The following is a 264,366-nucleotide window of genomic DNA, read 5'->3' as shown; positions in this document are numbered from 1 at the left end:
ATTTGCATAAAATTTTGCATAACTCTGCATCAACTCAAAGTTATTTGCATCTACTTGACCATCACTAGTTACACCAGGGCAAGCCAAATAATGTATTTTGGGAGGTTTTAAAACTGCACCACTTGTTATGTGAAAATTAGGAAGGGCGAAACATGAAAAAAGTTTCTCAGATAAAATGCATGTAAGGCTGCTTTCACAGTGGGACGTTACAGGCGCACGTTAGTGCAGCCTGTAACGCACCCCACCGCACAGCAATGAAAAATCAATGGGCTGTTCACAGTGCCCACGTTGCGTTACACAGTAACGCTGCACGTTCGTTTGAAGTGCAGCATACTGTGCGTTCTAGCGGCTTAAGCCGCCTTAGACTGTTTGCACATGCTCAGTATGGGTGGGTTTTTTTTGTGGGCGTAGAGGAGGCGGGGAGAGGCCGCTACGTAGCCAGGCACATGGCTACTTTATATTCACTGCACTTGCAGTGTTTACTTCTTGGAGCGGCCGCTGATTAGCTGGCGGGACCACGTGATGCGGAGAGCTCCGCTCACGTGGTCTCCGCAGCGCCTCCGACAGAGCAGGCGCACCAAGAGCTGCTTGTAACATGGCTGTCTCGTCCTGCTCCAACATCACCAGGCGGTGCGTTAGGGGCACGTTATGTGCCCTATAACGTCCCCTAAACGCAACGTCCTGGTGTGTAAGTAGCCTAAAGTTAAACAATTATTGGAGGAAATATTACCGAAAGAAAGCTTAGATTGTATACATTTATCACTTGGATGGCATAAGCAATAAAAAGTTACAGCTTTATCAATAACGACAGGGCCGAAACAGCAAAATTGTTATTTTAAAGCGGACCTGAACTCAGAACTTCCTCTCTGCTCTAAAAGATAAGCAACAACATAATAACCTTTACAGAAAAACATTTCTTTGTTACAACTGTTAGAAATCCTGAAATAAATCTGCAGTGTGTCTACTTCCTTCTTTAGTGACATAGGGTTAACATCCTGTGTTTAAAAATTAGCTGCTCTGCCGAGGCAGCCAGCTGACACGGCTGAGAGATCAAATTACAGTTGTGATTAGTCACAGATGAGGAGGGGATTAAGACAGGTTAAACTCTCTAAATACATACAGGGGCCATTTATCTCTGTTTTCCTTCTGTCCTGTGCAAGAGTTCAGGTCCATTAGGGGTAAAAACCCCAGTGAACATGGACCCCTATGGCAGTGCTCAAACTTCTCCAGTGCATCTGGCACCCAAATTGCCTGCTTCGTTCAGGTTCTCCCATACGGTTATACGTGATAATAAACACCACATACAGGAAGACAGATCGCTGCCTCTGAGCACATAGTCTAATCACCCATTACACTAAATAAACACGCTTCCGTCGCAGGCCAGCCTGACAAGCGCATAATTAAGAGCAGAATTTTATCCTCTGCAGTCCGCTGGCCGCAATCTTCCAAGGACAAATCATGGATTTTTACATGACTTTTCATTGTTATTTACCACGAGGCGAGCAGACACGGCGTAAAAATAAATTGTTACCCACTTGGAAGGAAAATTAACACTCTGCTTCCAATTACAAAAGAAACGTCGTAAAATCCCCTCACCGCCCCTCCAGCCAAGCGAGAAAGCCATCCCTGCCTCGGCTTTCCTGCAAATACGTACAGGAAGGAATACATCCAAATAAAATATGGCAACCATTAGCCTCCCTGGCGGTATGATTACTTCCGGATTTTAGCGTCTAAAAGTGGTGCAATTTTTTTTTTTTACAAGCTTTTAGATCGTAAGGGCTGATTAGCACTACAAGTTTTTAAACGCCGAAGATTTTAAAAGCTCTTGCTAATGCAGTGCTATGGGGGATTTTTACAAAATCACATCGCTCCAGAGTGAACACTCACATAGGATAACATTAGCAAGAGCTTTTAAAATCACAAGCGCTTAGAAAAGCTCCTGTAGTGTGAACCAGGACCAAAAGCAGGAGAAAAATCATCCCGCTACATAGATCTGTGGCAGTCCTGCATATTGCTCACCTCCCCTGTATCCAGTGCTGCAATTCTCCCTCCGCCCACTGGTTGGCAATCTACCCCTATAGTGAGATTGCAGTCTGTCATCATAACACCAGATGGCGATCTCACCAGAGGGATCAAGAGCTGTCGGAAGAAGAATGGCTGTCAGTGGCTGGATCAGCGGGGGTGGGTGGGTAGGTGAGTTGAAACGCCGCCACGCTGCATTGTGTCTCCATACCTCCTGGTGGCTACCACAAGTAAGGCTCGGGGTTACCGCTCTGAGCTGGGGATTTGGTCTGAGTCTGACTCTGGGCTACTGCTAGAAAGATTACAACCCCGGTGTCATAAGGCTCTCACGGAAGCAGCAGCCATCCCGACTGAAGCGTTGCATATGCTAGCCCTGGCATGAAAACCCGAGCCTCCATAGCTGAACTAAAGAGAACCAGAGACGAAGCACCCTAATGTATTTTACCATATATATCAGTGGGAACATTCGAGAAAACATCTACCCTGCTCTCTGCTTCATCCTTCACTGCTCAGCCTGCTTGTTAGCAGCCCTGATACAGGCCCGTTTCTACAGCCGCACGGGGCGCTGTTGGGAGGGAGGCGCTATAATGGAGGGGCGAGCCGGAGTCGCAGGGAGGGCAGCCCAACCTCTCCTCCTCTCCTGGGCGCCCTCCCTGCTCCCCCCTCAGATGCAGAGCGAGCAGCCGGGAAGCGCTGTAAACAACATACCTCCCTGGCTCCAAGCGCTGCTCTCTCGCCGCTGGTCTGTCTCCTCTCTCTGCATAGATGCGGATACACACGCTGCTTCCTGCTAAACAGGAAGCAGCGTGGCAGCGTGTGTATCCGCATCTATGCAGAGAGAGGAGACAGACCAGCGGCGAGAGAGCAGCGCTTGGAGCCAGGCAGGTGAGTTGTAAACAGCGCTTCCCGGCTGCTCGCTCTGCATCTGAGGGGGTAGCACGGAGGGCGCCCGGGAGAGGTCGGGCTGCCCTCCCCGCGGCTCCGGCTCCCCCCTCCATTATAGTGGAAAGCTAGCTATCTAACCTATCCTGGGGGGGCACCTACCTAATCTAACCTACGCTGGGGGGCACCTACCTAATCTAACTTACGCTGGGGGGCACCTACCTAATCTAACCTACACTGGGGGGCAGCTACCTATCTAACCTATACTGGGGGGCACCTACCTAATCTAACCTACACTGGGGGGCACCTACCTAATCTAACCTATACTGGGGGGCACCTACCTAATCTAACCTATACCGGGGGGCACCTACCTAATCTAACATACACTTGGGGGGAACCTACCTAATCTAACCTACACTGGGGGGCAGCTACCTAATCTATCCTACACTGGGGGGCAGCTACCTAATCTATCCTACACTGGGGGGCACCTACCTATCTAACCTACACTGGGGGGCAGCTACCTATTTAACCTACACTGGGGGGGCAGCTACCTATCTAACCTACACTGGGGGGCAGCTACCTATCTAACCTACACTGGGGGGCAGCTACCTAATCTAACCTTCACTGGGGGTCAGCTACCTAATCTAACCTATACTGGGGGGCAGCTACCTATCTAACCTATACTGGGGGCACTTATCTAACCTGTATTGGGGGCACCTACCTAGCTAACCTATACAGGTGGCCACTATACTGGCTACCTAGATTGCAGGCACCTACCTAAATAACCTATACTGGGGGCACCTACCTATCTAACCTATGCTGGGGGCAACTATTCTGGCTACCTATATTAGAGGCACCCACCTAGCTAACCTGTACTGGAGCACCTACCTATCTAACTTATACCGGGGGTGCCTGCCTATCTAACCTATACTGCGGGCAACTATACTGGCTACCTATACTGGAGGCACCTACCTGGCTAACCTATAGCGGGGGCAACTATACCAGCTCACCTATGCCTGGCTACCTATACTGGGGTACCTATTCTTGGCTACCTATACTGGGGGGACCTATACTAAGTGCAACTAGAACTGGCTAACCTATACTGCGGGCACCCATACCTTGCTGGGGGGGGGGCGCAATTTTTACACCCTCGCCCTGGGTGCATTTTAGCCTAGAAACTGCACTGCCCTGATAAAATCCCCGACTGAGCATTCAGTCTGGCTTTGCTCAGGAATCATTATAGCTGAGTCTGTTTTCTCTGATGTCTTTTCAAGCCCAAGCCTGCCCCCATCTGGCTCTGCTTTCCTGTTCTCTATACTTGCAGCATCACAGAAAGCTGTGATGAGATGGGAGGAGCTGCTAATGTAAGGGTATATTGAATATATTTGTTAGTCATAAGAGGTTTTTAGAAATGGTGATTTCATTTTGCACACAGCCCACTAAATAATATGCTTTTCTGATTAACTGTGTTTTGCATGGAGGTTTAGTAAAAAAAAAACAAAAAAAAAACGGAACACCAGAGCGGCGAAAATACCAGGTATAGTATTTATTTAGTAAAATCTATCGGGGATAAGTTTATTTTGTGCCAAAGCGTTCATCTCTGGTTTCCTTAAAACGGAATATAACCCTGCATTTCAACTTTGCTCTAAAACATTATTTACAGTATATTATATGCAACCTGCATTTTTTTTTTTACTAGACCAGCATTGGAAGGGTTAAACACAGAGGTTTAAGGGCTCATTTCCACTATAGCGAATCCGCATGCGTTGTCCGCATGCGGATTCGCACAGCCAATACAAGTGGATGGGCCTGTTTCCACTTGTGCGTTGTGCGGAGCGTTTTTGTGTGCGGGGAAAATCAGCACGGCAGAGCTGTCAGAATTCGCTCCCCGCACACCGCTAAGCAAATCACATACAATGTATCTAATAGGGAAATCGCATGCGGTTTTGGCATGGGTTTTTCCCCGCGATTTCGCATAGGAGGTAATGTTAATTTACACAGGCAGTGACATGGTTAAAATCGCCCACCTACTACCCTATGCGAAATCGCGGGAAAAAATGCATGCAAAATCGCACCCGCATGTGATTTCGTCTGCGGTGATTTCCCGGCGATTCCGCACCGCACAAGTGGAAATGCAGCCTAAAGTTCCGTGGAGAGATATGCAGAAGTTCGGATAGATACATTAAACTAAATAGAATGTAACAAGTGATAAATGTTACACTCTTTGGCTGTCCTCCAGCTCCTTCTGGCCACTAACGGTCCAATTTCTAGCGAAAAATCGTTCGAGCGACCAGAAATTCTGATCGGATTGGTTGTAAATAATCTCCATTGGTGGACACAATCGATTATAAACGAGTAAAAAAAATGTCGCCCGAATGAATTTTCGTCGAACGAAAATTTGGATTTTCTTGGTGGTCTTGATAGATAGGAAGCAATGATTGGTTAGTTGATGGTGTAGTGAACGATTTTTCGTCCGATCAGCATTTCTGATCGCTCGAACGATTTTTTGTTAGAAATTGGACCGTTAGTGGCCAGCTTTAGTCAGAGAGAGTAAGTCACATTCCACACTTAGATACATTTATGTAAACAAAATGTATCTATGTAAGCTTCAGATGCGTCTGCAGTTCTCTCCAGGAACTTTAAAGCTCTGTGTGTAACCCTTCCAATGCTGGTCTAGTAAAAAAAAAATGCTGGTTGCGTAGCGTGGATCGGAGCGGTTGGCCCTAGAGCTGCGCAGCCGCATTCGCGGCCAGGCGGACTGCGCAGCCCCGGCCAGAGGAAGCGGCCATCTTTGGAGGGGAAGGAGAGCCCGACCCGGGCCGTGGGGTCGGGAGCCGGCCCGGGGGGATAATGAGCGGGGGGACCCGGCGGAGCGGCACGGAGGGCGCGGACGGCATCCTCCGTGCCTGAAACGGAGAGGCAAGTAATTAACTTTTTTTACACAGTTGGCCTCGTAAGTCCTTTAAGCTATGAGCAGATGCTCAGCTACCCTTGCCTGCAATGATTGTCGGTATTAGTTTCATTTTTGATCGTTTAGGAACGAGCGCTGTGCAGACAACTGTTGCAGTTTGGAATTTGGCTAATTGAAATCTGCAGCAACTGCATTTGACTGGCACTAACCCAAGCAAGATGCAGCTTACATTTAAGTTGCATGCAAAAGGGCATTGTCAGCATCTCATTGATTATCTGCAGTAGTGGGGGGCTAATTCCCATCATACAGTAAATTACATGTGGTATCATTAAGCTTTCTTTGTGGACACCTGTACACAAGCTAGATTCTTGACCAAGACAGCCCTAACTGCCTGCAAACAGTCTAGCGTGTGTACCAGGGGCGTGACTATTGTTACACCCCCCCCCCCCCCTTCCCACATACAGAATGCAAAGCAGAAACCTTATTATACATTACTAGCTCTTGGCTGTCGTCACATCTCCTCCACTTCCTGGTTAGTTAGGAAGTGCCGTGCAGCCAGCCAATCACCATGCAAGGACTGGAGCATGCGGCTCCAATCCCTGTATGGTGATTGGCTGGCTGCACCATACTTGCTAATAGAGATGGGAAGTTCGGATCTTTTCAATGATCCGGATGATTCGAATCGGATCATTGAAAAGATCCGGATCTTTGATCCGAATTCTCGGATCATATTACAAGGGAAGCATTCAGGGGGTGAAATGACTAGCAGGGCAGGAGAAGGAGAGGGGGGTGGACACACAGAGAAGGGGAGAAGATGGACAGAGGGCAGGGAGTGGACAGAGAAGGGAGGAGGGACGAGCAGAAATGTTGGTACTTATCCGTTAGCCGGGCGCATCCGGCAGGTGGCGCTAATTACTATTCCCCCTCCAGGCCGACATGGATAGTAGGGAAAGATGTAACTCTGGTGGAGTTTTGTCGCCACCTAGAGGATGCGCCCGGCTAACGGATAAGTACCGAAATGTTTGTTTGCACACAATACCCAAATGCTGCAATCATATGCTTCACATATATTTCACCTACATGTTCATCTGTATACCTTGAATGGAAACGTCGCACAGTGAAAAAGCATTCCCCAAAGCATTCCCAGAAGATAAGTGCAGCGGTTTAGAGCGAGTGCAGGAGGATAATATTGCACTGCAATCACAGTGCCTGCAAAGTTACTGAGCTGTGCTGTGCTGAGCCAAAAGTTTCCAATGTGTTCACTGTGTACAACTACGGAACAGACAGCCTATAATGAGCAGCACGTTATAGCCAGTATGTGTGCTCTACACATATCTGGCAGTGGCACCCATGTCCTCTCTACCTGTCCCTGCAAGGCTGGCTCCCCTGAGTCCCCTCCAACAGAGCGATCCATCTCTGCTCTGCTTCCAGGACCCCGCTGCCCGCTGAGAGGGGGCGTGTCTCTCCTGGCCCCACCCATTTTGTAGATCCGAATCACTCATTTTGATGATTCGACTCACAAAATAGATTCGGATCAAAGATCCAAATCGTTCATGATCCGGACAACACTACTTGCTAACTAACCAGGAAGTGGAGGAGATGCAGTCGGCAGGAGCAGGTAATGAATAAGGGCCTGAGCCCACTAACGCAGTTGTATCCGCTTTTCGGCATCTATAACATTGATGCGTAACTGAAAAGCGGACACAACTGCGTCAGTGGGCTCAGACCCTAATTAGGCTTCTGCTGCGCATTCTGTGTAATGATACTAGGCAGGGGCGTAACTAGAAATCACTGGGCCCCTGTGCAAAACTTTGAATTCTGCCCCTTTACAACCTGCCCCCTCTCGCTTTCTGCACATGTAAACTAAGAACCATTGTTATTCGTTTGGCTAGTGCACACTTACTTACATTAGCTTCTGATAAAATGTGCATGTTTTCACACATACAGACACACTTGATTCACTATTGTGTTATAACTGCTATCACAGCAGTTATCACGCAAGCTGCCGCACGCAAAGGTTTCCGCCTAATCGGCATTACTTTGCGTGATAAGCGAAGGTTTGCGTGCAATCACGTGTGCTTTTCACATGAAAAGCGCACGTGATCGAGCGCAAACCTTCGCTTATCACGCAAAGTAATGCTGTTCACGCGCAAACCTTTGCGCGCGGCAGCTCGCGTGATAACTGCTGTGATAGTTATCACACAATAGTGAATCAAGCCCTATGTGTGTCTGTATGTGTGAAAACATGCACATTTTATCAGAAGCTAATGTCAGTAAGTGTGCATTAGCCAAACGAATAACAATGGTTCTTAGTTTACATGTGCAGAAAGCGAGAAGGGGCAGGTTGTAAAGGGGCAGAATTCAAAGTTTTGCAGAGGGGGCCCAGTGATTTCTAGTTACGCCCCTGTGATAGCAGTTATCACACAATAGTGAATCGAGCCCATGGTGTGCAGAAAACTGAATAGGGACTGTCTACAAATCTTTGTCTGCAAAACTTTGTAGGATTCCTTATCAGTGGCTGAGCAGATGGAGTCATTAGAACAATTGTGCAGAGAGCAGAAAGTTATTTCTCTCCATGCCCATAGTTGTCAGTCTCTCAGGACAAGGAAAAGAAACGTCTCCCCCCATGGAGCCCCCTGTGGCTTCTGGGCCCCCTGCAGCTGAATCCCTTGCAGAGTCTATTGTTACGCCCCTGATACTAGGTACAGGACTGCTTTCAGCTCCAGGCCCTCTCGCCACCTGCATCGCACTAGCCAACTAACCAGGAAGTGAAGGAGATGCAATCGTCAGGAGTTGGTAATGTATAATTAGGCTTCTGCTGCGCATATTAGGTACAGGACTACCTTCGCACCTCCAGCTCCGGGCCCTCCTGCCACTGCACTGGTAGTGGGGGCTGTAGTTATGCCACTGGTGTGTACAAGGCTTAGAAGGCCTATCTGCAGTACTGAGAACCCAAGAGGCAGTGCGTCATTGCTCTGTGTTCTGGGACCTCAGTATTGCTTCAGGTAAATGAGCCCTGTTTACTTACACTTACATTCCAATAAGGCACAGTAGAAGAAGAAGTTGCCAGTAGAAAGTTTAGGAAAGTATAATGAATTCTTTCTCCCCCTCCCATAGGAGTAGAAGACAATTTGCTGAGGAGGTTTATGTTGCAGAGCTTTACTGCAGATATAAAATCAATGAAGGAAGACAATTAGAAGCCAGAAATCCAGTTTTTTCCCCACCTATTAAACTATGCGCTCTCCTTTTCTTGCAGAATGCATCAGGCTGAGAACTCAGCCTCCAATTAGCTGAGGTGTGTGAACAGCAGCGTGCTTTATGGACCGCTGCCGGAGACCACTCTGGGCTTAGAATAGAAGCTGCATGTTGTGTCCTAAAAGGCAAACTAACCACAGAAATCTAATTTAGCCCAACTGCCTGCAGTGCAGTCGCTACGTCCAGTATTGTATTACCCTCCCGTGGACCTTTACTGATATTCAATGTTCTCTCTCTCCCTAAAGCAAACCCGTGGTGAGAGACATATGGAGACTGACATCCATTGTATTACTGCAATTTTCACAAATCAGCACTGCATCCGTTCATTCGCAAATAACTTTATTACTACTTATCACACCTAAATGATCTAGATATTGTTTTTTTTTTAAGGTCAAATTAGGCTTTTAGTGGGTGATATTTTTGTTTAGTAATTACCTTACTTTCTATGCATTTAAAGGGAAACTAAGGGAAAGAAATAGAAAAAAACACACACTATTTCTCAATTTGGGAAACTAAGGGAAGGAAATAGAAAAAAAAACACTATATCTCAATTTACATCCATTAAAGCAACATTACAATAAACTATATGTTTAAACCCACAAATGTTATTTGCTTATCCATCCTGGTTATTGCAACATTTAGATTATGTTCCTAGTACAATGAATGGTGACAATATAGTATTTGGAAATAAAGGTGTCTTATTCTGATTTGGGGTGTTTTTTTTTTGTTTTCTCACTGTACACCATAAATGATTAAAATACCTTATTTGCAAAAATAACAGTAATATACCCCCATGGCATACATATCTAAGGCTACTTACACACTAAGACGTTGCGTTTTAGGGGACGTTATGGTCGCATAATGTGCCCCTAACGCAACGTATGGTGGTGTTGAAATTGGACGTCAGATTGAGCTGCGTTATACAGCTCTCAAAGCAGCCGCTCCAGGTTAGTGATAGGAAGTCCGGATCTTTTTAAAAAGAAGGTCCAAGCAAAATAAAAAAAGGAGTTTCACTTACCTGGGGCTTCTACCAGCCCCATGCAGTCATCCTGTGCCCTCGTAGTCACTCACTGCTGCTCCAGTCCCCCGCTGGCAGCCTGCCGACCTCGGAGGTCGGCGGGCTGCATTGTATACATTTTTACGCATTCCCGCTAGTGCAGGAACATTAACACATACTTTTACGCATTACTGGTTCAATGCGTAAAAATGTATGCATTAAACCAGTAACGTAAAAATATGTGTTAATGTTCCTGCACTAGCGGGAATGCGTAAAAATGTACGCAATGCGGCCAGCCGACCTCCGAGGTCGGCAAGCTGCCAGCGGGGGACTGGAGCAGGAGTGAGTGACTACGAGGGCACAGGATGACTGCATGGGGCTGGTAGAAGCCCCAGCTAAGTGAAACTCATTTTTTTATTTTGCTTGGACCATCCCTTTAAGGATTCGGATCATTTGAATAGAATCATTGAAAAGATCCGGATCTTTAAACCGAATCATATGAATCATTTTACTAGGGAAGCAGACTGGGTGAAATGACTAGCAGGACAGGACTCTCCCTGCACTGTACATTCTGTATGTTCCTGTTTCTTCCAGACAGACATCCACTGTGAACCAAATCTTTCATTGTGATGATTCGGATGAGTCGACTCACATAAAAGATCCGGATCAAATGAACGATTCATTCATGATCCGGACAACACTACAGTCCTACCACGAGTCTCTGCAGTGCAGTGAATATTAATTAGCCATGTGGCTGGCCGCGGAGGAGGACGAGAGACCTCCTCCAACATTACTGAGCATGTGCAAGCAGTCTAACGCTGCTTAGCCCAGTATAACGTACAGCATGCAGCACTTTGTTTAAACGTGCTGCGTTACTATGTAACGCAACAAGGGCACTGTGAACAGCCCATTGATTTATCCTTGCTGTGAGTTAGGCTGCGTTACTGGCTGCTGTAACGTGGGACTTGAACGTCCCACTGTGAAACCAGCCTAAAGGAACACTATCGATTACAATGTTTTTTTCAATTGAGATAGGAATTGTTTGGGAAGTGCTGCCAAGTATGGTTGTATACATCTGTCTACAACAGTCTTATCTCTGTTTACGGTTATCAAATTCCTTTCACACTTCAGTGATGGCCAAAATCTGATGGACTACATCATGAAGGGAGGTGGGATTCCCTCACACTGCATCTGTTAACCCTGTGTGTGAGAAAAAGCACCCACTGCAGCTGCCTGTCCCTGAGAGCTCTTTGCAGAAAGCAGAGGAAATCTATCTTATGTGCAACATAAACATTTGTAGTGTGTGAAACCTGATACCAGAGCCATTGCATACAACTCTGCTTCAATATTACACTGTTCTTAGCATGTCAGACTGCAGAGATTCACCTCTGCAAATGAGACATTCCAAGCGTAGCTAAAATCTACACACAATGATTACAGATTTTGCCTCTGATATTTAACAGTAGGAAAATATTTACACAGCTACTTAAATATTATTTGTACATTGTCATTTTAGAACACTTGGTTTGATAGTATTCCCTTAAAAAACCAAGTTCCTAAAGTAACAATATATGTATTTTTTATATTCTGTCACTTTTTCATTTTACAAGTCTTTTATTTTGGTACAGAATATGCAAAGATTTTATTGCTTTTGATTTAGTTTGTCACTGAAAAGAATACACTAGACATAGTCCTCAACACTAAGGCTGCTTTCACAGTGGGATGTTACAGGCGCACGTTAGAGCAGCCTGTAACGCAGCCCACTGCACAGTAATGAAAAATCAATGTGCTGTTCACAGTGCCCACGTTGCGTTACATTGTAACGCTGCACATTCAATGAAAGTGCAGCATGCTGTTCATTATACTGGGCTTTAGCTGCGTTAGACTGCTTGCACATGCTCAGTGACTAGCCACATGGCTAATTAATATTCACTGCACTGTGGTGACGTAACCTGGACTTGTAGTGTTGTCCGGATCATGAATGAATCGTTCATTTGATCCAGATCTTTTTTGTGAGTCGAATCATCCGGATCATCACAATGAATGATTCGGTTCACAGTGGATGTCTGTCTGGAAGAAACAAGAACATAGAGAATGTACAGTGCAGGGAAAGTCGTGTCCTGCTAGTCATTTCACCCCAAGTCTGCTTCCCTAGTAAATTGATTCAAATGACTTGGTTCAAAGATCCGGATCTTTTCAATGATCCGATTCGAATCATCCGAATCCTTGAAAAGATCCGGACTTCCCATCACTATCCTGGAGCAGCGGCTGTTCTATCAGTATAGATAGAAGGAAAACAGCGCACCAAGAGCTGCATAACGTGGCTCAATCTGACGTCCAACTTCAACACCACCATGCGTTGCGCTAGGGGCACGTTATGCGACCTTAACGTCCCCTAAAACGTAACGTCTTGGTGTGAAAGAGGCCTAAAACACTCTAAAATCTATTCTACTACTTATCATGGTTAAAATGTTACCACATATCTTGTGTAGTTTTGCTAAAATGTTCCCAAGTTTGATCATAATTTTGAAAATGACTATGTTGAATTGAGTTTGTCCATACCTATTCTTTTTGTGACGTGGGTCCAAGCTTTAAAACACACCAAAATGTATTATACAACTCTTCAAGGTTAAAATAATACCACGTGCCTCATTTAATAAGAAACGAGCGGTGCACTCTTCACAACTATACTGGACATATATATACGACCACTTTGAATTAAATTTTAAACAATGCTCACTTCTCATATGAGGGGGTGCTGACAAATATTGAGCCTTTCCCAGAAAATATATTGAGTTAGGAAGCTGCCACACTATTCTACATATTCCCCCAAGAGGTCAATGTACTTGCTACATCTGTCCTGTAGCTTTTTACGTCCCTGCAAACAGCATTTGTCCGATTCCATCTGCAACATTAGTTGCCTCCAAAACACTCCCAAAGCATTGCCCCTTTAGGTGTTTTCTGAGATTGGGTAACAGATAATATTAAGGAGCCAGGTCGGGTGGATGAGGCATCACTTGAAAGCCTAAGGTCATTTTTGCAATACTGTCACCTGCAGTGTGTGACGAGGCATTGTCTCACAATACCTTTGTAGAGCTTTCCTTAATGTTTTGCCTCAGCTTTGACGGTAAAGAACAGTTATATGTTGCATGATGGTTGAACCCTTTGGGAGATAGTCCATCAGCAGAACTCCGTAACCTAAAAATGGTTGCCATTTGCTTCACCACTGACCATAGCACACAGACCTTCTTTGGCCTGGGGGTACAGCGTTGCTTCTATTCCTTAGACCAGTGTTGGCTAACCTTGGCACTCCAGCTGTGGTGGAACTACAAGTCCCATGAGGCATTGCAATACTCTGACAGCTCTAAGCATAACTCGGGGAGGCAGAGGGATGATGGGATTTGTAGTTTTGTCACAGCTGGAGTGCCAAGGTTAGCCATCACTGCCTTAGACTGTTCTTTTGTCTGGGGAGTCGATCCATGTCTCATCACCGGTTACCAGTTCGTCCAGGAAATCTAATTTCTTGCAAAATGTTAAAAACAGCCACTGATGTCTCCACACATTTCCTCTTTTGTTCGGTTGTCAAAAGTTTTAGGATTCACTTTGCGGGGCAAGCTCTCTCATTTCCAAGTGGTTGTGGATAATGGCACCAACTCTTTCTCGTGATATTTGCTGTGCTCTTGAGTGATGCGGTTCTGGTGAGATTAAGCACAGAGACGAGCCTGGGCTGGCATTACCTTGCCATCAACCCCCCCCCCCCCCCCCAATCCCCTTTACAACTCCTATATAGGTACAGTAAAAGAGCAGCCCAATCTGAGGCACAAGGGTCACATGACCAGCTGGTCAAATATGCCTTCGGGAGTCTTAGATGAGCTTTGGAAGTACACGCCTCCCAGACTACTTCCAAAGACCAGAAATCCGGCAGTAAAGATGAACCCGTCTTCAGTAGCACTCAGGGACAGTAATGCTTCAGAGGACACCCCCCCCCCCCCCAAGCACAGAATTTAAATGGGGGGGGGGAGCATCGGTGGAACTAGGGCACGGAAAGAGGACCGGGAAGGCTATGTGTGATCTAGAGCCTTCCCTCTACATGGGTAAGTATCTAACAGAAGACATGCAACCGGCGTTGTTCATTAGATAATGAAAATGGCAGTTTTTTAACCTCTGTTGCTGTAACACCGAGTCAGGCTCGGAAATCCGCAGTTCAGATCGGTAATCAGGTGCCTGAGTGAGTTATATGCAGGAGCTGCTGCAGATCTCTCTGTGGAAATTTTCTTTTTGTTTTTAGTGTCTAAAAGCTTGTGAAAAAAATTGCATGGCTTTTAGACCCTGAGGCCTCTTTCACAGTGAAAAGTTGCATTTGATGCAACGTTAAAGTCGCACAACGTGCCCCTAACGCAGTGCATGTAGGTTATAAAATTGGACGTTATTTTATACTACGTTGTGTCTCTTGGTGCGCCGTTTTCGTCGCATACTGATGGAACGAAAACGGTGCATGCGTTACATTAAAAAAAAAAAAACTTACTGAGCATGTGCAACACACAACACAGCAAATGTATTGCTAAACGCACAGCATGCAGCACTTTCTAAATATTGCTACACGTTACACACAACGCAACGTGTGCACTGTGAATGTTGCACAGACTTTGTATTGCTGTGTGTTAGTCTGCATTATAATTTTTTATAATGTGCGACTTTAACGTTGCACTGTGAAAGAGGCCTAAATCTAGAAATAATCATAATGCCAGGGAGGTTAAGGATCAGAAGTTCCAAAGGAATTGAGAAAGATGACCAGAACAACAGCTAGAACCATTTCCAAACCAGTTAACAAGGACAGCTTCCATAATGGTCTGATTTCAGATTTATATAAGATTTCAGATTTATAATATTGAAGAGCATCAGATGCTGCACTGCTTTCAGTGTCCGGTGTTGACATCAGTTCTCTGTGTTGGGGTGTGTTGGGCACACAGCCTCGCTCAGTATAAATTATCAGGAACAGTAAACCCCAGGATAGCAGCACATAGGCAATGTACTGCAATGCCATAAGCCGCTACTTGCAGAAATAATGTGAATCCATCCTAAGGGCCTGAGGGAATGAGTGTTTACATTCAATCTGCAGTTACACAGCTTCTGTTTACATTTCTATAGGTGCTTCCATTGAATGGCATTTGGTGGATGCCACAAGGGGCAAAGAGAAGGGCTTCGACTTCTTTAAAGCCAGTTGAACCCATGTGGAATTTACCCAAGAAAATAAAAAGGGCTGCCCTTCTAAAGTACATTTCATTGTTCTAAAGAAACTGATCTTCAGGAGTGATGCAACATCTTCCAGAATACAAGTTGTCCATATGAGGCTACCTTATTTACTATTTGGGTATACCATGACCTGGAGAAAAAGCCTTCAGAGGATCTCTGGCATGTCCTGACACGAGTACTCTCACATTCAGTGATCGGATAAGTGGTAAGTGGGGATTTTTTTTGAAGATTCTGAGATAGAACCTTTTAGGCTGGATTCACACTGTGCGTGTTGCATAACACACGCATTATTAGGACTTAGGAGTACTCATCGACAACAAGTTAAATAATCATACTCAATACCAAGCAGCTGCAGCTAAAGCTAACAAAATTTTGAGATGCATTAAAAGGGAAATAAAAACTCGAGATGCTAGCATAATATTGCCCCTGTTTAACTCTCTAGTAAGGCCACATCTGGAATATGGAATTCATTTCTGGGCACCACATTACAAAAAAGATATTGCAGTTTTAGAGCAGGTGCAGAGACGAGCAACAAAATTGATACGTGGGATGGAAGGTCTTGCTTACCAAGAAAGGTTAGATAAACTGGGTTTATTTAGTCTAGAGAAAAGACGCCTTAGAGGGGATCTAATTAACATGTATAAATACATCAGAGAGCAATATAATAGCTTGGCGGATGAGCTTTTTGTCCCTAGGCCTTCTCAAAGGACTAGAGGACATGATCTGCGCATGGAGGAAAAACGTTTTAGCCATTTATTTAGGAAAGGGTTCTTTACAGTAAGAGTGATTAAGATGTGGAATGCATTGCCACAGAAAGTCGTTATGGCAAACTCTATACCTGCATTTAAAGGGGGCTTAGATGCTTTCCTTGCATTGAAAGACATCCATGGCTACAATTACTAGGTAATGCCTAATGATGTTGATCCAGGGATTTTATCTGATTGCCATCTGGAGTCGGGAAAGAATTTTTTCCCTTTAGGGGCTAATTGGACCATGCCTTGTAAGGGTTTTTTCGCCTTCCTCAACAGGGATATGTGAGGGAGCAGGCTGGTGTTGTACTTTATACTGGTTGAACTCGATGGACATATGTCTTTTTTCAACCAAAATAACTATGTAACTATAAGGAATGTGAGCTGCACTGAACAGCCTCAATGCAATGGATATAGAGTGAATGTACTCGAAGGCCACTTGCCTATGCATATGACCCTTTCACTGCACTGTGGCGCAGGGTCAAATGAAGCCTCATCTCTTACCACTACATTGCAGAAATCAAGTGTAAACCTGGCCTTAAAATAATACAGAAGCAAGCTGAAAAAAAAAAGTTAGGTTCTCACCTGTGGAGAGGGAATCTATGGAGAGGATCCCACAGAACCACCCCATTCATCGCTATGTGCCATTGTTCCAGCACTGAGCCCCAGTGAATTTTTTCAACCAGATTGGTCGAATACATCTTGGGCCCTCCTCGGCAGCCTCGGAAATACTTGTGTCCCCGAGTACTTCTGAAGTGTTCATATCTATTGAACACTGGCAGAATTTTGAGTTTACCTGTATTGACAAATGCTGCCAGAGTTCATTAGAACACTGAAGAAGTGTTTTTACATTTCAAAGGGGGTACCAACTGTGTGACCTCATGTCAGATTGAGCCTACAGAGTCATATATATGTCTCTGTATGCTGCATTCACTTTTGTATGGTTCTGATCCCGTTCCAGTGTTCTCTCCAGGCTCTTTTAGCTGGGTGCCCGGCTGTTATCAGCTGACCTCTTCCTCTGTTGCAAGCAGAGTTGTGCAGAGAAGCACCAGCCCTGCATTCTCTCATCTTGCCCCACCCTGCTACTTTTTCATGCCACCCAGCTGGAAAAAAAAATTCTGAGAACAATGCAGTTCTGTATAATGCCTGAAGAAGAAAAAGTTTGGAAAGCTTGCAATAAACCATGTACAGCTAGTCATTAAAAAGAACCGAAAGTTTACAGTTTAACTTACCTGGGGCTTCTACCAGCCCACTGCAGCTGTCCTGGAACAGTCCCCCGGTCCCCGCAGAGGCTGAGTTTAGTTTCCGGCGACTCAGCCAGTCGATAGCCACTGCGCCTGCAGGGCCCTGGTTGCACACATCCTCGATCACGCTCCCATCACTCTGCAGTAGCCATCGACTTGCTGAGTCGCCGAAAATGAAACTCGGCCGCTGCGGGGACCGGAGGACCGTTCCAGGACAGCGCGGCACAGGACGGCTGCAGGAGTCTGGTAGAGGCCCCAGGTAAGTTAAACAGTTTTTTTTGTTAACTGACTTTAGATTTCCTTTAGGGCCTGAGCCCACTAACGCAGTTGCATCCACATCTGTCCCCTTTTCAGCATCTCTAACATTGATGTGTAACTGAAAAGCGGACACAACTGCGTCAGTGGGCTCAGGCCTTTAAAGGTATTTCCAGAAGCAATGCTTGTTGGTTTGAGGTCTGCATTTCTGCTCTTTGATTGACACCGGACCACACTTCACTTGGAAGATATTTTGTAATGTATTTTGTAATTCAATGAAGAGGTCTTTCATGATGTCAATAACAAGTTTCTCTAAATAGCTGAAAACCAAAGACTTGGGCCTGTATGCAATTAACTTTTTCCCCTGAGTTTTCTCCTGAGTGATATTTTTACATCTTGTCAATAATATGCCTTTTAAACCCCCAGCAAGCAAGAAAATACTGAAATAATTTTGATAGTCCTTGCTGAACTACTTTTGGGTACTTTTTCCAGTGCAGGGTGCTGAAAAGTTATTTTAAAGTGAAGATGAAAAATTATCTCCTAGGAGAAAACTCAGGAGAAAAAGTGAATTGCATATGGCCCTTGGTGTTTTTTATTTGTCCAATTTCAACTGTGTTAGTTGTCTTTTCTTTCATTGTAGCAAATACCTTCTATACTCGCATATAAGCCTAATTTTTCAGCACAAAAAAAAATTTGCTGAAAAGTTACCCCTTCGGCTTAGGGTCAGTGGAACAGAATGGATGGTGGAGCAGGTTGTTACTGGCAGAGGAGGGTAAAGATCGTGTACTAGTGACCCTGCTCTTGCCCGCTGCCTCCCTGCTGTGTTTGTGCCCCCCATCCCCTGCAACATGGTGTGCAGACTGTCAAGACTACCTGTGTCCCCTGGCTTGTGGAGCATGCAAGCAGCTTGTCAGCAGTGCAATGATTGGGGATTCTTCCTGTGTGGCAATCGCTGTGTCTCATATCTATGATACCATCTAGTGGCATCTTGAGACACAGCTGCATCTTTCTTTGTATTTTCCATCTGGTATTGTGGAGGAAGAGTGACTTGTACTAGGGGCACATCTGGCCACTGTGGAGGGGGCTTATACACGAGTCAATCACGGTTTCCTGGTTTCTGAGGGAAAAGTGGATACCTCAGCTTAAATGCGGGTCGACGTATATGCGAGTATATACGGTATCTAATAAAAATGGCAATCTCTGGAAAGACAATGGAAAGGGAAGAATAGTGTGACGAGCCCAGCTAGCAGTGCAGTCAGTGTAGCTTTACACACAGTAGCTTTGCTTGTCACAGTTAAGATTTAGTCAAAGTGCTTCAGAAATGCATGACTCACAAAGAAAACATGCCTACATACAATACATTGCTGGGTACAAAAGTATTATCTTAACAGTCTTCCTTCCCCTGTTTTTTAAAAAAAATAAATCTATACATTTATACAATTACATATTTGACCTTGCAGTGCCTCCATACTTAAAGAAGCTGAGCAGATGGAAGCTCGCTGCTTGTTAACCACTTGAGGACCACAGTGTTAAACCCCCCCAAAGACGCAGCTAAGAGAATGACTGCATGGTCCAGTGGTTAGCTCCCTCCATGTCGTTCTGGCGCCCTCTACTGTCGCCACAGTGGAGTCTGCATTCCAAAAGCCACTGAGCGTGCGCTGCCCTGGCAGTGCACAGTTACAGTCTTGGCAAACTGTGCAGGCGCAAATTGCACCCAGCTGTGCACGGCCAGGACTGTACATGAGAAATAGTTCCCAACTGGCTCAGTCTGGGACTTTACTGGGGCAGACTGCAGGAGAACAGAGGGGACCGGATGGACACAGAGGAAATGACGGGATACAGGGGCTGGAAGAAGCCCCAGGTAGGTATAAAAACTTGTGACACGTTCACTTTAAGAAAAACAGAATTAAATTGCCTTGAGTTGTGTAATTAGTTCCTATATCAGCAGAAAGCAAGCAAGAAAACATTTAGGAAACTTGTGTGGGGTGGGCACCGCTACATCCCACCGAAATCCACGACAGTGCACGACCTGGTTCGCAAGTCCAAAAGTCACAAGAAGAAGAAATATCCGATCGAGATTCGATTCAATTCGATTTGCCATTGTTTTGCAATGGCAAATCGAATTGAATCGAATCCCGATCAGACATGTCAGATTTAATCGGATCGTAAATAGAATCGTAATCGAATCGCACAAAGAATCGTATCGTGTAGATTGGGCTTTAAGGTCTGAAAGGGTGCAAAAAAATTGCACCACTTTCAGACCCTAAAATCTGGAAGAAATCATACCACCAAGGGAGTTAAAGGACACCTGAAGTGAGAGGGATATGAAGGCTGCCATATTAATAACCTTTTAAACAATACAGTTGCTTGGCAGTCCCTGTTGATCTCTTCGACTGCAGTAGTGTCTGGATCACACACCTGAAACAACCATGCAGCTAATCCAGTCAGACTTTAGTCAGAAACATCTGATCTGCATGCTTGTTCAGGGTCTATTTTTAAGAGTATTAATGTGGCCACTAATGGTACACTTGGCCAAACGATAGTATACAAACGGTTCTTCATATGAACGATCGTAAATGATCGTTTGGGGCCACAAATGGACCAAAACCGCCTATCCATTCAGATTGACCCAGATTGATTTCATTAATCTGATTGGTTAGGAGATGTTTGTCCATTAGTGGTCCCAAATGTTTATTTCTGATTGTTTAAACGAAGAATTGTTCATAAACGATCTTTCGGCAAATTATATCATTAGTGGCCACCTTTAGAGGCAGAGGATCAGAAGGACAGCCAGGCAACCTGCACAGTTTAAAGGATATCCAAGGTGAAAATAAACTGATGAGAAAAACAATTGCATCTGTCCTCATCCTAAAAATGATTTTTTTTAGATATCCCACAATTTTATTTTATATTTAAATCTATTTTTTAAGTTTTTACTGTTATATTGTCTCTGCTTAATGACACCTTTATTAAAGTGCGCTAGAGCTAAAATCTATGAATTATTGACCCTTTTTATCTCTTTCTTGCTCTCAGATGCCATTTACTGACAGGAAAGTGTTTTATGGCTGTAATTACTCATCAGTGAGGGTTGTGCTATAGTCTGTCCCAGTCCGACACGGATTGAAACTGCCTAGAGAAAGAAAAAAAGAAACACAACCTAGTTATTTGTGTGCTAGGCTCTGTACATACACATGTCTATCTCACATGTCACATCGGTTGTCCTTTAAAGGGAAAGAAATATGTCAGCCTCCATATTGCTCTCACTTCCGGTTTCCTCGAACTACTTGAAACATAAGAGACATGAGATAAGGACTGCCCTTTTTGCTTTGAAAAAAAAATCAGTTATATACTTTAAATGTGTCATTGACCCACTTTTCCCTCAGTGAATAACAAAATTATTTACCAGTAATCAAGAGTTTTTATTCAACCTTTTTGTGTCGACCATAATTTTTTTGTAAAAAAACAAACAAAACAAAAACGAGGAAAAAAAAAAAAAAAAGTTACCACAGGTTGGGACTACATCACTAATCCTAAAAAACGGATGCCATGATCTACATCTGTACTCTTTAGAACAACACGTCGTCTGTGCCTTTGGAGACCAGCAGATTCAGTTCTGTTAAATTGTCTTCAAATTCTGAAGATAATCTTGTGATATATTATTATGTCTGTAAACAGTTACCACATGGTCGCCCGATAGTTCAGTCCAGTAACTAAATACATCATCTACACTTGTCCATCTGTACAGAAACTCATTGTACAAATTGTACAAAGGAAAAAAAAAAATCGGTAATATGGATATTGTGTTTCTGTGCTTTATTCATATTTTGTAAGACTTGGCATGAGGAGGAAAACAAGTGGGCAAGGGGAGGCGCGGCATTTCCATATAAGGAATCCATTGGTGGCTTTGTGCGTCATGGTCGTCCAATGAGGGTAAGGCCCACAGCCTTGAGCTCGTTTCAAACAAAGTAGTAGAGTAGCAAACAATGGATAGCTTCCAAGTCTTTGGATGGAAATTTTTGTGTCACTCTAATAAAAGAATGTATTTTTTGTTTGGGTCTGTAGTCCGGACTATACCACTGTGTGTCACAGCTGGCTTGATTTTACCTTCACTCGTTATCCTTAGGCTAGGTGACTTTTGGCCATGGAGTGACTGTACATCTTCTCAGTAGAGATGGGTCAACGGGATACAAATTTTCGGCTTACATGCAAAATTAACGCAAACCGTATGCAGCCTGGATTTGGGCCAATCACAAAATAACAGGAAGTGCATTTGATAGGTCACAATTCCAAGCGGTGTATGCAAGCAAGCCGCAATAATTCGCATCTCGTTGACCATCTCTGCTTCCCAGCGGTCACACAGTGTGGGGAAGTAATCCGACTTTTATCACTATTTCACCGTGGCATGTGTTCCAGTCAGAAGTATCTTTCACTTCCTGTCCTGCTGCCTAGGCAACAGTCACATGATCAGCAAGAGAATCCCAATGTTCAAAGAGAACGGAGATATAGTCTGTGCTATATTATTTCTGCTTACTGTAGGGGGCCGAACTGTTTAACATACGGTAGTTATGAGTAGAGGTCGTTTTAAAAAATAAAAATCTTCTGTAGTTCATCGGAAATGGCCATTTTGGGGAGGTCGTACCAGAGATGCTTTACGGTATCCACTTCGATTTGGTTGAAGAAATCGTAGAACTCTACAGGCAGCATCAGCTATCGCCAACGTATACCGCTAGCAGACTGGAGAGTCTATAAAGGCGGATAAAATTTTCTCCACACAAATGTAAAATATTTGTATGGTGTTTTAAAAAAAAAAAAAATCATAACTCCCCTTGGCCAATTAAAACAAACAAACAAAAGAACAAAATTCACTGGAGTGTGAACGATGTTCAGTGTATACTAATTTTTCTATAATACAGAGTTTTCCATACTGTAGATCGTACAATAATCTGCTGTTTTTTTAAGACTGAAGAGAACACTTGAGGCAATGTCTGGGTTTGCGAAGGGGAGACCCCCGCGGTAGGACTTCCCGCAGCTAGATAAACTTGAAGCATTTCGTTTTGTCATGGGGGAGCCGGGTCTTGAACAGAACGGAGTCCACTCTAAACTGGGTGTAGAGCAACGGCATGTAGCCGTAAACCTTCACAAAGAAGTTGATGCATTTGTGCCGTTCGTGGAAGTGCGAGTCGTCGTGGGAGAGCGCCTGAGGGCAGCCTGGGCAGCGGAAAGTCCAGCGAGAGGTCACCTGTGGAGGGGAAAGACAAGAGAGGTCATGATACAGAAACCGACTCAAATCTAAACCAAAAAATAAAAGGTACCGCCCTTTGAAATGAAGTAAAGGCACACTGTAGAGAGCTATTTGATTAGTCAGTGCTGCCTTTTGCATTAAAAAAAACGCTCAGTGTTCTCCGCAGGCTTTTTTTAGCCAGGTGCTAATTTTGGTGAGCATCCGGCTCTCATTGGCTTGCCTCCTCCTCCTATTCTGTAAGAAGAATTGTGCCAGGTTTATATTCCCCCATCGCACACCACCTGGCCACTTTTTTATGCCACCCGGCTGGAAAAAGATTCTGGGGTGAACACTGACACTCCCCATCGACTTGCATAAAAATTTGCAGCAATTTTACCATGATTTTTATGCACGCCAATGAGAGTGTTTTCTTAAAAAACGCAGCACTGACTGATCAAAAAGCGCTCCGCAGTGCGTCTCAGGCTTAAGGCCTCGTTCAGACTATACGCGCCTCCAGGCGCATTTTGGCAGCACGTATAGTGTGTGACACGCAAGAAAGGTAGAAGACAGCCCTTCTACCGTTCCCATTATATGCGCTGCGCAGCAGTACAATGCGATATCGCAGTACTGCATGCATTTGTTGGGAAGCGCAGTGCAGATCCATTCACTGTAGTGAATGGGATCTGCAGCACATAGTAGCGCAGATGGCATGCGATCGTATGCATTGCGTTCGCACAGCCATCTGTGCTAAATGAGCTGAACGAGGCCTAACCGCCATGTGCCTAAAGGATACACTTTGCCGATATACCCCGCTAGGTCTATAATCATGCCAGGATATCATGTGACTAAGTTGCCTGCTTAAAGCAGCAGTGCCAGCATAGCACCTCCTCAAGGATAATCTACAGCACAGGTGCCAAACACCAGTCATCGAGGGCCATATCCAGCAGTGCCAACATAGCACCTCCTCAAAGATACTCTACAGCACAGGTGCCAAACACCATACCTTAAAGCGTAATATAACCCTGCATTTCAACTTTGCTCTAAAACATTATTTACAGCATATTATATGCAAAAAGCATTTTTTTTTTTACTAGACCAGCATTGGAAGGGTTAAACACAGAGGTTTCAAGTTCTGTGGAGAGATGTGCAGAAGTTCAGATTGTTACATTCTATTTAGTTATATGTATCTATTGAGAAATGTTACACACTCTTTGGCTGCCCTCCAAGCTCCTTCTCAGTGAGAGAGATGAGTCACATTCAACACTTAGATACATTTATGTAAACAAAATGTATCTATTTCAGCTTCGGATGCGTCTGCAGAAATCTCCAGGAACTTTAAAGCTCTGTGTGTAACCCTTCCAATGCTGGTCTAGTAAAAAAAAAAAAATGCTGGTTGCATAGAATATACTGTAAATAATGTTTTAGAGCAAAGTTGAAATGCAGGGTTATATTCCGCTTTAAGGACTATATCCATGCCAGTGTTTGGGATGGACTGAGAAATGGAGAAACAGCTTCTACTTGATGAACGACGTCTCTCCTGATTCAGTCCCAACAATTAATTTGAGGTGTGCCAAAAATGTGTGAGGACCTCAGCCCTTGAGGACTGGCATTCAACATCCCTGCTCTACAGTGAAAATACCCAACGCGAGACACACACAGCAGCAAATAAACGTCGGGAGCACAGCCGCTGCCTCGCTATAAACCACAAGCTCACAAAATGACTACAGAGACCTGGCAGGAACATTTTAAGCTTAACAAGAACGAGACCTGTTTTCTGAGATCACACAATGAACTGAACGGGGCTGAGCGCTAACAACAATGCATAATGTTTAGGTTGTGGAGCAGCAGCAATGGATGGCTCCCCCCGGGGGCTGGTTATTTCTGTAAGGCTGCCAGGAGCGGTAATGTGTGCATCGTAAGCTCACCAGCTGTTCTGTGGGTGGGGAGGGCTGAGGGGTTTATGTAGTGTATGTGCATATATTATACATAATAGCTGGAAGCAGAACGGGACACCTACCGCACGGCACTTGCACTCGCTGTACTCGAACATTGGAGAATGACGCACAGGGAGACATAAGGCAACACTTTCTGAGAAATTAATGAATATTAATCTCTTAGAGAGGGAAAAAAAGACCTCCTGGCTACACTACTGTTTTTACTAAAACTACAGAAGTGAATACCGCACACAAGGGATTAGAGCATGCATGTCAAACTCTGGCCTGTAGGCCAAGACTGGCCTGCAGAGCCATTCAATTTGGCCTGCAAGTTTCTTTTCCCACTTTGTATTATGTTGCACCAGCTGCAGACCACCAGCAAAGTTATATTGGGGGTAAAGCCAAAGATCACTACAGAAGCCCTATGGGGGAGGGAGGGGAAAACACTGGACACCAGGGAGTTGTGTAGGGAAGGGGGCATTAGACACTAGGGAACTCTAAGGGGGTTGAAGGGAGGACCAACAGACACCAGGGAACTTAGGGGTAGGAGGGATGACTGGAAGACACCAGGGAACTGTTTAGGGATAGGAGGGAGGGGGGAATGACTAGACTCCAGGGAACTGCTTAGGGGTGTGAGTGGGGACCACTAGACACCAGGGAACTGTATAGGGGAGGAGGGCCACTAGACAAAAGGGAAATTTTATAAGGGTGGCATGGTTTTTGAGGGCATTTTAGAATTTCCATAAATTGTAATGTTTTCTATAGAGACCATCATGCTTTGGCTAATCTTTTAGAGAAGAGGAAGTTCTGAATTTAGTTCCACTTAAAGTAGACCTGTACTCTTGCACAGGACAGAAGGGAAAAATAGAGAAATACACCCTGTATGTATTTAGAGAGTTTAGCCCGTCTAATCCCCCCTCATCTGTGACTAATCACCACTGTCATTTGATCTCTCAGCTGTGGCAGCTGGCTGCCTTGGGAGAGCAGCTAATTTGTAAACACATGATGGTAACCCTATGTCTGCTTCCATGAAAGCAGGAAGTAGACACATGGCAGATTTATTGCAGGGTTTGTATCAGCTGTCACAAATAAATGTTTTTCTTTAAAATGTTATTATGCTGCTGCTCATCTTTTAGAGCAGAGAGGAAGTTCAGAGTTCAGATCCTATTCTTAGCAAACTAATCTTATGTAGACTTTACTGTACACTTTGTAGCACGTGGAACAATTCCCTATGAGCATCAACTCCTGTTCGGCTGTCTGGAGTTCATCTGAAGCTCCAGCCTGAGACTACAGAAACCAAATGTAGACTTTTTTATGGGCAGGAAAAGAACGCCGGGATCTATTAAACAGAAATGAGTGCCTGAGAGTGAGGCGGGTGATAGTAAATAGCTGGGATCTCATGCCCATTAAGGAAAGTAATGATGCGGCAGTTTGCAGCTCGCTACATATCAGATTGCAGCTCTCATGGCCCTGAAGGATGCAGAGAGAGGGAGAGTGTGAGGATAAATGTCCCGGGCAGAGCAGCAGCTGCCCATTATTCCCGGCTCAGACCTGGACACGCGCCCAGCAGCCGCTCCTTTTACTCAATTGCAAAGCATTTAAAGACTTCAGGGAGCTCTAAACAGGCTGCTGTGAGCTTGCAGTATCCACCTGCCAGAAGCACAGGCCCATATAAAGTGCCCCACCGCAGATCAGGGGTGGGGTGGGGACACGCTAGGGATGGGAACTCCGGCCCTTTTCAAAGCTTTGGCGCTTTTGGATTGGCTCCCTTTAAAGCAGGATTGTCAGCCACAAAATCAAATTCCATTTAAAACACTGCTCTGTGTTCATTGTGTGGTCTGGAACCTCACCCTGCAGTGCAAGCTCTCCAATCTATTCAGAAATGTCTCTGCTGTAATTATCTTATCTGAGTCAGCCAGGCTCTATTCTCTCACCATCGCCGAAGACAGTGAGAGAGGGAAGCTTGTCATAACCCCTCCCACATTCCTGCTCCTCAGTGATTGGTCTGAGCACAGTTCAGTGTGACAGGCTGAGATAAAACCTGATCCTGTGCTCACACATGTTTAGAAAGCAAGCCAGGGATGACACTGCAGACTGCAGAAGTAAAAAAGTACTGATACAATGGTCGATTTCAGCATTCGATCGCTTCGATCAAATCGACCGCAAATCGATGCACGATATATCAATTTGCGGCCGATTTCGATCGATTTGTTCTGACCGGATGAAAAATCTAGTTCGAGATCGATGTCCCATAGAGTTGCATTGGATCTAATGGTGCAGTAATGAATTTAGATCTATAAGTGTATGGCCACCTTTAGGGAGGAAATGACATCAGGATTTGGCTTCAGTCTGTGGGAAAAAGATGAAGACGGCCAGGAACAGAATTCTCTTCATTTACTATATAAAATTTACTGGAAACAAAACGTGGACAATACAATACATGTGTTCTGTAAGTAGAGCAAGTATTTATCTACTTATGTATGTATGTTTTTTTTCCTGGCATAGTATTGCTGTCCCTGCTGCTTTAAAGAGACGGCTCTTAGGGCTCCTGAATGGCTCTTCGTTTAGTATCACTTGGAAGCCTCCGCATAGCCAGTCTCCTACCCTCAGCGCAGCCAGACCCGCCTCCTCTGTCACTACTGTACAGCCCCGCCCACCACTGAGGCTACAAATCATGCTCCTAACTACCAGCTCCACCTTCAGGATCTGAGGTAACTATACTCCACCCCCTGCTCCTACACCTCCCACCTACCTGCCAGAACCACCCCCCTGCAGATATACACCCCACCCCTCTTCAGCACAAACACCAGAGCTGAGCAGGAGCAGCTGAAGCTTCGGCTCTGCTGGGCGGGCATCGGCTCCTCTCACCCGCTTTAAAGAGTTGCCTCTTAGAGCCGGCTGGCTCGCAAATGACACATCACTAGGAAACGCGTACCTTGATGGGGGGTTTCCGGGTGATGTGGGAGACCAGGAAGTTCATGGCGATGTCCTCACAGTTAATGTATTCGTCCACCATGTCCCGGATGGCCTGCGGCATCACGTAGGAGTATAAATAGGCATAATACTGCAGGGGGAAGATGCAAAATAAAAATATTACATTTTTATATCACTAGAACCTTCTCTGGGACTTTATAAGTACAGCACATAAAGAATGTCTAGATAAAGTTACAGATAATTAATAAGGTAATGCAGACAATACAATCACATGGCAAACAGCAAGAGGAGCATAATAAAAATACAGTAAAGTCTCATTTATCCGGCAAAGCTGGGGATTGTCTGTGCGCTTGCTGGTTGCTTGAGAAGCCAAGGAAGCGGCGTTAAATAATAACCCAAACCTCTCCCCACCGGATTCACTGCCCAGCGGTGTGCAGCAGAAAATGCTTACGAATCCTTCAGCGCCGTCCTTTTCACTTATTGCAGATCCCAGCTGCTTTGCGGCGATTGCCTTGCACAGCCCCAATGTGTCATGTGACCCTTATGCTGGTCAGGTGACACGCAGGGGAGCCATACGAGGATGCTGCAAAGCAGCTGGGAGCTGCAAGACATGAAAAGAATGGCACCGGAGGATTGGTAAGCATTTTCTGCTGCACACTGCTGTGCAGTCTTAGTTAGGAACGCCCCCCCATTGCGTCCTGCCAGGCATGCCGGTTAATTGAGACTGTTGGATGCCTGAGTTCCGGTTAACTGGGACTCTACTGTACAAAGGTAAACAGTCTAGGTCCCTGGACACAAATCTCACGTACAGGAGTGAAAGCACACAAGCCTGGCACCAACACTTGTGCGCGTGTACAAATAACCTATGAGCCCTGTGTCTCACCTACTGTCTTACAAGGTGTGCACACTCTAATGACTGCTGACTGTAGCAATAGGATGAGATCGCCAGGGTGACTGTTCAGGGTCCCAATGCTGTACAGAGGTATGGCTCTTCTGTTGCCTAGCGATGCATCCGTACAGCATCAGAGTCCCCAAAACTGTCATCCTAGTGATCAGATCACAACAGATGTGCAGACACCAGAAGCTCCCCTACCCCTCAGCAAAACCACAGTGGTGGTTTGTGCCTGAAATGCTCTGCAGCTGTGTAGCCACACCCACTTGTGTTGCAGTGGCCGCTGTGTTGGCGGTGGGCCCTGGCAATGCATGTGAACAGAACTCAGGGAAACAGCAAGCCAAGGGGGCAGAGTTTGTGTTGCCTAACTAATTTATAGGCAAGGGGATGAGTTATTAAACCTGGCACCTGTTGATCTTTGCAGCACTATGAAGGAGGTTTACATTACACACACTTTCTCACACATTAATTTTTGCTCTCAAGGCGATTTTTTCGTGAGGCTACTGCTTACTATGCAGGCGCTGCCACGCTTGTGCTTGAAGAGTAGCACGGCCCCATCAGATTACCATCAAGCCCTTGTCGGTAATCTTTGGGGGGGCGAGCTGCAATAGGTGACCAGAGCATGGGTGTGGGAAGCTTCTACAGAGCTTCTCTTTTCTTACATATGTATGTGGTTACAGTCATAAAAATCATACTGCGGAGAGATCTGCAGTAGCATCTGCACTTACTTCCCTGGGATCCAGCGCTGCAATTCTCCCTCTGTCCTCCAGGTGGCGCTATACCCCTGTAGTGAGATCGCTGTATGTCGTCATGATGACAAACAATGATCCCACCCAAGGAATCCAGGGCCTCCGAGGACCAGAGGAAAAATAGCTGCCAGTGTCTAGATCCCGGGGGATGCAAGTTGAAATGCCTGCTGCGCTGTCTCTGAATATCTCCCAGTGGCTACTTGGAGACAGGCTCAGGATTAACACTCCTGGCTTCTGTTTTACACCCTCAGCCTGACTCGGGGTTACTGCCAAGGAGATTAAGCTTGGTAGAGCACACAGAGGTGTTAACAGGCTGCTGGATTATAGCAGACTATGGTGAGTACGGATGTGAGCAGCGACTGTGGATGACCTCACAGACAGCGAGCAGGACCAGCCTTACCTTGTGGAAGAAGGCAGCTCCTGTCAGCACCATGGACAGCTCACAGGAATAGTTGGAGTTGTAGAGCCAGGACTGGTGGGGGATGTCCCAAGCGTGGTAACGTCCAGGAAAGCCAACAATGCGATCCCGAGCCTCCCTCCACACACTGCAAAACACAAAGGACGGAAGAGACAAGCCTGTAACTCCGAGCTCAGAGAACGTGATGGAGGCAGAGCGATGAAAGCCTCATTGTCTGCGGGAACAGTACATCAAACACAACATGCTCTACACAAAGATATAGCCTATGGACAAACATTTCACTGCAGTCGGATGAAAACAAAGACGTTTCTTCGGTTGCCGGGGCATAATAAAGTACACCAGCTTACCAGGCAATTCTTTGTTTGCACATATCCCCATTCGCAGCTACAAGTATTGTCTGCATGTGTAACTGCACTTCAGGGGAACCTAGAAATGAAGCAAGTGAAATGGAAGCAGCAAGGAGCAACCAATGTTGGGAACACCACTTACCAGTTAGATCCCTATCTGGAGGAATCTGATCAGACAGGAACTTTTTGCTGCCACACCTCTGCACACAGAGATCAGCAGGATATCTATTAGAAATCTGTCCAGCCAACCTGCCTGCCACCCTCCTCCCCCAAGGCTCCCCCATTTAGTGTGTACCCCAGTGGTGTGTTTCCAGCAGGGCTGAGGAGTTAGAGAAACTTTTGGGTACCTAGAGTCAGTGGTTTCATAGACTGAGGAGTCAGATGATTTTTGTACCGACTGGTGCACCTCCTCCTCTGCATCTTTATCTATTGCCACCGAGAGAGCCTGTACCCTGTGACCCCGCCGTCAGTCCACATGGTGGAGTAAGGGGGATACAGGTTCTCCCAGTGGCAATGAATAGAAGACACGGAACTGAAACATAGGAGGAGAGCAAAAGCAGATAGGTGAGCCAAAACTATACTACAATTACCACGGGTGGGGTGTTCGGTGATGGCTACACATTACATATGGGGGTGCAACGGTCATCTGGGAGTGAACCCTTTAGTAGCCAATTTAGAGGCTTGCAAGTGCCTCAGGAAAATTTATTTTAGCACTTTGATTTCTTACTTTTTATATTTCCTTGCTTCTAAGTACGGCTGTAATGTGTATTGATGGCCACTCACCACTAGGGGGGGCAGTGTGAGACAATAAGTGGACTTCTGTTTTCAGTTTCTTTACTTTCTGATAGCAGAGAGATATCAAAGCATTTCAAGAATTTACAGCACGACGAGTTCTGCCCACTGAGGTCAAAAGCAGTTCACTTATCTCACATGAGATAACTCTATTGAAGCTGCTAATGGATTAAATACCGCTACCGGTGGGCACCCAACCAAGCACTATGGAGTAAAATCTCCCAACCAAGCACTATAGAGTAAAATCTCCCAACCAAGCACTATGGAGTAAAATCTCCCAACCAAGCACTATGGAGTAAAATCTCCCAACCAAGCACTATGGAGTAAAATCTCCCAACCAAGCACTATGGAGTAAAATCTCCCAACCAAGCACTATGGAGTAAAGTCTTCCAACCAAGCACACAAGCACTATGGAGTAAAATCTCCCAACCAAGCACTATGGAGTAAAATCTTTCCCGCATGCCAGATCGATAGTTTTGATTAATTTCAGCTAGAGATTGCTTGAAACTATTATCCGGCAACCATGTTGCGGCATCGATCTCTGCCAGATTTGAGGGACATTGATGCCGCAAATCGAGTACTGTATGCGCACCTTGATGAGACCCAATCCAAGCCGATGTCTCACTGAGGACAATAGCCATGGATATGCTCATATCGGTTGTGTTCCTCCCCATTCAATGGAATGTGTCGCATTGCTCCCACCAGCTGGGCCGAGCGTAGCCAGCCTCACACACTTTACTGGGATACAGAGTACAGTAACTGTGTTTAGGCAAATGCCGCAGAATATACAAGCACTGCAGCAGAAAAGCAGAACGCTCATTATTTAAATTAACGGCCTCCCTTCCACGCAGAATATCATTACTGAGTTATTTTATGGAGATGAGGGATAGTGAATTAGCTAGCAGGTCATTAGCTTGCAGGGCATAATTAAACCAGGCTTCTCAGAGGCACACGAGGGAGTCTAAACACAATGCACAGCGCACTTTACCTCCAGCCATTAGCGCTGGGTAATATCGCGGCACAGGACAGGAGTCTATTCCTGTACACACAATGCACGGGGCACTTTACCTCCAGCCATTAGCGCTGGGTAATATCGCGGCACAGGACAGGAGTCTATTCCTGTACACACAATGCACGGGGCACTTTACCTCCAGCCATTAGCGCTGGGTAATATCGCGGCACAGGACAGGAGTCTATTCCTGTACACACAATGCACGGGGCACTTTACCTCCAGCCATTAGCGCTGGGTAATATCGCGGCACAGGACGGGAGTCTATTCCTGTACACACAATGCACGGGGCACTTTACCTCCAGCCATTAGCGCTGGGTAATATCATGGCACAGGACGGGAGTCTATTCCTGTACGCACAATGTGCGGGGCACTTTACCTCCAGCCATCAGCGCTGGGTAATATCGCGGCACAGGACGGGAGTCTATTCCTGTACACACAATAAGCTTCTGACTGATCATCTATCACTCCTCTGCCGCACAGAGAGTGCCGCAAATCAGAACTGCTTTATTTATGTATGGCGGGAGGAGGAGGCCAGTGCCAAGGGGCAGACCTGCACGTGCCAGGCGGTCCTGCCAAGCAGCCAGAGGGAACGTGTCACAGGGATGAGCATCTGTGTGATTATTCTATGATGGAAACTCTCACTGCCCAACTGCCAGAACAGTTTCGCACCTCCGTAGTTTATTAAAGAGAATTAAAAAAAAAAAAAAAAACAGGTCAAAAACTTGGATCTTTTAATTGAGTAGTCATCAACATTGTTAAAGAGACACTGAAGCGAAAAAAAATGATGATATTATGATTTGTATGTGTAGTACAGCTAAGAAATAAAACATTAAGATCAGATACATCAGTCTAATTGTTTCCAGTACAGAAAGAGTTGAGAAACTCCAGTTGTTATCTCTATGCAAAAAAGCTATTAAGCTCTCTGACTAACTTAAGGTGGCCATACACTGGCCCGATTCGCGTCCGTTTCGACAGCAGATTCGATCCTGGGATCGAATCTGCTGCCAATCGCTTGCGCTAAACGCACCCGCCGATCCGATTTCCTCCCGAAATCGGATCGGTCCGTCGATCGCGCCGTGCGGGAAATTACCCTCGATCGCCCGGCGGTAGGAGCGCGTCGCTTGCGGCGTAGGATTCGGGCCCGATTCGACGCATGTATACATTACCTGAAGCTGGCTCCGGGGTCCTCTTCTCCTCGCTGCACCGCATTTCCGCCTGTCCCAGTGTACGCTTATACTTCCTGTGTCACTCCGGTGACCAGGAAGTTGAAATAGAGGGCGCTCTATTTGAACTTCCTGGTCACGGAGTAACACAGGAAGCGCCGGGATGGAGCCGGAACAGAGCGGTGCAGAGCGGAGAAGATGCCCGGGAGCCAGCATCAGGTAATGTATACGGGGGGGGGGGGGGGGGGGGGGGGGGGACAGGCGGCAGGAGCAGCTGAACAGATTGTAATCGGTTTCAGGCTGAAATCGATTCACAATCTGTTTGCAGTAAAGGTGGCCATACGATCCCTCTCTGATCAGATTCGATCAGATAGGGATCTGTCAGCTGGTCGATCTAGTGGCAAATCGACCAGTGTATGGCCACCTTTAGTCATGGAGAGGGCTGTTATCTGACTTTTATTATCTCAACTGTAATTGAACTGTTTACTTTCCCTCTGCTAGAGGAGAGGTCATTACTTCGCAGACTGCTCTGAAAGACTCATTTGAATGCTGAGTGTTGTGTAATCTGCACATATTATAGAATGATGCAATGTTAGAAAAAACACTATATACCTGAAAATAAAAGTATGAGAATATTTTCTTTGCTGCTAATCTTCTAGTAATTATTCATAGTACACAACCAATTCATTATATCATATTTTTTTTCGCTTCAGTGTCTCTTTAAAACGTACATACCACCCTATGAGAAGCACTGCTTGGCAAGTACCCCCTTTGACACACACATTTATTGGCAATACACACTATTGCTTTTAAAGAGAACCCGAGGTGGGTTTTAGGAATGCTATTAGGACACAGAGGCTGGTTCTGCATACAATGACCAGCCTCTTACTATACTGTCCCCCCCCCCACCCCCCCGACACGCAGCTTGTCGCTAGCCGGCTGTTTACATCCAGACTGATCCCCACTTGTGTCCCTTCCCTCCAATCAGGGTTAGTACAGTATCCTATAAACAGTTTACAATATAGACTACCACCCATTTGTTGCAGCTCCGAACAGTTACCGTATATACTCGAATACAAGTCAACCTCATGTATAAGTCGGCTCCAATATTCAACCCTCTTAAGCTAGAATTTTTTTATTGACTCAAGTATAAGTCTACCCAGCAAAGTTAATGGCTGTACTTGAGGACCAGGAGGGGTGAATGACTGCACTGCATACAGTATTGCAGCCATTAACCCCTCCTGTCCCTTAAGTGCAGCCAATACCTCCTCCAGGCCCCCAAGTGCTGCAATTATTCACTTCATTTTATGCAGCCCAGTATTTCCCCCCTGCCCCTTTCCTTGGTAATTGCTGTGGCCAGGACTTTCAGAGCTGTGTTTTCTTGGCATTTCCTTTCCTCAAAGTATCACTTACCACGCGGTAAATTGCTGCAGTACACACAACTCAGTGTGCTGCTCAGTGTTGCCTGTGGCTCGTGTATAAGTCGACCCATGTACTTTTATGAAGTAAATCAGACCTGAATTTCTAGACTTATACTCGAGTATATACCATAATCTCCTGGCTATAAAAGCTTATCACTTAGGAGGCCGCCGAAGATGTAGGTATATGTCTCGTTATATTCTTAGTGGACAGGTTCTGGTCCCATCCAGGGTACAGGGCCGTCGTGTTGGCAGATACCCCTGGAAGCAGAATCCTATTTACACTAGATGTGCTGCTGTGTCTTGTTGATGTGGTTGGCTCATTAAACATAAATCATTAGCGTTTACAAAGTGGGGTGTCAGAGGCTAGGAATGCGGAACGCGCGGGGGGGGGGGGGGATTTCAGAGCGCCCTACTCGACGAGATTTCATTAAAATCTAACACCAAATTAAATTCGAGCCAACGTCTTCCGAGCTTGTGCTAATTATGCAAATTAAATTCTCCCACAATTCTAATGAAAGTATGAATTATTAAACCAGCGCGCCTGTGAAAGTCTCTGCAATATAAAGAAGGCCTCTGGTGTAGTTACAGCGAAGCCCATATACTGAGATCCGGAGAACAATGCAGCGCCCCCCCCCTCCTCTGGAAATCACATCTCTGCAGTCTGGAGGAGCAAGCAAAAGCCAACCTGAAGCCACCCTGACAAAATAAAAACCTACAGTATGTAAAGGAAAGACATGGCATCCAGGAGCAACACACACTTGATATGCCAAGTAAAACAAACTTCTATACTTAAAGAGGGATTGTCAGCACAAAATCAAATCCATTTACCCACTGCTCTGTGTTTAGCATGCAGCCTGCAACCTTACCCTGCATTGAAAACACTACAATCTATTCAGAATGTTTCTGCTGTAATAACCCTTATCTCAGTCAGATTGGCTCTATATGGTACATTGCCGACGAGAAGGAAGCTGGTCATCGCCCCTCCCATATTCCTGCACCTCACTAATTGGCTGAGGGCAGTTCAGTGTGAAGCTGAAATACAATCTATGCTGTGCTCTCATGTGTTTACAAAGCAAGCTAGCTATGGCAGTGCAGTTTCTAAGAGGAAAAAAAAAACAGAGGAAGTTACATCAGGATTGGCTTTAGTCAGAGGGAGTTAAGATGGAAGATGCCAGGAACAGTTTTCTCTTTATTTACTGTATAAAATGTACTAAAATCAAAATGTGGATAGTACAATCCGTATGTTAAGTAGAACAAGTAGTTATCTACTTATGTTTTTTTTTTTCCCTGGGACAGTATAGCTGTCCTTGCTGCTTTAATAAATCTTCACAAGGCAGGTAGATCAGCAGATAAAAAAGGTTGACGATTGTTTTGCCCTGCAATCTGGGCTTTCTCAAGACTGTTCGAGAAAAGCCAAAGGTCTTGAGAAAGCCCAGATTGCAGGGCAAAACCATTGTCGATGCTCCTCCGCACCTCTGTTTATTCACCATGTGCTGATAAGTATCATTTTGTTTTATCTGCCGATTTACCCGCCGTATGAAGATTCATAAAGTATAGAAGTTTTTTTCTACTAGGCATATCAAGCATGTTGCTCCTGGATACCATCTATAGTTGAATTATAATGGATACTGTCTTTTTACATATCTGGATGTTGCACGGCAGTTGTAAATGTTGTGATTTGCAGGAGAGGTTTGGTGTGCCCTGCACTTTGTTCTCATGTTACTATGCAGAGGGAAGGATGCCATAGAGCCTTCTGGGTCCTTTTCTCAGTCACCTCGGACCACCGCTTTTTATTGACTGAAGTATAAGTCTGCCCAGCAAAGTTACTGGCTGCACTTGGGGACCAGGAAGAATTAACAGCTAAACTTGGGGTCCAGGTGGGGTTAATGACCGCATACCATATTGCAGCCATTAACCCCTCCTGTCCCTTAAGTGCAGCCAATAACTCCTCCTGGCACCCAACTGCAGCAATTATTCCCTCCCCTTCCTGCAGCCCAGTATTTCTCCCCCGCCCCTTTCCTTGTTAATTGTTGTGGCCAGGACTTTCAGACCTGTGTTTTCGTGGCATTTCCTTTATCAAGGGTAAATTGCTGCAAATGGGAATGTCACTATTAGTTCACACATTACTCAGTGTGCACAGTGACTCGTGTATAAGTCGACACATATATTTTTATTTAGTGAATCATATTTAAATGTCTAGGCTTATAGTCGAGCATATACAGTACATTTTATACATAAAGTACATAAAGATAGTCAAGTAATCTGATTGGCCCATTACCAATCTGCACAAATTCACATAAAAGTAAAGGACCACAATTGCAAAAAATTCTAAAATTTAAAACACAGTAAAATGCACTATAAATTACTTTTTTTTTTTTTACGCCGTGTTTTGATTATTTATAGAAGGTAGTGCAAATCTGACTGTTTTGACAGATTTTGGACTAGTCAATCTCCTCACGGGGGTTTCTCAGAATTACCTTTATTTTTTAACCTCTTGCCGACTGCGTCACGCCGATTGGCGTTAGGTTCTTGGGGCCTGTTTTGCAGAATATTGTGCGTGTCTACGCTCGCGCATCTCCACTTGGTAGGCGGCGCTCCTTCTTCAGCCTCCCAGTGGTGATCGCCGCTAGAAGACTGTTAAACTGCGAAGCCACCATCTAATTAGCTTGTACAGCACTGCAATCCATGGCAGCGCTGCACTGGGGACAGCCGTGTGACAGGGCTGTGCCCCTGGGAGACAGGATAGTGCTCAGCGGTCATAGGATGAAGCCTATGACAGCCGATCACGCTGATTGGCTGGCTCTGGGACGGAGGGAGGGATGAGTAAAACATTAATAAAAAATAATACATTTATTATAAAAAATAAACAAATATTGATTAAAAAAAATAAACATTGGGGCAGCGATCAGACCCCAACAGCAGAAAGCTCTGTTGGTGGGGAGAAGGTGGGGGGGGGGTCACTAGTATGCTGTGGTTGGCCCTGCAGCAAGGTCTTAAAGCTGCAGTGGCCCTTTTAAGAAAAAAGGCCTGGTCTTTAGGGGGGGTTCAACACTGCGGTCCTCAAGTGGTTAAAAAGCACTCCCTGGAAAGAATCTTGTACAAAGATGCCGGCCAACCTGCCTACTCGCTTGAACACTATTTTGGCAGTTGGGCTGAGCAACTGCAGTTTTAGGAATTGCATTGTTACATAAATACTTGAAACCCCCCCCCCCCCCCCCTCAAGGACAAAACTAACAGTGCATTTTAAGTCTACATTTTATATACACTCACCTAAAGAATTATTAGGAACACCATACTAATACGGTGTTTGACCCCCTTTCACCTTTAGAACTGCCTTAATTCTACGTAGCATTGATTCAACAAGGTTCTGAAAGCATTCTTTAGAAATGTTGGCCCATATTGATAGGATAGCATCTTGAAGTGATGGAGATTTGTGGGATGCACATCCAGGGCACAAAGCTCCCGTTCCATCACACCCCAAATATGCTCTATTGGGCTGAGATCTGGTGACTGTGGGGGCCATTTTAGTACAGTGAACTCATTGTCAAGAAACCAATTTTAAATGATTCGAGCTTTGTGATATGGTGCATTATCCTGCTGGAAGTAGCCATCAGAGGATGGGTACATGGTGGTCATGAAGGAATGGACATGGTCAGAAACAATGCTCAGGTAGCTCGTGGAATTTAAACGATGCCCAATTGGCACTAAGGGGCCCTAAAGTGGGCCAAGAAAACATCCCTCACACCATTACACCACCAGCCTGCACAGTGGTAACAAGGCATGATGGATCCATGTTCTCATTCTGTTTACGCCAAATTCTGACTCTATGGAGACTCAGACCAGGCAACATTTTTCCAGTCTTCAACTGTCCAATTTTGGTGAGCTTGTACAAATTGTAGCCTTTTTTTCCTATTTGTAGTGGAGGTGAGTGGTACCCGGTGGGGTCTTCTGCTGTTGTAGCCCATCCGCCTCAAGGTTATGCATGTTGTGGCTTCACAAATGATTTGCTGCATACCTCGGTTGCAACGAGTGGGTATTTCAGTCAACTTTGCTCTTCTATCAGCTTGAATCAGTTGGCCCATTTTTCTTTGACCTCTAGCATCAACAAGGCATTTTTGCCCACAGGACTGCCGCATACTGGATGTTTTTCCCTTTTCAAACTATTCTTTGTAAACCCTAGAAATGGTTGTGCATGAAAATCCCAGTAACTGAGCAAATTGTGAAATACTCAGACCGGCCCATCTGGCACCAACCACCATGCCACGCTCAAAATAGCTTAAATCATCTTTCTTTCCTATTCTGACATTCAGTTTGGAGTTCAGGAGATTGTCTTGACCAAGACCACACCCCTAAATGCATTGAAGCAACGGCCATGTGATTGGTTGATTAGATAATTGCATTAACCACCCTGGCGTTCTGATTAAATCGCCAGGGTGGCTGCGGGAGGGTTTTTTTTAAATAAAAAAAAAACTATTTCATGCAGCCAACTGAAAGTTGGCTGCATGAAAGCCCACTAGAGGGCGCTCCGGAGGCGATCTTCCGATCGCCTCCGGCGCCCAGAATAAACAAGGAAGGCCGCAATGAGCGGCCTTCCTTGTTTTGCTTATATCGTCGCCATAGCGACGAGCGGAGTGACGTCATCGACGTCAGCCGACGTCCTGACGTCAGCCGCCTCCGATCCAGCCCTTAGCGCTGGCCGGAACTTTTTGTTCCGGCTACGCTGGGCTCAGGCGGCTGGGGGGACCCTCTTTCGCCGCTGCTCGCGGCGAATCGCCGCAGAGCGGCGGCGATCAGGCAGCACACGCGGCTGGCAAAGTGCCGGCTGCGTGTGCTGCTTTTTATTTCATTAAAATCGGCCCAGCAGGGCCTGAGCGGCAGCCGCTGGCGGTGTTGGACGAGCTGAGCTCGTCCAGACCGCTCAGCTGGTTAATGAGAAATTGAACAGGTGTTCCTAATAATTCTTTAGGTGAGTGTATATGTATTTTAAATTTTACAAGGTTTTGAGTTGTCCTTTATGGCGTTCTGATTTGTGGCCGTGGGAGGTTTTGTAAAGCTTTTTTTTTTTTTTTTTTTTTTTTTTTTTTTATTCTTTTTTTTTTTGTAGCTAGCCTAGCGCTAGCTACATGATTCCCCCCTCCCTGCCGAATCCCTCCCACCCCTCTGATCGCCGTTGGCACAAATACCCAACAGGAAATCCCGTTCTGAACGGGATTTCCTGTATGGGCTTCCCCCGTCGCCATGGTGACGATCGCGATGACGTCATCGACGTCGTGACGTCAGGGGGAGTGCCGATCCACCCCATAGCGCAGCCAGGCTGTGATTGGCCAGGCTGCGCAAGGGGACTGCGGGGGGGCCTCTTTCGTGGCGGATCGGCGGCGAGCGCCAGCGATCACAACAAACATGCAGCTAGCAAAGTGCAAATCGGCCCACCAGGGCCTGAGCAGTGCACTGCGGCGTTACTGGACGAGCTGAGCTCGTCCATAACGCCCAGGAGGTTAACATCAACTCTTCATTATTAGCCTCTCATTGACCTTTCCTATCCACCAAGGAGATCCAGGAAATGATTAAAGGGAACCCAAGGCGAGAGGGATACGGAGGCTGCCATATTTATTTCTTTTAAACAATACCGGCTGCCTGGAAGCCCTGCTGATCTATTTGGCCGCGGTAGTGTCTGAATAACACCAGAAACAAGCATGCAGCTAATCTTGTCAGATCTGACAATAATTTCAGAAACATCTGATCTGCTGCATGCTTGTTCAGGGTCTATAGGTGCGTACACACATGCGACTATAGTCGTTTGTAACGATCGTTCCCCGATCTTTACCAACGACGATCGTTACAAAAAACGAACCACCGACTATTAAGGCAAACGACGAACGAGCCAAATCGCTACAAAAGAAAGTTCTGTCTCGGCGGATTTTAACCAACGACGATCGTTTGCAAAAGTAGTACATCGTTGGAAACGATCGTTCGTACTAGGCTTGACATGCGCATTTCACTATTTCTCCATGGAACTTCTCATTTTTATGCGCAGGCGCAATAGTTGCTTTCTGTGATGTAACGTTCGTTCTAACGATCAGATCGTTACACACATTTTAAAACTACCTTTACTTAGGTCGTTCTTTCATCAATTAAAAGTTCGTTCGTCGTTCTTAACGAACGATCGTTGTCGCATGTGTGTACGTAGCATAAGGCTAAAAGTATTAGAGGTAGAGTTTCAGCAGGATAGCCAGGCAACAGGTATTGCTTAAAAGGAAATCAATATGGCAGCCTCCATATCTCTCTCACCTCGGGTTTACTTTAAGTTATGGCTGGGTGTGCAGCAAGATTTTGTTGCATACCTAAGAGTGCCACTAAAAGGTGACCTTCTGTGCAGGAGGAGAAGTGTAGAGCAGCACTGCGGACGGCTGTGTCATGTTACAAGTCTGTCTCTTTCTATCTGCGCAGCGCTGCTACTGTTATACAGGAGCTCTCGGCCTGCGGCAGCGACGACACAACGTCCCCGCTCGCTTTATATCTCCCTCTCAGCTCTGCCAATAACTCCTCATGGCTGAAGGTGATGTGAGCACAGAGACTAACAGCTGCCGTGATCAGGTGTTTACAGTGCAAACATTTCACATTTTAAAGACCATTTCCTTTTCCAGCCAGAGGTCTGCTGTGCCAAGCTGCAATTCTGAGGGTCTACAGTAGAGGGCGGTGTGGCATGTTCAATAATTGGACTGCAGGGAGAAACTGTAACTATAAACCCAGATATGCAATGTATGAGTTTCCATAGATCAATATTTTAGGACAAGGGGGGTGGGGGGTGAGAATGAAAGAATAAATGTTGCAATGAGAGTTGTCACTGCATTATGTGGGATCGTAAACAAGAGTGTACCCCTGGGGTGATTTCTGAAGTGCAGTGAAATATAGATACAGGTATAAATGTATACAGACAAACACATGCACAAACACTAGTGCGACTTGAGGATCTTTCAGATGGGGCATTAGCACACTGGAGTGGATCGGGGTGACAGCAAAGGACCTGATAAGACTGTGGGGAACCGGGAGAAGCCCCAGGTAAGTTAAACTGCATTTCTGCCCCTCATCTCGGGTATCCTTTAACCACCTTGGCGGTTAACTACTTCCCGACCGCCGTATAGACAAATGGCGGCCGGGAAGCAGACGCCGCAAGGACCGCCGTATTGACAAAATGCGGCGGTCCTTGTTTGGGCATGGGCGGAGCGATCGCGTCATCCGTGACGCGATCCTCCGCCTCCGCCTGTCGCCGCTCACTCGCCGCAACATCCCGCCGGCCATACGGAAGCGCCGGCGGGATGTTAACCCGACGATCGCCGCATACAAAGTGTATAATACACTTTGTAATGTTTACAAAGTGTATTATACAGGCTGCCTCCTGCCCTGGTGGTCCCAGTGTCCGAGGGACCACCAGGGCAGGCTGCAGCCACCCTAGTCTGCACCAAGCACACTGATTTTCTCCCCCCCCCCCCCCCGCCCCAGATCGCCCACAGCACCCATCAGACCCCCCCCTGCCCACCCCCCAGACCCCTGTTTGCACCCAATCACCCCCCTAATCACCCATCAATCACTCCCTGTCACTATCTGTCAACGCTATTTTTTTTTATACCCCCCCCTGCCCCCTCCTGATCACCCCCCCACCCCCCAGATTCTCCCCAGACCCCCCCCCCCCCATGTACTGTATGCATCTATCCCCCCTGATCACCTGTCAATCACCCATCAATCACCCCCTGTCAATGCCACCCATCAATCAGCCCTTAACCTGCCCCTTGCCACCAATAGATCGCCCGCAGATCCGACATCAGATCACCTCCCAAATCCATTGTTTACATCTATTATCTCCTCTAAACACACACTAATTACCCATCAATCACCCATCAATCACCCCCTATTACCACCTGTCACTTTTACCTATCAGATCAGACCCTAATCTGCCCCTTGCGGGCACCCAATCACCCGCCCACACGCTCAGATTGCCCTCAGACCCCCCCCTTATCAATTCACAAGTGCATTCATTACATCTGTTCTTCCCTGTAATAACCCACTGATCACCTGTCAATCACCTGCCAATCACCTATCACCCATCAATCACCCCCTGTCACCCCCTGTCACTGCCACCCATCAATCAGCCCCTAACCTGCCCCTTGCGGGCAATCTGATCACCCACCCACACCATTAGATCGCCCGCAAACCCGCCGTCAGATTACCTCCCAAATGTATTGTTTACATCTGTTATCTTCTCTAAACACCCACTAATTACCCATCAATCACCCATCAATCACCCATCAATCACCCCCTATCACTGTTACCTATCAGATCAGACCCTAATCTGCCCCTTGCGGGCACCCAATCACCCGCCTACACGCTCAGATTACCCTCAGACCTCCCCTTATCAATTCGCCAGGGCATTATTTACATCTATCCTTCCCTGTAATAACCCACTGATCACCTGTCAATCACCTGCCAATCACCTATCACCCATCAATCACCCCCTGTCACTGCCACCCAACAATCAGCCCCTAACCTGCCCCTTGCGGGCAATCTGATTACCCACCCACACCAATAGATCGCCCGCAGATCCGACATCAGATCACCACCCAAGCGCAGCGTTTACTCTCCTCTAAACACCCACTAATTACCCATCAATCACCCATCAATCACCCCCTATCACCACCTGTCACTGTTACCCATCAGATCAGACCCTAATCTGCCCCTTGCAGGCACCCAATCACCCGCCTACACGCTCAGATTACCCTCAGACCCCCCCCTTATCAATTCGCCAGTGCAATATTTACATCTGTTCTCCCCTGTAATAACCCACTGATTACCTGTCAATCACCTGTCAATCACCTATCAATCACCCATCAATCACCCCCTGTCACTGCCACCCATCAATCACCCCCTGTCACTGCCACCCATCAATTACCCGCTGTCACTGCCACCCATCAATCAGCCCCTAACCTGCCCCTTGCGGGCAATCTGATCACCCACCCACACCAATAGATCGCTCGCAGATCCGACGTCCGATCACCTCCCAAGTGCAGTGTTTACATCTGTTCTCTACCCTAAACACCCACTAATTACCCATCAATCACCCCCTGTCACTGCTACCTATCAGATTAGACCCCTATCTGCCCCTAGGGCACTCAATCACCCGCCCACACCCTCAGAATGCCCTCAGACCCCAGCCCTGATCACCTCGCCAGTGCATTGCTTGCATCTATTCCCCCCTCTAATCACACCTTGAGACACCCATCAATCACCTCCTGTCACCCCCTAGCACACCTACCCATCAGATCAGGCCCTAATTTGCCCCGTGTGGGCTCCTGATCACTCGGCCAAACCCTCAGATCCCCCTCAGACCCCCTTCCGATCACCTCCCCAGTGCATTGATTGCATCTATTTTCCCCTCTAACCACCCCCTGAGACACCCATCAATCACCTCCTGTCACCCCCCTAGCACTCCTATCCATCAGATCAGGCCCAATACAACCTGTCATCTAAAAGGCCACCCTGCTTATGACCGGTTCCACAAAATTCGCCCCCTCATAGACCACCTGTCATCAAAATTTGCAGATGCTTATACCCCTGAACAGTCATTTTGAGACATTTGGTTTCCAGACTACTCACGGTTTTGGGCCCGTAAAATGCCAGGGCGGTATAGGAACCCCACAAGTGTCCCCATTTTAGAAAAAAAGACACCCCAAGGTATTCTGTTAGGTGTATGAAGAGTTCATAGAAGATTTTATTTTTTGTCAAAAGTTAGCGGAAATTGATTTTTATTGGTTTTTTTCCCACAAAGTGTCACTTTCCGCTAACTTTTGACAAAAAATAAAATCTTCTATGAACTCACCATACTCCTAACGGAATACCTTGGGGTGTCTTCTTTCTAAAATAGGGTCATTTGTGGGGTTCCTATACTGCCCTGGCATTTTAGGGGCCCTAAACCGTGAGGAGTAGTCTTGAAACGAAATTTCTCAAAATGACCTGTGAAATCCTAAAGGTACTCATTGGACTTTGGGCCCCTTAGCGCAGTTAGGGTGCAAAAAAGTGCCACACATGTGGTATCGCCGTACTCAGGAGAAGTAGTATAATGTGTTTTGTGGTGTATTTTTACACATACCCATGCTGAGTGGGAGAAAGATCTCTGTAAATGGACAATTGTGTGTAAAAAAAAATTAACAAATTGTCATTTACAGAGATATTTCTCCCACCCAGCATGGGTATGTGTAAAAATACACCCCAAAACACATTATACTACTTCTCCTGAGTACGGCAATACCACATGTGTGGCACTTTTTTGCAGCCTAACTGCGCTAAGGGGTCCAAAGTCCAATGAGCAAGACAAGACAAGACAAATAACATTTATATTGCGCTTTTCTCCTTGCGGACTCAAAGCGCCAGAGCAGAGCAGCAGCCACTAGGGCGCGCTCTATTGGCAGTAGCAGTGTAAGGGAGACTTGCCAAAGGTCTCCTACTGAATTAGTGCTGGCTTACTGAACAGGCAGAGCCGAGATTCGAACCCTGGTCTCCTGTGTCAGAGGCAGAGCCCTTAACCATTACACCATCAAAGCACCTTTAGGCTTTACAGGGGTGCTTACAATTTAGCACCCCCCAAAATGTCAGGACAGTAAACACACCCCACAAATGACCCCATTTTGGAAAGTAGACCCTTCAAGGTATTCAGAGAGGGGCATGGTGAGTCCGTGGCAGATTTCATTTTTTTTTGTCGCAAGTTAGAAGAAATGGAAACTTTTTTTTTTTTTTTCTCACAAAGTGACATTTTCCGCTTACTTGTGACAAAAAATAATATCTTCTATGAACTCACTATGCCTCTCAGTGAATACTTTGGGATGTCTTCTTTCCAAAATGGGGTCATTTGGGGGGTATTTATACTATCCTGGAATTCTAGCCCCTCATGAAACATGACAGGGGGTCAGAAAAGTCAGAGATGCTTGAAAATGGGAAAATTCACTTTTTGCACCATAGATTGTAAACGCTATAACTTTTACCCAAACCAATAAATATACACTGAATGGGTTTTTTTTCATCAAAAACATGTTTGTCCACATTTTTCGCGCTGCATGTATACAGAAATTTTACTTTATTTGAAAAATGTCAGCACAGAAAGTTAAAAAAATCATTTTTTTGCCAAAATTCATGTCTTTTTTGATGAATAGAATAAAAAGTAAAAATCGCAGGAGCAATCAAATAGCACCAAAAGAAAGCTTTATTAGTGACAAGAAAAGGAGCCAAAATTCATTTACGTGGTAGGTTGTATGAGCGAGCAATAAACCGTGAAAGCTGCAGTGGTCTGAATGGAAAAAAAGTGGCCGGTCCTTAAGGGGTAGAAAGCCCTAGGTCCTCAAGTGGTTAATGACTAGCTCAGCTCGTCCATTACCGCTGCGGTGGATTTCTCAGGCCCTGCTGGGCCGATTTTCACAATTTTTTTTTTAAACACGCAGCTAGCACTTTGCTAGCTGCGTGTTGGACGCGATTGCCGCCGCTCGCCACCGAGTAAAAGTGCCAGGCAGCACTGAGGGGTGGATCGGGCCATGGCGACGAGGGAAGCCAAACAGGAAATCCCGTTCTGAACAGGATTTCCTGTTTGCTCTGATCGCCGGAGGCGATCCCAAGGGGCGGGGGGGGGGGGGGGGATGCTGCTGCTCAGCGGCTATTATGTAGCTAGTGCTAGGCTACATGATTTGACAAAAAAAAAATAAAAAAAATAGTGTTGCGCAGCCACCCTGGCGCAATCAATAGAACGCCAGGGTGGTTAAAGGATACCCGAGGTGACGTGTGACATGAGATAGACATGTATGTACAGTGCCAAGCACACAAATAACTATGCTGTGTTCCTTTTTTTCTTTCTCTGCCTGAAAAGGTTTAAAAATCAGGTATGCAAATTGACAGCTTCTGTCTGAGTCAGGACTGGGTCACAGTACAGCATAACCCTCACGGATAAGGAAATACAGCCATAAAACACTTTCTTAGCAGAAAATGGCTTCTGAGAGCAAAAAAAGAAATCAAAAGGGTCATTAGTTCATAGATCTGAGCTCTGGCATACTTCAATGAATGTGTCACTGAGCAGAAACAGTAAAAACGTAAAAAATTGATTTAAATACAAATTAAATCAGTGGGATATCTAAAGAGGTCATTTCGAGAAGAAAGAGGGTAGATGCAATTGTTTAACACATCAGTTAATTTTCACCTCGGGTGTCCTTTAACGCTAATGTTAATAGAAAAAAACAAAACAAAAAGAAACAGTTACTTGCCCAAGGAGAGGGAAGGTCCTGGTTCCTGTAGAACCTTCCCGTTCTGCTCCTGAAAATGGGCGGCTCTGTGCTGCGCATGCGTGAGTGCATGCAGGGCCAATTCTAGACTTTTTTTCCACCAGAGGTAAACTTGTGAGGATGCCCCCTCCGATTTGGAATGATCGGACAGCACCCGACAATTTGCACCGCACGTTATAGTTGCAGTGAGCCCTCCCCCCCCCCCCCCCCAAAACACACTCAGTATAGGTAGGTAGCCAAATATAGGTGTCCTCTGTATAGGTTAGCCAGGTACAGTTGTCCCCAGTATAGGTTAGCCAGGTACAGTTGTCCCCAGTATAGGTTAGCCAGGTACAGTTGCCCCCAGTATAGGTTGGCCAGGTACAGTTGCCCCCAGTATAGGTTAGCCAGGTACAGTTGCCCCCAGTATAGGATGGCCAGGTACAGCTGCCCCCAGTATAGGTTGGCCAGGTACAGTTGCCCCCAGTATAGGTTGGCCAGGTACAGTTGCCCACAGTATAGGTTGGCCAGGCACGCTCTTCACTTCCTATTTCTGCCTGGTGCCGCCCCCAGACTTCTGCCGTCTGAATAAGTCACCTCACTTGGCATCATGGGTGGACCGGGCCTGAATTTATGAGAGCGCATGCTAGTGCAGGTGCAGTACGGAGCACGAGGGCTCCTGAAGACTTCCGAAGCCTCCCGCAGTGGCACAGAGCAGTATTCAACCGATCGGTCGGATATCGCTGCCATGGGTGTGACAGCGCTGAACCAAGGGGACCAGGAGAGGAGAGGGAAGGCTCTATAGGACCCAGAGCCTTCCCTCTCTCCGTAGGTGAGTATCTGGGGGGAGGGGGTTTGGTTTGCATTTACTTTAAACAAAAAACTGTAATGAAAAAAAACCCTGTGGAGGATACGTACCTCAGGAGGGGGAAGCCTCTGGATGTTAATGAGGATTCGATGTCATCCTCCATTCAATTGCACGGGTCCAACGAAGTGCGGCGGGGTAAATTTTTACCTACCGCGATCATGTGCAGGTACACTAGCGGCTCTCCGTTCGGGTTAAGGCGGAAATAGCCTAACCCAATCTGATCCGCTCTACTGCGCAGACATGAGTCCTTTGCGCCTGCGCAGTAGAGCGGATACGATCGGGTTCAGCTATTTCTGCCTCAGCCGAAATGAAGAGCCGCCAGTTCGTCTGCGCAGGCCCACGGAGAGGTAAATATAGCCCGCGCCTGCGTACCCTTGTCAAGCTTGTCGGGGAGGTTTTGTGGGAGCCAGCGCTGGATTCCCCGAAGCTACAGAGGACAGGGAAGCCTCATTGGGACCCTGAGGCTCACCCCTCCCGAGGTAAATATCCCCCAGAGGGCTTTTTTTTTTTTAGTACAGGTTCTCTTTAAGGCCAGGAATTTCCATGGAAATGGGAACCCACCGATAAAATCCCTAAAACATTATAACACCGTAACGTACAATTGAAAACTACAAAGAACATTCCTACATGGCTGTATTTTGCTCGTGTAAAGTCCTGAGTGACCGGCAGGCCTCCCCGTCTCTGAGGCGATGTTTTCCTGCGCTCTCTGGCCTCTCCTCACACAGCGCTGCTGTCAATCTTCCTGAGGTGTGATAAACAAAAGGCCAAGCTCTGACATCCGCGCCCCTTGAAAAGGCTGCCGGGGTTACTTCACTGGAACGATATTTTCTGCTTAAATTAAAAGATAACTTCTCGTCTCTGGCAGAGCTGCGGAACGCTGAGAGGTAGTAAACATATCATTATATATTTCAGCCAGCAGACACTTATGATCACATCGCTGTAGCCTCGGGGCACTACAAGCATAACAATGCGGATAATTTATACCAAAGAGGAGAACGCCGAGCGGCTCCGCAGACCGCTTTTTGTATTACGTGTCGCATCCTGTTCCACCGCAGCGGCACGCTCGCCTCACGTACACTCACAGGGAAAAGTATGTGCCTTCCTCGTATATTTACTGATCCTTCTCAGCATACAGATGTCTGATCACTGACCAAAAACAACCGCCATGCCCCAGATACATTCTGTAGCTCGGGAGGGTCTCCCGACTGTTCAGAGATCGCCATGGCTGGACTAAAGCTTACTACGAACACGGAGGACAGTCGCTGGAAGGGACCAGGAAATGATCGCTCGGGCAACAGTTTGTGTCCGAGTGCTGTACAGAAACAAAAGTGTACTTAAGGGCTAGCAATGCATGTGTTGCTATAGAAGGGGGAGGAATAAAGCGCGGCAATAGCGAGACACAGAGGCATGTGATTATGCACAGAACATGCCTCTGTGTTCTCTTAAAAGTGATACAGTAGGTGGGGGGGTGGGGCAGGGGGTTTCGGGGAAAAATGAGTTGAAGTTACCCGGGGCTTCTAATGGTCCCCTGCAGACATCCTGTGCCAGCGCCACCAGTCACAGATGCTCTGGCCCCGCCTCCGGTTCACGTCTGGAATTTCAGACTTTAAAGTCTGAAAAACACTGCGCCTGCGTTGCCGTGTCCTCAATCCCACTGATGTCACCAGGAGTGCACTGCGCAGGCACGGACTATACTGGGCCTGTGCAGTACGCTCCTGGTGACATCAGCAGAAGCGAGCACACGGCAACGCAGGCACAGTGGTTTTCAGACTTTAAAGTCTGAAGTTCCAGAAGTGATCCGGAGGCGGGGCCAAAGCATCAGTGACTGGTGGCGCTGGCACAGGATGTCTGCGGGGGACCATTAGAAGCCCCGGGTAACTTCAACTCATTTTCCCCTGACCCCCCCCCCCCCCCCCACAGTGTCCCTTTAAGATTAAAAATTCCCACCTCAGGTTCTCTTTAACCACTACACCCCAAGGCGGTTTTTACCCTAACGGACAAGAGCGATTTTCACCTTTCAGTGCTCATTCCTCCCTTATTTGCCAATAGCTTAATCACTACTAATCACAATGAAATGATCCATATCTTGTTTTTTGCACCACCAATTGGGCTTTTTGGGGTTGATATTTGTTTTCAGTAATTACTTTATTTTCTATGCATTTTAAATGGAAAAACAAGGAAAAAAAGGAAAACTACACTATTTCTCCAATTTCATCCCCTATAGTTTAAATATAAACACTGCTACTGTGCATAAAACCCACACATTTTATCTGCCTATTTGTCCTGGTTATTACAAGATTTTAATTATGTCCCTAGTACAAAGTATGGTGACAATATATCATCTGGAAATTAAGGTGTATTTTTTCATTGGTGATTTTTTTCCCCATTATTTTCACGTGCACGTACACCCGCGGGAGCACGCACATGCACGCGCACAGCGGCAGCAGCACTGTCTGACTTATAAAAACGTCCTGGAGCCATTAAGAGGCTCTAGCAGTACGTCTTTATAAGTCAGCTTGTCATTAAGTGGTTAAAGGACAACTATCAAAGTTTAAATTCTAAAAGCCACATATATTTCCAGTAATCACTAGCAAATTGCCATACAAAGGCTTTTTTCATGGTTATATGAAGAAAATGACATTTACAGAGAACAGTTCTCACTGTGGGCATCACTATGTAGGACCAGGTAGTTACATCACAGTGTCATAGAAACATAGCCTACCGGAAGCCAAACATAATTTCGTCATGTCGGAGGTGGGCGTCGTCATCGATGGAGAGGACGGCCTCCGTCTCGATCTCATCCCAGGGAAGGAACCGATTGTTTAGACTATTCTTTTCTGTGCGCACAACCTAACAAAAACAGGAAGGTTTAGTATAGAGGAAGTGGAATTATGTATTACCTGAAAACATCAAAAAACATTGTGTGTAACTATATCCAACCTTGAAAGAAAAACAAGTTACAAGTCTTAACTGCGCATGTGCAGAACGCTAGTGCCCACAAAAGCTCGACCAAGGACGTGCGCATGTGCAGTAGTACCCGACTACCGGGACAGGAGCACAACCAAGGACATGCGCATGTGCAGTAGTACCCGACTACCGGGACAGGAGCCCAACCAAGGACGTGCGCATGTGCAGTAGTACCCGACTACCGGGACAGGAGCACAACCAAGGACATGCGCATGTGCAGTAGTAACCGACTACCGGAACAGGAGCGCAACCAAGGATGTGCGCATGTGCAGTAGTACCTGACTACCGGGACAGGAGCACAACCAAGGACGTGCGCATGTGCAATCGTATCAGACTACCGGGACGGAAGCGCACCCAAGGACGTGCGCATGTGCAGTAGTACCCGACTAACGTGACAAGAGCGCAGCTAAGGACGTGCGCAATAGTGCCCGACTACCAGGGCTGTGGAGTCGGGCCAAAAATCCACCGACTCCGACTCCTCAGTTTAGGATTCCACAGACTCCGACTCCTCTAATTTGCATATTACAATTTTGTTGATTAAAAGTATGTAACATGAAATTCGTCTGCCAACGCTTAGGAATTTTACAAAACAACTGAAGTGAGAAGGATATGTAGACTACTATATTTATTCCCTTTACACTAAAACTAGTCCTTGGGTGTGGGTACATGTAAGAATGATGTGCAGGTACTCTGCAGGGGAATGAGGAGATTCTTCCTCTATTACACATTCTTCATGCACAATCTGAACAAGGTTTATGGGTGACAGACAACACCTCTGTGTTCAATGTGCACAGCATTCTCAGTGGATTACCTGCAGCTCTGTGGGGAGAGCATATGTAGAGTATAGTACTACTGTGTAAAAGTAAACCTGAGACAGATGAAATTAAAGTTTTATACATACCTGGGGCTTCCTCCAGCCGCCTTCAGGATATTCAGTCCCTCGTTGTCCTCCTCCACCACCTGGATCTTCTGCTATGAGTCCAGGTAGTTGAGCCAGTCGGGCGTAGTGCGCATGCACACACTCCGCCGCCAGGAGCATACTACACCTGTGCAGCACTATTGCGCAGGTGCAGAATGTTCCTGGCTGTGGGAGCGGCATGCGGCCGGACAGCGCTGACTGGCTGAATTATCAGGACTCATAGCAGAAGATCCGGGTGGTGGAGGACAGCGAGGGACTGATTAGCCTGAAGGGGGCTGGAAGAAGCCCCAGGTATGTATAAAACTTTACTTTTCATCCGTCTCAGTTACCCTTTAATTTGTAGTCACCAAACCAAATTTTAACAACCTATCAAATTATTTGATTTCATCAGCAAAGGGAGTGCGTACATTTGCATAAATCAGCATCAGTGCAGAATTATTTCCATCTCATTGACCATCTCTATTAGTGACACAGCTACACATCAGGCTTTATTCTTACAGCATAGATGTTATTTAGTATATATTAGAGATTCCTGTGTACACATCATATATACAGTCACAATCAGATATGTATATGTGACCTTAAAAATACGGGGACTGCTTTATTGAAGCAGCACAAGTAACTAATTTTGATTGGTTGATTTCATTTTTGTGGACTGAGCACAGCTATTACTGTATATATACTGTACATATACATTATTTTTAATGACTATTATCTGAGAAATAGAACATTTTATCATATTTTCTATTTTAATTACAGTTACAAATTCATTAGGAGTCGGAGTCGGTGCATTTTTTCCCGACTCCGACTCCAGGCACCCAAAATTGCCCGACTCCACGACTCCGACTCCACAGCCTTGCCGACTACCAGTATCAGCTACTGATTGGGATGACGTTCCATCCTTGGTTAAAGTTCCTCTTTAAGATGACAAGTGCAAAATGATGAACAAAATATAAAGTAAGTTCCAAGGCACAAAAGGGTGAGCGAGCCCTGCCCTTGCGAGCTTACAATCTAAAGGAATACATACATAGAAAGCCTATTTTGCTGTTCGGACCAGTGCAATGTGATTCTTGCTGAATTGCAAACACACTGCATGCAAGATTTTTTGTGCGACTGCAAATGAATAGCGATTACTGTAGAAGTCCAGTACACCAAAATCCACACAGCAAGCAGAAAGGAAAACAGTTTATATTTTTCCTCTGCACTGTGTGATGTGCAGTCTGAGCTGCAGCTCCAGTAAAACAAGTCCCACCAGGTATTTTTTACCCTGTAGGCATAGTCATTTTACTTGAAATAACCCTTTTCTCTGTGCCTATAGGCTCCTGAGATGGCAATCCAGCCCTGTTAAACTCCCTACAGGACTTGCATGGTTTAATCAGCTGTCAGCAGGGCAATAAGTTGTTGCGAGTTCTTTCCTGTATTGGGGGCCTGCTTGCCTTTAGTGCATTGTTCACAGCATTGAAGTGCAATAGCAACGACGTCTCTCAGCTTACTGTGCTTCATCCTCCATGGACACGCTGAATCTGGAGGCATTTATAGTATTATCAGCATAAATTATAAATCTATATTCATAAAGAAATAACAGGTTCAACTGCTCTACCAATGCTGTCGAGATTCCTGAGCAGACACAGCCGAGAGATCAAATTACAGTTGTGATTAGCCACAAATGAAGGGAATTAGACAGGCAAAACTCTCTAAATACACACAGGGTGCATTTCTCTACCTTTTCCTTCTGTCCTGTGCATGAGTTCAGGTCCACTCCACTGACACACCCATTTCTGAACATTGTAATAAGATAAACACACACACACATACAAGCTGAATCTATCTTACAGAATCCTTGAATTCTCCTTGACCTGTGCTTATCTGGCTGAGATCATGTGACCAACACCTCCAGCATCTGGTCACGTGATCGAAGTGAGAAAGCATTCAAGGATTCCATAGACAGAAAGTTGTGAACTACATATACATTCGCAGCATGTTTAATAAATAATGGAGGTTAAAAGTGTAAGGTGACATCATCTCCTCCTCCGGCGATACTTCAAGGTGCCAGCTCCATCACCGCGCCTCGCATTATGGCTCATTATTGTCCAATCACTTAGACGCCACAGACTCGCATCTCTACAAGCAGGCTGAGGCGGGAGGAAGGGGGGGATTGATGGCTGTTTCAGGGAACTGAGATGTGCTGCTGGAGTCAGACGTGTGAGCACAGGACGGCAGTAAAAGTCAATGGCAGTGATTTATCCTCCTGCGCTGACACAAACCCGATTTACAAGATGTGGAATGTAGTGATTCCCGTTACCGGCCAAATATGTGACTCTTATTGAAAAATACCAAAACACGCAGTGGCACCAAGTCCTACGGGGACATTCCACTCAGGAGGAGGTAACACAGCTCACCATTAGGCCTGAACGATTTTAGGAAAAAATTGAATTGAACGATTTCTGTCTGAAATTGCGATTTCAATTCATGATTTCCTTCAAATCAAGCTTTGTTCCCCCCTCTGTCCCCCGACTTTCTTTGTGCCCCCTTTGCCTCTTTATACATCATCTGAGTCTCTCTCTTGCCCCCTTTGTGTCTGTTCCCGCTGTGTTTCTCTCTGTGGCCCACATGCAATTCACTTTTTCACCTGAGTTTTCTCCTGGGTGATATTTTTAAATTTGTCAATAAAATGCATTTTAAGCCACCGGAAAGCAAGAAAATGATCAAAATAATTTTTAATAGTCCTTTTTCATTTACTTCTTTAGTTAAAATGTGCTGAAAAGGTATTTTAATTTGAAGATGAAAAATTATCACCTAGGAGAAAACTCAGGTGAAAAAGTGAATTGCATATGGTCCTGTGTCTCTCTGTGCCCCCCTGTCCCCCAAGCTGCATTAGCTCTGGACATAGCTTCAAGCACAAGTCCAGTGATGCCCGTCTATCCACTTTGCCTCCTGCAGGCTCTAAGGCATGGAATACTTCCTGTATGTCACGTGACATACAGGAACCTGAAGTTTTGCCAAGCACAAGAGCCGGCAGACGGCGATCGAGGATGGACGGCGTTGGACTCATGCGTAAGTTATGTCCAATGCTGTGGGCCGCACATGCTGGGACTTTTGGGGAAGTTTGAAGCCCCTTCTTCAAACTTCCCCATGGGGAAATGACGTGAACGCGATAATTGCCACTTTGACAATTCCGAAATTGTGATCTTGGTGATTGCGATTTCGGTTTAAATTCAATTTATCTTTCAGGCCTACCCACCATGGCCTTCAATCAGTAGGTTTTGCCTGCTTCTGGGTCACTTTAAAGGGAAACCGTGACCAAGAACTGAACTGAATCCCAATCAGTAGCTGATACCCCCTTTTACATGAGAAATCTATTCCATCAGGGGGCGCTGTATGGCTGATATTGTGGTGAAACCCCTCCCACAGGAAACTTTAAGGACCATGGTCCTGGTTGTTAACCGCGTTGCATTGTGGGAAATAGCTGATTACAGCTGTTTCCAACTGCCAAAAAAGCAAGCAGCAGATACTTCCAGTGACATCACCTACCAGCAGTAAAAATGTCACCATGTGATAAATGTCAGAATGTAAATCAGGGAGAGGAAAGGTTTTATAATGGGCAAACACTGACTTAATTTATACATAATTATTGTAAAAATGAAGAACTTTTTTTATTACATTATTTTCATTGGAGTTCTTCTTTAAACCAATAAGGTTGTATGGGCTGCCCTTGCCTCACTTCTGCATGTAGTCTAAATACTAAGAACAAAAACTAAATAAAAAATACAAGGAAGTTGCATTATTGTGGTCTAAGTCCTCATCTTCAGCCCACACTGTTATTTTCACCCTAATACTTTAAAGGAGGTCAGTAATGGCAGCTACCATATTTCTTTCACAACAACTATGTTAATATGTAGGTCACTGTATTAAAGGCTACTCCTATGGAACACTCACTATACAGGGTGGTTTACATGGATATGGTACAGTCTTCCGCAGCACAATGTATTATGGGGACTGTAGTTCTCTGACAGTCAGAGGCACACATTAACGGGAACAGTAATGTGCTTTGGTCTGTCTCTGCCTGTTATGTTTGCTGTAGAGAGAGTGTGTATGTACAGTGATAAACTTAATAACCAGGCGGTTTTTCTTTTTTTATTTTACTGCCTGAAGGAGTTAATATCTAGACATGGACGTGACAGCTTCTGTCTTTGTACCTTGTCAGGAATATAGTGAACATCAATGAGAAGCAAATTACAACCATAAAAGGTTTCCTAGCAGAATACAGCTTCTGGGAGCAGAGGGAGATAGAAAAAGCGTAATAGTTCATGTACTATTTTCATTTAGGGACACTTAGGCAGGGAACACACTTGACTTTCAGTTTTCCGCGCGCGTTTTTCTGCATACTTTTTCTGCACACCAAGTGTGTTTCCATGCAGGAAAACGCGCGCGTTTTTTCACAGCAGCTGATGTAATTGATAGAGAAAACTGCCAAAATGTGCAGAGTCATCATGCAGAATGACAGTTTTTTTTCTGCGTGCGAACAACACCGTAAGTGTGCACTAGCACATTGATTAACATGAGTTCTCAGTTTTTCTGTGCAGAAAACGCGCACGAAAACTGTCATGGGGGTTCCCTGCCTTAGGCTACCACTGAGGAAAGAGAACAAAGCATTCAATCTTCTTTATAATTGATTAAAGAGAACCCGAGGTGTGTTTAAAGAATGTTCTCTGCATACAGAGGCTGGATCTGCCTATACAGCCCAGCCTCTGTTGCTATCCCAAACCCCACTAAGGTCCCCCTGCACTCTGCAATCCCTCATAAATCACAGCCGTGCTGTGAGGCTGTGTTTACATCTGTAGTGTCAGTCTCAGCTGCTCCCCCGCCTCCTGCATAGCTCCGGTCCCTGCCCCTGTCCCTTCCCTCCAATCAGCAGGTAGGGAAGGGATGCAGGCGGGGACCAGAGTTCTGCAGGAGGCGGGGAGAGCAGCAGACTGACACTATAGAGATAAAGACAGCCAGCTCTTACAAGCTGTTTGTCAGCAGCGTGGCTGTGATTTATGAGGGGTTGCAGAGTGCAGGGGGACCTTAGGGGGGTTTGGGATAGCAACAGAGGCTGGGCAATATAAGCAGACCCAGCCTCTGTATGCAGATAACATTCTTTAAAACACACCTTGGGTTCTCTTTAAATATAAAAAAACCTTGGATAGCTTAAAACAAAAACAAACAAAAAAGTCATTTTTAGGAGTAGAAGGATAAATACAATTGTTTATCTCATCCGTTTATTTTCACCTCGGGCTCAGTTTAAGTTTTCTAAGTCCCTGAATTAGTAAGGCTGGAGAGAAAAACTGGCATATGGCATCTGTCTGCATAAGTGCATATTCCAACTACTGGCATGTGTGCTACGACCTGCTGACAAGCACATCCACGCAAATTCATATTGGGGTTCCCAAAGCTTAAAAACTGCACCCCTTCAGGATTTTTTTCAAGCTCCGCTTATCGTAGGAAGGGGATCCTGAAGTTAAAAATAGGATCCGCCTCCACTTGTTAAGAACAAAAAGATCTGCTTGCCGCATTGCGCTAAGCGGAGCGCAAAGTCTGATTTTTGCACATTTTACTGGACCAGACAGGAAATTGTATGAAATGAGAGCCTATGAGTATGGACAAAGGCTTCAATTCATCAAAGGGTGTTCGATAACAAAACCCCAGTCCTTAAAATACCGCATTCGGTATTTTACACTTCACTGTGCTAATTCATCAATATTTTCCCATGTGTGGTAGAGGTTCGTTAAGTTACCGAAGTACTAGGCTTCAATTCATCAAAGGCTGTTTGATAACAGCAGAGTGGTGCAGAGCAGCTTGGAATGTCTCTGTGTTGTTACAAGCTGATAACAATAGAAGGCATCCAGACATCCCTTTAGATGTAAAGGTGTTATAGTTACTGTTCTTTATACTGCCTCTGCTGCTCTGAATCTGTCGATCAGTCTTTCTTAACATTTTATTTATTTGCCACAACGTAGATGAACTTCCTGGAGACATTACAAATGCCATGCTTGGTGATTTCACCACCAGCATCTTTGCATTATCAAACAGGGCCTGAAAGGGTTACACCACCGAAGGGAATCTGGGGATATATTTTGACCCATTCTCTCTGCTCACTGCCTGGGGGGTCTGAAAGCTTGTGTGGAGAAGCCTGTGTGACCTATCAGCGGCACTTGCAGGAGAACAGGGGCTGTTTCTATTGGCTGCCTGCTCCTGCTAATCATGAAAACATTCACACAGAAGGCTTTCGAAGCCTGTAACGACAGGGGAGAGCTTGAGATAAACACCGAATGTGTTAGCGAATGTGGGAACCTTGATGAATTAACATTTGTTGAGCACATGTCGGTAATTTATCTCATAGCTGTGTCATTTCAGCTTCTCATTCGGTAACAGCTTTGATGAATTAACATTTTCTAAAGTGCTTCGTTAAGTCAGCTGTTTTCAGCATTACCGAATGCGGTAATGCTTGATGAATTGAAGCCAATGCCTGTTCTCACTAGGTTAGTTGCCGCATCCGCTTTGCTCGATTTGATTGCCGCCATGACGTAAATACTCATGTGACTCCATGTTGCCGACTCCTCCTCTCGGTCCAGGGACACAGATCGGGGCCAGGCAGAAGCATCAGGATCCCCATAGGGTTGCAGAAGACCAATGGGAATCCTCAGTAACTGGAAGAATTCTCATTGGTTCATGGTGGACCAATACAAATTGTCCCTGTTGCTAGGGTGAATTAGTCTATTCTCCAATGGGGAACCCCATGTCCCTACCGGCCTCTGGGCTTTGGACCGAGTGGCGGCTGGACACGCGAGTGGCGATGCGTACAGGCGGAATGTGTGATTGAGGCAGACATGGAGCGGAGAGGGGAAGATTGCTGCAGCGGATGAAAAACCGTAAACTGAACGTATTCGCCTAGCGAATGTGCTTACTGTGCCCGTTTTGCATCCACTCTAGTGTGAACTGGCCTTAAAGAGGAACTCCAGCCTAAACAAAAATACTGTCATTAAGTTACATTAGTTATGTTAATTAAAATAGATAGGTAATATAATCTCTAACCACACCCTATTTTAAAATAACAGGCAAATGTTTGATTTCATGATGGCAGACATCTTTTTGGTTGAAAGGAGGTGACAGTGAGCATGAGACAGTTCCAACTGTCCTGTGTCCTGAGCACCTCTCCCAGTTGCTAGGCAACGTGAACAACATAGGAAATCCTAGCATGCTCTGCACAGCATCAGGGAAAAAAAGCCCGGGCTTTTTTTTTCTCTGATGGGTGGAGCTTAGCTAAAAATGCAGCTAAAAATGATGATTTGGTAAGAAAAACAAAGTTCTGATGCTGTGAAACTGTTAAAGAAACACCAAGCCTTTTCAGTTCTGCTGAGTAGATTTTTAGTTCACTTTAAGTGTGCCCCTCAGACCATGCATGGTCAAAACTATAGGGGAGCAGTCAGGGCTGGGGGCAACTACTAAACTTCCCTCCCTCGAGGATAGGGGTTCATTCTCCAGATCAGGTGTTTTTGTGGCTATGCTTATTATGGGTGTGAAGATCAGGATAATCACACCTGTTTTATGACCCTTTGCGAGATCACCAAGGGGAGGCAAGGGGAAGTGGTGTAAAGTTTTCCTGGGGGACCCCATGCTTTGTAGTTCCGCTGCTGGTTGCTGCTGTGTGCCCGGGCCCTCCTGCATTGCTGAGCATGACCTTGCGCATACATCTGTGCAGTGCAGACAGATACTGGTGTGCCAGGAAGCCCAGTGTCACATAACCATTAAGTATTTCTGCCTTTCCCTGAAGCCCTGTCACATAGAAGCGGTGAAAGCGAAAGGCTGTTACAACATGGGAAACATGAGACTGTTACACTTCACAAGCGGCTTTCAGCAGAGCACAGTTTTAGCTCGGCTACTGCAGTCATCAGCTGTAAAGTACAGCTGCTTATTAAGATGAGCAAAGAGCTATAAAACTTTGTGGCAAGAGGTAACCTATACATGGTGAGGATAGCAAACACACGGACTGCAAGACTCATATACAGCAAATTAAAGGATCACTTTCGGGAAAAATTGTAAAATGTAAAATACGTGTAAACACATACAAAGAAGTACGTATGTTTTTCCCAGAGTAAAATGAGATATACATTACTTTTCTCCTGTGTTGATGTCACTTACAGTAGTTAGTAGAAATCTCACGGAACTGACTGGTTTTTGGCACCGGCTGGCCAGATAGAGGTAGGAAATTGCCTGAACTGGTAGTGAGCAATTGTGTGTGTTGCAGTTTGCATTCAGTTTGGAGGTGATGGGGGTGAAGTCCCTGGAGGTGAGAGAGCCAAGGCTCGCCCACATTTCCCTCTGGGTATCGCATGGTGGTTTGGGAGCCCCAGCAAGTGAGAGAGGCTGGGGCCCCCGGCTGTCGTGCGAACCAGTGTTTGTGGTTTTTTGATTAGTCCATCTCTTCATGGGGGATTTCTCAGTATTTTATTTATTCTGTACAAAAGTACTTCCTGGAAAGGATCTATACAAAAGACGCAGGATCTGCCATTCATGGACCCCATCAAAGAGTCGCTTGTGCCGGACTTCCGATACTGTAGCTAGCCTCTGACTAGCCTGTCATTGGTTGCTGTGGGCACTCACTGCTGTCACATGCCGCCTCTGGCTAGCCGGTCATTGGTTGCCGTGGGCACAGGCGCTCACTGCTGACACACGCTGCCTCTGGCTAGCCTGTGATTGGCTGCCATGGGCACTCACTGCTGACACATGCTGCCTCTGGCTAGCCTGTCACTAGTTGCTGTGGGCACTTTGTTGATACACGCCGCCTCTGGCTAGCCTGTCATTGGTTGCTGTGGGCACTCACCGCTGATACATGCCGCCTCTGGCTAGCCTGTCATTGGTTGCTGTGGGCACTCACTGCTGATACATGCCGCCTCTGGCTAGCCTGTCATTGGTTGCTGTGGGCACTCACTGCTGATACACGCCGCCTGTAGCTAGCCTGTCATTGGTTGCTGTGGGCACTCACTGCTGATACACGCCGCCTCTGGCTAGCCTGTCATTGGTTGCTGTGGGCACTCACTGCTGATACACGCCGCCTCTGGCTAGCCTGTCATTGGTTGCTGTGGGCACTCTCTGCTGATACACGCCGCCTCTAGCTAGCCTGTCATTGGTTGCTGTGGGCACTCACTGCTGATACACGCCACCTCTCGCTAGCCTGTCATTAGTTGCTGTGGGCACAGCACAGGCACTCACTGCTGACGCACGCCACCTCTGGGAAGCCTGTGACATGTGACTGACACGCAGGTTCTTGTTCTGTGCCTGCCATGTCTGGGGTCATGTGACGGCGGCCGTTCCAGCTGGCAACTCTTCACCGATAAACCCATCTGCTTCTATTCCGAGGCTGGTGATTTGCCTAATTCAAATTACTTCTACTGGATGAAGCCAGAACATGGCATGCAGGACTCACTGCAGCTCATTCACAAAGCCTGTGCTCATTACAAGCAGCTGACTGCCCATCCAGGGCAATGACATCCCAACACATTGCAAGGCACACAATTAAAGAGGACCTGTGGTCAAAATAACATCATTAACAAAAGTGATTTTTATTTTTACAATGCTCATTTATAAATTATGCAGTCAGTGGTTGCCCACTGTAAAATCTTTTCTTCTCCCCTATTTAATTTCCGAAAATTCTCACAGGCCACCTGGCAGGTGGCTGGATAGTGTACTGTTTAAAGGGAACCTAAACTGAGAAGGATATGGATTTTTCCTTTTAAAATAACACCAGTTGCCTGACTCTCCTGCTGATCCTGTGTCTCTAATACTTTTAGCCAGGGCTGTAGAGTCGGTAGAAAAATCTTCCGACTCCAACTCCTCAGTTTATGAAACCACCGACTCCAGGTACCCAAAATTGCTCCGACGCCACCTCCACAGCTCGGCTTTTAGCCACAGCCCCTGAACAAGCATGCAGATCAGCTGCTCTGATTGAAGTCAGACTGGATTAGCTGCATGCTTGTTTCAGGTGTGTGATTCAGCCATTACTGCAGCCAAAGATCAGCAGGACTGGCAAGCAACTGATATTGTTTAAAAGGAAAAATCCATATCCCTCTCAGTTAAGGGTTCCCTTTTAGGGCACTGCCTTTGACATTGGAGATCAGGGTTTGAATCCTGCCTAGGGTCAGTACCTATTCAATAAGGAGTCTTTAGGCAAGACTCCTTAAAGAAAATCTGTACTTAGAAAAATGGCCCCTGGGGGGTACTCACCTTGGGAGGGGGAAGCCTCCGGATCCTATTGTGGCTTCCTCCGTCCTCCTGCATCCCACGGGGGTCCCCCTGTGCCCCTCCGAACGTCGGCGATGTAAATATTTACCTTCCCGGCTCCAGCGCAGGTGCAGTAGCAGCGCTCCGAAGTAGGCGGAAATACCCGATCTCAGTCGGGTCCGTGCTACTGCGCAGGCGCAAGTTCTCCAGCGCCTGCGCAGAAGAACGGACTCGACTGAGATCGGGCATTTCCGTCTACTTCGGAGCCGAAAGCCGAAACAGCGCCCCCGCTGGAGCCTGGAAAGGTAAATATTGAACAGGCTGTCGGGTCTGTTTTGAAGGGCTGCAGCGAGACCCCCGTGGGACAGAGGAAGCCTCATTAGGATCCAGAGGCTTCCCCCTCCTGAGGTGAGAACCTCCCAGGGGGACGTTTTCCTAGTTACAGTGTCTCTTTAACACTGCAGGGTGGCCTCTTGAGCGTGTCCCAGTGGCTGCAGCTCTTGATCACACATTGAGTCCGACAGGAGAAAAGCGCTATACAAATGTTTGGATTATTATTATTATTATCTCTGCCAAAATGTTTATTTACTGAGATTTCTAAATGCAGTAGAAAATATACTTGGTTTCCCAGAATGCTCTGCAGTTGTTGGTGGAGCAGGACACACAGAATGCTCACACACTTTTTTTCGCATTTTTTTAGCCAGTTATGAAAAAAGTTTACTCTGGGCAGAAATTCTCCACAGGTGAGAACGTTTAGCCCTGCGAGGCAGGTCCATAAAAACAACAATAAATTATCGCAGAGAAGTCTTTATCCTGAAGTGACAAATAACATTTTAAAGTGAGAAAGAGCACTTTCAAAACAATTCCAGGCATCTTACGTATGTAGCCTGTGACAACTGTTCATCTCTGGTCAAATTCAACAACCTGCAGGGGGTAAAGATCAGTCTCCAGTCACGTGCTTTGTTACTGCTGACAGGAGACCTTGCCTTAAGTCCTGTGTTACCGCTGAGAGGGGACCTTGCTTTACATCCTTTGTTACCGCTGACAGGAGACCTTGCTTTACGTCCTGTGTTACCGCTGAGAGGGGACCTTGCTTTACGTCCTGTGTTACCGCTGAGAGGGGACCTTGCTTTACGTCCTGTGTTACCGCTGACAGGAGACCTTGCTTTACGTCCTGTGTTACCGCTGACAGGAGACCTTGCTTTACGTCCTGTGTTACCGCTGACAGGAGACCTTGCTTTACGTCCTGTGTTACCGCTGACAGGAGACCTTGCTTTACATCCTTGGTTACCGCTGACAGGGGACCTTGCTTTACATCCTTTGTTACTGCTGACAGGAGACCTTGCTTTACGTCCTGTGTTACCGCTGAGAGGGGACCTTGCTTTACGTCCTGTGTTACCGCTGAGAGGGGACCTTGCTTTACGTCCTGTGTTACCGCTGACAGGAGACCTTGCTTTACATCCTTTGTTACTGCTGACAGGGGACCTTGCTTTACATCCTTTGTTACCGCTGACAGGAGACCTTGCTTTACATCCTTTGTTACCGCTGACAGGGGATCTTGCTTTACATCCTTTGTTACTGCTGACAGGAGACCTTGCTTTACGTGCTGTGTTACCGCTGACAGGGGACCTTGCTTTACATCCTTTGTTACCACTGAGTGGGGACCTTGCTTTACGACCTGTGTTACCGCTGACAGGAGACAATGCTTTACGTACTTTGTTACCGCTGAGTGGGGACCTTGCCTTACAGACCCGATGGATCTTGGGTAACAAGTGATCTGCTATATGGATTAATGCTAAGTACACACAGTACGATTTTCCGCACAATTTTCCAACCCGATCGTTTTTTCAGCTCGATTCCGCACTCTGTTCTCTTATCTTCGCTCGTTTTTCTTATCTTTTTCCATTCACTTCTATGAGAAATTCAGGGCAGAATAAATCGGGAGTAATATCGGACATGAGGGATTTGGCAGTTGCAGTAGAGGCCTGGCAGAGCATCACCAGGGATGAAACCCAGCGTCTGGTGATGTCTATGCGTTCCAGACTTCAGGCTGTAATTGGCTGCAAAGGATTTGCAACCAAGTATTAAAAAGGGAAAGTTTGATTTATGATTATTATTCTGTCCCATTACTTTTGGTCCCCTAACCCTCCTGGCGGTTTAGTAAAATCCGCCAGGGGGCAGCGCAGCAGTCTTAATTTTTATTTTATTTTTAAATCATGTAGCGAGCCCAGGGCTCGCTACATGATAGCCGCTATGCAGCGGCATCCCCCCGAACGCTTTGATCGCCTACGGCGATCTCCGATCAGAAAATCCTGTTCAAAGAACGGGATTCCCTGGAGGGCTTCCCCCGTCGCCATGGCGACGGGGCGGGATGACGTCACCGATGTCATTGGGAGTCCCGATCCACCCCTCAGTGCTGCCTGGCACTGATTGGCCAGGCAGCGCACGGGGTCTGGGGCGGCGCGGCGGAGCGGATAGCGGCGATCGAGCGCGGGGCGGCGGCGATCGGGGTGTTCACGCAGCTAGCAAGGTGCTAGCTGCGTGCAGCAAACAAAAAAATATGCAAATCGGCCCCGCAGGGCCTGAGAAAACCTCCTGCGCGGCATACCCCGAACTACATTCGGGGTTACCGCCAGGAAGGTTAACAAGTGGGAGGCACATATGCAAACTGTTGTAATTCCTACACCATTCACCTGATTTAGATGTAAATACCCTCAAATTAATGCTAACAGTCTGCAGTTAATGCACATTTTGTTAGTTTCATTTCAAATCCATTGTGGTTGTGTATAGAGTCAAAAATGTTAGAATTTTAGGTAGTACGTTTAGCGCACTTGAAATGCGCTTGTATACTTGTCAAGCCTGAGAACCTCGTAGGAATTAGCAGGTGCTGTTCAGAGCGGCAGTGAGATTGAGCTGAGATATCTCTGCTTTATACCAAGAAGCTGGAGAAGCTTCTGTAAACACCTTTAATGGTACAGAAGTGGCATCATTTTATCAGTGTTTATTTTTAGACGCTATCCCCATACATTTCACAGCTCGCTTCAGATTCATCCGCTTCCCCCGGGCAAAACTACAAAGCTGGATCTCCAATTTGCCAAGTTCAACGACAAAGCAACACATGGGAACCTCTCTTCATAACACACTGCAGAACGCAGTTCTGCGCAGCGGCCCTGGCAAGCAGCCACACCGCTACCAGAAGCACGCCCCCAGCAACCAGCCACACGGCTACCAGAAGCGCGCCCCCGGCAACCAGCCACACAGCTTCCAGAAGCACGCCCCCGGCAACCAGCCACACTGCTTCCAGAAGCGCGCCCCCGGCAACCAGCCACACGGCTTCCAGAAGCACACCCCCAGCAACCAGCCACACGGCTTCCAGAAACACGCGCCCGGCAACCAGCCACATGGCTTGCAGAATCTCAGGGCAGCCCAGCTAATGAAAGACTATTGGCCACACTACAGAGCGCAGTTCTGCACAGCCCGCCCCTGGCTACCAGCCACATGGCTTGCAGAAGCTCAGGGCAGCGCATCTAATCAAAGACTATTGGTCACACTGCAGAGTGCAGTTCTGCGCAGCGCGTCCTCGGAAACTAGCCACATGGCTTCCAGAAGCTCAGGGCAGCGCAGCTAATGAAAGACTATTGGTCACACTGCAGAGCGCAGTTCTGCACAGCCCGCCCCTGGCAACCAGCCACATGGCCTGCAGAAGATGATTGGTCACTACTGGTTACTGCATGCCAATGCATTGTGCCCAGATTTAAAGTGGAGCTGAACTCTTGCACAGGACAGAAGGAAAACATATAGAAATGCCCCCTGTATGTATTTAGAGAGTTTAGCCTGTCCAAATTCCCCTCATCTGTGACTAATCACAGCTGTATTTTGATCTCTCAGCTGTGCCAGTCAGGCTGCTTCACACAGTGTCCACAGTGCTGCATTGTAACACAGACCTAAGATTTGCAGCAGACCAATACAATGGGTCTACCCATTCATGTGTGTCCACAGCCAGGATTTGGGACACTGCGCATTTTTCAAGACAGCAGATGCACAAGCTGTCCCTACAGTGTTTGAAGAAGGTGTAGAAAGAAAAAAATAAAAGCAAAACTGTGTTATAAAAAGGTCAGCCTGACCAGTCATAGGATGGTTTAGCGGTCAAAGTTCACACGGCCAACATTGCATAACAAAGGCAGCGCTCTCATGTAATGCCAGCACTGCAGAGCACACAGACTGCTATGACACAGAGGAAATGAGTCTATCCCTGGCATAGGCAAACTTGCTACTCCAGCTGTTAAGGAACTACAAGTCCCACAATGCATTTGCCTTTATGAGTCATGACTGTGGCTGTAAGACTCCTGCAATGCATTGTGGGACTTGCAGTTCCTTAACAGCTGGAGGGCCAAGTTTGACCATGCCTGGCCTAGCTCTCACTACAAGGACACCCAAAATCACAGCATTACCATCCTGCTGTGTATACTCACACGCTTTTATTACAGCAACTATAATACTAGATACACACGATACAATTTTCTGGCAGATTTACCTGCCAGCTCGATTTTTTTTCAACATGTCCGATCTGAATTTCGATCTATTTTCCGATCGTTTTTCCAATTGGTTTCCATAAAAGTGAATGGAAATCGATCATAAAATCGATCGAAATTCAGATCAGACATGTTGAAAAAAAATAAATCTGGCAGGTAAATCTGCTAGAAAATTGTAAGGTGTGTACCTAGCATAAAAGAATAACTACAGGGTAATAGCTAAAAAAATTCTACATGTAAGGGACGCCATCTTCTCATCTTCCTGCTTATGTAATTGTCTCACTGCTTTTCTTAGCAATTTGCACAGAGCAGGATGTAAAATCTGAAGCTCAGAAATGCACGTGGTTTACTGCAGCAGGTCTTCTGATTACACTGATTATACAAGTCAACAACAATATTACAAGTTTTCAGGCATGTCACTTTTGTCTTCTTGCAATATTGGAAGTGATCATGTGAATCAAGCAGGTAGAGACTCCTTGGTAGTGCATTGAGTGATGAGTTTACTGTACTGGTCTCCTAAACGTCTGAAAAGGAAAAAGTAATCCACAAAACCCTGCAGAAGAATGTATACATTCTCACGCCTTACAGCCCCAAGGTATACAATTACACTATATCACCTGATTAAATCTGCCAATGATCAATCAACCGCAACACAATAAACCTGTGACTGAAGCCACACCTCTCCAGATGTCTAAAAACATCCTATTGGCTCCAGAATTCTATGATAATCGGCCTATCCATGGCCTACAATGTTCCGTTTCCAATGCTGCGGAAATCGGGACAAAGCAGAAGAGTTTCTCCGGAAGCAAATCACGCAGGGAAACGCTGCCATAGGGGATACTGCTGCCGCCGTCAGAATCGCTTACCTAAGCGATTTGGCCAACATTGCAGCATTTTTTCATGAGGGTGCGGATCTAATAGCCATGCATGGCATGGCTTCCGGGATTCGGCTGCGTCCTCGCACAGGAAGTAAGTGCGACCACGCGTCTCGCAGGATGCACAGCGGCTTGTGGAAATGGGCCCTAAAATGTGGCCCTAATGTGGAGCTGTAATGAACTAATACGAGTATGTCAAAAGTAAGGTTAAAACGTTTTATTCTGGAGAGTAATCTGGAGGCAGCCATATTTATTTCCTTTTAACCACTTTATCCACTACTACAGTATAGTGTATCTATGTCCTCTGTGACTTCATCTAAGCCACGAGTCAGTAGATATACGTCTATCGGCTGTACAGGATTAGACTTGCTCCTGTGCACATTTCTGGCACTACCGTATATGATACAGGACTAATTAGTGAAGGGGAATATATGTTTCCTGAGCTAATGAGATTGATTTTTACCATTAAAAATACTTGTATTTTCTCAGTTCATAGTGAAAAAATACACTCTGTAGCATTATTTCAGAATCAAATATCTTCACCATAAATTGTGACAGGAACATAATCTAAGCTTTGTGATAAGCGGTAAGAATAGCCAAACAAAATGTGTGTTTTTTTATCTAAAGTAGCACTTTTTATTTTTAAACTGGAATTGGTAAAACTGAGGATGTGTTTTTTCTATTTTTTCCTTGTTTTCCCATTACAATTCATAGAAAACAAAATTATTTGAGGGTGAAATAAATGGCATACAATGAGAGCCTAGTTTGTCTATACATTTCATTTCTTTGTCATAAGTAGTGATAATGGTAGTTATGGTAGTTATTTCTGATTAAATAAGGACATAGCTAAACTGTCATAAGGGGGAATCAAGGTCTGGATGCGAAGTGGTTAAACAATGCAAGTTTCCTGGCTGATCCTGTGTCTCTCATAAGCCATAGACTCTAAACAAGCATGCAGATCAGGTGCTATCTGACTGATCATCTGCCTCTAAGGCTGCATTTCCACTTGTGCGGTGCGAATCGCCGCGGTAAAAATTCGCATGCGGATGCGAATTTCGCATGCGGGTCTATACGAATTTTTATGCGAATTCGCATGTGAATTCGCATGGATGACGATGTATGCGAATTTAACCATGGCAGTGCTGGTGTGCTTTTCCATTGTTTCTATGCGAATTCGCATGAAAATTCGCATGGAAATTCGCATGCCCAAACCTCATGCGAATTTCCTATTAAATACATGGTATGCGATTCGCACAGCGGTATGCGGTATGCGAATTCTGATGGCTCTGCCATGCGAATTTTTTCTGCACAGAAAAACGCAAAGGAATCCTGACAAGTGGAAACAGTCCCATTCACTTGTATTGCTATGCGAATTTTCATGCGAAAAACGCATGCGAATTCGCTATAGTGGAAATGAGCCCTAATACTTTATCCATAGACCTGAACAAGCATGCAGCAGATCAAGTGTTTCTGACATTGTCAGATCTGACAAGATTAGCTGCATGCTTGTTTCTGGTGTTATTCAGACACTACTGCAGCCAAATACACCAGCAGGGCTGCCAGGCAACTGATATTGTGTAAAAGAAAGAAATATGGCAGCCTCCATATACCTCTTACGCAAGTTGTCCTTTAAATTAGCATTGATCTCATTTGAGACAATCAAGAAATCTGAACCTATTGGAGGCCCACACTCCACCTGCGGCCCTAAATAATGGTGGAGAGAGCCGCTTGCCTTTCTCTCACATAAGCGCTTATTGCAGTAATGGGATTTTTGGACTGACTGACTTGTAAAGTCCTGCTCCCTATTCTTGTTACAGCTGTCACTGCTCTGTGTTAGGAATCAGAGGTAAAGAAGGATAAATGTCGCCTAAGCCAGATCTAAGGCACAGCTTACACAGGGAGACAGTGTCACAGGAAGGAATAAAGCTGTGCTGAGGGATTCTGGGTACTTGGCTATTGCATGAATATCTGGCAGGATTATAATTCTATGAGGTGGAGAGGGGATCCGGCTTGTGTTATCAGCCTCGGGGCTCTCTCTGTGCTTCACGCATGTCATCTCAGCTGAGCATTACCACTTACACTCATTTTCCTGTTTCTGCTGAACTATTTACCAAAAGATTGCGCAAAACCTCCATCAGCTGGGGATGCCAGTGGTTGCTGTGTTGGGGCCTCTGTGGCGTAGTGGCGGTTGCAGTTTTCGGTGGTGAGGGCTCAGCGGCGGTTGCGATGTTGGGGGCTCTGTGGTGGTTGTGGTGTTGGTTGGCGAGGGCTTTGTGATGGTTGCAGTGTTGGGGGCTCTGTGGCATTGTGGTGGTTGCGGTGTTGGATAGTGGGGGCTCTGTGGCTTTGCAGCGGTTGCTGTGTTGGGGCCTCTGTGGCGTTGTGGCGGTGTTGGGTAGCGGGGGCTCTGCGACTGTTGTGGTCTCTGCGACGGTTGCTGTGTTGGGAGCTCTGTGGCGGTTGTGGTGTTGGGTGGCGGGGGCTCTGCAACAGTTGCGGTGTTGAGGGCTCTGTGGCGGTTGCTGTGTTGGGGGCTCTGTGGCGGTTGTGGTGTTGGGTGGCGGGGGCTCTGTGGCGGTTGTGGTGTTGGGTGGCGGGGGCTCTGCGACGGTTGCGGTGTTAGGGGCTCTGTGATGGTTGATGTGTTGGGGGTTCTGTGGTGGTTACTGTGTTGGGTAGCGGGGGCTCTGCGACGGTTGCGGTCTTAGGGGCTCTGCGACGGTTGCGGTCTTGGGGGCTCTGCGACGGTTGCTGTATTGGGGGCTCGGTTGTGGTGTTGGGTGGCGGCGGCTCTGTGACGGTTGTGTTGTTGGGTGGCGGGGGCTCTGTGACGGTTGCGGTGTTGGGGGCACTCTGTGGCGGTTGCATTGTTGGGCCGGGGCTCTGCGACGGTTGCGGTGTTGGGGGCGCTCTGTGGCAGTTGCACTGTTGGGCCGGGGCTCTGCAACGGTTGCGGTGTTGGGGGCGCTCTGTGGCGGTTCCAGTGTCTGGCGGGGGCGCTCTGTGGCGGGGGCGCTCTGTGGCGGTTGCAGTGTTGGGCGGGGGCTCTGCGACGGTTGCGGTGTTGGGGGCGCTCTGTGGCGGTTGCAGTGTTGGGCCGGGGCTCTGCAACGGTTGCGGTGTTGGGGGCTCTGTGGCGGTTGCAGTGTCTGGCGGGGGCGCTCTGCGGCAGTTGTGTTGTGTAATTCTTTTGAGAATTGGGGGTTTACTGGTCCTGAATAATTGACTATATTCTACTTTATGTCACTACAGAGCCTCTATAGAAAAAACAAGCTGGGACTGATATGTAGATCGGGTAACAAGACCTCCTAAAGTCCGGGCAATTACCACCTCTGCTCTGCTGACCCTGACACTACAGAGGCCCCATGTGGCTTAAGCCTTATAGCTGCTCACAGAAGTAAGAAATCCATCCCATGTAGATGAGGCCTATTCATATGAGAAGAAGAGGGACTGAATAAAAAGAAGTTTTGGGGGGGCGGTTTGCAAATTGTGGATATCATAAGCAGATCTGCCACTTGCAAGTTCCCTGATCCTAATAACCCCCCTCCCGGTTCTGCTAATGAGCAGGAAGAGCTGACTCGGCCACCTTTGTGTGACAAGTGACCTGGCCTTGCAGTGCACCATGGGACATCTAGAGCGCAGGGAGGGCTGGTGTTACGCAACTCCTCTCAGGGGAAAGGGGTCAGCGCAGGGATGAATGAACATGGAAAATAGCACATTTGTGTCACACAAAACACAATGAGGTCACTTAATGAAAACTGGAGCAAAAGCAGAGGAGTCCGGGGTACAAAGCACCAATCAGTGAATAACACGGATGAAAAACAACCCGTGGAAGTGAGACGTTCTGTTTATAGGATTCTGAAATACAAATAACCTCATAAACAGGTCTGAGGAAAGTGCGTCTGACTATAAACTGCTTCTGTGAGCTCCGGCCATCATACCAGCTGTTACACACAATGCAAACTTTAGAATTGGCTAAAAAAAAACAACAACTTCAGTCTGGGTGCACACATAAGGCGTGAAAGGCTGTGTTTTATGTCACGTTTTTGGTGCGTTTGCATTAGCGTTTTAATGCTTTTGCGGTTCGCATATACAAAACGCAAATGCTTATTGTATGTCCATACGGTAGTAGAAGAAAAGATGGAGCACCAGCTCTTGCAATTAGGATTTATTAGCGTTCACATAGGCATTACAGGTATACCAGTAGTGAGGGTAGGAGTACCGGCCTGACAGCCGTTTCGCGGCAACTGCCTTTGAGAAAGCGGCAGTTGCCGCGAAACGGCTGTCAGGCCGGTACTCCTACCCTCACTACTGGTATACCTGTAATGCCTATGTGAACGCTAATAAATCCTAATTGCAAGAGCTGGTGCTCCATCTTTTCTTCTACTACCGTATGGACATTTATCTGAATTGTGAGCACGGCTACTAACTGGGAGCGACCACATTGTGTCTTCTGTCAGCCAGCAACTGGTGCCAACCGCAATCATCTCTCTTACTTGTTGAGTGCTTATTGTATGTGTTTTTTTTTTTTTTGCTTTTTATGCAAATCACTAGGAAGACAATAGGAAGCGGAAATGCATCATAAAACTATTTTTTCCCAAAAAGTGAATAGAAAACCACATGAAAAATGCATTCCATTGCGTTTCCATTGACTCATTATGAGCGTGTTTCATGTGTTTATGATTATGCAATAAAACCAGCGGTTTTAAAAATGAAGGTTTGAAAACGCATAGAAACTGCATATGCGTTTTTTTCCTGCATAGACTTCCATTAGCAGCAAAAACGTAATTTCTGCAACGCTAGCGTTTCTGCTGTGTGTGCACCTGGCCTCACTCTTCCTTCAGTTAGAATTTTATACTCCGTTTTCATTAAAGGTATACTTAGGTGAAAATAACCTGATGAGATAAACAATTGTATCTATCCTCTTCCTAAAAAATCCTCCTTTTTCAGATATCCCACAGTTTTATTTTATATTTAAATCTACATTTTAAGTTTTTAATTTTTCAGTGACTCTGCCCAATGACACATTCATTGAAGTACGCCAGAGCTAAAATATATGAACTATTGACCCTTTTTATCTCTTTCCTGCTCTCAGAAGCCATTTTCTGGAACACCAGGAAAGTGTTTTATGGCAGTAATTCCTTATCAGTAAGGCTCATGCTATAGTCCGGCTAGGTCCCTACTGGACACAAACTGTCACTTGCATTCCTAATGTTTAACTCTTTCAGGTAGAGAAGGAAAAAGGAATAAAGCCTAGTTATATCTGTTTGCTTGCCACTGTACATACATGTCTATCATCATTTCACCTCAGTATTCCTTTAATAGAATCGCCTATACTTGGGACACTCTAAATGCATCCCCCATGCAGAGTAGAGCAGGAAAGTATCTTAATGATTTTTAGCTTGCTGTCAAGTTGCTGCCTTCCCTCCCCTCTGTCTCCCTCTCCAGTAGCTCTCCTATTACCAACATCAGTTCTCCCGGTACCCATGCTTGTCCCTTGCTGACACTCCTGTGGCATTACTGGAAGACAAGGAGTGCAGCTCACTGGGCCTGTACACATTTGCTTCCCTGCCCTGCACAGCATGAGGAAGTAGCAGAGGGCAATACCTTTGGGAGGACACAGGTATAGTTTTGTATGAATATGGTTATACTTTTTGAGAGACACTGCTTTATTGATGATGTGGCAATATTGGTGGAGCCGCATAGGCTGTGGAAGCACAGGTCTAACCAGCTGATGCTTTTTAGGTAATCCATGCAAGCTCAGTAATGTGCGATAGCGAGCAGGCTACAAGTAGCTGCCAGCCAACCAACCAAGGCTCATGGGTCTCCGACTGAGATATGAAGCTTGCTCCCGCCCACTTTCCACTATAGATACAGTATAACGTGGGGCCAAAAAATACAGGTTTACTATGACAGAAGTTCTATTATATCTGGGTTTACTATACCAGGCGTTACTCCTATAGACTTATAATGAGGCTTGGCCGGAACTTGGACACTTAGTTTACTATACACAGTGTTCTCCACAGGCTCTTTTAGCTGGGTGCTCCACCCGGCTAGTTTTGGTGAGCTCCCGGCTGTCATCGGCTCACCTCCTCCTCTGCTGTAAGCAGAGTTGCACACAGAAGCACTGGCCCTGCACTCTCATCTCGCACCACCTGCTACTTTTTCATGCCACCCGGCTGGAAAAAATTTCTGGGGAGGACACTGTATACCCGAATGTTTACTATAACATGATTATACTGTACACAGACGAAGCACCCGAGGCAGGCAAACATCAGCTGTGTATGTATGTAGGAGGGCCAAAAGTTCCATTTAAAGAGGAACTCCAGTGAAAATAATGTAATAAGTAAAGTGCTTCATTTTTACAATAATTATGTATAAACGATTTAGTCAGTGTTTGCCTATCGAATGTTTCCTCTCCCTGATATACATTCTCACATTTATCACATGGTGAAATGTCTACTGCTGACAGGTGATGTCAATGGAAGGAGATGCTGCTTGCTTTATTGGCAGTTGGAAACAGCTGTTATTTCCCACAATGCAACAAGGCTCCCACGGTGTGATTTCAGGACTTCGGTACTGACATCACACTGTGGGAGGGGTTTCACCACAATATCAGCCATACAGATCCCCCCGATCTGTTGAGAAAAGGAATACATTTATCGTGGAAATGGGGGTATCAGCTACTGATTGGGATGAAGTTCAATTCTTGGTTACGGTTTATTTTTAAGTATTCCTAACTTGCGTCTCTATAAAAAAAAAGAATGCTAAGACGACTGATTTTGCTTTATCATCTGAACCAGGCTGAAACTGCCATACGCAGCGGGCTGAATAGGACACGGCCCTCTGCACTCCCATAGTTCCCTCATCTCTATACTCCTGTCTCCTCCAGCATGCAGGATGTGATGAAATGGACCGCGACGTCTGGGACAAAACGCATTAAACAGAGGAAGCAGGTGCAGGCTTCACAGGCGCAAGATTTGCATCCCTTTATAATTCCAGCTATTGCTTAGTAATGAACATTCTCTGACGCATCCATATTCATCGCTGAAAAGACATAAATCTGAGCGGCGGTGGAGGCTTCGCGCATCTTGGGCATAAATCTTGTTTTGATGAAAGCGAGCCGGGAGGCCGCCATTCCCAGGCTGGGGTCTGGAGCAGCGGGGATAATGAGCCCGGCCTGATGTGTCACTCATTACTGGTACACTTTAATTACGTCTCTTTACAGCGCACGGCCCATAAAGCCGCCCCATTCCGAGCCATGAGCAGAATTATTTTGTCAAATATTATGTCTTCGGCGCCATTAACATTTATGTGGAAATAAAAATATGTGTTTATCAATGCAGCGGCACTAAAATATCCGGCTAGGCTTTGGAGGAGGTCCAGGAAGTTTGATGATTTCCAAGGGAGATGAGGAGATTGATTCGCTCTGAAGACCGGAACGAAATATGGAAATGGAGCCTTACAGGACGACTGTAACCTCGTAAAACAAAAAAGTTACTCGCCTGAGAGGAGGGAAGGTTCTAGATGCCTTCGAGCAGAGGGGTGTCAAACTCAAATACAAAGTGGGCTGAAATTGAGCTCTGCGACCAAGTCGCGTGCCAACCTCAATGTCTAGTGGCCACCTTCCTCCCTTATAAAGTTCCCTGGTGTTTTATAGCCCCCCCCCCCCTCCATCCCCTATACAGTTTCCTGATGTTTAGTGGTCCTTCCACCCTCCCTTATAAAGTTTCCTGGTGTCTAATCGCCCCATCTATCCCCTATACAATCCACGATGTTTAGTGGTCCTCCCTCCTCTGTAGAGTTCCCTGGTATCTAGTGCTGTCCCCCTTCCCTCTCCTATACAGTTCCCTGGTATCTAGTGCTGTCCCCCTCCCCATATGGCTTTGCTGTCGATATAGGGCTTACCCTCCAATATAGCGTCTCTGGTGGTCTAGAGTAGGCCAAACATAATGCAAAGTGGGGAAACCACCAGAGGGCCATATTTAGCCCACGGGCCAGAGTTTGACAGGATGCCTTAGAGCATTCCTGTTCCTCTCTGTGTCTCCTCGTTCCACCGACAGGCCCTGTTCAGATCTCACGCTAGCTGCGTCTACCGGTCAAGTCTGCACGCTCAATACGGAGCCACTCGTCTTCGAAAGTACTCGGTGATCCAATTACTTGTGTTGCATTCCGAGGAGACCCAAATGCCTCAAGTTGGAACTGGGGGCTCGGAGGTGGAACAAAGGGACACAGAGAGGAATGGGGATTCCAAGCCTTTTTTTTTGGTGGTTACAGCTGTCCTTTAAAGTGTAACTGTCAGGCATAAAATAAATTCTTTATTTTTATCTGGTAATCAAGTAATAAGGATGCTAACCAGGCAATCCAAAAGTTATAAAATCACTCTTACTTTTCTTCTCCATAAAACATCATTCCCCAGTTTTCCTGGCTCTTATTTGGTACATTGCCGCACAAAGGAAGTTGAAGGGCATGCTGGGGTTGTCCTTTTTTGCTTCTCTACTTTCCCCTTAGACTTAACTATTGCAGCCTGATTGGTTGAAGCCTCGCCCTCCCCCATGGACTGGGAGGAGGGCAGGCAACACATACACAATCAGGCAGAGGCAGAGTAAGGGAGGAAATGACATCAGGATTGGCTTTTATTACTATAGAAAAATTACTATAATCAAAACGTGGACAGTGCAATACATATGTTATGTAAGTAGAGCAAGTATTTATCTACTTATATATTTTTTTCCCCCCTGAGATAGTATGGCTGACAGCTCCTCAAAGATCAGGAGAATCAGAATCAAAACTTCCTCAGGAGCCAACTAGAATGCTTTCAGCTGCACCTTGGGATCACCGACAACCCCCGGCAAACCTAAAAAAGTGCTATGCCAATCAAAGTGTATGCGGGTGAACCCACAAGAGCGACTGTGATTTGCCCAGCATTTTTGGAGCGATTGCGCTTTAAATGTAAAAGTATAGGAACGGTGGAAAACCACTTCTTAATTGCCATTACAAACAATTCTGTAGCAATCGCGTGGGCCGTGATGCTGTTTTAAATAAAGTTTTATCTGCCAACCGGATCTCACAGTGTCCTCCGGCTTCAAGTGCATAGCCCCGCCCCCTTGCACAAAAAGTAATTGGTCCAAATTAGCTTTTGTGCAAGGGTCAGGGCTCCATGCCGTCAGGGCTGTGGAGTCGGTACAAAAATCATCTGACTCCAACTCCTCAGTTTATTGAAGCCCCCGACTCCAGGTACCCAAAATCCCCAAACTCCTCGACTCCACAGCCCTGCATGCCGTAAGCCAGCACATGCTTGTAAATGCAGCTAAAAACGCTCCAAAACTGAGCAAATTTTTGAGTACCTGGAGTTGGAATTGGTGGTTTCATAAACTGAGGAGTGGGATGATTTTTGTACCAACTCCACAGCTCTGGTAACTATTAGTAAGATATGTTGCAGCTGCGTAGCAATCCCCGCAGTCTCAGATCCACAGATTCTAATAATCTAGTCATACCCAGAGTCCACTTGGAAACTTTTGGTCCCAGAGCCTTCTGTCATGCTGCCCCTATGTTTTGGAACTCCTTACCTCAACAGATCAGGACAGCTCCATTCCTGGACATGTTTAAATCTAGACTGAAAACCCACCTGTTCAGTTTGGCATTTGCAGAAATATAACTTTTGTTGTGTGAATACTTCATCCTACTACCAATTACTGAATCTAAGAGAGCCTAAGCGCTTTGAGTCCTATGGGAGAAAAGCGCTACAGAAATGTTATTGTATTATTGTATAGAGTCAACTAAGGAGTCGGCGCAATTTTGGGTACCTGAGTCGGGAGTGGGATGATTTCTATACCGACTCCACAGCCCTGAGTAAAATATCGGTAAAGATTACCAGTGCCACATAATTACCACAGGCCCTTCTTACCTGTACGCGACACCCTATCTAGCCATTTCCGTTAGGATAAGATGAGAAACCGATTGAATGTTTAAATAAAGGCGTGAAGTGCTGAAATGGCTAAAATGGTTATTTCTTTCCCCAACAAAAGCTAGAATTCCGCTGTAAACCCCTGAAGCCCGGCAATGAAATTACCTGAGCGTGCCGTGAGAGACAAACTCCTCCACATAACAGCGGTGCAGAAATACATTCTCTGCAGCCAGCGGGAAACAAGCTTGGAAAAGTGCCCAAGAAAAGAAAGCCTACTAAAATGCTGTATATACTCAGGGACGGGACGAGAATTATAAACCTGAAAATCGAGCTTAGAGCCCAACTTAACCCCTCACCAATCAAGACAAACTAACAGCAATCAGGGTGATAAATGAATGTAACCAGCCTATAGAAGCTAAGTTGTGCAAGCAGTACCCGTTTCAGGGGCCAGATGTGCTGGTCACTGCAGTACAGCTTGCTTCTACTACTCCTCTCTGGCTTCTACTGGTGGGCGGGTCATCGGGTGTGACCATGTGATCCGCAGAGTAGGAATAATAATAGAAAAGTAAGAGAGATTTTAACTTTTGGATTGCCTGCTTAGCATCCTTATTACTTACCAAATAAAAATAAAGAATTGATTTTATGCCCAACAGTTACACTTTAAAGGGGAACTTCAGCCTAAACAAACATACTGTCATTAAGTTACATTAGTTATGTTAATTAGAATAGATAGGTAATATAATTTTTTACCCACCCTGTTTTAAAAGAACAGGCAAATGTTTATGATTCATGGGGGCTGCCATCTTTGTCATGGGGGCAGCCATCTTTTTGGTTGAAAGGAGGTGACAAGGAGCAGGAGACACAGTTCCAACTGTCCTGTGTCCTGATAACCCCTCCCAGATGCATGCGGTAGGCTTCAAATGTCAAATTCAAAATGTAAACAAAAAAAAAATTGCACCAAAACAGCAGAACGAGAGCAACAACATCAGAAATCCCATCATGCTTTGCACAGCATCAGGGGAAAAAAGCCCGGGCAGTTTTCTTCTGTGCAGCTAAAAATGAGGCTTGGATAAGAAAAACAAAGTTCCGATGCTGTGAAACTGTTAAAGAAACACCAAGCCTTTTCATTGCTGCTGAGTCAATTTTTAGTCCGGAGGTTCACTTTAATGTATTACATTCTACTATATGTTGTTGCAGCGCCTCTTTAAAAACACAAAGACAAAGCGTGTACTCATGGCAGGCGCTATCTACCGAAAACATTTTATGCCAGCCACGGATAACCCTCAACTACATATAGAGACACCCTCACTCACAGACAGTTATCACGACCGAATACATGTGCACAATCAGCCAACCAAAAGCAGCCAATAACTGCAGCAATCCACTTGTAATCGTCTTCATGTACATTCATCTTCTCATAATGCAATCGTCAGCTAGAAGATTAACAGCATAAAGCCACAGACCGCACGCTCCTGGAGCAGTCACACTGACACCCATACAATAAGACGTTCCTGTGTAAACAGCAGGTGTGCAGCGGGAGAGGGGGGTCTGCTTATTGCAGCTAATGAGATACATAATACATGATGGTTGATACAGTTGGATTGCTGCAGTTATTAGCAGCATTTGGGTGACTTGTGTATTAGAAGCTAAATGATGCCAGTTTACACGGCTAGTTGGCAGAGTGGGCTGAGCCCTCAGATGCAATTGGTAGGCCTGAACGATTTTAGAAAAAGATTGAATTGCACGATTTCTGTAAAAAAAAAATTGCGATTGCGATTCAATTCACGATTTTATGCGTTTGTGAGAAAAGCATCATCAATTTAGTCCTTTCTTAGCTCTGAGAATCAATCTGCACTCCGCAGGGCAGGCTTTGGCCAGTTATCAAGCCTGGCTGGAGTGGAACCACAATTTGGCTTATTTTCTGTACAATATCACACAGTCCAGCTCAGTCACCTCAACTCAAATGCACAGTGCCCACACTGCCCAGTACACATCATCTTGCACACGCAGAGTGTCAGCGTGATCTGATGTGCAGAGTTGCAAAGGTAGAGGGAGGTGGAGCTGTAAATCTTAGCCTAAATGGTACTGCCTATCATTGCCTGGCCAAACTCTTGACTGACGGGCCTGCCGCCCGCCCAGCTGATGACACGCTAGGCTAGGCGGAGGGAAAGAGAGAGAAAGCCTGTGGGTGGAGTCTGCCACCCGCCCAGGTGATGATGGTCTAGGCGGAGAGAGCGAGTCTGCCGCAGCCGCCCGGCCAGCTGGTGACACGCTAGGCAAGGCGGAGGGAGAGAGTGAGAGCCCTGTGATGACATAGGAGGTGGAGGCGGCACTAGGAAGAAGAAAGGAGATGGCAAGAGCCGCTATGCCGCCGCTACTTACACAGAGCGGCAAGCGGGAGATGGGCTGTATGGCTGATCTCATACACTGCTGCACAGCGGGAGAGATATTGGCCTCGATTCATCAACACTTAGCAAATTTGTTAACAACAGTTTGGTAAAATACCGAATTTGTTAACTTCATTTCAGGATTCATCAAAGTTATCTACAGCTGTTAGCGAACATTCGGTAACGATTCGCTAAAACGGAATAAAGTGCAATTCATGAAAAAGAAAGTGGGTGTGGTTTAGCGTTGCATTTAGGATTAGTTATCTCCTTCACTGCTCTGTCGTTATTCCTGTCAGATCATTGCTGACAGAGAAGATGGAGCCATTTGAAGTGTTTATGTATCAGCTGAGAGTGATTCAAAGGCGCAGAAGGGCAAGAATAAGGTCTGCAACCATATACATTTGTAAGAGAATGGATTTATTTGCTATAACACGACATCTGCATTTCTCTTGAATCATCTTGTAAGAGAACACAGGCAGTGTCAGGGTTAACTAATTTGCTAGCTGCACTATAATTTTTTAGAAAAGGCTCCTATCAAATTGTGGGATTGTCCCAACCACTTTCAGAATCCTGGTCCAGGTGTAAAGCCCTATTCAGAATGTTGCTACGTAGTGCTCAAAGGACTGCCTTTTACCCACAATTCCATGGGAATCTTATGGCCTTGTGTTAAAGTACCGCTGTAAAATGGAAATATCGACACGTTACCGAATGGTTACCGAATTGTTATCGAATTCACACCGAATGAGGAAAAACCTTGATGAATACAACTAGAAATCGCTAAACTTCGAATTCGGTAATTTAACAAACTGGAAAAAGTTATCTCAAAGAGAATGATGAATAGAGGCCATTGTGAGAAATCGACGCGTTCACGATCACGGAATCATTTTTCCATGATCGCGATTTCGGTCTGAAAACGATAAATCGTTCAGGCCTAGCGATTGGTGTGTATTGAATGCAGTGCAGTGCTCCTGCCGATAATACATGTCTTCTCTGTGGAACATCTGAAAGCCGTGTGGTTCTCTAAGGGTCCTTTTCCACTTACATGATTGCGATTCTGAATCGCAAATAGCTACAGATTTTTGAATGGCTAAGGTTGCCACTTTAACATAGGAATCGTGGTAGGTATTTTCCACTACGGTGATTCGATTTTTTACAGCGATTTTGCAATGCAAGTGCATTGCATATGCAAAATCGCTATTGCGTAAAAAAAAATAGTGACAAGGCGCAATCACTAGCGTTTAGTGATTGCAAGTGGAAATGGGCCCTAAGGGCGTACATGTGAAAAGGCCGCTGGGAAATTTGAGTGCAGGGTAAAGCCAAATGACAGCTCTCAGGGAATTAATTGTTCTCCTGTAACTTGGGCTCTGGCTATTACCGGCACCCTGTAACAGTCGCTATAGCCGTAATTCACTTTTACTGGTTCGCTCTAATGTGCTTTTTATAACTCGAATAACTTACATTTTTAAGTGAAACCGACACTTCCAGATGGGGCGGTTAAAGCAGACGCTGGCAGAATCAATGCTAGCCTATTAGAAGGCTGGGCACCGTGTGGGATCCATGCATACTCACCTGCCACCATCTCACAATGCCTGTGCCTCACCCTCCTTGTAGTCAGCTGAGCCACACACCAGCCAGAGAGGCTCTTGTCAATCCCTACAGCTGGTCTGCCTCAGGTCACGTGACTATACTTGTGAGCCAGACGTCTTAGCTATAAACTCCTAATTTCACACAAAAAAGTTACAGCAACATCCACAGTATCCAGCACAGGCGGGGATTGCTATAATGACTCAGCTATAATGATTCCTGAGCAGAGCCAGTAGGGGGCAGGATTGGCTTGAAAAGACACCAGAGAACACTATTCAGCTATAAAAATTCCTGAGCAAAGCCAGACTGAATGCTCAGTCAGGGATTTTATCATGGCTGATAAGAAGCAAGCTGAACAGTTAAAAATAAAACAGAGCAGGGTAGGTGTTTTCTCTAATGTCCCCATTGATATATATGGTAAAATACATGAGGGTGCTTCGTCTCTGGTTCACTTTAACCATTACACCATTCAGGCATGCCAGTTAATTGAGACTTCCGGATATTTTTTTTTACTCTATTATGTGGGTTCTCTGCTCACTGAGCCAATGGATGGTGTATTCAGCTCTACACCCGGGGTTTGGTCTTTAACTTGCAGGCGTAAAAAAAAAAAAAAGGGAAAAGAACTGTGTAGTGCAAATAAAAGGCTTGACTGCATAATGAAAGCGATATTGCACAATGTGCTGCATAGAAGCATTCTTTACACAAGAATTTCACCGATACGCCGCGCTGAACTGACATTCTTTGATTAAACACAGGCACTTGGCTGGGACCTACACAGCAGCAAACAGGTTATCGGTGAATTCCAGGGGCGCCTAATGCAAACAGCAGCGCACAAAAGTGTGGATGTGAATGATAAGCCTTATTCCTGCGAGGATAAGCCAGAAGAGTCCGTCTAGCAGAGTAAATACATGCGGCATTTGTGCATTATGAAAAGAGTCTCACGTAAGCTGAGTGCAACACCACCTGCAAATCCCGTCTCAGTTTTTGGTCTTAAATTGAATGGGAATCAAAAAAAAAAAAAAAAAAAAAAAAAAAAAAAAAAAAACATACTTGCCTGAGAAGAAGGAAGGCTCTGGGTCCTATAGAGCTTTCCCACTCCTCTCCCGGTTCCCGTTGCAGCGCGGGCACCTCCATAGTACTATTCAGGGCTGTGGAGTCGGTACAAAAATCTTCCAACTCCGACTCCTCAGTTTATGAAACCATGACTCCGACTCCAACTCCGGGTACCCAAAATGGCTCCAACTCAGACTCCTCGACTCTGACTCCTTAGTCTAATACTTAACAGGGCTGTGGATTTTGTACAAAAATCATCCGACTCCAACTCCTTAGTTTATGAAACAACGACTCAGACTCCAACTCCAGGTGCCCAAAATTGCAGAGACTCAGACTCCTCGACTCCAACTCCAACCCCACAGCCCTGGTACTATTCAACCAATTTGGTCAAATACTGCAGTCTCTGCCACTGAAGGGAGGCTTCGGAAGTCTTCAGTAGCACTCGGGCCGCTCCATACTGTGCATACGCGAGCGCCCTCTCTCATGCACTCGCACGTGCACAGTATGGAGCCACCTGTCTTCAAGAGGTCGGCTCCCGAAGACTTCCGAAGTCCCCTACGGTGGGGGATTCAAACTGAGAAGCTGCCGCTGCAACAACGGCACCGGGAGAGGAGAGGGAAGGCTCTATGCATAGTTCCCCAACCCTGTCCTCAAGGCCCACCAACAGTACATGTGCAGAAAACCACAAACATGCACAGGTGAGGTAATTAGCGTCTTAGCAGAGATGACTAACTACCTCTGTGGATTTCCACAAAACATGCACTGTTGGTGGGCCTTGAGGACAGGGTTGGGGAACACTAGCCCCCACAGCCTTCCCTCTTCTTAGGTAAGTATCTGGCTTTAAAAAAAAAAAAAAAAAAAAAAAAAAAAAAAAGATTCCCAATGACTTTAAATGGATGCAGTGTGTACAGATACTGATCAGCCAAAATCTTAACTACAACTGTTGTGAGAAGAATATAGAGGCTGCCATATTTATTTCCTGTTAAACAATACCAGTTGCCGTTTCGTGTTACCAATACCAGTATGGCAGCCCTGCTGATTTATTTGGCTGCAGTAGTGTCTGAATAGCACCTGAACCAAGCATGCAGCTAATAATGTCAGAAACACCTGATCTGCTGCATGCTTGTTCAGGGTCTATGGCTAAAAGTATTAGAGGCGGAGGATCAGCAGGACAGCCAGGCAACTGGTATTGGTTAAAAAGAAATGAATATGGCAGCCTCCACAGACCTTATTACAGTTATCCTTTAACCCCCTTGGCAATATTCTCGAGTATAGCTCGGGATTACTTTTAGCAGCAATTAGTGGTAACCCTGAGCTACACTCCTGGAGACCACTAGGAGGGCCGTGTGCAGAGTGCACAGCGGAGCGCTTGATCACTCATCCTCCAGGGATCCAGCGGCCGCAGCCCATCTTCTCTGTGTCCGTCGAGGGCCGCATCACCATGCTGAGATCGCCTTCTGTCACATGACGCCACCACAGGGAAGGAGGAAGACTTGCAGCATATGGCCGGATTACTGGAGGTGAGTGATCTACAGCTCCGCTTCTCACTCTGCATAGGGGATGGGGGGCCTCTGGCAACCTATACTAAATGAAGAGGGGGGCACCATGGCTATCTATACTGGGGGAAGGGGGGGGGGATTTTAAACTGTACAAAATAAAGATTTTATTTATTAAAGAGACTCCGTAACAAAAATTGCATCCTGTTTTTTATCATCCTACATGTTCCAAAAGCTATTCTAATGTGTTCTGGCTAACTGCAGCACTTTCTACTATGACAGTCTCTGTAATAAATCAATGTATCTTTCCCCTGTCAGACTTGTCGGCCTGTGTCTGGAAGGCTGCCAAATTCTTCAGTGTTGTGGTTCTGCTATGAACTCCTCCTTCCAGGCCCCTCTATGCACACTGCCTGTGTATTATTTAGATAAGAGAGAAGAGAGAAGCTGCTCTAATCAGCTGGATAAATCGTCCTCTGAGCTGACTGGGCTTTCACATACTGAGGAATTACAAACAAGGGCAAAGCTGTTTGCAAGAAGAAAAGAGCAGCCTGAAACTTCAGTGCATGGGGGAAAGAAACACACAAATGATCTCTTGAGATTCAAAAGGAAGGCTGTATACAGCCTGCTTGTGTATGGATGTATTTTCTATGTGTGGACATACTGTACATCAACCTACTTCCTGTTTTGGTGGCCATTTTGTTTGTTTACAAACAAACTTTTTAAAACTGTTTTTAACCACTTTTAATGCGGCGAGGAGCGGCGAAATTGTGACAGAGGGTAATAGGAGATGTCCCCTAACGCATTGGTATGTTTACTTTTGAGCGATTTTAACAATACAGATTCTCTTTAAAGTGGATCCGAGATAAACTTTTACTCATTGCATAATTGTTTCTGTCATATAGTTTAGAGGGCAATCCTCAAGCCAAATACTTTTTTGGTTTTGTTTTAATACTCTAATTCCCTATAAACTAAACAAGCCTCGCCCACAGCTTCTTTTGTGCCTTGGCACTGTAGCAAGGGCTTATGGGAGCTCAGTCTGGGCAGGAGGAGGATGATACTAGCCATTGATTTCAGAGGCAGAGGGGAGGAGGGAGGAGAAGAGGGGACTGAATTTACACACAGGCAAGCTGATAGCATCTCCAGCCCTCGGCCTGTGACAATGTGACAAACAGAACATGGCTGCCCTCATTGTATCACAGGAATGAATAAATAATCATAAAATGGTGAAGCAGTATGCAGCTAGATTTGCTGTGTAAACTATCTAAACTTTAGATAAGATATATAGACAAGTTAAAATGTTATAGTTAGTTTTTCATCTCATATCCGCTTTAAGCTACCGTATATTCCGTAAAGTTCCTCAGTGACTTGACCAAGATCCTGACATGAACCTCAACAGCTAAAATATTACCAGTGAGAAGTAAACCATCGGCTAGTCTATCAGTAAATGCCAGGACCGCAAGCTGACAAGATCTCTGCACGTAAATCAGTAGTTTTGAGAAAGACTGGCTGGGATACGATTCAGATTACCTGTCTGGCTGTTCCGCAGCTATTTCTAGAAAGGCATTCGATCAAGTTAAACTGTGATTAGAATAGTCTGGGGGCTGACTATTACTCAATCTAATTAACTGCCTAAAGCATCAGATAACGCATCACCTGCGGAGTGGGGGGGGGTTACCATGGGCAGTAGCCTCACCATCTGATGCCGGCTTGTGAGGTAAGCTCATCTTTCTCCTGCCCGTCACATGATCACAGGCTGCTTCCGTTTCCCTGAACCAGACACCTCACAGGAGAGCAGCCAGCCTGGAAAGGTCACATTCTGGAACGTTACCAATCCTTGCATTAGGTAATGATCCATAAGCATCCTGGTGAAGGACGAAGGATTTATCCTGTTAGCATGACTGAAAAGTCATTAAAAAAATATTTAAAGTGAATGATCAGGTTTGTTTCCTCCACCTATCCCTCCTGAGCCTTAATCTCACTATATATAGCATATATATTATCACATAATCCAAAATGTTACTGCAGCAGCCATCTTTGAGGGCATGTGGCATATATGGCCTTGTCCGCACTCCTGTATGCTAAGGGGATGTGGCGGATGCCACTAAAACATCCCACATAGCGTGGCGTACATGGGGTAGGTGTGGCATCTGTAACCACACTCATGCATATGTGGCATTGTTTACAAGGAAATAAATATGGCAGCCTCCATATCACTCTCACCTCTGGTGTCCTTTAACCCCTTCAGTGCTCCTTGAAAAGTGAAACCAACTTGTGAACTTTAGAGATTTTCTAAGATTTTCATAAATTGTAATTTAGAAGGTTTTGACCATAAAGGTCATCATGCAGGGGCTAATCTTTTACAACCAACAGTAAAATTCTGAGTTTAGTTCCACTTGCATGAACAAACCTGATCAATGTTCTCGGCTATCCTCTCATGGCTCATGGATTGCCTTGCGCGCTCGGTAATGGGGTGGTTAATGCATATGGTAAGCTCAACCTCTTCTTCCATATACTAGATCAGTGGTCCTCAAACTAAGGCCCGCGGGCCGAATGCGGCCCTCTGAGGCTTTTTCACTGGCCCCCAAACACAAAATGTATAATTTATAGATGTGTCCAACTGCCTTTTTCAATATCATAGGCCCGCATATAGAATAGCAGTGCTGGCACCACCCATACACATACTGTAGAAGCCAGCGAGCAGTCATTTGCTGGCTTCCAATCCAATTCTGCATCAAGTGACGTCGCTGGCCAACTGGATGCCAGGTTGTCACCTGAGTATGCTTCACTTTCTGGTGCACAAAGACGTTCTTTGAGCACCGCATGACTGAATGGCTGCTGCTGTGAGTTCTCCTCCGGGCGTGATTCGGGGAATCAATACCTAGATTCAACATAAGGTTTTCAACATCGTTTTATGTATGTTCCGGCCCCCCAGCAGTCTGAAGTAGGTTGATCCGGCCATTGACCGAAAAAGTTTGGGGACCTCTGTACTAGATAACATAAGTTGCCATTTTGGTCAATTCTGTGTGGTCTCTGAGGAAGCGAGCTAGGCTCGCAAAATGGTTGTCAGGCTGCTGATCTATTGCATGTGTCTGTTCGGTTGGGGGATGCAATAAAGTGATGAATTGCTACTCATCTGGTGCCCAGATTCTCTCCTTCTGCTGCAATAATTCTCTGTTATTTTTCTTGTTCAATTAAACTACTCCTCCTGCTTCCTGGGCACAGACAGGAACAGGAAGTGATGTCCAGCCGGGAACAGGAAGTGATGTCCAGACAGGAAGTGATGTCCAGACAGCAATAATAAGACCTAACTACAGAGCTCAGATATGTGAGCAAAGCATTCATACAGAAATAATCAGCAGTGTAGACATAGCAGAGCTGGTGTACAGTATACACAGCATACAGGCTGCTCCTGAGAAGGGTTTGTAAACATGATACGCAGGGGGTCATCACATTCTTCAGGGGAGCAAAATCAGTACTACATTATAATGATGCTATTAATCGGGGAGTCATGCGAGACTGATACCATACATTTACATTTACCTGAAGCCTGGAGAAAGAAGGCCTTTAATAACGGTCTCTCCCTAAAGTGACAAATTCCAGATTCGAAAAAGCAAATTAACCAAAAAGCCATTTGCAACGCATATTTATCACTGCACTCCACATGATAAATATGCAATGTCAATGTAAAAATATGCAATGCGAGTCCCCTTCATTATCACATGAGGTGCAATGTTCTATACGGCACCTGATAATGAAATCATTTCCGCCTATAAAGCAGACGTGGGATAATGTAGCCACATATACCGACCCCCACTCCTTTTCATACAGGTGGCACACAGCGAGAATTCATATTTGAGACAAGGCCAAACAACATATATATAACATATACTGTATATTGCGATTTTCTCCTGACGGACTCAAAGCTCATCAGGGCTGCAGCCACTAGGGCATGAGTCCTTAAAAGGAACTCAAGTAAGAATATGAAGGCTGCCATATTTACTTCCTGTTAAGCAATACCAGTTGCCTGGCATCCTGCTGATCTATTTGGCTGCAGTAGTGTCTGAATAACACCAGAAAAACATGCAGATAATCTTGTCAGATCTGATAATAATGCAGTGTTCTCCCCAGCAATTTTTTCCAGCCGGGTGGCATGAAAAAGTAGCCAGGTGGGGCGAGATGATAGAATGCAGGTCCGGCGCTTCTCTGCACAATTCTGCTTACAGCAGAGGAGGCGGCGAGCCGATGACAGCCGGGTGCTCACCAAAACTAGCCGGGTGGAGCACCCAGCTAAAAGTGCCTGCGGAGAACACTGTAATGTCAGAAACACCTGATCTGCTGCATGCTTGTTCAGGGTCTGTGGCTGAAAGTATTAGAGAGAGGGGATCAGCAGGATAGCCAGGTAACTGATATTGCATAAAAGGAAATAAATATGGCAGCCTCCATATCTCTCTCACTTCCAAGTGTCCTTTAACCATTACACTATCCATCCACAGCTTACATTTATATTGCTCTTTTCTCTCCTGGCGGACTCACAGCGCCAGAGCTGCAGCCACTAGGGCGTGCTCAGTAGGCAGTAGCAGTGCTAGGGAGTCTAGCCTAAGGACACCTTACTGAGTAGGTGCTGGCTTACTGAACAGGAAGAGCCGAGATACAAACCCAGGTCTCCTCTGTCGGAGGCAGAGCCCTTAACCAGTTCACTACCCAGAATTGGCTCATAAGAATGCAGAAGCAGATCTTGGGTTTGCACCTACAATAGCTGGAGCGTTCGGAGTGACTCCAGGAGGAGAGGCCGGGCACGCCCTTCCTTGGCGCGGAGGTTGGCAGCCAATCAAAGCATGAAAGGAAACAGATAAGTTTGATGCCAGCCCACCTGGCATTACACAGCTTGGAGCTGCAGAAGCAGCGGCAGGAGAGCGACTCAAATCCTCACTCAGAGATGCTCGAACAATAAAAGACTTACTTTATACTTCAATTGCTTTCCCAGCCTTTTGTGTATATCTTTTTCAAAAGGGTTAGTGAAGCCTAAAATGCCTTGTAAGGTTTACATTTCTGCTGTGTAACTCTGTCAGCACAAGCAGTGAAAGTAGTGTGAATAATAAGCCAACAGTAGTAAATCTGAATGGCACGAGTGGAATACGAAGGCCGCTAATGCAGATCTCTCTCTGTACGGGCAAGCTGCCCGGCTGTGGTCCGACATTAAAGTGAACCGAGCAGCATTTTCAACGGCCAGGGCATCTCAATAACACATTAAAATGCATGTCAACAATGTGGTTCACTGCTAAAAAAAAAATTCCATTCATCCTCTTTTTACATTTAAATGATTGTTAGATGCTTTTATTGCCCTACTTCCCCAGTCTGCCCTCTACAGAAAGAGCAGGGACATAAGGACTGCTGGGGTGGGGAGATAGTACACTGTACTTCAAACAGTTTAGAGAAGTCACACTTGATTGCATTCATACCTTCCCCTGGAAAAATAAGGGCAGCCAGCTCCTACAGCTATTAGAAACCAGGAAAGACTGCAGAATAAAAAACTGCTTGGACCCCTTTAGGGAGGTCTTACAGCAGAGCACTGAAAATATGAAGTGGTGGTCAGGCTGCAGACTACGTAAATTTACCCTTACTGTAATCGTTCTCACTTTAACCCATTGAGCACCTTCTGAGGCTTGGCCTAAAGCCAATCTACATGACTACTGTCAAGTCAGGGTGAGCGAGAATTGAGTGAAATGTGAAACAGTCCCGACGTGTATTGGGGAAAGTGGGGGAGGGGTTTGCGATCGACTAGCGCCTGCAGCCTTAACTGCACAGGCTACGGAATGCTCTCAGCAACGGGAGCAATATCGAGGGAGCGCACATCCAGAACAGCTCATGTGCAGTAGCCCCTGACGTTTACTTGGTGGTGTGGTTGCAGCAGCACAACAGACTTGATCGGGAAGGCCCCCAGCACCCCCCCCCCCTACTTTAACTATAATTTCACTGAAAACAGGAAGGAAAATCTCTGCAAAAGAAACACAAAAATATGACAGATGTTCTGACCAGACCTAAAATCTAAATATTTTGATTGAAATGCAAAAACAGCAGAGCAAACAGAAAACAGCTCTAATCCTTGTATTATCAGCCGAGCACTGACCTCACGTACAATGGGTGACTTTTGTCCCAGTTCTCGTACATCAGCCCAGATCATACCTGACTGCCAAGAGGACGAGGAAGTTAGCAGCTCCACAAAACAGTGTACAAAAGGCGAGAAGCACAACGCATGGGGCGAAGCCAGCTGTGTGCAGAAAGGCCAAAAGGTAATCAACAGAGAACAAGGACTGGCCCTCAATCAACCGCACCACAACAAAACTGAAAATATAATCAAGCCTTTATTTATTCCATATAAAAATGAAAACCATAAAAACAGTTGCACAGATATAACTAGGGCTTTGGAGTCGGAGTCAGGGCAATTTTGGGCACCCAGAGTCGGAGTTGGAGTCGTTGATTTCATAAACTGAGGAGTCAGATAATTTTTGTACAAAATCCACAGCCCTGTTAAGTATTTGAGTAAGGAGTCGGAGTCCAGGAGTCGGAGTCCAGGAGTCGGAGTCCAGGAGTCGGAGTCCAGGAGTCGGAGTCCAGGAGTCGGAGTCCAGGAGTCGGAGTCCAGGAGTCGGAGTCCAGGAGTCGGAGTCCAGGAGTCGGAGTCCAGGAGTCGGAGTCCAGGAGTCGGAGTCCAGGAGTCGGAGTCCAGGAGTCGGAGTCCAGGAGTCGGAGTCATTTTGGGTACCCGGATTCGGAGTTGTGGTTTCATAAACTGAGGAGTCGGAGTTGGAAGATTTTTGTACCAACTCCACAACCCTGGGTATAACAGCCCTAAAATATACAATGGTATTCAATCTCCATATAGGAGATATCTGCAACAATCAATTTGCAAAGCCCTCTTAACACTGGAAAGTGTAAAGCGGTGAAGTGAGTATAACCCACTGGTGAGCAGAAATAGCATGTGCATATGCCCCCTGCAATCTGTATGCAGGGGTGTGGGAAATTGAAAAAGTGAATGAACACTGAAGAATAGAAGTGCACTGAAGTACAGAGGAACTAGTGCTGTGCACCAGTGGAGTGTATAAAGGCAGGGTACACGTAACCATGCCAGAAGGGAAATAGAGGTGTAGAGCTGTCTAACTGGTAATACTACATATTTACTCCTCTTACCAGAGATCGGGAAGAATACTGAAGGAACACATTATTATTGATTTATAAAGCACCAACATATCCTGTGGCGCTGTACAGAGTAAGAAACAGGCATGGGGTACAAAATAATACAGACAATGGTGTCCACAAAATATAGACAATGGTACATAATACAGAATTGGTAGACATAATCACAGTGACACATGCAATATAACGAACAAAATGTTTGTATAGCAAATTCCAAGTCACGAAAGGGTGACAGAGCTCTGTCCTTGCAAGCTTGCAATCTAATGCCCCGTACACACCATGCAAATTTCCGTCAGATGATCGACTGTTCTAACCAATCATTTACAACAACTCCAGTCAGGTTTGTAATCGAGGTCAGGTGATAACTCCTCACACGCTTTACACTTGCATTCCTCTCTGTGAATTAGCATCTTGTCTTCTGTTATTTTAAGGCTGAAACTTTAACTTTAGAAATCACTCAATGTAAGGACAGAATCCTTATTTTAAAGTTTACATGAGGTAAATTGCTTAGTAAATACTATATACTTTATTACCATTGTGATAACAGTAAAACAGCACAAAATCATAATTGAAGAGAGCCCGAGGTGGGCTCATATATTTAAAAAAAAAAAACGTAGGCTACCTAATCCGGGGGGCTGAGCGGATTAGGTAGCCGCAAAAAATGCCGCTCCCGTGGGGCAGCACTGGCCCCCTTTCATGACCTCTGGGTCATGACGCTGGAAGGAGAGATTGATTCTCCCATCCAACGTGCAAGGAGGCAGGGGAGCGGCAGGGGGCGTGGCCGGGGAGAGAGCTGCCCACTGGCAGCTCTGGAAACCCTGCAGGAACACCCATGGCGAGCGTTTTAAACAGGGAATCCCTCTTCCCTATGTTTACCTCCAAGATAGCGACAAATAATGTCTGTGTCTCATCTGCTCCACCAAGAACCACCTTGGGTTCTCTTTAAAGACAGGAGATGAGCTTAGTGAATGAAGACCATTGTGACAGTTTTCACAAGGAGGTGTCTAGAGTTCTACTTTAACCTCCCTAGCGGTATTGACGGATATACACATCAATACAAAACGTGCTGTGAACACGATTGACGTGTATACATGTCAATACTCTCCTGCACTGTATACAAGACCCTTGCTTGACACATTTTGGCAAGTTACAGGGGAAAATAAAGGTTATGAAAATGAATTGGATCACTTTTTGCACAGAAATCCTGGGGAAATTGTACACCAGGGAGGTTAATGTCCCTGGTTTTGGGCACCATCTGCATACAGAGCAGACATCCCCACTACAGGCCTGACTGCCTCTATTTCACTGGGGAAACAAATTACAGGTAATTACACTAAACAAACTGTAAAATAACTTGAAGAGTTTTACAGTAATTAATGGTGAGTTTTCAAACATTTGCCCGGAGCCTACATTAGTCATGCTCTAAAATTATGCATACGTGCCGGCGTAGCGGCGAGAGAACTATAAATACGCAGCAGCGATGACAGGGTACCTTTAAATTTAGAGGCACGAATATGGCTTGTGTTTTGCGCAGCTTATAATTACACTGAGGCCCGGGAAGAGATCTCTGGATTTAAACCCCCCTTGGTTCACACACATTCCTTAAAACTCTCGGGACAACAAACTGAACGGGGTGTGGGCACGGATACTCTCCCCTGCTGCCCTGATTGCACAACATAATGCAGGCCATGTGTGATCCAGCCCTCTTCTGATTACTGGAATTCCAGGCCATACACATCCGCTAGATGTAAGAGGACAGCATTCAAAGCTTTCTTATGGCTGATACTGTATCAGTTGTATCAGCAAGAAAGGATTCCAACTGACAGTTTCCTCATGGAATGTTGTAGCTGTAAAAGCACTCCATAGAAAGCAGTTAGGGCCTGTACATGCGTTTGCCCTGTGTTTTTAAAATAATTTACATGCATTTTTTAACTACTTAAAAAGACTCTGAAGTGAATAAAATTTGCTATTTTTACCTTGTATTTTGCTTCAGAAGTCTCAGTAGAGGTAAACCGCCGCATCCCTGCGGCAAAACGAGGGGTTTAGACCCCCCAAATCCCCAGGGGGGCAATCCGGGCAGCACTTCCTGAAAGAGGCAGAGCTTTCTGCTGTAGCTCTGCCTCTAATGTCAATAGCCGCGGATCTCTGCCTCTCCCCGCCCCTCTCAACCTTCATAGAGAGGGGCGGGGAGAGGCGGAGATCCGCACGGCAATTGTAATCAGGAGAGGCAGAGCTACAGCTCAAAGCTCTGCCTCTCAGGGCAGCAAAATCCACGACCAAGATGGTCGTGGATGTTTTGCCCCCGGGATTTGGGAGGTCTAAACCCCTCGATTTGCCAGGGTAACGCGCGGTTTACCTCTACTGAGACTTCTGAAGTGAAATTCAAGGTAAAAATGGCAAATTTGATTCGCTTCAGAGTCTCTTTAACCACTTCAGCCTACAGGGTTGAAATTTGTTTGCATCTGAGCAACTTTCACCTCCCATTCATTTGCTAATAACTTTATCACTACTCAGCACAATGAATGGATCTATATCTTGTTTTTTCCACCACCAATTAGACTTTCTGTGGGTGATACATTTTGCTGAGAATTGATTTATTGTAAATCCATTTTAACAGGAATATTAAGAAAGATATGGAAAAAAAATCATTATTCCTCAGCTTTTGGCCATTATAGATTGAAATTAATACATGCTACCATAATTAAAACCTATGTACTTTATTTACCAATTTGTCCCGCTTATTACACCATTTAAATTATGTCCCTATCACAATGTATGGTGCCGATATTCAATTTGGAAATAAAGGTGCATTTTTTCAATTTGCGTCCATCACTATTTAGAAGCCCATAATTTAATAAATCATATTGATACACTCCTTTGACATGAATATTTAAAAAGTTCAGACCCTTAGGTAACTGTTTTTTTTTTTTATTGTAATTTTTTTTTCTTTAATTAAAACTTGTATGTGGGTATTTTTTGGTGTGGGAGGTAAACAGGGGATTTTTCATGTTTAAAATGTATTTAATACAAAGTGTGTTTTTGGTGTAGTTTGCCATTTGGCCACAAGATGGCCACAGTCAAAAAGTCCTTCCTGGGAGCGATCGATCTCGCTCCCAGGAAGAAGAAATAAGACCAGAGCTCAGAAAAGCTGCAGCGTCTGTAGAAACGCTGTCGGCTTTTCTCCTGGGGGGTCCGATCAGTGAAAGGGATTTACAATCCCTTTCATTGATCGCTGGGCTAACGGCCAGCAGCGGGGGTGCGCACGGGGGGAGGGCCCGCTGGAGCGTGCGCGACCCGCGGGAGTGCGCGCAGCCTAACTGGACGAAAATTTTCGTCCAGTTAGGCTGAAGTGGTTAAGGACCGCCGTAGTTGAAATCTACGCCCTGTTTTGATGCTGATCTGGCTTGCAGGGTGTAGATTTCAACTCACCGCCGCTGTACGCATCCGCCGTTTTCGACGCTCCCGCCAATGTCTTCCGTCACAACTCGCTCGCCCTGCCAGTCTCTATGACGGCAAAGCCCTGTGAGCGGGTCAGGAGCTGATTTCATTGGCTCCTGGCCCTGTCTTTCAATCTAAGCAACTCCCATTGGCTTACACTGAAAGACCCTGTCAGGAGCCAATGAAAGCGGCTCCTGGCCGCCTCACATGACTCTGCCATCATAGAGTGTGCGGTGGTGATCGCGGGTATGTGTGGCAATTCGTCGGGATTCTGACGCTTCTGGTACTAGCGGTCTCTGGTCCTTAAGGGGGCAGAGACCTGAACCCAAGGTGGGTTCTAAGAACACTAATTGCACACAGAGGCTGGGTTTGCATATAATACCCAGCCTCTGTTGCTATACTGATCCCCCCACAGCACCCCTGCGCTCTGCTGGCCCCCATAAATCGTACGCAGAGCTGTCGACACGCAGCGTGTTGCAGCCGGCTGTTTACCTCAGGATCGGTCACTCTCGCCGCGTGTGTTTTTGTTGTGCGCATGTGCAGGGAAAAACGCAGAGACACGGAGGAGAGCTGGGGAATGATGCTCAGCTTGCAGAGGACGGGGCCAGGAGGAGCGGTGACAGACCTAAGGTAACTAGTGATACACTATATTACTGGAATGGCTAAAATGAAGTGCACAGGATGGTAAGGAGAGCTGCAGATTTAAAGCATGCTCTGTAAGCTTCCCCTAGTCTGTGTACCCCACACATGGTAAATGTTTTATTATCTGTCTTGTTTCTGAAGGTGTACTTCTGTAAATCTTGCCTGTTGCATTAATAATAGTGCAGCGGTTTGGATTTATTGAGCAATGGGCTGTCAGTAGATCTCTGGCACATACCCTATGAGTGGAAGGAACAGACAGGAACTGGGAATGGAGAAGTGAGAGGCATTTGTTGGTTCAGTTGCTTTGACTGACCTCAGTGCTGTTTATGAGTCTGCAGAAGGCTGTCCAGAGGATATAGCAAGTTCAGACAGTTCTGCATCATGCTGGGCTTCCTCAATTACTTCCTCATTGTATCAGCTGCACGGATGTCTGCTGGATATCACTGCTGAGTGTTATTATGTACAAGTGAGCAATAATATTAAAGGTGATCTCCGGACAAACCTTAGCAGTTCTAGAGCAGCTGTCCCACCTCCACTCACTTCCTGCAAGAATTGGATGAACGTCACCAAAAGTGACACCGATCAACAATAAACATTCATTAAAGGTTAAAACTCTGTTGATATTTAGTGTTGTCTGTGTAACCTAGGAGGAGGGGTTTTCCTCCATTGAGGCCTGGGACTCACAGATCGCCAGTTACTGTAGCTAACCCTCATTTTTGCTAGCATTTGCTAAAGTGATTGGTACGGCGATTGGAATCCCTGTACAACCTGCAGGCGATCGTACAGCGCTACACATTTGCGCGCGGGGTGAGGTTCTACTTTTTATCTGGTGTAAATAAAGTTTAAAGAGAAACCGTAAAAAAAAGTATTGAACTTCATTCCAATCAGTAGCCGATACTTGGTACTTTCCCATGAGAAATCGTTTCCTTTTCTCAAACGGATCATCAGGGGGGTCTGTATGGCTGATATTGTGGTGAAATCCCTCCCACAGTGTGATGTTAGCACTTCACAGCACTGAGGTCCTGACATCACACTGTGGGAGCCTTGTTGCATTGTGGGAAATATCAGCTGGGTCCAACTGCCAAGAATGCAAGCAGCATCTCCTTCCACTGACATCACCTGTCAGCAGTAAAAAGGTCACCATGTGATAAATGTCAGAATGTAAATCAGGAAAGATTTTACAATGGGCAAACACTGACTATATCATTTATACATAATAATTGTAAAAAATTTAAGCACTTTATTACATTATTTTCACTGGAGTTCCTCTTTAAGCTACTTGCCGGGTCTCTAGAGTAACATTTCCACTGGCTTACAGTGCGTAGACCCGCCCCTAGCACAATAGGCCATAGGTCTTTCTCTATCTCCCAACAGTCTGTATGCATGTTGGATTATTTTGGCTCTGTACAAACAACAAGCTGACACATCATTGCATTCCAGCGGTTCTGGAGGTGTGGTTAGCTTCCAAGGACAACAATGGTTGATTTGCATATATTCAGCAGTGATGAATTGTGGGAGACATATTGGCGCTCACTCCAACCTGAATTATCGCAAATACTCTGTTTTAAGAAAGCAAACTTTTGTTTTTTATCTCCCAAAGTCACTGCAAATTGCAAAATCACTTCTGAACAGTGATTCAGTAGAGATTTTGCAGCGCCTCTATCTCTTGCATTGGAGCACAATCACTACAAATGTTCTGCAGGACCAGCAAATGCGATCTGGCCAAATTGCAATTTTGGCCCCATAAGTGATTGTTAGAAGCCCCTGCTTTTGGTCCCCCTCCACTCACTTTCATCAGATTAGCACTTTTTGCGATTACCATAGCACTTTTTGCGATTTTTTTTATATAAATATATTGCCAGACTAAATGAAGCGTGTTTGCATGAAAGCATAATTCGCAGGGAACTTCAGAACACAGACATATGGAAGCTGCCACTTTTACATGTACAAGCTCCAGGGCTGAAGGCCTTTTCTGTGCATCATTACCTAAGCCACATACACATTGTCAATCAATATCCCATCCAACAATCATTGCTCGATCATAAGGGCGCTTTTACACTTAATGCATTAGTATGCATTAGTACCAGTTGGGGCGTACTGTGCATGCACGACCCGGCCGAGCCCCCAATTGCGACTATTGTATTACTGTGCAGGCGAAGAACACTCCCAACCATGGAAGCACATCGAATCAGAAAATGGATCTATCTGATGATCGAGACTACTGACTGGCATAAAATTTAAAAATCAATTCTTTATTTTTATCTGATAAACAAGTAATAAGGATGCTTAGCAGGCAATCCAAAAGTTAAAAATCACTATTACTTTTCTTGTTGATAAATGATCATTTTCCAGTTTACCCGACTCTTATTTGGTACATTGCCACACAAAGGAAGTTGCAGGGCATGCTGGGTTGTCTTTTTTTGCTTCTCTACTTTCCCCTCAGACTTAAAGAGAACCTGTACTGAGTAAAATTATTTAAAATAAACACATGAGGTAACTTCAAATGAACATTAAATAGTTACCTCCAGGGCTGTGGAGTCGGTCCAAAAATCCACCGACTCCGACTCCTCAGTTTAGGATTCCACCGACTCCGACTCCTCTAATTTGCATATTACAATTTTGTTGATTAAAAGTATGTAACATGAAATCCGTCTCTTAACTGCCAACGCTTAGGAATTTTACAAGACAACTGAAGTGAGAAGGATATGTAGACTACTATATTTATTCCCTTTAGACTAAAACTAGTCCTTGGTAAGAGTACTTGTAAAAGGTACAGACCGGAACAAAGAACATTTATCAGGCCCTAGGCAATGTAAGTGTGGGTACATGTAAGAATGATGTGCAGGTACTCTGCAGGGGAATGAGGAGATTGTAAACAGACAACACCTCTGTGTTCAATGTGCACAGCATTCTCAGTGGATTCCCTGCAGCTCTGTGGGGAGTGCATATGTAGAGTATAGTACTACTGTGTAACAAAGTAAACCTGAGACAGATGAAATTAAAGTTTTATACATACCTGGGGCTTCCTCCAGCCGCCTTCAGGATAATCAGTCCCTCGTTGTCCACCTCCACCACCTGGATCTTCTGCTATGAGTCCAGGTACTTGAGCCAGTCAGGCGTAGTGCGCATGCACACACTCCGCCACCAGGAGCATACTACACCTGTGCAGCACTATTGCGCAGGTGCAGAATGTTCCTGGCTGACGGGAGCGGGCATGCGGCCGGACAGCGCTGACTGGCTGAATTACCAGGTCTCATAGCAGAAGATCTGGGTGGTGGAGAACAGCGAGGGACTGATTAGCCTGAAGGGGGCTGGAGGAAGCCCCAGGTATGTATAAAACTTTACTTTTCATCCATCTCAGTTACCCTTTAATTTGTAGTCACCAAACCAAATTTTAACAACATATTAAATTATTTGATTTCATCAGCAAAGAGAGTGCATACATTTGCATAAATCAGCATCAATGCAGAATTATTTCCATCTCAGTGACCATCTCTATTAGTGACACAGCTACACATCAGGCTTTATTCTTACAGCATAGATGTTATTTAGTATATATAAGAGATTCCTGTGTACACATCACAATCAGATATGTATATCTGACCTTAAAAATACGGGGACTGCTTTATTGAAGCAGCACAAGTAACTAATTTTGATTGGTTTATTTCATTTTTGTGGACTAAGCACAGCTATTACTGTATATATACTGTATATATACATTATTTTTAATGACTATTATCTGAGAAATAGAACATTTTATCATTATTTCTATTTTAATTACAGTTACAAATTCATTAGGAGTCGGAGTAGGTGCATTTTTTCCCGACTCCGACTCCAGGCACCCAAAATTGCCCGACTCCACGACTCCGACTCTACGACTCCGACTCCACAGCCCTGGTTACCTCGCCATCAGTTCCTCTCAGAAGCACACCATTTTCTTCTGACAATGATCCTTTCCAGTTCTGACAACATTTTGTCAGAACTGAAATAGATCAGTTGCTATCAGTTATATATCAGTTGCTGTCAGTTATAGCTGAGTGGACAACTGATATGCCCGGTAAAGTCCATGTTTTGATATGGCTCAAGTGGACGATGTTACAGTTTAATGGCCATTTTCAAATGGAGGATCGAGAATTCCCTTGATCACAGTGGACATACAGGACGCGGGAGAGAAGAAAGGGATTGAGGAGTAGACTACACAGGAGGTAAGTATGACTTGTGTATGCTTATTTTGACTTTTAATTTTCAGTTCAGGTTTTCTTTAACTAATGCAGCCTGATTGGCTGACGCCTCTTTCCCTCCTGCTTTCCCCTCCCACACATCTGTTCCTCTCTGATTGGCCAATATTTCTCATGCTGAGACAATGCACTATTGCAGAGCTGAGTGGGAGTGCCTGAAGACTGGGAGGAGGGCAGGTAATGCATACACAATCAGGCAGAGGAGAGTAAGGGAAGAAATGACATCAGGAAGGATTAGCTTCAAAATAGACAGTTAAAATGGAGAATCCTAAGAAGGATTCTCTCTTTTTTTTACTATAGAAACTAAGATCAAAACATGGACAGTGCTATACATCTGTTATGTAAGTAGAGCAAGTATTTATCTACTTAAATATGGGGGGGGGGGGGGGGTTCTGAGATAGTATGGCTGACAGCTCCTCTAAGTCTGCTATACCTGATCCAGGTGAAGTCTGCAGGATGGTTTCTTGAAGCCCTAGTCCCTCTCTCCTGCCCATGTCTATCCCAGCCTGGCAACACAGGATGATCAATGATGCTGTGTTTTGGATGGTGGACAGTAATGCAGACACCTGTATCTGCATACACAGAACTCAGTATCCCTCTCATTTGAACGGGAAGCTTCCACTGAGCAGGTGTCGCCCTGTCAAGCATTTTATGTTTGCGTATCGGAAAGAAAAAAAAAGACTAACTGGATATTAAATGACGAGAACAAACACTACACAACACGCGCAGCGATCTAATTTGGTGAAATCATCATTTCCACCTCTCCCAACAAAGCCATTCTCTCAAGCTAATCTGTAATTAGGCAGGGAGATAGGCTCATCGTACACTCCATTGAAATGCAGATTTCTGAGCTCAACTAAACCCGAAACTGAACAAAGAAAAATTCTCAAAAGCAATTATGCTTAAGAGTGTAAATTCTAAGTATTACCTCCGGAACTGAATTTTTTAATTATGAAAACCCATGGTGTGTGTAGCTTGGCTTGACCGGGACTGTGCAGGAAGTGCACTGCAATTCTACCGATACTAACGGCAAGTGGGCAGCATGCCTTACTGGGGTAACATGCGCTTTGCTATGGTAATGCACAGTGTACCACAACATAGGCCTAGCTAATAAGGCAACAAGTGTTGCCAACCTGCCGTGCGTTCCAGTAAAAAAAAAAAAAAACCTGCAGGCTATCAGAGGCTGCCGATAGCGGGTTTCATTCAGCGTGGCTTCAGGTAGAAGGTAAACGACAAACACAAAGAAAAACACCGGACGGCTGTCCCCCCTAAGATTTTATTCCCCCCCTTAACCCCAACCCCCGGGGGCATTTCCCCCCATTTCAAAAGAAACCATGACCAAGAATTGATGAGTACGTGAGAAATCTATTCCTTTTCACAAATGGACCATCAGGGGGCTCTGTATGGCTGATATTGTGGTGAAACCCCTCCCACAGTGTGATGTCAGGACCATGATCCTGCCTGTGAACCTCATTGCATTGTGGGAAATAACGGTTTACAGCTGTTTCCAACTGCCAAAAAAGCAAGCAGAAGCTACTTCCAGTGACATCACCTGCCAACAGTAAAAATGTCACCATGTGATAAATGTCAGAATGTAAATCAGGGAGAGAAAAGCTTTTACAATGGGCAAACACTGGCTAAATCATTTATACATAATTAGTGTGAAAATGAAGAATTTTTTTTTATTACAATATTATCATGGAGTTATAACGCTGCAGTTATACTTTACCGGTCACTCCTTCCGCTACGTGTCTGTGCGCTATTTCCGGATTCGGGCCCAACTACAGGCATATAGCACGTCGGGAACATGTAATCTCATACACGTGGCCCATATGTTATAATGCGGCCAAATGCAGAAGCATAAGGACACTCAGCATGGATGGCGGCAGGTAAAGTATAAATGCGCAGGCGCTTGGAGGGGGAGGGGATGGGGGGGGGGGGGTGTCAGACATAAAACAGAGGGACAGCTGCCAGGGGTGTCGCAAGGCCAGTTTCCACAAGACTACAAGCTGAAATCGATCAGGAATAGGCCTGCGGTTTATGGCGGCCAACAGATCTCTCTCCAATCAGATTTGATCAGAGAGAGATCTGTCTCTTGGTCGATCGGCCGCAAAAATCGCTACCTTCTCTGCCTATTATTAGCCTAGAGCAGGATTTCTCAACCAGGGTTCCTTGAGTACTCTGCAGGGGTTTCTTGGCATTTTCCCCCATCGTGGGGGAAGTATAATAGAGCACATTATAATAGGTGGTACTGTAACAAGAAGCACTAAATTGGGGGGTCAGGAGACAGTATAATGAGTGGCAGTGTAATAGGAGATAGTGAAATTAGCAGCCTAACCTATTTAAAGACCATGCCTCCTGAAAAATAAATGCAGGGGTTCCTCGAGACCAAAAAATTGTTTGCAAGGGTTCCTTGAGATCCAAAAGTTATTTACAGGGTTCCTCCATGGTAGAAAGGTTGAGAAAGGCTGGCCTAGAACTACTCCAGCTTTTTGCCTTGTGGCCGAGAGATCACAGGTTCAGCCTTGCCGGAGATATCGTGCATCCAGAAATTCCAAGGATGTTTATTTACAGTTCATGTCAGACAGGTTTTACGCACACATTATGTCAAAACTAATTTCTTGAAAGTTTTTACATTTTTTTTTAGTTTAGGATTGAAACTTTTTGGTTCTTTATTTTTACTGCTGAAACGTCTCTTATTTCCTGCCCCTTGGACCTGCATGGGTCTGTGTGGCTTTAATATAAATACTGGTAGTGAAATGAAGTAATGGAAAGCAATAAAAACTAGTCAGGGATTTTAAAGCAAACATGAAGCAACCTTAAAAAAAATTAGAAAAAAAGACAAATACCTAAAAAGGGAAGACTCAGGATCCCCTAGAGCGTGCCCAGTCCTCTCTCCGTACCCTTGATACACCACTATCCACCCTTTAAATTTGGGCCTACAGTACCCCTCAGCAGGCTTCAAAGGCACCGAATGCCTCCGAATAAGGGCACACCCATACTGCACATGCACGAGCCCGGACTCACCCGTGCACCGTACAGATCCACTCGTGTCTGGAAATACTCAGGGACAAGAGTACTTCCAAAGTCTGCACGAGGAGTCCTGAAGAGTTAATACAACCAAGCTGGTCAAATAACATCCAAGGGCAACACAATGGAACAAGAGCAGGAGAGATAGGACAGGTAAGGCTCTATGGCAAACCTTTCAGAGACTGATCATTATTTACATAATAATAATATGGTAATACAGGCTAGGACTATGGTAGGATTAGACTGTGAGCTCCTCTGAGGACAGTCTGTGACATGACTATGTACTCTGTAAAGTGCTGCAAGAGATATCAGAGCAATATAAATACATAATAATATGTTAGGACATTAGACTGACTATGGTAGGATTAGATTGTGAGCTCCCCTGAGGACAGTCAGTGACATGTCTATGTACTCTGTAAACTGCTGAAGATGTCAGCTCTGTATCAATACATAACAATTATAAATTACAACAGACTATGGCAGGGATTATGGTAGAATGTTATGTGGTCTGAAATAAATACAAAGGCTTAAAGGGAACCTGAAGTAAGTAAAATTATTTTAAATAAACACATGACGTAGCTGCAAATGAATATTACATACTAACCTCACTGTCAGTTCCTCTCAGAAACTCACCATTTTCTTCTTACAGTGATCCCTTCCTGTTCTGACAATATTTTGTCAGAACTGAAATATACCAGCTGCTGTCAGTTATATATCAGTTGCTGTCAGGTATAACCGAATGTGTAGGGCAATGTCCATGTTTCCTTATGGCTACAGTAGGTGATATTACAGTTTAACAGTGTACTGACCAGGAAGCTGTTATGGGGTAATGGCCAATTTTAAAATGGAGGACGGAGAATTCCATTGATCACAGCGGACAAATGGGATGCAGTAGACGAGAAAGAGATTAAGTAGTAGACTACACAGGAGCTAAGTCTGACCTGTGTATGGTTATTTTGACTTTTTATTTTCTCTTTAAAGAGAATCTGTATTGTTAAAATCGCACAAAAGTAAACATACCAGTGCGTTAGGGGACATCTCCTATTACCCTCTGTCACAATTTCGCCGCTCCTTGCCACATTAAAAGTGGTTAAAAACAGTTTTAAAAAGTTTATAAATAAACAAAATGGCCACCAAAACAGGAAGTAGGTTGATGTACAGTATGTCCACACATAGAAAATACATCCATACACAATCAGGCTGTATACAGCCTTCCTTTTGAATCTCAGGAGATCATTTGTGTGTTTCTTTCCCCCTGCAGCTCTCATCCACTGAAGTGTCAGGCTGTTTCTTCCTGCAGAGTACAGACAGCTCTGCCTGTATGTAATTCCTCAGTATGTGAAAGCCCAGCCAGCTCAGAGGAGGATTTATCCAGCTTGTAAAAGATAAGAGAGAAGAGAGAAGCTGTCCTAATCTAAATAATACACAGGCAGTGTGCATAGAGGGGCCTGGAGGGGGAAGATGCATCACAGAACCACAACACTGAAGAACTTGGCAGCCTTCCAGACACAGGCCTGACAAGTCTGACAAGAGAGAGATAAGTTGATTTATTACAGAGATGGTGATAGTAGAACGTGCTGCAGTTAGCCAGAACACATTAGAATAGCTTTTGGAACTTGTAGGATAATAAAAAACAGGATGCAATTTTTGTTACGGAGTCTCTTTAAAGGGGCGAAAAAAAAAACCTTTTTTGATAATGTTGTAATTAAACTTGAAAAAAAAAATATTTAACTGAACTTTAATAAATAAGTCCAGTGTGATGTGTATTTCTTACAGAGCTCAAACAAAGCGGCACAAAGCGGAACATACAGTACAAATTCACTAAAACACCCGAGACTTGTAAAAAACATTTGGACGACGGCGAAGCAGAAGAAAAAGAATTTAATTAGGAACAAAATTCCATTAAATGCAAAAGAAGAAAAAAAAACAGGAGGCAGGAAAAGAAAGACTCCAAAGAAGAAAACTAAATGAGCGAAAAAAAGAAAGAAAAACAAACAACCGGTTTCGTCTATCTTACCGACCTCCAGCTGAATCATCTCTGAAGAATAGAATTATCCGAGGGACGCAGGCCTGGCTAAATTGTTTCTATTTGTCTAATAAGCTGCTAGACAACTCCTCGTTTATCCTGGCCCGTGATAATTCAGATTTAATCAAGGCAGAGTTAATGGAGGAGGATCTCTAGAAATGAGTTACAGCTAGTTTAAATGCTGAAATAAATATGCAAATAATGGCGTCCGCGGACCGCCTGGGAAATACCCTCGATTGACTTCCTTCAGATAAACCATCTGCAAGGTTATATTCTTCAGTAACACAGCTGAACACACAGTGTGGCTATGATAAGCAGCCACATAATTGTAACCATCCAGCAATAGAGCGATTATTTTTAATGGAAAAGGACTAGTCACATCTTTGGGCCACTAGGACAGGTGAAATCGCTTTGGCACCACCTTCATGCACTAGAGATGAAGCAACTATAACATTTTCCCTTATTAAAACAGAAGCAATTGTTCCGTTTACGTAAGTAAAAACATGTTCCCATAATTCACGCTTGGGACACCCAGGGGCTGCTTGAAGAGTAACTTTAACCAAGGATTGAACATCATTCCAATCAGTAGCTGATACCCCCTTTCCCATAAGAAATCTTTTCCTTTTCTCAAATAGATCATCAGGGGGCTCTGTATGGCTGATATTGTGGTGAAATCCCTCCCACAGTGTGATGTCATGGTCCTGACAGTTTGCTGTCTGTGAACCTCATTGCATGGTGGGAAATAACAGCGGTTTCCAACTGCCAAACAAGCAATATATCCCTCTGTGCATAGAACTCTCCATACCGAACATTCTGTACAGATCGCCTGGCAGAAGTAAAGCCATCACCGCCAGTGATAAATTTCAGAGTGTAAATCAGGGAGAGGAAAGGTTTTACAACGGGCAAACACTGACTAAATGATCTATAAATGATATATAATGAATATAAACAATAAGCAATTTTATTATGTTATTTTCACTACAGGAGCCGCACTTCGGCAATTAATGATATAATTATGCGCACTGGAATAGTGGGCTGTACAAGGATCCATGAAGCCTATGGACCACCCAGTGACTTCCCACAATGGAGGAGGAGTTTTCTGTCTTGTCATTTTAGATTTCACTTGAGAAACCCTTTAAAGCAGGAATGTCAAACTCAAATACAAAGTGGGCCGAAATTGTACACTGGGACCTAGTCGCGGGCCAACCTCAATGTCTAGTGGTCACCTTCTTCCCTTATACAGTTCCCTGGTGTCTAATTCCCCCCCCCCCCCCCCCGAACCTCTATACAATTCCCTGGTGTCTATAAATGGGCATGCACAAGTTCTGTTGGCTAATTGGCTGTATTAGCTCTACCTGGTGGTGGTGAAAAGGTCCTGGACCGCAAGGGACCCCAAAAACAAATGAGCAACAGGAGGATGGTCAGTAGTGGATAGTCCAGCACCTAGGTTCTCAACGTGTTGTACGCGTACCCCGGAGGGGTACTTCTGATGGTTCCAGGGGGTACTCGGGCTTCATATAATTAAGTATAACAAATTAAAGAGTCTGAAGCGAGAATAAATCTCGCTTCAGACCTGATAGCAGGGGCATGTGTGCCCCTGCTAAAACGCCCCTATCCCGCGGCTTAACGGGGGTCCCTGATCCCCCAAATCTCCTCCGTACAGCCGGGGAGCGCTTCCTGTTTGGAGCAGGACTAACCGTCGCAGCCCTGCCCCACGTGGATCTGTCAGCACGTATCTCCGCCTCTCCCCCGCCCCTTTTAGTCTTCTTTCACTGAGAGGGGCGGGGGAGAGGCGGCGATGCGCCGCTGATAGACGCGACTGGAGGCAGGGCTGCAGCCGTTAGCCCTGCCTCCAGGAAGCAATAAATCTGCGACCAAAAGACGACCAAGGTTTGCGGGGGTGGGTTTGGGGGTGAAGGGACCCCCGTTTAGCGGCGCGATAGTGGCGGTTTAGCAGGGGCACACATGCCCCTGCTAACTATGAGCTCTGAAGCGAGATTTATTCTCGCTTCAGAGTCTCTTTAAGAGCTTTAGAAAATGATAAATCCTACATAAACACCAAATTAGTATTTTAGGTAATTACAAGTAATCAAATGCCTGAAAATTGTTTAGATTAAATTTTATTGTACTACAATTAAACAGATCTGTCATGGGGTACTTGAGATAATCTTTACCAGGCCAGGGGGTATTTGGTGAGTACAGGCTTTCAAAAGTTGCGAAACACTGCTCTAACACGCCACATTTATTTTTTCCACCTTGGAAAGCCTATAAGTCAGGTATGTATTACTAAATTTGCTTTTTGTTCTAAAATATTAGCTTTATCTCTACTGATGTTTACATTACAAAACCACAGGCTGTACACAGCACTCAGTATTTGCAGATGTTATCAGCACTGCAACAGAGGAATGCTTAGGAGTTTAGAGATGTAATTTAACCCTGAAGATGCAGTGGGGATAGGCTTGTATTATTCAAGCCGGGCGGATCGCTCAAACTCACTCTTATCACGCGAACGACAGTCTGTACACACGTCCGATTTAGCGGGCGAACGACGGGACAGTCAAACGACTCGTCGTTTGCAAAAAACGGACGTCTGTATGGGCCTTAATGCTAGACATATGCTGGCATTCTCTCCAGAAGTGCACAATAAATATATCCCTCTCTGATTATAATGGACACTGATTGACAGCTGATCAGAGAGGAACCTATTACTGCCACACACTGCACATCGATAGATTTCCCCTGGTGCCTGTACTGCGTGCGTAGTCGCATACACTGCCGGGACGGGCATCGGGAGATGAAGGACAAAGGAGGGAGAATCCAGGACAGACAAGTCTGACTGCGCTAATACTCTACAGGGCCCTATGTAACTGGGTGGGTGGGGAGAGCAGTCACATACATACAGCTGTGGCCCGCCCCCTTTTCAGCCGCATGAGGGACGGGCATCGGGAGATGAAGGACAAAGGAGGGAGAATCCAGGACAGACAAGTCTGACTACGCTAATACTCTACAGGGCCCTATGTAACTGGGTGGGTGGGGAGAGCAGTCACATACATACAGCTGTGGCCCACCCCCTTTTCAGCCGCATGAGGGACGGGCATCGGGAGATGAAGGACAAAGGAGGGAGAATGCAGGACAGACAAGTCTGACTGCGCTAATACTCTACAGGGCCCTGGGTAACTGGTGAGGTGGGGAGAGCAGTCACATACATACAGCTGTGGCACGCCCCCTTTTCAGCCGCATGAATAAAAAACAAAAAAAACCACAACACCTGTATGATCAATAAGGACGGTCGATTTCTCCTGGAAATTGATCAATACTATGATTGAGAAGCCATGTTGGGGCACCGATCATCGACAGATCGAATGTGCCATTGAAAATCAGATAGTGTATGGACACCTTTAAGTGGACCTGAACTCTTGCACAGGACAGAAGAAAAACAGAGAAATGCACCCTGTATGTATTTAGAAAGTTCAGCCTGTCTTATTTTCCCTCATCTGAGAGTAATTACAGCTGTAATTTGATCTCTGAGCTGTCAGCTCAGGAATCTTCTCCGCTTTGTCACAGCAGCTAACCTTTAAACACAGGATATTAACCCTATATCTGTTTCCATGAAAGCAGGAAGTAGACACTGCAGATTTATTTCGGGATTTATATATCAGCTTTAACAAAAATGTTTTTTCTTTAAAGGTTATTAAGCTGTTGCTCATCTCAGAGCAGAGAGGAAGTTCTGAATTCAGGTCCGCTTTAGGCCAGGTGCACACGTGGCAGAAACAATTGCGGAGCGGGAAACGCTGCGTTTTATGCAGCAATGTTAGTCTATGGGACGCAGAAGGACCAGCGTTGCACTTGTGATTCACAGTAAGCGTTCTGCAGACGCTGGTAGTAGGCCTGAAAGATAAATCGAATTTAAATCGAAATCGCGATCACCAAGATCACAATTTCGGAATTGTCAAAGCTGTAATTATCGCAATCAGGTCATTTCCACATGGGGGAAGTTTGAAGAAGTGTGCTTGGCAAAACTCCGGGTTCCTGTATGTCACATGACATACAGGAAGTATTCCGTGCATTAGAAGCTATGTCCAGAACTGATGCAGCTTGGGGGACAGAGGAGGCACAGAGAGACACAGAGAGAAACAGAGCGGGCACAGAGACACAAAGGGGGCAAGAGAAAGACCCAGAGGAGGCACAAAGAGGCAAAGGGGGCACAAAGAGGCAAAGGGGGCACAAAGAGACAAAGGGGGCACAAAGAGACAGAGGAGGGAACAACTAGGCAAAGAGGGGGAACAAAGCTTGATTGGAAGGAAACCGTGAATCGAATCGAAATCGCAATTTCAGACAGAAATCGCTCAATTCAATTTTTTCCTAAAATCGTTTAGGCCTAGCTGGTAGTATTGCATAATACGCAGACAGGCTGCCAAAACGCACATAATGAAAGTCTATGGTAATGCATAAGCAATGCGTTTTTCATTGAAAATGAAACATCCGTGATGGGTTTCCGCTTCCTGTTGTCAAACTAGTGATTTGCGTATGCGTTTTCCATTAGCAAACTGCAAATACATAAAAACGCACGAAAAACGCACCAAAAATGCAGTAAAGACCCAATACAAAAACCCAAACGCACCTTCCTAACACACTACCTTTTCACGCTATGTCATATGTAAACCCAACCTAAACAGCTTATACTTTCTGGGGGTGACATGCATGCATCTTAAAAACATTATAAAAATAAATAAATGCAAGTGCATTGTGATATAGAAAAGGATCTACGTTATTTAAAACATACTTGGTATAACTAAAAATGGAATATTTTTTATGGGCATGTACCCAGCTTATTTTTCCCCTAAACATCTGTATAATGGCCCAGACTTCAGAATGAAACCCCCTTCTCCAGAATAAACACACACTGAGCAGCGTTTCCAGCACACCTCAATTACTCGCATTATCGTTAAACAGGAATAGCGAGCTTTACAGCGGCAGCTTGCGGCTTCGCAAGGGAGCCATTCTGCTGAAACTCGTATGTTTTAATCATTTTTATCATCTGCTTTCCTTTCGGACGGAGTGCGTGGTAACTGGATGAGAAACACGAGCTGTTCGGAGCGTGCCGCTGGGCGGGGGGGATGTGGAGGGGTTCCTGAAGCTACAAGACCCCGATATCCAGACAGAATCCCTGCGATGTGGGCATCAGGCGCTCGCTGCGCTGCACACAAAGCTGCTGGGCGGCAGGAAAAAGCCGCGGCCGGATGCCTCAACAGAAAACATCTTGATTTTATCAGAAGTGCCGGAACGTGCTCCAACTGTGACAACAGCTTATTTCCTGTGCAGAGTGCCCTGATGTTCCTGGAATGGGGATTACAGGCCTAGCTTCACGGCGTAAGGCATGTTTATGTGGGGGCTTCACACTATCAGCTGAAAAAGGGAAACCCCTTCAAGGATTGGAATGGTGGCGGTGTGCCAGATGCGGATAGCAGAAACCAAGTGTGAGCGCGCTTATGGAGGAGTAGATGTATGGACAGAAAACTAGGAGCAAGGTGCGCTATCTCTGGGCAGAGACACACTGCAGAGTGATTTTCGATTGGTTTGTGTTTCACTCCCACTGACTCGCATTAAAATTGAGACGAATCGCAATTTTCAAAAAAAACAGCGGCAATTTTACAGCGATTTTAATGCAAGCCAATGGGAGCGCGTTTTTTTAAAAAACAAAAATGGATCGAAAAGAACTATGCAGTGTGTCTCTGCCCTCAGCCTGAAAAAAGGTGCTTCTAATAAGCAGGGCTGTGAAGTCGGAATCTGAGCAATTTTTGGGTACCAGGAGTCGGAAGTTTCATAACCTTGGTAGTCGGATAATTTTTGTACCAACTCCACAGCCCTGGTAAGTATTAGACTAAAGATGGCCACTAACGGTCCAATTTCTAGTGAAACATCATATGAGCGATCAGAAATTCTGATCGGATTAGTTGTAAATCTCAGTTGAAGGGCACAATGGATTACGAACAATTATAAAAATGTCGTTCAATTGGATTTTCATCAAACCAAAATGTGGATTTTCTTGTTGGTTGTGATAGATGGGAAGTAAAGATTGGTTCGGTGATTGTGTAGTAAACAATTTTTCTTCCGATCAGAATTTTCTGATTGCTCGATTTTTCGCTAGAAATTGGATTATTAGTGGCCACCTCTAGGAGTCAAGGTTTCAGAGCAATTTTGGGTACGTGAAGTCGAAGTCGGTGGTTTTATAAACGGAGGCGTTGGAGTCGGGTGATTTTTGTACCGACTCCACAGCCCTGTGTTAGACTAAGTGTTAGACTAAGAAATCAGAGTAGAGGAGTCAGAGCAATTTTTGGGTACCTGGAGTTGGTGGTTTCATTAACCTATTTTTGTTCCTGGACGTAGTTTCGGTAGCCAGGGAATCAATGTATCGGTCTACGGTGCCCGATCATTGATTCCTCTCCCCCGCTGAAAAAGCGACAGCTTCTCTCAGAAGCTGCGCCTTTTCTGGCCATTCCCTTCCCGATGCGTCACTGTAAGCGTATGTTACGCTTAGAGTGACGTCATGTAAACAAACTCATGGCCGCCATCTTGTGGCCAAAAAGTAATACTACACCTGTAAAAAAAATTTTTAAAATTAACACACATTTACATTATCAATCTATTGTTTACCTCCCACCCTCCCAAAACTACCCAAATAAAATGTTTACAATAAAAAAAAAATGTAAATATTTACCTAAGGGTCTAAACTTTTTAAATATCAATGTAAAGATGAAATATTTCTATATTTTTTTTATTTTAAACTTGTAAATAGTGATAGATGCAAAACGGAAAAAATGCACCTTTATTTCCAAATAAAATATTGTCGCCATACATTGTGATAGGGACATAATTTTAATAGTGTAATAACCGGGACATAAATACAATACGTGAGTTTTAATTATGGAGGCATGTATTATTTTAAAACTATAATGGCTGAAAACTGAGAAATAAAGAATTTTTTCCGTTTTTTCTTATTCTTCCTGTTAAAATGCATGTACAGTAAAGTGGCTCTTAGCAAAATGTACCCCCCAAAGAAAGCCTAATTGGTGGCGGAAAAAACAAGATATAGATCAGTGCATTGTGATAAGTAGTGATAAAGTTATAGGCTAATGAATGGGAGGTGAACATTTCTCACGTGAAAACGACAGAACCTGAATGGGTTAACTAAAGAGGCCGAGTCGGATGATTTTCCTACGGACTAGGCCCTGCTAATACGTTTGTGACTCTGAAGTGTTCCCTTCCTCCTTGCAGTCTTTTTTCTCTCTGCACTCCTTATTACCCCATGCAAATATTACCAAGTTCACCAAGACCAGTGAAAAACCAGAACATTTTTTTTGCATTTAGGCCGGGTTCACATTAAAATACAAGAGAATGTGCAAAATGCGTTCACCGTACATCTAATGAAAGTCAATAGAAAAGCAATCTTTCTCTAAAAATTCACAGTTTCGTAAGCTTGAAGAAATGACTTCTTGCAGCGCAAGGTCACACATCGCATGCAAATTTCCATTGTCTTTCATTAGCTGTTGTATATAGTAGCAAACAAAAATTCTGTACCGTGTTAGCCAAACAAATTATATACGTTCGGTAGAAAAAAAAAGTTTTGTAAAAAATAATACCTTTTACTGGCTAACTGATAGAGTTAAATCTTGCAAGCTTTCTGGGATCTAGTCCCCTTCTTCAGGCATATTTCCAGATGTTAGCTGAAGTAAAACACTGATGCAGGTAAATAGTAAACACGAAGGTGACAGTTTATGAAGATGTATGCTTGCACTAACTCACTGGCTCCAGCCTGCTTATCACCTGACATCTAACTGCTAAACAGTAACCAGCACAACTGCCATCTTTGTGTTTACTATTTACCTGCATCAGTGTTTTACTTCAGCTAACATCTGGAAATATGCCTGAAGAAGGGGACTAGATCCCAGAAAGCTTGCAAGATTTAACTCTATCAGGGCTGGTTCAGACGGACGTCTGCGTGGCGTTGCGTCTGGGGGCGTTGCGACGGCTGCGCGGTCAGGCTTTCAGTAGCCTTCGGTCGCGCCGTGATGCGGTCGCGATTTTTTCTTCCCCTAGGGGAACATTAGCCGTCGCGGTTGGCCGCTCCCTGGAAGCAACATGTCGCTTCCAGGGGCAGCCCGAACGCTCGCGAAAATCGGGACCCGAACGCCGCGTTCGGGTAAAAGCGTGCAAAAGCTCGGTGTAAACGCTCCCATTCACTTGAATGGGAGCGTTTACCGTGACGTTCCGAACGCTTGCAGTAAACGCTCCGCAAGCTTCCGTCTGAACCAGCCCTTAGTTAGCCATTAAAAAGGTATAATTTTTTACAAAACGTTTTTTTTCTACCTATATAATTAGCTGTTGTAAAAATTTGTATATGGACGCAAATTTTAATAGCTAAAAACACATGCTTAAAAAAAAAAAAAAAATCAACTTCCCGCAATGTTAATTGTGAACCCTCCTTTAGGACCCGTTTCCACTGCTGCTTATTCGCAATTACTCATGTGATTTAGACAACAGGATGGGGGGAAAAATTGGATGGCATGTTGCATTTTTTTCGCATCACCCACAGCTAGATGAATCTCACAGCACAGATGAGCCGGCATCACATCTCGCAAGACACATGACAGCGCTGTGTGTAAAACCGGTTCGTACACCATATCTCAAGTACCAGCAAGGCTGGGGTTCAGCAATTCAGCCTACTTTCCCACCAAGTTTGGGGTCTGTAGGGGCTATGGTCACGGAGGTCTGACCAGCACAAGATAATTGCTGCAGCACAGTACTTACGCATATTTCCGAAAACAGCTGTTTGTCAGCTGTTTCGAAGACCTGAAAGTGGTTGTGTGGCTGTGCAAAGTCAACATGGGCCTGGCATGATGACGCAAGATTAGAGTGTCATGACAGCTAGGTCACACTGACAATCTAGCCCATATCAATATCACGAAGGCTCTGTCTGGCTCTTGGTAAGTCAGCAGGCTCTGTCTGGCTCTTGGTAAGTCAGCAGGCTCTGTCTGGCTCTTGGTAAGTCAGCAGGCTCTGTCTGGCTCTTGGTAAGTCAGCAGGCTCTGTCTGGCTCTTGGTAAGTCAGCAGGCTCTGTCTGGCTCTTGGTAAGTCAGCAGGCTCTGTCTGGCTCTTGGTAAGTCAGCAGGCTCTGTCTGGCTCTTGGTAAGTCAGCAGGCTCTGTCTGGCTCTTGGTGAGTCAGCAGGCTCTGTCTGGCTCTTGGTGAGTCAGCAGGCTCTGTCTGGCTCTTGGTGAGCCTGCAGGCTCTGTCTGGCTCTTGGTGAGCCTGCAGGCTCTGTCTGGCTCTTGGTGAGCCTGCAGGCTCTGTCTGGCTCTTGGTGAGCCTGCAGGCTCTGTCTGGCTCTTGGTGAGCCTGCAGGCTCTGTCTGGCTCTTGGTGAGCCTGCAGGCTCTGTCTGGCTCTTGGTGAGCCTGCAGGCTCTGTCTGGCTCTTGGTGAGCCTGCAGGCTCTGTCTGGCTCTTGGTGAGCCTGCAGGCTCTGTCTGGCTCTTGGTGAGCCTGCAGGCTCTGTCTGGCTCTTGGTGAGCCTGCAGGCTCTGTCTGGCTCTTGGTGAGCCTGCAGGCTCTGTCTGGCTCTTGGTGAGCCTGCAGGCTCTGTCTGGCTCTTGGTGAGCCTGCAGGCTCTGTCTGGCTCTTGGTGAGCCTGCAGGCTCTGTCTGGCTCTTGGTGAGCCTGCAGGCTCTGTCTGGCTCTTGGTGAGCCTGCAGGCTCTGTCTGGCTCTTGGTGAGCCTGCAGGCTCTGTCTGGCTCTTGGTGAGCCTGCAGGCTCTGTCTGGCTCTTGGTGAGCCTGCAGGCTCTGTCTGGCTCTTGGTGAGCCTGCAGGCTCTGTCTGGCTCTTGGTGAGCCTGCAGGCTCTGTCTGGCTCTTGGTGAGCCTGCAGGCTCTGTCTGGCTCTTGGTGAGCCAGCAGGCTCTGTCTGGCTCTTGGTGAGCCAGCAGGCTCTGTCTGGCTCTTGGTGAGTCAGCAGGCTCTGTCTGGCTCTTGGTGAGTCAGCAGGCTCTGTCTGGCTCTTGGTGAGTCAGCAGGCTCTGTCTGGCTCTTGGTAAGTCAGCAGGCTCTGTCTGGCTCTTGGTGAGTCAGCAGGCTCTGTCTGGCTCTTGGTGAGCCTGCAGGCTCTGTCTGGCTCTTGGTGAGCCTGCAGGCTCTGTCTGGCTCTTGGTGAGCCTGCAGGCTCTGTCTGGCTCTTGGTGAGCCTGCAGGCTCTGTCTGGCTCTTGGTGAGCCTGCAGGCTCTGTCTGGCTCTTGGTGAGCCTGCAGGCTCTGTCTGGCTCTTGGTGAGCCTGCAGGCTCTGTCTGGCTCTTGGTGAGCCTGCAGGCTCTGTCTGGCTCTTGGTGAGCCTGCAGGCTCTGTCTGGCTCTTGGTGAGCCTGCAGGCTCTGTCTGGCTCTTGGTGAGCCTGCAGGCTCTGTCTGGCTCTTGGTGAGCCTGCAGGCTCTGTCTGGCTCTTGGTGAGCCTGCAGGCTCTGTCTGGCTCTTGGTGAGCCTGCAGGCTCTGTCTGGCTCTTGGTGAGCCTGCAGGCTCTGTCTGGCTCTTGGTGAGCCTGCAGGCTCTGTCTGGCTCTTGGTGAGCCTGCAGGCTCTGTCTGGCTCTTGGTGAGCCTGCAGGCTCTGTCTGGCTCTTGGTGAGCCTGCAGGCTCTGTCTGGCTCTTGGTGAGCCTGCAGGCTCTGTCTGGCTCTTGGTGAGCCTGCAGGCTCTGTCTGGCTCTTGGTGAGCCTGCAGGCTCTGTCTGGCTCTTGGTGAGCCTGCAGGCTCTGTCTGGCTCTTGGTGAGCCTGCAGGCTCTGTCTGGCTCTTGGTGAGCCTGCAGGCTCTGTCTGGCTCTTGGTGAGCCTGCAGGCTCTGTCTGGCTCTTGGTGAGCCTGCAGGCTCTGTCTGGCTCTTGGTGAGCCTGCAGGCTCTGTCTGGCTCTTGGTGAGCCTGCAGGCTCTGTCTGGCTCTTGGTGAGCCTGCAGGCTCTGTCTGGCTCTTGGTGAGCCTGCAGGCTCTGTCTGGCTCTTGGTGAGCCTGCAGGCTCTGTCTGGCTCTTGGTGAGCCTGCAGGCTCTGTCTGGCTCTTGGTGAGCCTGCAGGCTCTGTCTGGCTCTTGGTGAGCCTGCAGGCTCTGTCTGGCTCTTGGTGAGCCTGCAGGCTCTGTCTGGCTCTTGGTGAGCCTGCAGGCTCTGTCTGGCTCTTGGTGAGCCTGCAGGCTCTGTCTGGCTCTTGGTGAGCCTGCAGGCTCTGTCTGGCTCTTGGTGAGCCTGCAGGCTCTGTCTGGCTCTTGGTGAGCCTGCAGGCTCTGTCTGGCTCTTGGTGAGCCTGCAGGCTCTGTCTGGCTCTTGGTGAGCCTGCAGGCTCTGTCTGGCTCTTGGTGAGCCTGCAGGCTCTGTCTGGCTCTTGGTGAGCCTGCAGGCTCTGTCTGGCTCTTGGTGAGCCTGCAGGCTCTGTCTGGCTCTTGGTGAGCCTGCAGGCTCTGTCTGGCTCTTGGTGAGCCTGCAGGCTCTGTCTGGCTCTTGGTGAGCCTGCAGGCTCTGTCTGGCTCTTGGTAAGTCAGCAGGCTCTGTCTGGCTCTTGGTAAGTCAGCAGGCTCTGTCTGGCTCCTGGTAAGTCAGCAGGCTCTGTGTGGCTCTTGGTAAGTCTGCAGGCTCTGTCTGGCTCTTGGTAAGTCTGCAGGCTCTGTCTGGCTCTTGGTAAGTCTGCAGGCTCTGTCTGGCTCTTGGTAAGTCTGCAGGCTCTGTCTGGCTCTTGGTAAGTCTGCAGGCTCTGTCTGGCTCTTGGTAAGTCAGCAGGCTCTGTGTGGCTCTTGGTAAGTCTGCAGGCTCTGTCTGGCTCCTAGTAAGTCAGGAGGCACTATATGGCTCTAGGCAAGTCTGTTCGCATGAATATATTCCATTGCTGTTGACAAAAGCAGAAGAAAAAGAAATAGATCCTTGAACAAATAAAGGTAATAATGCAGGTAAAAGTGACGGCACAACAGCAGTCTCTCGCGCGCGAGACCTTCAAATCCCTATGGTTACCCAGAGCCAAGCATTACTGAGAGACTAAACCAATCTAATTGTTATCACTGCGCAAGCAAGAAGCCAAGTTCTCTGGGGTATAAACTGAATGAGGAGCACAAAACAATCTTTTTTTCATATTCTACTTTGTAACAGTCTTAGACACTTGGTACAATAGAACAATAGCTGTGCGACAATAAGGTAGATTCATCTGAATAAGGTAAACATCACGTGAAATCTCTTCTGACAGCTGCGTTTACCTCCATACATTTCCCCAAGGCTCTCTCTGACATTATGCTAATTAGATCATACTGAAGGACGTTTATGAAAATCAATGCAGAAGTATTCTGAAAAAAAAAAACCATAAAAATACATAGAGGAAAAAGTCTAACATATCCGCATTGATGTTGATACTGCCGCTCATCGCATCTTAGAGGGTGTTCTAGAAAGAGTGGAAACGAGAATTCAAAGCAAGTCGGCAATCCAAAAAAGTTATATAAATGTTTAATCTAACAGGACGGTGGACAGCCAACATTTCGTGACCTGTCATGATCACTTTGTCATGGCGTCACAATATCTGCAATAAGCATTAGGGCGGTGCGCTCGGTCACACGGTGGGCTTTGCAGATCAGACACCTCTTGCACAAAAGATTGCTATTGCTATAGACTGCAGGCTTCTCAGAGAGACTTAAAGCGGTATCGTCACCATAACAATCAAATTTCAACAGCAACTGGCCTGAGTGTATTAAGTGATAAAGATGCTAATCCTGCATTCAAAACTTTCAAAACTTTTTCTGCTGTTATGATTTGGAGTTATCACATACTGAAGGAACACTGGCCCTTTAGTAGTCATGCCAAAGAATTGCATGCTGGGTAGTTCTTTTTATCTATAATCTGTTCCTCCTCTTCCCTTTATTTCCCTGCCAGCTTCTTATCTGAAACCTAATCCCCTACTCACTTGTGTTCACAAGCAAGGCTGAGGCGACTCAGCGATTGGAGGAGACAAGAAAAAAAGTAAAGGGCAGAAATGACATCACGAGTTAGCCTTAACTGTGGGCAAAAGACATGGCCCCACCAGGAACAGAATTCTCATAATTTACTATATAACATTCACTGAAATCAAAACGTGGACAGTATAATACATGTGTTATGTAAGTAGATCAAGCATTTATCTACTTGTATATGTTTTTTTTCCCTGGCATAGTATGGCTGATCTTATTGCTTTAAAGAGACTCTGCAGTCTCAAAAAAAAATCATGTTTTTGTATTAAAAATCTCTAACACGATTGCCCTAGCTAAAACGCCGCATCCCTGCGGCTGAACTCTAACTAAATCCCCCCAAACTCCCCGGGGCACACTGCGGGGAGCGCTTCCGTGAGAGGCAGAGCTTTCAGCTGCAGCTCTGCCTCCATGCGCGTCAATCCGCGCGTATCTCCACCTCTCCCCCGCCCCTCTCAGTGAAAGAAGACAGAGGGGCGGGCGGAGGCGGCGATACGAGCTGATAGACACGCTGAGAGGCAGAGCTGCGGCTCATAGCTCTGCCTCACACAGAAGCGCTGCCCGGATTGCCCCCCGGGGAGTTTGGGGGAGATTTAGTTAGAGTTCAGCCACGGGGATGGGGCGTTTCAGTTTAGGGCTATTATGTTAAAGAGATTTTTATATAAAAACATGATTTTTATGAGACTTCAGAGTCTCTTTAAGCCTGGTACACACTTTCAATTATGATTGGCCAATCACTGACCAATTTAACACTTCCAATGCTGTATAAGGGTTTACCTTTAATCTTGACGAGACACAGAACATTTATATCACGCTTTTCTCCTGGCTGGCACAAAGTGTCAGAGCTGCAGCCACTAGGACGTGCTCTATAGGCAGTAGCAGTATTGGGGAGTGTTGCCCAAGGTCTCCTCACTGAAAAGATCCTAACTTACTGAACAGGAAGAGCCAAGATGTGAACCCTGGTCTTCTGTGTCAGAGGCAGAGCCCTTAACCAGTACACTACATATCCTTCTCACTTCAGTTGTCTTGTAAAATTCCTAAGCGTTGGCAGTTAAGAGACGAATTTCATGTTACATACTTTTAATCAACAAAATTGTAATATGCAAATTAGAGGAGTCGGAGTCGTGGAGTCGGAGTCGGTGGAATCCTAAACTGAGGAGTCGGAGTCAGTGGATTTTTGGACCGACTCCACAGCCCTGGCGCAGTACGCTCCTGGTGACATCAGCGGGATCGAGGACACGGCAACGCAGGCGCAGTGGTTTTCAGACTTAAGTCTGAAATTCCAGAAGTGAACCAGAGGCGGGGCTGGAGCATCAGTGAGTGGCTGCGCGGGCACAGGATGTCTGCGGGGGACTGTTAGAAGCCCCGGGTAAGTTCAACTCATTTTCCCCCAACCCCCCACAGTGTCCCTTTAAAGCAATACCCTCTAACATATCCATAGGACAGATAAATGGAACCTCCAAGGGACCCCATTCAGCTGCTAAATGGGTATCGTCAAATCAAACGCCACTGTTAACACACTTCATGAACCACAGTACCAGTTGCCTGGCTATCCTGCTAACCCTCTGCCTCTAATACTTATAGCCATAGCCCATGAACAATCATGCAGATAAGAGATTTCAAACACCTGGCAAGCTTAGCTGCATGCTGGTTTCAGGTGTACGATTCTAAAACTACTGCAGCCAAAGAGATCAGCAGGACTGGCCGGCAAACTAGCATTGTTTAAAAGAAAATGCATATGGAAGCCTATACATAACTCACTTCAGGTTCCCTTTACCAAAGACTGCAATAACTATAAAGTGAAGAGTTTTTGCAACCAAGCTAGTTCACCGCTGTCCCAGTTTCCTCCACTGAATGAGCGCTGTGATTACAGCGCAGGAGATTTGGGCGAAGCCGGCGCCACCATAACGGCTATAGCGGCGCAAAGTGAGCAACTTCGCCTTCGTCAGAAGTCGGAGCTGAAGTTGCTTCTAAAACACTGTAATTCGGCCACCAGCAATAGCTGGAAGCGGAATTACATTTTCCCCACTATCCACGTGGACCTGGAGGGGGAATAGAATTTAACGCCGCCAGGAACTTGTGCAGCAGGATAAGCCATATACCAGCTGTATCCTGCGCCCAAGTCTCCCAGCGGCAAATTCATACGTATGCCCACTGAACAAGTCTCTAACACCACAGCTTACCAATCAGCACATTGAGCACACGCTTTGTACATCAAACCCTAGTTGGAAACATTCTGAAACTTATATTAAAAAGTGGTATGACCTTTGCTCTAAAAGATTTACAGGATAAATCCAACTACTAAAAAAAAAAAAATAGTGGTAGCAGAACAGCATTCAAACACAGTACTTTCTTCAGTGGGAAGCATAGATCCGAAGTAGGAAGCTTATTTCAGAACTCAAGTAATTACATTATCTTGTTTAGGTTTCCTGATCAGCCACAATTCGTAAACATTCCTGGCAGTGTTTGCTTTTGCACATTTAGCAGAAGGTAAAAAACAGAGGATAGATCTCACTAGATACATAATATATAAATACAGCAGCTATGCAATAAAATGCAATGGCAGCTTAATGTGGATCCGAGGTGAACTTTTACACATTGCATAATTGTGTTCCTTTCCTATTGTTTATAGGGCATTCCTCAAACCAAATACTTTTTTTGTTTTTGTTTTAATACTCTAATTCCCTATAAACAAAAAAAAGCCACGCCCACAGGTTTTCAGAGAGCCTTAGCAGCATCGAGGGTTCATGGGAGCTCAGTCTGGGGAGGAGGGGGAGGTGTAACTAGCCATTGATTTCAGAGGCAGAGGGGAGGAGGGAGGAAGAGAGGGGATCAGGCTGATGGCTCAAGATGCAGATAAGCCTGCCTCTGTGTAATGTGTACAAACAACATGTCTGCTGTCATTGTATCACAGGAATAAATAATCATATTCTATTAAAACTGTTTGCAGCTAGATTTGCTGTGTAAACCATCTAAAGATATATAGACAAGTTACTTGTTATAGTTAGTTTTTCATCTCGGATCCGCTTTAAAGAGCAGATAAATTGTACTTTGGGGACTTGTAATTTGCAATCAGACAATAAAACTGTGCACAAAAAGCAAAAATGAGAACTGTATGGGTAATAAAAAGCAGGAAAACATGTTTTTATTGCATATTATGCCAGAGTCTAATCACGTTTTAAGGGAACACAGATGGCACGCTTCAAACAAATTTTTCAGGGAACAACTAACTCTCACAAAAAGGGTTAACACTGCTATGTGTTCTGCATAGGAGAATACATGCAGCTAGGTCATGAGAGACTGCCACCGGCTTCAAAGCGGACATGTCAGCCGAACCCATCACAAAATATCAATTGTAGGACAAACGTTACATCGGTAACATCTTTATGGAGCTTTATCCCCACTGAGGCACAGTGAGCGATGTAATTGTTGTATTATTCTCTCTAAAGCACTGTGTAAAATGTGGCAGCACTATATACAATGCATAACAATTATAAATAAATGATAAGAGAAGCAGAGTAGTCTCGCCCCATCTGGATATAAAAGGCAAGAAGCAAGAGCAACACAGTTCCCTGCTGTGAAGCCAATTACAGTTACTATACGACTTATACGCCAACTTCCTGGACCTGTAAGAGCTTGTTCTCTATACCTCCCCCAAGTCTCTTTATGATTGCAGTATGCATAACACCACTTCAAGAGAGCAATTAGAAAACATTTTAAAATCGGGAAACATGAAATACGTACAATATAAATAAAACATTGGAAGACTCACCACTATGGGAACACCAATGTCCGGCCACAGGAGATCCTCCGAAGGTAGTTTAGGAGAATTCCATACCACGACAACTTTGTTTAAATAAGGGAGTCCATTTAACCTCTCCAGGGAGTTCATTAATACTTCCTCACGTTCGTAGGTCAACATGACTACAGTGAACTGTTCCCTCGGGACATTTCCACCCAGAGCAGCCTGAAACTCTTTCCCAGATCCACCGGCACCGCCACCGATTGGACGGAACCCGGTGCCGGATCCCAGGAACTTTGCTTCAGAGGGCAAGACGGGGTCAAAAGGCGTGTGTGGAAAAAGGTGAAAAGGACCCGGAGCCGAATTCCAGTTTCGGTAAATATCAGTGGCGGTCAAGGTAAAGTTACGTAGGTATTTAGGGGAGGCGTAAGGTGGTTCAGTTTCCACCGGTCCTAAATCCAAGTCTCCATTGTCTGCCATGTTTGGATCTGTACCAGCAGCTTTACCGGAACGGTGAGGAATTTCCACAGCTGGTTCTTCTCTAATAGGCGCTGCTGGAATTTGTATACGAGTCCTCAAGGTTGCCAAGATGGTGTTAAACACGGTATCAGATGTAGAAAAGTAAGTCTCCCATAGGAATCGTCCTTGCCTCCTCATGGCGAGGAGGTCATTATCAGAAATGCTCCTCAAGAGAAAATGCACCTCTGTGATGCGTGGTTTTGGTATGATCAACACTGCCTCGTTCCACCGTATCATGTCATGGTAAGGTAACTGGATTTGCTCTCCAAGGATGACCGGGATGGCTCCTACTTCAAGAGCCTCGAAAAGCCTCATGGCACTGCCAGCAGATATAATGAGCTGGGAGTCTCCTGGGGTAATGATAAGTGCAAATGTGGACTGCTTCAGTAGCTCTATCCTGTCTTCTCTTCCTCCACATAGGGCCCACTCGGTGGGCAGGCTTGCTTTAGGCTGGTTCTTACATGTAAACTCAACCATGACAAAGTCCAACTTACTGTCCTGGACAGCCTTTAGAGTGGTGATGATGCGGTCGTCATAGTCAGCTGGAGGGTTGCCTTCAATCTCCTCCTCAAATGAACGAGCCTCCTGTAAACTTGAACGTAAAGATTCGATCTTCTCCCCTTGAAAGCTGAACAGGTACTTTCGCTTAACCGGAACCTGCGATGGAATTTCCAGAAAGTTGGGTTCGGACATGGCATGAACCAATGGTGTTGTGATGATGTCAAACCCAGGCCGATACTGTGATTCGTAATAGGTGGATTGAGCAATCAAAGCACGTCCTGTGCTGACATTATAGAGATAGTTCTGAGTCTCTGATTTCCTGGACAAGTTTATGATTAGGTGATTGTGACCATCAGTCCGCCAGTATGGCAAAGAGTGCAACTGTTGCTCTAAGTCAGTAGGTTTTGGCATCATTAATTCCTGCATTTCTCCCAATAAAACTACATATATACAAGCTATATTTGCATTTTCAGTCACGTACACATTTGTCCTGACACTGGCCTCCAAGGCTTGTTTGATTAAAGGGTCTATTGAGTTGCCAAAAGGGTACTGGTCACTGTTATACACATACACCGGGAACCCAGAGGTGAGTGGGCACCTTGAGTAATCAAAGCAGTTATGCAGTCGGCAGGTCCTTTTGTGTTTTGGCAAAGGTATGCTAACATCGTCTTTATCTGGCAACAGCCGGATTGGCAAAGAGAGCTTTGGCTGATTCTGTGCCATAAGTTCTTTGTATGAATGCTCCGTTTGACTGATGACATTCTTGAGCTGAAGCAGGTCCTGCTTGGCGTTCTCTATACTCTTTTTACACGCTTCGATCTTTAAGTTTAACTTTGCGATCTCGCTGTTCAGCTCCTGCCGCTTGGCTTCCAGCTGCAGGAGCTCCTCGCTGACCGACTCCCGGATCCGGCACAGATCCTGAACGTGCTTCACTTCGCAAAGCTCGTTGCCTGTCCGCGGCCCGAAAATGGGTTTGCCTGCGTTGTTTGCATCGTCGATGGTGGTCAGGTAATAGTGGGCGATGAGGGGGAAAAAAACCAAGATGACGAAGAGCGTGAAACTGAGCCAGGAGAGTCGGATTCGGCTGGACCACCGCAGCATCCATGGCTGATTTCCGTTCCCATATCCCCCATTCCGCAGCATGGTGTACCCACTCATGAGTTCCAAAGCGATGCTGGCCAATCACGTCGGATCAGTAGCCATGCCAACACGATTTTTTTGACCAGCGAGTCACAAAAAAATAATTACTCTCTCAGAGCCACAGCTAACCAATAAAATGGAAATTTCATTTTCTAGCACCTAGACTTTAAAACCAAAGTAAGATTTGTCTAAAAGATTAAAAATATACGTGGAGATAATTCCGGAAATCCTTCGGCCAGTTTTATCCCAGATTTAGGAAACACGATGCTTGATGGGTAAGGTCGGGCGGGGAGAGGTCCTTCTGGACAAGGGTGAACGTTTCAGCTGAGTCTGGCATCATAAAGTGATTATTGGACAACTTTGCAATCAACAAGCATGATGAAGGGACGGCCCAAGGCAATGATAAGACTTCGGAAACATCTTTAAAACTCCAAACCCATGGATGAAATCTAAAATATAAAAAAGAAAGAAGTTAGATTTCAAAATTCGATCACTGGCTACTTAAAGAGGAAGTGAAGTTACATAATACACTAAAAGCTGCACATAGATACCTCTCCATTCAGGTGTTCAAAAACAATTGCATATTTTTACTTATGATGAAAGCTTTATATTTTTTTTTTTATTCCTCTCTGCTAGACACCAGTTGTTGCTTGTAGTACAGGGAGTAGTGATGGCGTTCCAATTCCGCATAGCCAATCTGAAACACTCAAATCCTCCCCGATAGCCATTTTGAAACACTCAAATCCTCCCGACTACCGGAGTTCAGCACTAAACAAGTGGAAAAGGTCAGGAGGTCACCGCTATGCTGACTCACGATTTGAAAGAAAGAAGCATCAGAGTCATGTGACAAGAATTGCATTGCAGTGAAGGCCTCCTGGCCCCGTCTGCTTGCTTGGTGCTAAAAAAAAACAAAAACACCCCCCCCGCCCCCAAAAAAAGTTTTGCTTACCTGGGGCTTCTGCAAGCCCCCTGCAGCCCCCCTGTGCCCGCTACCTTACCAAACCATCCTCCGGTCACTCGCAGTGGCTCACTTTTGTTGTCTTTAATTGGCGTCACCAGAAGCATACTGTGCAGTAGAGATTTCCTCCTACTGCGCCTGCACAGGACACTCCCGGCCGTGCATCCACCAGGTGCAGTGAACGTGGACTTGCAGGTTGGCAAGAAGGAAAGTGAGTCGTGGCGGGGGACCGGAGGATCGTTTAGAAGCATCGTGGGCACAGGGTGTCTGCAGGGGGCTGGTAGAAGCCCCAGGTAAGAAACTTTTACAGGTCCGCTTTAAATGCGGCGGTTGGGAGGATTTGGGCATTTTGAAACTGCTATGACGAATCAAACACCAACACTAACAGGGTGTGTTCAGGAGAAGGGACCATTGGGCCTGATGGAAGATGTTCTCCTCTCTGGTCACCTCTTCTCACTCCCGCTTACAAGACTTCTCTCGGTCTTCTCCCATTCAACAGAACTCCCTCCCTGAACATATCCGCCGCTCACTCACATTTATCCTTTTAGGCACAACCTGAAAACTCCGCTCTTCAGGCAGGCATACACTCTCTTAGGACCCACTGGTAACTACCATTTTACCATTTCATACACATCTTCCCTTTATCTATGGTCCTATCCCTTACGCTTTAGACTCAAAGGCCAATTGGCCAGGGCTCTCTTCCCCTTTTGTCTCTTAATGCTGTGTTATGTGCAGGGCTGTGGAGTCAGTAAAAAAAACCCTTTAACTCCTACTCCCCAGTTTTTAAAACCACCAACTCCAGGTACCCAAAATTGCTCCGACTCCACAACCCTTGCAGGGCTATTGAGTGGGTACAAATTCATCCCGACTCCACTTCCCACATCTCAGTTTATGAAACCACAGACTCCAGGTACCCAAAAATTACTCCGACTCTGACTCCACAGCCCTGGTAATGTGAGTGCATATCTTCCACAATTATGTAAAAATCTGTTATCGATTTATTCACTGCATCGGCTGCAATCCACCAATGTCTTGTATTGTCAACTCTCTGTTTATTTTGTATTGTTCTACCCTGTATGCTGTTGTACAGCACCACAGAAGTTGCTGGCGCTATATAATTTAATAATAATAATGAGCATAAGGGTTAAGATGAAAAACAATGGCCTCCGCCTACAGTCAGACAACATCAGGGCCACCATACACGCTAGATTCACTTCAGACACGGCTTCAACCAGCCAAGAACCATCTAGCTGGTATACACAGCCTAAGGTTGGTTTCACACTGTCATCCGGGCTTATGGTAGCACTACGATGCGACGATCGCAACACAAAAAATTGCTTTCGGGGACTACCACGGTAATGCGCGGTAATCTCCCTTCTGGCTGCAGGCCAGGCAGGAAGTGAGGCTCTCTAGCGTGCACTTCCTGTAGCCGAAATTAGAATCGTGCGCAAGTGTATTGAAAAAAAATACACTTCCACACATTCCGAAACGTGAAAAAATGTAAATTATTTGCATCGCCATAGACGTGCATGACTTCCTGTCGCTGCAAATATTGCCCAACAACGCGCTGTTGCCCGTGCATAAAATTTGCGACTTCCAGCACATCGCGCAAAGTATGAAATGCCCCATAGACTTACAATGATTTAGCGTTACCCTGCGGTAAAACACGGTAACGCACTGCACCAGTGCGAAAGGGGCCTGAGTGTGAGGTGAAGTGCAGGAATACACAAACGCCACAAGGTCTGCATCCGGTCACCCCTCACCCACAATCCAGGGAATTGCGGTTCTGTCATATACTGTACACCCCTCTTCTGTAATGATAGAGAGGACATGGAATAATTCTATTTTTTTCCCTACAGGAGGACCTACACAACCTCTTCAGACGATGAAACTGCAATCCTTTTGTCTCTCCTCATCAGATCTGTGTTTGTTTATGACGGATTATGTATGAGCAAGATGAATGTAGGTGGTAATTGATGTCAAACTGGAAAATGAAAACGGAACGTTCTAATCTGCGTGCAATTATCTGTTTCAGGTGCTTTGCGGCTCCTGAAGAAACCTGAATAAGCAAGCATAGCCTCGGGGTCCAGCATGGCTCCCTAAACAATCAGGAGGAAATTGTTCTGCTCTATTAATCTGAGGGATAAACACAAGCATGTATATTGTGTACAGAGAGATGCAAAGCTGAGTGTCAGCAACAGTACAGCTCAGCTGCAAGTGGTCACCAATGAGAAAGGCAGATAACGGTGCTCTGCTACGCAGGAGAAAACTCAAAACATGTGCTAAAGGGGAACTCCGTGCTGCGCTGCATAAAAGTGTCCCCTAGATAGATCAAGTGTTAAGGAGCTTTTTATTCAGATAAACATGGCTATAGTACACCTGAAGTGAGAGGGATACGGAGGCTGCCATATTTATTTCCTTTTAAAACAATACCAGTTGCCTGGCAGCCCTGCTAATCATTCGAGCATCAGTAGATTCTAAATCACACACCTGAAACAAAACAAAAGTTTGCCCTCCTAAAACAGAAGATATTTGCGATTATTCAGGTTGAAGTGAGCATAGGACGTCTCCCACAATGCATCACCACTGAGTATGCAAATCAGGGCTGTGGAGTCGGTACAAAAATCATCCGACTCCAACTACTTAGTTTATAAAACCACCGACAGACTCCAGGTACCCAAAATTGCTCCAACTCCTCGACTCCAACTCCACAGCCCTGATGCAAACCACCTATTTGTTATCCCTGATAGCTAACCACACCTCCAGAACCGCTGGAATGCAATGATGTATCAGCTTGTTAATTGTACAGAGCCACAATAATCCAACATGCATACAGACTGTTTCATCTTGGTTGATCCTCATCAGTGCATGGCATGGATTAATGTGACTCTATGGCAGCCTTTCTCAACTTTTTTACCCTGGATGAACCCTGTAAATAACTTTTGGATCTCAAGGAACCCCTGCAAACAATTTTTTGGGTCTCGAGGAACCCCTACATTTATTTTTCAGGAGGCATGGTCTTTAAATAGGTTAGGCTGCTAATTTCACTATCTCCTATTACACTGCCACTCATTATACTGTCTCCTGACCCCCCAATTTAGTGCTTCTTGTTACAGTACCACCTATTATAGTGTGCTCTATATACTTCCCCCACGATGGGGGAAAATGCCAAGGAACCCCTGCAGAGTACTCAAGGAAACCCTGGGGGTCCAGGGAGCCCTGGATGAGAAAGCCTGCTCTATGGGATAGGACTTGAAGCACCCAGAGTTACAGATTACCCAGCAAGCTCATTGTGAACCAGAAACAATCTGCTGAATGCTTGTTCAGGGTCTATGGCTAAAAGTATTAGGGGCAGAGGATCAGCAGGACAGCCAGGCAACTGGTATGGTTTAAAGGAAACCTTAACAGAGGTATATGGAGGTTTCCTTTTAAACAATACCAGTTACCTGGCAGTCCTGCTGATTTCTTTGGCTGCAGTAGTGGCTGAATCACACACCCGAAACAAGCATGCAGCTAATCCAGTCTGACTTCAGTCAGAGCACCTGATCTGCATGCTTGTTGAGGGGCTGTGGCTAAAAGAATTAGAGAGACACAGGATCAGCAGGACAGTCAGGCATCTGGTATAATTTAAAAATGACTGCCAGTAACTGGTATTGTTTAAAAGGAAACATCCATATACCTCTCAGTTAATTTATTTTTAAATTACCTCACTTAAAACTTTGGTTGAATTTGATGGACGTATGTCTTTTTTTAACCCAAATAACTATGTAACACTGTAGATATAGTAAGTATATAGAAGCCTTGGTGTGTCTTTTTTTGTCATGGCCCTTTAATTATCCACATCTCACTGTAATCTGTGTCCGTCAGTCCCGGACCTAACGCTGACGGACTTTTGTAACTGAAAAGCCATTGCAGGGGGAGCCTTGTCAGGTTTTGAAGAAAAAAAAAAAAAAAAAAAAAAATGGAGAGGGAATAGACCCTAGGTTCTCAACGTGTGGTATGCGTACTCCTGGGGGTACTTCTGATGGTTCAAGGGGGTACTAAAGCTTGATATACTTAACCAAGAATAACAAATTTAGAGTTTTAGAAAATGATAAATCTTATTTAAACACCAAATTAGTGTTTTAGCTAATTAACCACTTAAGGACCACGAGCTTAAACCCCCATAAAGACCAGGCCATTTTTCACAAAATAGGCCACTGCAGGTGTGAAGGCATTTCTGCAGGGCCGCACAACTCAGCACACAAGTGATTTCCCCCCTTTTCTGCCCAGCTCTCTGTTGGTGCGTAAGGATCGCTCCCAGGATATTTTTTTTACTTTGTGTTTTTTTTTAGTAAATATTTATTTCATTTTTATAATAAAAATGTCTATTTTTTATAATCCCCGCCCTTCCTCCTCCCACCAGCCAATCAATGTGATCAGCTGTCATAGGCGTTAGCCAACCAATTGTTAATACTGCTCTGTGCTGACGAGAGTGCGCATGCGCAGGTGCAGTATGGGAGCCGCCGTCTTCAGCTGCACCTGAAGACCTCCAAATCCCCCTGCAGCACCAGAATGGAACAGGGTGACAGCGCTGGATCGAGGGGAACGTGAGAAGAGAAGGAAAGCTCTACAGGACCCAGAGCCTTCCCTCTCCTTAGGTATCGTTTTTTTTGTTTTATTTTTTCTGCTTAACATCAGCTTTAATTGACTATAGTAACGAGATGGAAGCCTCTGCCCCACCTTGCAGAAAACCTCTAATGATGCAAACCACGTAGGCCGGTATGTTTATTAATTTTTCTGTTGACATTTATAAAAAAAGATCACTTTCCACGAGCAAACAGTGCAGGAACTCATCAGTCTGGATTATCACGCAACAGGCTTCACTACAGCAAGGAGGTAACCTGGTAACTTTACTGTGAATGGCTACGTACTTAAAGTGGACCTGAACTCAGAGCTTTCGCTCTGCTCTAAAAGATAAGCAACAGCATAATAATCCTTTTGATTTTATTGTTAATAAAGATAAACAGTTCTTTGATACAGCTGATAGAAATCCTGCAATAAATCTGCAGTGTGTCTACGTCCTGCTTTCATGGAAGCAGACATAGGGTTAACATCCTGTGTTTACAAATTAGCTGCTCTGCTCTGAGGCTGCCGGGAGTCCTGTTCTGATGCAGCTGAGAGACCAAATTACAGTTGTTAGTAGTCACAGATAAGGGGGAATTAGACAGGCTAAACCAGGCATGGGCAAACTTGGCCCTCCAGCTGTTAAGGAACTACAAGTCCCACAATGCATTTCAGAAGTCTGACAGCCACAGTCATGACTCATAAAGGCAAATGCATTGTGGGACTGGAGGGCCAAGTTTGCCCATGCCTGGTCTAAACTCTCTAAATACATACGGGGTGGATGTCTCAGGTTTCTTTTTGTCCTGTGCTAGAGTTCAGCTCCACTTTAAATGATTCTAGCGGCCCTACAAGCAGACACTAAGTCACTGCAGGGCTTTTGCCCCAATCCAGGCAGGAAAGCGAGGAGGAGGCGAGGAGGAGGGGTTGGGAACAGTGTAATTACCGCACAGCAGAAACACATGTGCGCCGGGGAGGAAGACGGCGGAGTCTTGGCTGCTCTCTCTGAGGACTGAGGGAGGACATCCGCAGAACGCGGCTCCAGGGAACGCAGCGCTCGGGTACAGACACAGCTGTGCAGCAACCAGCCTGCAATGACTTGTCACACAGATAATCCCAGAGGCCAAGCCAGCTCTGCCGTGTCACACAATGGTGCTGGCTGAAGGCATCAACACCTTCCCCGAGAATGTACCGCAAGCCGACAGGCATGTCTTGTCATTGCTTCAACGCTGGATGATTTACGCACGCAACCTGCCGGGCTAACAAACATACAGGAGAAAGACAGGCCTGCCTGTACAGTGCAGAACAAAGAAAAATCAGCACTAGGTGCAAACATCCTCTCCAACTCTGTCCTCCGCCAGGAATAAGAATAAATCCCACGGGAGACAGAGGCCCGATTCTGTACAGACGTCGCTATCCGGGTCTGTAACTATCGAGGGGGAAGGAGAAGCGAAACAGGAAACAAGGACACAGGAGCCCTTTTGGAACAAGCGGCGCCACCATAGGCGCCTAGCATAAAAGCCACGACTAGAGGCAAAGAAAGCAAATGTGGGTGTTTGATTTGCAGCAATAATTTTAGATATTGCTATGCAATACAGATATTTGCATTTCCGCAAACCCCCACGCCACGATTTTATCAGCATCGATATTGAAAAAGATTGCCACTAATCGGGTGCCAAGGTTTACCTATTTTTGCCAGCTATCGCACCTTTGCGGTAGAGTAGGAGGAAAGGTTGGGGTATTAGGGTTAGGCATCGGTAAAGGGAGGGTTCTGTGTGAGTGTAGGGTTAGGTTTAGCCATAGTAAAATAACAGATATTTTACTATTGGAATTCAGTAGTAGAATATTGCTAAATTTAGTAAGATTCTACAAGGGGCAAGACCTCTGAGCCCTTTTTTCCATGTATGAGAGTAGAAAAGCCAAAAGCACAGCGCATGTGGAGGTAGTATGAAGCGGGCAGGTGTAGTAGAAGCACAATGACCACGTTCTGCACTTGGCTGAGTCGGTCCACCACACTGATCACTCATCAACTTCATCGAGGGGGATCCGGGGCCACTGCAGACACACACACACACACTGGATCCTCAGCATAGGCGGCTCTGATCACTCACCTTGGCCAAGAACCATCTGATGTACATGCAAGGCTTTACTTCTTACAAAGAGTTATTTTAGGAATAGCGGATAAGAGCCATTAAGAGCCATTAGCTTGCTGCTGCTTTATAAAGTGGTGATGTATTGCAAATTGGCAGAGGCCATCAGAAACAAACACCACGGTACCCTGTGAAAGTAGCATACACCACGGTCCCCTATGACAGTAGCATACAGCACGGTCCCCTATGACTGCAGCATACACCGCGGTCCCCTATGACTGCAGCATACACCGCGGTCCCTTATGACTGCAGCATACACCACGGTCCCTTATGACTGCAGCATACACCACGGTCCCTTATGACTGCAGCATACACCACGGTCCCTTATGACTGCAGCATACACCACGGTCCCTTATGACTGCAGCATACACCACGGTCCCTTATGACTGCAGCATACACCACGGTCCCTTATGACTGCAGCATACACCACGGTCCCTTATGACTGCAGCATACACCACGGTCCCTTATGACTGCAGCATACACCACGGTCCCTTATGACTGCAGCATACACCACGGTCCCTTATGACTGCAGCATACACCACGGTCCCTTATGACTGCAGCATACACCACGGTCCCTTATGACTGCAGCATACACCACGGTCCCTTATGACTGCAGCATACAGCACGGTCCCCTATGACTGCAGCATACACTGCGGTCCCTTATGACTGCAGCATACACCACGGTCCCTTATGACTGCAGCATACACCATGGTCCCTTATGACTGCAGCATACACCACGGTCCCTTATGACTGCAGCATACACCACGCACGGTCCCCTATGACTGCAGCATACACCACGGTCCACTATGACTGCAGTATACACCACGGTCCCCTATGATAGCAGCATACACCACTGTCCCCTATGAAAGCAGCATACACCACTGTCCACTATGACTGCAGCATACACCACGGTCCCCTATGACTGCAGCATACACCACGGTCCACTATGACTGCAGCATACACCACGGTCCACTATGACTGCAGCATACACCACGGTCCCCTATGCTAGCAGCATTTACCACAATCCCCTATGACTGCAGCATACACCACGGTCCCTTATGACTGCAGCATACACCACGGTCCCCTATGAAAGAAGTATACACCACGGTCGCCTATGAAAGAAGTATACACCACGGTCCCCTATGAAAGCAGCATACACCGCGGTCCCCTATGACTGCAGCATACACCACTGTCCCCTATGATTGCAGCATACACCACGGTCCCTTATGACTGCAGCATACACCACGGTCCCTTATGACTGCAGCATACACCACGGTCCACTATGACTGCAGCATACACCACGGTCCCCTATGACTGCAGCATACACCACGGTCCCCTATGACTGCAGCATACACCACGGTCCCCTATGACTGCAGCATACACCACGGTCCACTATGACTGCAGCATACACCACGGTCCCCTATGACTGCAGCATACACCACGGTCCCCTATGACTGCAGCATACACCACGGTCCCCTATGACTGCAGCATACACCACGGTCCACTATGACTGCAGCATACACCACGGTCCCCTGTGAAAGCAGCATACACCACTGTCCCTTATGAAAGCAGCATACACCATTGTCCCTTATGAAAGCAGCATACACACCATGGGCCCCCATATAAAGTGGCAATCCATCTGACTTGATCTTTTCCACTTGGTCCTCGGTATTTTAGGAATAAACACCATATATTCTGCTCTCAGATTTACCCGCGTGAGGACAAAAGTTATGATCATTAGAGACAAGCGACAGTGGAAATAAAGCAGTTATATAGTGAGGAGGCTGCTGAAGTGAAGACTGGCTATTGTTCCCTCTATAGAAAGTAAAGCCAGAGAAAGAAACGTGCGCACTTAGGCAAAACACTCATCAATATTTCACTGGTAACTGTACTGTGTAAACACAATATTCTAAATGCTAGGTTCTCTGCACATGGTGCATGCACCCCGAGGGGTACACCTATAGGGCTCAGGGAAGCTTTTCCCAAACCCACCCTCACCACCGGCACATGTTTTGAAGGTAACCTCACATATACTCTTAAGGGGATATTTAGTGTCTCAGCTATGTGGATTAACCAGTTCACCCCCAAGGGTTTTTACCCTAACGGACGAGAGCAATTTTCACCTGTCAGTGCTCCTCCCTTTTATTCCCTAATAATTTTATTACTGCTTATCACAAGAAAATGATCTATACCTCGTCTTTTTCTCCACCAATTAGGCATTCTGTGGGTAGTACATTTTGCTGAGAATTATTTTATTCTAAATGTGTTTTAATGGGAAAAATAAGAAAAGAATGGATAAAAATAAATCATTTCTCAGTTTTCGGCCTCTATAGTTTTAAAATTAAACGTTCTCCTGTGGATAAAAGACATTTTATTTGCCCAGTTGTCACGATTATTAAACCGTTTAAATTATGTCCCGATCACAATGTATGGCGACAAAATATTTTGAAATATAGGTGTTATTTTTCTGTTTTGTTTTTCTTTTGTCCGGTCCATAATTACAAGCCCCTATGTAGTAGAGTAAAAGTAATTTCCCATCATAAAATATAGATTAAAAAAGCTGAGCCCCTAAGGCAACTATTTATGTGCATTTTTTAACTGATCTTTTTTTTTTTTTTTAAGTATTTTTTTTTTTTTTTATTGGGAGGGATGGGGGGCTTTGGTAATGCAAGTTATCGGCATATTTCTTATCAATAACCAGGCGATTCGGTCACAATGATTGAATCTAAAAATCGAGCCAAGAAGACACAATCGATCGATATTCATCCAAATCGATAAAAACAATTGAAAGATAATGACTGCCAGCTGGTCGAGTGATAGCAGAACGTAACTCATAGCATTGTAGCGCTTCAAACAGAGCAACACAGCGGTTAGATTTTTAATAGAATTCATGCAGAAATCTATTAAATATCGATGTCTGGTGTGTGGCAGTAACCGATCCCGCCGATCAGATTTGATCTGACAGATGGCCACCAGATTTGACCATCAGATTTGTGTATGCCCTCCTTAGCCCCAATATAATTAACACCACAAGTAACATACAGTTGAAACTCAAAAAAATTTTAATATCGTGCTAAAATCCATTTATTTCAGTAATTCAACTTAAAAGGTGAAACTAATATTCATGAAATAGACTCATTACAAGCAAAGCCACATATTTCAAGTCTTTACTTGTTATAATTTGAGGATTATGGCTTACAGATTATGAGAACCGTAAAATCAAAATCTCAGACCATTGGAATACTGTGAAAATGTTCAATATTTTAGCCTCAAAGGCCTCAATTCACTAAGATCATGCTGGAGATAATAAGGCAAGAGAAAACTTACCTCGAGTTATCTTATCTCTTCATTCCTTAAGTTACCTCCTCTGTAGTTAATTTCACACGCAGTTAACCTTCCTGGCGGTAAGCCCGAACTGAGTTCGGGCTATGCCGCCGGAAGGCACCGCTCAGGCCCCGCTGGGCCGATTTGCATAATTTTTTTTTTAGCTGCACGCAGCTAGCACTTTGCTAGCTGCGTGCAGTGCCCGATCGCCGCCGCTACCCGCCGATCCGCCGCTATCCGTCGCGCCGCAGCCGCCCCCCCCCCCCCCAGACCCCGTGCGCTGCCTGGCCAATCAGTGCCAGGCAGCTCTATGGGGTGGATCGGAATCCCCTTTGACGTCACGACGTCGGTGACGTCATCCCGCCCCGTCGCCATGGCGACGGGGGAAGCCCTCCGGGAGATCCCGTTCTTGGAACGGGATCTCCGGATCTCCGATCGCCGGCGGCGATCGGAAGGGCTGGGGGGATGCCGCTGAGCAGCGGCTATCATGTAGCGAGACTTTGTCTCGCTACATGAAAAAAAAAAAAAAAAAAAAAAAAAAAAAGATTTGCTGCCCCCTGGCGATTTTTTTGCAAACCGCCAGGAGGGTTAATAAACAGCCTGTCTAACTCTGGAGTTATTTTAAGGATTGAAGAGTTAACTTATACAGAAGAGTTAACTTTAGGTTTGCCTGAGTTAAATGTTTCCCGAATACGACATGCCTTATCACCATGGTGACCACTCTAGAAACGTTATTAAAGACAGGAGATAAGCTTAGTGAATTGAGGCCAAAGTGTCAGACTCTAATTAGCTAATTCATGCAAAACATCTGCAAAGGGTTCCTATTTCATAAATAAATTTCACTTTTTAAAAGAGACACTGAAGCGAGAATAAATCTCGCTTCTTGTCTCATAGTCAGCAGGGGCATGTGTGCCCCTGCTAAAACGCCGATATCCTGCGGCTAAACGATGGTCCCTGAACCCCCAACCAGACCCCCCCGCCCCCTGCAAAATCCACGACCAACTTGGTCGTAGATTTTGCTGCTCTTGAGGCAGGGCTAACGGCTGCAGCCCTGCCTCTCAGCACCGTCTATCAGCGGCGCATCGCTGTCTCTCCCTCGCCCCTCTCAGCGAAGGAAGACTGAGAGGGGCGGGGGAGATACGCGCTGCGGCGGTTAGCCCTGCCTCAATCCGGAAGAGGGGATGCGCTGCTCGGAGGGGATTTTGGGGGGTAAGTGACCCCGTTTAGCCGCGGGATAGTGCCGTTTTAGCAGGGGCACACATGCCCCTGCTGACTATGAGGTCTGAAGCAAGATTTATTCTCGCTTCAGACTCTCTTTAAGTTGAACTACTGAAAAAAATGGACAATATTCGAATTTTTCGAGTTCCACCTGTACATTTATTCTAAAACAGTCATTTTAGCTGAAATAAAACACACAATTTGAAAATGTAGAGCTCAACTAAAAGCTAATCCGATAGACAAGAGGGCTATTGCGGACTAGTTCAGACCTGCTCTTCATATCTTGCCAGCCAAGAATGACATTTTCTGCAACGCTGGATATCTCTGGCTACAGAAGGTCGAGAAATACAAGCTACTTTAACCCTCCTGGCGGTCAATTAAAACCACCAGGGAGCTATATTTTTTTTTAAAATCATGTAGCTAGCCTAGCGCATCCTCCCACCCTCTTCGATCGCCTCCGGCGATCAAGCCCGTCCGGAAATCCCGTCCCTGTTCTGGGGAGGGGGCCGTACGGCGAGCGGCGACGAATCAGTTCGGAGCGGCGAAGATCGGACACTACACGCAGCTAGCAAAGTGCTAGCTGCGTGTACAAAAAAAAAAAAAATTATGCAAATCGGCCCAGCAGGGCCTGAGAAATCCTCCTGTGCAGCATAGCCCAAGCTCAGCTCGGGCTTACCGCCAAGAAGGTTGAAGAGAAATGGAGGTGGATCTTTGGGGGCAGATGGGACACAGAGCCATGTTTTCTGCCCAATGACATCGCTCTGTGTCCCCCAACCGCCGCTCTCTGCTCCCCCACCGCCGCACTATAGACCTCTGAGTTTAGCGACAAGATTTTTTGCCAACTCGGAGGTAAATACAGAGGAAAGAAAATCCCTGTTTAAAACACCCGCCAGGGGACCACCTCCCTGCACGCTATGAGAGACACAGTCTCTCAGCGCGTCGTGACCCAGAGGTCACGCAAGTGAAAGTGGGCCATTGCGACCCACAGGAGTGGCGTTTTTTGCGGCTACCTGATCCATTCAGCCCTGCGGATCAGGTAGCCTAATTCTTTTTTTATTTTATGAGCCCACCTCGGGTTCTCTTTAAGTTGATGCAGAATTATGCCAATTTTAGGCAAATCTACACAGCATGAAAACAGACTAATCAAAGTCCACCTTATATGTGATTGGTCTATTTTCAAGCTACAGAATTTTGTATAAACAATTGCAGGTAGACCAATGAAAGTTCTCCCTGCTGTTAGGTAGAATTGGTCTATTGTAATCCTATGGAGAGCCCCATTCTCCTGCCAGCCTTCAGTCTGTTTATCGGCTTCAAGAGGGACCGAGAGGAAAAATCAGCAGCGGCGGAACCGTGGGACTAGTGCTTATCAGCAATCACAATCGAAGTGGATGGACGGAGTGGATGCGCAACGGAGTCCGTAGTGGTTACGGTCCCATTTTGCATTCGCAAACCGAGCCTAACACTACATGGTGTGCGCATGCCCAGCCACAAACTATTAGTGGATGGGTGCTCTGACGTAGTATGGATAGAGTCGCCGTCAGAGCTCCAGTATAAAATGCAGGCATGTGGAATAAGATGAAGCCACGGACGCACTATGCTGTGGAAACCAGCGCTGGCTGCTCAGACGTACAGGGTATACAGGTCCTGCTGGTTTCTTTTTGTTTTGTTTACTTAAGAATTCAAAAGTTGTTTTAAAGTTGAAGGAACATGAAATCCGACCTGTGGGAGGAAAAGCTTATACTCACCTTTACCTTCGCACTGACACTGGTCCATGACAATCTACTTTTAGGATCTAAAGCCATTTTTTTCGGAAACCCACAATGATAGAAAAGCCAGGAAACAGTATTTTGTTTTCGGAATGGGCTGCCACATCAATCTACCTCTGGTCTGAGGAACTGGGGGAAGGGTGAGAATACAGCGGTCCTGTCAATCAAAGCGCTTTTCCTGCTTGTCCACAACACCTGTGTCTGGATTAGGGGGAACATGGTGGACATCTGGCTGGCCAGCTTGTCAGTGAGACCTCTGGCAGAAGAACGTCTCCAGATCTCACAACAGCATCACCAGGAACCAGACTCTGTAACCAGAGACTACACGTTTCTCAAATAATGGTTAGATTAAAACAAAGATGGAACTATTTTGTAGAGCACTCTAAAATAGCAATCACTCCACCTTAAAGGACACCTGGAGTGAGAGGGATATGAAGGCTGCCATATTTATTTCCTTTTAAACAATACCAGTTGCCTGGCAGCCCTGCTGATCTATTTGGCTGCAGTAGTGTCTGAATCACACCATATTCAAGCATGCAGCTAATTGTGTTATCTGACCATAATGTCAGAAACATCTGATGTTCTGCATGCTTGTTCAGGGTCTATGGCTAAAAGTACTAGTGGCAGAGGATCACCAGGATAGCCAGGCAACTGGTATTGTTTATAAAGAAATAAATATGGCAGCTTCCACATTCCTCTCACTTCAGTTGTCCTTTAACTGAGGTGAATAATTTCCTCCTCTTACAACTGTGCAAATGGCGAGTCACACAGGACAATGCTCTCCGAATTCAATCCGGCCAGCTTGAGGCCGACAGAGAAATCAAGATAAGATAAAAGATAAGCAATAGCATAATAACTTTAAAGAAAAACATTTCTTTGTTACAGCTGATACAAATCCTGCAATAAATGTGCAGTGTGTCTACTTCCTGTTTTCATGGAAGCAGATATTTTGTTAACAACCTGTGCCTAAAAATTAGCTGCTCTGCTGAGGCAGCCAGCTGACACAGCTGAGGGATCAAATTACAGTGGTGATTAGTCACATATGAGAGGGAATTAGACAGGCTAAACTCTCCAAATACAGTGGGGTGCAAAAGTTTGGGCAACCTTCTTAATCATCATGATTTTCCTGTATAAATCGTTGGTTGTTACGATAAAAAATGACAGTTAAATATATCATATAGGAGACACACACAGTGATATTTTAGAAGTGAAATTAAGTTCGTTGGATTTACAGAAAGTGCGCAATAATTGTTTAAATAAAATTAGGCAGGTGCATAAATTTGGGCACAGTTGTCATTTTATTGATTCCAAAACCTTTAGAACTAATTATTGGAACTAAATTTGGCTTGGTAAGCTCCGTGACCCCTGACCTACATACACAGGTGAATCCAATTTTGAGAGAAAGTATTTGACGGGGTCATTTGAAAGTTTCCCTCTTCTTTTAATTTTCTCTGAAAAGTAGCAACATGGGGGTCTCAAAACAACTCTCAAATGACCTGAAGACAAAAGATTGTTCACCATCATGGTTTAGGGGGAAGGATACAGAAAGCTGTCTCAGAGATTTCAGCTGTCGGTTTCCACAGTTAGGAACATATATTGAGAAAATTGAAGACCACAGGCTCAGTTCAAGTTAAAGCGGACCCAAACCAAACATTTTTTTTAATTCAAAATATTTAGTTGCACCACTCTGACACATACAAAGATAAATAAACACTCCTTCAAGCCTATGAGCATTTCAGTGCATGCTTTTCACCCTTCTCTTTTCATTACTAGGGTTATACAGGTGGCAGCCATTAGCAATTGCTCCATTGCTGGACACTACCTACTCCAGCATTTTGCCGGATTCTGTCCGGCAATTTGAAAGGAAGGGAGGGGTTTCTCCAATAAATGAAAAATATTTTATATTTGTCATCATGCAGCTGAAAAAAGGCTGCTATTTATTATTATAATTTAGAAAATACATTTTATTTTTAATTTGGGTCCACTTTAAGGCTCAAAATGGCAGAAAGAAAAATCTCGGATAAACAGAAGTGACGAATGGTGAAAACAGTCAGAGTCAACCCACAGACCAGTACCAAAGATCTACAACATCATCTTGCTGCAGATGGAGTCACTGTGCATCGTTCAACCATTCCGCACACTTTACACAAGGAGATGCTGTATGAGACAGAGTGATGCAGAGGAAGACTTTTCTCCACCCACAGCACAAAGCCGCTCGAGGTATGCTAAAGCACATTTGGACAAGCCAGCTTCATTTTGGAATAAGGTGCTGTGAACTGATGAAACCAGAATAGAGTTATTTGGGCATAACAAGAGGCGTTATGCATAGAGGAAAAACAACACAGAATTCCAAGAATAACATCTGCTACCTAGAGTAAAATATGGTGGTGGTTGCATCATGCTGTGGGGCTGTGTGGCCAGTGCAGGGACTGGGAATCTTGCTAAAGTTGAGGGATGCATGGATTCCACTCAGTATCAGCAGATTTCTGGAGACCAATGTCCAGGAATCGGTGACAAAGCTGAAGCTGCGCCGGGGCTGGATCTTTCAACAAGACAACGACCCTAAACACTGCTCAAAATCCACTAAGGCATTCATGCAGATGAACAAGTACAATGTTCTGGAATGGGCATCTCAGTCCCCAGACCTGAAAATAATTAAAAATATGTGGTGTGAGTTAAAGAGAGCTGTCCATGCTCAGAAGCCATGAAACCTGAATGAACTAGAGATGTTTTGTAAAGAGGAATGGTCCAAAATACCTTCAACCAGAATCCAGACTCTCATTGGAACCTACAGGAAGCGTTTAGAGGCTGTAATTTCTGCAAAAGACAGATATACTACATATTGATTTCATTTCTTTTTTGCAGTGCCCAACTTTATGCACCTGCCTAATTTTGTTTAAACCATTATTGCACAATTTCTGTAAATCCAATAAACGTCATTTCACTTCTCAAATATCACTGTGTGTGTGTCTCCTATGTGATATATTTAACTGACATTTTTTATCCTAGCAACCAACGATTTATACAGGAAAATCATGACGATTAAGAAGGTTGCCCAAACTTTCGCATCCCACTGTACATACAGGGGGCATTTCTCTATGTTTTTCTTCTGCCCTGTGCAAGTTCAGGTCCACTTTAAAATTGCAATCAAACATTCAAAATATAATTTCTCTTTGTTAACCCTCAAGTAAAGCAGAATCACTCCCCATTCTTATAATTTTACACATCTGTGGACCTCAGTACAAGCTGTCCAGAAATAAAAGTTCCTGACAAGGAAGTTGGAATCTGCAACACGGCACTTCTATGGAGGACGCGCAAGCGTTATAAGGTGATGGGAACTGAGAGAAAGTTTTGACCCCGAGGGGACATACTGTCCTGCACACTGCAGACTTCCTGTCAGACATTCCGTAGGACCCCGCAGGTGCGCTCTTATGGCAGCACGTGGCTGGAGGCTACAGACTGCATTCAGACACGCTGCAGATGTAAGAGTACAGCCAAGCACGCCGAGCTCTGCATGACATGGAAACGTTACAGAGAAGCAACGTACTTCTGGAAATACTGTCTAAATGAAAAGATATATGTTTACACACAACATATAGATATGTCAGATACACCTCAAGCTATATCCTGATCAACAGTACAATAATCCATTATAGATTCTGCTGCCCTGGAAACATTCAGAAAAAACCCTTCTACTACCAATTTACAAAGACACTTCCAAAAGGGCAGGCATGTCCAAAGTCTAACCCAGGGGGCCAAATGCTGCCCGTCAAGCCTTTTCTGGTGGCCCCTAAAGCTTTCTTCAGTAGTTAATTTATGTGGCATTCGCTGCGGTGCTGCATGCTGTGGCCACGTTGTGTTGCCGCACTGCCTCCCTCCTTTACTCACCTGTAGGTTATCTGACCACTGTAACTGGAGCAGCCACTGATTAGCGGCTGCCACTGTGCCAGCAGCAGCAACAGCCACTGATTAGCAACTGCCACTGTGCCAGCAGCAGTAATAACCACTGACTAGCAGCCGCCACTGTACCAGCAGCAGTAACAGCCACTGATTAGCAGCCGCCACTGTGCCAGCAGCAGTAACAGCCACTGGTTAGCAGCATTAACAGCCACTGATTAGCAGCTGCCACTGTGCCAGCAGCAGTAACAGCCACTGATTAGCAGCAGTAACAGCCACTGATTAGCAGCAGTCACTGTGCCAGCAGCAGTAACAGCCACTGATTAGCAGCTGCCCCTATGACAGCAACAGCCACTGATTAGCAGCAGCAGTAACAGCCGCTGATTAGCAGCAGCCACTAAACCAGCAGCAGTAACAGCCACTGATTAGCAGCAGCCACTATACCCACAGCAGTAACAGCCACTGATTAGCAACTGCCCCTGCGCCAGCAGCAGTAACAGCCACTGATTAGCAGCCACCACTGAGCCAGCAGCAGTAACCGCCACTGATTAACAGCTGCCACTGTGCCAGCAGCAGTACAGCCACTGATTAACAGCTGCCACTGTGCCAGCAGCAGTAACAGCCACTAATTAGCAGCCGCCACTGTACCAGCAGCAGCAACAGCCACTGATTAGCAGCTGCCACTGTGCCAGCAGCAGTAATAGCCACTGTGCCAACAGTAGTAACAGCCACTGATTAGCAGCTGCCACTGTACTAGCAGCAGCAATAGGCACAGATTAGCAGCTGCCACTGTGCCAGCAGCAGTAACAGCCACTGTGCCAACAGCAGTAACAGCCACGGATTAGCAGCTGCCACTGTACCAGCAGCAGTAACAGGCACTGATTAGCAGCTGCCACTGTACCAGCAGCAGTAACAGGCACTGTACCAGCAGCAGTAACAGCCACTAATTAGCAGCCACCACTGTACCAGCAGCAGCAACAGCCACTGATTAGCAGCTGCCACTGTGCCAGCAGCAGTAATAGCCACTGTGCCAACAGCAGTAACAGCCACGGATTAGCAGCTGCCACTGTACCAGCAGCAGTAACATGCACTGATTAGCAGCTGCCACTGTACCAGCAGCAGCAACAGGCACTGATTAGCAGCTGCCACTATACCAGCAGCAGTAACAGGCATTGATTAGCAGCTGCCACTGTGCCAGCAGCAGCAACAGCCACTGTGCCAGCAGCCGCCACTGTGCCAGCAGCAGTAACAGCCACTGATTAGCAGCTGCCACTATGCCAGCAGCAGGAAAAACAACTGATTAGCAGCCGCCACTGTGCCAGCAGCAGTAACAGCTACTGATTAGCAGCTGCCACTGTGCCAGCAGCAGTAACAGCCACTGATTAGCAGCCGCCACTGTGCCAGCAGCAGTAAAAACAACGGATTAGCAGCCGCCACTGTACCAGCAGCAGTAAAAACAACGGATGAGCAGCCGCCACTGTGCCAGTAGCCGTTTATGCTCAATGACACATTCATTGAAGCAGGGCTGTGGAGTCGGTCCAAAAATCCACCGACTCCGACTCCTCAGTTTAGGATTCCACCGACTCCGACTCCTCTAATTTGCATATTACAATTTTGTTGATTAACAGTATGTAACGTGAAATTCGTCTCTTAACTGCCAACGGTTAGGAATTTTACAAGACAACTGGGGTGAGATGGATATGTAAACTACTATATTTATTCCCTTTAGACTAAAACTAGTCCTTGGTAAGAGTACTTGTAAAAGGGTACAGACCGGAACAAAGAACATCTATCAGGCCCTAGGCAATGTAACTGAGGGTACATGTAAGAATGATGTGCAGGTACTCTGCAGGGGAATGAGGAGATTCTTCCTCTATTACACATCTGAACATGGATCAGGCCCTAGGCAATGTGACTGTGGGTACATGTAAGAATGATGTGCAGGTTCTCTGCAGGGGAATGAGGAGATTCTTCCTCTATTACACATTCTTCATGCACAATCTGAACAAGGTTTATGGGTGATAGACAACGCCTCTGTGTTCAATGTGCACAACATTCTCAGTGGATTCCCTGCAGCTCTGTGGGGAGAGCATATGTAGGGTATAGTACTACTGTGAAACATAGTAAACCTGAGACAGATTAAAGTTTTATACATACCTGGGGTTTCCTCCAGCCCCCTTTAGGCTAATCAGTCCCTCGCTGTCCTCCTCCGCCACCTGGAACTTCTGCTATGAGTCCAGGTACTTGAGCCAGTCGGGCGTAGTACGCATGCACACACACACTGCCACCGGGAGCGTACTACACCTGCGCAGCACTATTGCGCAGGTGCAGAATGCTCCTGGCTGTGGAAGCGGCACGTAGCCAGACTGCTTTGACTGGCTGTATTACCTGGACTCATAGCAGAAGATCCAGGTGGCGGAGGAGGACAGCGAGGGACTGATTAGCCTGAAGGGGGTTGGAAGAAGCCCCAGGTATGTATAACACTTTTCTTTTCATCCATCTCAGGTAAAATTTGATTTGGTGACTACAAATTAAATGGTAACATATCAAATTATTGGATTTCATGAGCAAAGAGTGCATACATTTGCATAAACCAGCATCAATGCAGAATTATTTCCATCTCATTGACCATCTCTATTAGTGACACAGCTACACATCAGGCTTTATTCTTACAGCATAGATGTTATTTAGTATATATAAGAGATTCCTGTGTACACATCATATATACAGTCACAATCAGATATGTATATCTGACCTTAATACGGGGACTGCTTTATTGAAGCAGCACAAGTAACTAATTTTGATTGGTTTATTTCATTTTTGTGGACTGAACACAGCTATTACTGTATATATACACACATTATTTTTAATGACTTATCTGAGAAATAGAACATTTTATCATGTTTTCTATTTTAATTACAGTTAAAAAAATTCATTAGGAGTCAGTGCATTTTTTCCCGACTCCGACTCCAGGCACCCAAAATTGCTCCGACTCCGACTCCACAGCCCTGCATTGAAGTATGCCAGAGTTAAAATCTATGAACTATTGACCGTTTTATCGCTTTCCTGCTCTCAGGAAAGCGATAAAAAAAAAGGTTCAGAAGCCATTTTCTGCTAGGTAAGTGTTTTATAGTTGGAATTTCCTACCAGTGAGGGTCACACTGTAGTCACTTCCTGTCTGAGTCAGGACTGAGTCACCCACTTACATACCTGATATGTAACTCTTTCAGACAGAGGGGGGGGGGGGGGGGGGGGGAAGGAACACAGCACAGTTATTTGTGTGCTAGGCACTGTACATACACATGTCTATCTGATCAGGTAATATTGGGTATCCTTTAACATTGAATTGCAATCGCTCCAAAGATGCTGCAGGTATGAGATTTCAGCAAATCGCTAATCACTGGTGATCGCTACAGTGTGAACACTACCATTGACTTGCATTAGCACCAGCACTTTGCTGATCGCAGACGATCAGTAAAGCACTGCCAAAGCGCCCAGTGTGAACCAGGCCTCCCTCTTCAAGTATCTGCTTTAGTCACTTTTTGTTCCCAACAGGTGCACTTTAAAAAGTAAAATAAAAGTAGTATATGTCCTTTTCAGCTATATGTCTGTGAGCTCAATAAGTAGCTGCTTTATTACACGGAAATGTGCTAGCATTACTAAACAGAAAACACAGACAGCACTCACAACATCTGTGCAGGTTCCCGTACCTCGGCTCACCGCAGCAGGTTAACATTTGCTGTGTGTTGTTTATCATTACTAGAAACCTCATGTTTCCTGCAAGTCCTTCAGCTGTTTCACTAGAGTGGTAGACCAGCGTCCAGCCACGCACAGTATACCCCCCTCCCCCACCACCACAGCTGATAGACCACACACCAGGGGAAGTGTATGGAGAAACCAATTCACAAGGGCTGCCAATAACGTTGGAGATGTCAACGGAATGCAAATAACTATTGCTTCTCAGTAAATGTACTACCGTTTGGAATTTGGCCCTAAAAAAAAAAAAAAAAAAAAAAAAAAAAAAACACTTCCTGCAGAGTTTCTGGATCCGTTTTCACTCCATTTGCCATTCCGCTGCTTCTGTTCAGTTTCCCCACATCCCCTCCACCCCCTGAAATCTGTGCGGTTTGCTGTACAGAAAAATTCTGCACAGCCATCGGAATTCGCTCGCCACACACACCACACGTGAGTCAACGCAGTGTTCTCCCCGGGCTCTTTTAGCCGGGTGCTCCACCCAGCTAGTTTTGGTCAGCACCCGGTTGCCATTGGCTCACCTCCGCCTCTGCTATAAGCAGAATTGCGCACAGAAGCACCAGCCTTCCATTCTCTCATCTCGCCCCACCTGGCTACTTTTTCATGCCACCCGGCTGGAAAAAAAAATTCTGGGGAGAACACTGCACCAGTAATGTAATGAATAGGAAAATCGCAAGCGTTTAAGGTCTTGCAGTTTTCCATGCATTTTCTATAAAAACCCATGTTAATGCATACCGGCATTGACATGGATAAAACTGCTTACTGCAAACTGCGAGCGTTTCCGCGTGAAAATCCACATACAAACACAAACGAATCCGCAACCGCATGCGGATTCGTTTACACGTTTTCCGCACCGGAATTTCACCGCTCTACTGGAAACGTAGCCTGAGTGAAAGTATATTAAAGAGAACCCGAGGTGTGTTTAAAGAATGTTATCTGCATACAGAGGCTGGATCTGCCTATACAGCCCAGCCTCTGTTGCTATCCCAAACCCCACTAAGGTCCCCCTGCACTCTGCAATCCCCCATAAATCACAGCCGTGCTATGAGGCTGTGTTTACATCTGTAGTGTCAGTCTCAGCTGCTCCCCCGCCTCCTGCATAGCTCCGGTCCCTGCCCCCGTCCCTTCCCTCCAATCAGCAGGGAGGGAAAGGATGCAGGCGGGGACTGGAGTTCTGCAGGAGGCGGGGAGAGCAGCAGACTGACACTATAGAGAAACACAGCCAGCTCTGACAAGCTGTTAGTCAGCAGCGTGGCTGTGATTTATGAGGGATTGCAGAGTGCAGGGGGACCTTAGGGGGGTTTGGGATAGCAACAGAGGCTGGGCTGTATAGGCAGATCCAGCCTCTGTATGCAGAGAATATTCTTCAAACCCACCTCGGGTTCTCTTTAAGGCTGCATTCACAGTGGCATGTTGTGGAGCTGCGTTATAAAGTCTAATAACGCACTGCAATGCTAATCCTATGGGGTGTTCACAGTGCAATGTTAGCATCACATTGTAACGTGTGGCGTTATGGTAACTCACTGCTGCAGTGTGTTACCTCTAAAGGCACACGTTACCGGGTACAGGAAAGCATACTTTTCCTTGTCTGCAAGCTCTCCTGTACCTACTGTATGCGACGGTAAGGCATAGTTAATGTGCGTTACCACCTTTTTTTGCGTTGTAATGCTGCATTGTGGCTTTAACGCCGCATTACAACGCAACGTCCCACTGTGCATGCAGCCTAACCTAACCGGGAGCTATGGAACCCAGCCTCTAAGCACAGCAGAGCCTACAAACAGCCTAAGAAGTTGGCCTTCACCACTGAGTACTGCCGGCAATTTGTTCTGGTTGGCTGAGACTGCTGGTTAGTTGAGTTCTGGATAACTGGGACTCTGTGTGCGTTTGTGTGTGTACCATTGAGAAAACTACCAACTTAAAGAGAAACCGTAACCAAGAATTGAACTTCATCCCAATTAGTAGCCGATACCCCCTTTCCCACGAGAAATCTATTCCTTTTCTCAAACGGATCATCAGGTGGCTCTGTATGGCTGATATTGTGGTGAAACCCCTCCCACAGGAAACTGTGAGGACCATGGTCCTGGCAATTTCCTGTCTGTGAACCTCATTGCATTGTGGGAAATAGCTGTTTACAGCCGTTTCCAACTGCCAAAATAGCCAGCAGCATCTCCTTCCACTGACATAACCTGCCAGCAGTAAAAATGTGACCATGTGATAAATGTCAGAGTGTAAATCAGGGAGAGGAAAGATTTTACAACGGGCAAACACTAAATCATTTATACATAATTACTGTAAAAATGCAGCACTTTATTACATTATTTTCACTGGAGTTCCTCTTTAATACTTAATGCTTGGTTAGCTTTAAGTTACTTTCTTTGTCTCCACACTTGCTGCTACATTTGCATTTATTGTGGTTTTATAGATGCCGCGATAAATGGGAGATGCAGTGATATCACCTCAAAACCGGAAAATAATGTATTTCACGTTTCATGAATTGGCCCCTAAATTCTCATACACAAAGCTAGAGAAACCTTGGACAAGACAGTCATTTTGCATTTTTTCCCTTCGCCTGCGTTAAAATCAACGGAAGCACAAGAAAAAAAAAAAAAAAAAAAAAAAATCGCATACCAGACACAGTGCTATGTGATTTTCTTGTGATATCTCTAGATAACATTTTCTCCCCAACCTATCATCAGAAAAAACCATGTAACAGCATTGTTAAACTTAACAATTGCATGAAAATCTCACAGAATTGCAAGTGGTATAATGTAGAAAAATCGGCATAACGTTTGCGATCTTCAGTGGAACGTACCACTCAGGGCCTCTAATCTACTCACTGCGTTTTCCTCAGAAAATTTCACAACGCAGAAATATTAATATCACATCTACACAAACAGAACTGAAGATTGTTATTATCTAAGCAGGTAAAAAGGGCATCTGAGGTGCGGCCATAGACAGCATTGTTAGTAACCGCAATTAGCAGCTTTACACAGTCATTTGGGCACCCGATAAAATAGCTGTGTCAGGCTCTTGTAGACACTATTTACCAGTTATAGCCACTTATAACCCCTATTTAGCAGTTTACAGCCGCTGATTGGGGCTTTTAACATTGTGGCGAGAAATATTAGTGGTTAGGAGGCAGGTGTCTTTATTTTTAATTCGGAGTGTGGGACGTCCTTAGGGGTTAATGCTAGGCAACATGGCGAAGGGGGGAGGGGTTAAAGTTGGGCACCAAATATGGGGGAGGGGGGTTAAGGCAGGGCTGTGGAGTTGGAGTAGAGGAGTCGGAGTTGGTGGTTTCATAAACCGAGGAGTCGGATGATTTTTGTACCGATTCCACAGCCCTGGTTTGAGGTTAGGGACCATAGAGGGGGTAGGTTTAAGATTAGGCACAAGGGGTCATTAAAGTTGGGCACCATGAAGGGGGGGCTGGGGCTTAGGATTAGGCACTACCAGGAGGAAAGGTTGTTACACTAGGCCGATTCCCCGCCGATCGACAGCAGATTCGATTACTGGGATCGAATCTGCTGTCAAATCGTTAACGCTAAATTTCGATCTATTTCGTCCCGAAATAGGCCGATCGCTCCGTGCGGGAAATTACTGTCGATCGCCCGCGGGTAGGGAGCGCGTCGCTAGCGGCGTTCGAGTGCCCGACGACCGACGCAATACAGCTGCAATACATTACCTGCCCCACCGGCACGACTCCCCTGGTCTCCGCTGCTCCATCTCCGCGCTGGGCTCCGGATCCAGCAGGCTTCACTTCTTCCTGTCCCGGCAGGAAGTTTAAACAGTAGAGTGCGCTCTACTGTTTAAACTTCGCCCAGACAGGAAGAAGTGAAGCCTGCTGGATCCGGAGACCAGACCAGAGCGGAGAAGACAGCGGAGACCAGGGGAGTCGCGCCGGCGGAGCAGGTAATGTATGAGGGGGGGGGGGGGGGGGAGCGGCAGCAGCACCACCACCACCACGGATTGTGAACGGTTTCAGGCTGAAATCGATTCACAATCTGTTTGCAGTAAAGGCAGCCATACGATCCCTCTCTGATCAGATTCGATCAGAGAGGGATCTATCTGTTGGTCGAATCTGATGGCAAATCGACCAGTGTATGGCCACCTTTAGGCACCACAAGTGGGGGTCTAATGGTTAGACATCAGTAGAAGGAGGGTTCTGTGTGAGAGTAGGGTTAGGCCATAGTAAAATATCAACACAGCTCATCAATATATTACTATCAAAATCAAGTACCGGTAGTCCCACGACTTATAAACGCCCGACTTACGAACGACCCGCCGATACGAACGGCATGGATTCCATGGGAACAAGTAAAAAAAATGTTTTCAAATTGGACCTGTAGTTTTTGAGAAAATCGATTTTAAAAAATTCAAAGAAAAAATGGCTTTTAAACTTGTATAAGCAAGTATAAAGGGCAGAGGTGACACAGAGGGGGACACTGGAGGCACAGGGGGGCACAGAGGAGGTAACAGGGGACAGAGATAGCACATTGTTCCGACTTAAGAACAAACCCACAGTCCCTATCTCGTTCGTTAACCAGGGAGAACCTGTAGTAGAATATCAGTAATTTTACTGATATTCTCCAGCACCCTTTATACATATATGTGTAGTTATTACTATAACCCTGAGGTCAGGTAATTGCCATGACTCACACAGTGATGGATTTGTCCCCTGCAGACATCAGTGTGTACAATCACAGCGTTGCCTTCCGATAACCTGCGAGTCTCCGGAGCGGGGAATAGCATCACACTGGGCTGTGTTATAGCATGTTGCAATATACGAGGGGATGGTTATGTTGTGTCACCTGCAGCAGTGCTGGTGCAAATCACAAGGAGCGATGCTGTGCCATCATTACACAGAGCTGTGTTCGGCTCTCAGCGGAGATGTGTCCTCCTGAGCATTATATCTCCAGGCCGCTTGCTAGAATTTCCCCGCTGTGCGGCTTTATGCGCCGGTTACGGCATATACTTCTTTTATGTAGTGGCCGTTCAAGATCTCTGTTACTTTAGCTGAGTGATTTAGCAACAAACATAGCTGGTCGTAGCGACACAACCTGCGCCTGTTACTCAAGTTAAATCCTTTAGCACAAGAACATTTCCTTTAAATCGGACCTGAACTCCGAACTTCCTCTCTGCTCTAAAAAAAAATGAGCAACAGCATAATAACCTTTAAAGAAAAACATTTCTTTGTTACAGCTGATACAAATCCTGCAATAGATCTGCAGTGTGTCTACTTCCTGCTTTCATAGAAGCAGACATAGCATTAACATCCTGTGTTTACAAATAAGCTGATCTGCCATGGCAGTCACCTGACAGCTGAGAGATCATAATTGTAAATTATAACTTGTGATTAGACACAAGTGAGGGAGAATTAAGGTGCATACACACATCAGACTATAGTCTTTGGAAAATGAAAGATCACAGACCAATCTTACCACCCTTCATGTAGTATGAGAGCCAGACTCTACACAGTCTTTTCTATGGAGCTGAACTCCACATCAGAAAAAAATCTTTGCAAGATGCTGCATACACGGATCTGTACAGACACAAAAGATCAGTATCTGCAAAAGATCTGTTCCTGCCACAAATCCATTCCTGCAAATTGCAATGATAGTCTATGAGATCTGCAGATCATCATACACACATGATTTAACTGACATTCATCTGCAGATCAGATCCACCAGGATGGATTTTCAGATCTGCGGATGATTGATTGATCTGCAGATGAATGTCAGTTAAATCATGTGTGTATGATGATCTGCAGATCTCATAGACTATGAATGCAATTTGCAGGAATGGATTTTTGGCAGGAACAGATCTTTTGCAGATACTGATCTTTTGTGTCTGTACAGCATCTGTGTGTGCAGCATCTTGCAAAGATTTTTTTCTGATGGGGAGTTCAGCTCCATAGAAAAGACTGTGTAGAGTATGGCTCTCATACTACATGAAGGGTGGTAAGATTGGTCTGTGATCTTTCATTTTCCAAAGACTATAGTCTGATGTGTGTATGAGCCTTTAGATAGGCTAAATTCTCTAAATACATACAGGGTGCATTTCTCGGTTTTCCTTCTGTCTAGTGCAAGAGTTCAGGTCCACTTTAATACAGATTTACTACTCAGTTACATAAGAGAACATTTGAAAGCATTCCCCCCATGTAAAAACATTTATTTCACTGCAGAGCAGTACAGGCTTAGTAATCATTGCCAACAAGAACCTCTCTGCCTGTGTCTTCACTCTGCCCCCTCCTTTTCTGCTGAACAGACTCATCTCCCTGGCAACAGCTGAGTCGCTTTAGCAGAAGAAGAGGAGGAGCAGAGTAAAGGCACAGGCAGAAAAGATAATTGCTTTAAATGATTACATTTGCAGATTGGCAATGCTTAGAAGATAGCAATGCTAAAGGCCCATACACACGTCGGATTTTAGCGAACAACCCGTCGTTTAAACGTTCCGTCGTTCGGACGTTTTCGCGTCAAATCCGACGTGTGTACAGACTATCGTTCGGGTGATAAGACTGGTTACCAGCGATCCGCCCGGCGGATCGTTGGTAACCAGTCTTATCACCCGAACGATAGTCTGTACACACGTCGGATTTGACGCGAAAACGTCCGAACGACGGAACGTTCAAACGACGGGTCGTTCGCTAAAATCCGACGTGTGTATGGGCCTTTAGAAGAACTCACACAGAGGAGTTCTCAAGGACGTGCGTCGCTGGGCAGTGCTTGCACAGTCTTCACCAACCCTCTTGACCAGGTGCCTGAAGTACCTGGATCTTTGCATGGATTCATTCCAAGGGAGTGCTTTAGTAAAGAATAAACGATATATTGGGAATCCCCCATGAAGAGATGGACTAGTCAAAACCCTGTCAGTTCCGTCAGATTTATACTAACTACTGTAAGTGACAGCAACCTAGGGAAAAAGTAATGTATAGCTCATTTTACTCTGGAAGAAACATACTTTGTTTTTTACATAATTTATATGCTTTACATGCATTTAAAATTTTACAATTTTTATGATCATGGTCCTTTAAACATCAATCATCATTTACAGAGGTGCCTGGCTCTTCTACTGACCACATATGCTATTGTTCCGTTGTTATTGCCTGATGAAGCGGGATCAAACCTGCGAAACGCGTTGCATTGTCGCCTGGGGTATGTAAATAAACTTGTTGGGCTTGATTCACAAAGCGGTGCAAACTGTTTAGCACGGGTGTGCTAAACAGTTATCACGTGAAGTGCCGTTCGCTGACTTTTGTGCGCGCAATTAGCCGCGATTCACGCGTTAGCGGCAAATTGCGCACGCAAAAGTCCACGATCTCGCGAATCGTGGCACTTTGCTCGCGCAAAAGTCCGCGAACGGCACTTCACGTGATAACTGTTTAGCACACCCGTGCTAAATAGTTAGCAACGCTTTGTGAATCAAGCCCATTGTATTTGACAAACGCATTGGCAATTTTTGTGTCTGCTTGGAGGCGACAAGTCCACCACTGCCTCCTCATGTTTTAAACTTTTTAGATTCTTTTATCCTTTTGGCGCCTCTGTATCCATTCTACTCTATATTAAGTCCACCCCTGGTGGAGGGGGGTGACCCCCCCCCCCCCTTTAATCTACGGAGAGCGACTTCTTAATCCTGAGAGGGGTCAGGTCTAATCTCCCCACCTGCCTATACAGAGGTTGCCTTGGAGGTAACCCAGCATTGTGAGTGTAGCTTATTACTCGATCATACTTTATTTCAACTACCAGTACATAATACACTATATTTGGCGCTTGGTGTCCCTACTTTGTGTTCTTTAAACATCGCCTCTCAGAAATGCAGAAGCAGTCATTGAAACGGGTGAAAAGAACATCGGGACAATCATGACATTAAAGCATATTCTTTCTCATATGGTCAGGCAATAATTAATATTTTGCATTACAAAAGAACATTTGCAAGCCCTTAATGCGGAGGACTGTCATAGCTGAATAAGCCTCCTGCAGTATAAACTGTACGCAATGTCTATCTAAGCAATCATTGCAACTTTTTACAGGCACGTATTCCCAAATGTTCCTGTAGCATCCCCCAGGGTACAACACAAACCAGTGCAACCCGTATCTAACAATCCCCCTCCGAGCAGGCTTCTGGCACTGTCTATAGCTTTCTGCAGCAGTTTGCATCAGATCTAGCCGGGAAGCAGTGCTTTACACCAAAAAAAAAAAGCAATAGGGGGGGCGGGGTGTTAGGCTAGAGAAAGTGCTGGCGGTGCCTGGGGGGCGCGGAGTACATTGGTTAACGAATCTGAGTAGTTCCAGAGTCAGAAGACACATTTCTACTATGTGAAAACAGGTAAATCAGGAGGCACAACACTCTCTTATAGTCCTGCTGCTTTCCAGTGTTAAGATTATTACAGAGGGGAAAAAAGCAGGTTTCACACTTTCCTGGTATTCCTACAATATTCCATCTTCTCCCACTCCCCATTCTAAAACATCTAAAGGGTACCTATAATAAGGCTTAAATATACTGAACCATTTTAAATATCACTTTTAATTGTTTTCCCTCTTGGGAGGAGGAGTTGTGTCTTAAAGCAGCAGGGACAGCCATACTATCACAGGAAAAAAAAACACATACCAGTATATAAGTAAATAAATACTTACATAACATAAGTATTGTACTGTGCACGTTTTGACTCAAGCCAATCGTGATGTCATTTCCTCCCTTACACTTTTTTTTCTCCTGCCTGAAATGGTATATGCATTGTCAGCCCACTTCCCTACTGAGCCCTGTACTAGAAACTGCACTGTCATATCTAGCTTGCTTTGTAAACACATGTGAGCACAATTGTATTCCAGCAGCTTTTGCAGAGAGGTGTTTTTCCCTTCACAGGCTCCTATCACACTGAACTGCCCTCAGCAAACCAGTGAGGAGCAGGAATGTGGGAGGGGAGATGGTCTTCCCTCTCCCCGGAAATCAATGAGAAAAGAGCGAGGCTGATTCAGTTAAGATTCATTACAGCAGACACATTTATGATTATATTGGAATGCTGGCAATGCAGGGTCAGGATGTAGACTACATAATAAACACAGAGCAGTCCATACATTTTATTTGATTTTATGGCTGACACTCCCACTTTAAAGTGATCCTTAACTGAAAAAAAAGGTAAGAGTTTCACATCATCAAACGCATCCTGCGCAGGCACAGTAAAGAGAGAACCTTATTGCGCCTGAGCAGGACGTCTTTGACGACGTGAATGCTCACGAGGATACGCCTAGCAAGGGTCACGCAGGCGCAGTGTACCGCCAACTGATCAATCGGCAGAACTGAAAGTAAGCTGCGGCGGGGGAACGGATAATCGGTTCGGTACACCGTGAGCACAGGATGGCTGCGGGGGGCTGGTCCAAGCCTCAGGTAAGTGAAACGCTTACTTTTTTTTTTTTTTTCAATTAAGGATCACTTTAAATTTATGATGCAGTGTCCCATAGTGCCTTATGGGAGGGGTGTGGCCAGACTTCCAGGGTCCAAGACAATGAAAGGACTAACCCGATGGTCTACAGTAAAGAAGACCCTACACTTGTCGTGTGACTGAAGATCAGAATCCAAAATATGTATGTTTAATTATTTTCGACAGATACCCTCCAGAAAGTGTCTATCCTTATTTATACTAGAGCACTTTTTTTGCCCACAATTTGTGCTTTCCTGCTCGCTGGCAATCAGCAAAGCGCTGCAGCATGTCACCCTATAGGATTAATCACTCAGCAGCGATTGCAGGCTGTTTGCGATTTCTAACGATCGTAAATGTGCTGCAAGTAGCATTTTCACTGGAACAAGAAACACAAAATGCAAATCGCCAAAAATTTGTGAAACACTGCATTGCAAAATCGTGTTTTGCATTGCAGAGTGTGAACAGGCCTTTGACGTTTGATGGTGGGGCAAGAGGGGGATATGAGATCTGGGATTGAGTCAAGCCTTGTAAGTGGACCTAAACTGCATTAAACAAAGAAAATCTCAAACTTGTGAAAAGAATCCAGGTAAAGGTAGTCCAGCTGCCCACTGAACAAACCCAGATAAGATCTACGGGTAGCTAAAGAAACTGTCTTGCAAGGGAAAAAACACAGGGTCACCGGGAGCCCAATCTGGAGTAGTATGGTACACAAAGATCCACATACAGATTGGTGAGTATAGGATACTCACAAATCTGGGTTACTATATCCAGACACCCCTTGCATGGGGGAATAGACTGTCCTCACTTGGCCTTGAGACACAATAACACCCCCCCCCCCCCCCCCCAACAGGGTAACTGAGAATGATAATAAAAAAAATTAAAAAAAAAAAAGAGCCCAAAATTGATAAAACAATTAAAATCTTTTAAACAGAAGTATTGAAATGCGCTCCATTGGCACTGTACTGGCCTGAAGAAGTAGCTTAGAGCATCGAAACGCATTGTTTCCAATGTTGCATAAAGTTCTTTGTAATAACTTGTGAGCAGTCATCAAAATAATACTCACCTTCTTTTTAAACAGTTTTTAATTGTTTTATCACTTTTGGGAGCCTCCAATTCTTGTAGTTTAAGGTTTGTGATTCCAACATAATGGGAGGGGGGGGGGGGGCATCGTGCTGTCTCTTCCTCCTGGTAAAAAGTGCTGAGTATGTGTCTGGGCTCCTTCCTTCTTACATGCATAGTTTACACATTACAGGTGACATCACTCTCCCACAAATGATGACACCCTCAGGGCTGCATTTTCTAATAAAAGCCATACAAAGCTGATCTCCAGGCAGACCTACATTCATTATATCTTAAGGTGCACACACACGCTATGATAAATTAGAACGAGGCCAAGAATCCAGCACATGTACAAGGTGTCCCCTGAGCATTTGAAGATCCAGAATGCTGTATCTTTAAAACAGCAGCAGCCCCCAAACAGTTATCCCTTCCTTAGCCTCCAAGCAGAAGCCCCCGTTACTCCCTCCCCAGTAACAGACGCATCCGCACAGCAAGGCATCTGTACAGCGCTCACCCCCGGGATCCTTTGTTGTGCATGTGTATGCACCTCTTAATCAGAACAGACAAATGTAAGCTTGTATTGTGAAACAAGGTTATTGTACCCAAGAATCCAGTCTTGAGCTAAGGGACTTAAGTGTCTCTTTAAGTCAGAAAAAAATAATGAGTTTTACTCACCTGGGGCTTCTACCCGCCCCCTGCAGCAGTCCTGTGCCCTCGCAGCCACTCACTAATCCTCTGGTTCCCCGCTGCCAGCTAGTTTCGTTTGTGCCGACAGGCCCGTCAGGACTGGCCACGCATAGCTTTTTCCGCATTCCCGACTGTAATTAGCGCTATTGCGGGCCACAACGCGTACATAAATACGCATTGCTGCATATCTATGCGGTCGTAATGCGGCAACGCGTATTTTTGTACGCGTTGCGGCCCGCAATAGCGCTAATTACAGTCGGGAATGCAGAAAAAGCTACGCGTGGCCAGTCCTGACGGCAAAAACGACACTAGCTGGCAGCGGGGGACCAGAGGATTAATGAGTGGCTGCGATGGCCACAGGACTGCTGCAGGGTGCTGGTAGAAGCCCCAGGTGAGTAAAACTTTTTTTTTTCTGGCTTAAGGTTCACTTTAACCCCCCTGGCGGTATAAAAAATTCCACCAGGAGGGAGCGCAGCAGTTTTTTTTTCTTATATCATGTAGCGAGCCCAGCGCTCGCTACATGATAGCCGCTGCTCAGCGGCATTTCCCCCCCCCCCCCCCCGCCCTCTTCGTTCGCCTTAGGCGATCTCCGATCAGGAAATCCTGTTCAAAGAACGGGATTTCCTGGAGGGCTTCCCCCGTCGCCATGGCGACAGGGCGGGATGACGTCATTGGGAGTCCCGGGCCACCCCTCAGCGCTGCCTGGCACTGATTGGCCAGGTAGCGCACGGAGTCTGGGGGGGCGCGCGGCGCGACGGATACCGGCGATCAAGCGCGGGGCGGCGGCGATCGGTGTGCTGACGCAGCTAGCAAAGTGCTAGCTGCGTCCAGCAAAAAAAAATTAAACAAATCGGCCCAGCAGGGCCGGAGAAAACCTCTTGCGCGGCTTATACCACCAAGGAGGTTAAAGGGAGAAGACTATGGAGGCTGCCACATTTATGTCGCTCTTTTCTCCTGACAGACTCGCCAGAGCTGCAGCCACTAGGATGCGCTCTATAGGCAGCAGCAGTGTTAGGAAGTCTTGCCCAAGGTCTCCTACTGAATAGGTTCTGGCTTACTGAACAGGAAGAACCGAGAGGGCTAAACGTATCAGAAGCAGAGGATCAACAAGGTAGCCAAGCAACTGGTATTGCTTAAAAAGAAATAAATATGGCAGCCTCCATATCCCTCTAGCGTCAGGTGTCCTTTAACCCTCTGGGCGATACAATTATATCGCCCAGGAGGTGGCGCAGCACTATTTTTTTTTAATTTTTTGTTTTTTAAATCATGTAGCGAGCCCAGGGCTCGCTACATGATAGCCGCAGCGCAGCGGCATCCCCCCACCCACTCCGATCGCCTTCGGCGATCAGAGTAAGCAGGAAATCCCGTTCAGAACGGGATTTCCTGCTGGGCTTCCCCGGTCGCCATGGCGATGGGGCAGGATGACGTCACCGACGTCTTGGACGTCGTGACGTCAGAGGGAGTCCCGATCCACCCCTCAGCGCTGCCTGGCCTGATTGGCCAGGCTGCGCAAGGGGTCGGGGAGCGCGGCACGGCGAGCGGCGGCGGATCGGCGGCGATCGGAAGTTACACGCAGCTAGCAAAATGCTAGCTGCGTGTAACAAAAAAAAAAATTATGCAAATCGGCCCACCAGGGCCTGAGAAATCCTCCTGCGCGATAAAACCCGAGCTCAGCTCGGGATTATCGCTCAGGAGGTTAAGGTAGCCATACACTTATCGTTTTTTACATTGATATCTGGCAAATTAGATTGTTAGATTGAATCTGAGAAAGATAAAATTGATGCCGCAAACGATAAAGGATTTTTGGCTACAATCGCACCGGACGGAAAATTTCAAATGATGACTAGAAGGGCGAGAGATGAAGCTGCTCACACTTGTCCGCTGCGCAGTCCCGTTCCCTTCTCTCCCCACCAGCTGCTTATTCCGCTCTCTTCTCTCCCGAGTACCAGGGCGCCTGTGTGACCTAACAAATGCTAGAGGCCAAATACTACAGCCCTCTAGTGGTCATGTAAAGTACGTGCCACGTCGCCCCTAGGGTTTGTTATCTAGCTAGCATACATCACACAAGTGGCTGGGACTTTTCGTATACCTAAACTGATCCCGAGCCGTAGCCTGGCACTATTTTGCAGGGGAGACAGCAGAGCCATAAGGGGACTGGCAGCGGCAATAGAAGGACACAGAGACATGTCATTGTGCACAGAACACGCCTTTGTGTCCTATTCAGATTCAAAAAATCCGCTTCCAATTCTCTTTAAGAGGAGAGAAGCCTCAGGAGCCTATTGAGGCTTCCTTCGCTGATCTACAGCCCTCCGTTGTTAAGAGCTGGTCCACACTAGACACAGTTGCAGGACGAACACTGCAGTCCGGATCAGGGGAAGTACCCACCGTACTGCAAACTGATGAAAGTGCATCAGTTTTGCATCAGTTTCCGTTCAGGTTTTTCCCTGACAGAAAACGTCTCCATCATTAGGAAGGAGTGGGAGGATTTTTTTGGGCCAATCATAAAGCTCAGGCTATCCGTTTTAACATCCGTTTTTTGCCTGTGGAGCTGGAGATGCGTTTTCTCATTACTTTCACTACCCCCTGCGTGTATCCGTGGTCCTGATCCGTTGCGTGAAAATGCAGCAGATCCGGACCTTCCGTTCAGGTTTTGAAAACGGATCCCCGCAAACGCAGACGGATCCGTTTTTTACTTGGGTGAGGCTGGCTGCTATTTTCAACATTAGTATCCGGGACTCCGTTTTTCATTAGGTTTGAAAAACGCAGCCACGGATACATTTCCGGACCTAGTGTGGACGGGGCCTAAGCGCGGCCCCCCTCCACGTCAGGGACATGCAGCTCTCCTATCTGATGCAGGGTCCCACAGTAGCCGCGTGAGCCCACCCGCACGTGTGCAGTACCACAGAGCACACAGCTCTAGCTTACTGCGCATGCGTGGGTCGGCAGGAAGAGCTGCACGGGCCCGTTAGGCTTAGCGACAATGTATTGTCACTAATCTTCTGGGAAGCCGCGCTCAGCGACGGGAGACAACACAGCAGGGAGAGAAGCCTCAATAATATCCTGAGGCTTCCCTCTCTTTATGTAAGTATCTGATGATGTGCACCAGAACTTCAGCACAGGTACTCTAACTTCCTGTACTGGAAAACAACATGATACTTTTTGTTTGCTACTAATGTTCTATTTCTTAGCTTTACTACACATACAACTCATTATTTCACCTCCAGGCCACGGCGCGGGTTTGTTTTGTTTTCAACCACTTGCAGTCTTCTTCACCTTGCTGCCATCAAGCGCAGTACGGATGCGCAGGACGTGCTTGACGGCAGGAAGGTGAAGAAGACTTCGTGTGGCTAACTAAGTCAGCCGAAAACTATACTAACCCATGGCGGGGACCGAAGGACACTCAAGTAGCGGCGAGGGCACAGGACGGCTGCAGGGGGCTTGGAGAAGCCCCTTTTATGTACCAGGGTTAAGGTTCACTTTAAGCCTTCTGTCGCCATTGTCTGTTTTTGCTGACATCTAAATCACTAGAATATAAACAGATCAACCTAAATAAATGTTACACAACATTTCATGCCGTTCTGTTCCTAATTACATTTTGCACAGCATACACATGTTTATGAGGACAGATTTTAGGGTATACAGAGAGGTATAGGCATTGTATTGGCTTTCATGGACAGAGTTATTTGCGGAGTACTGTACACAACACAGCGATAGGGGAGTGTATATGATATAATGTATATAGAGGTACAGGTAGTCCCCAACTTATGAACGATACGATATGAAAAATACCTAGTAGTTTGAGAAAATTGATTTTAAAAAAATTCAAAGAAAAAATGTTTTTTAAATCTATAAAATGACATTTTGTTGTGGTACACTGAGGGCACAGGGGGACAGAGGTGACATAATGGGGGGCAGAGGTGGCACAGAGGGGGATAATGAAAGTGAACCCGATGTGAGAGTGATATGGAGGCTGACATATTTAAGTAACACCAGTTGCCTGCCAGCCCTGCTGATACTCTGCCTCCAATACTTTTAGCTATAGACCATGAACAAGCATGCAGCAGATCAGATGTCTCTGACATTATTGTCAGATCTGACAAGACTAGCTGCATGCTTGTTTCTGGTGTTAGTCAGACACTACTTCAGCCAAATAGACCAGCAGGGCTGCCAGGCAACTGGTATTGTTTAAAAGGAAATAAATATGGCATCCTTGGCATGGGCAGCACGGTGGCGTAGTGGTTAGCTCTCTCGCCTTGCAGCGCTGGGTCCCTGGTTCGAATCCCAACCAGGGCACTATCTGCAAAGAGTTTGTATGTTCTCTCAGTGTCTGCGTGGGTTTCCTCCGGGCACTCCGGTTTCCTCCCACATTCCAAAAACATACAGATAAGTTAATTGGCTCCCTCTAAAATTGGCCCTAGACTACAGTACTTACACTACATAATATAGACATATGGCAATGGTAGGGATTAGATTGTGAGCTCCTTTGAGGGACAGTTAGTGACAAGATATAGAGATAGAGATAGAGATATATATATATATATATACATATACATATATACATACACACACACACACACTGTACAGCGCTGCGTAATATGTCGGCGCTATATAAATACTAAATAATAATAATAATCCTTCATATCTCTCTCCCGTCGGGTTCACTTTAAGGCACTAGAGAACACAGGTGACACAGGGGGAGACTGGAGGCAAAGGGAAGGTATAGAGCACAGAGATGGCACAGTGTTTCCACTTTCAGGTTAACCTACAGTGCCTCTCAATTGTTATGGACGGATTCTCGATTGTTAACCAGGGATTTGCACATGAAAAGAACCCATTATGAAGATAGGACAGTCTTATACATCATGTATTTAAATGAATTCAAACTCAGATACAAAGTGGGCCAAAAGTAAACACCGTGACCAAGTCGTTGGCCAACTTCAATGACTAGTGGCTACCTCCCTCCATTATACAAGTTCCCTGGTTTCTAATGCTTCCCCCCCCCTTGGATTTCCCTGGTGTCTAGAGGCACCTCTCCCTAGTGTTTATTGACCCTAACTCCCATAAACAGTTCCCTGGTGTCTAGTGGTCCCACTTGATACCCCTAAATAGTTCCCTGGTGTCTAGTGCTTTCCCCCTCCCCCAATATAGCTTTCCTGGTGGTCTACAGTGGGCCAAACATAATGCAAAGTAGAGAAACCACTCGTGGTCCAAATCTGCAGGGCTGTGGAGTCGGAGTTGGAGTCGAGGAGTCTGGGCAATTTTGGTTACACAGAGTCGGAGTTGGAGTCGTTGATTTCATAAACTGGAGGATTCGGAGTCGGTTGATTTTTGTACAAAATCCACAGCACGTTAAGTATTAGACTAAGGTGTCGGAGTCGAGGAGTCGAAGTCGGGTCCATTTTGGGTACCCGAAATCGGAGTTGGAGTCGGAGTTGGATTTGGAAGATTTTTGTCCCGACTCCACAGCCCTGCAAATTTGACATGTATGATGTAGGATATCATGTACATAGAAGTACACGACATGTACACACCACAGTGTAAAGAATATGATGTATATGTTACGGCCAGAACCCGAAGTGGCCTCTGCGCTGCGGCCAGTGTTAGAAATGAAATGATTCCTGTTAAGATGAATGTATTTTCCGGCCGTCTCGCTGCAGCCAAATGTATGAAAAGTTAGTTTAATTCAATGAAATGAAGCCGGCGGCAAATGTAGCAGATGAAGCCGCCGGCTTCAGCTCTCTCTCCTACCCCTGGCTCTCTCTCTCTCTCCTACTGGCAGCCGGCGGGGACACGCGTGTCCCCATGAGTCGTTCGTCGCGCTAGGGAAGCAGAGCGGGGAGGCTGCAGACATTGCTTCTGCCAGCACCCGCTCTGCAGGAACGGCAGGATTTCCTGCCGCGACAAACGACTCTCGGGGACACGCGTGTCCCCCCTGGCTGCCAGTAGGAGAGAGAGAGAGGCAGAGCGGAAACCGGCGGCTTCATCTGCTACATTTGCCGCCGGCTTTATTTCATGACATTAAACTAACTTTTCATACATTTGGCCGCAGCGAGACGGCCGGAAAATACATTCATCTTCACAGGAATCATTTCATTTCTAACAATGGCCGCAGTGCAGCGGCCGCTTCGCACATTGGCCGGCCAGAACCCGAAGTGGCCAAACTTTGGATTCTGGCCGTAACATATATATGATGCGTGTATATGTGTACACCGCACACTGACAGGATGGAATACAAGATGTAATCTATCTAGAACAATAGGAGATGTACAGAACACAGGTGTATAACATACACAAGTGTGAGGGGTACAAAGTACAGAAAATGGACAGAGTATACAATATACAGTAATCTATTTAGTGACATAGGGAGTACATACCGTAGAGTGATATGACATTGTATAGGATAAATAGTAATATACACAGAGTTATACTAGGCAGCAAAAAAGACAATGTATAGAATATAAATAGAGGTATACTAGGACAACTAACAGGACACTGTAGAGGATATAAATTACAGAGGTAAACACATACAGTAGTAGTACACAGTATAAAGCATAGTGCATATAGAGCACAGTGTATATGATATGATGTATAATGAGAAATACACAGTACTGTACACACCAAAAATTATTATGCAAATTATATTTTTCTCTGATTTTCCTATATAGTCAATGCAAGTGGCAGTCACCATGATTTTTGAGTCATCGACCATTACAGTAGAATTTAAAAACTCCTAACAATAACATTGTGCTGCACTGTTCCAAATTATTACGCACAAAACAGGTTTCAAAATATTTTTTTAAGTTGTAAAGAACTAAAAATTGTTCAGTATTTGGAGAGTTGTTTGCTTGTATTTCTTTGAAGGATGCCAGAATTCCCCCGCCAGGGCTGATGTTTGGTTGTAAACTGCCTCTCACCCTTATATTTTGCTTGAGGATGCTCCAAAGGATCTCAATAGAGATGTTGGTGAACCGTTCGCCAGCTAACCTCTATGGGCCGCTACTACTTCCGGGTCGCTATGACCCGTAGTAGTAAAGCTGCGCTGGGTCGGCGCTGCGAGTCTTTGATCGCGCGCCTGTTGCCGGGCACTCTCCGCACATGAGAGTGACATCACGCACATGCGCACAAAGTGCCCGGCAACAGGCGGGCGATCAAGGACGCGCACTGCCGGCCCAGCGCAGCCGTACTACTACGGGTCATAGCGACCCGGAAGTAGTACAGGGTGAGGGGTTCGCCAACATCTGTAGTTCTCAATAGGATTGAGGTCAGGGCTCACACCATGAGTTTCTCTCCTTTTATGCTGATAGCAATCAATGATCCAGGTAATCCTTGCAGCATGAGATGGTACACTGTCATGCATGAAGATGATTGCCACAGAAAGCACGGTTCTTCTTTTTATACCATGAAAGAAAGTGGTCAGTCAAACTCCACATACTTTTCACAGGTCATTTTAACACCTTCAGGGACCCAGAAGAGGCTGAGCAGCTCTCTCCCTCTGATTCTGGGCCAAGACTTGACTCCGCCACCTCCTTGCTGACGGCACAATCTTGTTGAGACATGTGGCCCACCACCAACCTTCCACCACTGCAGCCATCTGGACCATCCAGGGTTGCACGGCACTCAACAGCAATCCTCTGGAGGATCCGGCACCTTGATGTTCGCGAGACACCAGAGGCACCAGCAGCTTCAAATACCTCTTTGCTGCTTTGTAATGGCATTTTAGCAGCTGCTCTCTTAATCCGATGTACTTGTATGGCAGAAACCTTCCTAATTTTGTCTTTATCTGCACGAGCCCGAGTGTGCTCTGAGACAGCCACAAATCTTTTAACAGTACGATGATCCCGCTTAAGTTTTCGTGAAATATCTATGGTTTTCATACCTTGTCCAAGGCATTCAACTATTTCACGCTTTTCGGCAGCAGAGAGATCCTTATCCTTGCCCATATTGCTTGAAAATGGTGGTCTGCTTAATAATGTAGAAAATCCTTCTTTAGTAGTTTTTTTTTCTTTAATTGGGTTCACCTGGCAAACTAATTATCACAAGTGTCCGAGATTGATTTCAGTGATCAAAAGAGCCCTGAGACACAATACCATCCATGAGTTTAATTGAAAAACAAAATATTTAATCTTTATGACAAATACAATTTGCATAATAATTTGGAACACTGTATTAGGACAGGACAATAATGAATATAGATGTAAATGAGAACACAGCACAGTGATAGGACAGTGTATAGGATATATAGAGGCATGTGATGTGTACCCAACAAAGTGAACAGACAGTTTATATGATATAATATAAAGAGAGGCATATGATGTGTATACAACATAGTAGCAAGACAATGTACAGGATATATAGTATATAGGAGGTATGTGTACCCAACACAGTGACAGGACAATGTACAAGATATATAGAATAAAGAGATCTATGATGTGAACCTAACACAGCGACAGGGCAGTGTACATGATATATAAAGAGGATGTGTACACAATGATGAAGTAGTAATGCATATAGTGGCATATGACACGTGCACAGCGACAGGCGTGTGCAGAATACAGTAGTACAGTGACAGGACTCTGTAAAGGATATAATGTACATAGAGGTATATGATCAGTACACATCACCGTGACAATGTACAGGATATAATGTATACAGAGGTATATAGGCCCTGAATGGATATATAGAGGTATATGTGGAGTACATAGCCCAGTGACAGGACAGTATACAGAGCATAATGTGTATATATAGAGGTATATGAGGAGTGCATAGACCAGTCATAGGACATTATACAGAACATAATGGATATATAGAGATATATAAGGAGTACACAATCCAGTGATAGGACAGTATACAGAACATAATGGATAGAGATAGATAGATAGATAGATAGATAGATAGATTTTACACAACTCCAAGATAGGACAGTATACAGAACATAATGTCTATATGAGGGGTACACAGCCCAGTAAACAGATCATAATGGATATAAATAGAGAGAGGTATATGAGGAGTACACAGTGCAGTGATAGGAAAGTCTACAGAACATAATTGATATATAGAGGTATATGAGGGGTGCATAGCCCAGTGATAAGACAGTATACAGAACATAATATATAGAGGAACGGTGTATAAAGAGTACAGAGCACAGTGATAGGACAATGTATGATTCATTGATTGATAGATAGATAGATAGATAGATAGATAGATAGATAGATAGACACACACACACACAACAGTGATAGAACAGTACACAGAATATAAGTTATACATAAATAGGGGTAAAGGAGGAGTGCACGGCACAATGATTGGACAGTATACAGACCGCAAGGTATACATAGAGGTATAAGAGGAGAACACAGCTCAGTAAGGCTCTATTCACACCTGTGTTTTGCATGAGTGATTTTTCCGCGATTTCAAGCAGAAAAATCACTGAACACTGCAGCGATTTTGGCGCGATCACGTTTTGCGCTTCTATAGCACTGAAACGCGTTTGCCTGGATATAGCCTGAAAATGGTGTAGGATACGCGTTTGGCGGTTTTACCCGTTTTTGGGCGATTTGCGCAAATCGCCCAAGTAAGAACGGGCCCATAGGGTTTCATTATGCTACAGCTTTTTAAAAGCACTAGCGTTTGTGCAATTTGCCGAAATCGCAGCAAAAAGCTCTAGTGTGAATGGGGTCTAATAGAACAGCAAAGGATGGATATAATGGTTATATATATATATATATATATATATATATATATATATATATATATAGATAGATAGATAGATAGATAGATAGAAGTGTAGGAGGCGTACACGGTGCAGTGATAGGACAATATGCAGGATATAAGGGAGGAATAGGGGGTGCACAATGATGTATACAGTAATGGACATATAGAGGTATAGTGGGAGCACACAGGACAGTGATATGAGTGTATATGATATAATGTATATAGAGAGGTATATGAGGAGTACACTGCACAGTGATAGGATAATATACAGGATTTAAGTATAGGGGGTACACAGTGATCTATACAGTAATGGACATAAGGGTATAGGGGGAGTACACTGCACAGTGACAGGACAGTGTATAGAATACAATGTATATAGAGAGGTATATGAGGAGTACATTGCACAGTGACAGTATGGAGGATATAATGTATATACAGAGAGGGAGCACAGTGATATATATACAGTATATAGGATATAATAGAGGTATAGGGGGAGCACACAGCACAGTGATATGACAGTGTATAGGATATAATGTACATAGAGAGGTATATGAGGAGTACATTGCACAGTGACAGTATGCAGGATATTATGTACAGTATACAGGATATAATGTATACACAGAGAGGGAGCACAGTTATAGATACAGTATATAATAGAGGTATAGGGGGAGCACACAGCACAGTGATATGACAGTGTATAGGATATAATGTACATAGAGAGATATAGGAGCAGTACAGAGCACAGTGATAGGATAATATACAGGATATAATAGAGGTATAGGAGGAGCACACAGCAGTGATAGGACAGTATGCAGGATATAATGTATACAGAGAGGGAGCACAGTGATAGATACAGTATATAGGATATAATGGAGGTATATGAGGAGCACACAGCAGTGATAGGACAGTATGCAGGATATAATGTATACAGAGAGGGAGCACAGTGATAGATACAGTATATAGGATATAATGGAGGTATATGAGGAGCACACAGCACAGTGATATGACAGTGTATAGGATATAATGGAGGTATAGGGGAAGCACACAGCACAGTGATCGGATATAATGGATGTATAGGGGGGGTACAGGGCAATGTACAGGCTGTATAGAGGGCTATGGAGAACACAGCGCACTATGCATGCAACACAGCTGTACGCACAGGAGCACACCTCCCCCCTCTTACCGGGCCCCGGTGTCTCCGCCTCGCTCCTCTCAGCCTCCTCTGTGTGTGAGCGCGCTAGATGATGCCGCTGCTGTCGTGCCGCGCGCGTCCGCCGGTCCCTCCAAAGCCTCGCGAGATTCTACGGCACGTACACCCACTGTCCCCTCCGACTCCGCCCACCGCTGCGCGTGCATTGGCCTGCGAGAGGAGAGCAAGCTGTGCTGGGCGCGGCTCCGCAGCGGCCACTAGCGGCCGCTTGGTGCGTTACCATGGAGATGTGGAGACCACGGGCAGAGGAGATCCTACCCTAGAGACTGCAAACAATGCAGCGGCAATCGCTGTGCTGGGCCGACTTTGTAACGTCGGAGGGAGGGAGCATGCTTCTCACAAGAGGCTGCACATGGATGAGTAGAGTCTGTATGAGAAGGAGGGGACCATCCATTAACATCAGCTGTGCGTTTAGGGAAATCGCTAGCATTTTTGAAAACCTCCCCATGGGCTCGTTCTTGAAAATCTGCTTCTGCCTATTTTCTGCATTTACATTACAGGAAAAATCCGCCGACTTTGAGGGCCCTTTTCCACCAGCGCGTTTGGCTGAATCGCAAAGTCGCAAACCGCTAGCGATTTTACAATCGCTACGGTTTGCTTTTTAACATAGGAATCGCGGTAGGTCATTTCCACTACCGCGATTCGTTTTTTACCCGAACGCGAACGCACGGCGGAGCGATATTTGCCGCGATTTTGCTTTGCAGTGCATAGCATAGCAAAATCGCGGCCGCAAAACGTCGGGGAATTGCCGGTTTTGCGATTCAGCAATCGCTAGCGTTCAGCGTGAACGCTAGCGACTGCAGGTGGAAAAGGGCCCTAACGGTTAGTAGCAAAGCCCCCGTAAGTCCTAGAAACACCACATTTTCAGGGTTTATTAAACTGAATCTTCTGAACAAGATGCAAAAAAAAGTTTTCAATATAGTTTTTGAGAAAATCAATGTTAAAGTCGGGCTGAATTTCCGTGATTTCCGGCGGAAATTCCGCATTGGAAGGCGGTAATTGGTAGCGGAAAGCGGAATCGGTATTTGGCAATGGCGGAATGCGGAATTACCGCGGAATCGGAAATTGGCATTTCCGACCATCCCTACTTGTCAGGACAACAGAGTGTTTTTCTGTACAGGAAAAATCTGCACAGCAGAGCCATCAGAATTCGCACACCGCCTTGTGCATGCAATGTAATTAATAGGAAATTCGCATGCGTTTTCGCTATGCGAATTTTCCATGCAAATAAGCGTACGTTTTCGTATAAAATCAATGTAAGGGCCGTTTTGACTAGTGCGGTGCAATTTCTATGTGGAAAACACATAAACGAATTCACATGCACATGCAAATTTGAATGCAAATTTTCATGCGAATTCGCATGTGTTTTTGCGTTCCTGTATAAGGATGTGAATTTAACTATATCAGTACCTGTGCGCATGCAGATTCGCTGTAGTGGAAACGGCCCTAAAAGCACACAGGTACTGACATGGTTAAAATTCGCATACTTACTAACATATGCGAAAACGTGCGCAAATTCGCTTCTGCATGCGTTTCTGCATTTTCGCTAACAAACTCGCATTGCACAAGTGGAAACGGGCCCTTACAGTATGCCTATAACCACTACGTTGATATACTCTACGTATGCTGGATACACACGTTGCGTTTTCCCGTGCGGTTCGCGGGATCGATTCCGTCGATTCGATTATTTCCAACATGTTTGATCGTGTTTCGATGGATACAGCCGTTGATTTTGCATATTAAGTATGCAAAATCGACGGCTGTATCCATCGAAACACGATCGAACATGATGGAAATAATCGAAACGACGGAATCGATCCCACCAATCGCACGGGAAAACGCAACGTGTCTATTCTTTGACAGAATAACAAAATGGTGGATGTGGTCCCCGACAACCTGGGTGTACATACCTCTGCCCTCAATGCTGAAGATTATGAATTATTACAAGCCAGGCTGGACTTTTGTAGGAAGAGCTGGTATAAATCAGAGATAGTACACCTGTCATCAAGAACAGCTGAGACCTCCTCACACATCCACCTGTATATAAACCAATGGGCTCAATTTTTTATAAAGTCAAAGTCGCATTTATCATTCAACTTATGGTGACAACAACATACCCCACACAAAACAATAGTCTGGCTACATAGATTCATTAGCAAAGTTCTGCACCTAAATATGTAACGTTAATCTTATAATCATTAGAAAATAAAGCTCCTCATAATCAAAGTTGGCCAGCGCAATGCCTCATCATGGGACAGACCAAATGATTTGCATAGCTCCGCCTCCTTCTGACTGTATTAAGCCTGGCAGCCTTTCCATCTCACAGGCCACGCCTCCTCTGCCCTCAAACAGCCCATTCCAGGACTCAAGTCAGGTATGGACTATTGACAAGGCAGAGAGCCGTGATATACAGGCGGCGGGGAGCCCCAGAGAGTGGCAGCATCAATGTAAACAGCCATCTAGCGACAATCTGTGTGTCGCTAGCGTGACGTTTTTTATAAGGCGGACAGCAGAGCATGGGGGTGGGGCGGCTGGGGGCACAGTATAAGGACACAGAGGCTGGTGATAGTATACAAAATGTGCCTCTTTGTCCTATATGAATTGCAGAAACCCACCATTGGCTCTCTTTAGGGCCCGTTTCCATTATCGCGAATCTGCATGCGTTTTCTGCACACAGATTCACATAACCAATACAAGTTAATTAGCCTGTTCCCACTTGTCAGGACAACAGAGTGTTTTTCTGTACAGGAAAAATCTGCACAGCAGAGCCATTAGAATTCGCACACCGCCTCGTGCATACAATATAATTAATAGGAAATTTGCATGCGTTTTCGCTATGCGAACTTTCCATGCAAATTTGCGTACATTTTCGCATAAAATCAATGTAAGGACCAGTGGCGTAGCTAAGGAGCTGTGGGCCCCGATGCAAGTTTTACAATGGGGCCCCCCAAGCACTTTATACATAGCAATTGATACGGCACACCAAAACCTGCCAAGGACAACCACAGTGTCAGAGGTGCAAGAAGGGGATGGGGAACAGTGTGTTAATGATTACCACTATTCAAAGTATCTATGGAAGTGATTATTATGAGCACAGGACCAATAGAGAGCTAATACTGTAGTTGAGGGAGGGCCCTTCGGGGCCCCTCTGGCCCAAGGGCCCCGATGCGGTCGCTACCTCTGCACCCCCTATTGCTACGCCCCTGGTAAGGACCATTTCAACTACTGTGGTGCGATTTCTATGTGGAAAAAGCATAAACGAATTCACATGTGCATGCAAATTTGTATGCAAATTTTCATGCAAATTCGCATGCGTTTTCGCGTTCCTGTATAAGGATGCGAATTTAACTATATCAATGCCTGTGTGCTTTTCCATTTATTATTAGGTATGCGAATCTGCATGCATAAAACGCATACAGATTCCCTGTAGTGGAAACGGGCCCTAAAAGCACACAGGCACTGACATGGTTAAATTCGCATACATACTAACATATGCAAAAACGTGCGCAAATTTGCTGCAGGTTTCTGCACGCAGATTCGCATAACCAATACGACAAGGCAGAGAGCCGTGATATACAGGCGGCGGGGAGCCCCAGAGAGTGGCAGCATCAATGTAAACAGCCATCTAGCGACAATCTGTGTGTCGCTAGCGTGACGGTTTTTATAAGGCGGACAGCAGAGCATGGGGGTGGGGCGGCTGGGGGCACAGTATAAGGACACAGAGGCTGGTGATAGTATACAAAATGTGCCTCTTTGTCCTATATGAATTGCAGAAACCCACCTTTGGCTCTCTTTAGGGCCCATTTCCATTATCGCGAATCTGCATGCGTTTTCTGCACACAGATTCACATAACCAATACAAGTTAATTAGCCTGTTCCCACTTGTCAGTAGGGATGCTCATTCGGATTCTGAAATTCCGATCGGAAATTGCATTTCCGCATCGGAATGCGGAAATCGGTAATGCAAGTGCGTTAGGCGGATTTCCGCCGGAAATCGCGGAATTTTCCGCCGGAAATCGCGAAAATTCCACCCGACTTCAACATTGATTTTCTCAAAAACTATAAGTTCTTTTTGAAAACTTTTTTTTGCATCTTGTTTAGAAGATTCTGTTTAATAAACCCTGAAAATTTGGTGTTTCTAGGACTTACGGGGGCTTTGCTATTAACCGCTAAATTCGGCAGATTTTTACTTTACTGTAATGTAAAATGCAGAAAATCTGCTTCTGCCTATTTTCTGCATTTACATTACAGGAAAAAACCGCCGACTTTAACGGTTAGTAGCAAAGCCCCCGTAAGTCCTAGAAACACCAAATTCTTAGGGTTTATTAAACTGAATCTTCTGAACAAGATGCAAAAAAAAGTTTACAAAAAGATATTATAGTTTTTGAGAAAATCAATGTTAAAGTCGGGCGGAATTTCCGTGATTTCCGGCAGGAATTCCGCATTGGAAGGCGGAAATTGGTAGCGGAAAGCGCAGGGCCGGCCCGCTCATGAGGCGGGGTGAAACATTTGCCTCAGGCGGCAAACTTCAAAGGGCGGCACCCGCCCGGGGGGGCCGGCCGCCGAGCCGGAGGGGTAGCGGGCAGGTCGGGGGTATTGGGCCTAGCGGTGGGCAGGGGGGTCGGACCCCCCCTCCCTCGCCTGGGTCCCCCGATCTGCGCTCCCCTCCAGCCTGTAATTAGTAAGCTGCTGCCAGATCGTAAGAGGCACGGGCGGGGAGGACTCACCTTTTCCGCGTTCCAGCGAGCGCTCCACTGACGTTACTTCCTGTATCGCCGCCCACTGTATTGTAAGTGGACGGCGATGCAGGAAGTGACGTCAATGGAGCGCACGATGGAACGCGGAAAAGGTGAGTCCTCCCCGCCCGTGCCTCTTACGATCTGGCAGGAGCTTACTAGTTACAGGCTGGAGGGGAGCGCAGATCGGGGGACCCAGGCGATGGAGGGGGGGTCCGACCCCCCTCCCCACCGCTAGGCACAATACCCCCGACCTGCCCGCTACCCCTCCGGCTCGGCGGCCGCCCCCCCCCCCCCCGGACGGGGGGGGGGGGGGGGCGGCGTTCAGCAGCTCTGCTAAATTTGCCTCAGGCGGCAAAAAGTGACGGGCCGGCCCTGGGAAAGCGGAATCGGTATTTGGCAATGGCGGAATGCGGAATTACCACGGAATCGGAAATTGGCATTTCCGACCATCCCTAGTGAAGACCTCGGCCCTCAAGGAATGGACTTACACATCCCTGCAAGGGATATGTAGGCCTTCGCTCTTAGGTGAGTATGTCACTTTCCCCCCTGGTGGATACAGGTGTGCAAACCACCTTCTAAAGCATGAAATAATTGTATAATTTTTACACAGTCAGGAGAATGTACCTGTTTGATCCTGCAGTCCCTTATTTCCTCCCTCTCCCTCCCTCCCCCCTGTGCCGTCCTAATCTCCGCCTCTCGTAGGCATCAGCCTATTAGAGTTGGGCCGAACCTCCGATTTTAGGTTCGCGAACCGGGTTCGCGAACTTCCGCGGAAGGTTCGGTTCGCGTTAAAGTTCGCGAACCGCAATAGACTTCAATGGGAATGCGAACTTTGAAAAAAAATAATAATTATGCTGGCCACAAAAGTGATGGAAAAGATGTTTCAAGGGGTCTAACACCTGGAGGGGGGCATGGCGGAGTGGGATACACGCCAAAAGTCCCCAGGAAAAATCTGGATTTGACGCAAAGCAGCATTTTAAAGAGAACCCGAGGTGGGAATTACTTTTACTATTGGGGCACAGAGGCTGGTTGTGCGCACTAAGACCAGCCTCTGTTGCCCCATCGTGTGCCTCCATGTCCCCCCTGCTCGCCGCTATACCCCCCGCATTGCTGGCTGTGTCGCCAGCTCAATGTTTACCTTGCGCTGTCAGTCAGCGCCGCTCCCCCGCCTCCTCCGCATCGGCGCCACCCGCCGCGTCACTTCCCTCCTATCAGCGGGAGGGAAGGGACACGGGCGGGTGCGCCGATGCGGAGGAGGCAGGGGAGCAGCGCTGACTGACAGCGCAAGGTAAACATTGAGCTGGCGACACGCTGCGTGTCGCCAGCAATGCGGGGGGTATAGCGGCGAGCAGGGGGGACATGGAGGCACACGATGGGGCAACAGAGGCTGGTCTTAGTGCGCACAACCAGCCTCTGTGCCCCAATAGTAAAAGTAATTCCCACCTCGGGTTCTCTTTAAGGGCAGAAATCACATTGAATGCTAAATGACAGGCCTAAAGTGCTTTAAAACATCTTGCATGTGTATACATCAATCAGGTAGTGTAATTAAGGTACTGCTTCACACTGACACAACAAACTCACCGTGTAACGCACCGCAAACAGCTGTTTGTGTAGTGACGGCCGTGCTGGACTGGTGCGCACCATGGCGAGAGTGCAGGTTTTGGTGGCTTTACAGCCCATATGGTCGCCTGGCTGATGTAGCTGAATGACAGAACAGTGACTGTCCAGCTGATCAAATTTGGTCTGACCACAATGAAGCAACGACCTTATTATCTTTTGTGTGCCCCCCGAGACACTCATCTATGCGCCGGTCATTGCTTCATTGTGATACGCAAGCCCCTTCACCACGGCAAGGTAATGATCACGAAGGGGAATGGGCGCATGTACATGCCTTTTCTTTTGTTGTTGCAGCTGCCCGCAGTGCAGCCAGAAAAATTAGGCAGTCATGTACACGCACCAGAAAAATTATTACAGCGGCCGCTGCTAGCAGCGGCCTAAAAAATTCAGCAATCCGCCTGGAGTCCCGGACCCTGTTGGTGGTGGTGGAGAAGGTAGTCAAGCGGCCTGCAGGCAGACATGCTGTGTGGAGGGACTGGGAGCGACTTAGTTTTCTTGGGGCAGCCCAGGCAGCCAGTCACACGGCGTGCAGGCAGAGATGCTGTGTGTGCGGGGCCTGACTTAGTCTTGGGGCAGGCAGCAGCCCTCCGGGATCCATGCCTCATTCATTTTGATAAAGGTGAGGTACTTAACACTTTTGTGACTTAGGCGACTTCTCTTCTCTGTGACAATGCCTCCAGCTGCGCTGAAGGTCCTTTCTGACAGGACGCTTGCGGCAGGGCAGGAGAGAAGTTGGATGGCAAATTGGGACAGCTCTGGCCACAGGTCAAGCCTGCGCACCCAGTAGTTCAAGGGTTCCTCATCGCTGTTCACAGCAGTGTCTACATCCACACTTAAGGCCAGGTAGTCGGCTACCTGCCGTTCCAGGCGTTGGTGGAGGGTGGATCCGGAAGGGCTACGGCGAGGCGTTGGACTAAAGAACGTCCGCATGTCCGACATCACCATGAGATCGCTGGAGCGTCCTGTCTTTGACTGCGTGGACACGGGAGGAGGATTAGTGGCAGTGGTACCTTGCTGGCGTTGTGCTGTCACATCACCCTTAAAGGCATTGTAAAGCATAGTTGACAGCTGGTTCTGCATGTGCTGCATCCTTTCCACCTCCCGGTGAGTTGGTAACAGGTCCGCCACTTTGTGCCTGTACCGAGGGTCTAGTAGTGTGGCCACCCAGTACAGCTCATTCCCCTTGAGGTTTTTTATACGGGGGTCCCTCAACAGGCAGGACAGCATAAAAGACGACATCTGCACAAAGTCGGATCCAGTACCCTCCATCTCCTCTTGCTCTTCCTCAGTGACGTCAGGTAAGTCAACCTCCTCCCCCCAGCCGCGAACAATACCACGGGAAGGTTGAGCAGCACAAGCCCCTTGCGATGCCTGCTGAGGTTGTTCTCCTGCTGCTGTCCACTCCTCCTCCTCCTCCCCCAAAGAAACACCTTGCTCATCATCCTCTGAGTCTGACTCGTCTTCTGCACACGACTTCTCTTCTTCCTCCTCCTCCCCCCTCTGTGCTGCCGCAGGTGTTGAGGAAACAGCTGGGTCTGATGAAAATTGGTCCCATGCCTGTTCCTGCCGTAACGGTTCCTGGTCACGCTCATTCACAGCTTCATCCGCCACTCTACGCACAGCACGCTCCAAGAAGTACGCGTAGGGAATTAAGTCGCTGATGGTGCCCTCACTGCGGCTCACCAGGTTGGTCACCTCCTCAAACAGCCGCATGAGCCTGCATGCATTTTTCATCAGTGTCCAGTTGTCGGGCCAGAACATCCCCATCTTCCCAGACTGTTTCATTCTACTGTAGTTGTAGAGGTACTGGGTGACGGCTTTCTTCTGTTCTAGCAGGCGGGAGAACATGAGCAGGGTCGAGTTCCAGCGAGTCGGGCTATCGCAAATGAGGCGTCTCACCGGCATGTTGTTTTTGCGCTGAATTTCCGCAAAGCGTGCCATGGCTGTGTAAGACCGCCTCAAATGCCCACAGAACTTCCTGGCCTGCTTCAGGACATCCGCTAAGCCAGGGTACTTTGCCACAAATCTTTGAACCACTAGATTCATGACATGTGCCATGCAGGGTATGTGTGTCAGCTTCCCCATATGCAAAGCGGCAAGCAGATTGCTGCCGTTGTCGCACACCACGTTGCCTATCTCCAGGTGGTGCGGGGTCAGCCACTCATCCACCTGTTTCTTAAGAGCAGCCAGGAGAGCTGCTCCAGTGTGACTCTCCGTTTGAGACAAGACATGTCTAAGATGGCGTGACACCGTCTTACCTGGCATGCAGCATAGGCCCTGCGGAGCTGGGGCTGTGTAGCTGGAGAGGAGAACTGCCACTCAGCCAAGGAGGAGGAGGACAGCGAAGAGCATGTAGCAGGAGGAGAGGAGGTGGCAGGAGGCCTGCCTGCAAGCCGTGGAGGTGTCACAATTTGGTCCGCTGCGCCCTGCTTGCCATCGTTCACCACCAGGTTCACCCAATGGGCTGTGTACGTAATGTAGCGGCCCTGCCCGTGCTTGGCAGACCAGGCATCCGTGGTCAGGTGTACCCTTGACCCAACGCTCTTCGCAAGAGATGACACCACTTGCCTCTCAACTTCACGGTGCAGTTGGGGTATGGCCTTTCTCGAAAAATAAGTGCGGCCTGGCATCTTCCACTGCGGTGTTCCGATGGCCACAAATTTACGGAAGGCCTCAGAGTCCACCAGCCGGTATGGTAACAGCTGCCGAGCTAACAGTTCCGCCACGCCAGCTGTCAGACGCCGGGCAAGGGGGTGACTGGCCGAAATTGGCTTCTTCCGCTCAAACATTTCCTTCACGGACACCTGACTGCTGCTGTGGGCAGAGGAGCAGGAACCGCTCAAGGGCAGAGGCGGAGTGGAGGAGGGTGCCTGTGAAGGTGGAAGGGAGAAAGCGGCAGAAGCAGATAATGCACCTGATGGAGGAGGAAGAGGAGAAGGAGGGTGGCTTTGCTTTTGTGTGCTGCTGCTGCTTTTGCTCAGGTGGCCATCCCATTGCTGTTTGTGCCTTTTCTCCAGGTGCCTTCGTAAGGCACTTGTCCCTACGTGAGTGTTGGCCTTTCCACGGCTCAATTTTTGTTGGCAGAGCGAACCGATGGCTTTGGTCCGATCTGAGGCACACACATTAAAAAATTTCCACACCGCTGAGCCACCCTGGGATGTGGGCACTATGGGGACCTCAGCAGCTGATGCTGAAGGGCAAGTTGGCTGGCTGTGCATAGGTGGCGATACATGGTGCCGGACTCTGCCACCAGCTGTTTCTGACGAAGAGCTGCCCCAGCTTCTTTCAGCAACTTCTCTCCTCCTACTACTCTCTGACTCCCCCTCTGAACTGTCCCCCTCTTCATCTCCTCTATTGGGAACATACAGAGGATCCCTATCATCGTCATCATCGTAATCATCCTGCCCAGCTTCGCTTGACTCAGAAAAATCCAAACATGCACCATCAGTAGGTCCTTCATCCTCCTTACACGTTACATCCATAGTGTTGCCGCGTAACGCAGACATATGAGCTGGTGAAAATTCATCTGGCTGTAACAACAATGGCTGTGCATCAGTGATTTCACCACTAAATAATTCTTGCGAAGTGTCAAATGCAGCGGAAGTGGTGCTAGTAGTAGCGCTGGTGGCTGAGCAAGATGAGGTGTTCTGTGTCGCTAAATACTCAACCACGTCCTGACAATCTTGGGAGGTGATGGGACGTGCCTTCTTCCGAGCACTGTACTGTGGGCCAGGTCCACACGAAATTACATTTACACGACCTCGCGCAGACCTGCCGGGTGGCCTTCCTCTGGCTCTGGCACTACCTCTTCCTCTACCTGTTTTGTCCATATCGGGTATGCACGGAGTGGTATATCACACTGCGTGCACTCACGTAGGTAGGTGGGTTCACTTAACTGCACAGGTATGCGCACTGATGCGGTGGGTTCACTGAACAGAACAGGTATGCAGTGGCGGGTTCACTGAGCACAACAGGTATGCAGTGGTGAGTTCACTGAACAGGTATGCAGTGGTGGGTTCACAGAACAGGTATGCAGTGGCGGGTTCACTGAACAGTACAGGTATACAGTGGCGGGTTCACTGAACAGGTATGCAGTGGCGGGTTCACTGAACAGTACAGGTATACAGTGGCGGGTTCACTGAACAGGTATGCAGTGGCGGGTTCACTGAACAGTACAGGTATACAGTGGCCGGTTCACTGAACACAACAGGTATGCAGTGGCGAGTTCACTGAACAGGTATGCAGTGGCGGGTTCACTGAACAGAACAGGTATGCAGTGGCGGGTTCACTGAACACAACAGGTATGCAGTGGTGGGTTCACTGAACAGGTATGCAGTGGTGGGTTCACAGAACAGGTATGCAGTGGCGGGTTCACTGAACAGTACAGGTATACAGTGGCAGGTTCACTGAACAGAACAGGTATGCAGTGGCGGGTTCACTGAACAGTACAGGTATACAGTGGCGGGTTCACTGAACAGGTATGCAGTGGCGGGTTCACTGAACAGTACAGGTATACAGTGGCGGGTTCACTGAACAGGTATGCAGTGGCGGGTTCACTGAACAGTACAGGTATACAGTGGCAGGTTCACTGAACAGAACAGGTATGCAGTGGCGGGTTCACTGAACAGTACAGGTATACAGTGGCGGGTTCACTGAACAGGTATGCAGTGGCGGGTTCACTGAACAGTACAGGTATACAGTGGCGGGTTCACTGAACACAACAGGTATGCAGTGGCGGGTTCACTGAACAGGTATGCAGTGGCGGGTTCACTAAACAGGTATACAGTGGCGGGTCCACTGAACAGAACAGGTATGCAGTGGCGGGTTCACTGAACACAACAGGTATGCAGTGGTGGATTCACTGAACAGGTATGCAGTGGTGGGTTCACAGAACAGGTATGCAGTGGCGGGTTCACTGAACAGTACAGGTATACAGTGGCGGGTTCACTGAACAGGTATGCAGTGGCGGGTTCACTGAACAGTACAGGTATACAGTGGCGGGTTCACTGAACACAACAGGTATGCAGTGGCGGGTTCACTGAACAGGTATGCAGTGGCGGGTTCACTAAACAGGTATACAGTGGCGGGTCCACTGAACAGAACAGGTATGCAGTGGCGGGTTCACTGAACACAACAGGTATGCAGTGGTGGGTTCACTGAACAGGTATGCAGTGGTGGGTTCACAGAACAGGTATGCAGTGGCGGGTTCACTGAACAGTACAGGTATACAGTGGCAGGTTCACTGAACAGAACAGGTATGCAGTGGCGGGTTCACTGAACAGTACAGGTATACAGTGGCGGGTTCACTGAACAAAACAGGTATGCAGTGGCGGGTTCACTGAACAGGTATACAGTGGCGGGTTCACTGAACAGAACAGGTATACAGTGGCGGGTTCACTAAACAGGTATACAGTGGCGGGTCTACTGAACAGAACAGGTATGCAGTGGCGGGTTCACTGAACAGGTATGCAGTGGTGGGTTCACAGAACAAGTATGCAGTGGTGGGTTCACAGAACAGGTATGCAGTGGTGGGTTCACAGAACAGGTATGCAGTGGTGGGTTCACAGCACAGGTATGCAGTGGTGGGTTCACAGAACAGGTATGCAGTGGTGGGTTCACAGCACAGGTATGCAGTGGTGGGTTCACTGAACAGGTATGCAGTGGTGGGTTCACAGCACAGGTATGCAGTGGTGGGTTCACTGAACAGGTATGCAGTGGTGGGTTCACAGCACAGGTATGCAGTGGTGGGTTCACAGAACAGGTATGCAGTGGTGGGTTCACAGCACAGGTATGCAGTGGTGGGTTCACAGCACAGGTATGCAGTGGTGGGTTCACAGAACAGGTATGCAGCCAGACAGGAACAAGTTAAGCCTAACTAATCTTTCCCTGAGAGACAGTCTGCAGCAGCTCGCCCTACTCTCACTAACGCAGGCAGCACACGAGTGACCGTAATGGCCGCCGCTGCCTGCCTTATATAAGGGGGGGAGTGGCTCCAGGGGCTAGTGTAGCCTAATTGGCTACACTGGGCCTGCTGACTGTGATGTAGAGGGTCAAAGTTGACCCTTAAGGTGCATTATGGGGCGAACCGAACTTCCGCAAAGGTTCGCCAGCGGGACGCGAACGCGAACCACCGAAGTTCGCGTGGAACCGTTCGCCGGCGAACCGTTCGGCCCATCTCTACAGCCTATAAGAGGGCTTCATTCCCCAGCTAATCCAAGGGACAGCCGAGTGTCTGCCATACAGCGCTGCAGGAGATCGCAGCGCTGTACAAAGGTAAACAAAGGAATTATTTCCCCTTTCGGCAGAAAACAGCCTTCTAGCCACGATCGGCGGAAAACAACCTGCGGCTAGCAGGCTGATCACGGAGCTCTGCTCCGTGAACCGGCATGGTACGATTGCGCATGCACACAAGTGTTCCCTGCTAACCTGCAACTCCAGGACTTGACGCCAGTCAGCGTTAGGCAGTCCTTGGGCTGCCGCCGCGGTCACGCCCATCGGTCGTTAGGTAGTTAATTGTCACTTACTATTGTCTACATTGCATCCTTGCTATAAAATACAATCCCCTGGCAGTTCTAACTCGCTCCTCCCGGCATTATTGTGCATAGCTACAGTGATGTGAAAAACTATTTGCCCCCTTCCTGATTTCTTATTCTTTTGCATGTTTGTCACACTTAAATGTTTCTGCTCATCAAAAACCGTTAACTATTAGTCAAAGATAACGTAATTGAACACAAAATGCAGTTTTAAATGATGGTTTTTATTATTTAGTGAGAAAAAAAACTGAAAACCTACATGGCCCTGTGTGAAAAAGAAATTGCTCCCTGAACTTAATAACTGGTTGGGTCACCCTTAGCAGCAATAACTGCAATTAAGCGTTTGCGATAACTTGCAACAAGTCTTTTACAGCGCTCTGGAGGAATTTTGGCCGACTCATCTTTGCAGAATTGTTGTAATTCAGCTTTATTTCAGGGTTTTCTAGCATGAACCGCCTTTTTAAGGTCATGCCACAACATCTCAATAGGATTCAGGTCAGGACTTTGACTAGGCCACTCCAAAGTCTTCATTTTGTTTTTCTTCAGCCATTCAGAGGTGGATTTGCTGGTGTCTTTTGGGTCATTGTCCTGCTGCAGCACCCAAGATCGCTTCAGCTTGAGTTGACGAACAGATGGCCGGACATTCTCCTTCAGGATTTTTTGGTAGACAGTAGAATTCATGGTTCCATCTATCACAGCAAGCCTTCCAGGTCCTGAAGCAGCAAAACAACCCCAGACATCACACTACCACCACCATATTTTACTGTTGGTATGATGTTCTTTTGCTGAAATGCTGTGTTACTTCTACGCCAGATGTAACGGGACACACACCTTCCAAAATGTTCAACTTTTGTCTCGTCAGTTCACAAGTTATTTTCCCAAAAGTCTTGGCAATCATTGAGATGTTTTTTTAGCAAAACTGAGACGAGCCTTAATGTTCTTTTTGCTTAAAAATGGTTTGTGCCTTGGATATCTGCCATGCAGGCTGTTTTTGCCCAGTCTCTTTCTTATGGTGGGGTCGTGAACACTGACCTTAATTGAGGCAAGTGAGGCCTGAAGTTCTTTAGATGTTGTCCTTGGGGTCTTTTGTGGCCTCTCGGATGAGTTTTCTCTGCGCTCTTGGGGTCATTTTAGTCGGCCGGCCACTCCTGGGAAGGTTCATCACTGTTCCATGTTTTTGCCATTTGTGGATAATGGCTCTCACTGTGGTTCGCTGGAGTCCCAAAGCTTTAGAAATGGCTTTATAACCTTTACCAGACTGATAGATCTCAATTACTTTTGTTCTCATTTGTTCCTGAATTTCTTTGGATCTTGGCATGATGTCTAGCTTTTGAGGTGCTTTTGGTCTACTTCTCTGTGTCAGATAGCTCCTATTTAAGTGATTTCTTGATTGAAACAGGTGTGGCAGTAATCAGGCCTGGGGGTGACTACAGAAATTGAACTCAGGTGTGATAAACCACAGTTAAGTTATTTTTTAACAAGGGGGGGGGGGGGGGGCAATCACTTTTTCACACAGGGCCATGTAGATTTGGAGTTTTTTTTCTCACTAAATAATAAAAACCATAATTTAAAACTGCATTTTGTGTTCAATTAGGTTATCTTTGACTAATAGTTAACGGTTTTGATGAGCAGAAACATTTAAGTGTGACAAACATGCAAAAGAATAAGAAATCAGGAAGGGGGCAAATAGTTTTTCACATCACTTATGTGCGGACAGTATATGGTAGTTTTGTTGCTCGCGATGATCATTTACAATTGTTTGCATGGCAGTGTACATAGCGATCACTGTGCAGACAACACGCTGGGCTCCTCTGATCAGCATGTAGTATCTATGGAGAGGTGAGGGGGAGACCAGCAGGAGGCCTCCTATTGCAGGGGAATAAAACAGCAACTGACAAACACACCAGCACAGCCGAATGTAAAAGACGAAATAGCAGAAGACTTGGAAATGACTGTGCAGGTCTCATACTGTCTCACCAAAACAATGACGAAGGATAATTTAAACTGAAAACTTCCTCTCTGCTCTAGATAAGATAAGCAGCAGCATAATAACCTTCAAAGAAAAACATTTATTTGTTATAGCTGATAGAAATCCTGAAATACATCTGCAGTGTGTCTACTTCCTCCTTTCATGGAAGCAGACATATTGTTAACATCCTGTGTTCACAAATTAGCTGCTCTGCCACGGCAGAGGAGATTCCTGAGCTGACACAGCTGAGAGATCAAATTACAGAGGTGGTTAGTCACAGATGAGGGGGAATTAGACAAGGCAAACTCTCTAAATACATACAGGGTGCGTTTCTCTCTGTTTTCCTTGTGTCTTGTGCAACAAGAGTTCAGGTCCACTTTAAAGAGGAACTCCAGCCTAAACAAACATACTGTCAATAAGTTACATTAGTTGTGTTAATTAAAATAGGTAGGTAATATAATCTCTTACCCACCCTGTTTTAAAAGAACAGGCAAATGTTTGTGATTTCATGGGAGCAGTCATGTCTTTTTGGTTGAAAGGAGGCGACAGGGAGCATGAGACACAGTTCCAACTGTCCTGTGTCCTGATCACCCCCCCCCCCCCCCCCAGTTGTTAGGCAAGGAGAACAACATCAGAAATCCCATCATGCTTTGCACAGCATCAGGGGGAAAATGCCTGGGCAGATTTCTTTAGATGGGGCGGAGCTTAGCTTCTGTGCAGCTAAAAATGAGGCTTGGGTAACAAGAAAAACAAAGTTCTGATGCTGTGAAACTGTTAAAGAAACGCCAAGCCTTTTCAGTGCTGCTGAGTAGATTTTTAGTCTGGAGGTTCACTTTAATGAAACCATCATGTCTGGGAACATCATTGTTTCCGTGCTGCACTTTAAAGGTACTTTATACATACACATGCATTGTTGTAAGGGGGATAGAAGACTAATGCGTGTTGGAGTAGAGTGAAGGCTGTCTTCTGCTGCCCTGAAGAACTACATTTTTACAGTGTTAAGTCTGTGATCAAAGAGTGGAGAAACCAAGAGGCAGCATCTGTAAGATGATTCCCTGACATGAGATCAAAGAGCCTCCAGTCAGCCTTTTCCCTGCACAACCTGCGGATCAAATGTCTGCAGCTCAGAGTAAAGAACAATTGTGACCCGCTGACATCCATCTCCTCTCTGGCCATGCTGGTGCTGCCTCACTAGTCCATAGTTGTACTTTTGTTTCATGCGTTTAGTAATCTTGTGTTACATGCATGCTTTGAAGGCAGGGAAAAGCTTCAGGTCCTAAACAGGACTTTAAGGGTCTGTTCCACAAAAGTGCGGTAATATTGAAGTGCACAGACATCTAGCGGAAATATTGTCCTTTCTACCGACACTGTGTACCCTGAGTTACGCTATAAGCCCGACCCGCAGTACTCGAGCAGCATCACAGTTGCTATAGTAACACGCGTTACTAACGAGCATTACCGTTAGTAGTGAGCATTACCTTAGCAACAACTTCTCTGTCGGGGTTCCCCAGGGCTCTGTTCTAGGCCCCCTTGTGTTCTCAATATACACTTCCTCCATCGGCAAAGTCATCTCTTCACTGGGATTCAAATACCACCTTTATGCCGACGCCACTCAGATTTGGGCGCAGTCATAGGCCAGAATATAATTTGCAGCTAGCTATGGCAATGCCAATATAGTAATTTGGGCACTGGAGTTTATAGTATAGCTGAACTCCAAATATTGGTTGTGGTGGTCAATCCAGGATCCAGATCCCTCTGCTACAGGAGTTAGCAGTGGCTACTGAGGTACTGGTGGTGAGTCCAGTGCCACAGTTCGGCTACTAAGTAGCCAAACTCCGGTTAGCGACGGACAGTTAGTGGCGGGGAATCCAGGCCTGATGTTAGCGGTGTAGAAGATCGGCAGCAGGCAGCTACTGAGATAGTGACGATGAGTGCAGAGTTCAGCTACTTTGTGGCCAAACTCTGGTGAGCGGTGGTGAATCCAGGCCTGAAGTCAGCGGTGGAAAAGTTCAGCAGCAGCGACAACTGAGGTAGCATCAGTGAATGTGATGCCGGAGTTCAGCAACTAAGTAGTCAAACTCTGGCTAGTGGCAGACAATTAGCTGCAGGGAATACTTAGCAGCGGTAAATCCAGGCCCGCGGCGATGAACTAAAGGAGTGGCAATAGGAAGAGGATAGGCTAGTGTTAGGAGTAGGTGGGGCGGGGTTACTGTTAGGCATAGGTAGGGAAGGGTTGATATGTGGGGATAGAGGGAATGATAGAAGAATATTGGTAACATTACTGATTTTGTACTATCAACTTCATCTGGCGCCCTAATTAACTGATGTCTTTTTTTCCATGTACGCATCAGGGAGTCTCTCTGACACACCAGGCTGTGTTGTGTCGTGCAGAGAATGACCCCCTCAGAATCAGAAACAATGGCTTCCATTTCTGTGCAGCTTGAAAACTTTGAAACGTTTGAAAATATATATATGTATATATGTATACATATAGTACTTTAACCAGGGCCAGATTTGTACTGTTTACCACCCAAGGCCATTGTCAGCAGCCACCCCCTTCAGTATAGGTAGCGAGATGGCCCCTCCCCCTACCCTCTAGTATAGGTAGCCAGGTGACTACCTTCATCCCTCCTTTTCCCAACCTCCCCCCACTTCAGTAGCCAGCTCACCTTCACACCGCAGCAACCATCAGTGTCACTGATTTCTGCACTCGTCTCCTGTGCAGAAGTTTCCTCTTCCTTTCCGTCTCCAATGCTGCCCAAGTCCATAGTCGCTGGCCACAATGCAAGCGTGCACAGAGAGCAAGGCGGCTGCTGCACAGGCGGCTAGCAGCAGAGTACCGCAGTCAGGCGCTCACCTGATCTCCCTGCATTGCAGCATTCCAAGCTTGCAAATGCTGCACCAGTTTAGCCTGCTGCTTTGGTGCCCTTGCTCCTTTGGTGCCCCAGGCCATGGCCTAGGTGGCCTTGGCCTAAATCTGGCCCTGACTTTAACCCCTGGTGGTATTGCCTAAGCTGAGCTCGGGCTAGATAGCAGGAGCTGGAAGCTGGGCTCGGGTTGCCTGTTGCTTGGGTTCCACGTGCGATCGGCGATGTCGAGCAGGACCCAGGCTTCTCCCCCGGCCACCAGGATTCCCTTTAGCTTCGCTCTTCTTCCGGGATCAACGGCGACGCATCATACGTGTATTGTCATCGGGGGTGGCACATGATTTTACAGTGGGCCTGAACTTTTGCACAGGGCAGAAGGAGAACATAGTGAAATGTACCCTGTATGTAAATAGAGAGTTTACCCTGTCTGATCCCCCCATCTGGACTCCTCGATCTGCTGCACTGCACAGAAGGTAAGCGAAGAGAAAGGCAGCCTGTATACAGTGGGATGCGAAAGTTTGGGCAACCGTGTTAATTGTCATGATTTTCCTGTATAAATCATTGGTTATTACAATAAAAAAATGTCAGTTAGGCCTCTTGCACACTGCAAGCTATTCCGATTCAGATTCCGCTTTTTAATCAGTTTTTACATCCGAGCAAACTGCAAATCTGAATCGGAATCGGAAGTAAAAACCGATTAAAAAGCGGAATCTGAATCGGAATCGCTTGCAGTGTGCAAGAGGCCTAAAATATATCATATAGGAGACACACACAGTGATATTTGAGAAGTGAAATGAAGTTTATTGGATTTACAGAAAGTGTGCAATAAGTGTTCAAACAAAATTAGGCAGGTGCATAAATTTGTGCAACACAAAAAAGAAATGAAATCAATATTTAGTAGATCCTCCTTTTGCAGAAATTACAGCCTCTAAACGCTTCCTGTAGGTTCCAATGAGAGTCTGGATTCTGGTTGAAGGTATTTTGGACCATTTCTCTTTACAAAGCTTCTCTAGTTCATTCAGGTTTGATGGCTTCCGAGCAGGGCCGGATTTGTACTTTTTACCGCCCTAGGCCACTGTCACCAGCCGCCCCCTTCAGTAGGTAGCGAGATGACCCCTCCCCCTTCCATCTAGTATAGGTAGCCTGATGACACCCCCCCCCCCCCGTATAGGTAGCCAAATGACTCCTCCTCCCTTTCCCTCCTGTATAGGTAGCCAGATGACCTCTCCCCCTTCCCTCTAGTATATGTAGCCAGATGACCCCTCCCCCTTTCCCTCCAGTAAAGGTAGCCAGATTACTCCCTTAATCACTCCTTTTGCCACCCCAGCACCTTTCAGTATAGGTAGCCAGCTCACCTACACACCGCAGCAGCCATCAGTGTCACTCATTTCTCCATTCCGTTTCCTTTCCGTCTCCAATGCTGCCCAAGTCCATAGCCGCCGGCCACAATGCAAACAAACACAGAGAGCAAGGTGGCCGCTGCACAGACAGCTAGCAGCAGAGTACCACGGTCAGGCGCTCGCCTGATCTCCCTGCATTGCAGCATTTGCAAGCTTGCTGCTGCTACCTGCTAGCTATCTGCTGCTTTGGTGCCCTTCCACCTGTGGTGCCCTAGGCCATGGCCTAGGTGGCCTAGGCCGAAATCCGGCCCTGCTTCCGAGCATGGACAGCTCTCTTTAACTCACACCACACCACAGATTTTCAATTATATTCAGGTCTGAGGACTGAGATGGCCATTCCTGAACGTTGTACTTGTTCCTCTGCGAGAATGCCTTAGTGGATTTTGAACAGTGTTTAGGGTCGTTGTCTTGTTGAAAGATCCAGCCCCGGCGCAGCTTCAGCTTTGTCCCTCCCTGATTCCTGGACATTGGTCTCCAGAAATCTGCTGCTACTGAGTGGAATCCATGCATCCCTCAACTTTGACAAGATTCCCAGTCCCTGCACTGGCCACACAGCCCCACAGCATGATGGAACCACCACCATATTTTACTGTAGGTGGCAGGTGTTTTTCTTGGAATGCTGTACTTTTTCCTCCATGCATAACGCACCTTGTTATGCCCAAATAACTCAATTTTAGTTTCATTAGTCCATAGCACCTTATTCCAAAATGAAGCTGGCTTGTCCAAATTTGCCTTAGCATAACTCAAGCGGCTCTGTTTTTGCTGTGGGCGGAGAAAAGGCTTCCTCTGCATCACTCTTGCATACAGCATCACCTTGTGTAAAGTGAGCTGAATGGTTGAATGATGCACAATGACTCCATCTGCAGCAAGATGATGTTGTAGGTCTTTGGTGCTGGTCTTTGGGTTGACTCTGACTGTTCTCACCATTCATCGCTTTTGTCTATCTGAGATTTTTCTTGGTCTGCCACTTCGAGCCTTAACTTGAACTGAGCCTGTGGTCTTCCATTTCCTCAATATGTTTCGAATTGTGGAACCAGACAGCTGATATATCGGAGACAGCTTTCTGTATCCTTCCCCTAAACCATGATGGTGAACAATCTTTGTCTTCAGGTCATTTGAGAGTAGTTTTGAGACCCCCATGTTTCTACTCTTCAGATAAAATTAAAAGAGGAGGGAAACTTACAAATGACCCCCTTAAATACTCTTTTTCATAATTTGATTCACCTGTGTGTGTAGGTCAGGGATCACTGAGCTTACCAAGCCAATTTGCGTTCCAATAATTAGTTCTAAAGGTTTTGGAATCAATAAAATGACAGCAGTTCCCAAATTTGTGCACCTGCCTAATTTTATTTAAACCATTATTGTGCACTTTCTATAAATCCAATAAACTTAATTTCACTTCTCCAATATCACTGTGTGTGTCTCCTATATGATATATTTAACTGACATTTTTTATCGTAACAACCAACGATTTATACAGGAAAATCATGACGATTAATAAGGTTGCCCAAACTTTCGCATCCCACTGTATATGTAGAGAGTTTAGCATGCCTGATCCCCCATCTGGGCCATATCTCTTGCACAGAAGGTAAACATGGAGAAATGCAGCCTGCATGTATATGTAGAGAGTTTAGCCCAGGCATGGGCAAACTTGGCCCTCCAGCTGTTAAGGAACTACAAATCCCACAATGCATTTGCCTTTATGAGTCATGACTGTGGCTGTCAGACTCCTGCAATGCATTGTGGGACTTGTAGTTCCTCAACAGCTGGAGGGCCAAGTTTGCCTATGCCTGGTTTAGCCTGTCTAATTCCTCATGTGTCACTAATCACAAGTTGTAATTTGATCTCTCCTCTGTGTCACCTGACTGCTATGGCAGAGATGGCAGATAAGTTAATTTGAATGCACAGGATGTTAACAATATAGCTATTTGGTTCCCAACTGCTTCAGAGCTAAGTGTCTTACTGTTACCGACCTTTGCCTGGATTTTGACTACTCTCTGCATGCCACCTGCACCAAACTCTGCCTGGATTTTAACTACTCTCTGCCGGCCGCCTGCACCGACCTCTGACTGGATTTTGACTACTCCCTGCCTGCCGCCTGCTCCGACCTCTGCCTGGATTTTGACTACTCTCTGCATGCCGCCTGCACCAAACTCTGCCTGGATTTTAACTACTCTCTGCCGGCCGCCTGCACCAACCTCTGCCTGGATTTGGACTACTCCCTGCCTGCCGCCTGCTCCGACCTCTGCCTGGATATTGACTACTCTCTGCCTGCCGCCTGCACAAACCTCTGCCTGGATTTTGACTACTCTCTGCCGGCCGCCTGCACCAACCTCTGCCTGGATTTTGACTACTCTCTGCCTGCTGCCTGCACAAACTTCTGCCTGGATTTTGACTACTCTCTGCCTGCTGCCTGCATCGACCTCTGCCTGGATTTTGACTACTCTCTGCCTGCCGCCTGCACCGACCCCTGCCTGGATTTTGACTACTCCCTGCCTGCCGCCTGCTCTGACCTCTGCCTGGATTTTGACTACTCCCTGCCTGCCGCCTGCTCCGACCTCTGCCTGGATTTTGACTACTCTCTGCCTGCCTTATTTGTACAGTTACACAATTTTTTAAGGTTATTCATGAATGTAATTATTTAAACAAATTTGTGTTCCAGTCTTTTATTTATACACAGGATGTCTACCAGGCCTTTATTCTGATATAATTTGGTAAGTTAACACCTAAGAATTGGAAGCCTAAAATTCTTGAAAAAAAATGTAACGCTTTTAGACCCATAAATCCAGACAGAAATGCAACGCCAGGGAGGTTAAAGTACAACTAAAGTGAGAAGAATATGGAGTGGAGGCAGCCATGTTGATTTCCTTTTAAACAATACCAGTTGCCTGGCAGCATGCTGATCTATTTGGCTGCAGTAGTGTCTGAATCACACCTGAAACAAGCATACAGCTAATCTTGTCAGATCTGAGTCTAACTATAATGTTAGAAAACACCTGATCTGCTGCATGCTTGTTCAGGGTCTATGGCTAAATGTATTAGGGGCAGAGGATCAGCAGGTCAGCCAGGCAATTGGTATTGCTTAGAAGTAAATACCTGTATATATCGGCGTATAAGACGACTGGGCATATAAGGCGACCCTCCTCAACGTTTCCAGTTAAAATATAGAGTTTGGGATATACTCGCTGTATAAGACTACCCCTCTTCCAAGTCACACCAAATAACAATAAAAAAGTCATATACTGGTGTTATGTATGAATAGATACTGGTGCTGTACTCAGGGGCGTAACTAGAAGTCCCCGGGCCCCCATGCAAGAATTTGAGCGCCCCTCCCCCCCACCCTGGGGCCCGCTCATGGCCGTTTTAAGGGGACAGGAAGGGTGGCAGCATGAGGGGAGAGCTTGGTAGCACGTCGGTGGGGAGGGGGGACGCCCCCCCCCCCCCCCCTCACCTCGGGCTCTCCACTCTGCGCTCCCCTCCTGCATCTATGTAAGTGTTAGCGGCGGCGGTAGCAGCTATTACTACCTCCGTTCACCACCGGAGGTCGCCGATCTGCAAGGGATTCACATTACTTTCACATTACTTCCTGTTTTAACAGGAAGTAATGTGAAGCCCTTGCAGATCGGCAACCTCCGTGGTGAATGGGGGTAATTATAGCTGCCGCCGCTGCTGCTGACGCTTACATAGAGGCAGGAGGGGAGAGCCCGAGGTGAGGGAGGGGGGGACCGTCCCCCATCCCCACCGACGTGCTACCAAGCTCTCCCCTCATGCTGCGACCCCCTCCTGCCCCCCCCCAAAAACAACCATGAGGGGGGCCCCGTGCCCCCCACGGGGGCAGGGGCTGCTTCCCCTATTGTTACGCCAGTGGCTGTACTGTATGTGGTACCCAGTATATAGCAGTATATGGGCAATTGACTGGTTGGATTGGTCAGCTCTACCTGTCTCCAAGCGGATTGGTCAGCTCTACCTGTCTCTAAGCAGATTGGTCAGCTCTACCTGTCTCTAAAGGCTCGTACACACATGCGACTATAGTCGTTTGAAACGATCGTTCCCCGACCGTTCCGAACGACGATCGTTACAAAAAAAGAGCCAACGACTATTAAATCCAACGACGAACGACAGTAGTCGTTTGAAACGAAAGGACCAACTGGACGGATCGTTATCTGGCGACGGTCGTTTACAAAACGTACGTGTGTATGGATATCGTTCGAAAACGATCGTTCCCAAACTGCGGCACATGCGCTCAGGCCTTTTGTCCTTGCTTTCTTTAATATAAATGACATATATACATCATTGTTATTAAAGAAATAAAGGCTAATAGGCTTGTGAGCATGTGTTATTATGTTGGTATGTCTATTTGTAGTGTATGCGTATGTGTGTAGATGTGAGTGTGAGATGTTTATGTACATATATATATATATATATATGTGTGTGTGTGTGTGTGTATTTGTATGTATATCTCTATATATATATGAATATATATATATAGAGAGAGAGAGAGAATTATGTATCTATTGCTATTTGGATCTGTGTGTCTCTCTCTATATAGCACAGGTTTTGTATGTGAATAGATTGACACATATTATGAATATTACAGTGGTGTTTGTATGTTGCTATTATGTATTAGACTTGGATATGTCGTTCCATTGCTTACATTGATATGAAGACTATAAAGTAACGCAAGAAACACTACAGTAAGTAACGTTGGTGAACGGTTTTTTTATTTTGAAATAAAAATAAACCAAGAAATGCCTTTACAAGTTCAAAACTTTCTTCACTCTCCCCTTCATCTCATTAATCTCGAGCTGATATTGGCACATAGATGTCCACACGTTGCTCTTTATGAGCTCTGCCTTGGCATACAGCTCATCAAGATCATCCATGATGGCCTGGCCTTGTTGTTTGTCTGTGTGTTTAAAAAATCCTTTGTTTACAATGGAATCTACGGGGCCATTTTCAGTGACGTTCGTTCCGGTAAAAAAAAAAAGATCGTATACATTTGCATACTTGCTGCCCTTATCTGTACGTAATATCCCTTGATCGTTGGTAAACGAACGATCTTATCGTTTGTTGCGGTTTCTTGGCGTTTATAACGACCGTTTCACCAACCATATGCAAGTGATCGTTCGTCGTTTGTTACGAACGATCGTAGTCGCATGTGTATACGTGGCTTAAGCCAGGCTTTCTCAACCAGGGTTCCTTGAGTACTCTGCAGGGGTTCCTTGGCATTTTACCACATCGTAGGGGAAGTATGATAGAGCACACTATAATAGGTGGTACTTTAACAGGAAGCACTACATTGGGAGGTCAGTAGACAGTATAATGAGTGAGTGGCAGTGTAACAGGGGGTAGTGAAATAAACCGCCACACATACCTTTAAAGACCTCCTCCAAATAAATGCCTCCAAATAAATGCCGGAGTTCCTCGAGATTCAACAATTGTTTGCAGGGGTTCCTTGAGATCCCAAAGTTATTTGCAGGGTTCCTCCAGGGTAAAAAGGTTGAGAAAGACTGCTCTAAGCGCACTGTGCCCATAAAACACGCCACTTTCACCTGTCTGGCCCGCCCTTGTATCCTATTTACCTCCTTCTCTGCCTCTCAGATCTCGCACATGTGTGCCTGCTCCGCTTCACTACAGTCCTCAGCAGCAAGATCTGAGAGGCGGTAACAGGATAGGGCAGGCCAGACACGTGGAAGAGGCGGGTTTTATGGGCACAGTGCAATCTCTTTCTTCCATACCCCGGGCGTCCCAGACCTTGCAGTGTGAGCGGTGAGCTTCCCATCAGCATATGCAACTGCCGAATCTCCAGCAACCGGTTGTTATAATTCACCTTTTTGCTTCGACACCAGAAACTGCTTGGAGTTTCACCTCACAGACTGTGAGATAACTTGACTCTCCACACAGCAAGCATTATAGGAGATAGACCGTTCTCAGGCTTCTTCAATATACAAGTAGTTTATTCAGGAAACAGATATACAGATACAGTTCGTCATATCTTAGCAAAGCAGATTCTTATTTAGTCATTCCGTTGCGTTGCAGCTTCTTGATTACCTTCCTAGTGACGGTAATCAGGTGATCTCCTGTCTATACTACGTTACATCTAGACTAACTATGTACAGCATCCATTATACCAGATTACATAAAGAAAGGAAATAATTAGGTGTTCCAGTCAGCAGATAGAGAGCATGAAAGTAGGAATAAGAATGCGCTCCGTTGGCCCATCCGGCCCTTTAATACTGACTAGGAAAGAGTTAAATGTGACCTCATCTTAGCTATCCCCTAGACCCGAATATTGGCTTAGACCCCTCGTGGTGTCATAATACCCACCTACTCGATTAATATTCCAGAAGATATTATGCCCTAGTTGCAAGAATGTGATATTTTGTAAATATGGCCTATGTTGATTGTTCTCGTAGTCCATTTGTCTGGGGCAGTGTAGGCCTGTGGCCTTCCTTCAGGAATAGGTTCTCAGTATCTGCTTGTGTCATGTGCTTCAAGCAGACACTGAGATGCTTCTGCCTGCATCACGAAAACCTCTATTTAAAGGTATACTCTGCGAACAAGCCTTTTACCTAAAACTCAGTCCAAATAACTGAGGCCTACTCAAATTATAACACCGGTAATTACACATCAGCATATCGCGTGCACGCGCATCACGTATCAGCAATGTGTAAACAATCATCAGCATGTCGCATACACGCATCGCATATAGCTCGGCATCAATGACACCAGGCGTTTAAGACGACCCCCGTCTTTCAGAAGATTTTCAAGAGTTAAGAAGCAGTCTTATACGCCAGAATATACAGTAAATATGGCAGCCTCCATATTGCTGTCACTTCTCCCAATCGTATAAAGCACTGTGGAAGTTATTAAGAACTGTTACAATACACAATAGCAAAATGCAGCACGACTCTCCCCTGCTTTTATTTATTTTATTATTTTTATTTATTTATTTGTTGTATTTATAAAGCGCCAACATATTACGCAGCGCTGGACATTAATTTAGGTTACAGACAATATTTAGGGGTGACAAACAGCAAAATGACAATACATGAATACAAGAAAACCAGATCACACACCATAGTATGAGTACAAGGTAATGCTTAGTCAGTCACTGGATGGGAGCATGGAGTTAGGCAAGTTAGGTTCACTCAAATGCATAGCATGGGTGCACAGTAATAGAGGTGCATGATCAGGTAGGACACAAAAGGAGTGAGGACCCTGCCCAAAGGCTTACAATCTAGAGGGAGAGGTAGGGACACGAGAGGTAGGGGACCAGAGTTCGGCTGTGGGTTTAGAGCAATTGTGAGGGGTGGTAGGCAAGAGTGAAAAGGTGAGTTTTGAGGGCCTTCTTGAAGGTGTTGAAGGAGGGGGCTGCCCTAATGGGTGGAGGTAGGGAGTTCCATAGTGTCGGAGCGGCTCTTGAGAAGTCTTGGAGGCGTGCATGGGACTGGGTGATGCAGGGGACGGTCAGGCGAAGTTCATTGGAGGAGCGGAGTGAGCGGCTTGGTGTGTATCTCTGAGTAAGATCAGAAATGTAGGTTGGACAGGTTTTGTGGATGGATTTGTAGGTCAGACACAATATCTTGAATCTGATTCTGGACTGGATAGGAAGCCAGTGGAGGGATTCACGGAGGGGAGCCGCCCTGGTGGAGCGATGGGAGGAGTGGATAATTCTGGCAGCCGCATTCATGATGGACTGCAGTGGGGCTATTCGGGTCTTAGGGAGTCTAGACAGAAGGGCATTGCAGTAGTCGAGGCGGGAAATTATGAGGGCATGGATGAGGAGTTTGGTGGTGGCAGGGGTCAGTAAAGGGCGAATCTTACAGATGTTACGAAGGTGGAAGTTGCAGGACTTTGTGAGGTTTTGGATGTGGGGAGTGAAGGAGAGTGCGGAGTCCAGGGTGACACCCAGACAGCGGGCTTGAGAGGTAGGGTGAATAGTAGTGTGGTTAACAGTGACCTGCACATCTGGGAGGTCCAGGGATGACCGGGGTGGGAAGATCATAAATTCCGTTTTGTCTAGATTTAGTTTTAGGAACCTAGCGGACATCCAGGAGGAGATGGCAGATAGGCAGGAGGAGACCTTGTCCATGGTAGTGGTGGATATGTCAGGGGTGTGGAGATAGATTTGGGTGTCATCTGCATACAGATGATAGTTAAAACCCATGGAGGAGATAACCTTGCCAATGGAGGATGTGTATAGGGAGAACAGTAGGGGGCCAAGGACCGAGCCTTGGGGGACTCCCACTGAGAGGTGGTTGGGGGTGGACGAGGACTCATTGAAGGAGGTCGTGAAGGAGCGGTTGGAGAGGTAGGATGAAAGCCAGGTCAGGGCGAGATCGTGAATGCCCATGGATTGGAGGGACTGGAGGAGTAGGGGATGATCTACTGTATCAAAAGCTGCTGAAAGGTCAAGGAGGAGGAGAATGGTGTATTTACCTTCAGCTTTAGCTAAGGCAAGGTCATTGACCACTTTTGTGAGAGCCGTTTCGGTTGAGTGGGCAGGCCGAAATCCAGATTGCAGTGGGTCTAGTAGTGAGTTGGCATTGAGGTACTGGGTCAGGCGTTTGTGAACCAGACGCTCAAGGAGTTTTGAGGCGAAGGGGAGGAGGGAGATCGGGCGGTAGTTGGAGGGTAGCGAGGGGTCGAGGGAGGGTTTCTTGAGCAGAGGCAGTACAGTGGCCTGCTTGAAGTCTGAGGGGAAGGTGCCTGTGGATAGGGAGAGGTTAAACATGGTAGTGAGGACTGGGGCCAGATCCGTGAAGTGAGGCTGAAGTAGATCAGAAGGGATTTCATCACATGTGTCCTCACATTCAGCTAGAGAATCAGCTGAGGAATCTGGCTATTGTGTGCTGAGCGGTTTGATTGTGTTTGCTGTGTGAGTGTGTGTCGTTTTATTATACCATTTCCTGTTATTCAAGCTTGTGTTATTCAAGGTTAACCATCGAATGCTTCTCTTCTTTATTGTGCGTTTTAGCTCAGAGGTTCTCGACATTATGCCAGCCTGTACCCCTTATAAAAGGCAACGCTCCCCAAGTACCCCCTTGTTGTAGGAAACATCATCACAAGTGCCCATTGACGCATCTGTTTTTGTTAGCGCTGCTACTGTAATTGTGCAAAATAAGCTTTTGAGATCTTCTTGACCTTCCTTTATGCGTTTAATTGACTTTGGCACGGTTCTCGCTAGTGGCAGAGGGTAACAGGAACAAACAAACAAAAAATGAACGTCATGTTGACGCTGCTGCGTGTTCCATATTAAAGGGAACCTAAACCAAAGTTAAGAAAAAGAGTTTAAAGTGTACCAGAGATGGGGCCACAACACAAAAATATACATACCTGGGGCTTCCTCCAGCTTGATTGCTCCCTCGTCATCCTCAGTCACCTCCTTATTCGTCTGCAACTGGCCCCGAAAAATCTTTCAGTCGGCGCAGGCGCAGTCTTGCTCCCCCGTCCCGCTTTTGTCGCCGAGAGCGTTCTGCATCTGCACTATAGTACTGTGCAGGCGCAGAACCCTCCAGGCAACATGAATGCGGCGGGAGCGACAGGCCACACATGCGCAGTTGGCCCCAGACCGGAGGGTATTCTGGGGCCAACTGCGGACGAATGTGGAGTCAGAAGAGGATGTCGAGAGAGCGATCAGCCTGGAGGAAGCCCCAGGTATGTATTTTTTTTTCATTTAACTTAACTGGGGCTTCTACAAACCCCTTGCAGCCGCCCTGTGCCCGTGCCGTAATGAAACGATCCTCCGGTCCCCCGCAGCCGCTCACTTTCAGTTTCTCAGTTCTGTCTTCAGAACTCTCAGAAACCAACATTCTGCCCAGATCACCTGACGGGCTAAAGAAGATGTCCGTAAGCTAGCTCACAGACAGCTCCACCCTTCTACAGCAGTCAGCGGATAGTGCCCACTGCTGCCGTCCACAGCTCATGCCTGAATCTTGTCATTTTCTCTATGTATATTTATTAGCACAAGTTGTCTCATAGTAAAGAGATACTGAAGTGATTGTTGAAAAAAAAAAGTCAGATACTCACCTCTCTCAGTCCTCTCGTTCCAGTGTTGTCACCCCTGTTGAAGGCACTCGACCAACTGGTGGAATACAGACACCTTTGAGGATCCTCGGGAGACTTCAGAAGCACTTGTGTCACTGAGTGCTTCCAAGGACGGGCAGCTCTGTATGCGAATGCTTGCGCATGCACAGTGCATCTCATGCCATGTATCTACGGTTTATTGGGTTCTATCAAACTATGTGCACTTGCGTGTGTTTTTGTGAGCGCATGCTATTTTAAAAATGTGTTGCATGTGCTTTTCCATAGAAAAAACATTTTGGGTCCTTTTACACAGGGGCGGTACGGTATTTTTACCACACCCCACTGCCGGGCAATGAAAGTCTATGGAGACTTTCATAATGCCACGGTACAGCGCTATGCAACGGAAGTGATGTTTTCGCATCCCCGACGCTAGAACAAAACCATGTTAAAGAGGAACCCCAGTGAAAATAATGTAATAAAAAAAAAAGTGCTTCATTTTTACAATAATTATGTATACGGTAAATTATTTAGTCAGTGTTTGCCCATTGTAAAAACTTTTAAATCCCTGATTTACATTCTGACATTTATTACATGGTGACATTTTTACTGTTAGCAGGTGATGTAGCTGCTGCATGCTTTTTGGCAGTTGGAAACAGCTGTAAACAGCTATTTCCCACAATGCAACAAGGTTCACAGACAGGAAACTGCCAGGAGTACCACGGTCCTCAGAGGTTCTTGTGGGAGGGGTTTCACCACAATATCAGTCATACAGCACCCCTGATGGCCTGTTTGTGAAAAGGAATAGATTTCTTATGTAAAAGGGGGTATCAGCTACTGATTGGGATAAAGTTCAATTCTTGGCGACGTGGGGATTTTAAAAATGTTGCGGTGCGCGTGAGCGGAAGCGTATTTTAACAATACGCTTCTGTGCACTTCCGCATACCCGAAGCAGGAAGGGACATCAAGGGTGTCACTTCATGCTTGGTGGTGACAGAACACCGTGTACTAACGCGGTGCTCCCTGAAGGCCTGTTTCTGGCGGTGTGGCGGGTGCGATGATCCACATTGCTGCCGCCAGTTTGCAATGTTAAACCGGCCTGCAGCTTTCAGACTTTTTTATTTGTGGGTTTTTTATATTGTTGTTGCACAGTGTTTTTATTAGCATGCACATTAGTGGGTAAAAATACAAATGTGCATAAAAAGATCCACCACTGTTTAAAAAACACAGACGCAATAATTAACCCAAACGCAGATTGGAATGGTGAAAGCATCCTAAATACGATTCGCCAAACAAATCTTGCTCCGTGAGGTAAAATTATTGCCCAGCATTGCGGCTTTATGCCTGAATCAATTAAAATATAACGGCTTGCGTTGCCGGGGCATCAAAATAATTGCCTAATGCGTAGTACTTTGGATGTTCTTTGCAGATGAATTAGTAAGCGATGTCTTATTATATTTATAGATGAGCTTTTTATGAAACAGAAGTTGTTTATCGCTCTTGCTTAGTTAACTATTTTAAAAAAGAACATTAAGGATTGAACTTCATCCCAATCAGTAGCTGATACGCCTTTTTCCACAAGAAAGCTTTGCCTTTTCTCGAATAGATCATCGGGGACGGGGGGGGGGGGGGGGGGGGGAGGGGGTGTCTGTATGGCTGATATTATGGTGAAACCCCTCCCACAGTGTGATGTCATGACCATGGTCCTGACACTTTGCTATCTGTGAACCTTGTTGCAGTGTGGGAAATAAAAGATTTTTCTAATTGCCAAGCAAGCAAAATCTCCCTCTGTGCATAGAACTCGCAGTAACAAACATTCCGCACAGAGCACCTGGCAGAACTAAAGATGTCACCACCAGTGATACATTTCATAATGTAAATCAGGGAGAGGAAAGATTTTACCAAGGGGCGAACACTGACTAAATAAATGAATATTGTAAACAATAAGCAATTTTATTATGTTATTTTCACTACAGTTCTTCTCTACAAGAGCAGGACTCCTAGTCCCCCCCCAACGGCAGGGGTTGCAGGGGCCCCAAACACACACACCAGAATCAGGGGCGTAACAATAGACCCTGCAAGGGATGCCTCCACAGGGGGGCCCAGAAGCCACAGGGGGCCCGTGGGGGGAAAAGTTTGAGAGACTGACAGCTAAGGGCATGGAGAGAAAAAACGTATTCTGCTCTCGCACCATTGTTATATTGACTGCATGTCCACCACACTGATAAGGACTCATACACACTTTGGAATTTGTACACTGTCCCTGCACCCTAGGGTTTGTAAAAAAAAACATCTGTCTATCACTGCTGCAAAGTTCTGATGACTTCATGTACAACCTTACAAACAAAGGAGTCACATTTTGAAAAAAGCTGTAGACTGTCCCTTCAGCAATCACTCTGAAGAGATTCCTAGATTCTTATCACACACAGGCTAAAGCAGGCCATACACTGGCTCGATTCCCGGCCGTTTCGACAGCAGATTCGATCCTGGGATCGAATCTGCTGCCAATCGTTCGCGGTAAACGCAGCCGCCGATCCGATTTCCTCCCGAAATCGGATCGGTCCGTCGATCGCGCCGTGCGGGAAATTACCCTCGATCGCCCGCGGGTAAAGTGCGCGTCGCTAGCGGCGGCCGATCCGATCAAGTATACATTACCTGAGGCTGGCTCCCGGGCGTCTTCTCCGCGCTGCACGGCTCTGTTCCGGCTCCATCCATCCCGGCGCTTCCTGTGTCACTGCAGTGACCAGGAAGTTCAAATAGAGGGCGCTCTATTTGAACTTCCTGGTCACGGAGTAACACAGGAAGCGCCGTAATGGAGCCGGAACAGAGCCGTGCAATGCGGAGAACAGGCACGTGCAGAGGGGGGTGCTCTGGGTGCCCAGGCACCCCCCCCCCTTTTTTAAATCAGCAAAAAAGGCCCCTCTGATCGCGCAAAATAAGCCCCGTCCCCTACCGTGGTAAGCCCCGCCCACCCACAAGAAGCTCCACCTCCACCTTGGGCACTTTCAGGTGAAGAGGCCTGGATAGGAATCCTAGTGTGGCATATTGACCTCACCCTCCACCTAGGACCCATACTGACCTCTACCTCCCCAAGCATCCATAGTGACTTCTCCCTCACCCACAGGGACCTCTCCATCCACCTAGCATTCACAGTGACTTCTCCCTCCCCAGCACCCACAGTGACCTCTCCATCCACCTAGCACCCACAGTGACCTCTCCCTCCACCTAGCACCCACAGTGACCTCTCCCTCCACCCAGCACCCACAGTGAACTCTCCATCCACCTAGCACCCACAGTGACCTCTCCCTCCACCTAGCACCCACAGTGACCTCTCCCTCCACCTAGCACCCACAGTGACCTCTCCCTGCACCTAGCACCCACAGTGACCTCTCCCTCCACCAGCACCCACAGTGACCTCTCCCTCCCACAGTGACCTCTCCCTCCACCTAGCACCCACAGTGACCTCTCCCTGCACCTAGCACCCACAGTGACCTCTCCCTCCACCTAGCACCCACAGTGACCTCTCCCTCCCCCAGCACCCACAGTCACCTCTCCCTCCCACAGTGACCTCTCCCTCCACCTAGCACCCACAGTGACATCTCCTTCCCCAGCACCCACAGTGACCTCTCCCTTCACCTAGCACCCACAGTGACCTCTCCCTCCACCAGCACCCACAGTGACCTCTCCCTCCCACAGTGACCTCTCCCTTCACCTACCACCCACAATCACCTCTCCTTCCCCAAATCTAGCAATGATTCTGCCTACCCCAGCACCTACACTGACCTATCCTTCCCTCAGCACCCACAGTGATCTTTCCCTCCCCCAGAGGCTACCCTCCTGTCCCCTGCAGCACTTACAGGGACCTCCCATCCCAAAAGCAGCGCCCACACTGATCTCTCCCAACACACAGCATCCACAACTACTCCCTCCTCCAATAACTACAATGACCTCTCCCAGCACCCACAGTGACCTACCCTTCCACCAGCACCCACACTGACCTCTACCTCCCCCAGCAACCACACTGACCTCTGCCGCCCCTAGCAGCAACTATGCCATTCATAGCAGTACCCACAGTGACCTCCCACTCCCTGCACCCACCACAATCCCACCAATATTCAGCACCCACATTACACTCGACCAGTAACCCCCACTATAGCAAGCACCCAGTACTTGCACCAAGCAACTTTCACCCAATACTTATATCCGACCTCCATATGGCACTTAGTACTTGCATCATTCACCCTATAGCTGGCACCCAGTACTCACACCCACTTGGCACAGTACTTGCACATTATCTGAACTCACATAAACCAGTACTAGCACCCAAAGTACCTACACTCAGAATCCACATGGCACACAATGCCCACCCATAGCTAGCACCTAGTGCAGGCAATGTACCAAGTATTCGCACCAATGTACCTGCACCCAACACCCACATGTTTCATCTGCAGTAGTTCCAGTTGCACTAAGCCTCCACTTGGTGCCCAGCACAAACACCAAACACTCACATATGACATCCAGTACTTGCACCCAGAACACACACAAGGGACTGAGTACCTGCAATCAACACCTACATGATGCTTGACACCAACCCATACAGCCAGAATGCTCATGACACCCTGTGCCAGCACCCAGAACCCACATGGCACCCAGCATCTGCCTTTAGCACTCACATGACAACAAATACCCCACTAGCCATCACCCATTACCCAGATGTTACCATGTACTCGCTCCCAGTACCCACTTGGCACTCAGTATTAGCACCTAAGACCCACATGGCACCCTATAACCCCCATAATCAACACCCACATGGCATAGTACTCACACAGCACAAAGTTCCAAAGCCATTATATGCACCTAGTACCCATCCATGGCCAGCACTCAAATAGCAACCAGTACCCACCCTTGGTCTGAACCCATATGAGACTCAGTACTCTCCCATGGCACACATCCAGACCACACATGGCACTCCCTACTCACTCATGTCCAACACTCACATGACTCCCTGTACCAATTAGCACTCACATGGCACCCACTATTGTTTATCGCCTTCTGCTACTCATTCAGCACCCAATACAGCATAGCACCCACTGCAAATAAACACCCAATACAAACTGGACCTTGGTACCCACAGCAGCTTGACACGGACTGTACTTTGGCACATCGGCACCCACTGCAAATTAGCACAAACTGGACCTTTGCGTCTTACCACCCACTGCATCTGTGCACCCACTGCACCTTGGCACTTACTGCAGTTTTGCATCTACTAATGCTTAGCAACCACTGCATATTGGCAACCACTGCTTCTTTGCCTGAAAAGAAGCTTGGGTGCTGATCTAGAGAGACAGAGGTCCCAGTAATGAAAGGTGAGTCCATGCCTACATCAGGCTCCACTGTGCCCACTCTAATAGTGCGCACCTATGACTGCTGATTTGAGGGTGGTGGCACCAAAGAAGTTGGTTGGAAGAAGACACAAAGTCTGCCTGATACTTCTATAAAGGTGTGTGTGTGTGGTGGTGGTGGTGGTGGTGGTGGGGGGGGGGGGGTGTCAAGACTGCCTAGTGCTTTCTGGAGAAAGGGTATTACATACACAATTTAGCACGATTTATCGATTAGGGCCCCTTTTTCAAATTTGAGCACCCCCCCTTGAGAATCCTCTGCACGGCCCTGGCGGAGAAGATGCCCGGGAGCCAGCATCAGGTAATGTATACGGGGGGGGGGGGGGGGGGACAGGCGGCAGGAGCAGCTCAGCAGATGGTGAATCGGTTTCAGGCTGAAATCGATTCACAATCTGTTTGCAGTAAAGGCAGCCATACGATCCCTCTCTGATCAGATTCGATCAGATAGGGATCTGTCAGCTGGTCGATCTAATGGCACATCGACCAGTGTATGGCCACCTTTAGGACCTTATGGTGTCTCATTACTTTTACAACACAGAGTGGGTAAGATTGATGTCTGTAGCTGCCTCATTGAGAGCTTGTTGTCTCATATGGAGACCAATATCCTGCAAACTCTATACCTGCATTTAAAGGGGGCTTAGATGCTTTCCTTGCGTTGAAAGACATCCATGGCTACAATTACTAGGTAATGCCTAATGATGTTGATCCAGGGATTTTATCTGATTGCCATCTGGAGTCGGGAAGGAATTTTTTCCCTTTTGGGGCTAATTGGACCATGCCTTGTAAGGGTTTTTTCGCCTTCCTCTGGATCAACAGGGATATGTGAGGGAGCAGGCTGGAGTTGTAATTTGTTCTCTGGTTGAACTCGATGGACGTATGTCTTTTTTCAACCAAAATAACTATGTAACTATGTAACAGTATCAGTGACATTCTGAATGTTTTGCCAAAGTTACAGTGAATACTATATCTTATGTTCAGCATGTCATTGTTGTTCCTCCATATAGCATGTGCTCTCATGTAGTAAAATAATACAGCTGTGTGTGTACTGTATGTACTGGGAGCAGAGCTGCAACGAGGGGCTTGTCGGCTGCAAGGGTCTGGAGGAAGCCCCGGGTAAGTAGATCTGGGGGTAGCATAGATTGCCTGACGTTTCCTTTAAGTCTAAGTGTTTTTATCTGCATGGGGAAAACACATTGGTCCTCAGTTTTCCTGTGCAGAAAGCGAGGGAGGTGGTGGTGTGGGGGGCTCCATCGACAGTTTCGCAGGGGGCCCAGTGATGTCTAGTTACGCCCCTGACCAGAATGAAGCAGTTTGTAGTTGCAGTTGTATATTGAGTAGAGGTCGTGGTGACCATTAGCAAGGCCGCACATAGACTTGGGTCAGGAGATGAAGGGGGCAGCCTGTGGGCTTCAGTGCAGCTGCGATGGTTCCTGGACAGGATTATGGGATCAGTGATTTCATCTGTTGCCAGCAGTCGCTGTCTCAGACATTCAGTGCTGGCATATGTGCAGGAGTGTACGCTGAAGGGATTTCCTGTACTCTCAGGAGAACAAGCATATTATGGGACAGGAAATTGCAAACACGTGTGAGCAGGTCTAGGGAGGCTTGTTTGATCCTGTGGCCTTGTACCTCCAGCTCCCCTGTCTTGTGTAATGGAATACTAAGCTCTAGTTTCCTTATGTATTAAGCCATTAAAGTATACCTCAACTGACATGTCACATGATGAGATAGACATGTGTATGTACAGTGCCAAGCACACAAATACCTATGCTGTGTTCCTTTTTTTCTTTCTGTGCCTGAAAGAGTTAAATATCAGGTATGTAAGTGGCTGACTCAAACAGGAAGTGACTACAGTGTGACCCTCCCTGATAAGAAATTCCAATTATAAAACACTTTCCTAGCAGAAAATGGCTTCTGAGAGCAAGAAAGAGATAAAAAGAGGAATTTCTCATCAGTGAGGGTCACACTGTAGTCACTTCCTGTCTGAGTCAGGACTGAGTCAACCACTTACATACCTGATATTTAAGTCTTTCAGACAGAGAAAGAAAAAAAAGGAACACAGCATAGTTATTTGTGTGCTAGGCACTATACAAACATATGCCTATCTCATCATGTCACATGTCACCTCGGGTATCCTTTAAAGTAAACCTGAAGCGAAAATAAACTTATGTGATAGTGAATTGTATGTGTAGTACAGCTAAGAAATAGAACATTAGTAGCAAAGAAAAGAGTCTCCTATTGTTTTCCAGTACATAAAGCGTCAAGAAACTTCAGTTATCTACTGTATGCAAAAGAGCGTCTCTGAGTTCTTCGACCCAACTTGGGTGGAAGACAGTCCTGTTTTCTGAAGCACTTAAACATCAAAAACAGTATGAGACAGATTTAGATAAGGTTTTACTGCAGGAAAGTTCAAAGGGTCATTAGCTCTGCTCTGTTTTATAGTTAATACAAAGTGTAGTTTGTAAAGTGCAAATTTTACAGAATGATGCAATGTTATAAAAAAAAGAGCTATATAACTGAAAATAAAAATATGAGACTATTTTCTTTGCTACTAATGTTCTATCGATTATCTGTACTCCACATACATTTCATTATCTCATACTCATTTTTTTTATTATTTTTTTTGCTTCAGTGTCACTGCAATCGCTTAGATTTAGGAGGACAATCGTAAAGTAAAAGTCAATCGTAAAGCGCTACTTTTTGAGAACCAGTTTCAGATTAGGTACTCTGACTGCACTCCGACTCTGCTAGCTGAATTCTTTTTCCTTCCAGCCAAAAAGTGCTTATGACGGTCAAAGAAAGAGAAATACAAATAGCAACAAGCATATTCCACACATAACACAATGAGAAGCAATGAAAGTTTATTGAAGACTTGTCCAAAAACAGATCAAATGAATAAAAATTAAAATGCTACAGCGATCCCTTTATAATAATGATAATAACTTACCCTTATTATAAAGGGATGGGTCTTTATAATAAGGTGACTATAACCACTCAGCGTATAAGTACAACATGAAAATACAAGAGCAATCCTTAAAGTGAACCTCCGGACTAAAAATTGACTCAGCAGCACTGAAAAGGCCTGGTGTTTCTTTAACAGTATCACAGCATCAGAACTTTGTTTCTCTTATCCAAGTCTCATTTTTAGCTGCACAGAAGAAAACTGCCCGGTCATTTTTCCCCTAATGCTGTGCAAAGCATGATGGGATTTCTGATGTTGTTGTTCTCGTTCTGCTGTTTTGGTGCAAATTTTTTTTTCTTACATTTTGAGATTGACATTTGAAACCTAGCGCATGCAGCTGGGAGGGGTTATCGGGACACAGGACAGTTGGAACTGTGTCTCCTGCTCCTTGTCACCTCCTTTCAACCAAAAAGATGGCTGCCCCCGTGACAAAGATGGCAGCCCCCATGAATCACAAACATTTGCCTGTTCTTTTAAAACAGAGTGGGTAAGAGCTTATATTACCTATCTATTCTAATTAACATAACTAATGTAACTTGATGATAGTATGTTTGCTTAGGCTGAAGCTCCCCTTTAAATATTTACCATGATAAATGAATCCACTAATTAACCTGTGCACAAGATCCTAAGTACAATATGATTGCTGCATGCAAAAGGATTCTTCCAACCACTTGAGGGGGACAGTCAGGTCAAGGAAATAAAGATGACAGGCAGCCCATGTTCCTCCTATTGAAAGTAATCCTATCATCACTTTTAAAGACCTAGTGCACATGCACTTTATATGCATTTAAAGCGGACCTGAACTCAGAACTTCCTCTCTGTTCTAAAAGATACACAACAGCATAATAACCTTTACAGAAAAACATTTCTTCGTTACAACTTACAGAACTTCCACAGAGATTCTGCAGAGTGGATACTTCCAGGATTGCTGGGAGCACAGAACGGGTGGGTTAACCTTCTGTGTTTACATATTAGCTCAGAATTTGGTGGAAAGCTGACAGCTCAAATTACACTTGATCATGAATCTTACTAATATACAGGTAAATGTGAAAGTTTGGATGTTTGTTACTCAATCACGCAACAATGGCTGAATGAATTTGAATGAAATTTGGCACACGCATTGGGCTCAATTCACAAAAGTGTGATCTGCCATGCGCGGGGGTTTGTGCGCGTAAAAGATTACTCCGCGTGATAAACGTTTATGCACGATGCCGAGCGTGAAACACGCGCAAGATCACGCGCAAATGTTTGCTTATCACGTTGAGTAATCTGAGTAAACCAGCCAGGCCGCAGGCTTAGTGTTTGACAGAGTGAGGGGTGTGATTGATTATTTGAGTGTAGTGCAAGTTTTTTTGTTTTTGTTTTCTAAGTTCATTTTTTTCTGTTTTTGTTCTTTGTTTTCTTTATTTTGTTGTTGATTTATTTTCTTTATTTCACCACCTTATTTTCTTATCTGTTTTTTATTTCAAGTTAGTTGGATTTATTTTACTTTGGTTCTGTCGCTCATACCACTTCCCCAATAAAGTTTTTGGCCCCAAAAGAATGGAGCGAGAGCAGCAGCAATTTCCTGCCACTCCTAAAAGAAAATGGAGTGATGGTGGTGGTGGTGGATCACGTCAAGTACGTGATCGGGTTGAGGGTGGGCGGCAGCAGCAGCAGGAAGCGTTCCGCCCTGATCAGAGATGTCTTCCCTGTGTTCGCACGCAGGAAAATTTTGACAGAGCAGCAGGCGAACAGGGTAGTTGATTATTTTGATCAGGAACCCTCTACCCAATGTGAGGAACTTGAAGCTAGTGGCAGCAGCACTAGTAGTGGCCAGGTTCCTCATGATGACCAGAACCCGACCGCAGCTGCTTCTCTTGATGAGGTTGCTTCCTCCCAGTACTCTCCTCCAGAATTAAAGCACACCTATGTCAATGAGAGAGATGTGCAGAAGGATTGGGATGATGCATTGGACCATGGGACCAAGGTCCCAAGAAGTGGTGGGTTCTGTGGTGACAGAAATGACCCCTGTGTTTTCTTCTTCATCCAGTAATCCATCACAACTGGGAGCTTGTGTCACCACCAATCTACATCGCCACCAGTCAACTACAGAGGTGTTTTGTGGACAGGTGGAGGGTCCAGAAGAGTCACTTATGGGTTCCAGTGCTTTGGTTGAACTGGATGATGTTTTGGATGATGAGGTGGCTGATCCACCGTGGTTGCCATCTGGTGGGTTAGGCACTAGCAGGCGTGAGCAGCATGGAGAAGTGCTAGTGCTTTCCTGTCTGTCAGTACCCACCAGTCCAATGCTGGGCATCGACGTGCTAGAACAGGTCGCACCACTGCTCCACGTGCGCGCATGTCCCCTGCATGGAATTATTTTACTGTTCTGGAAGAGGATGAAACCAGGGCAGTCTGTTCTGTGTGCCGTAAATCGGTGAGCAGAGGCAAATCGGGCACCGAGTTCGGCACTTCAGGACTGATAAGCCATCTGCGCAACCACCACAGACGGGAGTTCGAATATGTAAAGAATTACAATAAGATGGGTGGAGGAAAAGCAGTAGCAACAGGCCCATCCTCTTCTTTTTCTACTCGTCCTGTCCCTATCCAACCTGCTCAGTCCCATTCTAGTTCAAATCCCTCTGCATGCCAGGCTGGAAGAGGACTCCAGACCTCGGCAGTCGGCAAGCACCTCATCATCACCCTTGTTGGTTTCCTCTTAATCACCAGTGTTCCAGCGTCAGGCCTCTATGCCAGAAATGTTGCAGAGGAAGCCGATGCTCCCTGCAAGTGATCCTTTTGTTGTGAAAAATAATGCGCTCCTGGCAAGGCTGTTGGGCCAACAGCTGCTGCCCTAACAGTTTGTGGGCTGTGCCCCCTTCTGCAGACTGATAAACAGTGTTGCGCCACAATAGCGGATCCCCAGCCGAATTATTTTGCCAGGAATGCTATCCCTGCCCTTCACCAACACATTTGTGGAGTGTGTCGGCCGGTCTATGGATCACGCTGTCGGTGGCAAGAAGCACTTCACTATGGATGGCTGGAGCAGCAGGCATGGGCAGGGAAAGTATCTAACTTTTACCGCTCATTGGGTCACCCTCCATGGTGCTGCTGAGGAGGGTGCAAGATCTGGGGCATCTCAGCTGGTGGTGCCGCCACGTGGGTTGAAGGGGAGGCCTGTTCTACTTCCTTCTGCTACCTGTTCTGTCCAAGGCCAGTCCGCCGTTGCTGAGCCTCCCAGCAAGTGGTCCCACTCCTACACTGGTCTGCAGCACCATCGATGCCAAGCAGTGCTGAAACTCGAATCCATGGACGAGAACAGGCAAACCAGATCTGTAATCCGTGCAGCCTTTCAGCAGGGCCAGAGCTACCATAGGAAAAAATAGGCAGTTGCCCCAGGGCCCCAGAGCCTGTAGGGGCCCCCAAGGTGTCCCTCCCCATCTTAACTGTTGCTCCCCAGGTACTCTGCAGAGTCTGTTAAGTTGGGAGGTGATTGGGAGAGGGTCAGCAGCCAGCTCAGGGGCCCAGGAGGGAAATTTGGCTGCAAAAAAGGGCCTCTAATGGCACTTTTTGGTTGGGAGGGTGTCTGTTGGGGGGTCCCCAGGCTAATTTTGCCCAAGGGCCCAATTGTTACTTGAACTGGCCCTGCCTTTCAGGATCAGATTCGGCGGTGGCTTTTCCCCCAAAAAACTGGAGACAGGTGTAGTGGTGTCTGATAATGGTACCAACATGCTGGCCGCCATTTTGGAAGGTGGCTACACTCACTTACCTTGCTTGGCCCATGTCTTCAACCTTGTAGTCCAGAAATTTCTACGATCTTTTGATGGGTTGAAGGACGTGGTGGCCTCAGCACGAAAAGTGTCAGCCCCCATCCGTCGCTCCGCAACCGCCACCGCAGCCTTGAAACTGCTGCAGCGCCGCCATAGCCTGCCGCAGCACAGGCTTATTTCTGATTGTACGACGCGGTGGAACTCCACCCTCCACATGTTGGAGAGGTTGTGGGAGCAGCGAATGGCGGTCAGGCTATACCTGTCTCAGACATCTTTCTCCAGAACAGGGCCACTGGACTACATTACTGGGGACCAGTGGCAGCTGATTGGACAGGTCTGTAAAGTTTTGGAGCCAACAAAAAGGCAACAAAATTGGTCAGTGAGGAGCACTGCAGCATATCAGAAGTGCTCCCTGTTGTCTTCATGCTAGACAAGGCTCTTGACAAAGTGCTTGGACAGGGGGAGGAAGCCCTACTGAACAGTGGTCAGTCAAGTGGGGGAGTGAGTGAGCATGCTCAAGTCCTGGATGAGGAGGCAGAGCTTGTGGAAGCTGAAGAGCCCATTTTCCGGGGGTGGGAAGAAGATTATGATGTGGAGCTGGAGCACGACGACAGTTCTGACAGCCAGAAAGAGGTGATTAATGGCAGACATCTCTTCCCTATGGCTGCGCATATGCTCCAGTGCCTCCGTAAGGCTTCACATGTGGGTGGCCACCATCTTAGATCCCTGTGCAAGGGAAAAATGTGGCAGTTCATATCCCCCTCCCAAGCAGACGCCAGGATGAGCCACATCCTGGAAGCCCTTCTTCGTTGGGTAGAAGATGCGTTTCCTGAACCTGTATCCTGGGCCCAAGCTACCAAGCCTCATCATACTCAGCAAAGGTCTGGTGGTCCCACTCCCAGCAGCAGCACCAATAGCCAATCTGTGAACCTGCTGAGTATGTTGAAGGAATTTTATCAGCCAATGTCAGATACTCCTAGCAGCAGCACCACCAGTGGGCAAAGTAGTCACCGCCAGCGGCTGGTCCGTATGCTGAATGATTACTTGGGGTCGGCCAGTGCTCCAGACAATATGGAGAGTAATGATGACCCCATGGAGTATTGGACAAAACAACGGGATACCTGGCCTGAACTGTGTGCAATCATTGGTGGTGCTCGTGGCAGGCAAGCTGAGCACATACCTCCTTCTGGCCGGTCTCCGATCACTAAGTGCTTTATGGAACTTCCTGTAAACAGGAAGTTCTATGAAGCACTTAGTGATCGGAGACCTCCGGCCAGAAGGAGGTATGTGCTCAGCTTGCCTGCCACCGCCGCGGCTGCCACGAGCACCACCAATGATTGATTGCAGGAGGGGAGCGCTGAGAGGAGAGCCCGAGGTGAGGGAGGGGGGGGGGGATTTCCCCCCTCCCCACCGATCTGTGGCCACAGCTCTCCTCTTATGCTGCGACCCCTCCTGCCCACAAAAAGTCTCCGGGCGGGGCCCTAGGGGGGCCCCCGCCCCCCCCCCCCGCGACGGCAGGGGTCGCATCCCCTATTGTTACTCCAGTGGCTGGGGGGAACTATACTACCTATACTGGGGGCAACTATACTACCTACATTGGGGGCATAGTAGCTACATAAACTGGAGGCAACTTTACTACCTATACTAGGCCAACTTTACGGGGGCAACTATGCTACCTATACTGGGGCAACTATATTACCTATACTGGGGGCACCTACAGTATACCTGGCATTACCTGCCGTGGCACGCTTAGCATGCCACACTCACTCCTTTCCTTTTTTTGGGGGGTGGGGGGGGAGGGTGGTGTCTTTTGATATCCAGCACCGGGTGTCAAATTGTGAGAGATCGCGGAAAAGCCGCCGCATGTGCTACTGAGGAGGCGGCTGATTCCGCGTCCAGCGCGGCGGTTTGCACGCGGAAGCGTGTGTCTAGTGGCAGGGCGGAACGCGGAAAAGCCGGCGCATGCAACAACAGTCAGGCGGCTGGTTCCGCGTCCAGCGCGGCGGTTTGCACGCGGCAGCGTGTGGCTGGGTCTGTTAGTGCACACAGGCTTAGGTATACACGCGCGCGCGCGCTGAGAGGCAGAATTCTTATACTAGGCAGGGAGAGTCAGCTGACCACGCCGATCAGCTGACTCCTGAGCAGGATACTATTGGTTGAGCAATTAGGGGTGGCGCTGGAGAGCACTACTCCATATATAGTTTCTGCTGGCCAGTTGCAAGTTGTCTGCCGTTGCGATCACTACGTGGAAGCACTCAGACCTCAGTCAGATCCTACAGTGTGTTTGAACCAGGTGGACCTGGGAATTCACACTTAGCCAGATTACTTGAACTGTTATTCTGTTTATGCTCAGACTAGTTCCAGGGTGTAGAGACCAAGGACCTCACACCCAGCTTAGGGAACTGTACTTTCATTTGTGTTATATTTCAGACTAGTTCCAGGGTGCTGAGACCACGGACCTCGCACCCAGACTAGGGAACTTTATTATCATCTGTGTTATTCTTCAGACTAGTTCCAGGGTGCTGAGACCACGGACCTCGCACCCAGACTAGGCATTGTTTGATATCTGTTATGACTTATTGCTTTTCTGACTACTCCTCTGTCTTCTGGTTCGGTACCTCGCATATCTGATATTCCGTTGCCAGACCCTGCTTGCCTTGGATACCGAATCAGCCTTCTGTCTTTGTACTTATCTGTCAGTGTGTTGCCGACCTGGCAAGCCCGACCTCGAGAGCTATCTCTCCTATTAAGAGATAGTCTCCAGACCAGATAGTGATATCCAACTTCAGGTGTCACTCACTCTTTGGCCTTCCCTATCTTCAGCCTGACTCCACCCCTTGAGGAGTCTCAGGCTGCTGGAAGGTTCCTGTGCTCTCAGAGCAGTGTTTCTTTACTGCCTATGATCACCTGCTCGGCAGGTGCATTACTCAAAGTACTACTGTTGCACCAAACACTCACATACCAAAAGGTGTCCAGAGGTAGCAATATATCTGTATTATCGGTGGTTCTGCAGATCATCAATAATCAGGTATATATCTGCATTCTTGGTGATACTGCAGATCACCAATAGTCAGATTCTCTCTGCGTGCCGACACCAATCGTTACACAAATGCCCTAGGTACGCCACTGTGATAAGGTGACATCTCTGTTTTTTATTACAATTGTCCAAGTTTGTCATAGTCATTTGTATAGTTACCCTTTGATTCAATGCCACTTTAGAACTGCCACCTATTTATCCTTACATCCCACCATGACCTACATCACATCTCTATAAAACACAATTAATTATTCCACCTGCAGCCACAATCCCCTGATATTGCTAGGTGTATTAGGAACGCCATCATTATCTTTTCTCAGCTCGGTGACAGGAATCAGAGGCCCTGCGGATCTCCAGGTGTGTGTCTAGCAAGCGCCACACGCCACGCAGAGACCTGCGTCATACACAGTCCCCGTTGCTTTGGCAACTTCAGCTTACTGCCCCTTTCAAATGGGGGCCAGAAGTCACCGATCACCCGTACCGCTCTCACATTGTTATCTGGCGCACGCCGCGCAGGCCCAGCGTCTGAACCCAGCATTGAAATTATAATTATACATAAATTAGAGCAGCACTCCAATAAGAAGCAGGCAACCCCGAGCTCTCCAGCTGCTGTCAGACTTACAAGAGCGTTCCCTGAGGAAACAAAGCCAGAGAACTCCATGATAATGTGGAAGAACGCAGAGTGAAGGAGAAAAAGGACAACTGGATCCCGGATGTGCTCCTCACATCGCTCAATACAATTCTCATGCCTCCAGATAGATCACTAAAACAGCTACAACGGGTTATGTGATGGCTTTCTATATGTTTAACCATTTCAGGACAACAAGCTTACACGCCCCCTAGTGACCAGGCTATTTTTTTTACAATTTAGGGCTCTGCAGCATTATAAGCTTGCTGCAGAGCCATACAATGCAGCACACAAATGACCCCCCCCCCCCTCCTTTTCTACCCACCAACAGAGCTTTCTGTTTGTGGGCTCTGATCGCCGCTGCAATGTTTATTTATTTATTTTTTGTTTGTTTTTTCCTAATAAATGTCCTTTTTTTTATATTCTTCCCCCCTCCTCCTTCCCCCCATCAGCCAACGACAGCCATCGGCTTTCATAGGCATCAGCCTATGAGAGCCGATCACTCTTGAGCCTCTGTAGGAGACAGCCGAGTGACATGGCTGTCCCCAGTGTAGCGCTGCTGTAGATTGCAGCGCTGTACAATGTAAATAGACGCCGTCTAACAGGAGCTGAGCTCCGACATTCATGCGGGGATCGGCGCACGTGATCCCCTGCAATCTCCGCCCCCAGGACTTAACGCCAATTGCCGTTATGCGGTCCTGGGTGAGCCGCCGCGTTCAAGACAGTTGGAGCGAGGCGGTCGTTTAAAGGTTAAAATGATACGGCATTATAGGCAATGCTGACTTCACTGATGTAGTATTGCTTTGTTTTCAGAATTGAAACTTCAATAGTCCTTACTTGCTAGAAAGCTGCTCCTGTGTGGACAGACCACAGACAAATCATTCTAACCCCCAGCCTGTGTCTCACGACTCTATAAGCAAGGGGAGGGGGAAGTGGCAGGAGGGAGAGAAATACTGTGTGTAATTTCTTATCTTAGTAGCTAAGCGTTGCTAGAGACTAGAGATGGTCATTAACCTGATTCAAAACTTCCTGAGTAGTGTGACTAGTCATAGATGAGGGGGAATTAGACAGGCTTAACTCTCTTAATACATACAGGGTGCATTTCTCTATGTTTTCCTTCTGTCCTGTGCAAGAGTTCAGGTCCACTTCAAAAGAAATGTACAGGTATCTCACCATGCATAGTGTATTTATGTCTAGTGGTGTCAAACATATATGCTGTATGTTTTAATTCTTTTGTATACACAATTGACTCTGTTGACTTTTCCTTTGATCAGATTAGAATAACAGAGAAGGTATTCATTAGAATATCAGAAATCAAACCAATGTACAAACAGAAAGGTGACTGGCATTTCCTGGACACATTGATCCGTTTCCAGCCAATCAGAATCCTTGATAAGGTTCCATGCTGCCTCTCGGACACGCCCACAGGAAAGTTTAGCAAACATTCATGTAGTGTGATGGCAGGACGGGGAGTCTGGGAGAAAGTCTACAGAGCTGTACAGAGCCTCCAGGCCACAACTCCGATCCAAGAATAAGCGTTGTGGCCTGTTTCTGGCAGACAGGAGAGCCCAGCTGTTTTTCTTAGAAATGAAAGGCTGATTGCGACATCCTAGCAGACACAATAGCACATTATAGTATAAGGAACAGGTATAAGATGCCACTACTAAGAACAACATGCTGCAAAAGGGCTAAAAATGGCAAGGTGATACAAAATACAATAGCAAACATTTCTGGGGGAGGGGTCAGAACTTTCTTTTTCCACTAAGCCACCGCCCAGCGATCTGAGGACACCTTAAAGAGAAACTCCGACCAAGAATTGAACTTTATCCCAATCAGTAGCTGATACCCCCTTTTTCATGAGAAATCTATTCCTTTTCACAAACAGACCATCAGGGGGCGCTGTATGACTGATGTTGTGGTGAAACCCCTCCCACAAAGAAATTCTGAGTACGTACTCTTGGCAGTTTCCTGTCTGTGAACCCTGTTGCATTGTGGGAAATAGCTGTTTACAGCTGTTTCCAACTGCCAAAACAGCAAGCAGCAGCTACATCACTTGCCAGCAGTAAAAATGTCACCATGTGATAAATGTCGGAATATAAATCAGGGATGTAAAATATTTTACAATGGGCAAACACTGACTAAATCATTTATGCATCATTATTGTAAAAATGAGGCACTTTTTTATTACATTATTTTCACTGGAGTTCCTCTTTAAAGCATTCCTGATATTAATATAAACTTGGATGCAAGCTTCCGAAATAGTGTACTAGGGGACAATAACTTGGTCCAATTGGACAGCCCTATTGCCATATAGATAAATATTCTATTATATATAATATTGGTTTAAAAACATAATAAAACTGGTGAAGTCACCCAGATATTCAAGATGGTGTTGGTCGCACCAGTCCCCAAAAAAAGACACCTACTGTGTCTTTGCTGAACCCCCCACCTTCCCTAGCGATGTATGTTTTAGAGCAGCAGAGGCTCAGAACAGGGGCGTTGATAGGATCCTAAGAGATCTGGGGCACTTTTGGGTGCACCAGTTGAAAAATTGGTGTGGTCACACATCAGAATGTGGGTGTGGTCATGGGTGGAGCCAAATTTACATGAACTGAACAGCGGTCTAAATAGGCCTGCCCAGCAAAATGTTGGAGTCATCCTCTGTGGATGCCGATTCTCCCCCCCTCCAGCATCTGAGGAGTTCTAGCCTCTGATTCATTCTCAGCACTAGGGGGAGAAGCCCGGAAGAGAAGATGTCTGCAGAATCTGGAGACAAAGTGGGTGGAGGTGAGTAGTGTTGGGCGAACATCTAGATGTTCGGGTTCGGGCCGAACAGGCCGAACATGGCCGCGATGTTCGGGTGTTCGACCCGAACTCCGAACATAATGGAAGTCAATGGGGACCCGAACTTTTGTGCTTTGTAAAGCCTCCTTACATGCTACATACCCCAAATTTACAGGGTATGTGCACCTTGGGAGTGGGTACAAGAGGAAAAATTTAGCAAAAAGAGCTTATAGTTTTTGAGAAAATTGATTGTAAAGTTTCAAAGGAAAAATTGTCTTTTAAATGCTGAAAATGTCATGTTTCTTTGCACAGGTAACATGGTTTTTACCGCCAGGCAGTCATAAATGTAATAAAGATAAGAGGTTCAATAAACAGGGACCGGTAACGCTAACCCAGCAGCAGCAGCAGCACACGTGATGGAACAGGAGGAGGCGCAGGAGGAGAAGGCCACGCTTTTTGAGACACAACAACCCAGGCCTTGCATGAGGACAAGAAGCGTGCGGATAGCATGCTTTTTACCGCCATGCAGTCATAAATGTAATAAAGATAAGAGGTTCAATAAACAGGGACCGGTAACGCTAACCCAGCAGCAGCACAGAGCACACGTGATGGAACAGGAGGAGGCGCAGGAGGAGAAGGCCACGCTTTTTGAGATACAACAACCCAGGCCTTGCATGAGGACAAGAAGCGTGCGGATATAGCAGCAATGCTTTTTGCCGCCATGCAGTCATAAATGTAATAAAGAGAAGAGGTTCCATAAACAGGGACCGGTAACGCTAACCCAGCAGCAGCACAGAGCACACGTGATGGAACAGGAGGAGGCGCAGGAGGAGAAGGCCACGCTTTGAGACACAACAACCCAGGCCTTGCATGAGGACAAAAAGCGTGCGGATATAGCAATGCTTTTTGCCGCCATGCAGTCATAAATGTAATACAGATGAGAGGTTCAATAAACAGAGACTGGAAACGCTAACCCAGCAGCAGCACACATGATGGAACAGGAGGAGGCGCAGGAGGAGAAGGCCACGCTTTTTGAGACGCAACCCAGGCCTTGCATGAGGACAAAAAGCGTGCGGATATAGCAATGCTTTTTGCCGCCATGCAGTCATAAATGTAATACAGATGAGAGGTTCAATAAACAGGGACTGGAAATGCTAACCCAGCAGCAGCAGACGTGATGGAACAGGAGCAGGCGCAGGAGGAGAAGGCCAAGCTTTTTGAGACACAACAACACAGGCCTTGCATGAGGACAAAAAGCGTGCGGATATAGCAATGCTTTTTGCCGCCATGCAGTCATAAATGTAATACAGATGAGAGGTTCAATAAACAGAGACTGGAAACGCTAACCCAGCAGCAGCACACATGATGGAACAGGAGGAGGCGCAGGAGGAGAAGGCCACGCTTTTTGAGACGCAACCCAGGCCTTGCATGAGGACAAAAAGCGTGCGGATATAGCAATGCTTTTTGCCGCCATGCAGTCATAAATGTAATACAGATGAGAGGTTCAATAAACAGGGACTGGAAATGCTAACCCAGCAGCAGCAGACGTGATGGAACAGGAGCAGGCGCAGGAGGAGAAGGCCAAGCTTTTTGAGACACAACAACACAGGCCTTGCATGAGGACAAAAAGCGTGCGGATATAGCAATGCTTTTTGCCGCCATGCAGTCATAAGTGTAATACAGATGAGAGGTTCAATAAACAGGGACCGGAAACGCTAAACCATCCCAGATGTTCATTGGTCATGTTACTTGGTTGGGGTCCTGGAGTGTTGCGTAGTCGTTTCCAATCCAGGATTGATTCATTTTAATTTGAGTCAGACGGTCTGCATTTTCTGTGGAGAGGCGGATACGCCGATCTGTGACGATGCCTCCGGCAGCACTGAAACAGCGTTCCGACATAACGCTCGCTGCCGGGCAAGCCAGCACCTCTATTGCGTACATTGCCAGTTCGTGCCAGGTGTCTAGCTTCGATACCCAATAGTTGAAGGGTGCAGATGGATTGTTAGACACAGCTATGTCATCTGACATGTAGTCCTTGACCATCTTCTCCAGGCGATCGGTGTTGGAGGTGGATCTGCACGCTTGCTGTTCAGTGGGCTGCTGCTGCATGGGTGTCAGAACATTTTCCCACTCCAAGGACACTGCCGATACCATTCCCTTTTGGGTACTAGCTGCGGCTTGCGTTGTTTGCTGCCCTCCTGGTCGTCCTGGGTTTGCGGAAGTCAGTCTGTCTGCGTACAACTGGCTAGAGGAGGGGGAGGATGTCAATCTCCTCTCTAAAGTCTCCACAAGGGCCTGCTGGTATTCTTCCATTTTGACCTGTCTGACTCTTTCTTCAAGCAGTTTTGGAACATTGTGTTTGTACCGTGGATCCAGAAGGGTATAAACCCAGTAATTGGTGTTGTCCAGAATGCGCACAATGCGTGGGTCACGTTCAATGCAGTCTAGCATGAATTGAGCCATGTGTGCCAGAGTCCCACCAGAATCCTCATCATCCTCTTGTGAGCGTTGTGATAGTTGTTGTGATGCATCATAGTCGTCACCTTCCTCCTGGTCTGCTTCTGCTGACCATTCGCGTTGAATTGTGGAAGTCCAACGTGCACCGCTCTGGCCCTCGTCAGTGGTGGCATGAAACTCCTGCTCCAACTCCAGCTGTTCCTCCTCCTCTTCTTCGTCATAGCTGCTGGGGCCAGCGTTCCCTCAGGCGGATGGCCTGATGTTGGTACCATCACGCTGATCGTTTTCTCCTTCAGATTCCCCCAGTTGCATCATGACAGCTGTTTCCTTGATTTTTAACATCGACCTCTTCAGTAAACACAGCAGTGGTATGGTAATGCTGACTGAAGAGTTGTCACTGCTCACAAGCAACGTGGATTGCTCAAAATTTTGGAGGACTTGGCAGAGGTCCAACATGTTGGCCCAATCGGATCCACAGAAGCTTGGCAGCTGGCCGGATGCGCCTCGGTACTGCGCCGTCATGTACTGGACCACTGCACTCTTCTGCTCGCAAAAGCGGGCTAGCATGTGCAGCGTAGAATTCCAGCGCGTAGGGACATCACACAGCAAGCGATGGTGGGGGAGATTGAAGCGCTCCTGCATCTTGGCGAGTGCCCCCGAAGCAGTACTGGAAGTTCTACAATGTTTGGCCACTCGACGCACCTTCAACAGAAGATCGGCCACGCCTGGGTATGTCCTCAGGAACCGCTGAACTACTAGGTTCATCACGTGCGCCAGGCAAGGGATGTGTGTCAGCTTAGCCAACCTTAAAGCGCGAATGAGATTACTCCCATTATCACACACAACCATGCCCGGTTTCAGGTCCAGCGGTGCCAGCCACAAATCCGTCTGTTCCTTTATTCCCTTCCAAATTTCCTCCCCTGTGTGCTGCTTATCCCCAAGGCAGATTAGCTTCAGCAACGCTTGCTGACGCATGCCAACAGCTGTGCTGCACTGCTTCCACGATCCTACTGCTGCTGGGTTAGCGTTTCCGGATGAGGTACAGCTTTGAGATGCGTTGGAGGAGAAGGAGTCAGAGAGGTAGGTGCTGCTGTTATCCAGTGTGAGGGACGGCGGTGCAGCTGTTTGTGGCGTGGGCAACACCCGTGCCGTAGCAGGTGAGGAATCGCTGCCAGGCTCCACAAGGTTCATCCAGTGCGCGGTAAGGGAGATGTATCGACCCTGGCCGAACGCACTCGTCCAGGTGTCAGTGGTGAGGTGAACCTTGCAGGCAACGGCATTCTTCAAGCTTCGGGTTATTTTGCTGACCACGTGCTCATGCAACTCAGGCACTGCAGAGCGTGCAAAGTGGTAGCGGCTGGGAACCACGTAACGTGGGATGGCCACTGACATCATGCCCTTGAAGCTGTTTGTCTCCACCAATCGATATGGCAGCATTTCGCAGGCCAGAAGCTTGGCTATGCTGGCTGTTACTGCCACGGCCCGGGGGTCATTTGCTGGCAATTTCCTCTTGCGCTCAAACATCTCCGACACAGACAACTGAACCGTAGCGCTGCACACGGAAGGGCTGTTGGTTGTTGTGTTTGAAGAACACTGGGAGACCTCAAGAGCACTACTCCGGAAAGTGACAGTGTCAGCGTCGTCTGATGTTTGTGAATGTTGTGAACCACGCAATGGCTGGGCTACTGCTGCTGCTGAGGCGGGTCTGGTGAACCCAAGGGAGGCAGTGTTGTTTCTGGTACCCTGTCCTGACGCGTTTGCCCAAAGAGTGGGATGTTTGGATAGCATGTGACGGCTCATGCTGGTGGTGGAGAGGTTGTTAATACTTTTCCCCCTGCTCAGGCGGGTCTTGCACACCTTGCAAATCGCCATGGTAACATCCTCAGTGCAGTCTTCAAAGAAAGCCCAGACTTTGGAGCACCTGCCTCCTTGCTGGCGATTTCTGTTTGCTCCTCTTTTGCCTCTCACTTGAACTTCCACGCTTGTGGTGCCTGAAATTGCGCGCCGCCTACCTTGTGGCACAAGGCGAGCTCGTGCAGCAGTGGGTTCTTCAACAGACTCATCTGTGCTGCTGCTACGACGGCGATGTTCTCGTTCACAAACAAAATCTGGGTCTCTGTCCACATTGTCCATACCCTCCTCTTCCATCTCCTCAAACTCGTCATATGTCATTGTGGGCCGCCGCCGTGGAGTAGAGCTCCCCACAACAACCTCTGCGCAGCACACTCCAACGTCGTCTTCCAGATCTTGTCGGCCGACCTCCTGCAATTGCAACCCCTCCTGCCCAAATTGCTCTGGGATTTGGGTTTCCGAGTCCTCTTCGGACTCGCCTTGTATTTCAGTGCGCGGTGCATTTCCCACAGTTAACGGTTGTGAATCCAGGCACAACATTTCTGGCTGTTCCTCCATTGACCTTTGAAAGGTGGAAGTTTGTTGGGCTGGGAATAGCTCCTGCGAATACCCCATTGTGTCCTGAGGTAATTCATCGGACTGGTTATCTGGCAGTTGTGTGCGTGGTGTCGCTGCCGGTTGTGTCAGCTTTGTGCCCACTGGCTCCTTGTAACTGGCTGAGGACTCGGACCTCGTGCGTGATGTGCTGGTGCTGCTTAACCCACTGCTGGACGCTTGAGAGGTCATCCAAGTAATTATCTGGTCCTGTTCTTTTGGATTTGTGAGGGTTGTTGTCCTGGACAACATGGGCGGTATTGAGTGGGTTTTCTTGGGTGCTCCCCTGTGGCCTGTACGTGAACCGTCAGGGGAAACACCTCTTCCCTTGCCCCTCCCTCTTTCACCGGATTTCTTCCTCATTTCACTTATCCTTACAGTACACGCTGACTGGCAGCAGTACAGTGGCAGTACAGAAATGCTATACAGTACCACTATTCCCAGCAGCGACACAGAGCACAATGCTATACAGTGACGGGTGAGCGGTGTACCACTATTCCCAGCAGCGACACAGAGCACAATGGTATACAGTGGCGGGTGAGCGGTGTACCACTATTCCCAGCAGACACAGAACAGTACACAGAATGCTATATAGTGTGGCTGAACGAGCGGTGTACTACTGTTCCCAGCAGACACAGAACAGTACACAGAATGCTATATAGTGTGGCTGAACGAGCGGTGTACTACTGTTCCCAGCAGACACAGAACAGTACACAGAATGCTATATAGTGTGGCTGAACGAGCGGTGTACCACTATTCCCAGCAGACACAGAACAGTACACAGAATGCTATATAGTGTGGCTGAACGAGCGGTGTACCACTATTCCCAGCAGACACAGAACAGTACACAGAATGCTATATAGTGTGGCTGAACGAGCGGTGTACTACTGTTCCCAGCAGACACAGAACAGTACACAGAATGCTATATAGTGTGGCTGAACGAGCGGTGTACTACTGTTCCCAGCAGACACAGAACAGTACACAGAATGCTATATAGTGTGGCTGAACGAGCGGTGTACCACTATTCCCAGCAGACACAGAACAGTACACAGAATGCTATATAGTGTGGCTGAACGAGCGGTGTACTACTGTTCCCAGCAGACACAGAACAGTACACAGAATGCTATATAGTGTGGCTGAACGAGCGGTGTACTACTGTTCCCAGCAGACACAGAACAGTACACAGAATGCTATATAGTGTGGCTGAACGAGCGGTGTACCACTATTCCCAGCAGACACAGAACAGTACACAGAATGCTATATAGTGTGGCTGAACGAGCGGTGTACTACTGTTCCCAGCAGACACAGAACAGTACACAGAATGCTATATAGTGTGGCTGAACGAGCGGTGTACCACTATTCCCAGCAGACACAGAACAGTACACAGAATGCTATATAGTGTGGCTGAACGAGCGGTGTACTACTGTTCCCAGCAGACACAGAACAGTACACAGAATGCTATATAGTGTGGCTGAACGAGCGGTGTACCACTATTCCCAGCAGACACAGAACAGTACACAGAATGCTATATAGTGTGGCTGAACGAGCGGTGTACTACTGTTCCCAGCAGACACAGAACAGTACACAGAATGCTATATAGTGTGGCTGAACGAGCGGTGTACTACTGTTCCCAGCAGACACAGAACAGTACACAGAATGCTATATAGTGTGGCTGAACGAGCGGTGTACTACTGTTCCCAGCAGACACAGAACAGTACACAGAATGCTATATAGTGTGGCTGAACGAGCGGTGTACTACTGTTCCCAGCAGACACAGAACAGTACACAGAATGCTATATAGTGTGGCTGAACGAGCGGTGTACCACTATTCCCAGCAGACACAGAACAGTACACAGAATGCTATATAGTGTGGCTGAACGAGCGGTGTACTACTGTTCCCAGCAGACACAGAACAGTACACAGAATGCTATATAGTGTGGCTGAACGAGCGGTGTACTACTGTTCCCAGCAGACACAGAACAGTACACAGAATGCTATATAGTGTGGCTGAACGAGCGGTGTACTACTGTTCCCAGCAGACACAGAACAGTACACAGAATGCTATATAGTGTGGCTGAACGAGCGGTGTACCACTATTCCCAGCAGACACAGAACAGTACACAGAATGCTATATAGTGTGGCTGAACGAGCGGTGTACTACTGTTCCCAGCAGACACAGAACAGTACACAGAATGCTATATAGTGTGGCTGAACGAGCGGTGTACTACTGTTCCCAGCAGACACAGAACAGTACACAGAATGCTATATAGTGTGGCTGAACGAGCGGTGTACTACTGTTCCCAGCAGACACAGAACAGTACACAGAATGCTATATAGTGTGGCTGAACGAGCGGTGTACCACTATTCCCAGCAGACACAGAACAGTACACAGAATGCTATATAGTGTGGCTGAACGAGCGGTGTACTACTGTTCCCAGCAGACACAGAACAGTACACAGAATGCTATATAGTGTGGCTGAACGAGCGGTGTACTACTGTTCCCAGCAGACACAGAACAGTACACAGAATGCTATATAGTGTGGCTGAACGAGCGGTGTACCACTATTCCCAGCAGACACAGAACAGTACACAGAATGCTATATAGTGTGGCTGAACGAGCGGTGTACTACTGTTCCCAGCAGACACAGAACAGTACACAGAATGCTATATAGTGTGGCTGAACGAGCGGTGTACTACTGTTCCCAGCAGACACAGAACAGTACACAGAATGCTATATAGTGTGGCTGAACGAGCGGTGTACTACTGTTCCCAGCAGACACAGAACAGTACACAGAATGCTATATAGTGTGGCTGAACGAGCGGTGTACCACTATTCCCAGCAGACACAGAACAGTACACAGAATGCTATATAGTGTGGCTGAACGAGCGGTGTACTACTGTTCCCAGCAGACACAGAACAGTACACAGAATGCTATATAGTGTGGCTGAACGAGCGGTGTACCACTATTCCCAGCAGACACAGAACAGTACACAGAATGCTATATAGTGTGGCTGAACGAGCGGTGTACTACTGTTCCCAGCAGACACAGAACAGTACACAGAATGCTATATAGTGTGGCTGAACGAGCGGTGTACCACTATTCCCAGCAGACACAGAACAGTACACAGAATGCTATATAGTGTGGCTGAACGAGCGGTGTACTACTGTTCCCAGCAGACACAGAACAGTACACAGAATGCTATATAGTGTGGCTGAACGAGCGGTGTACTACTGTTCCCAGCAGACACAGAACAGTACACAGAATGCTATATAGTGTGGCTGAACGAGCGGTGTACCACTATTCCCAGCAGACACAGAACAGTACACAGAATGCTATATAGTGTGGCTGAACGAGCGGTGTACTACTGTTCCCAGCAGACACAGAACAGTACACAGAATGCTATATAGTGTGGCTGAACGAGCGGTGTACTACTGTTCCCAGCAGACACAGAACAGTACACAGAATGCTATATAGTGTGGCTGAACGAGCGGTGTACTACTGTTCCCAGCAGACACAGAACAGTACACAGAATGCTATATAGTGTGGCTGAACGAGCGGTGTACTACTGTTCCCAGCAGACACAGAACAGTACACAGAATGCTATATAGTGTGGCTGAGCGAGGTACACAGTGGCAGTAAACAATGCTATATATAGTGTGGCTGAGCGAGCGGTGTACTACTGTTCCCAGCTGCGACACACAATGACTGGGGGGGACCCTGGCTAGCGTGGCTGGAGCGCGAACTACCCTGCCTGCCTACCCAAAGCTAAACCCACAGACAAATGGCGGAGATATGACGTGGTTCGGGTATTTATTTACCCGAACCACGTGACCGTTCGGCCAATCAGAGCGCGTTCGGGTCCGAACCACGTGACCCGTTCGGCCAATCACAGCGCTAGCCGAACGTTCGGGGAACGTTCGGCCATGCGCTCTTAGTTCGGCCATGTGGCCGAACGGTTTGGCCGAGCACCGTCAGGTGTTCGGCCGAACTCGAACATCACCCGAACAGGGTGATGTTCTGCAGAACCCGAACAGTGGCGAACACTGTTCGCCCAACACTAGAGGTGAGCACTTGTGCCCGCTGCCTGACTCTGCCTGGGGGACATCCAGGGCACCACAGAATAGATCAGTGGCACATGCCACGGATCCTTGGGATGCCCCGGAATGCTCCTGGCGCAGAATAACAGCTTATAAAGTTGCCCAGAATGAAATACGATTGTGTTTGCTGATTTTGCAGTGGAAACGAGCCCTTATCATTTATTCATCTCCAATTTAGGAACCTAAGGCAGTCCTTCAGATTAAAACATGTATCTTATTTACCAGCAGCAGCGTTAACAAAGTCTCTGATTGGACAAAACTATTGGCCAATCAATGCCTTTGTTTAAAATGTGGCTGTCCAATCAGGGATTTGTTTTGAAGTGAAGGAATATCTCTGGCTACGAACAGGCAATGGTTAGCCAATCTCCTATGTCCGGATGCAGCCAGCATGCATGGGAGGAGCCAGGAGAACACTTTTCCCTGAGATATTCGTAGATAATATTCAATATTTAGCAGATGTTATAAAACACCCATTTTTAGCACTGGACGAAAATAAGAAATAAAAAAAAAATAGAAACCTGTACATTCCTTTTAAAGTGGACCTGAACTCTTGCACACGACAGTCACCGAAGGAAAACATAGATAAATGCACCCTGTATGTATTTAGAGAGTTTAGCCACTCAACTATAGTCACAACTGTAATTTGATCTCTCAGCTGTGTCAGCAGGCTGCCTCTGCAGAGCAGCTCATTTGTAGACATGGGCTGTTAACCCTATATCTGCTTCCATGAAAGCAGGAAGTAGACAGACTGTGAATCAATTGCAGGATTTGTATCAGCTGTAACAAAGAAATGTTTTTCTTTAAATGTTATTATGCTGTTGCTTATCTGTTAGAGCAGAGACAAAGTTCTGAGTTCAGGTCCGCTTTAAGAGTCACTTTCTTTGCTTTGGAGAAAGCTGTTCTACATTTAAGACTTCATTAACTGTATGATGACTGCAGCCAGATGTTCGGCTTCCTCTGGTCTCTCTAATCTGCCTCCCAAATGACTTCAGGATGTGGGGACAAAGCTGTGTTTAGACATCAGGCTGCACCAGGCACACATGAATAATGATGACCTTCTGGAGAACTCACCATGAAATGATCACACCAGGCACTTCATGTGATCACTGCTGTCAGAGTAAAAACCAGAACATGTTCAAGGAAAACTGAGGAGAGATTGTGGAGGCTGCAACTAGGAAGGGATTTAAAGGGAACCTTAACTGTGGGGGGGGAAATTCACTTACCTGGGGCTTTCCCAAGCCTCCTGCAGCCGTCCTGTGCGTCATGCCGCGCTTTACGGCTCTTTACGACTGGGAATGCGGAAGAAGAGGACGCTTTGCCGGAGGACGACTGGCAGTCGGCCGAAAACGAAACTTAGCCGCGGAGGGAGACCGGAGGGCACCGAAGGACCGGTGCGGGCACAGGACGGCTGCAGGAGGCTTGGGAAAGCCCCAGGTAAGTGAATTTTTTTCCCCCCCACAGTTAAGGTTCCCTTTAATTTAATGTTACCCACAGCAGGATGAGGTTAAAGTGAACCAGAGAAGAAGCACCCTCATGTATTTTACCATATAGATCAGTAGGAACATTAGAGAAAACACCTACCATGCTTTCTGTTTCATTCTGCACTGCACAGCTTGTTTCTTATCAGACCTGATAAAATCCCTGACTGAGCATTCAGTCTGGCTTTGCTAAAAAATGACTCAGCTATAATGATTCCTGAGCAGAGCCAGCAGGGGGCAGGCTTGGACTTAAAAAGACATGAGAGAACACAGACTGAGCTATAAATATTCCTGAGCAAAGCCAGACTGAATGCTGAGTCGGGGATTTTATCAGGACTGATTAGAAGTAAACTGTGCAGTGCAGAATGAAACAGAAAGCAAGGTAGGTGTTTTCTCTAATGTTCCCACTGATCTATATGGTAAAATACATGAGGGTGCTTCATCTCTGGTTCCCTTTAAGGTTTAGGCATTGTAGAGGGTGAGGATAGGATCAGGCACGGCAGAGGGATGAGGATAGGACTAGTCACAGCAGAAGGGCAAGATTAGGGTTAGGCATAGCACATGACTGTGGTTAGGGTTAGGCATAGCAGAGGAGTGAGGTTAGGATTGGGTACAGCAGAGGGGTGAGGTTAGGATTGGGCACAGCATAGGGGTGAGGTTAGGATTGGGTACAGAAGAGGGGTGAGGTTAGGATTTGGCACAGCAGAGGGGTGAGGTTAGGATTAGGCACAGCAGTGGGGTGAGTTTAGGGTTAAGCATAGCAGAGGGGTAAGGTTGTGGTTAGGCACAGCAGAGGGATGCGATCAGGGTTAGGCATAGCAGAAGGGTGAGGTTAGGGATAGACACAGCAGAGTTCGTCTTTAAATGGCTGAAGAGGTCAACACTTGAGTCACAAATCACGTCCAAGTGTGGACTATGGTTCCAGCGGTGTGCTTCTTTTGAAAAGACGAATGTTTCTCCCTCTCCTTCTGCAGCAGCCATCTGTCTGCTTCAGGAGTGCGTTGTTGCCTGATGAATCATATGGTGCCAGAGGGAATGTTTTGTGATCACAGATTGCCAGCTATGAGCTGTTTATCGGGTCTTTCGTGACATAAGTCTTAAGATTGTTTTTTTCAACCGTTTTCTCAGCTGACAGAAGATCTCTGACCCTGGCTCACCTGGAAGTACGGGACTTGCTTGGGGAGATGGCTATCGGGCGTTCTACTGCGGTGGCCTGTCCAGTGGAGCTGGTTCTGAGGAATCATCACTTCAGTCCTGGTCCTTTTTGCCTTGCTTAGAACCAGGGGGGCATAACTACAGCAAAGCAGCCCCTGTAACTGCAGAGGAGCCCAGAGCTGTAAAGGGGTCTAAACTTCTACTTCTCTCTCTCCGATAAAGGGATCCATCCTTCAGATCAGGTGTGTTTGTGGCTACACTTGTTATGGGTGTGAAGATTACGATGCCCACACTTGTTTTATGACCCTTGAAAAATGGGTTCCAAGACTGTGAGGGTCACCAGGGGTAAGCAAGGGAAAGGGCGTGAACAGGGCCGGCCTTCGGTTTCACTGCACCCTGAAAGAAAAACGGATTTTGGTGCCCCCCCATCCTCTTTGCGCGCGTACACACACATGCACGCACGCACACAGGCCCATATATAGCACCAACAATTTGCAACACTCGTTATAGCTGTGGTACGTCCCTCCCCAAAAAATGCCCTCAGAATCAGTATACAGTAGGTAGCTAGGTAGCCAGCCAGTAGCTGCCCCCAGTGTAAGTAGTATGCCCCCAGTGTAAGTAGTATGCCCCCAGTGTAGTAGCATAGCTGCCCCCAGTGTAGGTAGTATGCCCCCAGTGTAAGTAGTATGCCCCCAGTGTAAGTAGTATGCCCCCAGTGTAGTAGCATAGCCCCAAGTGTAGTAGCATAGCTGCCCCCAGTGTAGGTAGTATGCCCCCAGTGTAAGTAGTATGCCCCCAGTGTAGTAGCATAGCTGCCCCCAGTGTAGTAGCATAGCTGCCCCCAGTGTAGGTAGTATTTCCCCAGTGTAGGTAGTATGCCCCCAGTGTAGTAGCATAGCTGCCCCCAGTGTAGTAGCAAAGCTGCCCCCAGTGTAGGTATTATGCCACCAGTGTAGGTAGTATGCCCCCAGTGTAGGTAGTATGCCCCCAGTGTAGGTAGTATGCCCCCAATGTAGGTGGTATGCCCCCAGTGTAGGTAGTATGCCCCCAATGTAGGTAGTATGCCCCCAGTGTAGGTAGTATGCCCCCAGTCAATCCCCCCCTTCTGCGGCAGCGGGCCGGGGAGAGACTGACTCACCTGACTTCCACGCTCCAGCGCCGACATCACTCTTCTCTCCCCGCCCCTGCTCCATCTGTAGTTAGAGCAGGGCAACAAGAAAATGGCGGCCGATTGCATTTGTGGACATCGGTGACCATGTTCTTGTAGTCCTGCTCTAACTACAGACAGAGAGGATGCAGGGAGAGACAGTGGGGCGGCAAGAGGTGACAGGGCGCATGCGCCCTTGAGAGCTGGCACCCTGAGCGACCGCTCCGTTCACTCATATCAAAGGCCGGCCCTGGGTGTGAACTTTGGGAGGCCCCATCAATGTTTTTCTGGGGGGGGGCCCTTGATTTGTAGTTACGTTCCTGCTTAGAACACTGGAATTTCTACAGTAATCCTACCAGCTAACATAAAGCACATGTGTCAAACTGAAGGCCTGCAGGCCCAATGCGACCCTCACCATTTCTATGAAGACAGCAAGTCGATGCCAGGGTCTGCACATGCAGGTAATTTTTTGCCATCATGCATGCGTGCCTGGCCTGCACCTTTCTTATTTCCCATTGTGATTGGTTAAATACAGGTAGAAGACAGGTCTATTGTTGGTGAGTATGTGTGATGCCCTTTTAAAAGCACAGTGTACCTTTACACTTTCGTCAAAGGCCTCTGAAAGCAGTCAGCAAGTATTCATTTTACCCTGCATGAAACAGCTGTTTGCTGTGTGGAGCTGCCACCGCTATGACCCACCTGTCACGCCTATAATTCATCCATGTACAGGGGTTGGACAAAATAATAGAAAGACCTTGAAAATCAACATAATATATTTTAATATGGCGTAGTTCCACCTTTTGTGGCAATTACAGCCTCAATTCTCCGAGGTATTGATTCATACAAATTGTGAATTGTTTCCAAAGGAATTTTAGCCCGTTCTTCAGTTAAAACACGCTCCAGTTCTTTTAGAGACGATGGTGGCCGAAATCGACTTCTTACTTGAATCTCTAATAACGACCATAAATGCTCAATAATGTTGAGGTCTGGGGATTGTGGTGGCCAGATGAGATACTCAACTTCATTAGAATGTTCCTTGTGCCATTCTTTAACAATTCTAGCTCTATGGATTGGGGCATTATCATCTTGAAAGATGGCATTCCCCTTCGGAAACAGTTCTTGAACCATAGGATGAACTTGGTCGCCCAAAATTCCTAAATAGTCTCGGCTGTTAATTCTTCCATGAAGGGAAAATCATTGGCCCGGCAGATTTCCGAGAAATAGCACCCCAGATCATCACAGAACCCCCACCATGTTTTACGGTTGGGAGAAGGCAGTGTGGATAAAATGCTTCTTTCGGCTGTCTCCAAACGTACACTTGGCCGGAGGTCGGAAATAAGGTAAACAATGTTTCATCAGTGAAAAGGACCAATTCTGGTGGTTTCTACAAACGCTTTGAAACATTTGTCTTTGAGAGCAGAGGTTTTCTAATTGCAGTTCTTCCATAAAATCCAGATTTGTGCAGCTCCCGATGAACAGTTTTTGTGGAAACTGGGTTCTGTAGGTGTTCATTCAACTCTGCAGTGATTTTAGGAGCCGTGGTCTTGCAAGCTTTTCTAACAATTCGATTTAGAGTCTGACGGTCTCTCTCAGACAACTTTGACTTTCGGCCACAACTGTGCTTTGCTGGGGACGTTTTTCCTTCCCTTTCAAAGGCAGTCATTACTTTTGAGACAGTACCTCCTGAAATGCTAAGCATTCGGGCAGTTTCTGTTACAGTAGCGCCTGCCATACGAGCACAAACAATTTGGCCTCTTTGAAAGTCTGAGAGTGAGAGATCTGCCATTTTTATAAATTATAACCAACTTTGGTTTAAATATCTGTAAATAAATAATTATTTTAATTAAACATATCAAATAACAAAAATAATAAACAAAAAAATTAACATATGTCAAGTTTTGATTGCTTAAAACATGTTCAGAGATTATAATGCCAAAATGTTAGGTGTTTCCATTATTTTGTCCAACCCCTGTAATTACTGGTATTTCTGCTGCATCGGGGGCATGTTGGACGAGAATCTAAGGCAGCATACACATGCACAATTTCTGTCACCTGCTAAGTATTGGGATTCCTGAGGGGCCCATACACCTAACGATTTTCCCGCCAATATACAGCAGATTCGATCACTGTGATCGAATCTGATGTGAAATTGTTGCGCAAATGCTGACAGAACGATCGATTTTCGTCCGAAATCAATTGTTCCCGTCGATTCCCGTCGATCTGTCCGTGTGGAAGATTTTTCTCGATCGCCGGTGGGTCGGGGGTGCGTCGATAGCAGCGTTCAAATGCCCGACGACCGACACAAAACGGCGGAGATACATTACCTGTTCTGGCCAGCGCGACTCCCCCGGTCTCCGCTGTCTTCCTCTCCGCTCCGGGCTCCAGGGCTGCAGCTTCACTGAACTTCCAGTCCCGGCAGGAAGTTTAAACAGTAGAGCGCCCTCTACTGTTTAAACTTCCCCTGGACAGGAAGTTCAGTGAAGCAAGCCAGCCGGACCGGAGACCAGCGCGGAGAAGAAGACAGCAGAGAACAGGGGACGCGCGCCGGCCAGATCAGATAATGTATAGCTGGCGGGCAGGCAGCGGCAGCTCCACAGATTGTGATCGGATTCATGCTGAAATCGATTCACAATCTGTTTGCAGTAAAGGCAGCCATACGATCCCTCTCTGATCAGATTTGATCAGAGAGGGATCTATCTGTTGGTCGAATCTGATGTCAAATCGACCAGTGTATGGCTACCTTTAGGCAAAAGTTCTGAATAAGTGTAACCTAGGGACACCTTCTGTTTCTATAGATGGGGTGGAGGGACATCACATGACGAAGAGAGACAGGGCAAGAGGGGTAAGGAAGAGAACAATGGCCTCAGCCGCAGGCCCGGCCCTAGACTTTTTGCCGCCTGAGGCAATCTTTAAAGAAATCACCGCCCCCCCAAGCCGTGGGTGTGGAGGGCCGCCCGAGCTGGAGGGGATAGCGGGCAGGAAGGGGGTATTGGGCCTAGCGGCGGAGAGGGGGGTCGGACCCCCCTTCCCTCGCCTGGGTCCCCCGTCCTCCGCTCCCCTCCAGCTTTAAAAAGTTACGTTGCTGCAGCTAGCTATTGTAAGAGGCAACGGGCGGAGATCACTCACCTCTTCCTCGTTCCAGCGTGCGCTCCACTGACGTCACTTTCTGTAGCAGGCGCAATACCCCCTTCCTGCCCGCTATCCCCTTCAGATCGGGCGGCCCCCCACACCCAAGGACGGGCGGGTGCTGCCCCCCAGAAGTGCCGCCTGAGGCAAAAGTTTCACCCCGCCTCATGGGCGGGCCGGCCTTGCTCAGCCGGTGCTAAGACAAGTTAATTCAAAAGTTGGAAGTTGAGTACTACTCTACACCCGCTAGATCAGCCTTTCTCAACCTTTTTAACTTGGAGGAACTCTGCAAATCATTTTTTGGATCTCCAGGAACCCCTGCATTTATTTTGCAGGGGGCATGGACTCTAAAAGTAGGTGTGGCTGTTTATTTCACTACCTCCCTATTATAGTGCCCCTCATTATACTGTCTCCTTATTCTAGTATTTTTCAGTAATGTGGTCATCATTATTTTGACCCCGCATTTAGCAATTCTTTTTACAATATCCCCTGTTTTAGTGTGCTCTATCATACTTCCCCCATGATGGGGGTAAATGCCAAGGAACCCCTGCAGAGTACTCAGAGAACCCTGGTTGAGAAAGCCAGGGCTAGATCCTTGGTGGAGGTGGCCCTGACTGGCTGCCTAAGTTTAGGACCATATAATATAGAGTGTGTATAAGGTTATAGTTTTCTCTACATTAAAGAGAACCACAAGAGCATCACAAAGTTAAAATAGTAAATACTTATCTAGGCAGAAGGTAGCCTCTGGATCCTCCAGAGGCTTTTCATGCTGTCCTCCGGTGGACCCTCCTTAATATCGGGGCTGTGCTCCTCATCTGGCATGAACGCAACCGTGCTACACCAGCGTGAGTATGGCCATGCCTTCACAGTAAGCTGGAGGAGCTCGTGCATGAGTGGCGCCAGCTTACTGTGGAGGCGGGGCTGTACTTGTGCAGGCGCAGTACGCTCGTGCATGAAGAGGATTGCAAGCCCAATGTAATTGGTGGAAAGGCTGAAGACTGGAACATGCATGTCCGATACTTAGGGACGTAACAAAGATGTGGACAGAGAGCAGTTTGCAGCAACAGAGACCGCTAAATAAGAAAAAAAGTCTACAGTGAATGGTGGAGAATTTTGCAAGGGCAGTCTTGCTTTAAAGAGGAACTCCAGTGAAAATAATGTAATAAAGTGCTTCATTTTTACAATAATTATGTATAAAATATTTAGTCAGTGTTTGCCCATTGTAAAATCTTTTAAATCCCTGATTTACATTCTGACATTTATTACATGGTGACATTTTTACTGTTGGCAGGTGATGTAGCTGCTGCATGTTTTTTTGGCAGTTGTAAACAGCTGTAAACAGCTATTTCCCACAATGCAGCAAGGTTCACAGACAGGAAACTGCCAAGAGTACATACTTTTCTTGTTTCTTGTGGGAGGGGTTTCACCACAATATCAGCCATACAGCGCCTCCTGATGGTCTGTTTGAGAAAAGGAATAGATTTCTCATGTAAAAGGGGGTATCAGCTACTGACTAGGATAAAGTTCAATTCTTGGTCAGAGTTTCTCTTTAAAACCTACGAGGAACATTAACCCCCCAGCAGCTCTGCAATACCTTCTCCTGGCAACATCTAAATCACCCCCAGCTGCTTTTAATCCGCTCCATCCCCCTCAACTACATTTTAAATCCTGATGGCGGTATTAACTCCTCAAAATATCAGAGTCCTCCCGGGCAGCATTAAAATCCCCTTTAGTGGCATTAACCCCAAGCGTTAGAATTGTCCTGCTGCATTAAACCGCATTGCTAGTATTAACTCCAGGCAGTATTAGAATCCTAGACTTGTGGCGGCATCAAGTCCTTCAACCCTCAGCAGGAAACGAGTTCTCCTAACAGCTGCTGGCTGCGGCTGTACCTCATGAATATTACAGGCGGGTAGAGACGAGTCTCACGCTGCTCGCTGTGCCCTTGAACAGCTTCTCACAGACACACAGCGCTGAAATCCTGACACCTTCTAGGCCGTGGCACTATAGCGGCTGATCACCACAGCGTGGAGATAGATATTAACAGCTCGTGTTTTGTAAGGAAACCTGGCCTGTGTACTGGGGCCTAGTGACATCACTGCTACTGAGGCATACCGCCCAACTTTTTGAGATGAGAAAAAGTGACACTTAAGCCACGCCCCTGCCACACCCCTGATCACGTCCCATCACACCCCTAGTCACACATACCATAAAGATTTCATAAGAAAAATGTTGTTTTATCATTCAAACCACATTGGTCCTTTCTATCCTGGTTCATTTTCCTTCACATTAACATTCTAAAATTAGTAATATATCAATTTAAAGGATGGGAATAAAGTTTAGAGTCAATCAAACACATTTTTAGTAGAGAAATATATATATATACATAGAAAGAGGGACAATTGGGAGCTATGCTGAGGTGTGTATGATAGTGCTGCTGCTGGTTTAGTGTACATAGGCAGATCCCCCCCTTTAGTATATATAAACAGATCCCCCTTTTACTGTATATAGCTAGGCAGATAAATAGTGTATAGTATACAAACAGATCCCCCTTTAGCGTATAAGGGCAGCGTCCCCCCCCCCCCCCCCCCCCCCCCAAGGGGAGGCAGTTGGGGAATCTTATTTTTCTGCTTGTAGCTGGGGACTGAAGATGGCCAGGAGTCAGGAGTGACAAACAGGTCTCTCTCTGATTAGTTCGCAACGCAGACATTGCCTGTGAGCGAGGGGCGGTGCTACTGGCACGCATGGCTCACACAGACTCAGCAACAGGCAGCAGCAGGTTCCTGGGGTTTTCGCCCCATCACTGCCAGCGGCACCAGGGGGCGGAGCTACCACTCGCAGCAGCCACAGATGGATCTGGAGCCAGCAGGTAGAAATGTGGCCAGGGCCAGTTGACTGCACATCACGTGCGCCCCCCTGGAAGCCGGCGCCCTGAGCGACTGCTCCCGGTCACTCAGGTCAAAGGCCGGCCATGATTGCTGTTCACATTCATGAGCATTCCATGCAGAGGTGATAAAGATCACTGCTGCCTCAGGCCACAATGACAGCACTCACCACAGAGAAAATGCAAGGCATCTTCCTCACTTCAGCATTCCTTTGGTTTATTTATAAAGGGAACTGAAGTAAGAGGTAACAGTAAAAAAGGGCGCAGGAGGCTAGTGGACAAATCGGGCGCCGCCATTCACTCCCATAATAAATATCGTTTAATGGGCGCCCGATAGGAAAAAAGGGCGCCGGAGAAAAATAACGTTTTAAAAGCGGCGCCCGGAGACTTAATGTTTTATTACTGCTTCTCATGATTACACATTATTTAATGATTTATACATTTTTAAATATTATTTTTAAACGAAAAACAGTACAATATTTTTTTTCAAACATTATTTTTAAACGAAAAACAGTACAATTTTTTTTTTTTTTTTTTACATTATTTTTAAACGAAAAAACCAACAGGGGGGTCTTAGGTTTAGGCACCAACAGGGGGGTCTTAGGTTTAGGCACCAACAGGGGGTCTTAGGTTTAGGCACCAACAGGGGGGTCTTAGGTTTAGGCACCAACAGGGGGTCTTAGGTTTAGGCACCAACAGGGGGGTCTTAGGTTTAGGCACCAACAGGGGGGTCTTAGGTTTAGGCACCAACAGGGGGTCTTAGGTTTAGGCACCAACAGGGGGGTCTTAGGTTTAGGCACCAACAGGGGGGTCTTAGGTTTAGGCACTAACAGGGGGGTCTAGGGGTTAGGGGTAGGTACAGGGAGGGTTACTTAGGCACCAACAGGGGGGGTCTTAGGTTTAGGCATCAACAGGGGGGTCTAGGGGTTAGGGGTAGGTACAGGGAGGGTTACTTAGTAATTTTTTTTTTTAAACGTTATTATACGTTTCACTATTTAAACGAAAGATTAACGTTTTTACAATTGCCGATTTAATGCACATTATTTAATGATTTATAACTTTATAAAACATTAATTTTAAACGAAATACAGTACAATACATTTTTAAACGTTACCCATGCTTATCGTTTAAAACCCCGCGCCCTTTTTTCCCAGCGCCCCTTTTTAACGTACGCAAAGTAAGAGGTATACGGAGGCTGCCATATTTATTTCTTTTTAATCAATACCAGTTGCCTGGCAGCCCTGCTGGTCTATTTCTCTGCAGTAGTATCTGAATAACGCCAGAAACAAGCATGCAGCTAGTCTTGTCAGATCTGACTTTAAAGTCTGAAACACCTGATCTGTTGCATGCTTGTTCAGGGGCTATGGCTAATAGTATTAGAGGCAGAGGATCAGCAGGGCTGCCAGGCAACTGGTATTGCTTAAAAGGAAATAAACATGGCAGCCTCCATATACCTCTCTCTTCAGTTCCCCTTTAAAAGGGAAGAAATGGGAGGGAGGAATACACTCACCTCTCCTGGAGCCTGATTGGGAGACTTCTGTCTCCCAAAGTGATTAATGGCAGTCCCCTACTTACAATCGACTTGCATTGCAACTTTTCAGGCCTCGTTCAGAGTATACGCGCTGCCGTGCCCATTTTGGCAGCACGTATAGTGTGTGACACACAAGAACGGTAGAAGGGCATAGACAGCTCTTCTACCGCTCCCATCCTATGCGATTTTGCGTAAGCACTTTTCTAAGCGCTTTTGATGAGCGATAGAGATTTTCACTTCCTGACGCCAGGAAGTGAACTCTTTGACCCGGAAAATAATAAATACAATGTCTTTATTCTTAAAAGCGCTTGGAAAATCGCTATACAAAGCGCTTTTTCAAGCAATTAGCGATTTCACTATACCTTTCATTGAGCCAAAGAACTCTGAAAATAGTACAGGCAGCGCTTTGAGAACAGCACGCAATTGAAAACGCTCATATGTGAACACTCTCATAGGAAATCATTCCACAAGCGCTTTTATGGCGTTTTTCAAAATCACCAGCGCTTAAAAAAATCCGCAAACACTCATGGGGCTTGATTCAGTAAACAGTGATAACTCATATCACGGCTGTTTTCGCGATCGCGAATTGTCGCGCGCAATCACGAATTATCGCGCAATCACAAAATATCGCACGCAATCGAAAACGGTTTAGTGAATCAAAGCCCATAGTGTGAACAAGCCCACCCTCTTCCACTAGCAATCGCTAGCGTTTGCACTAAATGCTAGCGATTGCGATTCAGCAAAGTTCTAATTTGTCCCAGCGATTGCGATTTTGCTATGCATTGCACTGCATAGCAAAATCGCTGCAAAAATTGATCCGCAGCACGATCGCGCTTTAGTAAAAAACGAATCGCGGTTCCTATGTTGTGTAGCAAACCCTAGCGATTTTAAAATCACTAGCGATTTGCGATTTTGCGATTCAGCATGGCAATCGCCTCTAGTGGAAAAGGGCCCTAAGTGTACATTCTTCATTACTGACCTTGAGCAGCCTCATGGACCAGCAACGCACTTGCAGTCACACAGCCTGATTCACAAAGCGGTGATAACTCAGTTATCACGCCTAAAAGACTTTAGGCGTGATAACCTTTGCACCACCTAGTTATCACCGATTTGTGCTGCTCTTCGCGCGAAGCTCCCGCGCGCAAAGTTTTGCGCGCACAACCGCGCAAAGTCCCATAGGGCTTAATGAACGCTGCGCGTGAAGCGGGGGCGCTGCGCGAGCGCGCAAAACTTTGCGCACGGAAAATTCGCGCGAGTTTCTTCTTATCGTGCCTAAACTGAGTTTAGGCGTGATAAAGAGTTTTTCACTGGCGTGCAAAAACTTTGCACCGCTTTGTGAATCAGGCCCACAGTCAGCCCAGAGATCTCCATTCAGGGTGATGGTAAACTCTAAGGGCTCATTCACACTAAGGGCGTTTTTGAAGTTTCTGCAAGCGTAGGCGATTTTTAAAATCACCCAAAAAACGCTTTGTGCACGGATTCCCTACGAGAGAGTTCACATCTGAGCAGTTTGTTTCCGATCCGCTCAGCAAAGCAGAGCCTGTACGTTTTTTGAGGCGATTCCGCCTCAATGGAAGGTATAGGAAAAACGCAAAACGCTCACTAATTCGTTTTGTGCAGCGATTGCGTTCGCGTTTTTTAAGAATAAATACATTGGCCTCAGTTAACTAAGCTTTATCAAACGCTTGACCTCACGGGTAACATCTAATTTTGAATTCACTAAGGTGTTATCTATTTATCGAATGTTTTATCGATAAAACGTTCAATAAATCTATAACACCTTAGTGAATTCAAAATTAGATTTTACCCATGAGGTAAATTATCAAGCGTTTGATAAAGTGTTTGATAAAGCTTAGTGAATTGAGGGCAGTGTATTCAGAGGCAAAGCTAGGCTTTTCAGCGCCCGGGGACAAAGACAAATGTACAAATGTTGTTTAATTAGCCCGATGTGCCCCCCTTCCCCGTTTAGATAGCCAAATGTGCCCCCCTTTAGATAGCCAGATGTGCCTCCCTTCCCCACGTTTAGATAGCTATATGCACCCCCCTATAGTTAGCTAGATTTGCCCCCCCCCCCTGTTCTGCTGCTAACATTTCTGCACTCCCCTGTAGAGGGAGGGAGAGAAGCAGGGGCACTTCAGGCAACCAGCAAGCTGCCTCTCACTCACTTGGAGGTGTGGTGGCCATGCTCTGCACCCCTTACAGTTCTGCGCCAGGAGACGCGTGTCCCCCTTTGCCCCCCCCCCTTCCCCCATAGCTACGCCTCTGAGTGTATTTATTATTTTCCGAGTCAGGGAGTGAATCAAAAAAACGCTTAGGTGGTCAGTGCGTTTTTGTTAAAAGCGCTTTTCTAAGCGCTTTTAACAAAAACGCACTGCCCACCCAAGCGCCGGGAATTGCAAAAAAATAGCATAAAAAAATGCCCAACATGAACGCTAGCGCAATTGGAACGCAATGTGAACAAGGCCTAAAAGCAATGGTTACTGAGCACTAACAGCTCAAGCAGAAATGATGTTCTTTTCTTTTTTGTTTTGTTATTTGGCTGAAGAGCCTCTTTACTTTCTCATTACTTTTTCTGTCAATAGCTCTATTTCTGGGCTGCTGCCACAACAGTAACAGACACATTTTCCAGAAAATCTCACTTGCTGGTCAGATATACCCGGCATGACTGGCCTTGGCACAGCTGGCAGATGGCAGAAACAATGTCAGCAATGTTGGCACGAGCACAAGGTAAATGGAAGAGCTTTATAAAATGTGCAGAAGACAAAGCTGGCTATTATCATGGCTGCAGGTACCGACCTCTCCCATAGGGCCGAGCAGCGAGGAAGACACAGCTCTAGACAATAAATATACTCTGAATATTCTCACTCAGTACTGCTCACTGATCAGTATTGTATTTATCATGGGTTTCTGACTGTGTCCCCTGATACAGAGATGGATTAAGATTTAATGGGACCCAGGGCCGGCCCGCTCATGAGGCGAGGTGAAACATTTGCCTCAGGTGGCAAACTTCTAGGGGCGACACTCGCCCGTCCATGGTAGCGAGGGGGCCGGCCGCCGAGCCGGAGGGGTAGCGGGCAGGTCGGGGGTATTGGGCCTAGCGGTGGGGAGGGGATCGGACCCCCCTCCCTCGCCTGGGTCCCCCGATCTGCGCTCCCCTCCAGCTGTAATTACGAAGCAGCCGCTGCCCCATAGTAAGAGGCACGGGCGGGGAGGACTCACCTTTTCCGCGTTCCAGCGTGCACTCCACTGACGTCACTTCCTGCATCGCCGCCCACTGTATCGACGTCACTTCCTGCATCGCCGCCCCACCGATAGGCCCAATACCCCCGACCTGCCCGCTACCCCTCCATGGGGGGGGGGGGGGGGGGCGGCGGTAGCAATTTTCTCCCAAATTTGCCTCAGGCGGCAAAAAGTCTAGGGCTGGCCCTGATGGGACCTCAATTAAGGTAGTAGATTTGGGACCCTCTTGTGGTACTTTTGGTAAGCTGAAGTGGAGAGAGGTCAGAGAAGGTGGCAGGTGGGCCCCTTGGCACACACTAGGCCCAAGGCACCTACCTAGGTTGCCTGGTGCATGATCCTGCTCTGCCTGAAAAGATCCGAATGGTGACACAACTAGACAATGAAACTCATAATGTACAGTAATCATCCCATTTCTGCCGACCTTCTAGTAATGTCACACCTTCCAGTATTACCACCAAGTTCTTCCCCCCACTGATCTCCTCCTCCTTAGAACTGTCACTCCCCCACCCCCCATAGGTCTCCACCCCCAAATACTACCACTCCTAGTATAACCAAAACGTTCTACCACCACCACCACCCATCCCTGATCTCTTCCTCCCCAGGATTGTCACTTCCCCGCACCCTCCCCAGAAGTCTCCACCCCCAAATACTACCACTCCTAGTATAACCAAAACGTTTTACCACCACCACCCATCCACCTTGATCTCTTCCTCCCCAGTACTGTCTTGCTCCCCCCCACAAAAAAAAAAAAACAACAACACTCCACCCCTAAATACTACCACTCCTAGTATAACCACCTAGTTGAATAAAATTGCTTATTGTTTACAATATAAATTTATAGATTATTTAGTCATAGTCAGTGCTGTCTATTGTAAAATCTTTCCTGTCCCTGATTTACATTCTGACATTTATCACTGGTGGTTAAATCTTTTGTTCTGCCAGGTGATCTGTTGATTCGTCCCTGAGAGTTCTGTGCACAGATGGAGATACTGTTTGCTTGGCAGTTGGGGAACAATGTTATTTCCCACAATGCAATGAGGTTCACAGACAGCAAATTGTCAGGTCCTTGGTCATGACATCACACTGTGGGAGTGTTTTTGTCTACAATATCAGCCATACAAACCCCTGATGATCTATTTGAGAAAAGGTTAAGCTTTCCCGTGGGAAAGGGGGCATCATCTACTGACTGGAATACATTTCCATCCTTGGTTAAAGTTCCTCTTTAAAGGATATCCGAGGTGAGTACTAAAAGTTAGCCTTACTTACTGGGGCTTCTTCCAGCCCTTAGATGCGTCCCTCGCTGCAGCTCCGGTCTTCTCCAGGTCCCGCTGGCAGCCTCTCCAGTATCCAACCCCCGATGGGTTGGCATCTTCTGCGCGTGTGCGGGTGTGCTGCGCGCTCTCCCGCTCACATCACCGAGAGCATACTGCAGTACACAGCCAATCAGTGGCGGACACAGCCAGCAGTGGGCCCCTGTGCAAAATTGCAATTGTGGGCCCCCATGACCTGCCGCGGCAAAAAATGGGTGTGGCTACAACCAAGCGCGCCGCGGCAAAAAATAGGTGTGGATAGAACGTGCGCCGCGGCAAAAAATGGGCGTGGCAATGACCAGATGAGGGCGGAGCTAACTGTAATTTAAAGCAAACCCGGGGTGAGGGTTTATTTCCTTTTAAACAATACTAGTTGCCTGGCGGCCCTGCTGATCTATTTGGCTGCATTAATAAACTGAATTACACCAGCAACAAGCATGCAGCTAATCTTCTCAGTTCTGACAATATTGTCAGAAACCCCTGACCTGCTGCATGCTTGTTCAGGGTCTATGGTTGAAAGAATAAGAGGCAGAGGACCAGCACGGCAGCCAGGCAACTGGTATTGCTTAAAAGGAGAGAAATATGGCAGCCTCAAGATTATTCTCACCTCAGGTTCCCTTGAAAAGTGCAACGCAAAGACAGTGGGCCCAAGTTTTGATGACCCTTTCCCCAGAAAATTCACATAATTGTGCAGGTTTTCTCAAGAAAATACACATCATGTCGGCAGATATGCCCAGAAAATACGTGCAATCATGTCGGCAGATATGCCCAGAAAATACGTGCAATCATGTCGGCAGATATGCCCAGAAAATACGTGCAATCATGTCGGCAGATATGCCCAGAAAATACGTGCAATCATGTCGGCAGATATGCCCAGAAAATACGTGCAATCATGTCGGCAGATATGCCCAGAAAATACGTGCAATCATGTCGGCAGATATGCCCAGAAAATACGTGCAATCATGTCGGCAGATATGCCCAGAAAATATGTGCAATCATGTCGGCAGATATGCCCAGAAAATACGTGCAATCATGTCTGCAGATTTGCGCAGAAAATACATGCAATCATGTGGCAGACCTGCCCAGAACATACACCTGCTAATATAAATAAAAAAACAAAAACATTTACTCACCTGCAGCAGCAGACCTCCTGTCCCAGCCTCCATCCGGCGCACAGCTCCCATGGGTGGTTGGGTGGATAGGTAGCCTGGTGGGTGGGTGGGTGGATAGGTAGCCTGATGGGTGGGTAGGTAGGTAGCCCTTAGCCGGGTGGGTAGGTAGCCTGGTGGGTGGGTGGGTAGGTACCCGGGTGGGTGGCTGGTTAGCTGGGTGGGTAGGTAGCCTGGTGGGTGGGTAGCCGGGTGGGTAGGTAGCCTGGTGGGTGGGTGGGTAGGTAGGTAGCCTGGTGGGTGGGTAGGTAGCCCTTAGCCGGGTGGGTAGGTAGCCTGGTGGGTGGGTAGGTAGCCGGGTGGGTAGGTAGCCAGGTGGGTGGGTGGGTAGGTAGCCAGGTGGGTGGGTAGGTAGCCTTTAGGTAGCCTGGTGGGTGGGTGGGTAGGTAGCTGGGTGGGTAGGTAGTCGGGTGGGTGGGTAGGTAGCCTGGTGGGTGGGTAGGTAGCCGGGTGGGTAGGTAGCCTGGTGGGTGGGTAAAGAGCCTGGTGGGTGGGTAGGTAGGTAGCCTGGTGGGTGGGTAGGTAGCCTGGTGGGTAGGTAGCCAGGTGGGTAGGTAGCCTGGTGGGTGGGTTGGTTACTAGCCCGGTAGGTAGGTAGGTAGCCTGGTGGGTGGGTGGGTGGGTAGGTAGGCAGCCGGGTGGGTGGGTAGCAGGGGGGGTAGGTAGCCTGGTGGGTGGGTTGGTAACTAGCCCAGTAGGTAGGTAGCCGGGTGGGTGGTTAGGTAGGTAGCCGGGTGGGTAGGTAGGTAGGTAGGTAGCCGGGTGGGTAGGTAGGTAGGAAGCCTGGTGGGTGTGTGGGTAGGTAGCCCTTAGCCGGGTGGGTAGGTAGCCTGGTGGGTGGGTAGGTAGCCTGGTGGGTGGCTGGGTAGCTGGGTGGGTAGGTAGCCTGGTGGGTGGGTGGGTAGGTAGCCGGGTGGGTAGGTAGGTAGGAAGCCTGGTGGGTGGGTAGGTAGCCGGGTGGGTAGGTAGCCGGGTGGGTAGGTGGTTAGGTAGCCGGGTGGGTAGGTAGGTAGACGGGTGGGTGGGTAGCTATCCGGGTGGGGGGCCCGACTCCTATCCTCCCCCCCTTCCTCACCTCGGAGGGCCCCCCTCCTGGTATGCGCGGCAGGAGAGTGGCAAATACAGGAAGTCTCCCGGGGCTCCAGGCAGGCGCTAGAGGCTCAGCCGCTTGGTCTCCAACTCTGTATACTGCTCGCTACTTCCTGGTTTAGTAGCGAGCCATATATAGAGTTGGAGACATCGGAGACCAAGCGGCCGCTTAGCCTCTAGCGCCTGCCTGGAGCCCCGAAGACATCCTATATTTTCCGCTCTCCCGCCGCGCATTCCGGGAGGGGGGCCCCCCGAGGTGAGGGAGGGAGGGAGGATAGGAGTCGGGGCCCCCCAGGGAAAAAAAAAAAATATAAAAAAAAAATACTTAATGGGCCCCTGAAGCAACGGAACTTCAGGGGCCCTCGTGCGGCGGCACGGCCTGCACGGCCGTATGTCCGCCACTGCAGCCAATGACAAGGGTGAGAGAGCGACACATGTGACCTTTAGGGGCTGAAGAAGCTCCAGGTAAGTAACGCTAACTTTTATTTCTTTCCTCGGACATGAATACAGGAAAACCCCCATTATCCGGACTGGCACCAACAGGGATTGGCTGACGCCGGATAAGTGTAGTTTCTTGAGAATTGCTTGAGAGTTGATTTTCAAAATAGGCCTAACTAAAAAAAAACAGTATTATACTCCATACTGAATACTTACCATAAACTCTGTATGAATATTAAAAAAAACAATAATTAAAAACAAATTAGGACAAAGGACAGATTTAATGTAACAGAGGTTTATTATTGTAGAAAGACTTGTAAAAGTAGATTTATGCATTTTGGTAGCTTGAGTTAACTGAGTTCTGGATAACGGGGTTTTACTGTAATAACCACTGCATAAAAAGAGAGTTGTTACTCCTTTCTTTCCCCAACAGTTCCCATCCCAGCGATAGGCAGACATAGCCCTTAGGCCTTGTTTACATTATAGGTGTTATTTTTAAATTTTAAGCGCGGGCGATTTTCAAAATCGCCCTGAAAGCGCTTGTGCAATGATTCTTTATGAGAGAGTTCATATCAGAGCGGTTCGTTTGCGATCTGCTTTGAAAAGCGGTGCTTAGGCCATTTTTGAGGCGATTTGCCTCAATGGAAGGTAAAAGAAAAACACAAAATGCTCACAAAATCGCTTTGGCAAGCGATTGCGTCAGCGTGTTTTTTTTTTTTTTTAAATACATTGTATTTATTTTTTCCGGATTTTTTGCCGGATCAAAACACGGAAGCGCTCTGCAAAAGCACTAACAAAAACGGCCACAAAAACGAGCGAACGTGCAGAAAATCGCTGGAAAACGCTTTGAAAAAGCGGGAAAAAAAACACCGCGGATGGACACACGAGCCAAACACATTGTGAACAAGGCTTTAGAGCATCATCCCTGTTCCCCTCTAACATTGAAAAGCCAGCTCTGCCTTTAAAGCAACACCACCAGAGAAGTCCAATAACTGAGTAGAATGGTCAAACAACCTTGACTAGCCAAGGCAATACACAATCAGTCCTGATTTGCCAATCGTTTTTTTTTTTTTTTTTTGCCTAGGCTTAGAAAAGCCACAGGTAAGAGCAAAATAAAGACTTAACATTCAGCATGAAGACATTTTGAAAGGGATTAAGCTGCAACTATTATCCACGTAATTAGTCTGCATTTTTCTACACGTTTCCTTCTGCTTAATATCGTGTTTTCCACCAGATTTTCTCCGTTGAGGAATAGCCCGGCACGGCCGTTGGTTGCCCAGAACTTGTTCCAATTACCACTCGTCTACTCCTCAGATCTGGGGGAAGAAATGGATGGATGCAGTTAGAGGCGGTACATTAATGACTGCGCGCCTGACTGCGGCATAACTATCCCATTCCGCCAGTCTTTATCCCGAACGCCGAGACAAATGGCCCTTATTATCCAACGCTTGTACAAGGAGACTATTACCTTTACAAAGTGACAACGTGGCGTTATATACGACCTTGGAAAGGCCTTCAAGGCTTAACAGTAGAAAACAACCCATACAGCACGGGTTTATATTTAGAGTTTAATTTTAAAAATACATTACAGTCAGCCCGGTGTCCTTGTGGTCTTTTGTAACACGGAGATTGATTTTCTCTCTGTGTTTCTTTTTGATTGCCTTCTTTATTATCTTTCTTTTTTTTTTTTGTCTTTCAGAGATCGAGTTGGCTGATTTTTTGTTTATGTAAATAAATGATGGGTATTACTCAAAGGCCAAGGGCTACAGCATCGCTCAAGAATCATTCCAAAAGGACGAAATTTAATTTTTTTTTCTTCACGGCTAACAACGTTGAAATTTTCTCAGCTTTGGGCGTATGCCAGCAAGATTTATTTCTTTATTGATAAATGTCATGTATTTATATTAAACTGTCCTATTACGCAGTGCATTGCACAATACAAAGAAGCAGCCGCAGCTATCTCTGTCTCCTGATGAGCTCAAATGAGGTTGATTTACTAAGGGTGCCCATACACTTGTTGATTTTGAGTCCCAATCCCAGTGGATGAAAGTCCTTGTATGTGTGTTCAAGGCTTTGGTACTTGAAGGTGGAAGCAATATGAAATGTTTGCACTTGTATAGCACTTTTCTCGGGCCTGAAGCACTTGAACGCTGCAGCCACAATGGGCTCACACAGGAGTGGGCCACCCTTAGGCCAATACTTTTTACTGGTAGGATTCATACCCTGGTCTTCTAAGTCAAAGGTCAAACTCTTAACTAGGGATGCCCATTTCTGATTCTACGGAAATTGCAATTCCTGAAAATGCTGATTTCATTCTTCCAATTTTCTCTTTTTTTTTTATTCTCTGTTTTTCTGATTTCCAATTTTGGAGGAGTATTTTATTAGTCAATTTTCTGCATCACAGAATGCAAAAAAACAAAAACAGAAAAACGGAAATTGGAAAATCAGTTTTGCCATCTGTCTAAAATGACCGTGGTGATCCGATTTTTTACAGAAAAAGTCTGCATTCTCTGATTGGTCTAATGCTCCCAAATTCTGGGATTGGGCTAAAATTACCGAGTTGTGGTTAATCTGATTTCTGATGAATTCTGATTTCCAAACAGTAAATGCCAATTTCCGATTGTAAATGTGGACATTTCAATTCCACAGAATTGGTTCAGTCAAAGTACCTCCAAAGAACCTCCAATACGGCAAGTATTTTGTTCCCAGCATGCACTTCTAATGTTTGTGAAGGATGGAGATGGATTGGCACAAGATGAATGACTGGGCAGATGAGGGGAGCGGGTGCACTGGCTGTGCCTCCAGATCAGAAGCCATGTAGTAACCAAAGTATGCAGAGGTAAGGATTCTGAGCACCAGCCAATATAGTCCAAAACATCACTTTTATTGCATCCTTAAAACAACCAACATAAATTGTTAAGTGTATTGCCTGAGAGACGTTTTGCAGGGTAACTCTGCTTCGTCAGAGCCAACAACTTATATACTATACGTATATAATTTGTTGCCTCTGACGAAGCGGGGTTACCCTCAGGGGCATAACTAGAAATCACTGGGCCTCCCTGCAAAACTTTGGATGGACTCCCCCACACACACACTTTTTGCACAGGTAAACTGAACCAATGTTACTTTATTGGCTAATACACACTTGAATGTGTTTTCCCCATGCAGATAAAAACAGGCAGCAGTGAAGCACTTCATGCATTTTCTCTATCAATTACATTAGCTTCTGTGATAAAACGTGACTGTGTTTACACCTACAGACACACATGAGGCTTGATTCACTAAACCGTGATAACTCAAATATCACACCTTATAAAAGTTAACACGCCTTATCAGAGTAGTATAGCAAGTGCTACAAACCCGCAGGGGCTCAGGGCAGGACGAGGGCCATTGCCAATTAGCAGGCATAAGTTCGTAGCGCTCGCTATGCTACTCTGATAAGGTGTGTTAACTTTGATAAGGTGTGATATGTTTGATAAGGTGTGATATTTTAGTTATCACGTTTTAGTGAATCAAGCCCATGGTGTGCACAAAACGCATACAGAAAACCTACAGATGAGTGTGCTTCCAGCCTCAGCTTATTACACTCACTCTGTCTATCTCTGATGGAGCAGAACTGGCTCTGCAGACTTCTCCAGGATCACTACAGTACACAGCACTTGGGGAGGGGTAGAAAAGTTGGGCGTAGAGCAGCGCTGTACACAAGAGCCTACTGCGCACTGAATGGGGACTGTCTACAAATCTTTGTCTACAAAACTTTGTATGATTCCTTATCAGTGGCTGAGCAGATGCAGCCATTAGAACAATTGTGCAGAGAGCAGAAACTTTTTTTTTTATCTCTGTGCCCTTAGTTGTCAATCTCTCAGGACAGGGAAAATAAACTTAGCCTCCCACGGGGCCCCCTGTAGCTTCTGGGCCCCCCATGCGGCTGCATCCCATGCAGGGTCTATTGTTATGCTCCTGGTTACCCCTGCGAAACGGCTGTCAGGCCATACACTTTACAATTTCTGTTGGTTTTGAGGATGCAATGACGGTGATGTTTTGGACTACTTACATTGGCTGGTGTCCAGAGTCCTTACCTCTGCATGCTTTGGTTCCCAATATGCAGTGGTCAACACCTAACAGAAGTGGCCAAGCAGTGCTGCAGTGGGGAGAGATCCGAAAGGCTTCTATAATGCAGCCACATTGTTTTATTGCTTAGGTATAAAGAATTACTTCCACTTTCAGGGCCTTGAGCCTTGAGACACTTTGTGATGATGTCATCATTTCACTCCTCCCCTGCTGGAAAAGTCAGTGATTTACCTGATACCTGCAGTTCCTATGCCTGCAGTCATGATGGCTGTGGACGGATGTGAAAAGTGAAGTATTTCTCACCCCATTTCCTCTAAAATTCCATATGGACGCTCAACTTTCGCTGTCTCAAGCAAACATTTATCATTGTTTGGGCTGGCGATTGGCCGAGCAACCAGTGATGGACACGCCCATCATAACCTTCAGAGAAGAGAAGATGAGCAGGAACGCTTTGCTGCCCACAGGTGAAGTAACCTTCCACAGCTCATTGCTTGTTTCCAAGAAGAGAGGGATGCCCATATAGGCAGATCATCACACTCATGGCTGAAATAATCTCATTAAAAAAAATGTTCAGCCAGATATACTGTATAGGGACACGATGAACAACAATATAAAGACTTGAAGAGATCATTTGAGAACTTCTACAGAAATATACATCTCTGTTCCTTCAATCATGACTATCATGATCATTCTACAGACCTCCACGCTGACAATTTCTTCCTATGCAGAACTTCAAGACTTCTCTAGGTCTGTCCCCCACTTCCTGGAACTCCCTTCCACCCCCCTTGTCTCATTAGGCACATGCCTACCTTAAAGTGAACCGAGCACCTTTTTTTATCATTCAGGACATTTCTATAACACATGAAAAATGCATGCCGACAATCTGTTTCATTATTAAAATAAACTTTCATTTTACCTTGTATTTTACATTCAAAGTAGATTAATTACCCTGTTTCAGCAGGGCTGCCCGGCCGTCCCCGGCCGCAGAGCTTTCAGGTCCCTAATTGTTTTATTGGGCTAATTACCAAGAGGTAAACAATGCTATTAGACAACAAAGGGGGTTAGTAATTAGGACTGTTTCTTCAAAGACGAGTTTGTGTCAATGTGTCAAGATAGCATCTCTGACTTCTGTAAATAAGGAATGTGAGAAGGGGAGGGGGGAACATGGCAGCTTCTATGCCAGGAGAGATTCCATTGAAAGAGAATGTGCTCAGTTCCCTTTAAACAAATGCCCTCAAAGTCCATCTGTTCAAATTCTGCTACCCATCTTTCTCTCTCACCCTCTTATTCATCACCTATTACCCCTAGGTACCCTGACTACTTGGTTTTTGGGAAAATTCCCACTCCCCCCCCCCCCCCCATTATGAATAAAAGAGAAGGATAACAATACTATTACAATGATAATAGGACTAAAAGGACATACAGTAATAGTGTTGGTAATGTAACAGTGACACCTAGAGGTTGGAGGCAAGAACACTACATAAATCTCTTAAAGCGGACCTGAACTCAGAACGTCCTCTCTGCTCTTTAAAGCAGTAGAATCAGCCATACTATGCCAGGGGAAAAAAAAACACATATATAAGTAGATAAATACTTGATCTACTTACATAACACATGTATTGTACTGTTCACGTTTTGATTTCAGTGAATGTTATATAGTAAATTACGAGAATTCTGTTCCTGGTGGGGGGCATGTCTTTTGCCCACAGTTAAAGGGAAGGTTCAGGGAAACCTTGAAAAAAATAAAAATCCATATCCACTTACCCGGGGCTTCTTCCAGCCCGTGGCAGGCAGGAGGTGCCCTCGCCGCCGCTCCAGAGGCTTCCGGTCGTCTTCGGTGGCCGACCTGACCTGGCCAGGCCGGCTGCCAGGTCGGGCTCTTCTGCGCTCCACGGACGGGCTCTTCTGCGTCCCACGCGGGCGCGCTGACGTCATCGGACGTCCTCCGGGCTGTACTGCGCAGGCGCAGAACTACTGCGCCTGCTCAGTACAGCCCGGAGGACGTCCGATGACGTCAGCGCGCCCGTGTGGGACGCAGAAGAGCCCGTCCGTGGAGCGCAGAAGAGCCCGACCTGACAGCCGGCCTGGCCAGGTCGGGTCGGCCACCGAAGACGACCGGAAGCCTCTGGAGCGGCGGCGAGGGCACCTCCTGCCTGCCACGGGCTGGAGGAAGCCCCGGGTAAGTGGATATGGATTTTTATTTTTTTCAAGGTCTCGTGATGTCATTTCTGCCCTTTACTTTTTTTCTTGTCTCCTCCAATCGCTGAGTCACCTCAGCCTTGATTGTAAACACAAGTGAGTAGGGGATTAGGTTTCAGATAAGCAGCTGGCAGGGAAATAAAGGGAAGAGGAGGAATATATTATAGATAAAAAGAACCCCCAGCATGCAATTCTTTGGCACGACTACTAAAGGGCCAGTGTTCCTTAAGTATGCGATAACTCCAAATCATAACAGCAGAAAAAGTTTTGAATGCAGGATTAGCATCTTTATCACTTAATACACTCAGACCAGTTGCTGTTGAAATTTGATTTTTATGGTGATGATACCGCTTTAATATATGCAACAGCAGAGCCGGGACAAGGTCCTCCAACACCCAAGGTTGAGACACCAAAATGTGCCCCTTCATCCCTCCCACCCCAGCCTCACACACTGATTGCTATTACACTATGGCCCTAGGGCCCCCAACCCCCCTGACACCTTAATCTCTAGTTATCTGGCTTGCAGTCACTGCCATGTATCCCCTTTTCTTATCTCTCTCTGATTCAAACACAATAGGGGAATGATAGCTGAGTGAGTTGCGAGCCGCCTCCTGCACTGCACCCTGATACCGGAGCATCTCTTGCCTCTGCCTCGGCCTGGCCCTGCGCAACAGCATAATAACCTTTAAAGAAAATACATTTCTTTTTTACAGCAAATACTGTTTCTACTTTCTGATTCATGGAAGCAGACATATTGTTAACATCCTGTGCTTTCAAATTAGTTTGTATGCCATCTCTGCCGTGGCAGTCGTGTGACACAGGGGAGAGATCAAATTACAATTTGTGATTAGACACAGATGAGGGGGAATTAGACAGGCTAAACTCTCTAAATACATACATGGTGCATTTCTCTCTGTTTACCTTCCGTCCTGTGCAAGAGTTCAGGCCCACTTTAAAGGGACTCAGAAATGAGAGGAATGTGAGGCTGCCATATTTATTTCCTTTTGGACAACGCTAGTTGCCTGACAATCCTGCTGATTTCTTTTTCTTCAGTAGAGTCTGAATCCCACACCTGAAATCAGCATGTGATAATTACGGCCATATTTTAACTACAGCACCTGGTGTTCATACATGTTACGGGGTAGTGGCTGTAGGTTGATCAGCAAGACAGACAGGAAACTGGCATGGTTTAAAAGGAAAACAAGGCAGCCTTCACATCCGTCTCTCTTCAGTGTCCCATTAAGGCGGCGTATCCAGAGGGGTACAGGCAAGGCTTGTGCCATGGGCACCACAGCACCAGGGGCGCTATGGCTGTCCCCTCCTCCCTCATGACACACTAAAATACTGGGAGATGTCTCTCAGGCATTTGTACCTGCTCTTATACTGAATATTGGGGTACGCCTCTCACTACTTGTACTGCTTAAGGGATACTGGGGGGGGGGGGGGGGAATTATACTGAGGGACACCTCTCGTTACCTATACTGGGGGACTACTTATACTGGGGAGACACCTCTCACCACTTATGCTAAAGAAGGCTACTTGCACTGTAGTGATACCTCCAACTACATATACTGGTTTGGTAACCTAACCTGGGGACTACCTATACTGAGTTAACTACCTCTGCCTACCTGTACTAGGGTGCTAACTCTGGTTACTTATACTGGGGGGACTCGTATCATGCAGGGGGGCACAGTTTCAGTGTTTGCCATAGGCGCTATATTACCCTGATACGCCCCTGCATTAAGCCCTTTAAATAAAAACAATCCTGGTGCTACTATGACAATCTTGCATAGTTCTCAGCTGCCACTGAGATGGGAGTAACTTCTCCCAGTTGTGTGCACTCATAGCCAGTGTGTGATTATGTGTCACTGCACTAATCCCAGTGAAGCTGTAGGGAGTATAAAGGGATGCAAAAAAAATCATACATCCTGCTTTGTGCAGACTTATAAACCAGAGCCCATTTTACCAGTACAACATTTTTAGAATTCCATGCAAAACTGGTGCAAAAGTCTTATTTTGTAAGCAGAGAATTTGCTCTCAGAACATATGCAGATTACAGTACTGATCAAATAGGTAGGAAATAAGAAGAAAAAACTGTCGTAATTGCTGTGTTAAAGAGAGTCTGAAGCCATATAAATGACCTCTTTTTATTGCCCAGTTATGTTAAGCGTTAAGATCAAAGCTGATTCGCTGCATCCCTGTGGCAGAACTGTATCCCCTCAAAATTCCGGGGCAAAATTCCACATCGTGGATTTTGCTGCCCGGGGGAAGGCAGAGCTTTGAGCTGTAGCACTGCCTCCAGTCCAGTCAATCTCCACCTCTCCCCGCCCCTCTCAGTGAAAGAAGACTGAGAGGGGTGGGGAGTGGCGGAGATCGGTGGAGATTGACTGGATCAGAGGCAGAGCTACTGCGTAAAGCTCTGCCTCTACCAGGAAGCGATCGCAGAATTTTGCCCCGGGATTTTTCGGGGATAAATACCTCGTTCTGCCGTGGGGATGCGGTGAATCAGCTTTGATCTTAAAGAGAATCTGTATTGTTAAAATCGCACAAAAGTAAACATACCAGTGCGTTAGGGGACATCTCCTATTACAGTCTGACACAATTTCGCCGCTCCTCGCCGCATTAAAAGTGGTTAAAAACAGTTTTAAAAAGTTTGTTTATAAACAAACAAAATGGCCACCAAAACAGGAAGAAGGTTGATGTACAGTATGTCCACACATAGAAAATACATCCATACACAAGCAGGCTGTATACAGCATTCCTTTTGAATCTCAAGAGATCATTTGTGTGTTTCTTTCACCCTGTTCTCATGCACTGAAGTTTCAGGCTGCTCTTTTCTTCCTGCAAACAGCTTTGCCCTTGTCTGTAATTCTTCAGTATGTGAAAGCCCAGCCAGCTCAGATGAGGATTTATCCAGCTTGTAAAAGATAAGAGAGAAGAGAGAAGCTGCTCTAATGCTAAATAACACACAGGCAGTGTGCATAAAGGGGCCTGGAAGGGGGAGTTCATAGCAGAACCACAACACTGAAGAACTTGGCAGCCTTCCAGACACAGGCTGACAAGTCTGACAAGAGAGAGATAAGTTGATTTATTACAGAGACTGTGATAGTAGAAAGTGCTGCAGTAAGCCAGAACAGATTAGAATAGCTTTTGGAACTTGTAGGATGATAAAAAACAGGATGCAATTTTTGTTACGGAATCTCTTTAATGCTTAACATAACTGGGCGATAAAAAGAGGTAATTTCAGGAGCGTAGCAATAGGGGGTGCAGAGGTAGCGACCGCATCGGGGCCCTTGGGCCAGAGGGGCCCCGAAGGGCCCTCCCTTAACTACAGAATTAGCTCTCTATTGGTCCTATGCGCATAATAATGACTTCTGTAGATACTTTGAACAGTGATAATCAGTAACAAGCTATTTCCCATCCCCTTCTTGCACCTCTGACACTGTAGTTGCCATTGGCAGATTTTGGTGCGCCGTATAAATTGTTATGTATAGAGTGCTTGGGGGGGCCCCATTGTAAAACTTGGATCGGGGCCCACAGCTCCTTAGCTACGCCACCGGGTAATTTATATGGCTTCAGACTCTCTTTAAATCTGACCCTGTAGCGTAACCCAGACAGTGTCTTATGCTGGATACACACCATGCGTTTTCGCGTTCGATGCGGCCGTCGATACGCGTCGATTCGATTATTTCCGACCTGTCCGATTGAAGCTTCGATGGATCGTTAGGTCGATTTGCCATACTTTACATGGCATTCGACCTAAAAATCATCGAAATTCGTTCGGAAATGTTCGGAAATAATCAAATCGACGCGTATCGACGGCTGCGTGCGACGCGGAAACTCATGGTGTGTATCCAGCATTAGTCTTTGAACTTAGCTGCAGTGTGAGAGTGCTAACCTCTACATCACTGTGCCACCTCCCTGCGTTATCCAATGAGCCTGATGACATAAGGATTCTCCTACAGGACTAAACCACAAACTTTGCTTTGTGCTGATTTGTCCGCCTGGCAGTGATTCCTGAGTCATTTCCTATTATCAGCTAAAGCCAGCTGGTCGCGCTGCGTCCCTCCTGACAATGAGGAACATCAGTGCCTGCGATTGTTTCCCTGGCATTGTGAGTTCTCTGTACGCCGTTCCTCCGCTATGCGACCCACTCGCCATTCCTGTGTTTATAGAAAACAGCCATCATCATCGCTGCCTCTTATCTGATCCTGTCTATTTTCCTCCAGTTGATTTTGTTATGTGTCATCGCCGTGGCAGTAATGAAAGGTTGCGTGTATAACTATTCCGTGTGTGACTCATTTACGGTAACTGCTAACACACAATGCTACAGACATCCACTGTGTAAATGTATCATCCCTCTGTGGCTGAGAGTGGCCATAAAAACAGATGACAACATCCTTTACACAGTACCATTCTTTGTCCTTTCTATTTTTTCCTTGACTCTGTTTCTGTCCTCCACTCTTTCTCCTCCTCCCTCCCATGGAGAGGTGGTTAACGACATGCTAACAATGACATCTTGTATGCAAATTTTAGGCAAATGTCATGCAGCTTGTAATTGTGCTAATCAAATGAACTTCATTTTGATTTTGATTGGCCCAATATCCAAGCTGTAAACAACCTGTGAATTTTGAATTGCCCAATTCTGCGCTCCATACAACCTGAGGATTTTCATTGGCCAGATTCCAAGCTGCATACTGACTATGGCTTTTCATTGGTCCAATTCCAAGCTGAAAACATCCTGTGGATTATCATTGGCCCAATTCCAAGCTCCATACAACCTGTGGCTTTTCATTGGCCCAATTCCAAGCTCCATACAACCTGTGGCTTTTCATTGGCCCAATTCCCAGCTCCATACAACCTGTGGCTTTTCAATGGCCTAATTCCATGCTACATACAACCTGTGGTTTTTGATTGACCCAGTTCCAAGCTCCATACAACTTGAGGATTTTGATAGGTCCAATTTCAAGTTCTAACAACCTGTGGGTTTTGATTGACCCAATCCTACGGCAAAGGCATGGGCGGCAGTAGTGCGGACCTGATTGGGCTTGGCTATTTCTGCCAGAGTTAATGGTTAATGGTATTGCATCTGCATTGGAATGCATTAAATATTGCTGTCTGCTGCTGTCCAGGGGTCCTAGTGCTGGATCCATGCTGCACAGGAGGAAGGGGGAAGCCTCATTAGGATCCAGAGGCTTGCCCCTCCAGAAGTAAGTACCCCCCCAGGGGCAGTTTTTTATTACAGATTCTCTTTAAGGCCTTGTTCATAATGGGCTTGATTCACTAACTAGCGCTAAGTGCCGGTGTGAAAAGCCCTACTTTGCGCGCGGCCCCGTGCACTGCACGCGCAGCGAGGGTGCACCGATATTCAAGCGCAGTGCGACGATAACGTTGCACCCGCTGGCCCTTAAAAGTCGCATCGTGACGAAAATGATGCATCTGGTGCCCCCGAAGTGGCGCATCATAGCGACTTTTAAGGGCGCACTATTACCCACGCTGAGCGGGATTGTTTCAACTGTGTGGGTGCAAACCACCGAACGCTGTGGTTTGCGCACACTAACACTTAGCGCCGGTTAGTGAATTAAGTCCATTATGTCCGTTTTTGTAAAAAAAATTCAATTTTCAAAATTGCCCTGAAAGCGCATGTGCAATGATTCTCTATAAGAGAGTTCATATCATAGCGGTTCGTTTGCGATCCGCTTTGAAAAGCGGTGCTTGGGCCATTTTTAAGGCGATTTGCCTCAATGGAAGGTATAGGAAAAACGCAAAACGCTCACAAAATCGCTTTGGCAAGCAATTGCGTGAGCGGTTTTAAAAAACAAAATACATTGTATTTATTGTTTCTGGATTTTTCTCCGGATCAAAAGACGGAAGCGCTCTGCAAAAGCGCTTACAAAACGCCCACAAAAACGATCGAAACATGCAGAAAATCACAGAAAAAAAACACAGAAAAAAAACCCACCGCAGGCGGACACGCGAGCCGAACGCAATGTGAACAAGGCCTTAGACAGAACCTAACATGACAGGCTCTGTCTTTATACTGAAGGCTATGTACACACACTAGGTCAATCCTGGCCAAGGCGGCCGCTAAAGACTGTCTTGGCGCAAAACGTTTGGCTCAGCTGTCAGCTGCAGACTTGTTTTTCATGTTCCAGAGACTGTTTGTGCGCCGCGTGCGCGGGTGGCGGTCTGTTGGGAGAGGAAGACCGAATCTATTGCCTTGTGGACGTTCTCAGATCTTCATAAATATGCCAGCAGCTGTGAACGACAAGAGGGAGTGCGAGACCTTCTCGACAAACATCAGGATAAATATTAACGGATAATGAAAGTGAAATATCTCCCAGGTCTCAAATGAAAGACACGATTAAGCTACAGTAGATGAATCCGAGGGCCCCACAGGTGTTTTTGTCATTGTTGGAGGATTTTAATTATTTTTTCCACCTCCGCTTTTTCCACCTCCGCTTGGTTTGCGGGGAAAGTGTCTGAGACAAAGCAGGGCTCTATGGTTTGTTATCATTTGCATGAAATATGAAGAAGCTTTAGCGTTTAGTTCCCGGCGGACAGATAAACATAGTAATTGAGTATTTATATACATTGTGTGTCTTGCCAGAAGAGTTTTAATTCTGTTCATCCAGCTCATCCAGCACAACTAGTGTAACCAGATCTGTTTATTGGTCGGTGACAGGAAATCTGGGCCTAGGAGGCGCCACAGAAGATTGGGCACCGCTAAGGCATAGAAGTGGGTAGAGAGGATGGCAATGCCATGATGGCATATATCTCAATCTTTCTGTGCTAAATGCCAGTCACTGAGGGGGCATTCATGGCTACCATGGGATGGATGACCGTCACATGTCATCCAAGCAGCCAACCCAGAATCCAAAGGTTGGCAATGCAGTGGGGTTAGGGTGGGGTTAAAGCGTACCTAAAGTGACTTGTGATATGATGAGTTAAACATATACTGTACACATATAATTCTATCCCTACTAAGGAATTATCTGAAGTCCTTTTCTGTTTTCCAGCAAAGCAAGAGTTAAAAAAATGAGTTGAAATAGGTGCAAAAGGGCTTGTTGACAGCTTGTCCAATTCAGTCCAGTTTCCAGAACAACGAATAGAAGCCAAAACAGCTGAGAAACAGTGAAAAAAAGGCTTCTAGTGAGGATTCAATGCAGGAAAGTTCAAAGGGTCATTAGTTCTATATCCTTTTCAGCTAAACAAAGAAGAGTTTGGATTCTAAACAGCAGCAGTGACAGTCTAATAATGGAACCTTAAAAATAAAGTTATAAAACTTAAAATAAAAATATGAGACTTTTCTATACTACTAATGTTCTATTTAACACCCGTACTACACATATACAGTAATTCATTATCTTATAAGTTTAGGTTCACTTCAGGTTCACAAGGCATCATCACATGATGGGCCAAGCCCAAGAAGGATGTGCAGGGGGACCACCAACTCAGCCACTGAAGAAAGAATGCGAAGGGTTGGGGCCTAGAAGAAAAGATGATTGACTCACAGTGACTTATCTAAAGGGGTGCAGACTTGGCTCATGCTATGGGTACCATAGCCCCATGGGCACTATGCTTGCCCCTGTGCTGCGCCACCATGCCTGCCCCTGTGCTGTGCTGCCATGCCTGCTTCTGTGTCGTGTTGCCATGCCTGCCCCTGTGCTGCACCCCCATGCCTGCTCCTTTGCTGCACCCCCATACCTGCTCCTGTGCTGCACCCCATGCCTGCCCCTGTGCTGTGCTGCCATGCCTGCCCCTGTGCTGCACCACCATGCCTGCCCCTGTGCTGTCCCCCCATGCCTGCTCTTGTGCTGCACCCCCATGCCTGCTCCTGTGCTTCACCCCATGCCTGCTCCTGTGCTGCATCCCATGCCTGCCCCTTTGCCGCGCTGCCATGCCTGCCCCTGTGCTGCACCCCCATGCCTGCCCCTGTGCTGCACTGCCATGCCTGCCCCTATGCTGCACCCCCATGCCTGCTCCTCTGCTGCACCCCATGCCTGCCCCTGTGCTGCACTGCCATGCCTGCCTCTGTGCTGCGCCCCCATGCCTGCCCCTGTGCTGCACCACCATGCCTGTGCTGTGCCCCCATGCCTGCTCCTGTGCTGCACTGCCATGCCTACCCCTGTGCTGTGCCCCCATGCCTGCCCCTATGCTGCGCTGCCTAGCCTGCTCCTGTGCTGCACTGCCATGCCTGCCCCTGTGCTGCGCCGCCATGCCTGCCCCTGTACTGTGCCCCCATGCCTGCTCCTGTGCTGCACTGCCATGCCTGCCCCTGTGCTGCGCCGCCATGCCTGCCCTTGTACTGTGCCCCCATGCCTGCTCCTGTGCTGTGCTGCCATGCCTGCCCCTGTGCTGCGCCGCCAAGCCTGCTCTTGTGCTGTACCGCAATGCCTGCTCCTGTGCTGCACCCCATGCCTGCCCCTGTGCTGCGCCACCATGCCTGCCACTGTGCTGCACTGCCCTGCCTGCCCCTGTGCTGCGCCACCATGCCTGCTCCTGTACTGCACTGCCATGCCTGCTCCCGTGCTGTGCCCCATGCCTGCCCCTGTGCTGCACCCCATGCCTGCTCCTGTACTGCACTGCCATGCCTGCTCCTGTGCTGTGCCCCATGCCTGCGCCACCATGCCTGCGCCTGCACTGCACTGCCATGCCTGCTCCTGTACTGCACTGCCATGCCTGCTCCTGTACTGCTCTGCCATGCCTGCTCCTGTACTGCACGCCCATACCTGCCCCTGTGCTGCGCCACCATGCCTGCTCCTGTACTGCACCCCCATGCCTGCACCTGTGCTTCGCTGCCATGTCTGCCCTTGTACTGTGCCCCATGCCTGCTCCTCTGCTGCACCCCATGCCTGCCCCTGTGCTGCGCTGCCATGCCTGCCTCTGTGCTGCGCCCCATGCCTGCTACTGTGCCCCATGCCTGCCCCTGTGCTGTGCCCCATGCTTGCTCCTGTGCTGTGCCCCATGCCTGCTCCTGTGCTGTGCCCCATGCCTGCTCCTGTGCTGTGCCCCATGCCTGCTCCTGTGCTGTGCCCCATGCCTGCTCCTGTGGTGCACCCTATGCCTGCCCCTGTGCCTCCCCAACACTCAGACCTCAGATCAGATTATTTCTGTTATCTGGGGAACCTGGCTACTTAGTCTATGTATATAGGGCACACTTATCTACTGTATTTAATTATTTTATCTCAACATACCCGGCTATTTAATTTATTTATCGTGAGACACCTGGCTACTTGATTCTTTTATCTGGAGGTGTGTGACTATTCAATTATTTTATCTGGATTCCTGTGACTACTTATTTAATAGTGAGGCACATGGCAACTTAATACTATTATCTAGGGGGCCTTGGCTTCTCAATGTATGTATCTGGGGGCATGTGACTTACTTGATTAATTATCTGGAGGCAGGGAAATATTTGATTCTTTTATCTGGAAACATCTGACTACTTTATTCATTTACCTGGAAGCATGTGACTATTTATTTAATAGTGAGGCACATGGCAACTTAATTCTAATACCTAGGGGACCATGGCTTCTCAATGTACTGTATGTATCTGGGGGCATAATAAACTCTGGTATTTGGGTAACCCAGCTGCTTAATTCTAGTATCTAGGAAGTAGGACAACTCAATTGTCTTATAACAGTAGTACAACCTACAGATAAAAGTTAAACAGCTTCTCCGGCAGTATTGAATTGTGGTCTTCCATTCAGGGCGGTTCTAGACTTTTTGCTGCCTGAGGCAAACTTGTGAGGATCTATCCGCCCCCCCCCCCCCCCCCCCCCGATTTGGAATGATCGCACAGCAACCGACAATTTACTCTGCTTCATTTAATGTTCCCACATGACATGCTGCAGCTTAACACAATATCACACTGGCTGGCTGTGAGTCTGTGACAAACACACTGCTCACCCTCAGCCAATCCATTCCTCCTCAGGAAGGTACACACAGTACAAAGTAAGGGAGCGGATCTGCCTATATATACACTACAGGTGGGATATGCCTATATGTACAAGACTAGCATCCTATATACACTAGGGGGGGGGGTCTGCCTATTATAGATCCCCCCCCTTAGTGTATATAGGATGCTAGTCTTGTATATATAGACAGATCCCTCTTTAGTATATATAGGCAGCTTATATATACTAAAAGGGGGTCTGCCTACATATACAAGTCTAGTAGCCTATATACACTAAGGGGGGGGGGGATCTGCCTATATATACTAAGGGGGGAGATCTGCCTAAGTGGGGGGGAATCTGTATTGACTATATACACTAAAGAGCGTATCTGCTGCCTATAGTGTGTGTGTGTGTGTGTGTGTGTGTGTGTGTGTGTGTGTGTGTGTGTGTGTGTGTGTGTGTGTGTGTGTGTGTGTGTGTGTGCGTTGTGTGTGTGGTGTGTGTGTGTGTGTGTGTGGTGTGTGTGTGTGTGTGTGTGTGCGCGTGGTGTGTGTGTGTGTGTGGTGTGTGTGTGGTGTGTGTGTGTGGTGTGTGTGTGTGTGGTGTGTGTGTGTGTGTGTGGTGTGTGTGTGTGTGTGTGGTGTGTGTGTGTGTGTGTGTGTGTGTGTGTGTGCGTGGTGTGTGTGTGTGTGTGTGTGTGTGTGTGGTGTGTGTGTGTGTGTGGTGTGTGTGGTGTGTGTGTGTGTGTGGTGTGTGTGGTGTGTGTGTGTGTGTGTGTGTGTGTAGTGTGTGTGTGTGTGTGTGTGTGTAGTGTGTGTGTGTGTAGTGTGTGTGTGTGTGTAGTGTGTGTGTGTGTGTGTGTGTGTGTGTAGTGTGTGTAGTGTGTGTGTGTGTGTGTGTGTGTGTGTGTGTGTGTGTGTGTGTGTGTGTGTGTGTGTGTGTGTGTGTGTGTGTGTGTGTGTGTGTGTGTGTGTGTGTGTGTGTGTGTGTGTGTGTGTGTGTGTGTGTGTGTGTGTGTGTGTGCGCGAAAAGAGGATGAATGGAAGAGTGGCACCAAAATCTGGTTACGCTCAGGGCGCTGTGAAAGCTAAGGCTGGCCCTGGCTCCGACAATCGCCGACTCTTTGAAAATTGGTTTGCTAATGTAAGTATGTGGTATTGAGCTCACTAGTGATTAGGATTTTGAAAATCGCAGTCGGAGTACATGCACCATTTTGTGAGCGTTTGGGCTCAATACAATGGGCTTGATTCACAAAGCGGTGCTAACTGTTAGCACGCTTCTGAAAAGCCCCTTAGCATGCCTAAACATACTTTGAGCGCGCTAATTAGCGATCGCGCGCTAAGTTTTGCATTCGCACGCTAAGTTTAGCACTGCCCGGTGCGTGCGAACGCGCACCCAATACGCCCAAAATGGCACATTGGATGCGCCCTAGACCATCCAATGCGCCGTTTTGGGCGCATCCAATGCAACGTTTTTGGCGCTTCGGGTGCGCCGACATTGCATACGCACGAGGCAGCGCTGAACTTAACGTGAAAAGGCGAAACTTAGCGCACGAACTGATTTAGCTTGTTACTTGCTAACTACTTAGCACCCTAGTTAGCACGCCCAAAGTCTTTAGGCGTACTAACCAGGTTAGCACTGCTTTGTGAATCAGGCCCAATGCCTAAATCACTGGAAAATGCACCTCAAATTGCTTTCAAAACGCTTACACAGAGTGCGAGTGATTGCGATAGTTTAGTTCCTGGCCTGATTCATGTAAATTCATAGTGAGTCCTTGGCCTGATTCATGTTTGTTTTTTTCCTGGAGTTCAGCTTAAAATAGAAACTGCAGTGAAAATAACATAATGAATACAATTCCTCATATTCCTACTATATTCATTTATAAATTGTGTTTGCCCATTGTAAAATCTTTCCTCTCCCTGATTTACATTCTGAAATTTATCACTGGTGGTGACCTCTTGTCCTGACAGGTGATCTGTGTGGAAGACGATACTGCTTGCTTGGCAGCTGGAAACAGCTGTTATTTCCCACAATGCAATGAGGTTCACAGACAGGAAACTGTCAGGACCATGGTCATGATGACATCACACTGTGGGAGGGGTTTCACCACAATATCAGCCATACAGACATCCCTGATGATCTATTGGAGAAAAGGTAAAGACTTTTCATGGGAAAGGGGGTATCAGCTACTGATTGGGTTAAAGTTCAATCCTGGAATACAGTTCCTCTTTAAAGTGAACCTAAAGTCACAAAAAAAACCAAACGAGATGAACTCACCTGGGGCTTCCCTCAGCCCCCTGCAGACGATCGGTGCCCTCGCAGCTCCGCTCCGATGTCCCAGGACCCGCCGGCGAGCACTTCCGGTTTCGCCGTCACCGGCCGACAGGCATGGGAACGCGAGTGATTGTTCGCGTTCCCAGCCTGTATATCGCCAGGAGGTCGCAATAGCAGCATAGGGGGCGATATACAGGCTGGGAACGCGAACAATCACTTGCGTTCCCATGCCTGTCGGCCGGTGACGGCGAAACCGGAAGTGCTCGCGGGCGGGTCCTGGGACATTGGAGCGGAGCTGCGAGGGCACCGATCGTCTGCAGGGGGCTGAGGGAAGCCCCAGGTGAGTTCATCTCGTTTTGTTTTGTGACTTTAGGTTCTCTTTAAAGAGGAACTCCATTGAACATTTTACTGTTGGCAGGTGATGTAGCTGCTGCATGGTTTTTGGTAGTTAGAAACAGCTGTAAACAGCACCTTCCCACAATGCACCAAGGTTCACAGACAGGAAAGCGCCAAAAGTTCAAAGTTTTGTTGTGGGAGGGGTTTCTTGTGGGAGGAGTTTCACCACAATATCAGTCCTACAGCACTCCCTTATGGTCTGTTTGCGAAAAGGAATAGATTTCTCATGTAAAAGGGGGTATCAGCTACTGATTGGGATAAAGTTCAATTTTTGGTCGGAGTTTCTCTTTAACATCCCTAACGTTCTGGACGAGCTGTGCTCGTCCAGAGACGCTAGAGGGCACCGCTCAGGCCCCGCTGGGCCGATTTGAATACATTTTTTTTTAAAACACACAGTGTCCTACCCGCTCGCCGCCGATCCGCCGCCGATCCGCCGCGAAAGAGGGCCCCCCACAGACCCCGTGCGCAGCCTGGCCAGTCGCCGCCAGGCTACACTTTGGGGTGGATCGGGAGTCCCTGTGACGTCACGACGTCCATGACGTTGATGACGTCTCTCCGTTCGTCACCATGGCGACGGGGGAAGCCCTCAAGGAAATCCCGTTCAGAACGGGATTTCCTTATGGCCGTGATTGCCGGCGGCGATCAGAAGGGTGGGAGGGAAGGAGCTGAACCGGGAGAATCATGTAGCTAGCGCAAGGCTAGCTACATGATGTTAAAAAAAAAATCGGGCGAAAAAAACCCTCCCGCGGCCGCATGGCCGCGGGAATCAGAACGCCCAGCAGGTTAAAGGAGTTGTCAGGGGAAATATAGTAAAATGAATGGTACTTACCGGGGGCTTCCTCCAGCCCCAAGATCCCAGGACCTCCCTCGCCGCAACTCTGCCTGCAGCCGTTCGCCCGGAGCTCCGACCCAGTCCCTGGCGATGACGTCAGAGCGACCTGGAGGTCGCTCTGTACTGCACCTGCACGATCGGCACTGTCAATCACCGCCACGTGGGCTGGAGCGGACTGCGCATTATGGAGGAAGGAACGCGATGGTTCCCAGCAACCCCATGAGGTTAGGACACCACTGTGGTGGGACAGGTCTCTTGAGATGAATATCCTTCACGTTTAGCTGGTCTGCTGCAATTTTCAGAACAATTAGTATGTATAGAATGACAACTGTACAAGCCAGAGGGAAGAGCCAGCAGCTAAATTGTGACAGCCGAGATCCATCACCATTTAATGCCATGTTAATGCATGCAATGCATCGCTAATTGGCCAGGAGTGGTGTCCTGGAATCACTTCTTCATGTGTCCCCACTGACCTATTCAGTCTGAGAGAGTTAAAGAACTCTGCAAAGTATTAAAGTGAGACTTCACCTCGTTTATATCAGTGGAGATCGATGACATCATCACAGTGAGACAAGACACCCAGGACCAGAGAGGTGAGTTATAAATGCTCCTGTTTATCTCAGGCTCTCTGGCTAAAGAGGGCTCTCTGGCTGAAAGCAGGAAATTTGGGCACATGAGGCAGGTGGACAAAAAGGGCGCCATCATTGACTCCCATATTAAATATCTTTTAACAGGCGCCGAACAGGAAAAAAGGGCGCCCGTGATAATTTATGTTTTCAAACTGCATCCGTGATAATTAATGTTTCCCAACTTCGCCGGCGACCAGTAACATTTACACATAAAATAATATTTATAGTTTTGAGTTAAATCGTAATGTAATATTTAAATAATCACTTTTCATAAATCATTATTTTCAACATATAAAGCCGTCAACAAATAAATCGTAATATACTTTTTTTTTTTTTTTATCAACACTCATTATTTATTAACAACATTATTATCCACCAAATAAACTGCGCAACAACAAAATCATAATATATAGTTTTTCACTCTTAATACTTATAAAACACTATTTCCATCTGATAAACTGAGCAATAGCTAAATCTGACGAATAATGGTTACAAACATACTAAACATATCTATCGTATTTAACTAAAACGTTATTTAAAATGTTATCACTTACTCTTTGTAAAACATTATTATCCATATAATCAAGCGATAAGTAAGTACATTGTAATATATTTTATACAGTTTCTAGTTGTAAATCATTATTATTCACACAATAAAACGATCACTTAGGGGGAATTTAGGGTTAGGCACCAACAGGGGGATCTTAGTATTAGGCACCACCAGGGGGTCTTAGGGTTAGGCACCACCAGGGGGGTCTTAGGGTTAGGCACCACTAGGGGAGATTTAGGGTTAGGCACCACCAAGGGAGATTAGGGTTAGGCACCACCAGGGGAGTCTTAGGGTTAGGCACCACCAGGGGAGTCTAAGGATTAGGCACCACCCGGGGGGTCTTAGGGTTAGGCACCACCAGGGGGGTCTTAGGGTTAGGCACCACTAGGGGAGATTTAGGGTTAAGCACCACCAAGGGAGATTTAGGGTTAGGCACCACCAGGGGGTTCTTAGGCTTAGGCACCACCAGAGGAGTCTTAGGGTTAGGCACCACCAGGGGAGTCTTAGGGTTAGGCACCACCAGGGGGTCTAAGGGTTAGGGATAGGTAGAGAGAGGGTTCTGTGTGAGAATAGGGTTAGGTTTAGTTGTAGTAAAATGTTAGTAATATTTACTAATGTTTTACTACAGTTATTACGAACGTACTTATTTTGTTTAATAATTAAATTTTTTAAATTTGTGAATTAAGTTTTAATCTGTACTAAATGACTTTTTAAAGGTTTATCAATTTTATAATAAAAATAGTTACAAAATATCGTTTAGAAACTTTATAGTAGTATAAAATGTAATGATATGTTTTTGGATCCTGATCTGGTTAAATCATAAAAAAACAAAAAAAACAAACAGTACTTAAACATCGTTTATGTAAAATCCATTTTAAATCATAATAATTATAATCATCATTGTGAATATACAAACGTTATTGTAGATTTTCCATATATAATTACAGAGAATAGTGTTTTACCAACACCATTTCATAGACATTATTTAATGATGTGAATTTGTAAAACATTATCCTAAACAAAATATTAAAATATAATTGTTTTATAAACGATATTTCAGATTAACGTTTACACCAGGCACCCTTTTTTCCTGACGCCCTTTTTGCATATACGCCGGCTTTCTGGCTACCTACATGAGGGAGAGTGTGAGGGGCGCTCTGGTTAGCAATACCCATGCTGGGTGGGGCATCTTATACTGGGAGGGCAGCATCTAGCTACTTTATTGGAGTGTACTGGTTAAGGGCACTGCCTTCGACATGAGCGACCAGGGTTCAAATCCTGGTAAGGGTCAGTACCAATTCAGCAAGGAGTTCTAGGCAAGACTCCCTCTTGAGCGCGTCCCAGTGGCTGCAGCTCTTGGGCCATTTTAGTCCGACAGGAGAAAAACACTATACAAATGTTCCGATTTT

The 264,366-nt window shown here is 46.6% G+C and overlaps 1 protein-coding gene across 1 annotated transcript; it reads right to left on the bottom strand.

The window, feature by feature from the left end:
- Positions 1-20,963: 20,963 nt before the first annotated feature.
- Positions 20,964-166,894, bottom strand: EXTL3 (exostosin like glycosyltransferase 3). The gene is made up of 6 exons (XM_068280062.1): positions 166,800-166,894; positions 120,944-123,522; positions 50,332-50,459; positions 29,699-29,843; positions 27,659-27,787; positions 20,964-22,807 (listed from the first exon to the last, which is right to left on the bottom strand). The coding sequence occupies exons 2-6, from the start codon at positions 123,089-123,091 to the stop codon at positions 22,598-22,600; spliced, it is 2,760 nt and encodes a 919-aa protein (XP_068136163.1). The 5' UTR covers positions 123,092-123,522; positions 166,800-166,894; the 3' UTR covers positions 20,964-22,597.
- Between the last annotated feature and the right edge of the window lie 97,472 nt (positions 166,895-264,366).

This window comes from Hyperolius riggenbachi, chromosome 4 (genome assembly GCF_040937935.1).
Source record: "Hyperolius riggenbachi isolate aHypRig1 chromosome 4, aHypRig1.pri, whole genome shotgun sequence".
Classification (NCBI taxonomy): Eukaryota; Metazoa; Chordata; class Amphibia; order Anura; family Hyperoliidae; genus Hyperolius; species Hyperolius riggenbachi.
The sequence above is the reverse complement of the archived record's forward strand: the minus strand, read 5'-3'. Positions and strand labels throughout refer to the sequence as shown.

What these genes read in the sequence shown, in the direction of transcription:
- EXTL3 (XM_068280062.1), bottom strand. Translation starts at nt 123,091, where the DNA reads ATGAGTGGGTACACCATGCTGCGGAATGGGGGATATGGGAACGGAAAT. An exon ending in GAAATTATGTTTGGCTTCCG is followed by an intron (nt 29,844 to 50,331) that starts GTAGGCTATGTT and finishes TGTGTTTTGCAG; the next exon opens with TGTGTGGAGGGAGGCTCGGG. An exon ending in CCCGGAAACCCCCCATCAAG is followed by an intron (nt 22,808 to 27,658) that starts GTACGCGTTTCC and finishes TCCCCTCCACAG; the next exon opens with GTGACCTCTCGCTGGACTTT.